The sequence below is a fragment of the Zingiber officinale genome, chromosome 9B, assembly GCF_018446385.1.
Source record: "Zingiber officinale cultivar Zhangliang chromosome 9B, Zo_v1.1, whole genome shotgun sequence".
NCBI lineage: Eukaryota > Viridiplantae > Streptophyta > Magnoliopsida > Zingiberales > Zingiberaceae > Zingiber > Zingiber officinale.
In genome coordinates this window covers 1,985,856-2,247,897 of record NC_056003.1, presented here as the reverse complement: position 1 = coordinate 2,247,897, position 262,042 = coordinate 1,985,856, and the positions used below count along the sequence as shown (strand labels likewise).

Sequence of the window (262,042 nt, the reverse complement as noted above, 5' to 3'; positions counted from 1 at the left end):
TTAGTTTGTAAAATTTAGTTTTACAAATAATTTATGTTGTAAAATCATTTTTAAAATATTGAAAATCTTTTTGAATAGTCAAAAATTTCTTTTTTAAAATTTTTTTCTAACTCCTTCCTCCAATCTACCTGTAAGTTTTTTTTTTACTTTACGCAAATTATTACTTACTTGTCTATTTATAATTTGTCTTACCTATTTACATTATTTTTTATGTCAAAAAGGGAGGATAAGGGTTAAGTAAGAAAAAGATAAATCTATTGATAATCTTAACCCTAAAATGATCAAGAGAATAAAGTAAATTTACTTGATTTTAAGTTCTCTTGAATCATATATGTTTATTTCATTTTTGCATATCTTTTATTAACTTTAAATTAGGTTGTCATTGCATTAAAAAGGGAAGATTGTTGGTGCAATTTGCACTAATAATCTAACTCAAATTTTGATGAATGACAAGTGAGTTAAGTTAGATATTATTGTAATCTAACCTTGTTACCGAGTGTGCAAGGTTGACTAATTTGACAGGTCAAGAGGACCTGACACCGGGCAGGAAGTCCAGTCGGGATGTTTGATTCCCAAGTGGTGAAGTCTGGATGTGTGATTCCAATAGGAGATCGAGATATACGATTCCCGAGTAGTGAAGTTCAGATGTGTGATTCAGACAGAAAGACCTAGTGGGTCAGATTGGCGTTAAGGAGGTAACTTGACACATGGTAAGTAAAGGTAAGTCACTAGAGGAGAGTAACTAAATGAAAACGCGTCCCGATTGAGGGGACAATAGGTGTCGATCCAATTTAGGTCCATTTCGGAAACCTAAATTGAGACCCTAATTAGGTCCTGGTCTAGAAGATAGAGTTTAAGTCATAAATTAATCTTATTATTAATGTGCTAACGTCGTTTTGCAGGTTAGATATTGTCATGTTGGACTAACCTAACTTGTAGGGCAAAAGGAGTAAAAAGACCTCGAGCGAACAGTACCCGAGGTGCCTTTAAGTATTGGAAGACACTTTCGTACTGTTCATAGAAGGCTCCTTCGGTGCTATGGAAGACACCTTCCAAGGGATAAAATTCAAACTTTGTCGCAAATAAGGAGCAACGAGTTCGGGATTAGATTTGACACGTTAGAGGCGCCTTTAAGGTTATGGAAGGCGCTTTCCACACTCTTTATAAGGGTATCTCGAGAAGCTTTCAACAAACAACTTCTATAAAAGCTTCTGTTAGGACCGAAAAGTAGCTAGAGGGGGGCTCGTCGTGCTTCGTTGCTTGTTTCTTCAAAGTGATGCGCAGCGGAATACAAAGAAACAAACTACAACAATGCTAACAATAGGATTTTACTTGGTATCCACCTCACAAGAGGTGACTAGTCCAAGGATCCACGCACACACACACACCTCCACTAATAAACACTCCTTTTCGGTAACTACCGAAGGCGGAGAAGCTATACAAGACTCTCAATACAAGTAGAAGAAAGGGTAGTAAAGAATAAGCAAAAGCTTACAAGAGATGCAGTAAAAACCCTAGCTTCTTCTTCTTCTCGTTGCAACTCGCCTCTTGACTTGGATGAACCTCCAAGAACCTTCAAGAACTGGCGGTGAGGAGCTTAGAGAGTGCTGGGGAGGAGCTGTGATAAATCTGGAATGAATCGGTGAAGAAGTGCCGAAGACAACGCTCGCCTGCGACTCAAATACGACTCAACGGTCGGATCCCGATCGATTCGATTTTTCCCAATCGATCGGGAAGGATTTGAATCGATCGGGGAGGCTTTGAATCGATCCACGGATCAATCCAGAGCGCCTCTGTGCTCTGGAAAAATGCCTGGATCGATCCACGGACCGATCCAGCGCTTATCGCGCGAAGCAGCAGCGTCCCAATCGATCCACTGATCGATTGAGACCTCTGGATCGATCCACTGATCGATCCAGAGACTTTCTGTTCGCTGGGAAAGGTCTGGATCGATCCACTAATCGATCCAGATCCTGGATCGATCCACTGATCGATCCAGCACTTGGTTTTTACCCAAAACCAAGTCCCAAACCTCCCAAACCAACATCCGGTCAACCTTAACCTGTTGGTACGTCATGCCTAGCATCTAGTCACTCCCTTGACTTGCTAGGACTCCCTCACCAAGTGTCCGGTCAATCCCTTTGACCCACTTGGACTTTTCTTTCATGCCAAGTATCCGGTCACTCTCTTGACCTACTTGGACTTTCACCTAGCTTCACTCACTAGGGTTTTCAATCTGCCCAGCTTCACTCACTAGGACTTTCACCTGGCTTCACTCACCAGGATTTTCCTTCCGCCTGGCTTCACTCACCAGGACTTCCATACTGTCTAGCTTCACTCACTAGGACTTTCACCTGGCTTCACTGATAACCATGATTTAGCTATATTATTTTAATTCATAATGCATGCTTTTGATGGTTTATTCATAGCCTAATCTCACATTTACATTACATTTCATAAATTGCATGTGATCTTGGACTTAATTGCAATTTAGCTAATTATCATGGTATTTGATGCTAATCTTTGATTATTATTTTGTAGGCATCAAAAGGGTCATGGACCCGATCAAATCAGACTGTATTTGGGCTCAAATCAAGGGCTTAATGAGGCAATCATACCTGGGAGCATTATGGACCGTTCGTTGAAGAACAGAAAGATCTGAGCCATCCGTTGAGAATCTGGTCCATCCGACTTAATGAAGAGCAGATCTCGTCCATTGATGAATATCCAGAAGTTTTGATCCAGATCTGAACTCATCCAGCCGTTGATCAAACCTCGAATTGTTCTGGACCGTCCGATTTAATCTGAGGAGGATTTAAAAGCTTCGTGAGAAGCTACAGTGCGATCGAGCTCGGCGTTCGCGATTTCTTCCACTGTAGCAGCTTCTCCTCCGCCGCAACGCCGCAGCCTCCCATTCCTCGATCCAGATCCGTGAGCTAGATTTCTTCGACGACGACGATCATCAGCTGCCGGCATTCATCTTCCGGTGATCAGAGAGTGTTGAGAGAGGTTTCTCGGACGCGACTCAGGTTCTGCTCACTGCCGCGATTCCAATTGTGGAGGTCTCCCAATCGGCGATCTTCGCATCCACCAGAGCTTAGAGGGAGGTCTCCTGAGAGCTACTGGACCTTTTCCGATTTTCATTACGCAGCAAAGCTGGGTCGATTTGGCCGATAGATCTGATTTGCGACTCAACAGAACTTGAGCTCTGTTTCTTCGGCTGGTGAGGTTATCAGACAAATGTCAGCAGAAGGGAGGTTTCCAAGATGCTAGGATCGTTCCCTGGTAATAGCTGGAAGCTCAGAGATTGTTGTTGAATGCTTATAGGGGTTCCGAGAGCATTTCTGTTGGTTTTACAGCAGATTAGAGAGGTTTTGCTACGGATTTGGATATGGAATGCTTTAGGGTTTAGTTTTCTTTATTTCTTAATCTTTGAATTGTTCATCACTTGCTCAGATCTGATGATATGATTTCTTAACATTGCAATTTAGTTTTGAATTAGTTCTCTTTATGCAAATCTATTCTTATTTGAAACCTCCTGATTTTGTGGCATTTATGCAATCAAAAACTTGTTCAACTTCGAGATTAGTTTGTAAATCTGATTTTGCTTTGAATTAGAAGTTCTTATTTACATTAGTTTTTTAACTTTGGTTATTTAGTTAGCTAACATTTTGTTAAGCATTGAATCTTTTGTTGTGACTGTGATGAAGATTGAATATGAATGTGCACTTGAGCTTAATTGATGGTACCCTCTATTCATGAAAAACAATGATCTAGTAGGCAATCTGAATGCTTAAATGTTGAATGTTGAGTGTAGAATGATGAATTCTTATTTTGTTTGAGTTTTTGAGTTTAATTGTGATAATGGATTGTGGTTATCAATTAAAGGTTTATTGATTGTTTTCCTTGCTTCACTGAGGCATCTAAATTCTATTAGTTGTAGTTAAATTTAATTGTTGGTAAGTTGATGTTGAATTAACCTTGATGATTTAAGAGTATGATTGTAATCAATTCTAGAATTAACACACATTTATTAGTTACCCTTGGAAAAATACGACTTGGGACTCCTTACTACACGCATTTTCTTTAGCTTAAATGAGTTCCAACATTTGTTAATTTGATAAGCCTATTTGTGACATTCAAAATTCGGCTTACCACTAGCTTCACTCACCAAGACATACTGCCTAGCTTCACTCACTAGGACTTTCACCTGGCTTCACTCACCAGGATTTCCATCTGCCTATCTTCACTCACTAGGACTTTCACCTGGCTTCACTCACCAGGGTTTCCTTCCAGTCAGGTATACCTACTTGACTCTTCTTCATTCACACTGATCAGTCCCTGATCAGAATCTCCCCATATGAACAACTGCACCTGCATTGTCCATGTGTCTACATGTATTGTCAAACATCGAAACTATGACCAAGACTCAAGCTTGGTCAAACCAGTCAACCTTGACCTAAGGGATATTGCACCAACAATCTCCCCCTTTTTGATATTTGACAATACCTTTAAGTTTGGACCATTCTGAGTTAAGCTAATCTCATAGCCTTAACTCCATTCATGCCAAAGTATGAATGTTGGTTCCCTTCATTCTCCCCCTATGACCTCCCCCATAGGTAATGAAGGCCTAACTTAAACCACACATTCTCCCCCTATTGGCACACATCAACCCATCTTTGAGCACACATTAACCCGTGCCTCAATTTTGGGCACACTTCAACAAATGCCCCATTGTTGAAAACTCTCCCCCTGAAGAGTTGCTCATCGTTGTTCACAACTTTACTCGTTGTGACCAACACGATAATGAAGGACTCATTCCCTTCATTTTCAAATAATGCTCGCTCTGGAGCATTAACATGGTCTAATAACCCAAATGAAGGTCTCATACCCTTCATTTATCCTTAACCCTACATTCTTCCTCAATGTAGGCAAATGTCCATCCTTGAGCATTATCCACTAAAAGGAAGGTTAACCACCTTCCAAGGTTCATGAAAAATAATTTTCATGCCTTTAAAGAGTCCCTCACCCTAAAGACATGGTGGTAACTTCTGTCATTGCACCAACAATGACTTGGAATCCCTAAAACTTTAGGAAACCCTATTGTAGAAGTTTTGAGGTTCAAATATTCAAACTTTGAAACAAACCTCAACCTAAACTTCAACTTAGCCTTCCTTAACCAATCCATCCTTGTTTTCACATGAAAACACCCCTTTTATGTATACAAATGTATTTTTAGGGGTTTGGAAAGGTTACCTAGACTAAAATAGGTTTAAAGATGCTGAAATCAGGCTTTCCCAGCCAAAATCAGCAACTTGGATCGATTGGAGTTGGGTTCCAATCGATTGAACCTTTCTGAATCGATCCACTGATCGATTTAGACTTCCTGGATCGATCGGCTGATCGATCCAGCGAGCTTCTGCTCGCGGGAGACTAGCCTTCTGAATCGATCCACGGATCGATTCAAGCACTCCAATCGATCCATGGATCGATCGGAGCTCTGATAGTTGCTGAATTTCAAAATCAGCCAACTTCAGAAATCCCTAGAAAATTCTACAAAAATCCAAAAATCATGAAATTTTGTGTAGGCATTATTTAGGGCATATACTATCAAGGAAAAATAGTTTTCTATGAAAATACTTCATATTTTCAAAGATTGACACAAACTTAAAAACTTGCAAAAACTTTAGTGTTTTCTTCAAGTTTGTGTCTAACTATTCAATGGTGATTACTATCAAAAGATAGCCTTCACCAAGGTTTTCCAAAATTATTATGAAAACATTTTCAAACCAATATCCCACCATGTTCCTTGGGCTTAATGCACATGACTTGTACATTAACTTTCCCAATGATGGGAAAACACATAACTATGTGTTTTGATGACTCTAAAACTCAAAAGAATGCACTAAATCAGCATCTTGAGTTTTATTCATCTTCCTAACATCTCACTTGTATCTAATGTGCACTAAAACACATACAAGTCACCTTATAGTCCTTGTGAGATGTGAGATTTTGGTTTTGCCCTATTCTAGGGATCATGCATATCTATCTAGGCATTTTAGATATATTAGACATCCACCTAGGATGTCACTTGTTAATAAGTGTTGTTAAATGCCATTTGTCCTTAATTACAAGGAATTAACCTTAATGCATGATTATGTTATGGCATACATCAAAAGGAAATAATTTTTCAAAAGAAAATATCCTATAACTACATGATGTATGAATGTCATAACGTGGTATTTTTGGATTTTTCATAATAAAACATGAATGCAGAAATAGACATGATGTCATGGAATATAATGGGCAACCAAACATGGCAAGATTTAGCATAATTAAAATATACCTAGATTATCTATCTAAGTATCCTTAACCCTTAGCTAATCCTAAAGCATAAACCCTAGATTGCCCAATTTCCTTAAGAAAATGCCAAAACCTAACTTGACATTTCTTTAATCTCTTGAATTAATTATGCCAATTAAAAATTTAAAACATTCCTCAAATGTTGGCATATTTCATTTTCCCATAAGAGTAATCACTTTAAATTAAGGCTTAGATTTACCTTAAATTCCTAAGACAATACCAAAGTCCCAATTTGGTATTTCTTAACACTTAATTTCTTGTGCCATTTAAGATAAAATCAATTTTTCCACCATTAGGCACATTTTACTCTTTCAAGGAGTAAATAATAATTCCATTTCATTTTCAAAGGTTAACAAAAACCTTGAAAATGCTCCTTGAGTGTCAATTTCCTCAAAGTCAGGTTAACTACCCTTCTAATCGGAGTTGACACTCTCTAACTCATCTATGGGGTAGAGAAGATGCTCCTAGGAACCCAACACCTATTGGTGCTCCTTGGATGCTCTAGGTACTCACTAGGGATTACTTCCCTAGATACCTTCCTAGTGACCTTGTTGGGCTTCTTAGAAGCCTTGGTCACATTTTCTAGGTCAACTCTAGGGATAACCTCCCTTGTGACCTTGTTAGTGACTTTCTTAGACTTCTTAGAAGTCTTAGTCACATTTATCGCAAAAATACTCTTAGGGATGACTTCCCTAGTATTCTTGGCTTGACCACTGGACCTAGGGTTTGTTCCATAACTATACGGAACTCTATGGTACGAGGGCACATCCTTCTTAGCCTTTGGTTTGTATCCCAACCCTCTATGACCATTTGATGGCTTTGATTTTCCTAGCCCTAGGTATTGCTCATTTTGCGCTTGTAGGATATTTTTCATCTTTTTTAGGGTCTTTTCCATTTTATCAAGTCTTGACTTTCTATCATTAAATCCTTAGGTTTTGGTCCATGAGCATTTTTGTTCTTGGGCATGTATCTATTATCCTTAGTGTTCCCGCCCAAGTGTCTATCTACCTTCCTAACCTTAGGTTGGGTAGTTTTGGCATGTAGGGCCACATGCTTTTCCTTAAAGCCCTCATGCTTCCTATTCTTATGGTAAATTGCATTAAAATGATAAAAATTAGAACTATCATGCTTTTTACCATAATGTAAAGGGGTAGGCTCAATAAAAGTTACCTTCCTTTTTACCTTAGAGGCTCCCCCTTGACTTGAGCTTCCTCCTTGAGCCTTGACCATCTTCTTCCCCGTAGGGCATTGACTCCGGTAATGCCCCTTTTGATTGCAAGAGAAACACACAATGTGCTCCTTGCTCTTCTTTGTTCCGGGGATGGTCTCCTTTGGCTTCTCCTTGCCCTTTGGTGCCACTTGGCCCTTCTTCTTGGCCAATTTAGGGCACTTGCTTTTGTAGTGCCCATGTTCCCTACATTCAAAGCATATAATATGATTTTTATTATTAATTGAAATATTTATACCTTTGCTTGTAGTGGTGGCATCTTTTCCTTTGGATCCGGAGGTGGAAACTTCCTCTTGATCGGACCTTGATTCCCCTCCATTTGATTTTTCTTGACTTGTGGAGGTAGAATCTTCTTCCTCCTCTTCGTCTCTTGACCCGGATGCGGAGGCTTCTCCTTCTTCTTGATCCGGCATCACCAAGGATCGCTCCCCCTCAATCCTAGAGGTGGAGGCTTCATCATCTTGAATATGAAACAAGGAGTATGCTCCCTCCTTGTTCCCTTCGATGCATTCCCTTGAGGATGAAGCTTCTTCTTGGACTTCTTCTTCGGAGGTTGAACATCTCTCAACCTCGGAGTCCTCCTTTTGGTCTTGCTCCAAAGAGTCACCCTCTCTGGATACTTCTTGCTCTTGTACAGTGGAGGGGATCTCTTCATGAAGCTTGGTCAATTTACTCCATAATTCCTTTGCATCTTCAACTTCTCCAATTTTGCAAAGGATGATGCTTGACAATAAATTTACCAAAAGCTTGGTCACTTTGTCATTTGCCTCGCACCTTTGGACTTGCTCCGAGCTCCATTTGCTTTTCTTGAGAAGCTTGCCCTTGGAGTTTGTTGGAGCCTTGAAGCCTTCCATAAGAGCAAACCATTGCTCTATCTCCATCATAAGAAAATTTTCTGATCCGGTAGTAAGAGCGGGCCCCCCCCCCCCTTTTTTCTTGCAAAGTCAACGCCAAGTGGAAGTCACCGGAACAGCCGCCCACCCAGAGGAGAATGTGGTCCGACCGGACGGACGGCCATAGAGGGCCGGTCCGATTGGACTGCCGGCCGGCCGATGGAATCGAGTACCCGGAAAGGTCCGGCCGGTTTGCACTCATAGTTGGTAGGCACCCTGTCAAATCGGGGTTCCGACGCTCAGTTAAAAAGGTCATGGGCCGAGCTGACCTTTTGACCGATCACAGTCATAAAGCACCCCTGTTTGTTAGTCTCCACAAAGCACAAGTAAACCACTGCGGATGTCCGGTCGGATGTTTAGGTATCTTTCCGCTCGGACTACAAGTTTGGAGCAAAGGAAATGGCCAGAGGATTTCTTTCTCCAACAACCTGTAGGTTTCACGTGTGTGTCATGCTCCAAATCTTGTGACAGGGGATTCTGCTGTCCCATCGAGGGCATGCTTTGACTGTAGCGATATGGGTCAGGTAAACTTTCTGACAGCCGCGTACCTAGGAAAGGACAGGTAAGCTTTCTGACAGCCGCATACCTAGGATAGGACAGGGGACACTTATGCACCTTGGTACACGTGCCCGAACCTTTCACAGCTCTATATAAAGAACCTCAGGTTTCATCGACAGAGGAGGATGGTATGTACTCTGAGACTTCTGGAGCCACCTTGTTCATCGTGATTTACCTGACTTGAGCGTCGGAGGGTCGTCGCTGGAATCCCTACCTACATCAGAGATAGCCGGAGCATCTCGACACTAGTTGGAGACCTACATCAGCGAGCCTTGGAGCGTCACGTCCAGCCGCTCGGACAGATCAAATTGGCGCCGTCGGGAACGCCCCGCATCCGAGCGAGACAATGGACGAGGCGGACGACAGACACGCAGTGGACGCTTTCAAGGAGGAACTCGGCCTGGTCGAGATAAGGGCCGCCAAACTCGTGGAGCAAAAAAAAGCATCCGCCGAGCGGAGGGAGCAACAGCGTCGGGGGGCCGAGCGGAAGCACCTCCAGCCACCGTCGCATTCCACCGCACCCCTGGAGCCACGCCAGCCCGAAGAGATATAGGATCTTCCTCAGATGAAATGCCAAGGCGGGATGACAAGAAGGGGAAAGCTCCCCGGACGGACTCATCTCCCGAGCGGACCAACCGTCAATTTTCGGAAGCCATTCTGCGAGATCCTCTGCCCAAGCACTACGTGCCCCCTACGATCGGCGAGTATAATGGAACAACGGACCCGGATGATCATTTGGGTAAGTTTGATAATACCGCCACGCTCCACCAATACACTGATGGAGTAAAGTGCCGAGTCTTCCTTACCACGCTCTCGGGATCGGCTCAGCGGTGGTTCCGTAGACTGCCGGACGGATCCATCACAAGCTTCAAGGACTTCCGAACGGCCTTCCTCCACCACTTCGCCAGCAGTCGGCGTTATCAGAAAACAAGCGTTAGCTTGTTCGCCATCAAGCAAGAACCAAAAGAATCGCTTCGAGCTTACATCCAGCGATTCAACCAAGTGGCGATGGACATCCCAACAGCCACATCGGAAACGATGATGAACGCCTTCACACAAGGCCTTGTTGATGGGGACTTCTTCAGGTCGCTCATCCGAAAGCCGCCCCGAGACTATGATCACATGCTACATCGGGCCAACGAATACATAAACGTGGAAGAAGCGCAAGCCGCCCGGAAAAAGAAGCTCCAACCGAGCGGGCACTTGTTCACTCCGCTCAGCAACCACCTAGAGGACCAAGGGCTGAAGCAATTCGATCTCCCCACACCAGATCGCACGTGCAAGAAGTGGCCGCCGCTCGGCCCAAGCCAAAGAAGAGGTGGACCCCAATGTTCTGCAAATTCCACCAAACGGATACGCACAACACGAGGGATTGCCGAAGCCTTCCCTTTGTGTCCAATCCTGTTCCCCGGAAAGCCGAACGACGGTCTCCTCCCCTCAACACGAGGCAAATTACCCAGGAAGCCGACCGGACCCGCATAGAGAGGCGACATCACCATACGTCCGACCGACATAGATCCCCAAGACAGGAGAGTCGCCGGACGTCCAGGGAACGGTCCCGACCATCCACTCGGGAGGAAGAAAACAGGAGCAATACTTCCCGGGGCGAAATCAACGTTATTGCTGGTGGGCCGACCGGAGGAGACTCCAACCGAGCAAGAAAGGCAGGCGTTCGGCAGCTGCAGATCCATACGGTCGGCTGTAGCCAAGAGCGGGCAAGTGGACCGGAAATCACTTTCGGGCCCGGAGACTTGGAAGGAGTAGAAGTACCCCACGACGACGCGCTGCTCATTAAAGCGGTAATAGCAAATTACACCATTCACCGCATATTTGTTGACACAGGGAGCTCGGTCAACATACTATTCAAGAAGGCGTTCGATCAGCTGCAAATTGATCGAGCCGAGCTGCTTCCAATGACGACCCCGCTCTACGGGTTTACGGGCAATGAAGTTCAGCCGGTCGGACAAATCCGGTTGGCCACCTCGCTGGGAGAAGAGCCGCTCAGGAGGACCAGGACAACAAACTTCGTGGTGGTTGACTCTCCCTCATCCTACAACGTCATTTTGGGACGACCGGCGCTCGGCGAATTCCGAGCGGTTGTCTCAACCTTCCACCAGAAGATAAAATTTCCCGTGGAGGACAAAGTTGGAGAAGTGCGGGGAGATCAACTAGCAGCTCGGCGTTGCTATATAGAGATGATCCGAGCAGAAGCTTCTTCCGCTCGGAAGGCCACGAATCGAGGTACACGCCATAACCGAGAAACCTCCTGCTTTAATTTATGATGAAAAGGAGGAAGTTCAGATCCATCCGACCCGATCGGAGGCCACCACTTTCATCGCCTCAGATCTAGAGGAAAAACAGAAGAAGAAGCTGATCCAATGCCTCCAGCAAAATCATGATGTCTTTGTTTGGTCGACACACGAGTTGCCCGGAATTTCGCCTAGCCTAGCTCAACATGAGTTGCATGTCCGACCTGACGCTCGGCCAGTAAAGCAGAAAAAAAGAGATTTTAGCGCCGAGCAGAATGCCATAATCCGGGCGGAAGTAGAGAAACTTCTGGAGGCCGGCCACATACGCGAGGTGCAGTTCCCGAGCTGGCTAGCCAACGTGGTATTGGTCTCCAAGCCGAGCGGCAAGTGGCGAGTTTGCATTGACTTTCGGGACTTAAACAAAGCATGTCCCAAAGATCTTTATCCTCTGCCCCGGATAGATCAGCTGGTGGACTCTACGGCCGGCTGTGAGTTAATTTGCATGCTCGACGCCTACCAGGGCTATCACCAGGTACCGCTCGCCCGCGAAGATCAAGAAAAGGTGAGCTTCGTAACGTCCGACGGCACATATTGCTACAATGTGATGCCGTTCGGATTGAAGAATGCCGGGGCCACCTATCAGCGCTTGATGAACAAGGTATTCAAGGAGCAGATCGGGCGGAACCTGGAAGTTTACGTGGACGACATTCTTATCAAATCCGTCCGAGCGGCCGATCTTTTCAAGGATATGGAAGAAACCTTCCGAACACTGCGCAAATATGGAGTCAAGCTAAATCCCCAGAAATGCCTGTTCGGAGCTAAAGGAGGGCGTTTCTTGGGGTATATAGTGACCGAGCGGGGGATCGAAGCAAATCCCAACAAGGTGAAAGCTCTGCAAGACATGCTTCCTCCGAAACACAAGGGAAGTGCAACGGTTGACCGGTCGGATAACTGCTTTGTCCAGATTCATCTCCAAAACTGCCGACCGGAGCCTGCCATTCTTCAAGATCCTACGCAGAGCTACTAAGTTCCAGTGGAACGAAGAGTGTGACCGAGCATTTGAAGAGTTGAAAACATATCTGAATTCCTTGCCTGTACTGGCCAAGCCGATCGGAGGTGAGTCACTGTATATGTATTTGTCGTCAACCGAACATGCTGTAGGCTCAAGACTTGTGAGGGCGAGCGGCGAAGAGTGTATTTTCTGAGCCATATTTTGAAAGATGCTGAATCTCGCTACACCGGGCTCGAGAAGTTGGCCTTTGCATTGGTTCTAGCCGCTCGGCGCGACCGTATTTCTTGGCCCACACAATCATTGTCCGGACGAACAGTCCACTCTGAATCCTGAACCGTCCGGACGGCTTATCAAGTGGGCGACGGAGTTTGACATCCAATACCAGCCCGCTCGGCGATTAAAGCCCAATCCTTGGCTGATTTTGTGACCGAAGTGCGAGAGCCGGAAGCTCGTGGAAGATATATGTGGATGGGTCTTCCACTCGGCTCAAGCGGGATTGGGATATTACTTATCTCACCGCAAGAAGAAAAGACCTATCCGTCCGGCCGGACTACAAGGCCACCAACAATGAGGCGAGTATGAGGCCCTTATAGCCGGATTACAAGCGGCACGATGTGGGGCCGGTCGGGTAACTCTCCATTCGGATTCACGGTTGGCAGCTCGGCAACTTTCCAAGACCTTTGAAATCAAGCGTGTTCGGCTTAAACTCTACCGAGGCCTTTGAGAAACTCAAAGCTACTTTCCGAGAGGTGCTTATTCGGAAGATCCCGGAGAACCAGGCGGCCGATGAGTTGGCCAAACTCGTGAGCTCAATAACGCCGATCGCCATTCAGCAGCCAATGAAAAAACGCGATGGTGGCGCATGTCGACCGGATGCAAGGCCTCGCGTTTCCAAGTGACCGGAGGACACCTATTATAGAATTCCTCCGTTCGGGCACCACACCATCCGATGAATATGCAGCCCGGCTCCTCGGAAGAAGAGCCGGTCGGTTTACTCTCAGACCAACTTTACAAGAAAGCTTTCTCACGTCCTCTGCTAAATGTGTAAGCTCGGAGGACTCATCTTACATCCTCCAGAAGTACATCAAGGATCATGTGGAGGTCATCCGGGCGGACGCTCGTTAGCCAAGAAGATCCTCTTGGCCGGATACTTTGGCCAACTTTACAAGCTGATGCCGGACGGTATCTACATGCCTTTCATGCCGTAGTATCACAACTTCTCCCACCGACCGCAGAGGAGATGAAGGCATCAACCATCTCATGTCCGCTCGATCGCTGGGGAATGGATATTGTGGGTCCATTTCCGATGGCGACCGGGCAGAGGAAATTTTACTAGTGGCGGTAGATTACTTCTCCAAGTGGGTGGAGGCCGAGCCGGGCAAAGATCATCGAGCAAATGGTTAAAAATTTATCCGGCAGACATCATTTGTCGGTTCGGCATCCCTCGCCGATTGGTGTCCGGCAACGGCGGCAGTTCACAGGGAAGATGTTGGAGGATTGGTGCCAAAGCTACGGCATTGAGCAACATTTCACGTCCGTGGCCTATCCTCGGAGCAACGGTCAAGCTGAAGTCGCCGGAAATTCTTCGTATTCTGCACATTCGGCTCGACCATTTGGGAGGGAGTTGGTCGGACGAGGTGCCGAGCGTCTTGTGGGCTATCCGACGACGCCAAAAGAAGGGACGGAGTCACAGTTCCATTTGGTATACGGTGAATTTGTCACGAAGTAGGCGTTGAGTCACCAGATCCGTAACTATGATGATGACAACACCGAACGAAGAAACATGGCTGGACTTGGTAGAAGAGGAGAGGGCAAAGGCGTCTGCTCGGCTGTCAGCGGGTGAAGCAAAACTACAACAGAATTCCCGGATCGCTCCAAGTCGGCGATCTCGGAAGAAAATCAAGCCGGCGTCGGCAAGCTTGGCGCCATGGGCAGTGCCCTTTCAAAATCATCGAAAGCTCGGGCGCGTATTATCTGGAGGATGAGGACGGACGGCAGCTAGATAGACCGTGGAGCGCGAACCACCTCCAGCCTTACCGGGCGGGGTGAAAGGTGTATCACTATAAATCACCCTGTGTATTTCATTTTCCGACTAAATACTTGAAATGCAGAGATGAAAAGTCAAAGGAGCGAATATAAGGCATTATCATCGTAGCGCGAAGGCCCCCGAGCCGATCGGTCGGGAGGTTTATGTGGTTAAGATTTGTAAGCAAATAACCCGTGCCGTTCGGCCGGAAGTAAATGGGTCGAGCCAAACGCTCGAAGATCGAAGGCCCCGTGCCCTTCAGACGGAGGTATATTATCCGAGCCAAAATACTCGATGAAGTAGATCCTGAGCCGTGCGGCCAGGAGGGCATTATCCAAGCTGGGGGAAAGGCGAAGAGCAACTCCGAGCGGAAGATCGACGAGCACCGTCGTTAAAGATCAAGAGACGAGCCGGCGTCTATAAACCCTCCGAGCGGAAGACCGACGAGCACCGTCGTTAAAGATCAAGAGACGAGCCGGCGTCTATAAACCCTCCGAGCGGAAGACCGACGAGCACCGTCGTTAAAGATCAAGAGACGAGCCGGCGCCTATAACCCCTCCGAGCGGAAGACCGACGAGCACCGTCGTTAAAGATCAAGAGACGAGCCGGCGTCTATAAACCCTCCGAGCGGAAGACCGACGAGCACCGTCGTTAAAGATCAAGAGACGAGCCGGCGTCTATAAACCCTCCGAGCGGAAGACCGACGAGCACCGTCGTTAAAAATCAAGAGACGAGCCGGCGTCTATAAACCCTCCGAGCGGAAGACCGACGAGCACCGTCGTTAAAGATCAAGAGACGGCGGCGTCTATAAACCCTCCGAGCGGAAGATCGACGAGCACCGGCCCTCGTTAAAGATCAAGAGGCGAGCCGGCGCCTATAAACCCTCCGAGCGGAAGATCGACGAGCACCGTCGTTAAAGATCAAGAGACGCCGGCGTCTATAAACCCTCCGGCGGAAGACCGACGAGCACCGCCGTTAAAGATCGAGACGAGCGGCGTCTATAAACCCTCCGGCGGAAGATCGACGAGCACCGTCGTTAAAGATCAAGAGACGAGCCGGCGTCTATAAACCCTCCGGCGGAAGACCGACGAGCACCGTCGTTAAAGATCGAGACGAGCGGCGTCTATAAACCCTCCGGCGGAAGATCGCGAGCACCGTCGTTAAAGATCAAGAGGCGAGGCCTATAAACCCTCCGGCGGAAGACCGCGAGCACCGTCGTTAAAGATCACGAGACGAGCGGCGTCTATAAACCCTCCGGCGGAAGATCGACGAGCACCGTCGTTAAAGATCAAGAGACGAGCCGTCTATAAACCCTCCGAAGCGGAATACCGACGAGCACCGTCGTTAAAGATCAAGAGCGGCGTCTATAAACCCTCCGGCGGAAGACCGACGAGCACCGTCGTTAAAGATCACGAGACGAGCCGCGCGTCTATAAACCCTCCGGCGGAAGATCGACGAGCACCGTCGTTAAAGATCAAGAGACGAGCCGGCGTCTATAAACCCTCCGAGCGGAAGACCGACGAGCACCGTCGTTAAAGATCAAGAGACGAGCCGGCGTCTATAAACCCTCCGAGCGGAAGACCGACGAGCACCGTCGTTAAAGATCAAGAGACGAGCCGGCGTCTATAAACCCTCCGAGCGGAAGATCGACGAGCACCGTCGTTAAAGATCAAGAGACGAGCCGGCGTCTATAAACCCTCCGAGCGGAATATCGTCGACACTGCGATCATTCGTATTCCCCGCCGATTGTCAGACCGAAGCTATTTTCCGATCGGACTCGAGGTAAAAAAGGTTCGGATCGGCTTATAGCGAGCGATTCTGGCCAGCAGCCCAGATTGATATTCGGCCGGACGGGAGAGCTGGGGAAAACACTTCATTCTGGAAGAATGCACCTCGAATGCCCAAGGTATGATGTGATAGAAGACGAGCGGACCGTACAAGTGTCAGCCAGGGAACAGTGCAAAAAGATAGAGTACACGAAAGGAAAGCATTTCATTAAAATTAGAACCTTAGGTCGAGCGGCCTAAGTACAAAAAGGTTCATGTTCAGCCGAGCTGCGAAATTACAAAAATTACTCGATGTAGTCGTAGAGGTCCCTCGGAATGTTGCTCAGGAGCTCCACTTGATCGCCGGCCGGAATATTGGTGGACTCCGGAAGAAGGCCCTTCGACTTCAGATAGGTCATAGTGGCCGTAATTGCCAGGTCGAAAGCCGAGTACATCCGCTCGCAAATTTTTTCCGAGAACTCGGGCGATCGGATGTAACTTTGTCGGAGAGCGGCGACTCGGCTCGGCTCCGAACCCGGGTATTCCTTGAAGGTTGCCTGGGAGCTTGCCAGGGACTCATTCAGACGTTCAAACTTATCCGCATCGGCCGAGCGGCCTGCCTTCTCCCGATCGAGCTGCTCCATCGGCTCCTTTATCTTCAACTCCAGGCCCCGGGCCTCCACGTTTTCTTCTCCATCGGAGATGGCCGTGTTCTTCCGGTGGTGGCCGAGTTATCTTTGTGTCAAGCGACTTGACCATCGCTCGGACTCGGCTAGGCGTGGGCCCGATCACTTTTCTTACGCTTTCGGCAGCGAGTTTGAGTTTTCTTGACTCTTTTGCAATCGGAGTAGGAAGGTCCTTGGGAGCCGCTCGGACCACCTGCCGCCCGCAGTTGCCTTATCTCCTCGTCCGCCATAGCCAGACGGTTGGAAACTGCTATCTCTTCCACCCACCTCTGAAACAAGAAGTCGCAGTTGTTAGAAGCCGAGCGGAAATATTTTAGGTAAAACAAAAAACACCCCGTAGCCGCTGCATGTGGCTATTGGCTAAGTTGGAGAGACGCACGCCCGGGCGTCGGCCCACATCTCGGCGAGGGCCCTTTCAAAGTAACGGTGTGCTCGGGCGCCCGGTAGCAACTCTTCATCGGAAGGTGAAGAGTAACCCGTATTGTGCGGCCGGGGATCAGAAGCGGGCGCAGAAGACCGCGAATGGATGGTCGAACGTTGGATGAGCAGGGGGGAGAGTGTCGACCGGAGTGGCCTCGACCGGAGCGGTCAGCTCGTTCGGAAGGCGTCCGGTCGGATGAAATGGTCTCGTGCACCGGCGCTTTCCCTTTCGCAGTCGAGGCGGCCCGGTCAGAGGGTCCAGAGGTAGCCGAGCGTGAGCGGGTCTCCACTGGCGTCTCTTTGCGGCTGATCCTCCTCCCGAACGGACCCTTCCTCGGGGCCGTTGGTTCCCTGGAGGGGTAGCGCCGCTGTCCACATGCCGCTGAGAGGCTCGAGCGGCCGATTCACCTGGTGCCGCTTTCTCCTTCGTGGGAACCGACCGGCTGAATACCCAGCGCCTTCATTTCTTTTGCCGCCGCTGCCTTTCTCTTTAGAACGCCGGCCATCACAGTCCATGACGATGTCACTGCATGAAGAGAAAAAGAAATCAGTTAGCAATTAAAGCAAGTGCCAAAGCAAAGTTCTTACCGAAGCCGGTCGGAAGCGGGGTCCGTATAGGACTCAACCCAAAACTGTACATCACTCCCTCGTGAAGAAGCTTGTTGATGTCAAGTCGTAGACCGGCTAGTACATTTGCGGCGTGAAGATATTCCGGTCGGGTCTTGAATTTCTTCAGTTCGGGAGGGGGAGGTAGACTGACTTGCCACTGGGTCGGAAAGTTTGGCTGACTGGGCATGCGGAGGTAGAAATAATAGTCCTTCCAATGTTTATTGGAAGTGGGTAGTTTATTGAAGAAGACCAAACCGGGCCGAGCTTGGAACATAAAGGTGCCCGGCTCGGCTTGCTTAGGATAATAGAAATAAAAGAAGACCTCCGGTCGGAGGGGAATGTTGTGAATCTTGAACAAAACGACAACGCCGCAGAGGAGACGGAAGGTGTTTGGTACTAAACTTCCGAGCGGCACGCCAAAATAATTGCAGACGTCTGCTATAAAAGGATGGACGGGGAACCGCAGACCGGCGGTGAATTGGTCGCGAAAGACACAGAAACCGCCGCGCGGTGGTCTGTGAGGCCGAGCGGCAGGACCAGCTAGGCGAACTTCGATATCCTCGGGGATTTCGAAATTGTCAGCCAAAATATCAAAATCCCGTTGTTCGAAACGAGATCGCATGGTAGTATACCATGGGCCTAAGGATTGTTCTTCGGGATGAGAAGAACTGGCCATGATCGGGACAGAAGAAATCAAAAAGGAAGTTTCAAAGACGGGGAAATGGAGTTTCAAAAACTAGAGCAGAAGTGCGAATTAGATATCGGAAAGGAAAAATGAGAGATCTAAAACCTTACTGAGGGGAGATGAATCGAGGAAAGGCGCCGGAAAGCGTCAGAAGGCAGCAACAAGATCGCCGGAGCCCCGCAACGCAGAGAGCAACAGTAGAGGTAACGGAGGCGTGCGAAGATGAGAAGGAAACGAAGAATTTATAGTGTGAGGGCCGGTCGGCCCCCACCGTCGGATCCAGGTCACGGGAATCAATGCATACATCTAGCCGTTTATTTCGAATTGCTTCGGTTACATCAAAATGCCATGCAACCGCCTCCGTCCTCTGATGGCATTGCTCCACGTGGCAGTCAATCATTCGTAGCATTTATTGAAGGTATGATCGACATTGATGTCGAAGATTGACGCAGAACGCGAGGAGATCCGGCAAAAGCCATCATTGATTCATTCAAGGATATCTCCGCCGCTGACCGGGCGTAGAATATTAGCATGGATGAGCCGTTCGGCTAGACTCACAGTCCAGTCAGTCAGACTATTCGCCTCCTTCGACTAGACTTGAAGGGAAGGCAAGTGATCCGGTAGTAAGAGCGGGCCCCCCCCCCTTTTTTCTTGCAAAGTCAACGCCAAGTGGAAGTCACCGGAACAGCCGCCCACCCAGAGGAGAATGTGGTCCGACCGGACGGACGGCCATAGAGGGCCGGTCCGATTGGACTGCCGGCCGGCCGATGGAATCGAGTACCCGGAAAGGTCCGGCCGGTTTGCACTCATAGTTGGTAGGCACCCTGTCAAATCGGGGTTCCGACGCTCAGTTAAAAAGGTCATGGGCCGAGCTGACCTTTTGACCGATCACAGTCATAAAGCACCCCTGTTTGTTAGTCTCCACAAAGCACAAGTAAACCACTGCGGATGTCCGGTCGGATGTTTAGGTATCTTTCCGCTCGGACTACAAGTTTGGAGCAAAGGAAATGGCCAGAGGATTTCTTTCTCCAACAACCTGTAGGTTTCACGTGTGTGTCATGCTCCAAATCTTGTGACAGGGGATTCTGCTGTCCCATCGAGGGCATGCTTTGACTGTAGCGATATGGGTCAGGTAAACTTTCTGACAGCCGCGTACCTAGGAAAGGACAGGTAAGCTTTCTGACAGCCGCATACCTAGGATAGGACAGGGGACACTTATGCACCTTGGTACACGTGCCCGAACCTTTCACAGCTCTATATAAAGAACCTCAGGTTTCATCGACAGGAGAGGATGGTATGTACTCTGAGACTTCTGGAGCCACCTTGTTCATCGTGATTTACCTGACTTGAGCGTCGGAGGGTCGTCGCTGGGAATCCCCTTCCCGGCTCGACTTCTGTGCAGGATAGCCGGAGCATCTCGACACTAGTTGGAGACCTACATCAGCGAGCCTTGGAGCGTCACGTGCCCAGCGTCTGCTGACTTCTGGTTCGGACAGGATCATTTTCGATTCTTGATTTCCAAGAATCGAAGCTTGTGGATGTGTATGGTGGAGCCACCCTTGTATCAAATCCAAGTCCATCTTGGAATTGCATCTTGAAGTTGAGCTTGATAAAATCTTGAACTTGAAGAATTTTCTCCAACTTCTTCACCCTCTAGCTTTTCTTGTTATGCTTGACCCTTCCGGCGATGATTCCGGTGAAGAGCGACCTTGCTCTGATACCACTTGTTAGGACTGAAAAGTAGCTAGAGGGGGGGGGGGGGGGGGAATAGCTTCGCGTGTGCTCATCGTGCTTCGTTGCTTGTTTCTTCAAAGTGATGCGCAGCGGAATACAAAGAAACAAACTACAACAATGCTAACAATAGGATTTTACTTGGTATCCACCTCACAAGAGGTGACTAGTCCAAGGATCCACGCACACACACACACACCTCCACTAATAAACACTCCTTTTCGGTAACTACCGAAGGCGGAGAAGCCCTACAAGACTCTCAATACAAGTAGAAGAAAGGGTAGTAAAGATTAAGCAAAAGCTTACAAGAGATGCAGTAAAAACCCTAGCTTCTTCTTCTTCTCGTTGCAACTCGTCTCTTGACTTGGATGAACCTCCAAGAACCTTCAAGAACTGGCGGTGAGGAGCTTAGAGAGTGCTGGGGAGGAGCTGTGATAAATCTAGAATGAATCGGTGAAGAAGTGCCGAAGACAACGCTCGCCTGCGGCTCAAATACGACTCAACGGTCGGATCCCGATCGATTCAATTTTTCCCAATCGATCGGGGAGGCTTTGGATCGATCCACGGATCGATCCAGAGCGCCTCTGTGCTATGGAAAAATGCCTGGATCGATCCACCGATCGATCCAGCGCTTATCGCGCTAAGCAGCAGCGTCCCAATCGATCCACTGATCGATTGAGACCTCTGGATCGATCCATTGATCGATCCAGAGACTTTCTGTTCGCTGGGAAAGGTCTGGATCGATCCACGAATCGATCCAGATCCTGGATCGATCCACTGATCGATCCAGCACTTGGTTTTTGCCCAAAACCAAGTCTCAAACCTCCAAAACCAACATCCGGTCAACCTTAACCTGTTGGTACGTCATGCCTAGCATCTAGTTACTCCCTTGACCTACTAGGACTCCAGAGCTTGGTCCCAATCCCATGACCCACTTGGACTTTTCTTTCATGCCAAGTATCCGGTCACTCTCTTGACCTACTTGGACTTTCACCTAGCTTCACTCACTAGGGTTTTCAATCTGCCTAGCTTCACTCACTAGGACTTTCACCTGGCTTCACTCACCAGGATTTTCCTTTCGCCTGGCTTCACTCACCAGGACTTCCATACTGCCTAGCTTCACTCACTAGGACTTTCACCTGGCTTCACTCACCAGGGTTTCCTTCCAGTCAGGTATACCTACTTGACTCTTCTTCATTCACACTGATCAGTCCCTGATCAGAATCTCCCCATATGAACAACTGCACCTGCATTGTCCATGTGTCTACATGTATTGTCAAACATCGAAACTATGACCAAGACTCAAGCTTGGTCAAACCAGTCAACCTTGACCTAAGGGATATTGCACCAACAGCTTCTACACGTCTGATTGGCTTTCAGACTACTTTGGCTTCCTGCTGCTGCTCTACTACACTTGACTGCTACCAAAAAGCCATCCAGACACCAAGCTCGAGACGACCATCTACAAAAGTGTTTGGTAACACAATTTAATTCCTATACTTAATTTCTGTAAACGGAAAGTGTAGCTTGTTATATTCTTTCGATTCTTGTGTATTCAATCCCTTCTTCAAGCTGTTCTAGAAGAAATTTTTAGTGGATTATCCGTCGATAGGTCCCCGGAACCTGAGTCTTGGAGTAGGAGTTGTCGAAGGCTCCAAACTAAGTAAAAATTGATCTCATACTTGTGTTTTTTTCTTGCTTTCTTGTTTCTTTCTTTTCCGCTGTGCATACTTTGTTTTTAAAAAAGGAATAAAAGAATTTTTTTTGAAAACCACGTGATTCACCCCCTCTCACGTGCATCTCGATCCAACTCTTACATAACTTATCACTATGGATATGCATGAAAGACGAATTCATGTTCCTTACTATACTTATTCTAGGTCTAATGAATCTGAAAGAAAAGATAGATATTTTCTTACAACCTCTGATTGCTAAACTGAATAAATTATGGAGTGTAAGCTCAAAGACTTATGATGTTGCATGTAAAATTAATTTTATATTGCATGCTATCTTATTATGGATGATAAGTGATTTTCCAGTATACTCAATACTGTCGGAATGAAGCATGACTAGTAAATTAGGATGCCCATATTGCATGAAAGAGTGATACTTTTCATTATCGTGTAATGGAAAGGTATCTTGGTTTGATAATCATCGTAAATTTTTACCTTCTCAGGCGAAATAAGAAAATTTTCACTAAGAATGTTGTAGTCAGAAAACTTTCACCAACAATCAAGTCAGGTAAAGAATTCATTAACCAAATAAACAATTATAGATTTCTACCAGTATTTTAGCCTAATTTTGATAAGATAAATAATTACATTGTTAGGTAATACAAGTGTTGTTGGAAGAAAAGAATCATTTTCTGGGTACTGATATATTGAAAGTATCTACTCATTCGACATAATTTAGATATAATGCATGTTGAGAAATTTTTTCCAGATAATATATGTTCAACACTATGATGAATGTGCTTGGAAGAATTAAAGATATTGCAAAATCATATGAAGAATTAAAAGAACTAGTCAGTAGATCAGAATTGCATCAGGATGAAACAACCAATAAATTTTCAAATGCTTGTTATACATTGGATAAAGATGGTAAACAAGCTTTATAGAGTTGGTTGAAAGAAATCAAATTTCCAAATGGGTATGCCTCAAATATGGTTCAATGGGCGGATATGAATAGGTTAAACATATTTGGAATGAAGAGTTATGACTGTCATGTATTTATGCAAAGACTTATTCCAGTAGTTTTTCATAACTTTCTCAAAATATTTGACAAACACCAACAGACTTGAGTCTATTTTTCAGAGATTTGACAGCGAGGTGTATTATGATAGATGATATGTTTCGTCTAGAAATAAACATTTATCTCATACTACGTAAGCTTAAGTGTATTTTTCCACTAAGTTATTCAATGGAACATCTACTGGTTCACCTACCTTATGAGGCACAACTAGTTGGTTCTGTGCAGTACAGATGAATATATTTATTTGAACGAATTTTTAAAAAAAATAAAGAATAATATTAGTAACAAAATAAGAGTTGAGAGGTCAATATGCAATACATATTTGGTTGAATAAGCATTGTCTTTTTGCTCATATTATTTTACTAATAATATGAAAATCAGACATCACAAGTATCCTTAAAATTCTGATAATACTGAGCTGATATACCAAAAAATGCTTTCTATTTTTAAGTTTATTGGTAAACCAATGGGTGTATCTGTTCTTAGATGGTTAAATCAACAAGAATACTATGCTGCAAGAATACACATACTCCTAAATTGTGATGAGGTTAAATCATACATAAAGTACGTTGACTTTTCTAATCAAACATTTATCTCATTATATTTGTTTGTTATCCTAATTGTCTTAAAATTACCTTATATGACAGCTTGTATGAATAACAACTATAACTACAAAATCCATTAATATGGTATAAGTGAGATAGCTGAAAAATTAGAGATGAATTTGCATTATGGTTTCAAATCTATATAAGTTAGAGAATAATTTAAATTTCATACATTCGTATTAAATTTCCACCTAATTTATATCATAACTACTTTTATAGGTGAATGATTATAGAATATCAAATGTATAAGATTCCAGGTAACCAAGCTTATATCTGGACCTCTCCGTAAGATAACAGTATATTCTAGTTACTATGTTAATGACTTCAAATTCCACGTAGCACAATGAGATTCACACAGACTCACCTTCAATTATGGTATTTACGTAAAAGGATCTATCAATAACAATAGTTATGAGTTTGATTATTATGAGAGACTTGAAAAATCATAGAAATTGAATATCCCGTCTTACTTATAAAAAGGTCTGTGTTATTCAAATATTCTTGGTATGATCCAACTCCAATAACAGATACTAGAATATATGCAAACTACAATTTAGTTGAGGTTAATGCGAACAAAAGTTTCAATAAGTATGAATCTTTTATTTTCGCGGTACAAGTGGATTAGGTTTTCTATCTTGAATATCCGATGAAGTGAAGAAGAGCTAGTAAATGGTTAGCAGTTTATCGAACAAAGCATCGCTCAACTATAGAAATACCGAATTCCATCATGACCCAAAACCATGATGCATTTTAAAATGAAGAAGTGAAGATACATTCAGTAGATTTCCAGATTCAATCAACATCTCAATTATTTGTAGATGTTAATGTATCTTATGAGGAGATAGTTGATAGAGAGATATCCAACAGTGAGGAGTTTGCTAAACTAATAGAGTCTAGTAAAGATGATGTACAAAGTATTGGTGTTAATGATTTAGATTCTTAAATCTCACTAGTTATACTCTATAAGTCATTAATGTTAAGGTATTTTTTTTAGATTTAAATCTTACTAGTTTTATCATACAAGTGATTATTGTTCTGATTTAATTATTATTATAATTATGTATGTGTTATAATATAATTATACAAGTGATTATTGTTCTGATTTAATTATTAGCATTCAAGTGATTATTGTTCTGATTTAATTATTATTATAATTATTGTTCTGCTCGTTGACACTTCTCGACATAGCAGCTTACACGTGAAGTTGAGGCACAGAACAGCAAAAGCACGAACAGAGTGTAGAAGAGGTTTTCACTAAAAAAGTTGACTTTTTGACTCAGATCTCGAGGTCCTTTTATAAGCTAGGTTCGATCGACCGAAAAGTCGTTCGGTTGATTGATCCTTTCGATCGATTGATCTCACTATTGGTTGACAGATAATCTTGATTGGTCGACCAATCCCTATATTTCCTTTGTTGCAGAGATCGTGATCTATCACTATGCTTGCCATAATAGGTTTGATCAATTGATAGATGAGTTTCGTCGACCAATCTTCATGTATACCAAATTCATTCTGCTCGACATGAACTCTGTGCTTAGTCAGTTAGGTTTGATCAACTGAACCTCTTGTTCGGTCGACCAATTCTTATGGTTTCTGTAAAACAGAGTTAGTTCGACAAGTATAAAAATACTCTTGCAAAATAGTGTTAACTCAGTATAATAATGCATGAATAGAAAAATATAGTAAGACTTATCTTGATCTCAACTTGTAAATCTCCCGATTTCTTCAGTTGGATTAGTGACCTAGAGTTTGTTCCTTCCCGGGACATGACCTCCCTATTGCTCCACTCCATTTGCTTACCTCAACCTACCTACCAAACATCTGATCTCCAGACTTGTTTGGACTTTAGCTGAGCATCAGATCGGCTTACCAAGATTTCCTCTCGATATCAGGTCCTCCAAACCTATTGAATCCAACTGCCAGGTGTCAGGTCCTCGACCCACTTGAACTTCCTACTTGTCTTCCACGATCTGCTAAAACTTTTCTGCTTTGCCGGGACTAGGGCTTTCTCAGTTGAGTAACCTGTCTGCACACTTTGTTAAAATCATCAAATCACAACAACACTTGACACTGTTAAAAATATCAGATCACAACAAGACTTAACTTGAACCTTTGGTAACATCAAAACTCAGGTTCGATTCTAGTGCTCCTTGCACCAATAATCTCCCTCTTTTGATGTTTGGCAAACAAAGTTCATAGTTAAGTTTAAAATATGATATATAAGTAAACAAATATTTTTCTTCAATTTTCCCCTGGATTTAATAACTCCCCCTGAATTCATACCATAATATCTCTCTATCTTTGACACACATAAAAAAATCAGCGTATTAACAAACAACAAGTTTGAAATAATTTCATGGAAAACTAGGGTTTGAAATTACTTTGAAAAATATTGTAACCAAGGTTTTCTAAACATAAGTTAGAATTCATGATTTAAAAATATTTTAGGAAAATTTTAAAAAAAATGTAATTTAAAATTTTCTAACAAAATTTCTAAGGTTTGAATTATCTTGAAAGAGTTAAGATAATTTTCTTGAAAATATTCATGAATAAGCAGAAATTTGTCTGAAAAATTTCTAAGGAAAAATTGTAAACAAAAGTTTGAATTTTTTTAAAAAGATTTCTAAGTCAAAGAAAAAAAAATTAAGTCAAACATTGTAAAACATGAGTCAAAAGTCAAGTTTTTAAAGTAAATTTTTTAGATTAAGTTTGTAAGAAGGAAAATATATAAGTGTGTAATTTTTGAAAGGATTTGTAAAGAGAAATTTTTGAAACATACTTTGAAAATTCATAAGTGTTTTTTAAATGAGTTTTGAAATTTCTAAGGAGAAGAAACTTAGACTTGAAATGATATTAGTGTCCCCGCCTTAAATTTATATTATCCTACAAGTCCAAGCATGTATAAAATGCATATGTTTTGAAAATATTTTTTTTAAAAAAAACTATGAAATAATCCTTAAAGAAATGTCCAACCTTCGTACTTAGTTGAATACCACAAGATAATAGCTATTAACTTAGGTTAGTCAATTTGAGTGTTTGGTCTTTAATTAGTTTGTTACCAGCTAAATTACTCAAATGATCGATGTATTTGTTTAAAACTCAAATTTATATCGACGCACTAACATAAGTATCTTAAATCTTAGGTTAAGTCCTAAGCATCTCACGTTATTCTATATTTTATAATACACAAGCAAGAGATCCCACTGTGCTTGTAAGATGCTAGCTACTAAATTTATAGGATCATGTTGTCAATGATAAATCCTAGGCTACTCCATAAAGAAAAAATATTCAAAAGAAATTTTGAAAACAAGTTTTGAAAACAAATTTTTGAAAGGAGAATTTTAAAGACAAATTTTGAAAAACTAAAAAGTAGTAATTTTTCTAAAAAGTATAAGTTTTTAAAATAGAAAAACTATTATATAAAGCACATCCTAATTATCTTCTTAAGTTGCTAAATTCAAATTCTGGTACTGGTTTGGTAAATATGTTAGCTAGGTTAGATTTAGATTCAATATAGTTAATTTCTATATTTCATTTTGTGACATAATCTCTAACAAAGTGGTGTTTGACTTCTATGTATTTTGTTCTAGAGGAATATACTGGATTTTTAGTTAGGTTTATAGAACTTATATTATCAATAAAAGTTTTTATATTTTTGTATTCTAGATTAAATTATTTTAAGGTATGAGATATCCATAACAATTGAGCTACGCATTCGCTCATTACTATGTATTCTGCTTTAGTATTAGATAAGACAACATATATAATGTTGGTTTCTACTAAACCAACTAACCAAGGATGATCCTAGCAGTTGGCATCCTCCACTCATACTCTTTTTATCTAACTTACAGTTAACATAATCTGAATCGGAATAGTCAACTAACCTACCTGAAGTGTGAAGTTCTCGGATACTACATTTCTACATTTATGGTTCCTTTTAGATATCTAATTATTCTTTTAACATTGATAAGTGGGATTTTTTAATGCAGGTTTGATATCTAGTGAACATACTTACTGTAAATAATATGTCGAGTCTGTTTGCAGTTAAGTATAGTAAGCTTCTTATCATACTTTCATAGTATTTTAAGTCAACTGAATTACCATTTGGGTCACTATCTAGATTTAAGTTATGTGCCATAGGTGTTTTTAGTTCTTTAGATGTGTTTTGGTGTTTGGGCAAAGGGTTTAAGTTAGGTTCACCCTTGTATTTGATATGTGTATTTGAGTTGTGCAGGTTTGCAGGATACACATATGACTCAGGTTGATGGCTTCGGGTCCGGTGAAGGATGGAGCATCCGAGGGATCGTGGACAAGGCAGCGAGGACAAGGGCCGAGGGAAGCGACTTCGAGGCATACGCGAAGGATGACATTGGGTACGAGCCGCGGGCTTGAATGCATCCGAGGGACGAGAGCCAAAGGAAGTAGGCTTGAAGGCAAAAGGTCAAAGCTGCAAAGGAAGAATCAAGTGAGTCATAAGGGTGAGGGTACGAGTGCACGAGAGATTGTACTCGGAGTAAAATCCTAGTTTTTAGGGTTTTACTGTAGCAGTACTGTAGCGCTACTGTAGCAGTACTGTAGCAGTCGACTGCATGTTTTAGCAGTCGACTGGTGCAGTCGACTGGGGCAGTCGACTGGCAGCGAACAGAATGTGTGGAATCGAGCCGTTGGGATGTAACGGTCGAATTTCCACAGAGGGCAGTCGACTGCATGTTTTAGCAGTCGACTGGTAGGCGGGGTTTTCCAACCCGTGGCCTATAAAACCAAAGCTTGGGAGCTTGGTTTGAGTTGACGAAATAGAGGTGGTTAATCTCTATTAGTAGTCTACTTGTGCCCTAGCGTCAAAAGAGTTCTTGTGAGGGTTGTGGTGAGGTTTCTCCACCCACAAGGAGCTACGTGAGCTAGCCGGAGTTTGCCGGGGAGTAATCCACCGAAGGATCGGGATCGTCCACCTTACGGACAGCCGTGGAGTAGGAGCCCTAATCTCCGAACCACGTTAAACGATCGTGTCAATTGGTTTGCTTGTCTTTCTCATTCTTAGTCTTTAGTTTAGCTTGTATTGTTTGTATTTCCGTTTGCGCACTAACTAGAAAGAAGCGCTTATTTGGGGGTGCCGTCTATCCAACCCCCCTTCAAGCCGGCCGTCCGATCCCCAACAAGTGGTATCAGAGCGAGGACGCTCTCCGTTGGACTAACCGCCAAGGAAGCACAAGATGACCGGCTTGATAGAACCGCCAAAGCTTGAAGGTAGAGGCTTATGGGACATCACGTATTGGATGATGAAGATGGAGGTCTTCTTCAACACGGATTGGGACACCATGTTGGTGGTCAAAGAGCCGTTTGAAGTCCCTAAAGACAAGAAAGGGAAGAAGCTCCGAACACGACATTGGACGGAGGAGCAAACCTCACGATCGGAGGCAAACTCAAAGGTAATAGCAATTTTAATTGGTTTATTGCCTCCTAATGTGATAAGTGGTGTAGGTAAATATGAGAACGCCCATGAATTGTGGAGTAAAGTGAAGAAATTTCCATGGGAGGAATTTTTGTCTACACAAGAAGAAGAAGAAAAATCCGAAGAAAGTGATGAAGTGGTCCAAGAGGAGAAGAAGGACCAATCGGATGTGGAGCCCAAGGAGTTGGGTTTAGTAGCTCAAGAAGAGGAGGTGGAGAAAACGGAAGTTGAGTCACGCTCAATATCCGAGGAGGAGAAGGAAGATGAGTCATCATCTACATCCTCAAAGGTTGACGAAGAATCCAAGACAAGTGAAGAGGATGAAGAAGAGGTCTTGGAAGTGGTCAACCTAGCAAGCACCTCCACCGAAGTGAAGTCAAAGGACCATATCACTTGCTTCGGTGCAATGAGAAGGGACACTACAAGAGTAGATGTCCTATGGGTAAGAAAGAGGTAAATTCTAAACCCATTCAAGTTGATTTGAATACTAATGTGGGTTGTAGAAATGATGGTGCCAAGAAGAAGAAGGAGAAGAAGCACATTAGATGCTTCACTTGTGGTGAAATAGGGCACTACCACACCAAATGCCCAAAGAAGAAAGAGCTCAAGAAGTTGGCGCATTTGAAGATGTGGGACAAGAAGTGGAGGAAGAATGGAGGCTCATGTCAAGGGGGAGCTCCAAAGGTAAAGGGTAAGGTAAACCCTAATTTAAATTTAAAGTCAAATTTAAACTCCTCCATGCATGCTAGGAAAAATAATGTTAATCATTATATGCCCATGCAAAATTTTGGTTTTAAATATCATGATAGAAATAGGGTAAATGTAGATCATAACCCTAGGAGACCTATACATGATAGACCTAGACACGTTAAATTCTCATTACCTAAGGAGAAGAAGATAATGGAGAACCAAGGCATTAATCCCAAGAAGGGGAGACACATGCCTAGGAAGGGTAGGTCTAGGAATGTCCAATTTGGACAAATTAACTCTAGGGTTAGAAACCTAGAGAAGGAGAATCAAGCTTTAAGGGGAAAGCTTGATAAGTTGGAACAATTCCTTAAGAGATTCAATGTTGGATCTAAGGAATTAAGGATGATGTTGGGTAGCCAAAGACCCAACAATGATAGATCGGGCTTGGGATACCGATCTAGTTCCTCTAAGGCTAATGAGAGACCATGTGCTAGGGTGGCACATGATAAGTGCAAGGGAGAGTCATCCAAGGCCAATAAAAAGAAATATGCTAGGGTTGCATATGATTATGGCAAGGATGATATGTCCAAGGTCAAGAAGATAAGGAGATCTTCTAAGGGACATCATTGTGGTTTGGTCACAATAGATGAGTCATCTAGGGAGGTGACTAAGGTAAAGAGCTCTAGGGGGAGCTCCAAGAGTCAATTTGGGACCCATGGCCAATGGATCTCAAGTGGGTTCTACTTGGGAGTCTAGACAAGCTATGGAATGTGCCAAGTAGTTTGGAGACGAACTTGAGTCTCAAACTTAGGGTTTTGGCACAATTAGTTTGTGTTTCATGCGTGAAAATATGACATTGGGGTCATATAGCATTATAATTGGTTTTGGATGTATAGATGACATATAAACCAATGCTAGGGATGCATTGTGGGTTAGTATGGGCAAATACATCAAGAGGAAGCCAAAACTAGGGCTTTAGGTCAAGGTTAAATTGAACCATTTAGCTAGTTTTGAGTTTTGTGTCAATCTTGGGATTGGTGATAGATACATTTTGAATGTATTTTCCCAAGTAGACATGGGTAAAACAGACCTCTCCACAAAATTTGGGGATTTTTGGAGGTCTGTGGAAGTTTTTATGCATTTTTGAAATTGGATTCAGAATGTTGTTTGGGCTGAAATTAGGGTGTCAGTCGACTGGTACAGTTACCAATCGACTAGTAACAGTGTTCATCGAACACAGATGGTTCTGTGAGTTTGTTTCGATAAGGGCAGTCGACTAGTAATTTTGGCAATCGACTGATACCAGTCTGAAATTGTTTTCAGCATTGAATTTTGACCAAGTCAACTCACTTAGGTGTATGAAATCCATGGGGGATTAATACATGAGTTTAGGGTCAATTGAATGATCAAGTTTTCAACAATTGGGATATTGTTGGAGGACTTTTTGATGTTAGGCAAGGGGAGAAGTAAGGTTTAGTTGGGAAAACCGAAAGTGCCTTTGTGTAGGGGAGCCTTGGGATAGGTTCTTAAAAAGCCTTGTTAAAAATCCTAGCTCAATGGAGAGCTTAGGTAAAGGGGAGCCTTGGGATAGGTCCTTAAAAGCCCTATGTGGAAAACATATCCTATCGGTAGGTGTAGGGGAGCCTTGGGATAGGTTCTTAAAAAGCCCTGTGCATTGTTTCCGGTTGCCAAGTGTGTAGCCTTGGCAACGTAAGTCCATTCGGCGGTGTAAGTCCAAGTGTGTAGCCTTGCCATTGTAAGTCCATTCGGCGGTGTAAGTCCAAGTGTGTAGCCTTGCCATTGTAAGTCCATTCGGCGGTGTAAGTCCAAGTGTGTAGCCTTGGCATAGTAAGTTCATTATTTTTAGCATGTTTATTTGCTATTTGTTTTCCCTAACTTAAACGTATTGCCAAACACCAAAAAGGGGGAGATTGTTGGAGCAATTCCAATGGTCTGCGGGACCATGTGTTTTGGTGTTTGGGCAAAGGGTTTAAGTTACGTTTACCCTTATATTTGATATGTGTATTTGAGTTGTGCAGGTTTGCAAGATACACATGTGACTCAGGTTGATGGCTTCGGGTCCGGTGAAGGATGGAGCATCCGAGGGATCGTGGACGAGGTAGCGAGGACAAGGGCCGAGGGAAGCGACTTCAAGGCATACGCGAAGGATGACATTGGGGACGAGCCGCGGGCTTGAATGCATCTGAGAGACGAGAGCCAAAGGAAGTAGGCTTGAAGGCAAAAGGTCAAAGCTGCAAAGGAAGAATCAAGTGAGTCATAAGGGTGAGGGTACGAGTGCACGAGAGATTGTACTCGGAGTAAAATCCTAGTTTTTAGGGTTTTACTGTAGCAGTACTGTAGCGCTACTGTAGTAGTACTGTAGCACTACTGTAGCAGTACTGTAGCAGTCGACTGCATGTTTTAGCAGTCGACTGGGGCAGTCGACTGGCAGCGAACAGAATGTGTGGAATCGAGCCGTTGGGATGTAACGGTCGAATTTCCACAGAGGGCAGTCGACTGCATGTTTTAGCAGTCGACTGGTAGGCGGGGTTTTCCAACCCGTGGCCTATAAAACCAAAGCTTGGGAGCTTGGTTTGAGTTGACGAAATAGAGGTGGTTAATCTCTATTAGTAGTCTACTTGTGCCCTAGCGTCAAAAGAGTTCTTGTGAGGGTTGTGGTGAGGTTTCTCCACCCACAAGGAGCTACGTGAGCTAGCCGGAGTTTGCCGGGGAGTAATCCACCGAAGGATCGGGATCGTCCACCTTACGGACAGCCGTGGAGTAGGAGCCCTAATCTCCGAACCACGTTAAACGATCGTGTCAATTGGTTTGCTTGTCTTTCTCATTCTTAGTCTTTAGCTTTCGTATTTGTATTTGTATTGTTTGTATTCCGCTGTGCTAACAAATACGTAGGAAGCGAGTATTTGGGGGTGCCGTCTATCCAACCCCCCTTCAAGCCGGCCGTCCGATCCCCAACAAGTGGTATCAGAGCGAGGACGCTCTCCGTTGGACTAACCGCCAAGGAAGCACAAGATGACCGGCTTGATAGAACCGCCAAAGCTTGAAGGTAGAGGCTTATGGGACATCACGTATTGGATGATGAAGATGGAGGTCTTCTTCAACACGGATTGGGACACCATGTTGGTGGTCAAAGAGCCGTTTGAAGTCCCTAAAGACAAGAAAGGGAAGAAGCTCCGAACACGACATTGGACGGAGGAGCAAACCTCACGATCGGAGGCAAACTCAAAGGTAATAGCAATTTTAATTGGTTTATTGCCTCCTAATGTGATAAGTGGTGTAGGTAAATATGAGAACGCCCATGAATTGTGGAGTAAAGTGAAGAAATTTCCATGGGAGGAATTTTTGTCTACACAAGAAGAAGAAGAAAAATCCGAAGAAAGTGATGAAGTGGTCCAAGAGGAGAAGAAGGACCAATCGGATGTGGAGCCCAAGGAGTTGGGTTTAGTAGCTCAAGAAGAGGAGGTGGAGAAAACGGAAGTTGAGTCACGCTCAATATCCGAGGAGGAGAAGGAAGATGAGTCATCATCTACATCCTCAAAGGTTGACGAAGAATCCAAGACAAGTGAAGAGGATGAAGAAGAGGTCTTGGAAGTGGTCAACCTAGCAAGCACCTCCACCGAAGTGAAGTCAAAGGACCATATCACTTGCTTCGGGTGCAATGAGAAGGGACACTACAAGAGTAGATGTCCTATGGGTAAGAAAGAGGTAAATTCTAAACCCATTCAAGTTGATTTGAATACTAATGTGGGTTGTAGAAATGATGGTGCCAAGAAGAAGAAGGAGAAGAAGCACATTAGATGCTTCACTTGTGGTGAAATAGGGCACTACCACACCAAATGCCCAAAGAAGAAAGAGCTCAAGAAGTTGGCGCATTTGAAGATGTGGGACAAGAAGTGGAGGAAGAATGGAGGCTCATGTCAAGGGGGAGCTCCAAAGGTAAAGGGTAAGGTAAACCCTAATTTAAATTTAAAGTCAAATTTAAACTCCTCCATGCATGCTAGGAAAAATAATGTTAATCATTATATGCCCATGCAAAATTTTGGTTTTAAATATCATGATAGAAATAGGGTAAATGTAGATCATAACCCTAGGAGACCTATACATGATAGACCTAGACACGTTAAATTCTCATTACCTAAGGAGAAGAAGATAATGGAGAACCAAGGCATTAATCCCAAGAAGGGGAGACACATGCCTAGGAAGGGTAGGTCTAGGAATGTCCAATTTGGACAAATTAACTCTAGGGTTAGAAACCTAGAGAAGGAGAATCAAGCTTTAAGGGGAAAGCTTGATAAGTTGGAACAATTCCTTAAGAGATTCAATGTTGGATCTAAGGAATTAAGGATGATGTTGGGTAGCCAAAGACCCAATAATGATAGATCGGGCTTGGGATACCGATCTAGTTCCTCTAAGGCTAATGAGAGACCATGTGCTAGGGTGGCACATGATAAGTGCAAGGGAGAGTCATCCAAGGCCAATAAAAAGAAATATGCTAGGGTTGCATATGATTATGGCAAGGATGATATGTCCAAGGTCAAGAAGATAAGGAGATCTTCTAAGGGACATCATTGTGGTTTGGTCACAATAGATGAGTCATCTAGGGAGGTGACTAAGGTAAAGAGCTCTAGGGGGAGCTCCAAGAGTCAATTTGGGACCCATGGCCAATGGATCTCAAGTGGGTTCTACTTGGGAGTCTAGACAAGCTATGGAATGTGCCAAGTAGTTTGGAGACGAACTTGAGTCTCAAACTTAGGGTTTTGGCACAATTAGTTTGTGTTTCATGCGTGAAAATATGACATTGGGGTCATATAGCATTATAATTGGTTTTGGATGTATAGATGACATATAAACCAATGCTAGGGATGCATTGTGGGTTAGTATGGGCAAATACATCAAGAGGAAGCCAAAACTAGGGCTTTAGGTCAAGGTTAAATTGAACCATTTAGCTAGTTTTGAGTTTTGTGTCAATCTTGGGATTGGTGATAGATACATTTTTGAATGTATTTTTCCCAAGTAGACATGGGTAAAACAGACCTCTCCACAAAATTTGGGGATTTTTGGAGGTCTGTGGAATTTCTGGTGCATTTCTGAAATTGGGTCAGAAATGTTGAAAAAGGCTGAAAAACTGTGCCAGTCGACTGCAACTTTTAGCAGTCGACTGCACCAGTCGACTGCTAAAAGTTGCAGTCGACTGGCTGGAAACAGAAGCATTCTGTTCGCTCGACCAGTAGCGACCAGTCGACTGGTAGTTCTTGCAGTCGACTGATACCAGTCTGAAATTGTTTTCAGCATTGAATTTTGACCAAGTCAACTCATACAGGTGTATGAAATCCATGGGGGATTAATACATGAGTTTAGGGTCAATTGGAATGACAAGTTTTCAACAATTGGGATATTGTTGGAGGACTTTTTGGATGTTAGGCAAAGGGGGAGAAGTAAGGTTTAGTTGGGAAAACCTGAAAGTGCCTTTGTGTAGGGGGAGCCTTGGGATAGGTTCTTAAAAAGCCCGTTGTAAAAATCCTAGCTCAATGGAGAGCTTAGGTAAAGGGGGAGCCTTGGGATAGGTCCTTAAAAAGCCCTATGTGGAAAATCCTATCTCAATGGGAGCTTAGGTGTAGGGGGAGCCTTGGGATAGGTTCTTAAAAAGCCCTGTGCATTGTTTCAGCGGTTGCCAAGTGTGTAGCTTTGGCAACGTAAGTCCATTCGGCGTTGTAAGTCCAAGTGTGTAGCCTTGGCATCGTAAGTCCATTCGGCAGTGTAAGTCCAAGTGTGTAGCCTTGGCAACGTAAGTCCATTCGGCGGTGTAAGTCCAAGTGTGTAGCCTTGGCAACGTAAGTCCATTTGTTTTAGCATGTTTATTTGCTATATGTTTTCCCTAACTTAAACGTATTGCCAAACACCAAAAAGGGGAGATTGTTGAGCAATCCCAATGGTCCGCGGACCATGTGTTTTGGTGTTTGGGCAAAGGGTTTAAGTTAGGTTCACCCTTGTATTTGATATGTGTATTTGAGTTGTGCAGGTTTGCAGGATACACATATGACTCAGGTTGATGGCTTCGGGTCCGGTGAAGGATGGAGCATCCGAGGGACCGTGGACAAGGCAGCGAGGACAAGGGCCGAGGGAAGCGACTTCGAGGCATACGCGAAGGATGACATTGGGTACGAGCCGCAGGCTTGAATGCATCCGAGGGACGAGAGCCAAAGGAAGTAGGCTTGAAGGCAAAAGGTCAAAGCTGCAAAGGAAGAGTCAAATGAGTCATAAGGGTGAGGGTACGAGTGCATGAGAGATTGTACTCGGAGTAAAATCCTAGTTTTAGGGTTTTACTGTAGCAGTACTGTAGCAGTCGACTGCATGTTTTAGCAGTCGACTGGTGCAGTCGACTGCACAGTCGACTGGGCGTGAACGAATGGATCTGTTCGTTCGATAATGTGGATCAGGCGACTGCATGCATGTTTTAGCAGTCGACTGGTAGGCGGGGTTTTCCAACCCGTGGCCTATAAAACCAAAGCTTGGGAGCTTGGTTTGAGTTGACGAAATAGAGGTGGTTAATCTCTATTAGTAGTCTACTTGTGCCCTAGCGTCAAAAGAGTTCTTGTGAGGGTTGTGGTGAGGTTTCTCCACCCACAAGGAGCTACGTGAGCTAGCCGGAGTTTGCCGGGGAGTAATCCACCGAAGGATCGGGATCGTCCACCTTACGGACAGCCGTGGAGTAGGAGCCCTAATCTCCGAACCACGTTAAACGATCGTGTCAATTGGTTTGCTTGTCTTTCTCATTCTTAGTCTTTAGCTTTCGTATTTGTATTTGTATTGTTTGTATTCCGCTGTGCTAACAAATACGTAGGAAGCGCTTATTTGGGGGTGCCGTCTATCCAACCCCCCTTCAAGCCGGCCGTCCGATCCCCAACACTTATATTATCAATAAAAGTTTTTATATTTTTGTATTCTAGATTAAATTATTTTAAGGTATGAGATATCCATAACAATTGAGCTACGCATTCGCTCATTACTATGTATTCTGCTTTAGTATTAGATAAGACAACATATATAATGTTGGTTTCTACTAAACCAACTAACCAAGGATGATCCTAGCAGTTGGCATCCTCCACTCATACTCTTTTTATCTAACTTACAGTTAACATAATCTGAATCGGAATAGTCAACTAACCTACCTGAAGTGTGAAGTTCTCGGATACTACATTTCTACATTTATGGTTCCTTTTAGATATCTAATTATTCTTTTAACATTGATAAGTGGGATTTTTTAATGCAGGTTTGATATCTAGTGAACATACTTACTGTAAATAATATGTCGAGTCTGTTTGCAGTTAAGTATAGTAAGCTTCTTATCATACTTTCATAGTATTTTAAGTCAACTGAATTACCATTTGGGTCACTATCTAGATTTAAGTTATGTGCCATAGGTGTTTTTAGTTCTTTAGATCTTTTTATACCAAATTTCATAATTAGTTTTTATGTGTATTTTCTTTAGAGTACATAGTTTCCGTCTTTAGTTTGATTAATTTGTAGTCCTAAAAATTAGTTTAACTATCTAACTAAGCTTATTTCAAATTTGTTTTTCATTAAAATTATAAATTCTTTTAAAAATTTTGAATTGGTTGATCCAAATACTATGTCGTCTATATACACCTGAGCAATAAATATGTCTGAGTCAAAGGGTTTTTATAAAAAGTGTAAGGTCATTTTGTCCTTCTTTAAACCCTTTTGAATTTAGGAAGCTAGACAATCTTTCATATCAAGCCCTAGATATTTGTTTTAATCCGTATAGTGTCTTTTTTAGTTTAAAAACATGGTTTGGATGTTTTAAGTCTTTAAATCCTGGAGTTTACATAGACCTCCTCTTTAATTTGCCCATTTAAGAATACGAATTTAACATCCATTTGGTATAACTTGAATCCTTTGTGTGTTGCATAAGCTAGCAGCATCCTTATGGAGTCAAGCCTACCGACCGGGGCATAAGTCTCATCATAATCGAGTCTTTCGACTCGACTTGACTAAACCCTTTAGCAACTAGTCAGACTTTGTTTCTAATTATTCTCCTTTATCATCTAATTTATTTCTAAAGACCCACTTAGCATCAATAATCGACTTATGTTTAGGTGGATGTACTAAGTCCCAAACCTTATTTCTTTTGAATTGACTTAACTTTTCTTGTATTGCAATTACCGAGTCAGGCTCAAACGATGCATCATCTATGGTTTTGGGTTCGATTTAGATATTAAGGCTATTGAACTTAAGTTCCTAAATGTTGATCGAGTTTGAACTCTTAACTCAGGATTTCCTATTATTTGATCAATTGGCTGATCTGGGTTTACATGTATTGTTCTTGGGTTGGTTTTTACTATTTGTTCATTTTGTTTTAGTTTTTCTTCTTTTCTTGATGAGTTGAATTAGATTGATTATCAGTTATCTTGTTATTTAAGTTAGGATTAATTTTTTTAATCAAAAATAACATTAGTTGTTTCTTTAATTTTTAGAGTAGATTTGTTATAGATCCTATAGGCTCTACTGGTAGATGAGTATTCACGGAAAATTCCTTATTGAGTTTTCGAGGTACACTTGCCTAAGTAATCCTTAAGGTTTAAAATATGTACATTGCATCCAAATACTTTTAAGTATTTTATGTCTGAGATTTTATCGAAGTATATTTCATATGATGTTTTTTTTAGTAACTTGTTTATTATAATTCTATTTTGAACATAACAAGTCGTATTAACAACTTCAGTCCTAAAATATTTAGGTAGATTATATTCATTTAATATTGTTCTTGCAGCTTCTTGTAGGGTTTTATTTTTATGTTCTACTAATCTATTTTTTTGTGGAGTTTTAGGGCATGAATATTCATGATGGTAGCCATTTTCTAGGCAAAATTTTATAAAAATTTGATTTTTAAAGTCGTCTCCATTATCACTTCTAATTTTTATATCTTTTTCATTTTCTATATATTTGTAGAAATTACTAAATATTTCAAAAGTGTCATTTTTATGAGTTAGAAATTTTATCCAAGTATACTTAGAGTAATCATCTATTATAACTAAATAGTATAGGTTTCCATTTAATGATTTAACTTCATGGGAGTCGAATAAATCCAAATGTAACAATTGAAACAATTGAAGTATATTATTTATTCTCTTTTGGTTAGTTAGTTTATGTATTCATTTAATTTATTTTCCTTGTTGACAAGGGTTATAGATTCTATTTTCAGATATTCACAATTTAGGTATACCTCTAACTAATCCATTTTTGTTTAGTTTTAATATATTTCTAATATGGGTGTGAGCTAGTCTCCTATGTCACAACCATGCTTCTTCTTGTTGTGTCAACAACCGCTTGATTACGGGTTTTGGTAGATTTATTGAGTAAATATTGTTATCTCTAAATCCTTTCAATAATATGCTGGTTATTCAGTGTAGCTTATTAAGCATTCAGAAGATAAAAATTTAACTTTAAATCCAGCATCGCATAATTGACTTATACTAAACAAGTTATAATGAAAGTGTTCAACAAATAATACTTTTCTAATTGATATATTTATCTTTAATTGAATTTCACTTATACATATTACCTTTAGTTTGTCATTATTTTTAAAGGTAAATGATCCTAGGTTTTTGAACTTGATACTTGTGAATTTGTATTGATCTCCAGTTGTCTGGAGCATCCGTTGTCTAAAATCCATTTTTCTAAAGCATTGGGTTCCTAAGCTTAATGTAGGAGTTAGACCAAAATTTGGTTAATAGAGTTATCCTAGATCATCTCCCCATTTTTAGATTATCAACTAAGATTAGCCTATGATTTGTGTGAGATGATTTTGAATAAGGTTAAATTTAATTTTTTTTTTAAAATGATTAATTTAGATTTAAGTTAAATTTATTTTAATTTAATTTCATATTTATTCTTTTTGATTGATTAAGTTATTATTTTGATTTAACTTCAAGACATTCTTAGTTTAATTTATTCAAATTATAAAGTTAACTAAAGATTTATTAAGCACTTGAATTAGGATTTAATAGATTTTAATTTATTGTTTAGATTAATTAATTAGTTAGGATTATTTTTGAAATAAATTAAGTTTTAATTAACTTTTGATTTAATTAATTTTGAAATAACCTTTAATTAATTTTGATTTAATTTTTAATTAAGTTTGAATTATTAAGAATTTTTGACAAGGCTGTTTAACCTTTGTTAGATTTAAACTTAGCTTTAGGTTCATCAAGAAGGAGTTTATAAGGTAAGTTTCTATACTGTGGTGAGTCACAATGGACATCATTAGATTAACCATATCTGAGATAACTTCCCAAAAATGACCCTCCTAAAGAACTTAATACTATGTTTTTGCTTAACTAGCTCATGTTTGATTGGGGAGGCTTCGACCAGATCTACTAGGTCTAGTGCACCAGGTAGAACACATATGATTTAGCCTAGACATACATTAGACAAAGTTTCCTTGGCATACTATCATCTCAATCTATTCCAATGCTATATTATTAGGGTTTGGTAAACCTTTATATTTCTAGCCATCCAAATCTAAGCAGAAAAGTAAATCTAAGCCTAAACATGCATATTCAATCAATCAAGTAGGGTGAACAATTTTTCTAGTTGCTCTCCCTGAGTCATAGATTAGACATGATTTATCTAAGAAATGGATCTGACTCTTGGAAATCAAATATTGATCTGGTTTAATTGATTTAGTTAAACATGATTCAGGTATCCATGCTTCGACTTGTTTTTTTTTAATGTTTTGACTAAGTAAAGACAAATATAATTTGTTTGTTTTGTTTAGTTCGTAACCGAGTCCGGATCTGTTATACACGAGTCGTTATGATCCAAGTACCATATTTAAATACTTGGATACTAATTCAAACTTTTCCAACTTTTTTTTAGTTGCTCCACTTGACCTTTCAAGTTAGAATTTTCTTCCTCAAGTTTTGCAACTTTAGTTAAAGTTCCAACTTGAACTTGATCAGTCGAGTGACTCAAGCTAACTTACTTTTTAAGGTGATCTATTTCCATAAGTAGTAAGTTATTTTGTTCCTTGGACTTGGTTAATTTTTTTAAACAAACATTTTATAACTTTAAGTAAATTTGACTTGGAAGAAAATGCTACCATATCAGGGTCTTCAGAACGGATACAGATCCGTGGCTTCTCTTGGACTCGGTGTCAGACTCAGATGATACTCTTCCTCAGTCTCGGATTCTTCATTTCTTGCCATAAAAGCAAGATGATTCGAGTTCTTTGGTTCTTCCGTGTCGGATCCTCGAAAGACGATTTGTCCCAAGTTGTTTGGAGAGCTTTCTTTTTTCTTGTGGATTTTGGCTTCTACTCCTTCCGATTTGTACACTCGTGTTTGTAGTGACGCTTTTTGTTACATCCATAGCACATCATTTCTGATTTGGTTTGGTTCTGGTTGATTAGTACTTTCGTCGTGCTTCTCTTGAACTTCCTCTTGGTGAACATTCTTCGGATCATGGTCATCAATTTTTCTTCATTTGTTGAGTCTGAGTTTGACTCATTTTTGGGTTCATTTTTCAATATGGATTTTGTCTCCTTATTTGGTCCGGCATACAAGGTAATTCCTTTCTCGACTTGACTCAAGTTAGATTGCTCGTGTAATTCTAATTCACAAAAAACTTCGTCTAACTTAATAATCGAAAAGTCCCTAGAAACTTTATAAGCATCTACTACCGATGCCCATAATACATTTCAAGAGAAAACGTTCAAGGCATACCTTTTTATGTTGCGATTTTTCCGGTGATGCCCGATTAGATGGAGGCAATTAAGAATGTCTTTGAGTTGTCCGTACAGTTGGGTGGTAGTTTCTCCGAGAATCATTTTAATATTGAAAAGATTGTTCAGCAAAAGATCTATTTTCATTACATTGGAGTCATTGGTTCCCTCGTATAATTTTACCAGAAGATCGCAAAACTCTTCCGCATTCTCGTAGGATCTAACTCGATTTAGTTCCTCCATAGTTAGGTCGCGTTGAATGATATTTATATTTTTGTAATTCATTTGAGCCTTCTTAATTATTAGGGAAATCCAATCTTGTGACTCTATTGACTTTCCATGGTGGTGTGTATCCCTTCTTTTCCTTTTTTTTCTTACCTTGTTTTCCTTTTTCCTAGATTTTTTTAATGAATTCTTTTTTTATCTTCTTTCTATCATTCAAAGATTTGAATTTCAACTCCAGTATACTATATAGATTTTCTTAGTGGGATGATAAATTTAAAAATATTAACAATTTAGATGAGTATTCATGAATATTTTTTAATTTATTCAATGTCTAATGAGAGATTTCCGTGGAATATGATCGATCCATATATAAGAAGATTGATCATTTGAATAGGTCTTCGTGAACACTGTTTTAATTTTTTAAAAAAAACTTTTTTTGATAATTATAATAATTAATATTGTCTTTTTAATTTTTACGTAAAAAGTTACTCGAGTATTTACTGCCCAAGTTATCTACCAAGTTCACACGGGGACCATTAAATCATGTTATCCAGACACTAATGGCACAGTGGGTAAATCATGTTATCCAGACACTAATGGCACAGTGGGTAAATCATGTTATCCAGACACTAATGGTACAGTGGGTCCATCTGCTCATCGTTCCCACCCACCACCACGCCTATCAAAAACAGTAGGCCATCAGAGCAGTCGCAGATTATCCTCCATTAAAGCAACGAGATCACTCATCACTACTTCCCCACTGCCGCCCCACGGGGTTATCTCGGCTGGTAAAGGCGTGGAAGTTTGCCACTGAGAACATGGGTTCGAGTCCGCAGGGCAACGGGGATTTATTCCCTATCCCTGTGCAAAAAAGTCTCGGCCCACTACGTACTTGCCACCGAGCTACCGTGATTTATCTCCCTCGTGATGACCCTGGGCAGGATGCGGCGGGGGCCCTGAGGGCGAGGGTTTCGCCTTTTTTTTTTGCCACTACTTCCCCACTGCCTGAAAAGAATCGACGACCAGTTGCACGCAACAGAGCCTGCTTTCATGGCACCGGCTGTTATTTGCAGCGCATTCCCTGCATGTGGTCAATCTCATCTCCTCGAGAACCGTGGCTACAGCTTTAAAAACACAGGAATCCAATGCGAATCTTTCTCATCTCCACTTTTTTTTATCTTTTCTTCCCTTCTTCTAGTTTTTTTTTACAAAATTCCATTTTGGAAACATCACCATTCACCACCAGTCCACCATCACCGGCTATGTTTTAGGACAAACTTTGACAGAGAGGAGCAACTGAATAATTATGCTATTGCAGTAGTGTATAAGCCAATGCCATGGCAGCAATGAATGAGTACAAGAAAGGGACGGGTCCTCTTGCGGTGGTTGCGTGACTTGCGTCGCCCGTGGCCAAGCTTGCAAGCCAAGAGTCGTCTTCAAGCGTCAGCCCACCACCGGTCCCTGAGTATGTTGAAGACGCCGTCGTTGTCGAGCTTGTCGAGGAATCTCTCGATGATTTCTGGCTGCGTGGTCGAGGTGCGATTCAAAATTTCAGATTTTTTGACGACAAAATTGGATTTTGAGATGGATAGTAATGGAAAGGTGGGATTTTGATACTACCTAGGGGCGGATCCTGGGCAGAAGGTGATGGTATAGTCGGCGCCGCCGGCGCAGGTGAAGGTGGAAGTGGGATCGTCGAAGGCGTAGCTGTAGGATTTAGGGCACGCCGATTTGAACATCTGGGAGTAGGTCGACGGGCGACAGGTGGCAGGGCTGGCGTAAGCGCCGCTGCAGCAGAACTCCGGCGTCCCGAAGGCCTCGCATGCGCTCCGGCACGCTCCGCCCTCGGCGACTCGTAGCTCGGCCGGGCACATTCGATTGAGGTCCACCACGCAACCGGTGGCGGCGCAGGACCCCCCGGCGCCGGGGGTGCCGCTGGCTTCCACCACCATCGGGAGGTTGTAACCGTCCACGAGGCTGACGTCGTAAAAGTCCTGCCCGGCGGAAGAGGGCGCGAGGGTGAACTCGGCGAGCGTCGCAGGAGGGGCCGCGCCGGCACCGTTGCACTCCACCTGGCCGGACCCGCAGTCGCCGGTGGCGCAGGACCAGGCGCCGCCGGAGGCGGCAGCGGAGCAGCCGGTCCGCGCCCAGAACCGCCCAGACCACCCCGTGGGCGGCTGAAAGGCGCGGGAAGATGCCGCCGGGAGCTCGAAACCGGTGGACTCCAGCGCCGGGCTGCCGGCGTTGGACAAGATCCCGGGCCAAACAGTTTGCCCGCACTTGTTCACAAACGTGAATGTGCTCGCCTCCGCTGCAAAATCATCCGCCAAAAAACATTAAAAACAAACCATAAAAAAAAATCTCATTTTGTCCCCAAATCGCGAACCAATCATCTCAAAACGTTACCTCCTCGGAACATCAACAGCAGCAGGCGAACGGCGAACCGTACAAGGCAGAATGAGCCCAGAGAAACCAGAGTGCCCATGAGATGTTCGTTGAAATGCCTGTGAAGCTTCTTCTTCCTCTTCTACTAGGTTTTAGCGGCGGAGCAAAAACGGTGCCCGAGATGCGACTTCTCGGAGTAGCTGTAAGCAACGGCGACAAAGAAGCAGAAATGGTGCGGAATGTGGAGGCCACCGCCACCATTCACTGGGCAACGGAGGAAATAGAGGGAAGGGGAAATCTAATTGCCGTCGAACTTGGCCATTAAATAGAAAAAACTTGGGGGTTGTTGCATCGCCAATTCCCATTTATTATTATTACTAATGGAATAAACAAAATCAGATGAATACTGCTTTGCTTATGAGGGGACTAAAAAGTGATGCTAACCGTGTTCTGTGCTGGACGAAAGTTAAGATTTCTTTATTTACTTTTCTAAAAAAAAAATACTCATTTGTTTTAAGGGTGTCAAAAATGAACCCGATCCGACGACCCAGCCCGAATCGACCCGAAAAAAATTAGGTTCGGGTTGGGCATTTTCGGGTCGGGTTCGGGTTGGAGGGTTGGAGAGTAAAAAAAATTTCGGGTTGGGTCGGGTCGGATTTGGGTTGATCCGGGTTAGCTTAAATATAGGGTTTTGTGGGTTTTTTTTGGGGTTAAATCAAATTTTATTTTAAAAATTTAGATGTTTTTATGTATATTAATATCATGTTTGTATGATAATGATGGAATATTGAGATAAAAGTGAAGAATTATAGGGAAAATAATCCAAAAAAGTCGTTTTGAATCGAATTTTCGGATTATATGGGTCGGGTTCGGGTTCGGGTTAAGGTGTTTTGGGTTGAACTTGGGTTCGGATCGGGTTCGGATTGGGTTAAAAAAAAAAAAATTTAATTTAATCCATCCGAATTGACACCCCTAATTTACTTGGTAGTAGTTCTGTTTAAAAAAAATAAACTAACTCAATCATTGAGTTTATTCGGGTCGGCCATAACTCATTGACAGATCGACATAACTGCTTGTTAGCACGTGTATACATCTTCTTGGAACGATTTAATGACCTAATAGTTAACCCATGTGTTTTTATCATGAAATTTAAGATTTGAATTTTGATAAAATTAAGATAAATATTTTTTTATATATTAATTATTATTCTAAAAATTAATAATGTAGGCAGCCATAACCCATGTGGGTGTGCGCCCCCTTCAAGTGCGGATGCTACCACCCAAGGATTTAGAGTTTAGATTTAAAATAATTTAATATTAATTGTTCATGGTTAGCGTTTTTTTAGAAATAAAAATAAATTAACTTAATTATTAATTTTATTCGGGTCGGCCATAACTCACCGGCAGATAGATATAAGTGCATGTCAGCGCCATCATTACTTATTTTATTTTATATACCTACAGGGTTGATACTCTCGTGCACCATATGTAATTTTTCCTAAATTTTGTGCTTTTATATATCTGTATGCGAATCAGGTTAACATCTCGATCTATGAGGGTCTTTCAGAAATGATAGCTAAATTTATTATACAGATAATATTTTTCTCTCTGTATATACTCTATGTGTGCCCATGCACGCGCTTAACATTAATTTTTTATCTTTTAATGTCAATTAAATTTTACTTTTAAAATTCAAAAGTAACTATAAAAAATTTTCAAAATAAAAAAAAAATAAGGTGCTATTGGATGTGCAACTTAAGAGATGTGATATATCAAAACTATATACAGAGATCAATGTTACTATAAGATCTTACGGTCGGGACACTAAAGATAATAATTTTTCTCATGATTTGGATCCTGTGAAGAAAATTCTAAATAGGGACAGGAATTTTCGATTTTTTTGGAGATGAAGATGGGTTCAAAATTTTTTTTTAGGGATAGGAGCGGATTCAAGATAGGTATGAAGATACTATTTCTATCTCCGAATCCGTCCGAAAATAATAATAATAATAATAATAATATTATTATTATTATTATTATTATTATTTAAAAAAATATTAATAATAGTATCATTAGATAATATTGATAATAATATTAATAAAAAATTATTATTAATATTAATATTTGATCCCATTGATTTGGATTCGGGGGTTTTTGAATCTGAAAAAATAAAGATAGGAGCAGGGATGGAGGTGAGGATGGAATTCGGAGACGAGGATAGAGATTGCAAATCTGTCTCCACCTTTATCCCATTGTCATCTGTACGAGGCACACCTCAAAAAGAAAATTTTGGTTTGAAATTTTTTTTTACTTAATATTATAACCTAATCTCTAAACCCTAAAATCAAAATCGTATTGAATAAATAATAAAAAAAAGTTATATATATATATATATATATATATATATATGGCGTTCGGATGTTTGAGAGAGTCATGGACGAAAGTCGCTCATGAAAGTTGAGTAACATAACATAGCCCTATAAACCCCTTATATTAGCAGCTCCCTGAGTGACTAAGGGGGGCAGGATATCCGAATCACTTCCGCAAGTCCTGACCTACGAGAGTCACAGACGACGTCATTGATATAGGGGGCGCATCATATCAACTTCGATATATATTTCATCTTATGTCCCCATTAAGTAATATAAATATTTATAATTTATTTTTTATTTTTTAGGCAGGTGGGCCAAGGCAATTCAGCCACCGGGGCCATCATGCTCAATACAACTCACCTGATCACGTGACTTACTCGGTGTCCCACGAGCCAAAACGATTCATGGCGCTTGGTAGACGAAATGAGTGTTGACGCGTAACTGATTAACTCCTCTCTCTCTAATACCAGCTATTATGTACCGGATTTTGTTTCCGGGGTCATGATATCATGGTAAGGCATTCAATTTATAATTCAGATATTTACGATTCGAATCTCAATTACGAGATATTTATAAAAAAAAAAAAAAACTTCAAATAGAGGGCGTAATTAAAGGATACTAGACTTCTGGACTGATCATTGTATGTACTTTTTAATTTATCTTGATAATCGATATGAAATTTTTATAGAATCAGACCGATTATTTTAAAAATAATCAATAAGATTAATTAAAATTATAATTTTGTTATGGACCGGATTTTATAAGAACTCCAAAGTAAGGATGATTACACAAGAATAGTATAAAATGGATGATCCTCTAAACAAAAAGTCCTCCTATTATATCTATTTTTGAATATTATCTATTTGTTCTCTTGAAACATACTACCAGTTAGTGTATAAGATATTATTAATTTAAAACTTAGGATTTAAATTTTAACATAATCAAGAGAAATATTTTCTTGAGTCATTATTTTAAAAAATTAATAGTCATATGTAATTATTCGATGAGTCATTATTTTAAAAATGAATAGTCATCTATAATTTATTTTTTACTACCTATTAACTTTAGACAAATTGACGGTAACGTTGACGGTAACGTTGGGCGGACATGGTGGTCTTTTGAAAGCTCGTTTTTCTAATTAATGTTTTGAAACCTTATCCTTTTCGGTAATACAGAGCTTAATTTAATCACTCTGCGTTACGACGTGACGTCTTACGTAAAATAGAAAGTTGTGCTTGTACACGCTGTTGCTGCTACCGGCCTACTCACACGCGAACACGGACCGCCCACTTCTAACGCCCGCCCCGTTCTTCTCCTTATGATCGTTGGCCCCACCCAGTTCAATTGGGGAGAGAACCATGGGGAGGTCTGTCACTGCTACTGCCTTCGCTCTTCCGCTTGTAAATCTTCCATCTTCGTCACGGCGTTCGCATCGATCCTCGTGATTCGATCGCTTCGTCGGCCCATGGCGTCCCTCTCCGCCTCCCAGCCTCTCTGCTTCCCCGTCGATGCCGGTGGTCGCGGAGACGGCCGCTCGCCGTCCTTTCTCGATCTCAGGTGAACACCGTCTCTTTTCTTCCTCGGCGATTGCGTGGGTTCCATTTGCTTTCCAACTTTCTAGGGTTAGCAATTACTTTGTTTCATAGAGATAGAGAGAGAGTAACAGAGATTGTGGTGCTGATATAGCGTTTTTGCAATGAGGGAGAGATAGTGGTAGATGATAGTGAGAGTGCGTGAGAGAGAGACAGAGAGAGAGGGTTATGCTGCTACCCGACCCACCATTTGTTGTTGCGATCAGGTTTGGGTTTGATCGCCGACTCGGGAATGGGAAGAAGACGAGGCACGTGGGGACTCCTCCCCCGTCCGTGGCTTCCCCCACCATGAAGCGGGATTCCCTGCCCGATTCCAACGTTAAGGTCTGTTCTCCTTCACCTCGACTATGAATTGTCGCAGCGGAGCCTGTCGGACAGATGCTGAGCTGCCGCCGCATCCTGATACTGTTCCTGTTTCTTCTTGTTGATTGTTTTTTGTTTCCCTTTACTCCTAACTCGGTTCGGTTTTGTTGATTTTTTGACATCATGGGGGCAAATGTAAATCCAGATCCTCAGGCTTGCTCGGGAGAAGTTTGTCAAGGAGATCACTTCAAGTTCTGATGATAAAGATGTGTCACTAGCCAAGGTACTTTGATTATCTTGAATTTGCATGCCGCCCGGTAGTTGAATCATTGAATCTTTAATTGACTCTTTAGAATATTTGGAGCACAATGTTGCAAACTAACTTGTATTTGTATCAAAAGTTGCCTTTGTTGGTAAGTAGTACTTAAGCATGTCTACTGGAGCTCGACAACCAAGAAACACAAAGGGCACTTCTAGTTTGACTGGAACTGCATTTATTTGATTCCTTAACCATTAATAACTTGTTTCAAGGAAGAGAGTCCATGTGAGCAAGATGCATGAGTCAGCAAATTACCTTTTATTACATCTGACGATACATGTTTTTTGTTCCATGCAACGTTTTTTCTTCTTTCAAATAGCTTCAAAGTGTGCTTTAATCAGTTCTAGCATGCAGATTTCCAATTGTCAAGAGAAGTGAGATGAGAAGAGTGGAATACTAAAGAAGAAAACTAAAGGAGAAATATCTGCAGTGAAAAAACACTAGTGTTTGTAAGGCTGTTTTAAATTTGTTAGAACTGCAACTTTAAAATAGTTTGAATTATATAAACTTATAATCTCATTGTTGAACTTCAGATAATAGGATATATAGCTTACACTGTATGCCGAACCATATCTAAATATAGAATTGCTAATTCTTATGTCAATATTTTCTGAGTTCTTGATAGGCTAATACGTATGCTTAGTTTTTTTTATGGTGGCAAACCGTTCCTTTTCCAGTATGTTTGACATTTCTTTGAGATGCAAGATTCACATCCTGAAATAGGTGTTAACAACATTCTCTTTCCTCCTTTTGCTAATTCTGTTAGTATTTACAAAGTGCTGTTGTTCTTGATTAATCACCTAACTTTTTTTGTAGGCTATGTTGCTTGTCGCTGCTGAAGATGAAGCTTTCATGTCACTGAATCGAGATATGGATGCACGTGCATTACGGAATGAAAGGGAAGGTGCAACCGACCAATTTAATGATCAATCAGAAGTTGAGGATGTTGAAGAAATATCTTTAGCTGGGAAGAACATATCTGGGTGGTTAAATGAGTTGGATGTGTTAGCCAAAGAAGTCGAAGCAGATTTAATCTCGAGAGAGATAGGTTGCCATCTACTTGAAGTGTTGGAGGCTGTAAACTTTGTTCTCTTTAAATCAAGAGGTTTCAAAAGATATCCCGTTCTAGTAGATTCAAAATTTTCATACTTGCATACAGTGCTTAACACTGGATGTGGGAGCGGTAAGTCTTTTCTATCTTTCACTCTGCAACAACTGACTAATTTTTGTTGCTAGAACAAATGGTTCTTCAACTCATACTGCCATGGAATCTTTTTATGTTAACAGACATAATGTTCAGCGTCATATATGTTGAAGTATGTCAAAGGCTTGGTGTTGCCATTGTGGGCTCTCCAGTTGGAGAGGATTTTTTGATTTGGCCACAGTCTGGGAATTCAGCGGTGTGTTATTTTTTCTATGTACTTATATACTTGAAGGCAACTTAAACTATACACTTGTATAGAAAAAACAAATAGCGTGTATTTGTTTCAGCTGTTTGTAGTTTGTTTCTATTTCTATCTAGCATCGGTAAAATAGACCATTCTCCATAACCTACTATGTGAATTTGCCTTTTATTTACTCTCTGCCATCCATCATGAGTCTTTGCTATTTAACTTGACTCACCGTTTTAGTATTCCTCACCATGCATAGGAATGTAAAGCCTCAAGACTTTCTGTTATTCATAGCAGTCTCCCAGTTGAAAACGTTATTCCTTTTTTTCCCTTTATAGGAACTTTTCAGGATTGCATCAGGAAATAGCCTGTTTTCTACCATGAATGGCAAATGTGTCAAGGATCCTAGAAGTAAAGCTTCTGAAATGGACTGCAGTTCACTTTTAAGACTTGATATTGCTACAAAGAGAGATATCATTGGGATTGCTCTAGCTAATCTGATTGTATGCAGCTACAGGCCTACAACTATAACTGAATACATTTATCTTATTGATGGACCTTTTTTTAATTTCTTTGACTCTTGCTTGCCATTTTCGATTTTCACAGAGACTCTATTGGAAACGGGCTTCAAAAGCAAATCATGGCTTAATGCTAACTTCTCCACTTAGACCAGTTTATCCTGGAAAAGACAAAGCTAGCTTGGGAGAGATTTCAGATATTCCACTGTTGCGGCCTCAATACCTCAGGTATATTCTATGTTTTTTATCATAACCATTAGTGAGTAACTTTATGATTTCATAAGACATTTGTTTGTAAGCACTCATCATTTGGCAGCAATTTCAATATATCTTGTCACCCAGCTTATTGAAAATTCTAATCCTCTTAGAGCATATTATTATAGATTATTAGATGCACAAGAATACACGGCTGATCTGAATAAAATGTGTTACCTGGGATTCTCCAGAAATAAGAATAATAAATCAAGGAGTTACGGAGCAGTATGATGAAGAAACTTAGAATAGGTTATTTGGAAAGAAAATTCATCAAGGTATACTGGTATTTCTAGAATTAGTGGCATGTTTTGCATAATATGGTCATTCTTAAACTCTGAGTTAGATACTTAAGACTTGTCTGAATTTATTGGTGTTGCTGCTTTTAAATTATTATCAAATTATTATGGTTCCTCATCCTCCTAGCCAGAAATTATACTACTCATCTTGTTTGATATAAATGTATTAGCTGGCTAAGACTATATGGTATATTTTGATTCGAACTTCACAGTTAAGACAAATGAGAGGTGTCACTAGTTGACTGACTCGTTTAACTGAATTGTAAGGTTGGCCACTATGGCTTCTGAAAGGCTATTGATACTGCAGCCCAACAACTGGAGTTTAAGGAGAGACCATGGTATGCTTCTGTACTACAGCAGGTAAACCAGTTTTCCATTTGGGAATCCTTGCTTATTGAGTTGCACAGTCACTTAATCCGAGGGGATGTTGTAGGAGGTACACTGAAGCCGTTCAAGAACTTAGCATTTGCATGGCTTTTGCACCAGAGGAAGAAGCAGAAATACTGGAACCATTTGTTGAGAAGCTGCACCTGCTGCGCCTTCTCGCATCCTGGGAGTGTTTGGATCCTGTCGGCACCCTTCCTGTGTCTTGATATGCAATACAGTTATTTTTATTTTTATTTTTTTTCTCAGGTACCTTTTGCGACCATATAAAGGCCATTGAGGTTCTAACCCTGTTTCAGCCACTTGCATAAACACATGAAGGGATTCCTACTACTAAATTGTAATCCCATTATTGTTCACTGAGGTTTCTTCCCCATTGCAAATGGTAAAAAATGGGGAACGGAGTTGACTGTAAAAGCTTGATATCTGTAAATTTATAGTGGCGATGACATATGTACGGCCTTAGATTGAATGTGATCCACGTAGTTTTTCTTATGCTCTATCTTCAATGTTTATAAATTATTTGCCTTACGTCACAGGAGAGAAAATTTCATGAGTTCTTATATATATACATTGAACAGTGCCAATTAAACTGTTGTAAATTATGCTTTGATAAATGTTTGGCCCCAAGAATTCCAGGGTGAGTCATGCGGCTGCCGGGACAAATTGGGAATCGGCAACTCCAAACACTCTCTGAAGAAACCTCTCAACGATGACTAGGAACTCTTCCACTTTTTCTTCGTGAGGCAAATGCCCACAGTGCTTAATCACCTCAAAGCTGGAACCAGGAATCACTCGTGAAAGACGCTCTGCATTCCAGGCGGGAACAAGCCGGTCATTGTCGCCGGTAACGATCAACACTGCATTACATTGTAGTAAGGAAATGAGTAAGGATCAGAAAAAGCTTCCTCAGGTTGCCCCTGTAGAATCTTGCTAATTACACGTTACAGTTACTATTAGGTTTAGTGACATAGATGAGGACAATTGATTTGCATGCTTAGGCAAATCTTTAGTATTATTTTACCATTGATAGAATGATTAGAACTTTTACCAGGGCACGAGATCTGAGCAAGTCGTTCAGATAATGGTGGTTTTGTTGAAGATTCTGTCAGCAAGGCTAAAGTGTACTCTAGAAGTGCCCTCTCCCAACCTTTCACTCTGAGTGGCTGCAGAGATGCATAGGATCCAATTGAAACAGTTGGATATATAATTGTAACTCGGATCTCAGTTTCAGAAGGGAACCTTTGTATAACCTTGAATCACATAATCTGTGATTCTGCTTGGATCAAACCAAGCATTGCGAATTGCCAATACTCCAAACTTATCCATTATCATCCTTACCTGGAACCATAACCGAAACTGATATTGAAACAACAATGAGGTGCTTAGAATATCCATATTCAACTGTGTCATAGAACAGGCCTATCTAGAGAAGTGGTTACAAAATGACATAAAAACAATCAATATATCGCTTCTTAATAAGCGATGGAGTGGAAAAAACAGTAGGAGTGTATTACAGATTGTAATACAAACACGAAAGATGCATAATGCGAGTGTCAAGTATCTCACTATAGCTGAGTATATAGAAAATTCACAAAATATATTATATATTTCATATTGCATAAAGTGTCAGTTATGTTTATCTGTGTCGTAGAGATCTAGATATCTCATCTATGAGAATGTATAAGCAAACCATTGTACATAACAAACTATGCAACAATAAGTTTGTTGTAGTGCACATTGAAGGTTCATACCATTCCAAATTTAAGCGTGCAACAGTTACAGAACCCAAGGTTAACTAGCAAAGGAATCAAACGTATACCTTAATATGATTAGAGTAAACAAAAGTGTGAAATATATATAGATCTGTCATTGGATTGTTCCAAGGGGTTGCAGGCAACTATTTAATTAATACGTTGTAACTTAGAAATCAAGCACTTAACAATGGCAAGAAGAAAAGTATTTGAAGAGACACGCTTGAAAACATTCTAAGATTCAAAACAAAATTAATTTGTTGCTACATAAAAAAGGAAAAAGGAGTTTATCTTCTTTATCTTAAAGAAGAATATCATTAGCAGAAGGAACTACTTTAGACACCTCAGAAACAGAAATATAAAGAAACTAACTAAAGCACGCCTTTCAGTTTCAAAGCTTCCTGCAAGAAAAGGGATAGATAAGTGGGTTATAAGCAAAATTCACATGACCTTATCTCTATCTTGGATATCATTCAAAAGTAGAAAACATGCATGCAACTTAACACAATCTTCAAATTAAAAAAAAAAAAACTTTTTTGCATTTAATTGCTTGTTTCCTTGGGTGGAAAAACAGGAGGGAAGAGAGCAGAGGGAGGGAAATGAACAAAATTTTCATGTGAAAAAAGGGCACTCAAGTTTTTTGTGTTCCTTCCCTTCACTCTCCTCTATTCTTTCCTATTCATCTATCCAAGTAAATAAATAAATAAATAAAAACTATACCAGAATCTTTTGGCCTAGACAATCTCCTTGCAGATCTTAGCGATCAATAAATTAGAAAGTTAGGATTGAAAGGAAATTCCTCAATCGCTACAAAGATCCACCAAACAATACAGGCAAGCCAATGACGAATCAAACACAATAGACTTTGAGCAAACCATGAACAACAAGATATATCCAGGTAGGAAGAAGACACATACCACTAGAAAGAAATACAGAGATTCTATAGTAAAGAACGGTTGAGAAAAGTATAGATTGTTTAACTAAACCATGCAAAATTCACAGGTAAAGAGGAAAAGATAATAAACCAATATTATTGGTAACCAGCGCAGACCAGTGACCATGGGAACAGAAGTGTTATAAGTTTGCTGGGAGGGATCATCTACAATCATTTTATGAAAAGATGGTTTCTGCAATTTTTTCCTCGTACCCTGTTATTGCAATATGCCAATTACCAAAAAGAAAAAAAGAAGGAAAATTAACTTATTTGAAGTCATCAAGCCAAATGACCAAATCATGTTCTTGAGAAGCTAAATGAGTAGGAAGTATGGGTTGCCCCATTGGAATAGATGAGATGAAGACATTTAAAGAGATGCTAAGGCTTATATAATTAAAGTCAAGGGCAGCATTCGCATAAAGAGACACATGCTTTCTAAAACTTCGCTTGCAGATGATTCTTTTGACCAAAAGAAAAGAGAGAACAATACTTATATGAATCAACATACCAGCATTAAGGCAAGTGAGGATCGCAGGAATGCCGACAAGGCACGGGCATACAGTGAGCCAACCATATCTCTCATAGCTTTCAACATATTGAAAGCTACCCGCATCAACTGCATACTTATGTTAGCTAAGACTTTCAAAAACCTCATAAATGGATTCTTCGAAGCTCCATTTTCCTTCAGAGTTCTCATTTTCTCTTTGTCAATTCTCCTTGGTGCTAATGGAGCAATTATAGCCGGTGCGACGAGAATCAGTGCAGCAACCTTCTCGGGAGCTTCAAAGTATGTCTCAACCGCGACAAGGCAACCGGCAGAGTGCCTGAGAATCTCACAGGCAGCTCTTTTGTGTCTCCTTTACTATTTCAGCATCAATTCGAAAGAGACTAGATTATACATACCCCATCAGGATAGCCTTTGACCCCTTCTTCTCTTTGTCTCCTGTCTTCGAAGCAGCTATGTGGTCTATGAAGAAGAGCGTAGCAAGGACAGAAAAGGTCATGGAGTAGGGATTCAAAGCCCTACTCACAGTAGTCCTCGAAGTGAGGCCGAAGGCAGGGCGATCAAAAGCGAGGACCTTGGACTTCACCATCCTCGCCAGAGGCCTCATTATTCGATCCCACGAGAAGGCCGACGCCCCGAAACCGTGAAGAAGAACAAAGGGAATTTTAACCCCAACCTTCTCATCGATTTCCTCACAATGACAGATCCTGTGATGCAGATCGACCCCATTGAACTCGCAGAAGAAGCTATCCGCGTCGGCTAACTCTTTGTGATCCACTAGCTCCTCCTGATCGACCCCCGCGACGCTGCGTCGCGGCGGTCGCCTCGCCGTCGCAGGCTGGCCTCCCGGATCGTCCGCCGCACGCCCTGTGAAATTCGTCTTCGAAGTCAGGAATAAGGAGAGGGAGATCGGGAAGAGGTCCGAGTAGGGGGTGAAGAGTTACCACCGGAGAGGGGGTAGTCTGCAGCGGAGCTGCCGACTGAAGCGGCGGGCGGGAGGAGAGATCGGCATCGGAAAGAGAGAGAAGGGCTTCGGCGACGAAGCGGGCGGAGAATGGAGGCGCGGCGGGTCGGTTCGAGGTGGAGCTGCGGAAATTGAGGTGAAGTGGCGCAGCAGCAGACGGCCATGATTCGAGCTCGATCGGAGAGAAGAAGAAGGGATCGAGAGAGAAGCGATAACAGGCCGACAAATTGTTTCGCTCGCCAAATAGAATTCAAGATTTATGATTGGATTAGTATAAATAAATAAAATTGTCAATATTAAAAATATTTTTTCTATTTTAATAATTCATATCGCGCATTTTCCCAAAATGAATCCCTGCCTTGTATTTTTCTCCCAATATTTTATTTACAGATCCTTTATAAATCAGTTTAGAATATTTTATGGGAAAATTTACATGCAGTCTCATTGACAAACACAATTTTACATGTACTCCCATTGAAAAAAATCTTTCTTTTCACTCCCTAGTCTAATATACTTACCTAATTGCCCTTGATATTTTAAGTATAAAAAGTCTAAAAATGAATATAAATCCTCTTAAATTCAGTACATTAAATTAAAATCTAATATATTTTCTATCAAATTGAGTACGATTCTTTTTCTACCTCAATTGGATGAAAAATATACTATATTTTCTTTAAATAATACTCAATTAGATACTAAATTTTCTTTAAATGATACTCAATTGGATGAAAAATATACTAGATTTTTTTCAAATGGTACTGAATTTAGGATGAATTATATTAATAGGAAAAAAGTGTACTCAATTTAATAGAAAATATACTCGATTCTAGTTTAAAATACTGAATTTAATAGGAATTATACTCATTTTTAGACTATTTATATTTAAAATATATGAAGGACAAAATATACTAGATTTTCTTTAAATTATATTCATTTTTAGACTTTTTGTACTTAAAAAATCTGAGGGGTAATTAGGTCACAATATTTGTATGAGGTAGTTACAAATAAAACTTTGTATGTGAGAAATGGAAACAAAATTTTTTATGAGTGAAGATTGCATGTAAAATTTAAGTTGTGATTGGAGATATTTCTCTACTTTACTCATATTTTATTTACATATTTTTTTTCTAATTGAGAGAAGGGAGAGGGCATGAGTAAAAGGAAGAGAATGTGGAAAAGTTTTGGTCGGGGAGAATTACAGCAGAGGAAAAGCGCGCGTATCATCTAAAAGGATAATCGAGAAAGAAAGCACTGCAAATAGATGCTTGTCCCGCCATCCACGGCAAACTTTCAAACCTTTACAAAAGCAATTAACCACTGGCCGGAAATAGATAAGCAAACAAACGTCACGACCGACATGGCGTCGCAGCTAATCCTGATCACAATTAAGCTGCGCCGTCCATGATCAGTTAGTTGTTCTGCATCTTCTACGGAAATGGAAGCGAGCAGAGCGAGCCTCGACCTGTGCTTCGGCGACAAGCCCACCACGCTTCTGGACGAGTTCGAGCGGCTCAGCTTAGAAGTCCAGTTGAATCGGGCCATTGCTCTCGAGAGGTGCAACTCGGCGCCGGCAGTCCACTGCCGGCGCCGATCTGGATTCGCTGCCCCGCGGCCGCGATCTCAGCAAACGGGCGGCCGGCGGTGGGCGCTCTTCGCGGCGGCGAGGAGGCTGTGGAGGCCCGTCTTTCGGGCTTGGTGGAGTAGAGATGAAGAGAGGAGTTGTAGCGCACGTGTCGGCTAGTGTTTTATTGAGACTAGTGTTTATTTATTTCAAAAAGGGAAATAAATAGGGGGAAATTTGCTTGCAGTCCTCTAAATTAAAATGTTGAATTTAAAAAAATTATATTTATTTTTAAATATTTTGTACCTAGAAAATATACTTTATGCTAGTTTAAAGTATTAAATTTAACAAGAATTATACCTATTTTTAAACTTTTGTATCTAAAAAATATGAGGGACAATTTTGACAGAAAATATATTCGATTATAGTTTAAAATGTTGATTTTAAGAGAATTATACTCATTGATCTTATCTGAAAGTCGATGAGATGGAAAATTGGGGATGTGATAGCTTTCCATCTCATTTAGGGCAGTAAATGAACCAAGTATTCGTGAACAAGCTTAGTGTTCGGCTTGGTAAGAGTTTATTTATGTTCGTTCAATATAAACAAGATTAATTAAACAAACAAACTTGAACAGCTCGTTAAGCTAAACAAACAAGTTTGAACGCATATGTGTTCAGCTCGTTAACGTTCGTGAATAATATTCGTGAACAACGTTCATGAACAATGTTCATTAATAAAACTCTTTTCAATATGCTAAATAAATAAATTTAAATTATCAAGCTCAATAACCAATCAAACAATTAAAAGTTTCAAACAATCAAACAAGCTTGAATTGAGAGCTTGATAATATCTAAACCAAGCTTAAGCCAAGCTTCAAACAAGCTCAAGCTCATAAAAAATAAACCAAGTCAAGCTTGAACACTCATTTCAAAAGCTTGGTTCATTTTAAGCTTGGTTCATTTTAAGCTCGGCTCGACTTGGTTACGTTATCAAAAAAGTTTGAACACCCCAAAGCTCGGCTCGGTTCGGCTTGTTTACAATCCTAATCTCATCGACTTTCGGACAAGATCACTCATATTTGGAGTTTTTATACCTAAAAAATTTGAGGGGCAATTAGGTAACAATATTTGCATGAGAGAGTTGAAGCAAATAAAATTTTACATGTAGGGAGTAGAAATAATGTTTTTTGGATATGGGGATTACATGTAAAGTTAAAATTATGATTGGAGATTTTTCTTTGATTTACTGAAGAAATAATTCAACTACAATATCGAGTCTTATCTGCTTTGTAGATGATAGTTTTTATCATCCATATACGATTACTAATCATAATTATAAACCAAATTAGCTTCTCGAAGCATTAAGCGTAGGTCATTTTTGATTGGCCATGAGCCATAAAAGAACGAACCTCACCTCAACAACAACACCCGTTCCATTACCGTTAACCACCACCACCAAGCACGATGACTGCAAGCGTAGCCATTTCTTGATCTTGAAACTTGACATCACCAGCGCCACCTCCTGACACGTTTTCATCGGACACGTGGGGTGGGATGCAACTTCAGTAAGGCTACTTCTCTATACTCATCATGCGCTTGGTAAGTGAATAAACGATGTGATTTGTTGGATAGCCTTCGCACTTAATTTAAGTTAGATTATATGAAAGCGGAGAAGATGGTAAGTTGGGCATGTGACATTGTGGTTGATTGGAGAAAGACTCCGCGAGGTCCAAGAAAGGGGTTCCCGGTGTTGGCCCTCTGCCACTCAAGCCAGTCCTCTGTTTAGTGGAGAAGAAATAATATAAGTGAACAGTAGCTAGAGTGTATAGAATAGTGAAGTATCGCATACATCCGTCTATGGATGGAGACCCTCTTTTATAGTGTCATTATAGCGTCTGTGCACGCCCCCACGGGCTGGATCAGCTGGTTAGGTGCCTGCAGCTTGCCACTGAAGTCGTGGGGTCGAAGGTCGCCAGTTGCACTCGGGGATAAAACTCTGGTCTGCTGCGCCAAAAATTCCTTCGACCCCCAGTCACCTATCCTGCCCAGTATTAACCGTGATGTACTCCCTCTGGAATCTTGTGGGGTAGGGGCCAGGGGGCCGCTAGGGTGGCGGTTCCACCTTTTTGCCACTATAGCGTCTGTGCACATATTCCAAAGCAGGTGCACATTTTCTAAAGTGTTCTAGGAAAAGACAAGTCAAAAAGTATCTCTGACACTTTTCCTTAAGTGAGCACTAAATCTCTAATGTGACAAGTTAGAAGCTTCTAAAATATTGTTTACTTGCTGGACATTCTCTGTTATCGGTGACACAAACTTTCAAAAGAGTACGGTAGGATAAGTAGGTAGGTCCCACTATAGGCCAACCGATGTCAGCTCGACCAGGATGTCACCAGCTCGACCGTACTGCATGGAGCTATCGACCCGTTCTTCACTAAGCCTTAATGTTGTCAGAGAGGCATGTAATGCCCGATCAGACGTAACGCCTGATCAGCCAAGGCGGTGAGCCGAGTGACTTGATATTCGACTCTGGACTTTAACTACAAGTTCGAAGGACGACTGCTCAGACGGTCTGCTCGACCGACTCTAGAGGCCCGCTCGGCCGTCCACAGTCTCATCGTCCACCCAACCCTGCGACTTTGACTGTTTGACTTTGATTGCCACGTTAGCCAGTCTTCATTGCTCTGACCCACTTTTAGGGGGTCCATCTTCATTGTTGTATCATTATATATCATCATGTCTAAAAGCGTTGAGATGGCATACTGGTATGTAGCTCTATTGTTAACTGAGAGTAAATTTCAAACTAGAGAGAAAAGAGCTCCTTCTTTCTCTCTACACACACCAGATAAAGAGCAAATGTTAGAGCGAGAACTAGGTTCCTAGAGCAGGCACTTTAACGCTTAAGTCAATGTCGTATCTAGGAGAAAGGTGTAGAAGAAGAACAATAGTTGTATGATGTCAAGTTTATAAAAATGTATTACATAAGTAAAAATATGAGAATATCTCGCAAACGAAGAGTACCCCTTTTTATATCACCTCTTATAACCTCCGCAATGATAAGGCGATAAGGAATATTTGATGTCTGAATATGTCTGGTAATAAAAGATGTATAGCTTGGAAGACGTGCAGTCATCCCTTGAGGAATTTTCCATTATCAGTATATGAATCGCTTCTTATAACTTCTGTCATCAATGAGACAGTTGAGAGAATATGTCGTCAAAATGTCGAGTGATGGAAGATGCATAGTCACCCTTTGAGGAAGGTCCTATCACACGTATATGTTATAGTAGCAGAATATTCTCTGATAAGTAGTAATTATTCTTTGACAGGCTGTTGCAATTTCTTAACAATATTGTTCCCCGGAGGTATCCTGGCCAGATCTTTAGCTAACCACCTATATACTATGATACCTATTTTTGAAAAGGGGAAGCCAAGCCTTGGAAGATTCGATCGACACTTTGGACCGATCAACCATATGTTATGAGACTTGCCCTTGAAATGTTAACCTAGGAGTTCGACCGACCCTATGTCCGACTAGGTTTGTACTGAGAATCGCCTCATACATTTGCCTTATATATAAGAGGTGGGGGCACTAAGCTTCGTAAACTCGACCGACATTGTGACCGACCAACCATAGTCTTGGAAGTTAGATCAGCTTTAGGGTTGTCCAACAGTATGCTTAGAGTTACCTTAGTGCTACAAGATAAGGAACTATGTCCTCTAAACCCGACTGGCCCTTGGGCCGATCGAACATATGCTGAGAGTCATATTAATGCTGAGAGATATGGAGTCATGCTATGTAAGCCCGACTGACCCTTGGAGCCAACCGACATATGCAAAGAGTTGGCGTATTGCTGCGAGGGAACTATGTCCTGTATACCCTACCGACCTTTGGGCCAACCGAACGTATGTTGAGAGTTGTATTATAGAAGTAGGGAGTTAGGCCTCGTATGACATACCTTTATAGGAACTGACCAGGTTTATTCTGTATATTTTAGCACTAAGGTGTGGAGAGCTGATGCCCTTAAGTCCAACCGACTCTGAGGATGATTGGTTGCATACTAAAGGCCTTAGTGTTGAGGAGTGAAAAGCTGAATCTCGGTGAGAGCGACTTGGCCATCTACCTATACTCTGATCCTAATTGTCATCTCACCCTGACTTTGATCGCTACCTTACCTTGACTTTGACTTCCACCTCACTACTGGGTCCACTCATAACATACCATATCAATATATATTTATATGTTTATAGTTTTTAGGCAATTTAGACTTTTCATTATTCTATTTAGGGTTTAGGTTTCTTAACTTAGTTATATAAATTTTTATACTTTGTATTTCTCATATACTTTTGATTCAATAATATGATTAATTTTTTTCTCTTCTCAATTTTTACACAGTATCAGAGCTTTCATCTTTATGGTATCAAGACTTCATCTTTTCAATTTCTCAACTTGGTTTTGTTTATTGTTCAGTTATTTATGAGCATTATTCATTCTATCATCATGAGTGGTCGTACAAATAATTCGCTTCAATGGATTAGTGTCCTACTAGATAGAAAAAATATTCGTATTGGGGATATGTTATGAAAAACTTCTTACGGAAAAAATCTATATGGAGATATACTTCTGATGTGCGAGTTAAATCTAAGGACAACAACGCTGATGATTATACAAAGTCATTGGATATTTGGGAGACCAATAATACGAAGATTATTACGTGAATTAATAATTTTATTTCACACTTCATTGGTGCTTAGTTGGCCAAATATGAAACTGCCAAAGGTTTGGAATTATCTTGCAAGATTATACACAGTCTAACTTTGCCAAACAATATCAATTGAAAGCAGATATCCGCTCACTTCAGCACTAAGATATAGGTGTCTAAGATTTTTATTCTGCTATGTCAGAGCTATGGGACCAGCTGGCAATTATAGAATCTTCAGAATTGTGAGCATTCCTAAATTCTGTCACTAGTAGAGAAGAGCGATGTCTGGTCCAATTCTTGATGGCTCTTCATGATGACTTTGAAGGATTGTGCGGGACAATTTTGCATTGTAGTCCTCTCCCTTCCGTTGATTCAGTGGTACATGAATTGCTAGCTAAGGAGATTTGCCTTAAGTCTCTAGTAGATAAGAAGACGATTACATCATCTACACCATCTGTTTTTACAACACTACAGTGACCTCCGTCTCATAATCAAAATAGGTTGACTTTGAATGTTTCTAGTGATGAGTGTACTTATTGCAAAGACAAGAGACACTGGAATTCTGATTGTCCATTATTGTTGAAGAAAGGTAAACTACCATAGCAGTATAAATGACCACCTTGGCAACAATATCAGCAACAATGACCTCAACAACCACCATTACTATATCATAATGTTTCATGGAAACCTGTAATCAACCACAATAGTTGTCATATCAACTACCTCGGTCTAGTAATGCAGCGGTTACACTCCCTCTTTAGATCCCTATATGTTTAAACAGTTTCAATAGTTCCTTGTTTTACAACCCTTTGTCATGTCAACTTCCTCTCATAGAAGTCTATCATCGTCTGATATTTTAGATATACCTTCATCTTTATGGATTTTAGACTCTGGTGTCTCCTATCATATGTCACATAATTTATCATCTTTTGTTTCTTTTTCTCCCAATTCATCTATATTTATTGTGACTACTGATGGTACTTTTATTTTCTCCCAATTCATCTATATTTATTGTGACTACTGATGGTACTTTTATTGTCACATAATTTATCATAGTTTTGATGTGATTAATCAAGTCAAATTAGGTTCTATTTTTTTTTTGATGTCTTGTGTCCAAGTATGCAAGAAATTAGGAGCATAGGAAGTCGAGCGAAAGATGTAGCTGACGAGAAGGATGACACAGGAGAGAGTCGACGGACTCAGTGCGTCCGAGGAATGAGGTGCTGCGGAAGAGTACGTTGGCAGACGAGAAAGAAGTGCACGACATTTCCGAGGGATGAGAAACCGGAACTGAAGGATGCTCGAGAATGTCGAACAATGGGTTCGGGTGAGCCTTATTCTGGATGACCGAAATCACCCAAGCGAACAGAGCCGAAATGGAATACCCGGACAGAAAGTCAATGAGGAGTTGACTGTGGTTCAAGCACCTCGAGTTATTCCGGGCACCCAGAGCTATTCCGGATGTCCGGAGTCTAAGCGCCCGAAGCTACTCTAGGCGCCCGGAGCTACTCTGGGCACCCGGACTAGTTTGGTCTAGCCAAGGGTACCTTGGCATGGCACCCCTGTGCGAAGGCGGTCCAGGTGTCCGGAGCTGTTTCAAGTGTCCAGATCAGATAAAATATTATCTTTTGTCCGTTGCATAGCCGTTGTGACGTAGATAAAGTTTTATCCACACCTAGGCACCCAGACCGTGCCACGTTAGCAACGGTCAGTTTCGACCAGTGGACTATAAATAGAGCCCTAGTCTTTTCCTTTCATGACAATACACTTGGTACTTCAAATTCTATTCAAATTTTCATTTCTAAGTGTCACTTTCATGTACGAGACTTTTCAGCCTTCGACATTTTGTTCAAAAAGGAAATTTTTATACTAAGCTTACTTTCCTTGGAGTAGCAATCCTTTGATTGCCAACCAAGTAAACAATTGTTTGCCCCTGATATGGCTTGCCACTTGATTGATTTCTGAGACCAATAAAACCTGAGACACATAGTCCTCCAAATTTCAAGTCACAAGTATTAATCAAGACACTTGATTAATTTGGCCAGCTCATTTGCCTTTTAATTCTCCTCTTGGGAAATTTTTTTGTAAAGTGGCATCTTGGAAGTCAACTTTCAATTTATCAAACATGTCTACGTATCGTCTCAGTCGATTGTTCTTGATCTTAAAGCTGCTAAGCAACCAATTAGGAGTCTGAATATATAATAACTCAGGAAGCCCCAATTCGCTTGGCTGCTTGGAGTTCTACGAGCAAGACTTCATACTCGACTTCATTATTGAATGCACAAAAATTGAACCAGACAGAGAGTTGGAGCACGCCTTCCCGAGGAGATATTAATAGTATGGCGATCCCGCTACATTGTAGAGTGGAAGAGCCATTCACATAAATTTTCAATGTTCATTCGGCTTCTTGGTTTGGAACTTTAGTTAGAAAATCCGCCAACGCTTGAGCTTTGATGGCCGTTCTCGATTGATATTGAATATTATATTCGCTCAACTCGATAATCCACTTATTTAATCTCACAGAGACTTTTGGGTTAGTCAACACCCGTCCAAAAGTATTATTGGTGAGAACTGCAATGGGATGAGTCAAAAAATATGGCTTTAGTTGTCAAGTGGCAAGAGTCAATCAGAGAGCCAATTTCTCTAGATTGATGTACCTACTCTACGTGTCTTTCAACAAGTGACTCAGAAAATAAATTAGGTGTTGGTACCATCTTCTTGGTGGAGCAAGACCTTGGGGTCTGTCTCCTCTGATGTCGACAGATACACCTATAGTATTTTTCCTGATATCAGATTGGAGAGGAGCGATAAATGGAACATATATTCCTTCAATTCAGTAAAGACTTCATCACGTTTCACATCCCACTCAAATTTTGAAGCCTTCTTTAGTATCTTGAAGAAAGGTAGATCATGGTCGGCGGAATGCGAGACAAATCGGGAAAGTGTCATAATGCAACCAATCAGTCATTGTGCTTCTCTGAGGTTATGGGGAGGCGACATATTATATTTTGGAGCTCTTGGACTTTCTCAGGGTTAGTCTCGATTTCCCGCTCGATCATAATGTATATGAAGAATTTCCTGCTCTTGATCCTGAACAAACATTTGTTGGAGTTAAGCTTGAGCCTGTACTGCTTCAAAGTACAACATGTTTTTTCAATATCTAAGATTAGATTCTTGGATCGAGTAGTCTTGATTAGGATATCATTCACATGCACCTTAATGTTCCTCTCGATTTGATGCTTGAAGACCTAATCTATAAGCCGTTGGTAGGTTGTCCTTATATTCTTTAAGTCAAATGACATGATAATATAACAAAAGGTCTCATTAACGGTGATGAAGCTGATCTTTTCTTGATCTTCCGAGGCTAAGGGAATTTGATGATAACCGTGATAGACATCCAACTTGCATATAAGTTTACAACTGAAAGTTGGATCTACCAGTTAATTGATACGGGGGAGAGGATAATAATCCTTTGGACAGGCCTTGTTGAAGTCTAGGGAAACGATGCAGACCCTCCACTTGCCCTCGGCTTAGACATCAATACTATATGGAGAGCTAAGTACAAAATTGTACCTCTCGAATGTGCAAAAAATCACACCGCCATCTTCCATTAACTTGTTGATTTTGGATTAAATCACTTGATTCTGCTTGGGCAAAAAATTCCGTTTCCTCTATCAGATTGGCCAAACATCCGAAGTGTATTCAATCGATTAGCCATCACAATTAGAGAAACATTTATGACTTCCTTCACCAACTAGGCAAAAATGTCATGGTTATACGATACACACGTAACCATGTCTTGCTTGAGCTCTGAGTGGAGGTCTACAACTACTCTAGTGGTCCCTTCCTATTGGTTGGGATGTATTTGCACGTCCTCGTGGCGACCTTCTATCGACCGGGGTATGACACCTCTTGGACTGCTTGTACTACAATATCCTGAGTCTGGTGAGCATTACATGAGTCGATCCTGATTATATCAATGTAGCATTTACTTGACATCGACTAGTCATTTTTCACTTTCTTGATCCATCTTCCCACCGAGAACCTGATTTTTTTGATAGAAAATAGATATTACTACTTGAAAAGACTCAACATCGGCCTACCAAGTATGGCGTTATAAGTGAATGTTGTGTTCACGATAATGAAGGGCGTCCACCGAATCCTTATTAATGGTTCTTCCCCCAAGGAAAGGGAGAGGTTAATTTGGCTTATTAACTATATTTAATGATCCGTGAATCTATACGAGGTATGTATAGGATGAAGTTTTCTTCATCTAGCTGCATTTGAATGAAAACCTTTTTAAAAATGATGATCATGAAGTTGCCTATAACTACGAACACTCTTTTCACCCTGTAGTTGGCAATGAAAGCCTCGACCACCAAAGCATTATTAGGAGGGGTTTCTATCCCTTTTAAATCCTTGGGCTCAAAGCTAATTGAAAGGTCTTTTCCTTTTTCCTGACTAGTGCTGACTATATAAGTTTTCAATCTTTTGCCATGAGTTTTTCAGGTTTGAGTGGAATCTCCATCAGTTAAGTCTCCTGAAATCATGTTTACAGTCCCTTGAAAATTAATCTTGTTTTTGTCTTTTTTTGTATTTGTTCTTCTCCTAATTCATCTCCTGATGATATAGAGAGGAGCCCGAGCCCTAGGGGGAGAGCGAGATCATTAATCCGAATGACGATCGATATTGGCATCAGGGTCGAGACGAAGATGATTCTTGTAAGGCTTGGGATATCCTTTTTTACTCGGTCGACCTCGACTAACCCTCCGTTGATCAACCACTCATTGTAATTCTCTCGTATATTACTGGCATTCCCGAGTAGAGTGAGCCTCTAATTGGTGGTATGCTCAATAGTGACCTTCCTTGGAAGGCTCTCGACCCGACTCAAACGTAAGGGTTGTAGCAATTTCCACCACCTACATAACATTTTCTCTTCTTCGATTCGTAAATTCCCAATTCTGTAAGGAAAGAGGAGGGAGCTTTACAATCATGTTGGGTAGAGGCGGGCACTAGAGTCAGAACTTCCTTTCTTTTACAGACTAAGCTTCTTTCACTTGAACATAGTTAAGTAATCTAGCCTGCAAATTATTGAAATTGATTGGAGGCTTCTTCGTCAGAGACCTAAAGAAGTTCCCATCTGTTAAGCCTTGTAAGAAGGCATTGATTTGCACTTCCAGGGAACTAAGGGAGCATCAATAACTACCCAATTAAACCATTATAAGTACTCTCCTTCAAAGGTTTCCTGGGTTTTTGCGTAAGAGTGAACAAGTTATGTTGAGTTTTTTGACACCTCTGGCTAGAGGCAAAGTACTATATGAACACAACCTTAAATTCCTTAGAGGTTCTAATGGATGAAGCAGGGAGACGATTAAACCACCTTTGTGCTGAGCCTAAGAAAGTCGTCAAGAAGACTCGATACTTGATGTTAGTGATTTGTGTATTGATGAAGTAGGAAGATATTCTTGAATTTGCATATGTGGTTTTCAAGGTTAGTTATTTTATTATATTCCCTGATCTGCAACTCATGAAGATTTACCTTCAGAAGCCATCTAGTTATTTTATTATGTTAGCTATCTATGTAATGATCTTCCTTGGAAGGCTCCGCCAGATATACGATCTTTTACCTTTAGAGAGTCCTGATGTAGGGTCTCTTCTAAAGATTTCTAGGAAAACTCCCTCACTGTTAACGTACTGATCTTAGTGTGAAACGCAGCCTGAGGAGTTCTCACAAGTCGGGTCAACCTATGATGAGGCGCTTGCGACACTCCTATCAATCGGGGTGATATCTCAGTTGAAGGGTTAGGTGTAGGCGATGTTGATTGTTAGGGTTGTCCTTGCAACACTGCATGCATCATCGTAGCAACCAACTTGTCAAAATCCTCTGTTGCTATGACGATAACGTTAGGTGTTTCGATGTCATCCATCTTAATGTCTCAGTTTAGGTCTTAACTCAGTGTTCCCACAAACGATGCTAATTTGATCATGCATGAGAACGTCGACGAACTAACACCAGTGAGTTAGCGTGGGTGCTGACTTTATCATTGTTCATCTTAGTATAGTGAGAACTAGTGGAGAGATCCACCGAGGCTTGGAGAGAGAGTACTAGAAAGAGAGGGTAGAACGATAGTCGGGGGTTCCCAGCGCAACCACTCCGATGCTCAAGTTTCCGGCATGGGAGAATGAAGAAGGGGAAGACGAACAATGGTCTAGGGTTTTATATGCGTATGTGCGTGTACTTACACTCGTAGGATCGGACTACTTTTTATAGAGTTGTGACTATACTTCACGTGCCCTGAGATCCATGTTGGCGTTATTCATGTCTCATGAAATAAATGACTATGTTGCCCATCTTTTTCGGACTAAACGATGGGGTTTCCCACATTCTTCAGGGAATGGCGGCTACGTTGCTTGTATCTTCAACGAGCAATAATTTATATCTTGATTGCAATCCCTCAGAGGCATCGCTCGAGTTAGTCGAGGTGATCCGAAATTGAGATCGACGCGAAGTCAAAATCTACGTGGAGTTGAGGTTGCGCAGAGTCAGGATTACACGGAATCAGGGTAACTTGTTGACTTTGACCATCACTTTTTCAAGAAATTATTGACCTTTCTTTAATTATGTGACACTCCCTAATTACTTTTTTATTAAATAGTATGGATCGAGTTGAATAATAGTATATTATTGAATAATGAGGTGGATTTTTTTTTTTTATTTATAAAAAAAATTAGAGTGAGACGTTTTGGAAAAACGAGTTATTTTTTCTTTTTTCCAAAAATATATTGATTAATTTTTGCACCCTATTTTACACAATAGTTAGGTTGGAATTAATAGCATTCAAGATTTGGCCTTACTACCTACTCTACTTGTATCTATTAGTTGGCTTCCAAAATACCACACTCTGTCACCCTTATGCGGCACAAAGAAGGGATAATATAAAATAAGATTTATCAGTTAAAGAAACGATTTACTTTCTTTTTTCTTTTTAATTCTTTAAATTTATTTCTCATAGAAAATGAAAATAAAACTCTTATTTTTTTTCTCTTCGGATTTGTAACCCAAAAATTTAGCAATAAAGCAAAAAAAAAACGCGTTTTTTTATTCTCTTTTTGTTTTATTTTCTAGGGGAAGAGTAAAAGGGGGAAGCTTTTTTTTTTTTTTTGACTCCGGGGGTTTCTTTTTCTCTTCAATCTTCCGCTTGCTGCGCCGCTGCGGCTCTGCTGGTTTGCGTAGCGGAGGCGGAGGGGTTTCCGTTTTCCTTCGCTTCGCCGGAAACCGATTCCTTCAAGAACCTCGAATCGCATCTCCCGAAGCCACCGTACCGCCTTTGACTCGCTCCTTTCCCAGAAAAAAAAAACCATTCCTTTATCCGTTTCCCTTTCTTGCCCTCTTGCCTTCCCGATCCGTGCTCGCAATCTGATTGCACGAGTTCCCTTTGTGATTCCGAGGGATTTTCCGACTGCTTCCTTGGCTTTGGAGTTTCGGTTTAGTTAAAAGGGAAATAAAAATCGGAGCTTGGGCTGTCGGGGTGCGATTTCTGGCATGGGCGACCTGCAGGCCTGGCCGCCACTCGCCAACGTAGGCTCTTTGGAAGAGGTTTGCCACCCGCTGCAGCCGCATCAGCTTCCGGTTAACCCTGACCCATCGGTGATCAGCGCGGTAAACTGGCAGGTTGCCGAGAAGGCGACCCAAGATGTTCTCCGGTGCATTCAACCGACCGTGGTGTCCGAGCATAGGCGGAAAAGCGTTGTCGAGTATGTGCAGAATCTTTTGAAGAGATGTATTGGAACTGAGGCGAGATTTCTAATCTCCTCCTTATTTTCATTTTTTTTATTTTTTAAAAAGAATCCGGATTTAGTTCTTCCCCCTACTGCTTATTTCAAGACTATCTATTTAATTTGTTTTTCAGATTTGATTGCATTACAATTTTTTATTGAAGAATTGACTGGATATTGTTCTTGCTTCTGATTTTCTTATGTTCTTTATATTTCTTGTAGATCAGTTATTCCTACCTTCAGAAAACTGACAACACTCGTATTCATCTTTCAGCTGTGTTTTGTCTTGACTACATCGTCTTATCTTATCCCTCCATTGAGCGTTATGCATAGCTATATTTCTAGTAAATATTCAAATCAACTAAATCAATTCAAATTTTCAGTGCTGAAATTAAGAGGAAAAAAATCAATGAAAATAATCGTAGAAATTTTGCATGAAAATGCATCAATCTTAAAGTAAATTTATGCATGTGAAGTTTCAGGTGCCAATGCCTTTATGAAATAATGAGTTTGGCAGTTGTTTTAGTAATTTTGCATAATTATTTTGTCAGGTTCAGTGAACCATCTCAAGGTAGAGTGCACATGATATTTGGATAAACTTGGACATCTTTTTTGGTTGTCTGATTTGTTTCTCATGTGTTGGCTCAATGTTTTCAGATAATGCACGAAATAAAATATGTGAAGGAATTAATTTTCTATCTAAAATGTTCTTTATGATAACATCTGATGAACTATCTGCTACGAAGCATTAAAGTGCAGTAGAAAAACTCAAATATAGGGCTAAACAGTTGTTTATCTCCTGGGAAAGCCTTTTGTTGATCTAGTAGGATATCATTGAGCCTCCACTACAAAGTTTAGGTACATATTTGACATGTGATAATTGCAAATGAATATCATTATCCAAATTCACCATGCAGTAGTGTTGTTGGTCCTTTTGGTAATTGAAATCATCAATAGGATATTGTTGAATCAAGTATGTGAAATGATTTTAGTAGTCTTTTTCAATTGACAATAGAAGTAGTATCTTGAGTTCTTCATTGAGTTGCATTTTTATGTGAGGGTCCTAATTTTAATAGCAATAATTTCCCTTGCGAATCTATCTCTCGTTGTTTTCCCTTTTATTCCGAAATGTTTCGTATACTAACCAACACCTTATTATTATTATTTTAAATTTATTATATAATCATCATAGAATCTATTGGTTAAATATTATCTTATGGTCCATTATTTGCTCTACTTTTCTCTTGAGTTTGGAATACAAACATTCTGCAGGTGTTTCCATTTGGATCAGTTCCATTGAAGACTTATCTTCCTGATGGAGATATTGATCTTACTGCAATAGGCTATCCAAATTCTGAAGATGCTCTGGCAAATGATGTCTGGTCTGTTCTTGATGGAGAAGAACGGTTCAAGGATGCTGAATTTTCAGTAAAGGATGTACAGTGTATTAATGCAGAGGTTCTTCATTCTTTGCAAATTTGGTTATTTGATTTTTGTCATTGAAATAATCATTGTACATTTTATACAAGCTTTTGATGACCAGATACTTAATTAGCCTTACCCTTTAACTTCTTTTGTCAAGCAACCTCTTTTCAATCATCTACTAACAAATTGAAGTGAACAAGCTCTTGTTAGTGCTAGTGAAGAACAATTTGAAAGGCATATGTGGTTAGGGATGGATCAAGGAATTAGAGTTGGGAGGAATTAGAGTTGTATCTCAATCTCATTACTCTGTCATGTATATGGTAATCCGATAGGAAGTGGTTATACATTTTGATGTAGGTATATAATTATAGTTGAGAGAAATAATCTATTATAATATTAATTAGAATAGAGCAATCTCACTCCAATATATAGTATATAGGACTCTTGCGTAATATCTAATGACCAAATATCTTATCTTACTGAATATCAACACCCACATATTATTATTAACTCATGACACTCCGCAAATTGGATTGTAGATATTAGCCTATGCCTAGGTTGTTGAGTGTTGACAATTGAAATATCCACACATAGAAAAATAAAATTGATAACAATACACTTGGATGAAAATAACAGGGATGCAAGAATGAGGCATTAGCTAAGAAACTTTGATAATGCATCTGACTCTACTGAAATGCTGTCAATCTCCAGACGTGCATTTAACTATGTTGATCTAGTTTTCCAGAAGAGTTCATTTGCTTTGCTTTGTTAACTACCTCTTGAAATGAAGCTACTGTAGAAATCTGAAATTTGTGAAGATGAAGTTACAGTGAAGCGTGATAGGGAATCAAATTGCAGATCAAAGAAGCATGTATGTCTCTCTCTCTCTCTCACACACACACACACACCCACATCCATAAAAGAAGCTCTATAGTCCCCGCGGGCTGGCATAGTTGGTACATGCAAGGGTGTTACTTCCAATAGGCTTGAGGTCAATTTGTGCGGAATGCCTGCTGGTTGCCTCAACCCCTCCTTGCATGCGCTACTGTTGCTGGACGAAGCCCCATGTGATTTGCCTCCCTTCTAGCCAGTGGGGAGCTACCATGAAGGGGCTATCGTGGTGACGGTTTCACCTTTTGCCGTTAATAAAAGAAACTCTAAGTTATCCCTTCTCTGATGGATCCATCTATTCATATGTTCATAACATATACTGTGTTAAAACTATATCGTAGCTTAGGACCTATTATGTAGTCTGTCCTGACGGATCATGCATCTCTAATAATATTATATTTCTCTTAAGTAGTTAGATTTTGATTAAATTTCTGCAATATATTGTTGTGGGTATCTGCAACTGAGAAAGATTACATGAAATATCACAATGGCACCTTCACTTGTAAAATTAAGTATTAGGATTAGTTATTTGCAGTTTCCTCCTTTTTTGATTAGGTCCAAAATCCAAATCATTTTGTTCTCTGATATGTTATTCAATTTACCCATTTGTGGTTATAAATTTAATGATTGTTCATTACCTACTTTTTATTACCCAATCTGTAAGGTTGTTTAGGTCTAAATAGTGAATAATATGTCTCCTTGACCATAATAACTGGTCACTGAAGCAAACATATTTTCATGGATATATTGATGCATTCTTTGGCTAGATTACTATCAAATGTCACCTGACCAAAATTTCAGCGACAAATACTTTCATAGCTTGTGTGCACTAAACTGCAATTCTTATGCAACTACCAAAATGAGATTAGAGGCATATTTAAAGATACTTGCGGTGCCTTATTTGCTGGGTAAAGTGACACAATATTATCCGTGGAAACTTTCTTGAGGAAATATTGTAAACATACTATGTACTACATATTCCAGTGCAACAATTCTATTGCACTAGTGAACTTTGCTTTTCCTTCTATCTTTCTGTTTCATTCTTATTTCTTAATGGTAATGAACTGTGAAACTGAGATGCTTACTTTCTACTTCTAACATCTCTTTTTTCTGTGTTGTATGTGTTTCTTTGATTTAAATATTTTCCAAGTGGAAAATGATGTGAAAGCATAATTACTCATTATTCCTAAACTTTTGTTTAGTTTATATACCAACATAGACATATACACAGTTTTACAAATGATACTTCTTTGTGCAAAATGTTGTTGTCACCTTAAGCCTTCTTGTTTATATGAATCTGAATTTGTGTTTAATTAATTTGATCTGGGGTATCATTGCTACCAAGAATCTTTTTCCCATTGACTATAAGTTTATCATGATTTGGTAATTGATGGTTGGTTTTCCCATGACAGGTTAAACTTGTTAAATGCGTTGTTGATAACATTGTTGTGGATATATCCTTCAATCAGATTGGTGGGCTTTGTACTCTTTGCTTTCTAGAGAAGGTGCACATTAAAAGGGCTAAAAGCCTTGGCAGTGCAACATTTAAGTCAAAATTTGATTATTTCAAAGAAAGTTGATTTATATGCTTAGTGTACATTATTCTATATGGTTTATTATTGTTCTCTTCGAAATTCAGATTTGTTGCTTGTTATAGGTTGATCGAAAAATTGGCAAGGACCATCTCTTCAAACGCAGTATAATATTGATAAAAGCTTGGTGCTACTATGAGAGTCGTGTTCTTGGTGCTCATCATGGTTTGATTTCTACATATGCACTGGAGACACTCGTGTTGTATGTTTTCCATCTCTTCCATAAATCTTTGGATGGTCCTTTAGCGGTGAGTGTGCCACGAATACTTAAGCATGTTTTAAGGATCTGTTCTATTTTGCTAATTTTTTGCAGTTAGGTTTCAAGTAAATGGCTGTATTTAGGTTCTGTATAGGTTTCTGGACCTCTACAGCAAGTTTGAATGGGACAAGCACTGTGTCAGTTTACAAGGCTTGGTTTCTGTTTCATCATTGCCAGAACTAGTAGTAGGTAAGCAGATATATTGTTATTTGATAACAGACGTATATCGTTCTTGATCATCAGTTATTTTTTCACAGTTGATATGGCAAACTCGAATGCGAGTGATTTACTGTTTAGCAATGCATTTATTAAGGAGTGTGTGGAGAAGTTTTCAGCTCCTTCAAGATTTTCAGAAACATCGTCCAAGGTGTTCTCAAAAAAGCACCTGAATATTGTGGACCCCCTAAAACAGAATAATAATCTTGGACGCAGTGTTAGCAAAGGTTAGCATTATAGTTTCTCAATTTCCTCGGATTTAGTTTGCTTCTTTGACGTGCTAATATGCTATTCTCTTCCAAATCTCAGGTAACTTTTATCGTATACGAAGTGCATTTACTTATGGTGCTCGAAAACTTGGCCGGATACTTCAATTGCCTATGGAAAATATTGCTTCTGAAATTGGCACATTTTTTACAAGCACTCTGGAGAGGCATGGAACTGGAGAAAGACCAGATGTTCTATCTGCATCTATTAACTCATCAGATGAACTAGAGAGGCATGGAACCGGAGAAAGACCAGATGTTCTATCTGCATCTCCTTATTCATCAGATGATCTGCACACGAGCACTACAACGAAAAGTGGTCTCAATGGAGATGTTCCAGTTAAGGATTTGGATTCAGATTGCAGAGAGCCTGCTAGTTTAGAAGCTTTGGATTTGACTGTTGTTGATAGTTCTGCTTCTTCATCTCATGATCAGATTGGTGACTCACCATCAGAAGATGCTTCTCGTGCACAGCACTTATTCTTCTACACAGAAAATGGTTCTAAGGATGTGATACTTGATACTTTGAATTTGAGAGACGCCACAAGTAAAGATACATCTTTGAGCAAGTCTAAAGTCCCTAGGGAAGAAATCTACTATGAAACTGAGTTACTTGGTACTAATAAATTGTGGCTTAGAACCAACTCAATGCCTGGATCCACTGGAAGCATTCATGGGTCTTCAAGGATAAGTTGGAATTCCAAACTATCAGAACATTCAGTTAATGCAGATTTCTCAAGTGAGGACAATGGAAATACTAGAAATCCCAAGTGTGGCAAATTATCAGATCTCATTGGTGAATTCGATTTACATGATAGGAATCTCCGATATGCTTTGGAGTCACAGGGGCAAGAATATTTCATGAATCAATACATTGTCCATGTTCGTGGATTATCTCCTCAATATCAAAAGCAGCACTCATGGAATGGCATTCATCATAGGAGTATTTACCCTCATATGGCACCAAATCATCTGATTCCTGCATCGCCATTTTCTCCAACTGCCTACCCTATGAATCAATCAATGATAACTGGTGTTTATTGTGCTAAAGATGTCCAGAAAAGGGGAACTGGAACATACTTTCCTGATCCGGTATGTACAACATATTATTTATAGGACTCATGATAAAATCCTTGTATAGTGAGACTAAAATACCTAATTGCTTCTTTGATACTCCTAACACTCCCCACAAGTTGGATCATTGATATTATTAATATCCAGCTTGTTACACTAACTACCAGAGCTCTTATAAGTAACACAGGCTAGAGAACATAGACTAAAATATAGCTACAAAAATGAAAATACAATTAAGCAAAGCTTTGGAAGTGGCGTATATAGCGTCACATAAGAAAACTAAAGAAAGGGGGGAAAAAGTACTCGAGGGTTCTAGATGAAAGTTTGATAACATAGCTCAAACCTCTACAAAATATTGGAAACTGAGACCAAGACGTTTCTTCGAAAGAGAGTGCAATAAAATATTTTGAAATCTTTGAATCAATTTGATACCTAATATCTAATAAATCTACTCTTAGCATTATGAATTCTTTTGAAGTCCTTTTGAATGTCTTCACTAGAATGTATTGAATTATGATCTCTGTTCAGGTTTTGCATGATCCTGGTGTGGTTTCAGAGTCAAAGTTTAACTAAAATTATAAAGATTTTTTTTTTCCTGCATTCCCTTTTTTTGTAGGTATTATTACTGGCTATGATATTCTTCATTTGTTAAATTTTGTAGAATTCTCGCTCATACAAAGAACGACAATCACCTGGGAGAAGAAAGAATCCAGTATCTCCAAATCATTTGTCAAGATCCCGCAATAACGGCCGTTTGGATGGGCAACAAGATAGGAACTTGCTAGAAGAAGGAAATGATGAACCATTGTCACAACCCCATTCACCTGTTTACTGTGTAAATGATCATGGAAAACCAGCTTTATTGGATGCCCCTCAATCTCAACATTCACGCCCTGGCTTTAGGGGCATTTCAAATGCCAATGACTCTGTACATCAGCTAAATGGAAAACTTGAATTTGGGTCCCTTGGTCCTGTTCCATTAAGAGTCTCCTTAGAGCAAAGCAGCAGGCATGAATCAACTAGTCCTAGTCAGCACAATGCTCCAACAATTGCTGTGAATCAGCGACCCTCACTGAGCATAAAATGTGAAAGGTACACCCAAATGTTTTGTGGTTCTTTCGGTGGAAGATAACTTAATACATATCTTCATTCATAGCATACATCAAAACTATGCATAAATAACACAAGTGAAGCATAGCATGGAGTGAGACATTTTTTAATTGTTTTTTTTTGCATATTCCATTGACTTGAGTATCAATCATCAAAAAAAAAACATGACAAGCATTTGTTGGAGATCCATTAACCGAGTGTTAATTAGGATTTCTGCCAAATATCTATGAAATAATTGGGTGATGAACGAGTGATTACTTGTAGTTTTGATTTGTATTTTGAGGACATGATCAATATGCTTGGCCATGGATTGAAGGCTCAATTTAGTCCAAGGTTTAATAAGTACCGAGCATTGGTCCAGCCAACAAGATAGAAGGGGTAGAAAGAATCCAGGTTTATGCTAATCCATAAGTTATTCCGGGTTTATTATATGTGATTCCATCCATACTTATTATAAACAGTCTTCCTTTATTCTCATGGGCCTTTCTTTCCTGTTTATCTTACATTATACAAGTTGTTCAAAATGACTGAAACTTGAATTGTTGGTTCAAGAAAGAAGTGGATCAAACTGGTTGACGAAATTAGTCTAGTGAGCTAACAAATGGATGCTTATGTAGATTCGTTACAAATAGAATATGATAGATTTATTAAATCTTGAAAGTAGAACGTTCTTTAGCAACAACCATAATGATCAAAATCAGTTTCCATACCTAGCCTAGTGAACTAGTGACAATTTTTTTTTTGTCCTCTTTATTTTTCATCATTTAACAAATGGATGCACAAGTCATAGGATACAATAGATTCGTTACATCCCCATAGAATACGATAGATTTGTTAAATCTTATAGTAGAAGGTACTTTTAGCATGAATCCTATATGGAAAGACCAGGCTGGAAAGCCATGAAATATTTTAGCCGCTGCATATCTTACAGTGCATACAGAAACATTCAAACAACATTTTGCTCATATCTTATTTTTCATTTCAATTGGTAGCGGTGCACCCCTCATCCATTTGATGAAATTCTATATCTGAAACACGCAGGACTATTCAACCCTATCAGCTAAAAGACGAAGACGACTTCCCCCCGCTGAGCGGCTAACATCTGAGGCGATTAGAAGTGCAGAAAAGAGAGGTACTTGTAATAGCTTGCAGGGGAGTTGCATAGGGGTTGTTATCTGATTGTTGTTGTATGGGAGTTGTTTTCTTGTACATTCTACTATAGAGGGTGTAAACAAAGTTGCCCGACCAGTTTTCAGATACCGGTGCTGTAAAAGATCGGTTTGGTTTGGTTTGGTTTGGTTTTAGTAGAAGAGGATGCTGTAAGTAGGAGAATGGAGCCCCTAATAGATTTGCTATTTCCAAGCGAGTTCTGATACATTGCATACTTTCATTGTTCTATCAATTGCTGCTTATTAATCCTTAAAATGAACCCTGTAATTCATTCTATCTCTAAACACTTTAGGAAGTCAAATACATTTCAATTTCAACAGCATACTCTTCAAAATATCTATATATAGAAGAAATATACTATACTTAATATATTAATCAAGTTCGATACTGTCAGAAACTATATATATAATTTTTCCAAAATATATGAATAAAAATAAGATACCGCATGAGATGTACTGGTGAGGACGGCACATACCCACCCAGCCTCGGACGTTGACTTATTATTTATATGACACAAGTTGAGCCGCATAATATCCGTTTTTAATGCAATTATTGAAGTGAAGTATGTCATTGCAAATATTATACCACCAATAATTCCATGTTAATTAATCCAAATCACGGTAGAGATCACGTTATTTTTTTTTAAAAAAAAATAACAAATAAAATCTATCTTTTTTTTTTTAAACGCAACTATATACGAGAGAGACAACTGCAAGATTGGCTATGTTAAAGTTGACAAAATTGGTCTACGTAAGCATTACGAAAATTAACATAAGTTTTCATTGCATTAAGTCTGATCGAAAATTATATTTGAATTGAACAGACAGAGAATTATAATTGATATATGGTTGTTTCAGGTGCCATTTGATTATGGAACAGAGCGCGTCCGACTAAGGAATGGTGGGGCCAGATGCTTTTCATCTTTGATAAGGCTATGGGTCCCGCACACATACGAGCCAATGATATTTGTGTTGACAATGGCATCTATTATTGCTAGCTACTTGGCCACTCGAATTTGTCAACCTTATAAAACAAGTCCTTTGTTTCGCATTGTCCTCGTTATTTTATTTTATTTTCCCCTTTTATCCATTGACTAAGAGATTTATTTATATATAATACGTGCTTCATCATCTTAAGAAAAGTTACTTTTCAAGTATGTTGATTATATTATTATTACCTTTAAATTTACTAAATTTAGATATAATGATTCATTAAAATATTTAGAAAAAAAATTAAATAAATAAATAAAAAACTGGTACCACCCAATTTGGTTAACCCAATCACCATTCCACTTCGCAACCGCCGTCAGTTGTCTCCGGTGTATTTAATTAAAATAATAAAAAGATTTTTAAAAATAATTTTCTTTTAGGGGAAAAAAAAATTCCAAATCGGATATAGAAAGTGCCGTCCTCCAGTTCCCCCACTTGTCTCTCAAGTCTCAAGCGCGACGTCTCTCTCATCTCCCTTTGCTTCGGGCGAGTCCGGTTTCAAATCCCTCGGGTTTCAAGTTTCTTCCGCCTCCGATCTTGTTAATGGCGACGATGGGGCGTAGTAGCAGGTTCTTCAAGTTCAGATCCCTCCGCAGTTAGTTCGCGTGCGGTCCCGAAAGGATCGATCGGTTTCCTCTTCGATCTCTGCTCGAGCGTCTTCGTCTTCTTTTTTCCCCTTTCGGAGGATCGATGGTTGGGAAGTATCGCCACGATTTCTACTTCGGGACGGCGGTGAAGATGGCGCGGATCATTCTCCGGATCGACTACTCCAGGCTCTTCTGGCAACTCTTCGGCGTTTTCAACTACGACAACCACGAAGGAAAGCCGCGGATCATCTAGCGCACCGACCGCGGATATCTTCTCCCTCTCGCTTTCTGCTTCTCAGTATTTTCTACCTCCTCTTCTCGTTCTCTTTCCTGTTCTTGGTTTTTTTTTTTCTCGGCCGATGAGGCCGCCATCGGCGGAGAGGCGGCGCTCTGGACTCGTCGACGAGGTGAATGGCTACGTCGAGACCGACCCGACCGGTCGCTACGGTCGTGTAAGTTCATTGCTTGTCATTTCTGCCCGTTTTTTCTAATTTGCGTAAATATTTTATTGGATTAATTCAAAAATACTTGCTATATGTATTAGCATATGGATCGACATCATGCTTTTGGCTTACTGATGATTTATTATTTTGAAAAAAAAATCTTTTATCTTCTGTAATTGATACACTATATCATCCTCAAAAATCATGGTCGTTTGTAGGGTTTATTGCACTTTGCTATCCTCTAAATCATACCTTGCTAAAATTCAAAAGTGTTGCAGTAGATGTTCTGGAATGATCTAGATTGACAAGTCCAAGTATTATTTGAATCGAAGGCAAGTTCATGTTTCAAGTGCTGAAGGAAGAAACAAATTGATTAATTTATTACAAATTAATTCACTAGCTAGCTCAGAGCACGTTGGCAAATTGGGATATGATGCGTAAAGCAAATCCATGATAGCATGCACATGTAGTGATATATGTAGGGATCATTTTTGAAGAACTTGATTTGCACAGTAAGCATATCAATGATTGAAGAGAAAAGGTTTTGATTCAATCCATAAGATTATTTTTTATTTGTTTACAATTTCTTATGCCGATTATAAATATTACTTTTGCATCTCATATTTAACATTTTCTGTTAATCTCTCTCTTATCCAAAATTTCAAAATTTATTAACTCTACTTGCTATCTTGTCAAAGAAAGTTTACACAAGTTGATAGGAGGAAAGTCAGTAGGATTACAGAATCTGTAGAATTTTTAATAATATTGCAAGTTTGCAACTGTGAGAGTAAAATTAGTAGGGTCATAATTATAGCGTATTTAATAATAAAAAAAGAGAGTAAACTTTGAATGATATCTTGCAAGAGAAAAGGTAAATCTAAGTGGTCCTTACTTTTTTGTGGCAATTATAAAGCTAGAATAGTAGAATTATTCTTCTTGGATGACCTTTCTGTAGATTCTTACTTACGAGATAAAGATGCAGAGAAGTGGGCTTCTACTTTCTAATTGGAAATAGACTTCAGACTGCTACTTTCATCGAATCTTTTTTTTTTTTTTTTTTTGAGTTGATGGTATCTGCATCAACTAATGACCAGTCAGTAATATGAACAACATACAGATTGAACAAATCATATGTAAAAGTGTACTTTTTTAAAAATCAGATAGGTAAAAGTAAATTACCAACATAATTAAGCATTTCTGGTTTTCTGTGTGATTTTACCAGTTACAAAGTAAATGGAGGAGACCTACCAGCCATAATTTATTTCATGACGTTTTATTGCTTTTTAGGACCATTCATATCATGATGTTAGTTTGGAGAACTTCCGTCCGTATAGAGTCAAAAACACCGTGGCTACTATTGTGGAGAGGAACAAGTTCAAAACTTGCAGTTTTTTTTGCAGCCAGTAGATCTCACGTCATTTTCTTGGAAAAATATGCAAAATTTCTCATCGATTTTTTCCTACTTTACTCTGCAGTTTGATGAAATGCTTGGGAAAGGAGCCATGAAGACAGTGTATCCTCTATTCCATCGATGCTACTTTTCTTGAATCTTAAACGTCTTGTTAGATACTTTGATATAGTAATTGGATCAATATAGTTATAATGAATCAATGGTTACGACTTATGGTGATAAGAATGCCTTAACTAATAATTCTCAGCTATAGAGCATTTGATGAGCTAAATGGCATTGAAGTGGCTTGGAACCAAGCCAAGATTTGCGATGTAATGCGTTCTCCTGAAGCATTGGAACGCATGTACTCGGAGGTTCACCTCCTCAGCTCTCTTAACCATGACTCCATCATCAAGTTCCATGCCTCCTGGATCGATGCAACAAACAGGACTTTCAACTTCATCACCGAGATGTTTACCTCCGGCACGCTCCGAGAGTATGAGTTAACACTTACTGAGCATGATGTTGAATTAAACTAACAGATGATAGGCAATGATTTGACTAGGTATCTGCAACGATATCCCCAAGTGAATGTCAAGGCTGTCAAGAGATGGGCACGACAAATCCTTCACGGACTGGTATACTTGCATGGTCATGACCCACCGGTTATTCACCGAGACCTAAAATGTGACAACATTTTTGTCAATGGCCATCTGGGGCAAGTTAAGATTGGCGATCTCGGCCTGGCTGCCATGCTCCGTGGAGCACAGTGTGCCCACAGTGTCATAGGTAAACTGAATTTGCATAAAATCTGAAAAAATTAAGGAAACGTTCAATTCCATTCATTCAAGAAGAGCTTGTGGTTCTTGTTTCCTTGAAGTGATCCTTGTATTTTAATCAGGAACGCCAGAGTTTATGGCACCGGAAGTCTATGAAGAGGAATACAATGAGCTTGTTGATACCTACTCATTTGGAATGTGTGTGCTTGAGATGCTCACCTCTGAATACCCCTACAACGAATGCTCAAATCCAGCTCAAATTTACAAGAAAGTTACTTCAGTAAGAGCTTTAATGTCTGATTTCATAAACGAATGTTATATGTCTATGCATCCTTCTAACTTCAATGTAGTTACTGAAAAAGAAATTGACTTGTTTCAAAGGGAAAATTGCCGGATGCTTTCCATCACCTCAAGGATCCCCAAGCAAAGCATTTCATTGGAAGGTGCTTGCAAGGAGCCTCCAAGAGAGCATCTGCAGCAGAGCTCCTCCTCGATCCCTTCCTTGTACTCAAGGACAATCCTACTACGTCACCAAGCTTCACAAATCCAGCCAATGTTTTTAAGAACGATTTAGTTGAGTCAAGAGCACATGATCATGTGCAGCTGGCAGACAATGCTCCTGATCCTGATACCGTGGCAAAGGCTACCAACATGACCATCACTGGCAAGATAAATCCTGAAGATGACACAATATTTCTCAAAGTGCAAATTGCTGTTCAAGAAGGTGCAACTCAATTCATCCTCATTCTTGTGAACCGAGTTCACGTCTATGACTGCTGCTTACTGTGTATGTAATTGGTGTAAGTAGGGAAGATGAGCAACATCTATTTTCCTTTTGATATCATCGAGGACACACCATTGGATGTGGCAAATGAGATGGTGAAGGAGCTTGACATAAGGGACCGAGAACCATCAGAGATAGCGGAGATGATCGCTCAAGAGATCACAAGATTGGTGCCTGGTTGGAAGAAAGACGACGAGGAATCCCACCAAGTTTACAACTATGTCGATGATGAAGAAGATCGAAGCAACCATCCGTTCTACTACCTCTCCTCCCCTACTTCTTCCCAAGCCTCGGTGGCTTTTGGCATGAGCTCCTTCCGAGGTATACACAACCTTCAACAAAAAGAATGGCATGGAGGTACAGTATGCTCTTATATATTTTGAGGCCACACTATGAATCTTCTTTTGTGAACTAAAAGATATTATGCTTAAACTTGAACTTGAATGGGTAAATTTCAATGCTAGAGATAACATAATCTCAAGCGTAGTGCTCAATCGAATAGAGTTTTGTGCAGATGGCTCATCTCAGGGTGATGTTGATGTTGATGATGATATAAGCTCTGTTCACTCAAGTAAATACTCTGCTATGAACTACACCTCAGGTAGTGATCAAGAACCTTTTTCTACTTTCGATCAGGGAGATCAAGGCTGCCTAAAGTCGACGAAAATCTGCATTGAGGAAAGTTTTGGTAGTTGTTGCGGCGATGGTCACGGGAAGAGTGCAGTGCGCGATGCACACCACCACCCCCACCGACGGCTGCTGAGGAATCAGTCGATGCTGGACTTGCGAAGCCAGCTGCTGCACCGGGCGCTGGTGGAGGAGCTGAACAAGCGCATGTTCAAGACGATCGGTGCCGTCGAGAACATAGGCTTCCAAGTGCCATGCTCCGCTTCGTCTCCAGCCCGTTGCAATTGTCATAATCATCATCATCATCATCATCATCGAAAGAAAAAACAAGGACCCATTTCACCTATTGCGCGATGAAGAAGCTGCATGAATAAGACTTTAGCATGGTTCAGATTGTGTGCATACATGCATGCAAGAATACACTCAAAAGTACCTGTATCAAGTTCATCTCGCCATCCATAATGCTTGCTTGAGCTATGATTGTAAGGTAATTGTTAGTATTAGGGATTTGTTATCTTTGTGAAATAGATGTCTGCCTTTCTGCATCTGCTATCAAACTATAAACTATAAGCGAAATAAAAAAAATGTTTTGCAAGAATGTTTTTATCTCATATTCTTGAGATAGTGATAGACCACCCTCTATTGGGTTGCCTGTGTCTTGCCTTGGGGATTTTAATGATTGATTTTATTTCATAGAAAATTTTAATTAATCATCCAAATAAATTAGGAATTATTCAATCAATCATTAAAATAAATTAAGAAGTATTAGTAACGGACAACCTATCAATTTCACATTCTTATATTAATCATTTATTAATAAAGAATTATCAATTAATAAGGATTTTTGTTAGTTGACATTGGACGTTTAACTCTTCTATCTTTTACATATAAATTTTCTATTATTCATCAAACTTTTTTACAATTAGCTGCAGCTGAAACTGATACTTACCCTGGCTAAAGAAATACGTGCCAATGTATTTTGATTAAACAAGAGTAAATAATTATTGGCATAGTTTTTGATTATTTTTTTTTTAAAGAATTTCGTTTATCGATTAGATTGATTGGGTCAAAGATCCGATTTAATTTTTAAGGACATCGCACGGGGCGGCAGCAGCGGTGGGGTCCATTTTTCTGACCACTCCACGTGCGCTTAGGTAATTGACTTGTGGACGGCACTGCTCCACCCTCGTCGCACGTGCAGGGGAATAACACTTGGGAAATAGTCTCTTCAACTTTGAAGAATTGCAATTAAAAAACAAAAAGTTAAAAGTCTGAACAATTAAAATAGCGGATTGTTTTTTAAATAATTTATCAATTGCCCAAATAGAAGTCCTTCGTATTTTCTCTTAAAATCGTAAAAAACTAACAAGTAAAAGTATTTTTAAAAATAATAGATACAAAAATTCCACAAAAGCCTAATTTTTTTGGGTAAGAGGCTGAAATTTTTTTTTTTTTTTGTTATTTAAAAATCAAAAATAAAAGTTCACAGGGCCAGAAAACTCAAATCTCTCATTCTCAAAATCATTTTAAAAATTTATATGTTTTGAAATCTCGAAATTATAAAAAATAAAAATTTTCAAAAAGAAAGCAAACTTTATAAAACATCATTTTTAAAACTATTACTTAATTTAAAATTCATGTTAATTGACTTAAATACGACGTAAAATTATTTTTGAAGTAGTATAGAATGTGATATGAAGCAAAAGTAAAATAACTCATTTTAACTCTTAATTTTTTTTTAAAAAAAAAACAGTAACTCATCTTTCAAAAATGATGTTCTATTTATATAAAGTAATATAATTAATACTGCAAAAAGGGTTTACCGAGACACACAAAAAACACTCATCACAAAATAATTTAATATTAAAAAAATTAAGAAAAAAAATGCACATTTTGAGATTAAAAAAAAAACTTGTCATCTATTAAAAATCATATATATTTGAATGAGTTTTAACTTAAAATAAAACCTTGAAATATTTTTGCATGGGAAAGTTTTAGTAAAGTTCAGTTCCTCTTTCATGAAATTATTTCATTATATGTCTCTATGTCTCCTTCTCGATCAGGTGATCATGATATTTTTAAAATATATATAATATCTTTGAGATGTGATTTAATCCATCTAATCAGTGAGGGACACATGATTTAGGATTGAAAATCCGAACTTTTAACTTTATTATTATTTTAAATTAATTTAGAAGCATCCTCCTCCTACTATTAATAATAAGAATAATAATTAATTAGAAAAATTGATGATATTAATTATTAATTCCAAATGATTTAATATTATAGGTTTTATTGTAAGATATAGACAGATAAATCATGAAAGATAATTTATTTTAATGTAATGATCATTATTATTGATGGTAGTAGTATAAATTAATTTTATGATTTATTTTTTTATATAATTTGAAGATGTCATTATTTTAATAATAATAATAATATTATTATTATTATTATTATTATTATTGTTGTTGTTGTTGTTGTTGTTGTTGTTGTTGTTGTTGTTGTTGTTGTTGTTGTTGTTATTATTATTGTTGTGTGAATGACTAAATAGTGAAACATGAAAATTTATGAAGGTCAAGAGTTGCCTGCTCCAATCTGCCACTCCCAGCAACATCCATTCGTCTATTTCCTCTCTCTCTCTCTCTCTCTCTCTCTCTCTCTCTCTCTCTCGGGAAATGACTACTCAGGCCTTCTTATTTCATCTCTTTCTCTTAATGCAAAAGATCTGAATTGCAAAATTTTAAAAAATGATAGTAAAAAAGAAAAACAGTTTTGGTTTCGAGTTTAGATTTTATTAATATCTTGAATCATGTTGTTAAATCACCACGTCTATCTTAAACATCTTATTAATGGCATGGGAATTCAATCAACCTGATCCGAGAATTGGGTTCTGTTGTCCTTTTCAGTGTCATAAATATAATTGGAGAATGGAGGCGTGTTAATTATAATTTGGTGGATGTATTCTTGTTCTTGTTATTGTTCTTGCTTGCGATAGTCATTTAGGGTAGAGTGATTAACTAGTTAGTGATCTAATTAGCATTCGTTGAGATATCATTATCCGACTTCCTGTTTATGTATTGAAAGCTTTTTGTTCTCGTGTGGGAGGGAATGAGTCTGATTGATGGATTCAATCAATTGCGATGATGATTTGCTTCGAGGGATCCCTTGTGGCATGCACTAATGTGAGTACCATTTCATAATGCATCTAAGGATTTAATTAAGTAGAAGATTTATTTAAATCAATCTCGTGGATTGTTTATGTGAGTGTATCAAGATTTGAAAGGGTCGATTAAATACTTTACAATATGTACGAAGGAATTATGAATCCTATTTGCTAAATATCGTATCATATACTTGATTGCATTAGTATTTCTTATTTTATCAGTTAGGTATTCAATCGTTGTCAATCCATTGAGTTTTTTATATTAATTATTTATCAAGTATTCCATCATCTTTAACTTTTCTAAACTCCTTATCTATCAGGTATTTAACCGTCCTACCTTTTATGTCAAGTATCTATCTATTAATATCTATTGAACTTCTTCATTATTAAATGTTCGTGCAATATGTATCCACGATGCCACTTATTAAAGTAAATTGTGAAATTTGTAGTTTAAGAGCATAATGAAAATTTAAACCCGTTCTTTTATCTTAAAATTGATATAATATGTACGATGCCATACAACTACATTGAACCATAAAAAAATTTACTTTGAACTCTGATCCTTAAAAATATTTTAATAAATTTTTATAATATTGAACTATAAAAAAATTTATTTAGAACACTAATTGTTAGAGATGCCTTACACTTTACACGGCTAAGACACCTAGTTCTGCAAAAACATTGGTCAACTATCCTTGTCAACTGAAGACTGAGAAGGATATGCGACCATTAATAGCTGCCTCCTTCCTTTTCCACTAAAACGAGGCACCACCAATGCATCACATTGAGTCACTCATCAAAAGTTTCCAAGGATACAGAGTCACAGACTCCTCAGTCCTCACTGTCCATTTACCACAAATCAGATGAATATAATTATTAAAAGGCCAAGCTTGTCATTTCATCACATGTGGCTCCGAGCATGGACTTCAATTATTTATAACATATATATTTTTTTCTTTTTCATTTCAGAGGGAGAGAGAAGAGAGCGGTGACTAGTCCCAGGAGTGGCCTCAGAGATCTGTGACTGCTACAGTTGGCACAGATACAGATAGGGCAAGAGAGAAAGCAAAGGAAGGAGATCAGAGTAACTACTACTGTATCAGATCTATTCTTTCCTTCCTTCCCATGTGCTGAATCATTTGGTTTCTTATAAGCTAGCTAAGCTTGTTCATGGAGTGGAGAAGGTGGAGGAGATCTTCTTGTCCAACCATCTTCTGCTGCAGTACTCTTCTTCTTTCTCTCTTCTGTCTCACTGCTCAGCTCCCAACTCATCGCTCTCTCAACCAGAAAGGAGGTGAGCAACAGAGTTTCACTCCTTACCTCTTTAGAATTTAGAACATGCATATATATACACAAGAACAGCTTCCTTCATTCTCTCCCTTAATTTCTTCTCTGCTAGAATTAATGGAAGATTAATCAAAACTGTTAACAATCTTTTTTTCTGTCTGTTTCTTTAGATCAGTTACTGAAGTTTGGGCACGTGGAGTACTTGATTAATTAATGTAATCGATGGTTAAAGTTAATCTTCCTTGTCATTTTCACAGGTGTGGACAGTTTAATGATGGAGCCCTACTCTCAGGTGCCCCTTAATTCCTAATCTTATATATTATATATAAAAGTTCTTTTTATTATGTGTGGTATTGCAAATATAGAATGATCCCAATTTGATTGATTTGTTAGCTTTATATGAATGTAGATAATAATAATAAAACTTAGGTGAAAATCCTTCATCATGATTTGAAAATTTAAAGTGAATACAACAAAAATATATATGAATATTTCTATCCAGCACAGTCATCGTAAAAATTGTAAATTTTAAAATTCAGAATGGGTATTTTTAAAAGCGGAGTAAATTCTGGAAGTAAAATGAAAAGTTCCCAGTGAAGCCAGTAATACGCGGCTCTGCTCATCGGAATGCGCGCGAATGGGTGGACTGTGGCGGTAGACCCAGTCTATCGAGCGGCGCATGTTAGCAGGGTCAGTGAATAATTTTTCTGGGCAGGAGGAGGACACCTGCTGACACGGCTCACCCTCCGCCCTGCGCCTCGGCAGAAGCGAGCGGGCCCATCTCGGCCCTAGGCTACAATGCGCCGGCCGCTTGAAATTTGCAGGTTAATTTGTGGGTGCGCCTGCTGATCATGGTTCGCGGGTACAGGTGGCGGACGGGGCGTCGAGGCGGAGGGCGCTCGCCGGCGGGCCGGGGTCGTACCCGCCACGGTGCACGGGCAAGTGCGGCGACTGCGCGCCGTGCGACCCGGTGCACGTGTCGGTGGCGCCGGGGTCGTCGCCGGTGACCACCGAGTACTACCCGGAGGCGTGGCGGTGCAAGTGCGGCAACAAGCTCTACATGCCCTGACGTTGCTTCCTCGACTGTAATTACTTTCGCAATCTGGTACTGTCGCCGGAACCCTCCTACCCCGCCGCTGGCCGCCGCCGTACGACGGCCACAGGGGGAGGAAGCATGCTGCAATATTAATATTCAGTTTTATTCATGTAATAATTAAGGCGATTAGATGAGTTATTGGTTCTGGGGAAGAGAATTAAATGTGTGGAGTTTGAGAGGCTTGTTGTGTAATTGTGGTGTTAAGCTCGTGGATAGAACAGAGTAAGGGGTTAAGGGACCCACCGGCCACCGGCCGCCGGCTACCAACATTTTTTATATTCTATTTTTAGTCACATAATATTTGCTACCACTTTAGAACTAGTGACATTCGATTTCTCATTAATTAATTATTTTAATTGTTAAAGATGAAATACTATAGAAAAAAAAATGGCTACGAGTGGCTTTATCCAATAATTATGTTCTAAATTGATCATATTTTAATGCTAAATTAAAACACTTTATTAAATGACTTTAAATTATGATTATGTAAAATATAATATAAAAAAATTATATATATAGTTTAGATTTTAGTCTTCTTGGGCGGTGTGGTGGTTAAGACATGAGGCGTTGTCATGTGTCCTAGTATATCTTCTCTTATACTTTGTCAACTGTGCTAATGGTTAGTAGTCATCTATATCAACTTAGGAATAGGTTGACAGGTCGTTATGGGGTTTGATTCATATCAACTTGGTCATGTATGATCTTAAATCGATAAAAAAAAAAAAAAAAAAAAACTAAATTCTATTTCAAAAAACAAAAGTTTCTATGAAAATCACACACAAAAGTTTCTACTAAATTTGGACCTAATGACGATGATCAAATTGGGCGGAGATTTGGGCCATGCATTTCTTGGGCTGAAGCAGGGCAAACTGTATGTCTAGTGAAATAGGCAGTAGGTGTCGTTCAAAGGTTCATCCAAAAAACACGGACGTAAAATATGCATTAAAAAATTAAATAACTTATTAAATTAAATAAATAAATTTAAATACGTGTTAAGTTTGTTAATATTTATGAATAATATTCATCATTAAAATTTATCAACGCTAAATAAATAAAGAAATTTTTAAAATGAAGAAATATATATTATAAAACTTAATAACCAATCAAACGAATTTAAAATATAAAAATTTTAAACAATCAAATAAACATGAATTAACAACTCGATAATATCTAAATAAATTAACTTCAAATCAAACTTGAACCAAGCTCAAGTACTCTCATAGGACAATTTCCTTGGAATCCAATAAAGGATATGATATCCGACCCTAATGAAGGAGGGTATGAACTACCGATATCTGATATTTGATCCGATACTCAGCATGCTATATATATATTTTTTTCCTACAATTCACTAATTATTTTTATTGATGTTAGAAGTAAGTTCTATAGATGTTTAATTTATTTTTATTTTTTTAATATGATGTTAATTCTAATATATATTTTTTTAATGATGATAGTTGAATGGAAGGAAGAAAAATTATTAGTATAGAAGATATTCAATTTTTTAATGGATATAGATATGAAAATGAATATCCAATCTCTTATGAATATGAAGACGAAAAATATAGAATCGAATCCAAATCTGACATATTATCATCCTGCTAGCATTTCATTGAATACTTGGATTACTGAAATCAGAGAACGATATATATATTTTGAGAGAACAATCATGATACGATCATCAAGCTTGGTGAAGGAATGAGTAATTTCAAATCAAAGAAAAACTCCACCTTCTCATTCAACAGTTGCCTTTGCTGGGAAAGGAGATATTCAGTGTAGCTCGATCTCTCTTACATTATGCATTTGAAATTGCCATATTTTGTTCTCACTGAGGGTCTGTTTCTATAGGAAGAAAAGTATCGCGGAAGAAAATCTCGTGGCATGTACCGTTGCAGTAGAGATAAAATTTTATCCCATTTCAGGTGTCTAGAACCTTTATAGGCGTCCCGAGCAGGGCTATATAAACAGCTCTGCTCTCAGAAGTTAACAATAATGAAAAATAGTTAAACAACACTTGTAGACACTTTCTGTTTTGTGCTGTCATTGTTGTAAAGAGGCTTCTCCGTCTGAAGGAGAAATTAGTGTTCTTTACTTCCTTGGATTAACAACCTCCTCGGTTGTAACCAAGAACTATTCCCCCTCCTAGCCGGTTGCCAAGGGTCCCAACATTAAGATGTGTACATAGAAGCATAGGAAAAGCTAAAGGTTGATTCCTGGAAGTCACGTTGCATAAGATAGCCTGAGCAGATAATCAGAATGTAAATGAACTAGCAAAAATGGTCAGCTCATTATCCACCTAGGTTCTAGATAAATCCATGGCGCAAATCCTGCTGATAGCTCAAATCGATCTGTAAACAAACACATAAGAACCAATTGATTGACGAGTTCCGTTGATTTTTTATCTTCAACAAGGAATCTTGTCGATTGGCGCGGAACAGGCTGAAGATGTCAAGAGAAGGGTTAGTCGCTTCACTCTAATACAAGATCATCTATACAAGCAGGCTTTCTCTCGCTCACTGCTCAAGTGTATTAGACCAGATGACGTCGATTACATCTTATATGAAGTTCATCAAGGATGTTGCAGTAGCCAACAGGAGGCCAAACCCTAGCTTGAAAAATATTATTAGCAGGATATGTTTAACCCACTTTGTAGATTGATGTTGCTCGGTTCGGAGCCACCTACACTTACTGTCAAAGGCAATAATATCCCTCACCACTCGACCAAGCCCTTGAAAATATCTCTGGTTTCTTGTCCTTTTGATTAGTGAGGGAGGGATATTGTGGGGCCCTTTCTAACCGTCCTTACTCAGAAGAAGTTCATACTCGTGATGATGAATTATTTTTCTAAATGGATGGAGGCTGAAACTTTGACCAGAATCACTAAGCATGCATTCATCAAGTTCCTATAAATCAACATCCTCTGTTAGTTCGGAATCCCCTACAAACTTGTTTTAGATAATGAGCGGCAATTCCAATGGCACAAAATTCGAGAATGGTGTGATGGTTTTGGTATTCTCCAAGCCTTCACTTCCGTGACATATTCCCAGAGTAATGATCAAGCGAAAGTTATAAATCGAGAGATTATTCGATGACTCAAAACCAAATTCGATTCTGTGGGCGATAGCTGGGTAGAAGAACTACCAAACATTTTGTGGGTGCATCGAACCACCTCACAAGAGAGCATCGGGATGACATCCTTCCATTTGGTTTACAATGATGAAGCGGTAGTTCCTGTTGAAGTAGGAGAAGAATCCACGGTGTTGAAGTAGGAGAAGAATCCCCTCAGAGATTGCTGTATGATTAAGGTAATGTCGACCGGCGTCTTCTTGACCTAGAGACTTCATCAGCGAAACTAGAGAAAGGATAGCCGCCCGACTAACATCCTACCGACAAAGGATGAGGTAAAACTACGATCGACACGTTGTCCTCCGATTTTTTCAAAAAGACGATTAAATTTGGAAAAAGAGTCAAGTCGATCAGAAACGTTAACAAGCTGGAACCCCAATGGAGTAGACCTTATAAAGTTCAAAAGCTTGTTTCTGGGGCCTACTACCTTCAAGATTCTAGCGGCAAGAAGTTGGATCTACCATAGAACGTTAACTATTTTCAGCCCTACAAAACTTGAAGGTATTTTCTACATAACTAAGAGAAAATATGTACTGTAGTATATATTTTTTTTCACCCCTTAGTATTGTCCGGCAATACAAAAACTTTCAGACTCATATCTCTCGATCGAGTTATAATGCTCTTCAAGCGTCCAATGATCAAAATTATAATGCTCTTCAAGCGTCCAATGATCTTTTGATCGATAAAAACTTTCAGATTCTCACATCTTTAAATCGAGTTATAAGTATAATCCCTATTTATCCAGTGACCTTCCAATCAACAAAAACTTCCTAACTTTTATATCTCTCTACTGAATTATAAGTAGGGTCCACACGTACGTCCAAAAGAATGAGTAACTTCAAATAAAAGAAAAACTCCACCTTCTCATTCAACAATACGTAACCTTTGCTGGGATAGGAGATCGATGATTCAGTGTAGCTCGATCGATCTCTCTTACGTTATGCATTTGAAATTGTCATATTTTTTTTTCTCACTGACAGGCTATTTCTCTGGGTAGAAGAGTATTGCGGAAGAAAAGCTGAAGAAAAAAATATATTTAAGTTAAATTTATTTTAAGGTTTAAAATTATTACTAACATATTCAACTTTCACAATTAACACACTGAATCTAAGAAAGGGTGAAAGCTGAATACCTGGATTTTTATTGTTGAACCAATGTATGGCATATGCTGTCTTTTAAAATTATTGTGATTGGTTGTGAAGGAACAAAATAACACTATATATTAATTATTATTTGTGAAAGATAATGACAAGAGTGCATGAAAACATCTCTCACAATTAACATCACTGAATGCTGAAAACCTATTATTTCTCTCAATTAATACTATTAGTTTACTTTTCAAATAAAATAATAAAAATTAGGTGTTTTAGAAAATAGATAATTTTTTAGGGGCATTTTAAGTTTTTCTCATATATGAAAAAACGCACAAGGATCTAAAGTGTAAAATAGGATCTTGGAGGGGTTTAATCAATCTTTTCCTGCCTAACACTAAACCTGGACTCGAAAAATTCCTTTGAGAAATATCTTTTGTGTAATGGATGTCACCTTTTTCAACTTAGTCCCCCACCCCCCCGGAAAGGAAATCCTCCAAAAAATGCAAAAGGAAAAAAATAATTAAATCTCTCTCTCTCTCTCTCTCTCTGCATCTCTCTTCTCCTGTGACAGGGAAGCGAAGTTCGGCAATAGCGGAGAGGAGCTTCAGAGGTGGTGAGTCTACCGGCAAGGCAAGGCAGGATTTTGAGATCTCGGCTTACTGTTCTCCTTGATCTGTTCGTGCTGGTGTTCCGGCGAGATGCCGACGATTCGGTACCAGATAAGGAACGAGTACGGGCTGGCGGATCCGGAACTCCACCGGGCCGCGGACAAGGATGATCCCGAGGCCATCCTCGAAGGGGTCGCCATGGCTGGACTCGCCGGCGTTCTTCGGCAGCTCGGAGATCTCGCAGAGTAAGTTCCTTGCGGCTCGCTGCTTCTCGCGGGGAATGGGTGTCTTTCTCGGGTGGTTATTCATGTTTCGCCTTACCTCAATGGTGATGAAAATTTGGGATTTAGAACGAATTTATGCGTGTGAGTTTGATATGCAGTGTTATTTCTACTGCTTATGAGTGTCGGTGTCGGAGTAGTTGAGCTGTTACATTAGGGTTTGCGTGTCTTACGTCAAATCTCAAAAACTTGCGCATGAAAATTGGCGATTTTACATATAAGTTAGTTTTTGTTTCATAAGATAGTTTCAGGGAAGTAATGCTCTGTGAATTTTCGAAAAGTATGATCCAGAGTATCTGGAATTGTTATGTTGCGTCTGAATTCAACTACGATAGGAGAAACAGATTATGTGGAAAATAATTACTAGATGGCTGGTGGAGGAGTTACGGAAATGTTTAATTAGGCAACAGTCGTACTCAAGTAGAAAAGTCGCCATAAAGAAACCTGGTGGAAGTGTGAAAGACAATGAAGATAATCAGTTGTTGCATTTTGTATTGACTGGACTGCACTGATTGTTTTTGTTGTATGAAGCTGTCTTCGACTAGTTTAATTCAAGAATTTTTGCAGTGGTGTTCTTCATCTTGACTACGAATTAGGAAAGCCATGTATAAAGTTTTTTGAGTAGTTTTTGTTAATAGGGGTTGTTTTTGTCACTCGAAGATCCAAATTTACTTGAGATTATGGATTGGGTTTGATTCTTTGTTAGCTTTTAGTCAATTTTTCATCTGTTGGTTTTAATTCTTTTGCTTTTCAATCAATGAATGCCTCCCTTCTGCTAAAAGAGAAAAAAGAAAATAGTTGCTCAACTATGGTTGGCTTGATATTTCAACATGATGCTTTTGCTGCTAGTTTGCAGAAGGATTATGACATTGTTCAATCCATTGATAATAGTTTCCGTTCAAGAGAACAAAAACAGGGAAGGTAATGTGTTTGAATGTAAATGAAAATGGACTGTTGTCACCTTTCTTGAGAGAAGTTAAACCATTAAAGCCTCAAATTTCAATATAAATAATAAATAATAAATAATGATTTTACATTCGACAATTGTTCATAGTTTATGTGCTTAATATCTGCCTTTTCAATTGCTTCTTACATCAGCTTTATTTAATTTCTTTCCTTGAAGGTTTACTGTTAAATATGATGCCCTTGACTGCATGGTGATTGTTAAGCAGTGCAATTTTCATTTGTTTGTAACTATTATATGTTTCCATAAATATTTTCCAAATAACTCACACCTCATGATGCAATAGTACATTTTATGTTGAGATTTATCACAGCAATGGATCTTGTAAATAGGTTTGCTGCAGAAATATTCCGTGATTTGCATGAAGAAGTTATGGGTACTGCTGCTAGAGGGCATGGGCTGATACTTCGAGTCCAGCAACTTGAGGCAGATTTCCCATCCTTTGAAAAGGCTATTTTCTCTCAGACTAATCATTCAGGGCATTCATACAATGACGGTCAGTACGCTTTTAACATTTTTCTCCAAGAAAGTCAAGTTCAATCATTTAAGTCGCTTCTTTAGTCCCAGTTCTTAGGTGAAGGAACTGGTTTTGTTATCATATGAATTTGTTGCCTCAAGACAAATGTTTAAACTTGAATCAACAGTGGTGTTTTTCAACTAGTTCTTTCAAGTCACTTTGTTAGTTCCAGTTCTCCCAGGTGAATGAGCTGGTTTTATCTGTTGGGTATATTTGTTGCATCAAGACAAATGTTAAGCTTGTATCTAACTGGGGAAAGAATTCTTTAGCTGGTTCTTTAAGAGATAATCTTGTGAGAACATAGATTGTCTCCATTCAGATTCCATATTGAAAAGTGTTTGTTGTGAGGCTTTAACTTTATATAATGAAATCATTGATATGATGCCAATTGCAATTTATATTTCATTGCCACAAACCTTTTTGTTTGTTCAACGAAACTATCAACAAAATCTAGATTTCTCTTAGTAAATATGAACAAGCCCACTAGAGGAGCAACAATTCCATAGTCTTATCCTACCATCGTTCTCAATTACATGCCAAGACAAACAAAGAACTATAAGATATATATTTTTCTTACAATATAATTCTGGATAATGTTTGAAAATTCTTGTGTAATACACATTTATGTTTTAGTGATAAAATTTTGTCTAGAACTCAGGAAAAATGAATGAACTGCATCTGTGATGTAAATCATCTATTTGGGCGACCCAAAAATTTAGCAATGAAATCTTTATGTATATCAAAAAAAAAAAAAATTGAAAGCCAATGTCACTCACCTATTTGTTTTGAGCAAACAAGTTAAAAAGAACTGGATGCCATTATAAGATATTAATGCTGCTTCCTAATGCTTCTATTGTTATTTTGTTTTCTTCTTGAAGTTATTCATGTAGTCATCGGCAGGTATTGATTGGCACTCTAACTTTCATCTGGATCAGAACTTGGTCACTCAAGGGGATATGCCACGTTTTGTTATGGATTCATATGAAGAATGCCGTGAGCCACCTCGGTTATTCACACTAGATAAGTACGATAATGAACTTAACATATTGCTTAAAATTTCTGATTTTTCACTAGATTAAATGATTTTTTTTCCTTCAGGTTTGATACTGCTGGTGCAGGAGCATGTTTGAAGAGGTACTCAGATCCATCTTTCTTTAAAACAGAATTAACTTCCTCTGGCTTTATGGAAGCAGATAAATTAAGAGAGAGAAAATCTCGGAGGATTAAGGTAAGACACCTTAAAGGAAAGACATGTTTTGGTTTTGCTTTTTTTTTTTACAATAAATAAATATCCATTTTTTGGACTTGTACAACTTCTACTTTCTGCACAGATTTCTTTAAAACACAACTCTGTCTGCTTAAAAACTCTCCCTTCTCTTTTTTATGTTAAGAATTGTTCTCAGCATTAACAGAAGTTACTCTGGCTTTCTTTTCTTGTCAGAAAAAGGGATCACGTATCAAGAATGGCCATACCCTAGAGTCTTTATTGTCACCGCGGGCAAATTCCGAGTAAGTTCATCTGGTACTAACATTTTGATCCAGTATTAAACATAAGCATCAGTTCTGAGCTTTTTTCTGCCTCTGTTGGTCTTCTGCAGCTCACAGCCAGCAATTTCGGATCAGGTTGCTGATAAGTCTGCTACAAGATTTGTGAGGTTGAAATTAAGGAACTTGGATGATACTAATGGAAGCAAAGGGTGCGGCTCAAGGAAGCATCTTCTTCAACTACATTTGGATATACAGAAAATTGCTTTTGACAGTTCTCAAAGTTCTTCAACTTTAAGTCCAGGTCTAATTGATTCAAGTGTGCCAACTTCTCTAACACATGATACAGCTAGGAATATGTCAGAAAATGATTCTCTAGTAAGAGATTCAAGTCCTACGATGAATGGTTATGAAGAGTTGACTAGGGCAACAACATATGAACTAGGTGACTGGAATACGGAAACTAAAAAATTTTCAGAATCAGCAGATGAGCCAATTGTGGGTGTTCCCAATACAGGGAGAGGATATAATCTGGTGGAGAGTATGGAAAACTCTGCTGATTCCGAAATTAATTCAGAAGGCAGTGCCTACGACAATGAACTTAATGATATAGTGAGAAACACATCTCAGAGGGTGGAAGATCATAAGTTAGTGAGGGCAGAACTTCAGTTAGAAGGCAGTACTGATGGCTACAGGACTGAAGACATCGGTAGTGAACCAGAAAATTTCATGGATGCGCCCAACAGCATGGAATCTGAAGTTGAAACAGATTCTGAAAATAAAGGGAGACCAGATATTGGTTCTTTGAAAACTGAAGGTCAAGAAATGGACACTGACGCTAGTGAAAGATTAGAGGAGCTGGACTCTCAAACTTCAGAACTCAATAATACTGGGCCAGAACGATCTAACAATATGTCAAACAGTGGAATGACAAGTAATATTAACAGCCTAGATGAAGTACTAACGAATCAAGAAGCAGAGAAAACCCAAGAGCCCAGTTTGCTACATGGGGAGGTTGCTAACTCAGCTGATTTAGTCTCTAATGGAGGCAGCAATATGGAGACATTTGAAGATCCCATGTTAAAACCAGAAGAAATCATAAATGAACACTTGGATTCTTATGACCCTGCTTCTGATTTATTAAATGTTAATCCTGGAGAAATTTCTGCACGTTGTTTAATTCCTCGTAACAATAATACCTCAGCCAGAAATGACATCCAATTAGACAATGGTGAGTTTGCCAAATGCTTCAATGGTAGTTTTATCTTTCAACTTATTGTGTAAACATTATGTTACTGTTTTTAACAACTCTTTAACATTTTTAATGCTTATTCTGTTCAATTCAACAGGTCCACCTTGTTCAAATCTATGTCTACTCGAGAAAACTCATCCAGAAGATCATGTGAATGAAGACATACATATGGTTGACCATTTCTCTTGTCCGTTAATTCGAAACACTTTGGCGGAAGACCTTGAGAGTGAAGTTCCATTCTCTATGATTGTGGCCTCAACAGAAGAGATGCAAGTTCCGGTGGATCAAGAAATAAAAAATTGTATCTCTAAAGAAGATGCAGATGCAGCTAGCAGTTCAGTTGGAATAAGCATCTCAATGGTCGCCTCAGAATTTGCCCCTGACATCAGTATGGACGATTTAAAGCATGGTGAATTAATAACAGATGTGAACAACTGTCAGCATCCTGAAGAACTACCAAGTGAAACATCTTTTTGTGCAAAAGGAACTGATGGTGTAGCACAATACCATACTACTGGAAACTCTAATTTGGGATGTGACTCTGTGTTGCTACTTTCTGAAGAGATGGCATCCAATCTTGACTCGTCTGTTGATAAAACAAAGCAGGCAAGCATTCTTCCAAAAGATTTTGTTCCGTATGATGAAGTTACTGATGATAAAGCAAAGCAAGCAAACATTGTTCCAAAAGATTTTGTTCTGTATGATGAAGTTTCTGATGATAAAACAAAGCAGGCAAGCATTGTTCCAAAACATTTTGTTTCGTATGATGAAGTTCCCCTTCAGGCCTCAACTACAAACATAGGAAAGTCACCAGGGACAATGAATCAATATGCAGAAACATGCCCATCTGAAAGCCTACCAGTTCCAGCTCATGTTATTTCCGCCATCAGCGATGCAGATTATGCAACAGAAATGGAATCTGTGGTTGCAGTCAAAAATCTAGAAGCTAGCTCTGAGAATGGTGATGATGGGGCAAAAAGAATTTTTTCAATGCCAATAATATTACAACCCCAGTTTGAATATTTTTCTGGTTCAGAGGAATCTCTGGAATCTCCAAAGATGAACTTTGCAGAGGAATCCCAAGAGTCCTTCAAGGTGAACCATGAAGAGAAGGCACCTTTATGTTCTGCTGGTGAAGCATTTTCTGAGGATGTCAGTAATTCCACCATGCTTGATGATAACTTAGAATTCTCAAATGAGTTTTACCGAGGCAGCTCACAGAATGTTGTTGAAGTGCCTGAACAAAATACTGATCATGAAAGTTTGACAGAAGAAACTTTTGCATCCAAAGATAAAGATAATAACAAAAAACTAAACTTGGCACATAATGAAGAGGCATTAGACCAGCATCTGCATTTAGAAGAAAGTGAAGATCTTGCAACCTTGTATGGGCATCAGCCTATAATTTATGAATTTGATTCTTTGAATACAGTGGAATTAGAATCTCAAAGAACTCTCAACATGGAAGATTCTCCAGCATTAGAACAATCATCACTAGACCCAGCTGCCTCATGCTTTGATTTGCCTGTGAATAATTCATCTAATGCCAATGATAGTGGGCTACGTGGTGATATTCATGAAACAATGCCAGCTGGCCATGTGAAAGCATATCCTGTTCTTAAAGAGACATATCTAAATTATCCTACACAAAGAGAACATACTGATTCAATATGTTTAGCACAAGGTGAACTTGAAAGCATACAAGGAGATATGTCTCTGCCAACCTACTTAATCTTTGATTTTGCAAGTTCAGCTGAAGAAGCTTCTATGATACCAACTAGCAATGAAGATATCTCTACCTTGCACACTAGCAATGGAGATGTTACCTTGCAAGCCAGCAATGGAAATGCCTCTACCTTACAATCTGGCAATGAAGAAGTATCTCCTGGACAAGCTATCAAAGAAATTGTCTCTGCCTCACAAGCTAGCAATGAAGAAATCTCTAGCTCACAAATTAGCAACCAAGAACTCTATTACTTGCAAGATAGAAATGAAGAACTCTATGAAGCTAGCAATCATGATGTTTCTACCTTACAAGCTAGCAGTGAAGAAGTTTCTGCCTCACAAGCTAACAAAGAAGTTGTATCTACCTCACAAGTTAGTAATGAAGAAGTTTTGCCTTTACAAGTTTGCAATGAAGAATTCTCTACCTTACAAGCTATACATGAAGATTACTCCACCTTAGAAGCTAGAAATCAAGAAGCCCTTACGTTACAAACTAGCAATGAATCAGGATTCTTACATCAAAAAGGTGAATGTGTTGAACTTGAAATTCCAATTGACTATAATGGGTTGGAAGATAAACCAATAGAAGGACCTGAACCAAATTATCATGCCTTAACCAACAATGTGTTACTCAAAATGCCAACATCAAATATAGATGAGACTTCAAAAATGGATTCACAAGCTCTCGTCTCATCAGAGTGTAATTCAGAAATTTCTCCATGTCATGAGGCTTACAATATCTCTGATATGCCATTTTATCCCTTATCAGGCTCTGATGTGACTGACTTCGAGAGTGCAACCAGAATATTGAACGAGCCTCAATCATGCAACTCATATTCTTGCTTTCCTTCACAGAATTATGAACCACCACCACCATTGCCCCCACTTCCACCTCTTGAATGGAGATCTCGGAAGTTGTCGTCTCTATTGCCCAACCAAAATTCAATTCAAGCTTTGCCTGGGGAAAACCTGTTTATGTCATCATCAGGCATCACTCCAACAAATTCACATATCACATCACCAATCAGTTTATCTCAACTACCACCAATTGTTGCTGATTACAGCAATCAACCTGATTTCCTGTCTTCAACAAGGTGCATTGCCGATTCATCACTGTTGTCTTCATCCATATCATCATCTTTGGAATATGAGAAGAATCAACATGCTTCTGATGTGGATGAAGCAATAAAGTTACCACTAGAAGATTCATTTTTTATATCAGAGAGCCAATTGTTTCAGAATTCCATGTTGCAGAAAGATATAATTCAGCCTCTGATGGAGAAAAGATCAGAGATTGGTGAATTTTTGCCAGTTTTTGGATCAGAGAAATCTCAGTATTCTGAGGATAGACATCTACATTTGGAGAACATGGTTCAGTCTCAAAACCCTTTCTTGTTCAATGCTAGCATCATGGATGAGAGCCATAGTATTCTGTCACTCTCTTCAGGACTGGGCATGCCCCAACATGGTTATGTATATTCTTTGGAAAGGAGCCAACCAACTCTATTTGCTGTTGTACCTACCAACGAAGGTGAAACGATTGGTATTAACCCTCGTTCCATACGGAATCGCCCTAGAAATCCATTGATTGATGCTGTTGTTGCGCATGATAGAAGCAAGGTAAGGATCACGTAGTATAACAAACTTGGTTTAATGCTCTAGTCCTGACCATTTTTGTTTTCCTATTTGTTTCTCTTTTTTTGCCATTGTCCTGCAGTTGAGAAAGGTGCCAGAGGTTGCTAGCCCTTCTGATGAGCCAAAGTCAGATCAAATGGATACATTGCTGGAGTCCAATATTTTGCAGTTGAGGAAGGTATCAGAGCTCGCTAGGCCTTCTGACAAACCTAAAGCAGAGGAGAAGGATGCATTACTAGAGCAGATAAGAAACAAGGTTGGCGCGTTTCCATAAACTATAGCAACTTAAACATGTTGATTCTCTTCTTGATTATAACTCAGGCGAACAATGCTTTTTTTTTTTCAGTCATACAACCTGAAGCCAGCAACTGTTCTCTCGAAGCCAAACAACAAGAGCCATTCGACAAACATTAGAGTTGCCGCCATCTTGGAGAAAGCAAATGCAGTCCGGCAGGTTAGGCTTGAAATATAAACTGTTCTTCGGTCGACTACCTTCTCGATTGCTTTTCTGCATGCATGACTGACATCTGTTCATGGATAGGCAATGGCCGGAAGCGATGAAGAGGATGGTGAAGATAATTGGAGTGACTGCTGAATGCAAATTACTTTGTGCTTAAATTCAAAGCTGTTCCAAGTCTGCTTGCCCAAAGAAGGTTCCGCTGACAGGAAAGCTACTTGTTAATCTAAGCAGTGTACAGTAGTGTCTCCTCTGCCCCTTCTTTTTCATTCCTTGTTCAATATGTATTCTATTAATATAATTAGCTTCTCTTATAGCAGTTAAAGCTCTACCTAGGAGCAAGCAAATAGAATCATGGCGGATATCTATTTGATTGTAACATGTAACATATATATCCAGAGTAATATCATGTAGAGGAAGCATGTTTTCCTTTGTCGATTGGTTCTTCATGCTTGATGCGTTAGGTCTCAATCAAGTTGGCTTTAGTCCATTAATACAAGCATCAAGGTGTATTTGAATCATGTGATTTTTTATTGCACATGGTAATACATTCCTATTCACATGATTTGAATCATTATTGTCCTTGCGAATATTGGTATTAAACTATATAACAAATGTATCGTGATGCGTAGCTTTTAATAATAAATTTTATACTAATTTATTTTTTTATTTTTAAGTTGCACTAGATATTTAATTTGGGTGGAAATAAAATGAAATAAACAGGCAAAAATATGATGAACAACATCGGTCAACCTAAATATCGAATCCAATTTTTCACTAATATTAATTATATAACATTACAAATATTACGCCTAGCCAAAAGGCCCAAAACAGCCTTACGTCTCGCTCACTCGTCGACAGAATTCGCTCTGAAGCAGAGCAGGACGCGAGGAGAAATGACGGGCATTGTTTGCGTCACCGGCGGCAGCGGTTTCATCGGTTCATGGCTCGTCCGTCTCCTCCTCGACCGCGGCTACACCGTCCACGCCACCGTCATGCGCCTCGGTCGGCATTCCTCCTTTCTCCGCTTCCTCCTCCTCCTCCTTCACCTTCCTATTTCGTAAATTCTTCCGCAGGGGACGAGGCCGAGACGGCGCACCTGCGATGCCTCCCTGGAGCCTCCGACCGCCTTCTCCTCTTCCAGATCGACCTCCTCGACCCTGACTCCATCCTCGCCGCCATCCGCGGCTGCGCCGGCGTCTTCCACCTCGCCTCGCCTTGCACGGTCAACCGCGTCCAAAATCCGCAGGTCCGTCCCTATCCCTTTCAGATCCCCCTTCTTCCTCGTTATTCTGACCCCGTTTTCTCTCTGATCAGAGGGAACTACTAGATCCGGCGGTGAAGGGGACACTCAACGTGCTCCGTGCGGCCAAGGAGAGTGGCGTGTGTCGCGTGGTTGTCACATCGTCGATCTCTGCCATCATCCCTAGTCCTGGATGGCCGGCCGATCGAGTCAAGGACGAGAATTGCTGGACTGACCTTGACTACTGCCGGCAGAAAGAGGTGAGAATTTGAGATCACATCACAAGCCCTAACCCGACAAGCAGATGTTTTACTGCGGTTGTCACCTCCTGCGCTTCAGCTATGGTATCCGGCGTCCAAGACGATGGCCGAGAAGGCAGCTTGGGAATTCGCAAAAGAGAACGGGTTGGATGTGGTGGTGGTCAATCCTGGGACGGTATTGGGGCCGATCATTCCGCCAACGATCAATGCCAGCATGGCCATGCTCGTCCGCCTTTTTGAAGGTAATTGATTATGACCATCACATTATCATTCGCTGATCGTTGTAGTTCACAGATTTCTGACAATGCCCAAAGAAGCTATCTAGCTTTTATGTTTGTGTGGTGCAAATATACTAGCATATTGTTCTGTACCAACTTGATACTGGTCCTCCAGTATACTCACCATATGACAAAAAGCTATACTGACTCCTCAATGTGTTTTAGGTATGAGAATTATACTATCACTAAATAACATGTAGACATTGGACCAACATTTTTAGTGATCTAGTTATTTTGTGTTCCTATGTCTTTTTTCAAGGGCTACTGTTTCTGTTTCTATGGCTTTTAGTGTGTATATCTAGTTTCGGTTCTTTTTCACCTACTTCTAACAAAAGTCCCAAGTTGTCAAATGTCAATTCGTTTCCTTTCCTGCATTCAGGGGGGAAAGGCAGTTAGTTTCCTTTCCACTAGCCTTCATCTACTATCCAAAGCTATGCAGTTCGCTTGTTCCAGCAAACTGAGGCAGGAGCTATTATATCTGGCTAAGGCCCTCAGGCCTTTTTTTTTAAGCTGGAAAGGGAGTGTTGCTTTTCTTGTTTGAGTTCTATCTCGACCTCTTTGACAATTCCTTGCCACCATGTTTAGTAGCAATGTTATGTTCTCTAACAAGAGAACTTATGTGCTTGTCATTGAAAAAGAGTTTTGCGGTAATGATACACAAATACAAAAAATAAGTACTTGTAGTGCTTTATCACATTAACTATGCAATTTTTTAAGAACTGTTGGATTTTCAAGCTCCTACTTTTCAATTACACATTTGTATATACTCAATGAAAAGTTGTCATATCAGGCTTGTTTTTTTGGATCCCTCTTTGGAACCTATTCTATTGTTCAGGCTTGTCTTTCTTTGACATATTTTAGATGAATTGTAGCTGCTTGGTTAAACATGTCATCACCGGGGAACTTTTGGAGCTTCTTATGTTGCTTATGCTATATCAGTAGTTTTGAATAGTAAATCAGTATGCATTTCTCTTCCTGGTCCGTGTGCAGGCTTGGAAGAAGAGTATCCAGATTTTTATATGGGAGTTGTTCATGTCAAAGATGTTGCTCTGGCACACATTCTAGCATACGAAAATCCTGCAGCATCCGGTAGGCATTTATGCGTTGAATCCATTTCCCACTGGAGCGACTTTGTATCCAAAGTTGAAGAACTTTACCCAGAATTTAAGCTGCCTAAGTACGGTCCATTTCTCCTGTGAATTCAAATCTAATTAAGCAAACTTGTCTCCTTTGCAAGGCGGTTTTTAGCTTCATTATTGCAAACATTTTAATTCCAATCTCTTCTTGGGGTCTGCAGATTCCCAAAGGATACACAACCTGGACTTCTGAGAGCACAAAATCCTGCAAAGAAACTGATTGAATTGGGGATGCGGTTCATCTCCATGGAACAAATAATCAAGGATTCAGTGGAAGATCTAAAGAGCAAGGGGTATGTCTGAAAGCTATGCTCTTCAATTCTCTGTGATTTCATACGAAATCATAGCCAATAAATCTACTATCATAAGCTCAGTTTGTAGTAGTTTCTTCCGTGTCATAGTTATGAATTAACTTTATGATTCTAGTTTATCTAGCATGGAGGAATATTGGTACATGCTGTTTTTCGGCTGTAAATGAATAAATGCTCATGAAATGTCTCTATAATAGGTTATTTATGTACGTTAGCTATAAAAATAAATAAGCTTGAATATTTATGAGCTTGACTCTTTTCATTGACCATAAAAATATTGAATACTTCATGAATAAACTTAGTTTTTAAGTTTTTTTTTTATTAACTAGACATTGTAGGCATTGTAAACGTCTAATTTATGAATAAATCTTGAACATTAGTAAATTTCAAATTTTGTTTATTAATTATGAATAAAGCTTCTTAATAATTTATGCTTATTTTTTACAAATTTGTTTAAGGTTCAATCAAGAGTATGTTTTTATTAATTTTTATTCAAAAACATAAAAAAGTGTAATACGTTCTGATACTATTTAATATTAATTTTTATTCAAAAACATAATAATTTTTATATCGAATCATTTTTTAATTATATCATATTATCAATTTTATCTCGAGTCAAGCTTAAAAACTAAAGTAGATCTAATAATAGTGAATATTGGTAGTTTAAAGTTAATTAAGCTAGATGAGTATGTTTAATTACATTTCGATGGACTCAATTCATTATTATTATTTTTTTAGTTGGCATTGAATATCCAGTTTGTTGATTAATCCTAAGTGTAATGGTTGTATAAAATTTTTTCTTTCGCTATTAAAATAAATTAGAAAATATTTATGGCTCATCAATCCAATATTTTTAATCAACCGTTCATGGTAAAGTTAGAATTTGATCTTTAAATACCTTGCTAAGCTATTGCTCCGGCAGCCAATTCATTTTCATTCTTGATTTAAGGGCAAGACAAAAGAACTATAAATATTTACTAATTAAACATAGCCTTATTTTTGACCTTGACATGCATGGTTACATTACTTAAGCCCAAAGCACACATTGATCAGTCCCAAGCCATATGTCTCTCGGTTGTTCACAGTATTTTTTTTTTTTTAAAATCTAGTTAGTCTAGTCTTGAGTGACTAATTAGGTCTTATAAAATTTTTCTATTAATCATCAAAATAAATTAAGAAATATTTATAATGGATGATTAAGAAATCTAACATTCTTTAATTATACATCCTATTTAAAAAAAAAATCTTATAAATTTATTATAACTGAATATCGAACAATAAATACACTCAACCTAAATAACTTACCGCTACCAAATGTGTAGAAATATGATAATACATTGCTGGGAGACTGGAGAGCTGCTACCAACTGTACTCTGCAAATACTTGGAACCTTTGCTTTTACAGGAAGAACCTGTCGAGTACATAAATCATGCTCCTGCTGCTGCAGCAGAGCTTACAGTTCAAGGAACATAAAGGTGCGCAAGTTGCCCCGGGCCATGGTGCAACAAGCCGCTTAACTAATTTCTCAAGTATTTATTATTTGAATCTAATCAATTATTATGATTATATTTTCTGAAAAATATAGAGTATTGAGAGAAGTTACTCGTGCTTCTAGATTGATCTGATAGCTCGTCTGTGGAGCTTGATCATCCACTCCGGAACTAATTGGAGAGGAGGTCTAAACACCTGAATTATTAAAAAATAAAAAAATAATAAAGTTGTATAAGTTATTTAAATTAAATCAAGTATTTCGCAGGATATCAATTTTTTAATTGCAAGAGACAGTTAAAAAACAAAGAGAGAGTTTTAAGAGAGAAAATTAAAAGTTTCTAACAATTAATTTCAAAAAAGAAAAAAGAAAAAAGAAAAAAGAAAAAAAAACAAGTGATGAAGTGGAAGTAAACAACTACTAGTAAACTAATAAATAAATAAATAAATAAAATTATTATTTTTTTCCTTATTTTTAGTGAAAGAGAACGAGGTCACTCCTCGTCTTTCTTCTTCCTCCTGATGAGGCGGCGGTGGTCGAATACCTCTCGATCCGGCGGCGGCGGGAGCAGCGGTAAGTTCTCCTGCCCTACTCTCAAGGACCTCGAGGCCCTCCTACACGACGACCTCGCCGACTCACCTTGCCGAGTCCTCCACCGCGCCCGCCCCGCCGTTCGCGCGATCCGCTCGATCCCTTCCTCCTCCTCCTCCTTCTCCGCCGATCCCCTCGACCGCCGCCGCCGCCGCATCGTCCTCTACTTCACCTCCTTAGGCGTCGTCCGGCGCACCTTCGACGACTGCCGCGCCGTCCGCTCCGTCCTCCGCAGCCTCCGCGTCGCCGTCGACGAGCGCGACGTCTCCGTGGACGCCCGATTCCGTGCGGAGCTGCAGGCGGCTTTCGGCCGCCGCTTCAGGCACGTCGTCCTTCCCCAGGTCTTCCTCTCCGGCCGCTGCCTCGGAGGCGCCGACGAGATCCGCCGCCTCCACGAGTCCGGCGAGCTCAGGGCCCTGGTGGAGGGGATCCCCTCGGCTCCGACAGCGCCCTGCGGGGTCTGCGGCGGCGTGCGATTCGTGCTCTGCGCGACCTGCAGCGGGAGCCGCAAGCGATGGTGGTGGGGCAGCAAGGGCGGCGGATTCCGGGCTTGCGGTGAGTGCAACGAAAACGGACTTGTGCGCTGCCCCGATTGCTTCCCAGCAGCCGTCTGATCCAGATTGCACGGCTCTGTTTTTTTGGAACAACATAAACAATCTTTTTTTTTGGAAATTTTTTTCATGATTGTAAATAAGGCATGCGAAATTAAAGAAAATTTTCTAATGTTTTCCATGGCTTCGTTCCAAACCAATCGAACCTAACTTTTCTCTTGAATATTTTACTAGATCAAAATTCAATGGGTTCCTATCCAACTGTAGGAGATTTTTGTTTTTTCTTGTCCCGGGGTTACAGTATCATGATAAAATTTTTAGTTATTATTCATGTATCCGTGATTTGAATCCTAATTATAATGTATTTATAAGAATTTTTGTTCAAATAGGAGGCGCAATAAAAAGACATTGGACTTCTAGATTGATTTTTTTTTTCAAATAGGAGATGTAATCAAAAGATGCTGGGCTTCTGAATTGTCGCCAGAAAATTTTTATGGGACTAGATTGGTTATCCTTGAGATAGTAAATTAATTGGGATAATCATTTTTTTTTTCAATTTTTTCATTGATTAAGATTTGGACAAGGTATGGGTTTGTGAAAGAGACGAGATCTGGGCAATATTTATACGCAGGGCAATAAATTGGGCATCCAATGACTCTCTCCGGAGATTTAAGTCCTGATGATTAATACGCTGGATTCATCCCAAACGATTTAAGGAGTACGATAAGATACGAACATATAAATTATAAAGAATATTTTGTTAAGAATATTTTATTCTAATATAACAACTCTTTTGTACATGGAAAGACATACCTAACGAGGTATTATATATATGTTAGAAAATTGATTTCAAAATATATTTGAATAAGCACCCATGTGGCAAACGTTGATTAACTACATGTGGGCACATACTATTGCAGGAGAGAAACAGGAGTATATCATTACAACAAAAAGCAATTCGTTGAAAATTATAAATTTGTAATTCTAAGTTCCGATATAATTTTCAACTCTAAATTCCGAATAAGTTGTGTGAGAGTTTCCAACAAAACCAGGCCAGGATGACAATGTATCGAACAAAGAGCAGATTACAAATCACTTTCCAATTTCTCATGGTTGTGTAAAGAACTTTGAAGCAAAAACTGCACCATCACAGACTTCAGAAAGCCCAAATAATTACATCATAAATGGAATATCATCAGAAGTCTAACGGCTTCCCAAACAAATCGTTGATCTCGGCCATGGCCTCCTTGGTGAAAATGGTTGGCTCAAACAAACCACCATTTTCACCCAAGTCATGTGGGATACTCGTCGAAGCATTGTCTTTCGGGTCATCTAATTCATCGTCGGCCAGTATAAAGAATCCGTCAGAAGTTGGTTTCTTGTCCAAAGAAAGAAACCCTTTCTCCTTTTGTTTGCTGCTTTCGATGTTGAATGTCTCTCCTATGTTATCGTCTGCCAATATAAAGAATCCATCAGATGCTGGTTCCTTGTCTCGAGATACAACTCCTTTCTTCTTTGGTTTGTTGCACTTGGAATCTGATGGCTCCCATAAGCCTTCATCCACAAATATATAGAATTCATCGGATTTTGGCTCCGTAGCTAAAGTTACAATTGCTTTCTTCTTAGGTTTGCTGCCCTTGAAATCCAATGGTTGTCCAAACATGCTGTTTATATCATCCATTGCCTCCTTCAGGTTGATAGTCGGATCCAGCAAACCATGGTGGCATGCATTTTCCACTTTAGACTCGTCAAGAACAGTTGATCCAACAAATCTGTGAACAGTCTCTTCATTGAAACCTGATATGGTCCTCGTGGAAATGCTATAAGCCGTTGAATCAATTTGTTTCTTAGGAACATTAATGTTGTTCGGTGGCTTAAATTCCTTGGAGTGTCTGTGAATCACATCATCATCTTCATCATCGGCCAAAATTTTGAATTCCACATGCTTATCGGACTTAAATTTTGAAAGTTCAACGCCACATTGATCACTGTTGGGGAATTGAGAAGGGTGTTTTGGCACATCACTAGTGTCTTCGTCTATGAAGACTTTAAACTCATTCTTCTGACAAACAGATTTTGATTTACTTGATCTTCTTTTAACCATGATATCCAGAGGTTCTTGAAACATGTTATTGATCTCACTCATAGCCTCCTTCATTTTGATGGTGGGGTCTACAAGTCCATGATGACAAGCGTTTTCTGCTTCAGACCTTCCAACAATTGCAGAATCAACAAATTTCACCACTACTGTGTCATCAGTGTTATTTGGAATGTGATTTTCTGAATGAGCATCATCACATTTCTTAGAAGACGTTTTTACAACGGCTGATTGTTGAATTCCATGCTTTGATTCCAAATTTGTAGAACTATCTTGTATAGATTTTGAATGTCCTATTATAATATTGCTGCCGGTAATATTTCCTTTGTCTGAAAGGCCTTTACTGTGGTTCGGTATCTGAGAATTCCTCTCTGCAACTTTGTCATCAACTATTTTTATGTTTTCTTTATTCCCTGCAATATATTACCCTAAGTTGCATCAACAAACTGGCAATATTTGGAAAGATAAATTACCTCCTTAGAGAAGCGCATTTTGGCCAATATTCTGGTCAGAAAGAGTTTTTGACGTGAGTACCTTTCAAACTTAAACATCCTTTCCTTGAGATCACTTCCTGTATTTGCAGTGAAATATAAGCAGCTGGAAACACATGGGTAGCAAAAGGGCAAAAACAACCAAGAGCAAGAAATGAGTGTTAGTGATTGAGAAGGTACTTTGGCTTTTCTTTTTTTATACAATTCCATCCGCTGAACAAACTCTCCGTATGTCTTTTGTAGTTCATTGATAGGCTCTGCAAGGCTACATAAAATATGCCTTTCAACATTTTGCACAACCAAATTCAGCAAACCGAAATGAAAAACATAGACCTTGAAATTTGCATTGTTCAATAACTTGCTTCTCCTTGCTATTGTAATTCTTCGAAGAACTCCTCAAACACTCGAGGCTCAATCACACAACTTTAAAGATCTAATGATCCTATATATCCATTTATACGACAGAGACATTACGATCACTAACCTAAGTTACCATTGCAATAATATTCATCTTTCAAGTGAATGTTGATCTCTTTGTTTTTTTTTTTAAAAAAAATCTAAACTAATATGAATCTTTTAGACCATATGGCCCTAAATCTTTTTATGTTACATGTTCGAATAATCATGTATTTGATTCTCATGCACATGACAACTTGGTTGAAAGGCAAGCTTAATAAAAAATCAGTACTGTCAATAATCTAGCAATCTATGAAATGCACAATTAAAGTTATTAGGTATAGGCATTGTTAGTAGAAAAAATCACTAACAAGGTAAAGAGTTCAGTATATTTTATGAAGATCTTTTGTGTGACCAATTGCGTTGGACCTTTTGTACATTAAAAATGGGAAGCATGGGGGTCACGAATTTAATTAGCAGTAAGCAACCTTGAATACCAACCACTTAACAAAGCAAGAAGCACTTAAGAAAATACAAGTTATTTCTCACCTTATCTTACCCTACTTCATCTGATGATAAACATGGTAACTTATGTTACTGTCTGAATCGAAGAGAACTTTATGTGAACTCATGAAATAAAGAAATGAGAAGAAATCTGTTTCAAAAATGTCATGTTTCACTAATTCCAGTTAAGAATCATGGTCTCATGAAATAAAGAAATGATAAGAAATCTATTTCAAAAATGTCATGTTTCACTAATTCCAGTTAAGAATCATCGTTTTGAATTGTGTAATTTTAATTGTCAATGGTACCTCGGGCAAAATTTTACCAAATTCAGGTTACAGTGATTGCATATTTATCCAAAAGAGAAAAATAAACTAGTTTCTAATCAAAGTAGATACAAACAGCTTCTTGAGTAAACTTTTACCAAATTCAGGTTACACTGATTGCATATTTAGCCAAAAGAGAAAAAGAAACTAGTTTCTCATCAAAGTAGATACAAACAGCTTCTCACATAGTAAATACTGATAGATTGATATAGGAACATAGATATCAGAAACCACCAAATAAAATGTTCAATCCATTCATCTGAAAAACTATGACAGAAGTTGAACAGCAACAGATGAATCCAAACATATGACATGCCAAAATTTGGAATTAGATAATGAAATTTGAAGGATGACAACAATCTTAAATATTCTAGCTTTCAACGATTAAAGACAATTAAATATAATAGTTAATGAACAACTGAATTCCAGAAAACAAAAAAGAAAAAAAAAAAAAGAACAAATCAATAAGCCATCATAATATCACAAGGAAACTAGACTCTTACTTCTGGACACCTAGACGGTACACTTTCTCAGCTTCATCGAATTTCTTATGCTTCTCATAGTACAAAGCATACGCCAAATAAAACACAGCTCGCTTCAACCCAATTTCGTTCTTCTCCATCTTCCTCAAAAGCACTTTAGCATCATGCACATAATCCATCTAATACATGTCATATAACTACTAATTACCGCATGAACCACTGTAACCAGCAGAAAAACTGTAATCTCTCCCTTCACCCCCAAAACAAAAAAAAAAGGTCGCCTTACCAGTTCGATCCAGATGCGGAGGTATCGAGAATCATTGCGGTACCTTGGGTCAGTTTCAAACTCCTGCGCGCACTTCTGCAGGAATCTGGGGAGCTTCTCCTTCAAGATCCGAGGGGGGAAAGTCTCCCTCATCCGCCGAATGCCACTGCTTGGATGCGTTAACAATTAGAATAAACACGACACGCATTCTCCTTCCAGAGTTGGGATCTCTTACTGAATCCAAGGCCGAAGCGGATCGCCGCCCTCGTAGCTCTTGATGTCGGAGACGATCGAGGAAAGGAGCTGCTTCTGGAAGTCGTCCGCCATGATTCGGACAGAGGGAGAATGAGGTTTTCAAAATTTTTAGGGGGCAACTCGCGGGCCTTTCCAGTATTGGGCTGTCTTTTTCGGCCCAACAACTTAGTGCTCCTATTAAATCTATATGACAATGACTAATGACTCGCTTAATTAGGCTTAAGATATGCAGCCTTTCAATTAGCCACGAGGCGCTTAAATTTGGTAGATTCTGACGTTGACTTTCTAGTCTTTTTTTATTCCACAGCGATGCTGATGAAAGAAAAGTCCAAGTTAACACGAAGCTGTTGAAAGAAAAGTCCAAGTTAACTTGCGTCTCTGGTTTGTCAAGTCATAAGGTAATTCCTCACATGCATTCCCATGCCGGATCCGTACTGCATTATCTTCAATTCGCGCAACGTGGATGGCGTGAATCCCGCTGCGAACGCACTGCGAAGCCACGCGGAAATTTATTAATGCGACTTGAAGGCTGGAGGCAACCTGTGCATTAAAAAGGCCGGTGAGCCCAACCACTTGGACAACGCCTGGAAATCGACAGACAACTAAGCTAACGTTGACCTCTCTGCTGTCTTCAAAGAGCTTGCTAATTAATTACTGTTAATTAAAATCTAGAAGCCTGCCTGCCTGTTTGAACGCTAATAACGTCCCCTAAAACACACAGTGAGTTAACATTTAAATAGATCGGCAATTGAGTTTATTCCTTTCCGTAATATTAATTATTTTCCTTTCTGATTCATGATGTTTTCCGGATGTTCTTGGAATTGGATATCCTCAACGGCACTGCGCCGCCAAGTGCGTCCGTGTTGGCCACCTTCCGAGAATTTTCCATCAAGGAGTCACAATTTCATACTTAATTACCTTTTTTTATTTGAAGTTTTTCTTCAACCGAGTTTGTTTATTGATAAATGAGTTAAAGTGATCTGCGATTCTTGTTGTTGGTTGAAATCTTCGTCTCTGTTTGTGGCGAATCCGTAGATCGAGTGCTCGATTACTTGCCTTTTCTTGATTTCTGCCACCGGCGGCGGCGGAGGAGATGGCGACGCCGCTGGCGTACCAAGCGTCGCTGCCGGGGTCGCCGGAGTGGCTGAACAAGGGCGACAACGCGTGGCAACTGGCGGCGGCGACGCTGGTGGCGATCCAGAGCATGCCGGGGCTGGTGGTGCTGTACGGCAGCATCGTGAAGAAGAAGTGGGCGGTCAACTCTGCGTTCATGGCGCTGTACGCCTTCGCCGCCGCGCTGATCGTGTGGGTCATCGTGGGCTACCGAATGGCCTTCGGCGACCGCCTGCTCCCCTTCTGGGGCAAGGCCGGCCCCGCCTTGGGCCAGCGCTACCTCATCCGCCGCGCCTTCCTGCCGGCGACGCCGCACCACTACAGCGACGGCAGCCTGGAGACCCCCATGGTGGAGCCGTTCTACCCTCAGGCCTCCCTCGTCTACTTCGAGTTCACCTTCGCCGCTATCACCGTCATCCTCCTCGCCGGCTCCGTCCTCGGCCGCATGAACATCAGGGCCTGGATGGCCTTCGTCCCCCTCTGGCTCATCTTCTCCTACACCGTCGGCGCCTTCTCCCTCTGGGGCGGAGGCTTCCTCTACCACTGGGGCGTCATCGACTACTCCGGCGGCTACGTCATCCACCTCTCCTCTGGCATCGCCGGCTTCACCGCCGCCTTCTGGGTAGATATCAACCATAATCAATTAAGCATGATTACCTGCTCGATTCTTAATCGATTCTGAACTCACGAAATCGATAGGTCGGGCCGAGATTGAAGAGCGACAGGGAGAGGTTCTCGCCGAACAACATACTGCTGACTCTGACGGGGGCGGGGCTTCTGTGGCTGGGCTGGTCGGGGTTCAACGGCGGCGCTCCGTACGCCGCGAACATCACGTCGTCGATGGCGGTGCTGAACACGCACGTCTGCGCCGCCACCAGCCTGCTCACGTGGACCTGCCTCGACTGCGCCTTCTTCAAGAAGCCGTCGGTCATCGGCGCGGTGCAAGGGATGATGACCGGCCTCGTCTGCATCACTCCCGCCGCAGGTCCTAATTCTATGATGATATTATTATTTATCTATGTTGGAGATCTATGATAGATTGTACTATATATCGATCATTAATTTGTTGAATTAATGTCGATCGATGGGGTAATTTATTTGGCGTAACAGGATTTTTTGATTAACAGGATTGGTGCAAACTTGGGCGGCGATGGTGATGGGGGTGCTCGCCGGGAGCATCCCCTGGTTCTCCATGATGATCCTCCACCGGAAGTCTCCTCTGCTGCAGCGCGTCGACGACACGCTCGCCGTCTTCCACACCCACGCCGTCGCCGGCCTCCTCGGCGGCCTCCTCACCGGCCTGCTCGCCGAGCCCGCGCTCTGCCGCCTCATCCTCCCGGTGCCGGGCACCAAGGGCTTATTCTACGGCGGCGGCGTCATGCAGATCGTGAAGCAGGTAGTGGGCGCGCTGTTCGTCATCGCCTGGAACCTCGTCGCGACCACGGCCATCCTCCTCGTGATCGCGAAATTCACACCGCTGCGAATGCCGGACGACCAGCTCATGATCGGGGACGACGCGGCGCACGGCGAGGAGGCGTACGCACTGTGGGGCGACGGCGAGAGGTACGACGCCACGCGGCAGGACACGCCGGCGGCGGCCGGGGGCAGGGATGAGGCCATGCACATGCGCTCCGTAGGGGAGTTTAATGGAGCCAGAGGAGTAACCGTCCAACTATAGCCGTTGAATTTACTTGTAAAACTAACTGTTTTTTTCTTAATTTTTTTTTTCTCTTTTTAGCTCATCATGATTCAATGATGTTGCTTTGTTTTGTGTTGGAAGATTGAGATTTAAGAGCGATCACCGCCTCTCTCTCTCGTAATTCATAGATTGTACGGAGGACGAAGAAGTCATTGATTCAAGGAAGAAGACAATGAATAATTATGCAAGTTGGAAGATGAGACTTGTCATGAAAAAACCAATAAGACTCTTTTGGTCCAAAGTGGTATTCGCAATCACATAATGGCTCTTAAAAGATTACAATACAAAGCATGGGCTCACATCGATGAACAGCACAAGTCAAATAACTCAACTTCTGATCGCCTACAACTTTTGACCTAAATTGTGGTATCTGACTTCTGAGATAAGATTAATAAGCCTTTATTGATCATACATTGATTCTATACATTTTGTTTATAAAAGAAAACATCGTTCTGTTGTCTAATTTTCAAAGAAGAATAAGAAAAACTTAAAAGCTCTGTCAAACTTCAATCACATTCTTCTCTTCCTCCTCCTCTTCTTCACCTTCTGTTTTTTTCTTTCTTCTTCCGTCCATCCCTGACTGCTGCCACTGCTTCACTGCGACTGCCACTGCCAGTTCTACAAGAAATAACTTGCACGCTTACGTACTCCAGCTTCCTCCTCCTCACTATTCATAACCGACGTACCCTCCTCACCTGCTTCTCCTCTCTCTGCCAACAATTAAAAATTCACATTTTTAGTGGCTAAGATCTGGTTCTCCATCAAATCACAACCTAATGTTTGATCTGAAATGGCAACAGCACGCTGCTGTGTTCGGCTCGCGCTGCTACGAGGAAGAAGGAGAGGAGAGGAGAAGAGAGATAGAAGTAATGATGCATGGCAGAAACTGGTAAAAGCAGAAGCAGCCAAATCCAATCCATCAACTTCAGCTTCTCTTTTCATTCAATAGAGCAGAGCAGAGCAGAGCAATGCTCTGTTTCGTCAACACTGTCCTTGTCTTATACTTGTTAAAATTCATGACTCATATTGGTTATGGAAGGCTGACAAGATGAATGAGAGGGAAGCAGAGATGAATAGGAAATTTCTTGTGCAGGAGAATGAGTGTGTGGAGAAGGGCGATGTGGATGACGACTCGAACAAGATTTGATGTGGAATATATCGACAAATATAGAAGTTTATTTCAGTCTCGGGATGGACATCTACTGGTCTTCATCACTGAGACCGTGCACCTCTTCTCATACTTTATTTATATCGTACCTGATGTTGCTAATTATCATAAACTTTCTGACTTGCCACTTCGCTGTTTATTCCGACAGGTTAAATCATCATCAGTCGGTCTATTCATTGTTCTTCTCGCTAAAACAACTATGTAATGATCAAGCTCAAACCTTTATACACGTTAAATCCGTCAGAATGCTGTGTTTCAGGAAAATCTTTCAGCATGCATTAAGCAGGCGATCCTTCCTCTCAATCCACGGACAAACAAGGAATCAAGACAATGTGCGTGATTAATATTTTTATGATAAAAAGGATAGTACGCTTCAGCTCATGAATATGAGTTTGGGCATCAGTTTTCAGAGTGCAAAAGTTCAGTGATCTTTACACTCATCAGTCAACTCTGAAGACTAGCCACTTATTCCTAATTACCTCATCCAAGAGTCACGAAATCAAACGACAAACAAAGAAAAACAAAAACTAGAGATAAAAAAGGTCTCTCAAACACTGTCACTCCTGATGCCCCAAATCTTAGAACTGTTGTGCGAGTACAACTACACGAACAGGAGAGCATGAAAACCCGAGACACAGTCAACTAAATAAAATATATTTATAAAAAAATAAGAACACTTCTTTTAGAGATTAACAGATCTTCAATTCGAAGCAGTTTTTTCTCAGGGTAAAGAATTTCTCATGTCACTAAGCTATCATGTCAATATAATTGCACGAGTAGATTGGAGCATATACTAGTAGTATATTTTAGTGACAACTCTGTATCTCTCACTCACACTCACCACACCAAAACCCTAGCTAGGTTTTCCTTCCTGATCTATAGAACCCTAGTAACAACCATATCTGTTGCCAGAATCACTGACCCCCTATATTATACCTACGATCGATCGATCGATCGATGTTATTGCATGACAAGTGCACTCACTTTTTGGTGCATGCTTACCTTCAATTCTTCTATATGTATCACCCACACTCAAGGTTCATCCTTACATTTCTTCCAAAGTTCCACTGCTTTCCGGCCACTCGTTCATTGATTAAATATTCCCCATGGATCCATTTGCAAACAACCACCACCACCACCAGAGCTTCCATGTCATGGAAACGCTCTTCCATAATAACCAATTGTCAATCCAACAATGTCCTCCTCCACCTCCTCCTCTTCCTCCTCGTCCTGTCAACGGTGAAAATAAAAGAGGAGGAGAGAAGAGAGGAGGAGGGGTGAAGCTGTCGACGGACCCGCAGAGTGTGGCGGCGCGGCAACGGAGGCACCGGATCAGCGACCGGTTCAAGATGCTTAAGAGCTTGGTGCCCGGCGGGAGCAAGATGGACACGGTGTCGATGCTGGAGGAGGCCATCAACTACGTCAAGTTCCTCAAGGCCCAGATTTGGCTACACCAAGCCGCCCTGACGCAGCACTCTCCTCCTCCTCCTCCTCCTCCTACCGTGCCATCGCTTTCTTTCGATGAGCATGAGTACGAACGCTTAGTTTGTGTCTCGCAGTTGGTCGTCTCTGCTCCATCGTCGTATCGAACGCTGCCTATTGGCGGTGGCGGCGGCGGCGGCGGCGGTAGTGGTGCTTCTGGTTCCTGGCTACTGCCGAGTGACGACGTTGACGAGCAGATGGTGCAGATGGAAGTAGAGCACGAGCCGCGGCTGCCTGAAGAAGCTGATCTCGATTGTCTTCCTCCTTTTCCATGAAGACGCTGATCACTAGATTCTAGCTCCTACTTATGATATCTATGGATCTATAGAACGGTAGATTATATACAGTTTGGTAGATTAATCACTGACAACTGAAATATGATGATGATGATGATCAGATGGAGGAACCAGTAATGAGGACTCTATGCCTAGCATGGCAATTTAAATTATATATGCTTCAGTTAATTATAGATTTTGTATCGAGATTGCTTCTTCGATCGAGCATGAATCAACCAAACATAAATATATCTGTATAGATTAGCTCAACTATTTCACCGTACGTGGTTGTTTGGCTAGCTCTTTCTTCATGTTCAAACTATTTCAACATTTTTTTTTGACTAATTTCATCATATAATAGTGTTGTATTTAGTTTTTTATTACATTTTTCTAGTTGTGTGCTATTTATATTTTTCTAGTTGAATTAGCACTTTAATTCATAAAGTTGTTAAGGATAAAATTTCGTCCTTTTGGTAGCGCATCTTAAAAAGGAGAGTTTTTAAGATATGCACTTAAAATTTCAAGAGTTTTTTCATTTAAATATTTTAGTATTTTAGATTGGATTCAGCTATCTATTAAACTTATACATTTTAAGTGATTTTCCAATTTAGATTTGATTGGAATCTTCCTTTAACTTTCACAAAAGATTGAATTTATATTAACATATTTCTAATCCATCATCTAGGTATGTCATTAGTATTTAAATTTATATAGCATGAATTTAGCAGTGATTGTTAAAGAAGATTGTCTAAACCTTTATCCCAACAACTTAAATGATAGTGACATATTATCGCATGTAATGATGAAGAAGAAGACTATAGTAGTCTTCATGGCCTGGTAGCCTTTTCCATGCATAGCCTATATATAAATTTTATTTGGAGAAAATTAAAAGATTATTATGTTTAATAATCAAAACAATACCTCGTGTGAGATCCTATTCAACTAAGTTGACACTGATCAACAATATATCTACGACACTAAATTATATCATCCATTATTGAAGATATGATCCTATATAAATAAATTGGCATCCTCCAACTACGTTTTATTGATGCACCTTTGTATGTTGTCTTGTTCAAAGTTGAGAATGTCTTCTTGGATTAGACAGTTGCTAGCATATATATATATATATATATATATATATAAAAGTGGTGTTTTTATTATGAGGTTTGAGAGTTAAATTCCGACTAGTAGAGTGTTTGTCTTCTCCTATGTGTTATTTAACTGTCTAATATTAGTAGTCACTCATGATTTTTATCTTTCATCTTAGCCAGTGGATGAGTTAGTGGAAACTTTGGGACGAGCGAATCATCATTTGCCACCTTATTCAAAGTTGAGAATCTTTAGGCACATAATTTATTCACTGTGCTCCTTCATGCCTCTTTATTTTTCATTATAGGTTAATTTCTGACATTACGATAATATTATCATGACGATGACTAGAAAGGAAAATTGAGGAGAAGACAAGAAGATAAATCATTAAAAATAAAGAAAAATCCATTGTGTTCTGGGTTTTACTTAAAAAAATAAAACTTTATTAAAAAATATAGGATGATCCTTCAAACAGCTAAACATGCTGCTTATATAGATAAAACCTAATTCATAAATACTCAACATACCAAAAATACCCTAAATATCATAAAATATATATTACTAAAAATAGAAAAAAAAAAAGATATTTGGATTCTCCGAAAAGGCCATAAATGATATTTTTGGAGGCCCAAAACTTGGGGGTTACAGGTTTCCTATAACAAATGTAGATCTCTAAATTCTGCATGCGTGAGCACAGATAAAGCCTGATTTCAAGTCCCGAGTCAAAAGTTATAATTTGTTAAAGATTGAGTACTCCTATATTGGTCCTGCATGCATTAGTTTCCCTGAGTTAAAAGGAACTCATCTTCGAGTTCGTAGTAGTATCATCAGTTTTCACAGAATAAGGAGTCAAGTGTTTTACATTGATTTAGGTAGGAAGGCGCCACTTATAGGCATTGTCGTTAATCTCTTACAATAACTCACACAGTCTAATCTTCTGAACCTTCAGCTTATTATACTTTTCAATAAGGAAATGATCACGAGTTAATATAGCCCAAAAAAAAAATTTTGATCTCAAAAAGTGCCTGACAACAATCATTATCAACCAGTCTTGTACTTAGTATTGCTCTCAACAATTGACAATTTCACTTGCTCATGAATACCCCGAAGATGCTTTGCCAACTCATTTGCTTTAGGACTAATTGTCCTATACGTGGAACATAAGCTAAGTCTAGAAGCTCGGATGGGTTCCGCCCATAAATAATCTCAAAAGAACTCAAATTTATGGTCCTATTTCTTGATATGTTGTAGGCAAACTTTGCTTGAGGTAACACCAAGCCCCACTACTTCGGCTTAATTTCTATTAGACATCTCAGAAGATTGTCCAAATTTTGATTCACTATCTCAATCTAATCATCGGTCTGAGGTGATAGACATTGCTAAAGTTTAATTGTGTTTCTAGTTTTCACCATAAACTCTTCCAAAAATTGTTGATGAACTTGGTATCACGGTCTGAAATCATGGATTGAGAAATATCATGCAATTAATTGCACGATCTCTTTGAAATAAAGATGGACAATCCAGACAACATCCGTAGTCTTCCTGCAAACAAGCAAGATGTGTCATCTTTTTGAAAACCAATCAACCATGACAAGAATAGAATCCGAGGTCCATTAGGTGTCGAGTAATCCTAATACAAAATCCATGATGTTATCGAACCAAGCAACTTTAGGGCAAGTAAAGGAGTGTACAAACCCATATTAGTAAGAATATCCTTACACCATTGTAAACATAGTATCAGGTTACAAAGTGAGCCACATTATTGGTTAACTTGGGCCAATAAAAGTCAGCGGAGATAAGAGTCAATGTCTTGTCTCAACCGAAGTGCCCCTCGTTATGAAGTTCACTGATAATTTGCTGTCTCAATGAACAATCTGGAACGCACAATTATAATATACGAAATAGATAACCATTATGTAAAATAAAATCTTGGTGGCGATCATCATGTGCCTCCTGAATTATCCTTCCAAATGAATAGTCAGTTGTGTACATATCTACAAAAACCTCAAACCATGTAACTTTGGTACTCATGGCGGTAAGTAATGATGAGCAACAGCTCAAGGCATTTGTGACACTACTTAGGCTCTCGACCTGGTGTTTCAACGTAAATGTGAACTCCAATAAATAAGTCACCTATTTGGCATGCCTCTTACTTAGCTTGTGTTAACGATTGATATAATTCAAGGCTTTGTGATCAGTAAATAGGATGAACTTCTTCTGTACTAGATAGTGACCTCAATGTTTCATAGACTAAACAATGACAAAGAACTCCAAGTCATAGATAGAATAATTCTATTTGAATTCGAATAGCTTCTCACTAAAGTAAGCAATTGGACATCCAGACTGATTTAGAACCCCCTTATACCAATGTCAGATGCATCACCGGTAACCTATTGAAAACTAGCTTCTAATTTTTCTGACCACTTGAAATCTTGTTCCATGAAGCACTCAGTGATGAATGCAATCATAGTGCTAAAATTTTTGATAAACCGATAGTAAAAAGAAGTCAAGCCATGGAACCTTCTAACATTGTTCAAGGTCCTCGGCTAAGGCTACTCTGAGATTGCATCTATCTTTATTTGATCTGCGTGCACACCACAATAAACCTAATAAAGCCAAGGAAAGTTATCGATGTAGTAAGAAATAACACTTCTTCTTATTGACAAATAAACACTCCGATTTCACCTTTTCAAAAACATCATAGAGGCGATCGAAGTATGATTCCCATGTCAGACTATATATGAGAATGTAATCAAAGTAAATCATCACAAACTTTCCCATGAACGGCAGCATGTTATGGAATATATGTACTGACTTTTCCATGTTATGTAGTAAGAAAATAGATGTCAAAATGTGACAGTAGACCATGTGGATCTCAAGGGACGTGACTAGTAGTAGATGCATGAACAATGTTATGGAATATATGTAATGCTATATCAATGTCTAAGCGGTGGCATAATGCATACAGGAAAAAGGAATGTGAAGGTCGCATCTTCGGGACATCCTGAGATGTGATCGGCAAAATGCATGCTGTCATAACTCTGTACATAACATAGTCCTAAATCATAAGGGGGAGTGACCTGAACTCAGTCAGGATCTCTGGTCTCTCCTCCCCAAAGAAATACATGTAGATGATGTCTAATGTGATGTGGGAATAGGGGTCACCAAATGGTAAATCTGTAGCCGGGTAACATAAAAAAGGGGCATGCAGATGATCTAAGCTCTGGACTAGTGCAAATCAAAGAAGGGGTAAACTGGATATCCTGTCCACCAACTCTGGTGGAGTAGGTCAGATCGTCAACCTTCTCGAGGTTGTTGAAGAACTAAGCACATAGGTCCTGATTTACTGCATGATTGCAATAAACCAATTTACTAAGTTGATAGTGCTCTATCATCTGGATCGTAGGCTGACAACACTGAGCAAAAAAAGTCCTATTCAAGTACCGAGGTTTAATAGTGGTAAACTTATGTCTAGTGAACTCAATCCTATGCCGCTCTGAGGGGAACCTAGGATCGGTGGAAGGTATGCTAGCAGGGGTAGGATCAATATTTCGGCGTTTCCTATTTTGATTCAAGCAATTCATACATAAACGAAATAAACAAAAGTGATATATACGAACAATAGATAGGTTAAGATTATACCTAGGAGGCATTCTGAGGTGTTAACGGAGGTAGAGGGCAGAAAACAGGGGAGGAAGGCGCCTTGGATCGTTGGTGTTCGGCGAGAAGAAGATTTGCAACGAACTCTCTATTTGCTGCATATGTCGGCATTAAGGGCGCCTTCAAGCTCTTTGAAGGCGCCTTCACTATCGCGTTTAGGGCACTTCGGACTCGGTCTGAGGCGCCTTAGTGGATTTCGGCGGACACTTTCTCGCCAATCATGGAGGGCGCCTCTGCCATAGCATAGGCGCCTACATTCGACACTTTTAGTGTGATTAAATTTAAAATGAATTTTTAAATAAGTCTTAAAATGAATTTTTAAATACGTTCTAAAAGAATTTTTAAATAAGGTTTTTTTAAATAATTTTTAAATAAGTTTATAAAAGAATTTTTAAATAAGTTTGTTTAAAAGAATTTTTAAATAAGTTTTTTTAAAAAAGAATTTTTAAACAAGTTTTTTTAAAAAAAATAATTTTTAAATAAGTTTTTTTAAAAAAATAAGTTTTTTTTAAAAAAATAATTTTTTAATAAATTTTTTTAAAAAAATAAATAAGTTTTTAAAAGAATTTTTAAATAAGTTTTTTTAAAAAAGAATTTTTAAATAAGTTTTTTTTAAAAAAAAAAATTTTTAAATAAGTTTTTTTAAAAGAATTTTTAAATAAGTTTTTAAAATAATTTTTAAATAAGTTTAATTTAATTTGATTTTAATTAATTTAATTTAATCCTTAGTCATCTCACCCGATCTAAATTTTTCAATCAGAGAAATCTTATAATTTTGTGAGATGAATTAGGTTCAATTATAGGGTTTGGTTTAATTTTATGTTAGATTTAGGTTTAGCTTTGAACTCAATAAATAAACATTCTTTGGATAAACTTCTGGGCTATGGTGAGTCACCTCGACTTCACTAGAATAACCATGCCTTCGAGGTTTTCCAAATAGTCCTATCCACTGAACTTACTACAAAATCTTAGTCTAACTGGTTATGATCCATAAAGGGTAGTTTCGGTTAGTTCCACTTAGCCAAATGTACCAGGTCGAAGTCATATCTTCCTAGATATGCATAGACTAAACTTCCCTAACGTACTATCATCCAAATTTCACCAGTACCATAGATCAAAATAACTTGTTCCCTTTCTAATTAGTCATAATTACCCCGTCGGGTAGCTTGGTTTGAGTTACCCTATTGGGTAGGCTAGTTTTGGAGGTGTCAGCTATTCTGGAGTCTCCTCCTACATTATTGATAATTTTATTTAATTTTATAAATTAGATTTGAGTTATATTCCTTTAATGGTTAATTAATTTTTTTTTATTATTTTATTTATTTATTAAGATGATTTTTCTATTTGCTCCCCTTTGATCATAGCATCGATATGGTCTATCAAGGTAATGTATTTGATCCTTGGGGACCCAATATTGATCAAGTCCAACTTGATTAACTAAGTTGGACTTAAGTACCCATGCTTGGACTATTTTACTATTCGGTCTGTTCACTAAAGATAAATAAGATCGAAATTTCCTTTTTGCTTTGAATCCTAGTCCGGATCGATTGTAAACGGCTTTCTGTTTTCCAAGAATCAAGTCAAGATTCTTGGAACCCAGTGTAAACCGTTCCAATGCAATTTTCAAATCCTTGACTTGACTTTTCAGGCTGGAATTTTCTTCCTCAAGTGTTTGGACTTGAGTTAAGGTTCCAGTCTGAACTGGGTCAGTCAAGGATTCGGTATTAGTCGCTTCTTTAAGGGATGTTACCTCCCTTAGAAGCGACTTGATCTGAACATTGGACTTAGCTACTTTACGCATTAAATAATTAATTAAATTGTATAAACGACATTTAATTACAGAGGGGTTTGGCCCTTCGGAAACGGATACGGATTCATGGCTTCTCTCGGACTCGGCTTCCGATTCGTCCTCGCTTCCAGATTCGTTGGTGTAGTCCCGGGCCGTCAACGCAAGAAAACTTGCCTACTCGAGTTCTTTGTCGTCGGATTCCTAGGAAGAAGACTCGTCCCAAGTCGCCTTCAGGGCCTTCTTTCTTCTTGGTTTCTTCGGATCCTTCTGGTTCGGGCAGTTCGCCTTGATGTACCCCTTCTGATTGCACCCGTAGCATGTCACCCTCGAACTTTACCTTTGCTTGGGCCTCCTTGGATTGAATTGCCTTTTTGAGGTCCTTCTTGTTGAAGCCTTTCTTTTTCTTGTAGTGCTTCTTCACCAGGTTGACGAGTTCGGCAGTGAGTTCGTCGTCGTCGTTGTCTGAATTTGGTTCTTCTTCTGCCTCCAGTTCGATTTTGTGCTTTGATTTTGACTCGCGTGCTTTTCTTGTACCTGCAATCAAAGTCAAACCTTTCTCGGTCAGACGTGAGTTAATCTGTTTATGAAGTTCAAACTCAGTAAACAATTAATTTAATTTAATAACAGAAAGGTCCTAAGAGACCTTGTAAGCATCTACCATGGATACCCACAAGGTATTCCTCGGAAAGACGTTTAAGGAATACCTGATTGCATCTCTGTTGTCTACCTTTTGCCCGATCGCATGTAGCCCGTTGAGTAGATCTTGTATCCAGGCATGGAGTTGGGTAGCCGTCTCACCTTCATGTAATTTAATATTATATAACTCTTTAAATATTAAGTCCCTTTTACTCACCTTTGTGTCAGATGTTCCTTCATGAAGTTCGATTAGCTTCTCCCACAATACCTTGGCGTTGGAAAAAGGCCGACGCGGTTGAGTTCCTCCTTTGTTAGTCCACACTAGAGGCAAGTTGCTCTGACATTTTCTTCCAACTTCTTGATTAATGCTGGATCCCAGTCTTCGCAGAGTATTGGTTTGTCGTCTCCGCCAGTCGGTAGTTCAAACCCAGTCTTGACGATCATCCACATCTCGAACTGAATCTTCAGGAAATTCTCCATTCTGTCCTTCCAGTAACTGAAGTCTTCTACGGTGAAGAGCGGGGGACGGACAGTGTTGTAGCCTTCTTGTTGGGCCATTTAGAGGATATGCACAATAAAAAAATAAAAAGATGTCCCAGGACTTGATCCTGGATTAGTAGTGCGGTATGAAAATAAGAATAAATTGTATTCTTGAGTGGTGCTGCACCAACTTTGAGAAAAGAATACGATTACGAAAAAAACTAGATCAGAATGTAGCAATTATGCTAATTCTAATCGACTCCGAAAACTAAAAAGTACCACAAAAAGAATGCTTGATTGGTGGTTGCACCAAATCAAAGCTACCCCGCTCTAATATCAATTGTTGGATCGAGATCGCGCTAGAGGGGGGGTGAATAGCGCTCGTGGCTTTCACGCGTTTCGGATTCGAAAAACTCGACGTGTGAGTAGCGGAATAGAAAGAAATAACAAACACACACAAAGACACCATGGGCTTACTTGGTTCGGAGCTTAGGGCGACTCTTACTCCAAGGCCCGCGATCGTTGATCGCTTTTCGGCGGGTAACAACTATAAAATCGATTAGAGTACAATAAGTGTTTACAATTAAATGTACTGGAAAGAAAACTTATACCGACAACTAGAGATGAAGAAAACGCAGCTTCGGGATGTCGGGTACTTGCAACAGCACTTCTAGGTCATCTTGTTAGCAACACACGAGAGAAGGTCACTTTAGGATTGATTGATTCAAGCTGCTGCTCGAACACCCCTTTTATACACTGCTAGAGGCGCCTCAAACCTCATCCAAGGCGCCTCCAAGCCTCCCGAGTCAGCCGCATGGTTCAGCGTAGAAATCTTCGTCGCTTATCCTGCTTGAGGCGCCTCCATGGCCAGTCCAAGGCACCTCCAAGCCCTGCTCCAAGGCACCTCCAGCTCCATCCGAGGCGCCTCCAGCTCCTCTTCGCAGCCAACTTCTATTTTGCACCTGATGCGCCTCCAACCTTCATAGATGCGTCTCGAACACTGTTCATCCGAGGCTTAGCTTGTTCCTTTTGTACCTGCAAGACATGTTAGTCCCAAAACAATAACATATCCTGCAAGACAAAGTTAGAACGAATATAAACATGATAAATCAAGTGATCGACAGTCATCGAAATGTCCGGGTCTGACTTCAGATTTCCGACCGAAAACCCTAGGTCGATCCGACGGCTACTGTCTCCTCTGCGGGAACGCGTCCTCACCTACTCCCCTCAGGAGAGGTTATCTGATGTCAATCCGGTCCTCCAGACCGACTGGACTTTCTGCCTAGGGTTATCACCCCTTAGGACCTAGGGTTACTGCCTACTGCCCCCTAGGGTTTTTCTCCACCTAGGGTTACCTCCCCCTAGGACCTAAGGTTACCCCCCTTAGGATTTTCACCACTTGGGGTTACCACCCCCTAGGACCTAAGGTTGTCGCCCCTTAGGATTTTCCTCCACCTAGGGTTACCACCCCCTAGGACCTAAGGTTACCACCTCTTAGGATTTTCACCTTGCCTAACCACAGCTTGGACTTTTGTCTAAGAACACTTAGGACTTTTCTGCAATCTCTATCAGACATGTTAGATGACAAATAAGCTTAACTTTGATTTCTTTGTCATTATCAAAACTTGGGTTCGATCGTCGGATGCTTCCCGCACCAACAGTGTGTGCTCTTAATCATGATATAATAACAAGCATATATACTCAATATTTATTTCTTTAATTTATCAAAGGGTGTGATTTAGTTCAATAAATCAATAGGACCGATAAGTTGGGAAATGATATTATTTATATGGTGTGTTATTGATTATAGAATGAAACTGTGCCCTAGTAATTTAGGTTGATAATGCCCCCAAGAGGAGCTCATAAGGTTTGTCATGTAAACCCTGCAGGTGGACTTAATCCGACATGACAATAAGGTTGAGTGGTACTACTCTTGGAATTAGATATTAATTAAGTGAGTTGTCAGTAACTCATTTAATTAGTGGACATTCGATATCTTAAACACAGGGAGATTAATACACTCATGATAAGAAGGAGCACATATAGTAATATGGGATTGGTGCGGTAGTTCAATAATAACTCTTTAGTGGTATGAGTTATTATTGATGAACTCGAGTTGGGTGTTCGGGGCGAATACGGGAAGCTCAAGTTCATCGAGAGACCAAAACCAATACCTCCTCTCGGTCCCTGTCGTAGCCTCTTATTTATAAAGTCTTATACCCATATAAACCCACCTTCTTACCCAACCCAAGGTGGCCGGCCAAGAAAAAGCTTGGATGAGTTGAGGTGTGGTCGGCCCTAGCTTGGAGCCCAAGCTTAGGTGGTCGGCCACATAAAAAATAAAAGGAGTTTATTTTAAAATCTTTCCTTATGTGGAAGCCATGGTTTTAAAAGAGAGTTTAAAATTTAAATCTTTCCTTTTATAGTTTTCTACAAAAGATTAAGAGAAAGGTTTGATATCTTTCCTTATTTGTAGTTAAAAGGAAGATTTTAATTTTTGATAAAACTTTCCTTTTTTTAACCATCCTCATGATTCTAAAAGAGAGTTTGAAAATTAAATTTTACTTTTGATAGTTTCTACAAAGGATTAAGAGAAATGTTTGATATCTTTCCTTATTTGTAGATTGAAAGGAAGATTTTAATTTTGGAGAAAACTTTCCTTATTGAAATCATCCACATGTTTTAATAGAGAGATTTTAATTTATAAAAGTTTTCTTCTATAACCAACCATGAAGGGAATTTTTTAAAAGAGAAATTTTTATTTTAAAAATTTCAGGAAACAAATTAGGAAGTTTTAATTTTGTGTTTAAAACTTTCCTTATTTAGAGGATTTGAGGTGGCCGGCCATTAATAGAAGAAAAGGAATTTTTTTATTAATTAAATTTTCCTTTCAATGGCAAGGAAAATAAGGAAGTTTTTATTAAAACTTTCCTTATTTGCCAAGACCAAGGAATATAAAAGAGAGGGTAGAGGTGCCTCACCTCACAACAACTTATGATCTAGTATTCCTCTCTTCTCTTCCTTGGTGGTAGCCGACCCTTTCTTCCTCCTTTCCTCCTATTCTTCTTCCTTGTGTGGTCGGCGCCATCTTCATCTCAAGGAGCTTGGTGGTGGCCGGATCTTGTTAGAGGAAGAAGGAGAGATAGGAGGCTTTGTTTCTTAGCATCCCTTGGAGCTTGGTTGGTGGTCGAAACTTGCTTGGAGAAGAAGGAAGCTTGGGTGGATTCTCGTCTCGGTAGATCGTCACCCACACGACGTCCGAGATAAGAAGAGGAATACGACAGAAGAGTGTGAGGTCTATAAGCTACAAAAGGTATAACTAGTTATTAGTTTCCGCATCATAACTAGTTCATCTTTTTGTTTAGATCTTGAAATACCAAAAATAAGAAGCTAACGTTTCTAAGTTTCGAATTTATGATTCAAGTTTGTGTTTCTTTTGTTTTTTTCGATCTTGTGATTCGATTGTTCTTAATAGTTAAACCTAGGGTTACTATAAGGAGATTAAATATTGAATTTCGTTGAAAGGCTTTGTGTAGGAAGTGGTGGATGATCCCAAACCCAAAAAGGCCTAGTGCCTCGCCATGTTTAACCTGGAAGTTGATCTCTGAAATAAATATTTAATCGAATTTGTAACATGGGTGGATTTGGATTAATAATGTTAAGCATCGTTTGTGATCCAAGTCTAAATATCTAAGAACATATAAGTTGATTTTGGAATCAATAATGTTAAGTTTTGTTTGCGATTCGAAATTTAATTTCTAAAGAACACAATAGGTTGTTAGGAATGGTTCAGGACTTGTACAAAATTTTTGTATAGGGGAACCAGTACGATATTCCGAGTAGCAACCAACAGACTTGATATCGAATCCCTCGTGGGTCGATCCAATGTTGAGTCATGATGAGTGAAGTTAAGTGGAGAAAATCCTAGGGAGGTAACCTTAGGTCTTGATGAGTGAAGTCAAATGAAGAAAACCCTAGAAGGAAGTAACTCTAGGTTCTGGTGAGTGAAGCCATATGGAGAAAATCATAAAATGAGGTAACCTTATGTAATGAGAATACTTGGAGGAGTGAACTCCAAGCAAGGTTGCTCGGATAGTTTCTGGTCGACCTTACGCGATCAATTGGACCATCGAATATTGGTAAATCTAAGTTTAGTTTTACCATAGTATTTTGCATTACTATTATTATTGTTGACTAATTTAGTATTGTAGGAAAAGTCTTAGTGGATTAAACAATCAGACACTGGCTAGAGAAAGTCCAAACAGATCTTAAGGACCAATGTTTGACAGGTAGGTTGAGGTAAGCAACTAGAGAGGAGTGATGGTGAGATTGTATTCCAAAAAGGAACAACCTTAGGTCGTTGATTCAATTGAAGAAACCGGAAAGATTTCTAAGTTGAGATCAAGATAGTTTTACTGTTAATTACTACTCATGCATAATATATTACTGTGCTAACTTTATTTTGCAGGATTATTTGTTTAACTCTATTTTACAAGAACTGATCTGATCGGTCGATTGAACCTGCATAATGTGACAGAGATGAGATCACGCAGAAGCAAATATAGAAGTCAGGCTGATCGATCGATTGAACCCAGGGATCGGTCGACTGAACAATTAACACACTTAATGGAGAATTATTGGCAAATCTCGACGAACAGGGAAATTGCACAGATCGGTGACCAATCAATGGGATCGGTCAACTGAATAATAAATGCTATTAATGAGGTCGTGATCAGATCTGGACATAGAAGGAAAGTTGATAAATCAGTCGACTAATAGAGAGATTGGTCGACCGAAATGATCAGTCGACCGAACAAAGCTTATAAAAAGACATCAAGATCGAGCCGACTATAATACTGCTATACAATCCTCTGCTCGCGCCTCTGTTGTTCTGTGCCTCAAACTACACGTGCAAGTTGCTACGCCAAGAAGTGCCAATGAGTTTCATCTTTTACTCTTTGTCGGTATACTTTTATTATCTTACATTATTTACAAGAAGATAATAATGTGTTACTATCTTCCATTTCATTTATACGAATTGTTTCTTTCTAAAGATTTCGAAAAGAAGAATTATAGTAAATTGTCCAATGGTGCAATTAAGGATCGTGAGTCTTAGAATAAGAGTCGACATAGTCTCCGAACCAAGTAACCACCTGAGCCACCTGTCTTTCATTTGCTATCTTATTTTCCGCTTACTTTGATATTTATTTTATCGATACGAAAAGAAAAGTTTTTAATGAGTGATATTCATCCCCCCCTCTATCGCTTCATTTCAATCCATCAACTAGTGATAGCTGGAGTCATGCATATTGTAACCCTCGTTGTTATATAGCTAAATGACTACTTTGCATCTTACTTGTCTCAACCATTCAAATATAGTGGTAGTTGGAGACGTGAACAGTCGTCACAGTCTTGCCCATTCAGTCACTCAAATGTAGTGGCGGTTATAAGTGGCGTGTAGGAGTGACGCATTTGTGTTCATATGCATATAATGTGCGGTGTATCTTTCATAGATATCTCTGTATTTGCTTGTGGTTATTGCATTTGCTTGAGATATGATTGTTGTATATATCATACATGTATATATTATCGATTATATTGTTCAGGTTTTACGAGCAGATATGTTGTTGATCCTTAGAGAGTTTACTTATCACTATATCGTATGTGTCGATTCCAGATTGGGTACGTGTATTCATTATATCAGTTATGATTATGCGCATTTATTTTGTCAGTACATTGATCTTCATCTTCTTATTTCTCTATTAAGACTGTATATACCTTGATCTCCCAAGCAACAACGCCTCTCCTCCATAAGCCACCGGTCCGCCACAAGTTAGTTTCGATCGGTACTCGATGAGCATGGAACGGTTATGAACCATCTTCACATAGAGGAAGCAAAAGTGATCGATGTCGAAGGGATTGGCGACCAGCTTCAGCCCCGATCTCCTCCACGACATGATGTCGTGCGCCCCCATGGTGTTAGGCGATATCTACTGCGCAGAGCATGCGGTGATGTTGACCGTGACAATCTCGCGGCGGCTGTTGGAGGCAAAAAGGAAGGCGTCTCCAGAAGCAACGATGATGTAGAGGTCCTCGCCGAGGGCGACGCTTGCGCTCAGGACGGGGATCTTAAACCACCAGCTGAAGTGGTTATCGAATCCGGACAATATGGAATCCTTAGGTGGCCTCTTCTTGTAGATGAAGAGCCATCCGTCGCTGCGATCGAAGCGTCCCTCATAGAGGCGGCGGAAATCGTGAGCGAACACGAGAAAGGCAGGTGCCTTGGAGACAGATCGGACATGGAGAAGCTCCGAGAGGACACGAGACGAAAGAAGATCTTGTGGAGGAGTTAAGAAGGGAGAAGGCAAAGGCCAACGACATCCCTCATGAGTTGCTTCTACTCGTCTCGAAGGGTAATTTTAGAAAAAAATATTAATAATCCTAGAATGATGAAAAACTTTATGTTTCTAAGATTTTCTGATTTCGAATTATATTCCCTGATTGTTAACCTGACGAGAATATTACATTATGAAAAATCACTGATTATTTAAACTAAACAAAATTATTATTAATAACCTACTGAGATAATCAATGATAACCACGAACGTACTAGGAATCTAACCATTGAACTATTGCACGCATCATTACAACTTTTTTTTCCCTATTATTATTCGACTATTACAGGTCGCTAATCCAGTGTGCTAAAATAAGGTTAATTTTGGCATTTCCCCAGTAAATTAATAATTTTATAAAACGAAGAAAAAACCTTTTTTTTTCTCGTTTCAAAATAAAAATAAATTTCGTAAAGTGAGGAAGTTTGTGTGCCAACGCGTTAGTAGCGGCTGCGGCGGCCGGAGAGGAGGTGGACGAAGAGGAGTTGGTTCCAGGTATCCGGCACACCGGGGAGGCACCAGTGGATGCAGTCGGCGAACTCTGCAGGCTTCGCCTGCTGCTCCGGCGTCAGCAGTGCCCCTCGCCGCACCGTGAACACGGATGTGTGCGCGTCCTTGCGCCGTTCCGACATGGTCGTGATGTCCACGAAAGTGACAGGCACGCGGAGCGCAGGCGAACCCAGCGCCTTCTTCGCCAGAGCAAATATGTTCATGTCAGTGCCCACGGAGATGCCGGTCATGTTGGTGATCGGTAGCGTCTCTTTGGCGCACTTGATTCCCGCCGGATTGCCCCAGTCCGAGCTCCTGCGTCAATAAAAATGACGACTTTGCATTAATTTATAAAGCTACAGAGCTGCACCATGAAAAAACAAAAGCGCCCATTAGTTAATAAACTTGAAATTTGACCTCGAATTGTAAAGTTAGGGTAATAAGAACAACAAAAATATCTACTTTTTGAGGGATGATTCCACTCTGTTTCCTGGCACATCTCCTTCAAGGCTTCAATAGTTAAACATAGGAACAGGCAAAGAGAAAGCAAGGCAAGAAGATGCAGAGCATTGGATGTCTGCAAAAGCATGGTTTGTGTAGAAAAGTATCACGGAATTTAGTTTCTTTAAGGCAACTTGTTTCTTTGCCGTGGCAGGCACATGGTTTTGCAGTTCAATAATTGAAGGGACTGCTTTCACAGGGATTCTTTAAGAAAGGGGTTAAAGTAGTTTCTGTCTTACTCTAGCAATTAGAACGTGCATTGGTAATTAATGGAGGAGAGCAAACCAGGAAAAAGCAGTGACAAACTGTCCGTGCAATAAATTAATCACAAAGATAGGCAGACATGGACGAGGAAGACGAAGAAAAGCAGTGGCGGAAACTGGAAAGTCCATGGAAACAGCCAAACAGGAGGTCTGCAAGACTGCAATCATGTCTCAATTGGTTTTTAGCTGCGAAGTCGACGAGGCTTTCATGTAAGTGTAGAAACATGGAAGACATGAAATCATTTACTATGGCATGCTCGTGTTATTTCCCGTGGTTTTACACAGGCAATTTATTACCAAACCAGATTGACCACCAACACACATTGCTGATTTTATTCAATATTTTTATTCTGAAGCTTAAAAGCAAACTGCCGGTATTTTCAGCCAAATTTATGGCTCATCTCGAGTCAAATTTAGATTATGTTGAAGAAAGTAGGGAGCAAATTGATATGAACAAAGCAACATGAGATAAAACGAAGATGCAAGTGACCAACAAGCAAAAAGCCTATACAAAAGTATGATCGTATCCATTAATGATCAAAGCGTCGGATTTCAAGGTTGGTGAGTAAACAGTCCACAACATTGGTCAAACTCTTCTATTCCAGGTCAACTCTGGTGTCAGCTGCTTCAACAACTGAGCATATACAAAAGTATTAACTGCCATGCATTAACAATGGGGATTCGCCTTAATTTTGATTGCAAGTCTCACTTAACAAGCCGATTTATTGATACTCTACATCCACGTGCTTAGTTTTTTTATTATTGACAATTAAGCAGCACAAGAAGTTGAACCGATGATATGATTGAGTGAAGTTCTAATTGCATCATGACAACTGTGTCGAGGAGAAGAGATGGCTATTAAGATCAAAAGAGCAAGAGCTCGAGGAGTTTACTTACTTGCTGTGGATAGGAGACATGCTCATGAAGAAGACGGACGTTTTAATGGGGTCGACGTTGCGATCCAGCCAACTTGTCAACGTCCTCAGAACTCTGTCATACGCTTCATATCTCACGACCATATCGTGCTCCGTCCAATTCCGTGCCCCTGGACGCCTGCTTCGTCAAACCAAATCGATGAGAATTTGATTGACGCAGTAAGAAATCGAGCGATTATAATCCAAGTATCAGTGACCGGTCATGGCTTTTCGAGTCAAAAATGAGTTGAATTCATCATTCATGGCGTCGGCGAGGAACTGGAGCAAATAGCCAAATAGTACTCACAGGACTCGCATCTCGAAGGTGTTCATCCACCAGATGTAGGTGTTGAAGACCAGGACATCAGCTCCCTCCCAGTGGACGGCGTGCTTCTCGATGGCATCGGGGTTGATGATCCGGACCGGGATGCTGTGAATGTTGGGGTCGTCGGAGTTCGACTCCACCAGGAACGGCGCCCAGTAGAACTCGATAGATGCGTTGTGTTCCTAAATTTGTCTCACTATTCACCGATAGGGGCTAATCGATGGATGGATCGACTAAAATCGGAGAGGGAAAAATTGGTACCTTTATTGTGAAGATGATTCGGGAGCCTTCGACCCGGCGATCCCTCCCTTCCGGCGGCACCACGGTCTGCATCAGGCAGACAAAGGACTCCCACTGATTTCGATTCATGGAGTCGCCGATGAACACCATCCGCTTCCCCCGTAGCCACTCTAGCACCAAACTCGCGTCGAATCTGGCAAAACCAAGTCGAACAATTTGAGGGCTTTTCAAAAAAAAAAAAAAAAATGAGGCGAGAGAAATCGATGCGAGGGTTTCGGGTGCCGACTTAGGCAAAGAGCACCCGGCCGGCTGCCATCTCCACTTCTGGTACATCGCCTCCGGGCGGCCGTTCCGCGAGCACGACATCTGCTGCGACAGGTACTGGCACTGCTCCTCCCGGTACATCGGGAAATCTACATCATCGAAAACCCACTCGCCGCGCGCGAGGTCGCACGTCTCCGGCACGGCCGCCGAATCGGTCGCGTTCGCGACAGCGATTTCCAGCGTGTCCGGCAGCCGCTGGGAGAGGGATCCTCCGGGGAAGTCCTCGTGCGCATCCTCCTGGGATTTGTAAGGCGACATCGACCGCTCAGCCATGGCCCTGAGGTCCTCGCTGTACATGACCAGGGCGAAGAGGAAGATGGCGAGGACGAGGGCGTAGATGGAAAAGTTGCTCCCTTTCCTCGTGTACGACCCGACTAGCTTCGCCACCGTCAGCGAGGGATCCGCCGGCGTGCCAAGCGGCGATTTCCGGCGAGGGAGGTGCATCGTGTGAAAGGAGGAGGTAGTAGTACTAGTGTTCTAGAGACAACGAGTAAAGCAGCTCCTCTTCCTCCGCCTCTGCTACTAAAGTGGGAAGGAGCGTGACTACGTGAGCTTTCAAATTGGTGTGGAGTTTTTCGTTTCCTGAAAATGTTAAAATATTTATTATTATATTTTAAATTTAAATCCTATATAATGAAAAATGGAATCAACCGTTAAATTTTTTTTTAAAAAAAAAACAATTTCTACTTCCAAAAGGCTATTTAACGTGGAATCTGACTTGCAAGTAGATGATGACAGGCCAACACAGCACTTATCGAGAAGCTTCGCATACAATGAGTGATTTATCGATATGCATTTGATTAAATTAAAATTATATATATCTATATATATATATATATATATATATATATATATATATATATATATATATATATATTTCCTTGAGTTTACAATTTACATTAATTACGTTGATAAATTATGAAGCTATTTTTATTATCCCCACAAAGTAGGTCAAAGTGGGATGCGATTATGCGAAGTGACCTTTGAACCGTGCTGAATGGCTTCCATTAACCGTAGTGCCGACGAGGACATGCATGGATTTGGACTGCTCGCCGTTCTAAAAGGTGACACGATTGAATGAAGGAGACAACCGAATCTGTCACTTAACGTTAAAATTGGAATAATTGTTTATATATATATAATTTTATTGAGATATAGAACTGAAGTAGTGATATTGAATGTCTGACTTAATAAAAAAAAATCTCGGTAAATAATTAGAGAGTAATAAATGGATGAATTATTTTAACTCAATTAATTTTTTCTAAATTTTTAAAATCATCTATAATATTTACACGAACTAATGAAAGCTTATATATACTAGACAAAAATAAATATATATAAAATATATAATTTATAAAATATTAAAAATCATGATGTACTTTAATTCTATAAAAACAGAGTTTCAACAACTCCTCAATTTTTAATTTGATAGATTCTTTTTTTATTAAAAAAGTGAGAAAAAAATGATTACACGATGCATTAATTGAGTTTATAGGAACGAAAGTACAGTAATAGAGATACATCTCTTCTAATAAAAGTTACTGGACACTTGAAAATTTAAATTGATTAACTTTCGATTATGCACTTCTAACTTTCAATATTAGAAAATATATCTAAAAATATAAAAGTTTGAGATGTCGAATCCTAATTTTGAAATATATTCACAAGTAAATCATGAATTTACCGAATATCTTGTATGTCTAAAAAATAGCAAAGGGAGATTGTTTAAGGATCATTTTATGTTGATCATGTAAATGAATAGAACTACGATCTTGTCCTTTCATTGTTGGATGACCAACAAAACTATTAAAGTAACCTAAAATATTGATCCATTAGAGGTTATGGCCAAGATCAACCGATAACCAAAATCCCATGGTAAAGTATCAATTATTAACATATATAAATAAATGTATATATGAAAAAAATAATGTTTGTATGATTAAGGAAAACCATCACATGTTGTGTTGGTTTTTACAAACCAGCATAACGTTATAACTGGTATTGAAAAAATAGCACCACGTTATAGTTGATTTGTAAACACCAGCATCAAGTGAAAGTACCCCGTAATAGTTTTGATATGATAAACCAAGTCAAATTAGGTCATATTATTATTTTGATGTCTTATGTCTAAGTGTGCAAGAACTTAAAAGCACAGGAAGTTGATCAAAAGACGCAACTAGTGAGAAGGACGACACGGGGGAGAGAGCCGACAAACTCGGTGCGTCCGAGGGATAAGGCGCTGCGGAAGAGTATGCTGGCGGATGAGAAGGAGGCACAAGGCGTTTCTGAGGGACAAGAAGCCGGAGTGGAAGACTGCTCAAAGGCAAGAAAATAGGTTCGAGTGAGCCCTATTCCGGATGGTCGAAATCACCCAAGCAAGTGGAACTGGAATGGAAGACCCAGACCAATGTGAGCAGAACTGAAGCGGAAGGTCGAGATCAAAAGTCAACAAAATATTGACTTTTTGGTCCGGGCGTTTGGACCTAGTCCAGGACACCCGGTTCATGCGCCTGGAACCCCTCCGGGTGCTCGGACCTGAAATCTCAGTTAAACGCAACATGGCGCATTCTGTTGCGACGATGATAAAATTTTATCCCCTTCCAGGAGTCTGGAACCCTTCTAGGCGCCCCAACCAGGACTAAATATAGTCTTGATCCCAGTATATCATAACAACACTTGTAAACGATTCCTCTTTAGTTTTGTTTCTGTAATTAAGTGCTTCAACTACTATAAGAGGTTTCTCCGCCTGAAGGAAATTGCTTAGTGAGCTTCAACTTTCTTGGATTAGTAATCTCCTGAGTGCAAACCAAGTAACCCTTTTGTACCTCTTCTTTTTAATTAGTCTCTTATTTCTTTTATGCAAATGTCTATTCTAATTGAGTTATAAGATCGAGAAAGGAGGTTTTGTGTGTTTTTATTGTGCATACTATTCACCCCCCTCTAGCCGATCACCAAGGGACCAACAAGTGGTATCAGATCCCAACAGCTTCAGGAGGACTAACTGCCCAATGAAGCACAAGAGATGGCCGGACCGAGCATCTACCCATCGAAGTTCGAGGGAGAATTCGTGAGCTGAAAGAAAAAGATAGAGGTATTCTTTAAGACAGATTTCGATTTACTATTAATCATAAATTTGATTTTGTAGCACCAGAGGGCAAAGAAGAATGTCAATGGACGAAGAATGAGCAAGCCGACTTCGTGACAAATGGCAAAGCAGAGTTTCATCTGCTTAGCGTCTTACCACCTCAAGAAGTTATCTGGATCGGAGCTACAAGTCAACCAAGGAGCTCTGGGAGAAATTCTTGAAACTACACGAAGGGACTCGGAGGCAAAACTCACGAGCCGGGATCTGCTAAGGAACTAGATCGACAGCCTCTAATTAGAAGAAGGCGAAACCATTGCACACCTTCACTCTAGAATAAAGGAAATCATCACCGAACTTACAAATTTCGGAGAAAAGGTAACCAACTAAAGTTCGTTAAGGTACGCGCTTAACACATTCCTTAGGACTACTGAATGAGCATCATTAGTAGATGTTTATTATATCTCTAAGGATATAGAAGTAAGTACTTTAGAAGAGTTATTTTTAACTTTTGAAGTTAATGAAACGAGATGTGCAAATCTGAAAAAGGAGCTCAAGCATAATATTGCCTTAAAGGCAAAAATAGATGAATCAGATTCTGAAACTTCTCTCGATGATGATGAAACGACGTTCGTGGTAAGAAAATTTAAAAAGTTATTTAAAACTAATAAATTTAATCAAGTGCAGGATAAAAGAAGAAAAAAAAAGATAAGATGGTACCACTGCAATGAAGAAAGGCACGTGAAAGATAATTGCCCTAAATTGAAGAGCAAGAACAAGAACAAAGACAAAAGTAAAGACAAAAGACCAGTCCAAACAAAACATCAAAATCTAAAGGCGACATGGGACGAAACGTCGTCCGAATCGGAGATCGAAGTCATCGCCAGACTTGCGCTAATGGCAAGTCACCAAGAAGATGAAGATGAAACAAGATCATCCTCAATGAGCATCAAGAGTATCGATGAATAGGAGCATCGTCAAAGGAAAGCAGCACTACAGGGGAGCATCAAAAATCGACAAGATAAGTCAGGTACATTTCCTACCTCCTGATCAATTATTTAAATTTATAAAAATGCTGTCGAAGAGTTCCTACAAATTAGACATAGAAAATAAAAAATTATTTAAAAAAAAAAAAAAAAATCTTAGCAACATCTTTTCGACTAGAGGATTTCGACAAGATAAAAATGAAAAATAAAAAAATTGAAAGAAGAAATTAAAAACAATGCATACTCACAAATTAGAAAGTATAATAGACTAAATTGACATTTTAGATATCATAAGGGCTAAATTAGAAGAATATCACATAGATACATCCTAAGAAATTTTTAATTAATCCAGTTGGAAGGAATCTATTTTGGGTTCCAAAATCATGTTTAAGTTAAAATTATCATTTTGTGCATATTTTTTTTAAAAAATTTTTAAAGTTAGACCAATGGCTTTTAAAAAGAAAATTAAATATTTATTTTTTTAAGAGACTTTGTCTAAAAGTGATTGTTGTTCAATAACTAAGAAAGTCTAGTGTCTCGCCACAGTCTGGAAGTAAATTACTGAAATGAATGTTTAATTGACTAACTGTTAAAGCATTTAACTGTTATAAAATTATCTAATACTTTCACTTAAATTAGTCTTCCAATGATATTTTTCTGTAAAATTTTTTTTTTTATAGAACTTTATCATTTTCTCTACATTGCAAATTTTTTTTTTATAGAACTTTATCATTTTTCTATCTAAGAGATTTTTTTTTCAAAACTATTTTTTTCAAAACTGAATTTTTTTTTTAAGTTTCTAAACATGGATTAGAAAAAAAAATCTAGATTATTAAAAACTTAAAAACTTCTTGATTTTATTCCTTAGACTTTGCATAGACTACCCTATTTTAATATGATCAAAGGGGGAGAACTAGAGATTAAGTCTAGGAGGTATTTTTTGATTTTTGCACATGTTTTTCTTATATGCAAAATATGTACTTGCTATTTCTATTACTATTTATTTCTTGGTTTACCCTAACTTAACTTGGGTTGATCTACATAAAAAAAAAAGGAGATTGTAAGTATCCCGTGATGATTTTGATGTGATCAACTAAGTCAAGGTAGGTTCTGTTGTTATTTTGATGTCTTTGGTCTAAGTGTGCAGAAACCTAGGAGCAAAAAAAGTTGAGCGAAAGATGCAGCTAGCGAGAAGGATGACACGGGAGAGAGCCGACGGACTTGATGTGTCCGAGGGACGAGGCACTGCAAAAGAGTACGCTGGCAAATAAGAAAGAGGCACGCAACATTTTCGAGGGACGAGAAGCCGGAACGAATGACTGCTTGAAGGCCGGAAAATAGGTTCGAGTGAACCCTATTCTGGATGATCGAAATCACCCAAGCAAGTGAAACTGGAGCGGAAGACCCGGACCCATGCGAGCGGAACCGGAGCGGAAGACCGAGACAGAAAGTCAACAAAATGTTGCCTTTTCGGTTCAAGCGCCCGGACCTGAAATCTCAGCCAAACGCAACGTGGCGCATCCCGTTACGATAGGAATAAAGTTTTATCCCCTCTAGATGCATGGAATCCTTCCAAGTGCTCCGACTAAGATTATAAATATAACCTTAATCCCAGTATGTTAGAACACTTGTAAACGATTCCTCTTTAGTTTTGTTATGTAATTAAGTGTTTTAACTGCTGTAAGAGATTTCTCCGCCTGAAGGAGATTGTTTAGTGAGCTTCAACTTCCTTGGATTAGTAATCCCTTGATTGCAAACTAAGTAACCTTCTTGTGTCTCTTTTTTTAATCAGTCTCTTATTTCTTTTATGCAAGTGTCTATTTTAATTGAGTTATAAGATCGAGAAAGGGGATTTAGTGTGTTTTTATTGTGCAAACTATTCACCCCCTCTAGCCGGTCGGCAAGAGACCAACGCCAAGGTTGGTGCTGGTTTGTAAAAATCAGATATAATGATGGATAAAAGAAAAACACTCAACATACCTTTGCAACTCCTATGGAATGCGCTATTAAGAAATACGAGTAGAAAAAGAGAGGGAGATGAGTAGTACAAGTTGGATGAAAACCCTAACTCACTCTAAGCAAGCTGATCGCTAAAGAAGATGGCTTGGGATCTAGGGTTTGACGTGGGGGAAAAGAGGAGCGGAATGAGAGAGGAAGAAGATTTAGGATTTTGGTTTTAAAAAACCAACGAAAAATGAAGAGAAAAAAAAGAGAGAGAGCTAAAATATGCCCATACATTTTTAAGAGGAGAAAATGATAATTTTTTATCCACGTGAGCTTGACACGTTGGTTGTCACCCATTTATATATATATATATATATATAGGAGTGATCTCCTGCGCGCTCGCATAGTGCGCGACTGTGCGCGCGCGCAGGAGATCGCTCGGTTTTTTTTTTTTTTTTTGATTTTTTTAATATTTTAAATTTTAAAAATCAATTAAAAATTTAACATTTCCTTATATAAATATTTAATACCTTAATATATCCCCTCAACATATTACAATATTCAATAAATGCTTAAATTAATTTTATTTTAATTTTTTTTTAAAACCAAACACTATAACCTAATTGGAAAGCCTAAACCCTAGAAGTAAATTATAAAAAAAAAAATAACTTTAACACTATAACCAAAGCCTGAACCATAGAAATAAATTCTTAAAAAAAATTATTTTTTAATTATTTTTTAATTCATAAATTAAAAAAAAATAATAAAAAAAAAAGAAAAAACAGTTGTTATCTTGCGCGGCGTGCACAGCCGTACATTGTGGCGTCGCGCAGGAAAACAAATTTTTATATATATATATATATAAATGTTAATCGGTGAAAAATCCAAATATGTAACAAAATGGCTCACTTAGCGATGCGGTTCGACGAGGCCCAATAAGGCCAATGAGCTTCGTTGGCGAAATAAAAGGGTTTTGGGATGATGAGGGCGAACTGGTGCTGCAAGTCGGAGCGCGGAAGGTGGGAGGGGACTGGGGAGAGAGGAATCGTGCGGCGATGGGCTCTCGGTGCCCGCCTCGAAACTGCGAGGTCTGCTGCATAGCGCAATCCAAGTACAAGTGCCCGAACTGCCTTGCCCCTTAGTAAGCACATCCTTGCGAGTTCCCTGTTTGATTTCTTCGGTGCACATCCTTCTGCTTTTGTGGGCTGATTCAGGGATTATTCGGTGGTTCTTTTTAGTAGTTTAAGATCGTAAAGTTGTTTTTTTTTTGTAAAACTTTACTGCATCCCTTTGGGTCGTAGTTTATCGTTTATGTGTATTTTCAAAGTGAGGTTTGGGTTGTTGGTAGTTTAATGAGAATTCCAGGGGAGAGCCATGAGAATGTTAGAGTGTTTCTAGGTTAGCTCGAGTTAGTTAGAATACCTTTACGAGCTATTGTTGATAAAAAAAATCTGACGGGAAAAGAGGATAGGTAGTGAGAGATTACATGGAAATTGGATAGAACCAGTTAATACATTGGGAAGTAGATTTTAGCTAGGGCAAACACTAGACAAATTTATATCGCATGGAATACTGTTATTTGGAAGTAACAAAGCAAATTTATGTCAGATAGTATACGGTTATTTGCAACGTAACAAGGAATGAAATTGCCAGGTTAACTCTATAATCTTAATATTTTTTAGCTAGGTGTAACCTCTTTCTTGTATATTTATTTGTTGCTTTGATGCCACTGAAATATTGTTATTGTGCATATGCAGTTGCTCCTTGGCATGCTTCAAGAAGCATAAAGGTATGATACCGTGAAAGAACTTGAATTTGTTTGAGAGTTTTTCTGGTTGCTGAAAAAAAAAAGAAAGGAAATTGCCAGCAATAACTACAATTTTATTGGAATTCTATTAACTGCTAACGAAAGCTATATTTGTTTGACGAACTGTTGTATTGGTGCTTGTTCACATAGTATATGGCTATATGCCCCTAATAAATCTGGAGCCCTACTTTCTGAAAAAGGTAAACAATGTTGTTTCACATGAACCCACACGAAGTAATCAGAATGAGTCTTGAATCTTGACATTAAAATTATGAGGTTGTGCTGCTTCAAGCATACTTGTGTGTCTTGCATCAACTCATTTCTGGTTTATTTCTTTGACTAATTCGTCTTTATTATCTTATTGGTGCAGAAGTTCCATGCCAAAAGCCATCACCTTTGGTGGAAGAGCCACGTAAGCTTTTGTTTATTTGTAGGAGCCAATGTTTAACTTACATTGCCTGTTTCAGTTTTATTGCCTGAAAAATAAATGTTAGTAAATAGTAAATATACCCTTTCAGTTCCTTTTAGTTTTTTGTGTATCCATTCTCTCGTGAGATCTTTCTTTTCAGTTGATGTATTAGATAATTTGATATGATCAATTCATTTTTCCTTTGTTAGTTGGGCCATGTTGCTTAGTTCCCTTATTCCTTGCTCGTCATCCATCATTACTGGGTCAAATCCATTCCATGGATGGACATTTTTGTTTCTTATGTTGAAGATCACCACATATGATTTTCTATTGAGTGAAATGTGACAATCATTTGCCACCATATGTTGTATTACAAATGTGTCAATGCCACAATTGTGAGGTAGTTGTGTCACTGGTTCTCGTTTAGTTATGCACATGAATCTATATATGCACAATAATGTAGGAAAGGGAAAGCCATTTACTAATAAAAAAATGGGCTTCTATCTTCTTTGTCTCTCATTTGAACTAGCTCACAGCACATTGTCTCCATTTTTTAAGCCTTCAGCCATGATAGATCTTGGGGGCATGTTATATTTCAAGCAGGTCACTTTGTATTAACATAACTGTCTTTGTCTTTGCCTTTGTAGCAAATCTATTGCGTCCTCAACGACCATTTGAAGTAGGAGAACCAAGTTGGGTTGTTGACAGAGAGCAATTACAGTTGATAGGTAATGCTCAATTCTATTTCAACTTGCCATTGTTTTGTCCATTTGCTCTGTCATTCTGTATATTTAATTTAGCTATCAAGCTTAGTAGTTCAGACTTCAGATATGATAATATGGTTGCCTTGCTTTTAGTATCCTATTTGCGGGGATATAGAATAATAGAGAAAAAAAAATTAGGAAGCAGCTTACTTTAGAGCTTTCATTGGTTTAGGAATTGTGAGGTCCAATGCATTATAATCAAAGACATATCCATTATTCCTGTGGTAGATGGAGTTTGTGATTCTTAAGAGAGTTGACATTTAGGTACTAAAGATTTATTATCTGGGTTTTGCTTTTTACCTTGTAAACTTCTTGATATGCGATGGCTGATATTGTCTGATATCAACCCGGTGAATTTCATAGGATCAAGTGTTTAAACCTACAATATTTGTCATCTGCAATAAGTGATTTTGCTAGGAGGCGAGTTCCTTCACTGTACTTGTTTCTTTTTGTTATAGTGAGACTATCTTAGATTGAGAACATTACATAAGGAGGATCTTCTTGTGCATTATCTAGAAAAGTCCTAAATTCCAATCTTACTAGGTACTGATCCTATTTTCAGATTTTATACATGAGTATTCCTTTCTTTAAAAATAACAACCTTGCCTTCAGAATCAATCAGTTACATGCGATTTCATCAACATTTCTAATGTAACAAAATAAATTTACTTTAAGTTTGACTTTCTGTATACTTGTGCAGGGGAGCTTAGCTTGATTGCCAAAACGGCTCCTCCCTGGCCCTTTTTTTAGTGATACTCAACTGGCTATGTTGCTCTATAATCTTGATACAACTGCTGATACTGCTAGCATTATTTTTTGTATACATTTCCAATTGCATTTTATCCAAATCTCTATTTTGCGGACTTGAATGCTAATTTGGTCTTTTGGGTAGTAGTACAAATGTTGTTGATTTAGATTCCTTCTTATCAAAGTTTGATGACGCAAGAAAGCACAAGTTAGCTCGTTTCCCTGATATCTTTTCAGATCAAAGTCAACTGAACAGTGTAGCTGCATCTTGACATCTATAAATCTCTAACGTTTGTCATTTATATTTATTCTTGTTTGCTTACTTGTCTGATTGATATAAAGCCCTTAAAATGTTTCAAATGCCATTTCACTACAAGCAGCAAACTCAAGCGCCATACAGGAGATCTTAAAGGATGCAGAACTAAGAAGAATAATACGTCAAATTGATGCAGCTGATGAGCCAGAGGATGTAAATTCTCCTTCCTATAAAATTGTTGATACCTTTTCTTATGAACTCTAGTTGACATCTTTGCTGATGGACTCTTGCTTTTTCCAATCACTAAATTCCTTCAATAACCTTATGCAGCAACTGACTAACGCCATGGAAGGGGAAGTTTTTCGTGCTCTTACAGAAAAGGTAGTGTGAGATTTTCCAATTCCAACGATTATGGCCATTACATACGAAATTGTCAAGTGATTAATAACTGTAACACTAATTGTAAATTGCTTGCTGTGTCTATCCACAGATCCTCTCCATTGTTAGTCCTAAAGAGTGATAATATTCATTTCTGAAACCCAAACTTGGAAGATGATCTAATACTGATAAGGAGGACCAGGCCCGTCCATTTTTGATTGGACCTGATGATGAAGAGATTGAGTATTACGATCTAGTTGTTGTAATTGTTTATGTAATGACTTTTCCTCTATAAAACAAAAGTTATATTTAAATATATATGATGGAGATCGCGCTCCAAGATTCTTGCTTTATTGTTTGTTGTGGACGGTTGGCTTCTTTTCTTTGAAATCCAAACGACTACGGTGGATTTAGGTAATTGATTTTTTTTTTTTTTTTTTGACTATGTTACAAAAGGTGGAATTGTTCATCCCAGCGCTTCTGCCGTACCTGACCTCATGTCATCATGAAGAAGGTAAATCATGGTAATCGAGAGGGCAAGTAGTGGTGGGATGAGTTGCACAGGGTCCGGAGATTTATGCCTTGATAGTCTTGCGGTTCGATCTCACGATCTCATGTGGTAAGTATGTCACCACTTATTATCTCGGATGATCCGTGAGGTCTATTTTTCGACTATGGATGCATGGATGAATGATGCTACCACGACGATAGACACTTGGATAACAGTGCAGTTAGTTTGATGAATTATCAGATAGAAGTTTTTGATAGTTAACCTAAGAATGTTGGATTGATGACTTATTTATTGTAAATGTTTTCTGATTTACTTTAATAATAAAATTTTTATACAGTTAGATGGATCATTTTTATGTAGTTCATGTAATGCATCATCCCCTATATAAAATAAGACCATATGTAGTCGTTTATTATTTTAAAAGATTAAAAAATATTTTTTCTTTATTATTATTGATCTTTTATTTAGAAGTTAACAATCTTAGACGATATTGCCGTTGCAATGTAAGCATCTTATAAGGTGAGAGATGCCTCTCGACTAAGTTGAATTTTATTTATTTATTTATTTATTTATTTTTAATTATATACTTTTGGGGCAACTTTTGTGAAGTGGGATAAGGGGCGTTGGTAGAAGTTGGACAAGAATGTTATTTATCAAATTTTGATAATCATTTAATTTAATAAAATGAGAAATAGGGTACATTGTTGACGTGGCTGATTCTGAACCGTCCACTTAGACCCACGTTTTCTTTTTCTGTTTTCTTTTTATTTTTCTCCACGTTTTCATTTTTCATCGTTGTAGAAATCGTTTTTAATTAAAATTATCATAAATAACCATAAATCATTTTGAAACAAAATGGCTCTATATTTCCCTCCTAAAATCTACTAAAAAATTATGAAATTTGGAAGAAAAAAAGGGGCTAAATCAATAAAATGGGTTACAAACTACGAAGAATACAACGAACGAGTTGCCTTTATTTTATTCTATTTTAAAAAATAATGAATGAGGTAGATAAGATATCAGATATCTAATCTTATCCACATTTTGAACCATTAGCCAAATGTCATATTTAGGGAGTTCATAAAGAAAGCATAAAATTATATAAATTAAATGCAATAAAGTTGAGGATTCATTTTCTTTATCTTATGCAAATTTAAGCAGGAAATTTCTTAGAAATTACAAAAATAAAATAATAATAATAATAATAATTGATTTGATCAAAGTCAAAATCCAGCAGCAGCGTCGGATATTGTTTACTTGGGCTGCTCCACACGCCCTCGCCGACCAAAGTTACAATTCACCCAAAGGCGCTTCCCGTAATCCAAAGCTTTCGCCGTCGCTTTCCCTGCAACAAGACGGAAAGCCAACCCATCGCCTTCCCTAAAATCCAAATTTTCTCTCTTTAATTTGATCCGCTTAATGTGAAATCCGATCGACCCTGGCGGTGTTTAGGGTTGGATCCGGCCGCCGGATGGGAAACTCCCGCCGGTCGCGGACTTTCTTCGCCACGGACGACGTCCCCGCCGACCCCCAATCCGACCGCTACGTCTTTTCTAACCACCATCATTTTGGAGGAGGCGGCGGCGGCGGCGGCTTCGGCTTCGGCCGTGGACTTGACCACAAGTGGATGACTGTCATCGGCAGCGACGCCAAGTCGGGTGGCAAAATCGAGGAGAAGTACCTGATCGGGCGCGTTCTCGGCCAAGGCGAGTCCGGCGTCACCTACCTCTGCGTGGATCGTGACACCAAGGAGCGGTTCGCCTGCAAGACGATCCTGAAGCGCAAGTTGCGGACGATGGTGGACGTGGAGGACGTCCGGCGGGAGGTCACCATAATGCGGCACGTTCCCAGGAGCCCCTGCCTCGTCGGGCTCCGGGAGGTGCGCGAGGACGACCGCGCCGTGCATCTGGTGATGGATCTCTGCGAGGGCGGGGAGCTCTTCGATCGGATTGTGGAGAGGGGGTATTACTCGGAGCGCGCGGCGAAACCCGTCGTTAGGACGATCGTTGAGGTTGTGCAGCTGTGCCACAAGCATGGAGTGATGCACCGCGATCTCAAGCCAGAGAACTTTTTGTTCGTTGACGACAAGGAGAACTCTCCGCTCAAAGCCATCGACTTTGGGTTGTCCATATTCTTCAAGCCGGGTGAGTCGATCTGTCCATTCAATCCTTGTGCATTTAGGAAATTACCAAATGAATTTGGTCAATGTTGTTCTCAAATCTTATTTCGTTAGGCACCATCATTGCAGAGTTCGTGCTGTTGATTAACTGTTCGATCCATGTCCGTGCTATTTTTTTTCCACAAACGTCAAACCTGGTTCTCATGCTCGAATCAAGAAGTTTTTGTTGCTGTACCGTGTTTGATAATTTTAAGTTCACTAAGTTTTCTTGCTTGTGCAATTGTCTTCTTGTAGTTTGGCATACTAGAGCTGCCTAATTGGATAACATCCTTGTAGATTGCCATTTAGGCCTAACTGTCTATATTTCTATAGGTCTTCCTATCATGTGATATAAGTCTTTGTGAGTTTGGATGGTTTTCTGATCTCCTATCTTTTCTTTAGTTCAGAAGTAGTGCATAAATTAATCACTGGGTACAGAACATGCTTAAATAGGTGATCACACTTCCAATCTACCATTGCCTCTTCCCATTCATCATATATCAATTGTTATCCACACTTTTCCATGATTTTCTTGATTGTGTAGTGTTTATTGATGGTTTATCATCTTGTTGTGTGGTTCCTGATTGCTTTAGTTTCTGTTTGTTCATTCTTCCTCCCAACTTCTTGATTGGCTGTGATTTATGATGGCTTGGTAGAAGATTGTTGAGTGATTGCTATTCTAAGGAAAAATTCTAGGCCTTTGCAGCGACTGTCTTCATTTCAGAGACAGTATTATTCATTACCTACAAATGTACTCACAAATGTATACACAGAAAGATATATATAATCGGCAGTGGGTGTATATATAGAGCTTGCAAGAGATATGAAACAAGAAGACAAACATCAATTCATATAAAAGCAGGATTAATTGGATGGCTCTATATTCATAGAAGATCACTGTGTAGGGGAATGTAAGAGTGTAAAAACTTAAAGGACAATACAATAAATCTTCAGTGGACACTCAATGCAGACTTGAGTTGAAGTATGCTAGGAAGTTGGATTTGTTGTATTAACATGTGTTCTTTTGGTGGATTTATAACATCATAAATTGCTCTCTTCATGCTTGGTGGTAGTTATATGTCTAGACTCCAGAATGGTAAGTCTTCTATTGTTATGCACTTTTACTTTGATTGATCCTGATTATTCCGTATAGCTACAATTTTAAAACTCACTGTACTATTCATAGGACTGAGGGTTAATAATTGCTTGTGATAGTATGAACTACGAAGGTTTCTTTTATTTTTACGCATCAAGAACTGCATACATTTTTTTCTTTTTTATTTCATGAAACTTATTTTTTGTGATTTTTTTCTCTTTTCCAGGTGAAAGGTTTTCTGAGATCGTCGGTAGCCCAAATTACATGGCTCCTGAAGTTCTAAAGAGAAATTATGGACCAGAAATTGATATTTGGAGTGCTGGAGTGATTCTTTATATCCTCCTTTGTGGAGTTCCTCCATTTTGGGCTGGTAAGCAGACATTAATGAGACAATATGATTAGCTTCTAACTTCTGTTTATTTCTGCAACTCTGTGATTATTGTTTTTTCCCAAGTAAAATTGGTTTACTCTGTTAGTTCTGGGATAAATTTTCTGAAGAGACTATAATTTGTGTAAAATTTAGAAAACCAACAGCGGGTTGCACAAGACATTCTTCGAGGGGCTATAGATTTTGAATGTGAACCATGGCCAAGTGTTTCTGACAGTGCCAAAGATTTAGTTCGAAGAATGATGGAACCTGATCCCAAGCTACGGTTAACTGCAAATCAAGTCCTTGGTATTATTATTATTATTATTATATTTTGGCATTGCTAATGTTATTAGACATGATAATTCATCATATTCTTTTTCATATCTGCTGCTTTTATGATTTCTTATATGATCCAAGAAGAATGTGCAAGTTTTGCTCATTGGGAATTGCTGAACATAGAAATCTTCTAGGTGCATTTTTCCCATAGTGGGTTGACAGATTGTCGTGTATAAATTCAGAGCACCCCTGGCTTCAAGATTTGAAGAAAGTTTCAGATATACCTCTCGGTGATGGAATCAAGTCTAGGCTCAAGGACTTTTCAAGTATGAACAGATTTAAAAGGAGAGCTTTGAGGGTTTGTTGCAAAATAATCATACAGTTAAATATTCCAAATGGTATCTATTACCTTAGTCTATCATAATTGTTATTTGCAATTGATTAGGTTATTGCTGATCACTTATCCACTGAAGAAGTTGATGATGTCAAGGAGATGTTTAAGATGATAGACACTGACAGTGACAATATTGTTTCCCTCGATGAACTCAAAGCTGGGCTTGCTAAGTTTGGTTCACACTTAAGGGAGTCCCAAATACAGATGCTTATTGAATCTGTAAGTATACTCTACATATGCAGTTGAGTTCCCAGTTCTATCTTCTTGAAATTCTGGACCACAATGGACCAAGGAGGTAAGGAACCAAGGGCACTGCTAAAAACTTGAGTTTGATTTCATGATGTGGTAGCTCCTGGTGCATGTCTTGGTTTAAACATAATTAAATTAAGCATATAATCTTTATATAGGAAATCCTCAACCAAAGATTTCTGAGCATTTGGAGTTTTGTGCTCAGTTACAATTTTGGTCCGGCATTCAAATTGACCCAGATCAACCAATTTATTAAGCTTGGCTGAGTTTTCTTTCTCATGGTCTGCACCCAAGGAGCAACATTGTTTTTTCTTTGTCAGAAGTCATTTGAACTAAATATTCATTTTCTAGCTACCTGTGTATGTTGAATCAGTCTGCTCGTTCGAGCAGCATGCTTCAAGTTAATAGAAGTATATAGAAAATAGAAGTAATACTTGGAAATTTTAACTTGCTCTCTTTCAGCAAATTATGAACCAGGAAGTGCCACATCAACAGCTATGACATGAGTTGTTTTACATAAAAGTTACTAAGAATCAGTTCCTGACTTCCGGTACTTTGTTTGCAATATGGCTTGATAATTTATAAAAAAAAATTGTAAAGATGATATCTATCCTGTTCCATTTTCGTTTCCAGGATCTGATAATTTAAAAAATTAGCAAAGTTGTAAAATAGACAAGTACGAAGTTTTTTCTCTAATGTTTCTTATCTGAAGGTTCAAGACACTGTTAAAGTTCCTATTTCCTACTGTTTGCAATGATAACTCGAGTATGCATCAGTTAGTAAAGACACTTCTTAATATGATAACAATATTGACAGGCCAACACCCATCAAAATGGAAAAGTAGGGAGATTTGTTTATTGACTTACTGAAATTTCAGGTCTGCATAAAGTTCCATGATCAGTTTCTTAACTGAAGTTCTTGATGACGCCAAGCACCAGACCTTAAATCAAAGTTGTTAATTTAAGAAAAAATGGATTCAATTTGCCAAATCTCATGATACTGCAATTTCCTTTTCTGCTTATTATTGTTTGTACTTGTTTAAGAGTATAGATTCAGTGTTCTCTTATGATTTCTGAAGTTCTTTTTATACTTTTGCTTGAGCAGAAGAAACTTCTATGCTCTTTAGTCTCCAACACATTGTATTCATTTTGTTTCCTTGATGTTCTACTCGCTAGCAGATAACTACATTTTACAGAATCTGATCATTTGAATGTGCCAATCAGGTCGATGCCAACGGGAAGGGTACCTTAGGTTATATGGATTTTATAGTTATTTCTCTTCACTGGCAAAGGATTCTAAATGATGAGCATCTTAGAAAGGCCTTCTCCTTCTTCGACAAAGATGGGAATGGCTTTATTGAACCTGAGGAACTTCGCGAGGCACTAGCCGAAGATGGAACTTGTGATAACAAGGAAGAGACAAAGGACATCTTGCAGCAACTTGATACCGATAAGGTAACTATCTCTTGCCTCACTTGTTACAAATATTTCACCTTACTCCTTACTAATGTTACGCCTTTACACAATAGGATGGGCAAATAGGCTACGATGAATTTGTGCTGATGATGAAGACTGTAACAGATTGGAGGAAGGCCTAGAGGCGGTGATCTTCGAAACGAAGGAGATTGATGATCAATGGATGCTAAGGTTCGGGAAACAATATTCGTATATTTGATGCACATGTTATTTAGTCCGAGTGGGTGAGCTTGGTTGATTCATCTGGGGGGTTAGCTCGCTCTACAAGTTCTTTCACTACCGTGATAATAACCATTTGCTTCCCTTGATGGTAACATTTGCCGAATCAGTTGCAAAAAATGTTGTACGTTGTGGGATTTGTTCTATAAGTAAACCAAAAAAAAAAAGAGTCAGATGTTTTCTTATATAAAAACGTTATTTTTTTTTTAAAAAAATCTACTTTCTCGATGCGATCTAGTTCATTAGCAACTGTTTTAATAGCAAAATCTCACCTTTTCTCTGAGTTAGTTGAAGCGTAGGGTTGACTATAGGCCCAATGTTGTTCTTCCTATTGGATAATGTGCAAAGTATATTCCAAGTATTATTCTCATTCAAATTTGAGAACATGGGGTGGAGTGGGGTTGACTTTTTGACTTGGTCATGTTAGAATTTCATGATGACAAAAGACGAATACTTTTGTTCTTAATGTCCTTGTCAATCTGTCTCAGGATTAATATGGAGGAGATAAATTACAGGAGGTTATTAATTTTTGAAATAGTGACTAGCACATAAGGGAGGTACTTATCATGATTTTACTAAGATTCAAATCTTAAATCTCACGATGATAACATCTCACGCGTTACTCATTACATCCCTCTTAGAGGACCTGAACAACAAGCCCATGCTTTCATACAAAGTGACACAATATATAAATAAAATCTGATAATCTTGCAGATGAGCTTTAAGAGGAGGATTACAATTCTTGCCAGCTTAATCAAATTAATTTTTTTACTCGTTTAATTAAATTATCAAAAAAATACAATAAAGACTGAGAAGGATGAAGAAAAGAAAAAGTCAAAAGATTTGCAATAAAGTCAATATATTATTGCGTTGATTTAATAAAGAGTGTGGGGTGCGCGTGGGTTGTCACTGTCGATAGAAAATCCGATTTGTCCCCACCAACTCCACCGGTCCGCGACCACCACAAGTGGAGCCCGCCTGGACCGCTTTTCCGATTCACTGCAATGTGGTAGCGCAGAGAACTTCGATTAAGGACACGCGTCGATTGAAGGTAGATTGATCTAGGCTGTTGAAGTCGAAGAGACCTTTTGATGAAGGTTTTTATGCGATTTATTTACAATGTAAAGTGGATTGGATCTGCATAGTAGATGACCGGGCGGCTCCGTCGTCTAAACGATATCTCCGAAGAATCCGAACCGGATCAGGATCCGAATTGGAATCCATACCCACCGCCTCCGCTCCTCCCTTCTTCTTCGTCGTCCTCTTCGCTTCGAAGTTTAGCATGAGGCTTGGAGACCTGGGCGACCTCGGATGGCGGCGCCGCGGGTGGAGGTGGAGGACGTGATCGAATTCCTCAGGTTGCGCGGTTTCTCCGCCGCCGCCGCCGCACTCCGCGACGACGCACTTTCTCGCCTCCCCGCCGGCGAGGCAGCCAACCTTGACCTTGACCTCAACGCAGGGTTCGATCTCCCGCCCCTGAAGCTTTCTCCTCCGTCCCGTGTAGGTGCAGTCGGATTCGAGAGTTCGCTTCCCAGCGCCTCCTCCAGCTCCTCCAGCTCCTCGGACTCGTTCGTCAGCATCAACTCTTCGCCTTCGGGTAGGCGGGTTTTTGACTCGGGGATTTATTTGATTTCGGCGCCCACTGTATCCCGTCGCTTCTTGCATGATGATTTGACTTGCTTTCTCGCATCTCTGCTCTCCAATGTGTTGTTCTTGCCCATGGATTCTCTACCCCAAAACTGAGTATATTTTTTTTAAAAAAACGAAAAAAAGCACACTTTCTGTTTACTTGAAGTGTGAACTTCAATTGGAAATGAACTGGCACAAATGGAATTTATTCATCGTATCAGATTGTTAAACTGTCTTCTGTTCTCACCATTTTCTTTAAAGATTGTAGCTAGAATTCACATTTTTAACTGAATCTGAGTGATATAATTTTTCAATTGCTTGTATTTATTGGAACAGAGCTTTTGAATCCCTACGGAGTCTGGTCACCAGCTCGGTCTAGATCGGATGACGAGTCAACTGATGGACACTCGAACTTTGGGACCGCCCGAGAGTACAATAATTACTGGTATGATGACCAGCTTGGAGGATATTACAATAATCCCTTCTTCGTGCAGAATGATTCTGGCCAATTACACATGGAGGACAAGTTCATTATGTCTGGACAGGGAAAGGAGCTGTTTGTGAAGCAAACTCAAGATAGGTTTGATGTTGTAGCAAACGATCATAGGCATGAGCATGACAATGTTAACTGCGAGGGATGCGTTGATATCTACAATTGCCCTTTCCCAATTTGTGATTGCTGCCGTGGATCAAAATTACATGAAAGTGGCGACGTTGCTGAAATGGTGAGAAGTTCAAGCTTTGCTATTTATGGCCGCTATCAGATCTTGGATGACCAGATGGAGAAGTTGGATGAATATGAAGGGAATGAGTTCCAATTCAAAGGGGTGCGTGATCTGCCAGATTCCATTGTTCTAGAACACGATTTGTTTCACGATAAAAGTCAAATTGAAGGCAAAGAATGTTTAGAATCAGATTCGGCAGAGGAAAAACTGCAGACATTTAATGCCAATGCAGCTGATGATAGTGGTTGTACAAGTGAGTTTTCTTCACATTGCTTATGTTCTATTTGTATTGAAATTCTTATATAATAAATATGATCATTATGGGTTTAACCATCCTTTTTTTAAGCAAATGTGTTGCTTGATTTCGGGCTGCCTAACTTATGTGAAGTCCACTGTTGTAATAGGACTATGATTTGATTTCAGAATCACAAGCGGGTGGGTCTGTGCTAGTCTGTCTAAAAAGGAATATTTAGTCTTCTATGATCTTCCTGTGGATTTTTTTTTCCCATAGATAGTAGCTACACATCTTAGCATGCTGCCTACTATACTAGTACAGACCTAGCCATTGGCATCGGAGTTGGACCATGACTTTTAGCTCTTGATTTTAGCCTTGTTCTTTGCATGTTATGCTGTTTAATCTCACCTAAAATGTTGTCCATTTTCTATCTCATCCAGTTTGTAAGTCTTAGATTCTCTTTAATAAGATGATATGTATGCTTATCTAGTGGCAGATTATGGACATCACATGGAAACTTAATTCAATATTTGACTTAGGTCATGGCCAATTTTCTCCAATTGCACAAATGGCTTGTATTTTACAGGAATTTGGTAAGATGATGCTTTTAAATCTTCTATCATGCCCATTCTATTGCACTTCATGTGTCTATATATATATATTCTGACGGGGAATGAGTTTTGTGGCTTTCACTGTTCCATATTGACTTGCATTTGTTTTCCTTTGTTGATTTTTTTTGTTCTCATTCAAATTTGTATGCATTCCAGAGTCTGAAACAAAAATAAATAGGGATGTTGTAGAAGATTCATATGACAGAAATTTAATTTTTTTGAGCAAGAGAAATGATGGGGGGTTACAAACTGAATCTTTTAGTTTACCTCCGTTTGAAGAGGTATTTAAACGAGATGCTAATTCTGCCTATGAACATTGGGATCACAAGACAACTGACAAGAAACTAGAGGTATCTGGAGATGTTGACATGGAATTAGAGGGCAATATTACTGATGAGCTTCATTTTCCTACTTCCTGTGAAGATGAACTGGAAATATTTGACTTGAGAATAATTCACCGGAGGAACAGGTTTCACTTCATAATTTCCTTCTAAATCTTCCATCTGTAAAAAAAATTGGAAAACCATTACAAAACCAGTACTGAATTTTAGACATCAACTACAGGACTGGCTTTGAAGAAACTAAAGAGTTTCCAATTATCCTGAAATCAGTTGTAGCAGGCAGATACTATATCACACAGTATCTTGGTTCAGCTGCATTTAGCAAGGTTGTTAAGGCGCATGACCTACATACAGGAATGGATGTATCCCTCAAGATAATAAAGAATGATAAGGATTTCTTTGATCAGAGTTTGGATGAGATTAAACTTCTCAAGTTTGTTAACAAGCATGATCCTTCTGATGAGCACCATCTATTGCGCCTTTATGACTACTTCTACTATCAGGTATAAGTACTTTTGTATATATTTTGTCTTTTTCCAGAAAAATTTTCATTTATATATGTTACTTCAGTTGAAAACACTTGTTTCCTTGTTCCTCGTTCCATATTATTCTCTCTTCTTAAATATACAAATCAAGGGTTCGTATTTGTTTGTAGCTGTTCTTTTACTTGCAATCTCTGTGGAGGGGAAGATCCCCACCTATATATTGTTAAGCAAGATTATGTCCAGTATATGGAATGAGAAGATTGTTTGGGAGCAGCGGAAAAAGAGGGGGAAATTCTTAGGAATACACATGACAGATTGGATGTGTTAGCTTAGCTACAAGGGAGCTGATGCCTACAATTTCTATTGCAAGACAAGGACAATTAAAATGTTAGTATCGTAAGGTGCTAGTGTGTTGTTGTTTGTGTTAGGTATGTACGTAATGGAAATAAGAACAAAGACAAACACAATGCTAACACATTCGGTTTAATGTGATTTAGAGACTTTGCTCTTACTCTATAGCACATGACTCATTAGGTGAGTAACTCTTGAATTTTTCTACCAAACCACCCGTTTACAAGAGGTATTATTGTAAATCTCGTACATTATAGTGATCACAGCTCAACACAATAAATCTAAATAGCTAAGTATAAGAGAGATTACTTGGCAATTTGAGTTGATGCCTTCAACTTTATCCAAACCCCTGGAGACCTTTGAGCATTGTAAGCACAATACAAGAGGATTTAATAAACTTATTCAAACAACTACTATTAGCTCAGTTTATATAGAATTGACCCAACGCCTCTACTGATCAGTCAAAAGTAGTCGTTATGCAACCAAAGGCTGGCTGGGCAATCGGCTGGATTCTGTTTCAATCAATTGGAGCCCGAACACAAATATCTTGTTCTATGAACCTTGGTGTTTAGCCGACTTTCAAGTTGATCAAACACTCTAGTCGACTAAGACTCACCTCCAATTGACTAAATTTGCTTGAAGATTTCAACTTTATTCGGGTTACACCCTCATAAGGCTACGCAAAGCTACTCCTTGCCAACAAGGGACCAAAGCCTCTCACAACATGCAAATACATGGTTGGAAGGTTGACTCAGTTTCTGAAGATGCACAGTCAAATATATCTGTTTACAGTCCAACTAGAGATTGTGGAAGTCATATGCTCTTGGTGGCTCACTTGCTTATCAATAGAAGGTTGTTTACTAACCAATATAGATATATGTGTTGAGAGAACATCAGGCAGTGTTGTGTCCATAATCTTGGCCTTGACCACAAGGTGGTTAGTATTGGTGGTCAGCCACTTGGCATCATGTGAGGCAGTTGTGGGTCCCTTTGGAGGCCGGCAAGAGGGGAGGGGTGAATTGCCCTACAAAATAAAACCAAAAAACCCTTCTCGGATATTCAACTAACTTAAAAGAACTTGTAATTAAAAAGGCAGAGACTAATTAAAACAGAAAATAGACACAGAGGAATTACTTGGTTTGCAATCAGAGGATTGCTAATCCAAGGCAAAGACGACGCACTAATTGATTCTCCTCTGGGCGGAGTAGCCTCTTACAGCGTTGAAAGCACAGAAATAAATAACACAAATGAAAGCACTGGATTACAAGTAGTTTTTCTTGATTGATCATTGCTTCTGGACCAAGGCTATATTTATAGTCTTGGTCCGGGCGCCTGGAAGGGTTCCGGGCGCCCCCGGGGGGATAAACTTTATCCCCCAACGGTCAGATTGCGAAAATCGCGATCCTGGTCAAAATCATGCTCCGGGCGCCCCGGAGCAAAAAGTCAACTGCGGTTGACTTTTTGTCCGGGATCACTTCTCCGTCAAGTCCCAGTCTCGGTCCGGGTCTGTTCGCTCCGGCTCCGCTAGCTTGGGTGATCTCGGCCTTCCGGAATAGGGCTCACCCAAACCCATGTTCCGGCCTTCTCCTCGAGCAGCCTTCCTTCCCGGGCGCCCGCTCTTCTCGTCCACCGGTGTACTCTTCCGCGGACACCTCGTCCCTCAGACGCACCGAGCCCGTCGGCTCTCTCCCGTGCCGTCCTTCTCGCTAGTCGCGTCTTCCGCTCGACTTCCTGTGTTCCTAAGCTCCTGCACACTTAGACACAAGGGTTAAACAAACGCAGGACCTAACTTAGCTTGTTTGATCACATCAAAACACCTTGGGGTTCCAACAATCTCCCCTTTTTTGATGTGAGCAACCCAAGTTAAGTTAGGGTAACCATATGCAATAAAAACAATTTATATTAAAATAAGTCCAAATATTTTTCAATTGAAAAATTATATAGTACCTCCCCCTAGACTTAACATACTTCTCCCCCTTTGATCACATAAAAATTGGGGTTATAAAAAAAGTCTAAGGTAAATTCAAACAAGAACTTTTAAGTGTAAAATATTTAGTAAAGACACTCTTCAGAATTTTTCGTTTGAAAAAAATATTTTTCAGATAAGAACAGTCATAAGCGTTAAAAATTTAAGTTTAAAACTTATCTCAGCATTCCCAAAAAAAAAATTCTAATTTTTTTTTTTAAAAAAAAAATTCTAAGTGAATATTCATAAGAAACAATTCTAAGTCAATTTTCATGAAAATTTCTAAGATAATAAAAAAATTTCAAAGTTAAGTTAGAAAGTTTTTAACTATTTTCTAACACAAATTGAATAACTCTTTTAAAGCATTAAGTAATTTAAATTAATGCTTTTTCAGTTAGTCAATTAAACTTTTCATTTCGATAGTTGGCTTCCAGGTCGTGGCGAGGCACTAGGCCTTCTTGGTTATTGGAGCAACAACCACTTCCTTAGACAAAGCCTCATAAAGAAATTAGTTGTTTAATTTCCTTGCTGAAAATGCTAAGTCTGACTTTAATTTTAAGTTAAACAGGTTTTTGGAATCCAGTAAAGGTTCCTACCTACAGGATTAACCAAGTATTTCCTAGGTATATAGATTTTTGATATATTTCTAATTTGACTTTGATGAAATCTATAATACCAATTTAAATTTCTAAAAGTAGGAATATTTGAACCATTAGATTTTTTCAATCTTTCGATTTCTTCTTTTAGTTTTTCATTTTCAATTTTCAATTTTTCAAAATCCTCTATAAGACATGATTTTGCCAAAATTCTCTTTGTTTCTAAAATTTCATTTTCTAATTTGGCATTTTTATTTTCTAATTTATACATGGATTTAGTCATAGCTTTGATACCAGAGTAAAGCTGATCAGGGGGTAAGAGGCATACCTCACTTACCATGTCGGATTTGAAGCCTGAATCTCCCCCTGCTTCACTGCTTTCATCCGAGGTCGCTCCCCCTTCATCGATGCTAGGTTCTGATATACTTTGTCTATCGTAGCTTGCCATTAGTGCTATTCCGGCATATTCTTGAGCTTCTAATTCGGATGAAGAAGTATCGTCCCAAGTTGCTTTTAGGTTGTGTTTCTTGGGAGACTTCCTTTTGGCCTTTTTGAGTTCTGGGCAGTCTTCTCTTAGGTGTCCCTCCTTCTGATACTGGTAGCACCGCACCTTTCTTCCACCTTTTTGATTCCTTTTATTCTGCATTTTAAATTTATTAGATCTAAAAAACTTTTTAAAATTTCTTACCATGTATGCTTCTTGATCGTCTTCGGAGTCTGACTCGAGTTCATTCTTCTGGGTTACGTTCAGCGCCATAGTCTGGGTTGTATCCTTTGTCGTTCCTGCATACCTGGTTTCATGCAATTCAAGAGTAGAAAACAACTCTTCTAAAGTGCTTACCTCCAGGTCTTTTGAGATGTAGTAGGCGTCGACGATTGATGTCCATTCCGGAGTTCTTGGAAACGCGTTGAGCGCGTAGCGTATAGTGTCCCGGTTTGTTATCGTTTCACCGAGGTTCTCGAGACCAGTAACTAGTTCTTTTACCTTTGCGTGTAAACCAGCTACTTTCTCACCTTTCTCCAGACGGATGTTCATCAGTTTGTTGCGGAGGATGTCCCTTCTAGCGAGCTTTGCTTCGGACGTGCCTTCGTGGAGTTCCAAGAACTTCTCCCAAAGTTCTTTAGCAGATAAATAGTTTCCGATGCGGTTGACCTCTTGAGGCGGTAACACGCTCAGCAGGTGATGTTCCGCACGGCTGTTTGCTACCGACTCATTCTGCTCCTTCTTTGTCCAATCGCTCTCTTCTTTTTCTTTTCCATCTTTATCTATTGGAGCTACAAAACCATATTTCATAATAAATCGAATTTCAAAATCTGTTTTTAGGAATACCTCCATACGACGCTTCCAGTCTGCGAAGTTCCCCTCGAATTTTGGTGGGACGATGCTTGGTCCGGCCATCTTGTTGCTTCGATCGGCGGTTAGTCCTCCTGAAGCGCTCTCGCTCTGATACCACTTGTAGGTCCCTTTGGAGGTCGGCAAGAGGGGAGGGGTGAATTGCCCTACAAAATAAAACCAAAAAACCCTTCTCGGATATTCAACTAACTTAAAAGAACTTGTAATTAAAAAGGCAGAGACTAATTAAAACAGAAAATAGACACAGAGGAATTACTTGGTTTGCAATCAGAGGATTGCTAATCCAAGGCAAAGACGGCGCACTAATTGATTCTCCTCTGGGCGGAGTAGCCTCTTACAGCGTTGAAAGCACAGAAATAAATAACACAAATGAAAGCACTGGATTACAAGTAGTTTTTCTTGATTGATCATTGCTTCTGGACCAAGGCTATATTTATAGTCTTGGTCCGGGCGCCCCCGGGGGATAAACTTTATCCCCCAACGGTCAGATTGCGAAAATCGCGATCCTGGTCAAAATCATGCTCCGGGCGCCCCGGAGCAAAAAGTCAACTGCGGTTGACTTTTTGTCCGGGATCACTTCTCCGTCAAGTCCCAGTCTCGGTCCGGGTCTGTTCGCTCCAGCTCCGCTAGCTTGGGTGATCTCGGCCTTCCGGAATAGGGCTCACTCGAACCCATGTTCCGGCCTTCTCCTCGAGCAGCCTTCCTTCCCGGTTTCTCGTCCCTCGAGCGCCGCGCACGCTCTTCTCGTCCACCGGTGTACTCTTCCGCGGACACCTCGTCCCTCAGACGCACCGAGCCCGTCGGCTCTCTCCCGTGCCGTCCTTCTCGCTAGCCGCGTCTTCCGCTCGACTTCCTGTGTTCCTAAGCTCCTGCACACTTAGACACAAGGGTTAAACAAACGCAGGACCTAACTTAGCTTGTTTGATCACATCAAAACACCTTGGGGTTCCAACAGCAGTGAGGGCAATGATCTATGGGCGGGCTGGTTCAGAATTCCTTTGTGGTTTAAAATTTGTATTGCATGATCACTTTGAAGTTATTTCAATACTAGCTGAAGTAATTCATTATCTGAAAATTTAGAACATTATTAACCTGCTTTCTCTACATGAATGGTTGAATTTTGTGTTATCTTGCTATTTACATCAAGATGCATTCCTTTTTCTAAATATTTGTCATGCCCTCATAGTAATATGCTGGTTTGAGTTTTCTTCACATGCTGATTGTAGTTGATAAACAAAATTCCTTAACATCTTTCAGTTAAATGCTGCAGGAACATCTTTTCATTGTTACAGAGTTGCTACAAGCTAACTTGTATGAATTTCAGAAGTACAATCACAAATCTAGTAGTGTGGAATACTACACATTGCCCAGAATACAGGTACATGATCTACACATTGTAGATCATGATAATTTGATTTGTTATTCTGTATTTGTCAACTAATACAAAGATTTTTGTTTAAGTAATCTAAACTCTCTATCTGGAATTTAAAGATGACAAAAGATGCATAAAGATTATGATATTAAAAAATTTGCATTTTTCAGTCTTTAATCTAAGAATCAAAGTCTGTCCATAAGACTCGCAACTTTGAATTTCATCAACATCCTTGTCATAGCATTTTCTAAATTTAGGAACCAATTCCTGAATCTATAAAATAGTTGATTTGGATCCTAGAAGCTTTTAGAGTTGTATTTGAAAATTCATTTCTATGATAATCTGTTTGAGATTGTTTATTCTTTGATAACAGTTCACACTGTATTATTCTTCTCTGACAGGCAATAGCTCGACAATGTCTAGAGGCATTAGAATTCCTCCACCATCTAAGGATAATTCATTGTGATCTGAAGCCTGAGAATATCCTCATCGAGAGCTACAGCAGATGTGAAATTAAGGTTATTGATCTTGGAAGCAGTTGCTTTGAGTCAGACAACTTATCTGTATATGTGCAGTCTCGTTCTTATAGAGCCCCTGAAGTTATCCTAGGTCTCCCTTTTGGTCAGAAGATTGATATTTGGTCCCTTGGTTGCATCCTTGCTGAACTGTGCATTGGTGATGTAAGTTTTATGGTTCCAAGTTAAATCTATAAAATATACTTGAACTTTATATTATATACTCTTCTTCACGTATTGGTCAAGAGCATAAACCTTTTATGACTAGTGACAAAGAAACATAATCACATTACTTTTAGTTGCAGCACAAACCTTCAATTTTTACCTTTGGAGTATGATACAACTATACTTTATCCACAGATAAAACATATTGTTTAAGCAGTATTGTTTATGGTTTGGTTTCTTTTGTATCAGTGCTAGGCTGCTAGCTACCAATCGGTTGGAAATTTCAGTCTAGTAAATTGTTGGAATAAATCAATAGTTTAAACATTGATCAATGTCTCATGTGTCTGGTAAGAGTTGTCTACCCTTAATAAGCTTGAGATATGGAGTCATCCCACCTGTTCCAAAAGGCGTTGACCTAGCAATTAACATTTTTTCTTTAGTTCTGAGGACAAGTTCTAGCTAGCAATAAACATTTTTGTGAGCTAGTAATAAACAAAGGGTGTTTTTGTTTCTGTTTTTAATTTTCATGCTAGCTCTTTATTGATATTCCACCGGACTATTTACAGTCCTAAATTTTTGCTACATCAGGTGCTATTTCCAAATGACTCGGTACCCTTGATACTGGCCCGGATGATGGGGATCCTTGGTCCAATTGATGAGGAGATGCTTATACTGGGAAAGGAAACAAGCAAATATTTCACTGAAAGTTTTGATCTTTATCACCTGAATGAGGTCTCTTCCATATTGCGAATGAATATGAATTGCTGGTCTTTTTCCCACTTGTATTTTTCATTCTAAATTGTGCCTAATAGATTTGGTAAGATAATATTTCATTATAAATGGTAACAGAGAAACAAGAATGCAGAATAGCAGAAACCTTCATGTATCGATTTTTTTTATGAGATTTATTGTCTGAGTAATTTATTAAGGAACAAAAAATAGGTAGCATACTCCATCTATTTTGGAAAATAATTGAACATACACTTAAAGGGGAAAAGATGAAAACCCAGTTAGTTAAATCAGAGGTAAAGGAGACTTGACATGATATGATCAGACTGACAGTCTCACAAGCAGAGTTTCACATATTTGTCCATTGTTTTACCCTGGGCTTGCAAGTATGGCATTGGTAGATCTTGCTATGGTCAAAGATTCAGTAAAGTATGACATTGTTTTACCCTGGTCCATTATTTCAATTTGCCTAATATTAGAGAATGTGGGTTAAATCAGTAATCTTAAAAGGAAGAAGATATATCTCTTCCCTACGCACCCATTATCAGCCATGTCAATCGGTAATTCAATGGGGCCGTCAACATTCTTTTTATGGAAACTTTCTTGCTTGTAGCATATTCGTGCCCACTTCAAAAAAAAAAAAATTGTTGTCCTTTTATATGCTCACTTGTAGATGCTCCATCAAGAAACAGATTGCCTATGTAAGAATTGAGTGTTACCAAAATCTTGCTGAAGACATTTTTGTGAAATGGGAAATCTATTTGAAATCACCATCAAATGTCTGTTTTATTGGCACACTAGCCACCTGCAATCTAACGATAGCAATCTGCTATTTCAAGTTAGTTGTCATGAACTCTTCGCGTGCAGCACTCACGTTTTCCATCTTTTTTTCAGGAAACGCGCCAAGTAGAGTACCTGATACCAGAGACATCCTCTTTGTCACAACAGCTGCAAAATTCGGATGCCGAATTTGTTGATTTCCTTTCTTATTTGCTCCAAACAAACCCTAGGAGGAGGCCCACAGCCAGTGAAGCGCTAGAACATCGATGGCTTTCCTTCTCGTACCAGTGAAAAATGAGATTTTGCACTTTTTCTGGCATGCACACATCCAATTGGATGTCTAGAGCAAAAGCTTTTAGTAATTACTGTGGTTGTTGTTGCTGCTGCTGCTGCAAGTGTGCAGTTTGGGCATCTAATTTTACCACAGGAACTACAAGTATAGACCATGTAAATATTTCATAATTGTGCCTTTGTTTAATCCTGAAAGGAAAGTGTTGTGTGATTAGGTAATCAACTACAGCATCTGGATATCGAGTTGATGTTCCATCGTATGCAGTTCTCTAAGTCCTGGAGAGTTTCCAGCTCCTATAGAACTGATCTCTGCCTGTAATGTTTTGCTCACGAATCATAGGAGGTTGTAATGTTTTGCCTCAGAAGGTAAGAAGAATATCAAATATTTAAATTTCATTTCTTGAAATTGTTTAGTATACCTTCTTGATGAACGGTATATTTTTGTAAGATCATGTTTGAACAATATATTCAGAAAGATTATATGGACTATTTTTTTTAGCAAGAATTCTAAATCCTCAAGATTTGGTCAATATCTTTTAGATGAACATATTATTTTTATAGCACGTGCTGTCAACTGCTGAGCTACAACTATTGATTGATGAAGCTTTCACAAATGAATACAAGATATTCAACGAGCCAATCATAGTTGTCACTTGAAAATAACAAGTTAAATGTTGAGTTATAGGAGGACAAACTCATGATAGCATGACTTAGCCGGTATCGGCACAATTCCAGATTAAAAAAAAAACATGGCAATAGACCTTCAAAACGTTCCAACAAAAATAACAGGGTTCCATGTACTTGCACGAATAAACATGACTTTTTTAGTGAGTTTGGTAGGTCCTTATTTGCATCGATGTGCTTGCACTTTAGGAATAAATGAGTAATTGAGCTTAACTACTCCTTGTTTACAATTCCTGTGCTTGCTTTGTAGGAAATGAGCATGACTTATTGAGACTAATAATTCATTTACAATTCCTTTGCTAAAACCTACACGCCTAACTAAGACTGAACTATGCACAACTAATCGTGTGCCTGATATGGCTTCCTCTTGCAGCTAATGTACAATCTGCCCGCCCTACATATGTACAGCATCACCAAACTTCTGATTTTGAGTCGTATTCATAGAATGAACTAAAAATTGGCTCTTTTTGCAGCTGATCAGCTACGAGAGGTGAAACGATCCCTGACCTTCGGATATTGCGTATAACAATCTCTCTCTCATTATGTCCTGCAGTAGGGTTGAGACCTGATTAGTATAACAGTGAAATATTCATGCGACGTACTTAAAACCATTCATTCACCAGGCCTGTTAAAACTATAGACTGGTATGGTTGAGTTTGTTTTTGAGTAGATTATAGGCCAAAAATCACAAGAAATCGTATTTTCAAATATCCCTACAAATTGCAATTTTTTCTAATTCAACTAAGGTATGAACACTCTTGTAGCAATCTAGAGTGATGAATATTCAAGTATATGGATCAAAAATAAAACGAATGTACCTTGGATGAGTATTGGGGGAGCTTTAGATAATTAGCACAAGTCATGACACTGGGCAAGCCCAGATCAGCTCCAAAATCAGAGTGCTGAATAAAGAATAAGAAGTGAATTGTTAGTCACAAAGATACTGTCAGTGCATTGTCCAACCATGTAAACAGACCTTCCGAACTACTGTTAGTTTTGGGTTAAGGGCAGCCAAGCCTCCGTGGGCGAGACGAGGAGCTCCAGTTACGAATTGCAAGAAAGCTCTGCGCTGATCATAATCAAATTCTTGAATGATATCTAACAACTGCAACAGAGAGAAACAGAGTGAATTAACATGACAGAAAATAAAACATTTCTATCTGAAACTTTGTAGAATTCTTCTCTGGATACTGACATCGATGGCCGTAGGGCTACTTGCATTATACCCATGGTCGAACTTAATGTGATCCACAAGCTCTGATAACTGTAAGGAAAGAAGAATCATAATCCATCCAGATTAATAACTAAAGAACAGAGTAAAACGCACATACTTTCCAAGCGTCCTGTTCTCCACAAAGTAGCCGCTCCAAATCATCTTCAGTGAACATCTGAAGATATTTCAGAGGAAATACCTGGACACAAGGGAAAAGGTAAAATAAACTAAATTGAGGGGGTGATAAACATCTTCATTTGTTTTCTCCAAATGCAATAGTTGAAATATCAAGGTTATAATCATTATAATCCAAAACATGGTATGCAAAAAACCTGACCGAAAATAATGCAAACCTTACCTCATTAAATCCACACTTGAAGGCATTAATTTGTCTCGCAACTCCACTGCCAATTGTTGCATCTACCACCAGCGCAACATATTCTTCCAAGTTGTCAATATTCACCTATCAAGGAAACAATTAAAGATACCATAACGAAAATCACATGAAACAATAAGTCATTGGCCTACTCCAAGTATTACCATCTTTACACTCTCTGATGCAAGTTCATAATAGGGGTAGCCTGGAAGAGTGAAATCAAGAGAGAGATCCTCTACGCTCATGTTCCTGTAATATAACTTTGATGGAACCGTGTTACTTTCTCCAGAAACTGATTCAACAAACTTTTTCCTATTGGCAAGAGCTCGAAACTCCAGTAAAATCCTTCCGAGTTCTGGGTCAAATGACTGGATATCACATATATTAAGCTCCTGAAAAAAATGTAGAAATCCACTTCATGGTTAGATTATAAATAAATATCTCAAAGAAAAGAAAAATTAGAAAAAAGAATCATATGTACCTGCTCGAGCATAATCTTATAGAAGGCTCTCGAAAGTGGTATATCCAACATCCTCCCATCTTTAATTGCCCTGGCTACCAGCATGCCGAGGAGGAGGAACTTTTCCTTCACATCTGAGAATTCAAAAGGATCTGACCTTGTTCTTGACCATGGACGAGGAAACAGTCCACATGGAGCAAACAAAAATGAAGAATCACCACGAGTGCTACTTTTACAGGAACAGTGATCCTCTCTCCACATACCCAATCCAGCCTTTTGAAATTCTTGACTTATTAGTGTGTAGAACTCCATTGTAGGACCTAGACCAGTACCAACTTCCTCTTCATATTCTACTTCAAGAGAGCCCTTACTTTGAGCATGTAATTTCATCATTTTTGCAGCACATTCAAGGATGCTGTTCCGGTCAACTTTAAACTTCTTGCGTGGGGGAGAACTTGAATAAGAGTGCCATTCGCTGACGGAGTTTGAGCAGCTGCTACCTGAATGTAGCATGTTGCTGCGCTGATTTCTTAAAGAACCAAATGCTGTGAGGTAGAAGTACTTCAATCTTGCCTCAAAAGAAAATAAGAAAGGGCATGCATTCATTAACTGGCTACACCATGTTGGAAAACAACCAGTTTGTAATACCAGATTGTCTCTCATTTGCTGCTCCAACTTATCAGTTAGCTTGCTACTCACAAACTCAACTTCTGGAACTGAAGAAGCTATCAACTTCAAATCATCAAAGTTATCTATTCTCCCTTCAGCAAATGCACCAATTCTTTCATCAGTCAACAATTCCAATGAAAAGCGGTTCAAGCCCTCCAATATTTTCCACATAAATAAAAAATCATATGAGGAATTCGCTCTATCAATGTTAGAAGGAAACTCAGCTTGTAATTTGGTAGGGAAAAAGGGAAGTTTCTGCCATGAGAACCCAAGCTTATTCAAGAAGAAATTTGACTTAGAAACCGAATCAAGCTTGTGGTTTTTGTCTGTTTTTTCTTCTTCAGCTATTTTATAGGTAAATACGTAAACTTGATCCCAGAATTTTGACCCCACTATTGTGACAACTTTTGAAGATATTTGATCCTCTAGAACTGCTTGATAAAGGGTGTTAGAGCGGTCAAGTTGTTTTCCTCTCAAGCTAAAAGATAATCTTGGCTTTGTGTTTGCAACACTTGGAGATACTATTGTCATTCTTCCTTGAGCAATATCCGTGTCTGAAAATTAATAGGGGAAAAAATGGAAAATGTGTTAACAAAAATGTAGGGGTTGGTTCTTCATACTCAGAAAGTCAAATTGACAGCAAAATACAAGTATTAGTAATAAGAGAAGAGATATCTCTCATCTTGGCAAGTTGGGGAAAGCTTACCAGATGACAATTTTTTGCTAATCTCTGCGGGTAAAAGTTGTCCCTCTTCACTTCTAATTACCTAAGAACAAGCAAATTCAAACAACTAAGAGAAAAGGTTACACCACACAAAGCAGTTGAGATTTTACTTTCCTTAAAAGACAAATTATATTACACCAAATCAGATGTTATTGTAGAGTAATGAACATTATTTATACTGAGATTCATCATCCAGAAACCGATATGTGCAAAAGAAAATAGATTAACAAACTGTACCTCTGATGAATTTGAAACACTTGTCCCATACGAGATGTATTTGTGTGTTTCTATACGACTCCTTTCTGAGGCATTCTGTAACCTTGAAGCTGTGAAGTGTGGTTTGCTGATATGGTTATCCACTGTCACTGTCGGAAGTATATGCTGGTTGCTAACTTTAGGCCAGAGATATGCTTCTACAACTTCTACTAAGGAACAAGAAATATCAACACTTAGAATCTTATCAAAGTCCATTAAATTTGACTCTTCTTTGTCACGCACAAAGCGAACTTTTAGAGAAGGGTTCTTAGTGAATCGTGTACGAGGGATATCTGTGTAACTGTCTCTTGGCTTAAACATTTGGCTTTTAAGAACAGGAAAGCTATCCAACGAAGACAATGCATTCAGCAGCTTCTTCACTAAGAAAAGCAAAATAGTTTCCATGCAACTTTGACTAGGCTTTGACAAGCAAATTGAAGCAAATATTTGGAATTTCTTCAGCACAGTTAGAATGTGATCTGATAAGCCAATATCATGAATTCCAAGCAGATACTTGTCATTGCATAAATAATGAGCCAGAGATCTAGCAATACCACTCTCAACAAACTCAAAAGTTGATAAAGGCTCTCCCTGAGAAATTTCTCTCATCACTTCATCTAATATTTGAGTCGAATCTTGAAGGTCACCAACATCATTTAATTGTTTGCCCCCACTATCACTTAGCGCACTGCACAAAGTCTTGAGATGTTGAAGAGTTTTAGTACATGACATGTCAGAGTTGGCTACTCCATTGGCCAAATGGTAGCAATTTTTTATGTGCTTTACCAAATTTTGAACAGCATCCTCTTTCAGCATGCACGGTCTTACTTCAGAAGGGTGAATGCTAGATGAAAAAAACACATAGCACAGGCATCTGGAAACATCTCTGGCATGTATTTTGTCATCTGAGTGTTGTGCAGATGCTGTGGATTCTTCTTGCATTAAAAGCATGTTGATAGCATAAAATACTCCTTCCTTGACAAAAGAGCTTAAGAAAACACCGGGAAGTTTTTGCATCAGAATCTCAACAATCTCCATTGTAGAAGTTAGTAGATGTATATCTTTTCTGGCCAACAGCCCTGCCAAAAAACTGTCACACAAACAATTATAGAGGATCAATCTTACAAGATCTCCACAAATGGCATTACTTCAAATATGTTGCATATTTACCTTGAGATATTTTTATCTTTGAATGATTCCAAAAGCATATCAGGCGTGCTATAACGGGCAATACGTTTTATGATGGAAAGACAGGCATAGCATACACAATCATTTGCACCATTGTTCACAACCTGTACGAATGTGGAATACAAAGTTAGCATAATAATAAATACGTGATATATCACTTAGAAGAACAAACCTGGATGGAAGCTGGAAGAAATTCCAAAGAGAATTTAAACAAGAAATTGGATTCATCCATTAAAATCTTCTCCTCAGCTTGCATGTTTTGATTGTTTGGAACATTTCCCTCTCTTGGAGGAATTAGCAAGTTAGCTAAATTTAATGCTTTAAATACCTGCAGAAAACAGTTCCTTAACTTTAAGTAGAAATTAAAAACTCAAATAACAATTATGCAGAAACAATTTCCAAATCATATCAGAAAAAACTACACATTAAGCAAGAAATAATTACGGCGAAAAAAATCATGTTATGTGTTACGAAACATGTTATGTCAGCATTGGAACAAAACTTGTCTAACACAGTTATTTTACTAAAAAGAAACATATTTTGGACAGCATCAAGCAATGCTGCAGAAATTCAGATGGTCTTAATGAAAATTAAAATTTCAATTACTATAATAATTATGCAATATATTTTCAGGAGATCCTAATTATCAGAAGTTTAAAAGTGTTGAGATTAACTAAGTCATCGAAAAGAGTTTGATTTTTCTTTTAATGGGCACACAATCAGATTATTTCGACTGTACTGGCCAAGATGTGAATTTAATTAATTTAATTAGTTTTTTTATAAAGAAATTAAAGCACATGGATTCTCCAACTCTATATTAGAAAAGGTATACTAATTAATTTTTTATCTTGTGATAATCAACCAAAATGTCCACAAGTGGGTACTCTATTATATTAAGTATCAATTGAATTAGCAATGTTGTCCCCCATTCTTTTTCTTTTCATAGAATTTGCGCATCATTCATACTTCACAAAGAACTCGTGTACAATTGTATCTAATGCTAATTTTTTTTTTGTATATTTTATCTAGTATTTCGATCAATCAAATTAATTAAAAACTATCCAACTTCTTCCAATTTTCCTTTTCTAAAATTTGCCCATACTGTACCATCTAGCAGTCTTATAAAAAGCAAAATTTAAGTACAAGTCCCTGTAATTTTCCAATAATGTTGGTGACTGGCCCGGCCCGGCCCCACGGAAGTTTCCACCAGCCACCTTTGCCTCTTTCAACTTACCTTCGGATCAGATTTCTTTGAAAAAAAAGCAGACAGCAATAGTGTCCATGGTCGAGGAGAAACAGAAACCCATAAATAAAGATTAAGCCAATGGAACTCTTTATATTATGAAGAAGAATCCCAAATTATTGTTATTGATGAAGATAAGGGGTTGGATAGAAGGTATGCCATAGGGAAGCCCGCAACCAAATTTTAATGGCTCAGCTAATTGAGGACACAAGTATGCACAACAGTTTGGTAAATGAATGTCGACATGCATAAGTTTCAATAAGAATAACTCCAACGAAATTCCATGTAATAATATTTATAGATCTCATGAGGAATGGTGATCAAAGTAGAGAATAGAAGTACCTGACTATTTTGCACATCTTCAGTAGAAACAACCGCAGAGTTATCTGACACGTCAGAACCGATTAAGATGCTGCTCAAAGTTCTGCTGATACTAAGCTCAAATAGGGTCCTAACAGCTAGCTTAGAAGAAAAAGCGAGTCTGGTAAGAACACCCATTAAACCCTGAGAGTCGAGAACAACAAAAGGTAAACATGCCTGTGCATAATATAAGTCAAAATAAATGGCAAAGATAATCCGCAATTAAGGTAATTAACACCAAAAGGAAAAGAATACTTAACGGAAAAGGTCGAGCTGCTAAGTGACTTGTGATTATCATTAGCTAACAATTCCAAGGACTTCTGTAGCACCCCATGTTTGAACAGTTCATCCATAAAGTTAGGGGAATGGCGAACAGAGAAAACTATCCATTCCAGACACAAAGAAACAGTTTCAACCAGCTGCCACAATACGAGAGTAAAGCAGTTTAGCCAAACAAATATGTTAATCGATAATTAAGGAGGTCATAAATACAATAAACAGCCTAAATAGTTGGTGCTAACACAATTTGTTAACGTTGAAGTTGATAAATAAAACAACAAAGAAGTCGAAGGCCTGAGGGATAAGCCACCGAATGGCCATTGCACTAACCTTCACGTTCTCATACTGGAGAAGACTGCATAACGTGGGGACTGCTTCCATTATAATTGATGAGCAATCAGGCGGAAGTTTCTTGCATATATTAGTTATTGTTGTAACCGCAACTTGCTAAACAATGCATATTGAGTTACCTTTCAATTTGACAAACCATAGCTTATAGACAGATAAAAGACAATAGAATATGCTCTTCTACTAACCTGAATATTAGATGGAAGGAAATCGATAAAAGTTAAGACCGCATTAACAGTTCCCGCTTGTAAACATGCAACAGGTTGTTCCTTCGAAAGCTTCTCCAATGCTTCGAGACACTACTCAAACATGAATATAAAAATCATAGCAATCATACATAATAATGCAATTGTATATAAGAGGAAGAGTAAGAGCCACCTAGCTACCTGCTCAGCAACGTCCAAGTATTCGATAGCTAAAAGCTTTCCACAGAGGACAGGAATTGCGCCATGCCGCACGATTTCTTCGGCTATCGACGGCCTCACGTCGCAGAGATAAGTTAGCGCTCTTACAGCCTGAAGCAGGATCTTGGGGTTGCCATCCTTGGAAGCAAGATTCACTAGAGGCTGCACGAGCGCCTTCAAGCGGTAGCCCTGCGTGGCGTACTCCATGGCGGAGAGAACCTCGCAAAGCTCGGTCAGGGTGGCCAGTTGCGCGGATTCCTCCGATCCATCAGCGGCGAGGGCAAGGACGACCTTGTGCATCCTCCGCATCAAGACATACTCATCCACGCCATTGAAGTTGAACGGATCATAACCGGGCAACTCATGGTCCGACGACTCGCCGTCGCCGTCCGAGACCGGGTCCTGGGATTTCGAGTCGGAGGCAGAGGAAGAGGAAGAGGAGGAGTGGTCGTCTGAGGAGCTGCAATCCTGGCTATCCACTGTGAGTTCTTCATCACAATCCGTGCTCTTCTGATCACGATCCATGGCGCCGCCTTAACAAATAGCGATTGATAACAAGAAAAAAAAAGGAATAAATCAACAGAGGGAAGAACGAGAGTTTGTGATCAGACACCGGAAGAAGAAGAAGAATGTGGCTTCGAGAGGCGATCGGATCGGATCGGAAGCGGCGAGACGACGACGAGGGAGGGTTTCGATCGCACTGGATGAGAAGAAAGCGTCGGAGTAGGAAATCGAGGGTCTGTTGTTACCTATTTATAGATGGAATCTCTCGACTTTTTTTATTCAGTTTCCAACGGAATTAGCCGAGTCTTAATTATCTACCCTTGCGCCTTCTGTTTTCCAATCTGTTTTATCTTTATCTCTTTTTTATTTTAATTGTATCATGAAATTATTATCTGATCCGCCTAATTAATCTCCAATTACATCACTGTTATAATGTTATTTATACGTTAACAAGTGTATTAATAAGAATCGGATTTTTACTTACGTTTCCTTATTTACTAAAATAAATACCTTATTTTCAAAACTACCATAAAAAGAGCAAAAAAATAATAATTTTATTTCTTTCCTATTCTTCTTGCTAACCTCCTAAATTCCAAATTATTTTTCAATGAAAAAATATCATACCTATATTGGCCTGATATACGTTAATAAGTGTATTAATAAGAATCGATTTTTTACCAAATGGAGCTATTACGTTTCCTTATTTATCAAAACAAATAACCTATTTTCAAAATTACCAAAAAAAAAATACAAAAAATAGTATTATTATCTTCCTACCCCAATTAGTAACCTTCTAAATTTCACACTATTTTTTCAATACATAAATCTGATATAGAAAAATAATAGGCCTACATTGGCATGATATTGGACCATATCTGATCGTAGATCTGATATTTTCATATTAGGCCCAACATGCATGATATGAAAAAATATCATGCCTAGGCTCAGTCTGATATAGAAAATATCATGATCACGTTGGGTCTGACATGGTAGATTTGATATTAGACCGTATCAAATTTAGAGTAGTCCTGATATGAGATTATATCATGCCTAACGATGGACCTAATATCAAACCCTTTTTAATCTTGGAGCAAAATCTTGGAGCAAAAGGATGTATTGAAAAACGAGGAGAATTTAGGAGATTAGTGAAAGGAAAAGAAAGGGATTAATATTATTTTTTGACATTATTTTTAATAATTTTAAAATTAAGATTCTCTTTTGAGTAAATAAAAAAATATGACCACTCTTTTAGTAGGTACTAATAGCCGAAGAATATCTATCTTCTTTAAAATTTGAGGGGCCGGGCCGCGCCGGGAAACTAATAATGAAAGTGGCAACACAGAGGGCTTTTCAAAAAAAAAAAAAATTTAAAACAGCCAATAAAAATTTCGATTTTGTTTTTATCCGAAGGGAATTCATTAATAGACTACCATATTTATATGTAAGACATTTAAATGGAAATAATAAATCGATTTTAAACTAAATATTCATATAAATTTAATATCTTAAGTTGTATTTTTACAACTATAAATTTAAACAATATGTGTCATATATATTTATGTAATAAGTTAAAATTAAAATTGAAATTGAAATCATTAATGGTCGATCAGGATTCCGACCGCCGGAGAGGGAGTTGCGGGAGAGGTAGCGCTTCGTGAGTAAAGGGAGGAAAGTGTGTGCCTCCCCATCATGAGAGGGATTGCAGGCGTTTCTTCGATCTGCCAGAGAGGACTCCGGCAGGATCGAATCGCATGCAGCTGCATGGACAAGGGCAATCGTCCCTTCCACCTTCCCTTCCCCTGCGTCTGCTGCAGCCAACGAACACTGCACCTATACCATGGACCAGCAACAGCACTCATGGCCCGTGGCAGAGACGACCTGTGATCCAGCTCATCCATCACTGGCCCTGCTTTTACAAGCAGCACCAAATCCAAGGAATTTTAAAAATATACACAAGACAGAGCCATGAATAATACCGCACATTAATTAATTAATTAATTATATTCATAATAGTTTCAGCATATTGAGCATTCAATCCACTTCCACCTACCAATCCATCACCGGACTCCATGACAAGCAAAACAGAAGAAAACCCCAAAAAGGAAGTCAATTCCCGAACCAACACCCTCCGTGAAGGGTCACATCTGGTGCGCTCTTGACTTCCTTTTCACACTTCGACTCCCAGAACCCTACTAGGCTTCTCCGTTCCATCTTTACACACAAAGCTGAACTGATCCCTACTTAAACTGTTCACCGAAGTGTTCTGATTCAAACATTTATTATGAACTAGCAGATATAGCTGGAGATTACAAATCCCCTGTTTTGGTTTACCAGAATTAAGCCAATGCCCCCACGCATGAACAAGTGAGAAGTTGACAGAGCCCACATGATTAATTGAGTCATCTGTTTGTGGGTTTCTGTCAAATACTCCCTTGTCCCTGATCAGACTCGGTTCAGAATTATTATAGATTCGTGACGGCACTGGAGAAAATGGTAGACAAAAATAGGGGTAATTAGTTAATTCCAGCTATATTTGGTACTATTTCTTCAAGCGTGGGATTGCTCCGTCGCAGGAGCTGAGGCGGGGGGAGGTTGCTGAGCGGCCGCGCCGGCGAGCATGGAGTTTATCTGCTGCACGGTGCTGGAGAGGTGGTTGTTGATGGCGGTGACGCTGGAGAGGTTGAGTTTGGCGGAGGGGACGGCGCTGGCGAGCACCTGCGTGCCGACAGTGAAGAGGCAGCCGGCGGTGGCGGAGTCAGAGGCGGCGGGGGAGATGACGAAGCCGGTGGGGAGGAGGGGGATGTAGGAGGGGTCATCGCCGCTCATCGCGACCTGGACGGCGTCGACGTCGATGGTGGCGTAGACAAGGATGCTGCCGCCGGTGGGGTGGGTGCTGCTCTCCTGCAGCAGCAGCTCCACGCTGTGAGTAGAATTGCTCGCGGCCTACAAATTAAAAATTAATTAGAAAAATTAATCGACAAAAGTGAACGAAATGTGCCTGATCAAAATACAATGCGTCACGAATTGAACTTAGACTGACGTTGACACGCAGAAGAGAGATGCAGTTCCTGGGATGCGATCCATTCGCGATATGAGCCACTTCGTGCAACGAATTGCCGCTCGATAGCACGTCCAGCTGAATGAATGAATTAATTATCGATAAAATTAACACAAATATCTGACATTTTGATGTTAATATATATGGGTTATAATTAATTACTACCTGTGATCTTCGTTGCTCGTCCGTCAGGAGCTCAAAAACTTGCTGATGAGAGAAAGGAAGCCAAGTGGTGGACACGGCGGTGAGGATGACACCGTTAGGCTGGCCCGGCTCCGTGTTCTTCCTCGTCGTAACGCGAATCGTGTCGTCCGGTGAGTCGGAGAGCGCGGTCCACGACTGCGCTCCGGTGGAGTACACGGCGGAGCAGAAGGTTCTGATCATTCTCTGCGACAGCTTCATCATGTTCTTTCTTGCCTCCGGCGAAGGGATCACCGCTAATTAAATTGTTAAGTTTGGAATTAGGATTGAAACTATAGGTTGTTAATCTATAGTATACATGTTAGTCAGTGTTACCTCCAAGATCTGAGATGTTTCTGGCCATGAGACTCGCGAGGCGCTCGCATTGCCTTTGAAGAGTAGAAACCCAGCGAGTTGCACCAAAAGCCATGCCACTGCTGACAAATTGGTTGAAAACTTGATGCACCGGCTTATCATCCACCTCTGCATGTTCTACCCACATCACCTGCATGTCCAGTTTAATTAATCACAAACGATCGAACAAAAGATTCAAAATGAATGAACAAGAAATTTAAGTAGTGAACATATTAATTGTTATATACCCTTGAATAACCATTGGGCATATCTTGAATGATGCAGCCTGAAGTCCTCCTTCTATACCAAGGGAAGCATGTTTGAACCCCTTCCACAAATCCATCGACTGGAAAGTCCACCACTATCCAACTGCCTAATTCTTCCGGGTTCTGTTGGCAGTACCTGAAGAAATAAGCTTCTCTGGCCGCCACCAAAGGCGACAAAAACTGCAACTCTCCGTGCATCTGGAAGATAATTGTGTTAGAATTATATAAATTTTCAGAGAATGTGATAGCAATCGCGTTGTAGATCGAAATTACCAGTTGCAAGCAGCCGTTTCCACCAGCGACTCCGGAACTCAGCACCTGAACTGTTCTTGATTTCGACACGATCGAAGGGAAAAGCTCCATCCACTTGTTCTGATCAATATGAATATGAATATGAATACGATGCATTGTAATTGCTTTTGAAGAAAAAATAATTAATGATGTTAAATGATGTGAAATGGTTCGATTTGATCAACTCACGGCGTCGAGGAAGGCATCCACCAGGGTGATGCTGTTCATTATGACCATGGCAGAGTCCCTGGACGCCTCCGTCCTGAACTCTCCTCCGTTCTGCTGCTTCAACTCCATCGGCCAAGGGAATCCCTTCGCTTGCTCTTCGAGATCCAGCGCCTCTACGTTGCCGCTCTTCCGGACCCAAAGCGGCGCGCCGGCGTTGCACATCCGCACGAGGTGCCCGGCCGCGGTCATCGCGAGGTCGAGCACCAGCGGCTTGTCCTGATCGAGCACCATCAAGCCCCCGCCGAACGGGGAGTGCTGCAGATCCTCCGACAGCGGCGCCGCGACCGAGATCATCTCGAACGGAGGCGGCTCGTTGAAGTGCCGCGAGTAGACGCCCATGTCCAGGTCAAGAGACGGCGCGAGGAGTAACGAGGACGGCACGTGGCCTAGCGGCGGCGGCGGGGCTGTGTAGCGGGATGTGATGCAGGACAAGCGGTCGAGCTGAGATAGTGCAACAACGACACGATCATTTCTTTAATCACAATTTCCCCTGCAAATTAGAGCTACTAGGGTTGGGAGGGACGACCTCATCCTTGAGGCGGGCGTTCTCGATGCGTAGCTGCTGCTCGTCGAAGGACATCTCGCCGAGGATGGCCGGGCCGCCGCAATGTGGGCAGACGACGTTGCGGATGGCCGACTGCAGCCGGAAGTTCTCATTCTTGAGGCTATCGTTCTCTGCCCTCAGTATCACGTTGTCCGCTCGATCTTGTTGTGCCTAATTATATTAATCAATCAAAAATTATAAAAATAATAATATATAACAATATCTTAATATGGAAATGACTCTAGATTTTATAAATATTTAAGGAGGACCTTCATTTGAGTGCGGCGGTTTTGGAACCAGAACTTGACTTGGCGAGGTTTGAGGCTGAGTTCTTGGCTGAGCTTCATCCTTTGCTTCTCGTCCGGGTGCGGGCATTCCTTAAACAACCTGTTCGTCCATTAATTAAGATGGAATCGTATCAAATATTCTTTCATCTGAAATAAATTATGATCGTTTGCAGTTGGAAGCTAAGAAGAAAAAAAAACAAAAAATTGGAGGCTAAGGGAAGGTTGTTGAGTGGTACGCTTACGTTTCCATTTCTTGGATCTGGTGGGCGGTGTGGCGGTGGTAGCGCTTTTTGTTCTTCCTGCCGGCCTGCTGCTGCGACGGCGGCGGAGACAGCAGCGAGTGCCGCTGCAAAAGCTCGTCGTCGTGGTCCTCTCCGCAGCTGAGGACGCCGTCGAGTGGGCCGCCGCTGCCGGAGCCGCTCTCCATCTCTTCCTCCTTGCTGACTCCCCTCCCCATCACCATCATCCCCTCTTCCTTCTTCCTCGCACATTATTTAACCAAAAACCATGCATTTATAATCTACCGATCTGATATTAATTTAGATACACACTCAGATTTGCTAAAAAAATAAAATAAAAATAAAAATAAAAAGGATACCGGAATGATAGAAGAGAAGGCGTGAAATGGGGGCATGTTGGCCATGAACCCGAGGCTGTTAGGGTTTTGGATCGGCGACGAGAAGAGCGAGTCCGGCGACACCACTACGTTGCCTCCTCCTCCGACCATGGACGACAGAACTTGGCAATCTCCATACATTTTTCTCTTTTCGCCAGTAGCACTACGTATCCAATCTCTCCTATAAAAAGGAACCAAAAGACTAAGAATGTTTAATCCCTAACAAAGAAAAAAGAAAAAGAAAAAAAAGAGGTAGGGAAGAAGTAGTACTGAAGTAAATATCACACGCACCGGGCTGTCGGCGATGAAATCAAACAGAGAAAGATGTTTCTCTTCCTTTACATGAAGAAGAAGAAGAAGAAGAAGAAGAAGAGGAGGAGGTTGTTGTTTTAATTTGCTCCTTGTTTCAGAGAGATGAGAGGTTATGGAGTACTCCTTTTTGCGCTCTGCTAGCTATCAATTCATCATCTTTTCTTTCCCTAGCAGAAGGAGAATACGACTTTTGCTCTCTCTTTTTCTTTTGGCAAAAGTTACCTCGGCATTAATATTTATCACTGGCTGGCGAGGGTGTAATTACTATGAGGAGAGGATAGGAGAGGAGAGGAGAGGAGGAAGGTTTCGTAATAGGGAGAGGAAGGAGAAAGGGATAGGGAGAGAGAGAGTAAAGGTGGTAAATGCGACTTTAACTGCGGGAGGACAGAAACCGATCTGCGCCAGCGAATCCTACAGCGCGGCGTAACCGACACGTGTCCTCCGGCGAGGACAACGCCGCGTGGGCGCCAAGTCAACTCTCCCCCCCCCCCCCCGCTTCCCTTCTCCTCGGCCATGCACGCGCTGTCACCGTCCGGTGGGCCCCGCGGAGACGCGTTCCGGCGGGGGATCGACGGCGGAGATGCGGCGATGGTCGGGATCCCCGATGCGACGAGGAGGAGCAGTCAAAGGTTTTTGACTTCTCTATCGCTGCGCGCAGAAAGAAACAAAAAAAACAAATGTTTTGACTTGTTGACTGCTGCCGTCGTGATCGATGCTGTGTTTTCACACTTGTTGAGTGTATTATCGGAAAATATTATCCTGCGATATCCATCCGTGTGAATCAGTACGGTGGATCGATCTACTGATCGATTTAGTATGGTTGATCTTGATCAGTGGATCGATTTAACCTTGTCTGTTGATCTTCTTGTGTGTGGTGGATCGATCCAGTGGGGACTGGATCGATTTAGCCCTCGTCTTCTCACACTTGTCTTGTGATCGCGGATGATTCTTGCCGCAATCCAGCCCCAACCGCGGCCGGAACCTCTAGGTTTACCTTCCCCTCCGGTTATAGTAAGGTTTGGGGACGCCGCTCAGGTCTTCCCTCCTTCTCCCCTCTCTCCTCTCCCTCCGGGGGCCCTGCAGGGCTTTAGTTCGCGCCGAACAAAAGGAACGAGCACAAAACGATCGGTGACGGGTATAGCTTAGGTGGGGTTACCACCCCCGCCCAGCCCGTCAACGATCGGGGATGGGCTAAGTGACGTTCAAGAATGAAGAGAGGGATCGAGCGGCGAGAAGACAAGGCAGGCGGGGCTGAATCGATTCATTGGTTGATTCAGCCACACTGGATCGATCAGTGGATCGATTCAGCACGGATTTTAACGCGTGCCGCACCAAACCGCACAGAGCGTGCCGCAGGATATCTTCTCTCTCTATATATATATATATATATTTATTTATTTGGTGCATACTCCTCGACGCTCCTCATATATCCGTATGTTTGAATAGTCTCTTGAGTGTTCCAATTCTTAAAAGTAAATTAAGACATCCGTCATCCGGACATATGAAGGTCATCCAAGAATCTGCACCGAATATATGTGCCGGATATCAAATCTTTCTTTCTTTCTATATAAATATATAGGGCATTGATATAGTCCGATCGTCCGTATTGTATTTTCACGACTAAGATGATTTGGAACATCTAGAATCACTCGTGATTTCAAGTATTCTGAGTCATCTCAATCGTAGAAATATAATGCGAACGATCAATCGGGCACTATATTATTTATATATATATTGTTATAATCTAAGAATTTATATATCTTTATAATAGTATATTATATTTTATATATATATATATATATATATATAGATAATTTTCAATTCTTTTAACCTAAATATTATATGCTAAATCCTAAACCATAAAAAGAAAATTAATACTGGCAACTTATGAATGAGTGTGTAGTATATCAACTAACAGTAGGTGTTCTTGAGATTTGATATGTTCTCTAAGCATCTAATATAATTTTTTTTTTAAAAAAAAATCATCATCTTCAGTATAAATACTGTTGGTGCAACCTTAGGTCAAGGTTGACCTGGTTGACCTGACTCGAGTTGACCTGACTCGAGTTGTATTTTGATGTTTGACTTGGGAAGATTGTCGGTGCAACCTTAGATCAAGGTTGACCTAGTTGAGTTGCATGTTGATGTTTGACACTTGTGGAAGAGTTGTATTCTTGATATGGGACAAGAATAGATGTTTAGGAGATTATCGGGGCAACCGTAGGTCAAGGTTGACCTGGTTGACCTGATTCGGGAAAAAGTCCAAGTATGGAGACTTGGCAACCAAAAAGTCCAAGCAGGGAGCTTGGCACTAGAAAAGTCCAAGTATGGAGACTTGGCACTGGAAAAGTCCAAGCAGGGAGCTTGGCACGCGAAAAGTCTAAGTATGGAGACTTAGCACGGGAAAAGTCCAAGTATGGAGACTTGGCACTGGAAAAGTCCAAGTATGGAGACTTGGCACGGAAAAGTCCTAACTGGGATGTTAGGCAGTGTGGAAAGTCCTGGTGAGTGAAGCCAGGCAGTGGGAAAGTCCTAACTGGGATGTTAGGCAGTTGGAAAGTCCTGGTGAGTGAAGCCAGGCAGTGGGAAAGTCCTAACTGGGATGTTAGGCAGTTGGAAAGTCCTGGTGAGTGAAGCCAGGCAGTGAGAAAGTCCTAACTGGGATGTTAGGCAGTGTGAAAACCCTAGTGAGTGAAGCTAGGTGAAAGTCCTGGTGAGTGAAGTTGGGCAAAGGTAAATCCAGATGGATCAAGGGTGATCGGACATCTGGTGATGGGAAGTCCAAGTAGGTCATAGGAGTGACCGGATACTTGGCACGAAGAGGAAAGTCCAAGTGGGTCAAAGAGATTGACCGGACACTTGGTGGGGAGTCTTAGCAGGTCAAGAGAGTGACCGGATGCTAAGCATGATGTACCAATAGGTCAAGGTTGACCGGATATTGGTTTGAAGGTTTGGGATTGGTTTGGGCAAAACCAAGCTTTGGATCGATCTGCAGACCGATCGGATATCGTTGTGTATCGATCGATCGGTGACCGATCGGATGACAAACGAAGGTGATCATCGGTTCGTGAGCTTCGATCGGTGCGGGACCGATCGGCATAGCTGATCGGTCTCCACGGCCGATCGAGACGCAGAGAGGTGGGATCGATCGTGGACCGATCCGGTGGCTGATCGGTCCGCAGCCGATCGAAAGCAGTTGGGCAACTTTACGTGAAGCATTCGATCGGTCTAGGGACCGATCAGCCCTGAGCCTGATCGGTCCCCAGACCGAACAGTCAGTGGTGGAGCCTGATCGGTCCACGATTCGACCGTTGAGTCACAACGGGTCGCTCCGTCTTCTCCGCCGGCTTCATCTTCGCTGTGCAGGTTCGCAGGTTATAAAAGGAGATCAAGGCTTTGGTGCAACTTCTTCTTCTTCCTGATTACTGCGATTAGAGCTTTGCTGAGCTCTCATTGTGCTGAAGCTCTGTGTGAGTTTCCTGCTGGTTTTCTAGCTGAGTTTGGATCCTAGAAGCTGCTGTTTCATCTGGGTTCCAATCGACAACAAGAGGCAAGCAAGTGTTTTTACATTCCTGTTGTTCTTGTGTTCTTGTTCTTCTTGTACTCCTTATTGCTGTTGCAAAGATTGTGGTGAGGTTTCTCCACCCCGAAGGAGTTTATATTAGCCGGTTCTCCGGGGACTCATCCACCGACGGATTGATAGGGCTCGTCCACCTTACGGACACGCCGAGGAGTAGGAGCATCATCTCCGAACCTCGTACATCGCTGTGTTAAGGTTTGATATTTTTCCTTTCGTTTCTAGTTTATTTTTCCGCTGCGCTAACGAATTGTAGGAAGAAACGAGTGATTTGGGGCGGCTATTCACACCCCCCCTCTCTAGCCGTACGAAGAGATCCTAACAAGTGGTATCAGAGCAAGGTCGCTCTTCATCGGATTCACACCCGTGGGAGCACAAGCTAGAGATGGATCAATTCGGAGAAGACATCACCATTCCACCCTTCTACAACGACAACTTCGCATATTGGAAGGTAAGGATGATGTATTTTCTTAGGACTAATATGTGGAACTGGTTTTGTGTACAAGAAGGGTTTACTCCTCCAATGGATAAAGAAGGAGAGCCTCTAGAGAAGAACAAGTGGACGAAGGAACAAGTCCACCAATCCACGATCAACAATAAGGTAACTAAAACAATTGAATTTTCATTACCTACTAATGTTTTGTGTAAGATAGGTAAATACAACAATGCCAAGGAGTTGTGGGATAACTTGACCAAGTACCATGAGGAGAGCTCCACTTCAAGCCATGAAGAGGAGACAAGTGAGTCATCAAGTAGCTCACATCATGGAGGAGAGGAATTAGAAGTTGAGGGTTACTCAACATCTAAGGACGAAGAGGAGGAGAGTTCTTCTTCAAGTTCGGAGCAAGAAGAAGAAGCTTCTACCTCCGAAAGGGATGAAGAAGAGAGCTCGCATCCACCCTCAACCCTAGGTAACTCAAGCAATCTAAGTTCAATTAAATTACACATTATGTGCTTTGAGTGTAGGGAACATGGACATTACAAGAGTAAGTGTCCAAAGAGGGTAAGAAAGACTCCACCGGCGCCAAACGTCAAGGAAGCCGGAGTCCCGAAACGCAAGGGCAAGGAGCACATCGTGTGCTTCCAATGCAAGCAAAGGGGACACTATAGGAGCCATTGTCCGAGGGGGAGGCAACCTCACAAGGGCAAGAGACCGGGCACATCGATAGGGAGAGCTAAGGCAAACCCTAAGGTAACCTCTAAGGTTCATTCGTGCAATTCTAGTAGGATACATGCTAGTAATTTTATTGCATTAGTAAATAATGATAAGCATGTTAACACTAGAAATCAATACATGTGCTTAGGTGCTAAACATGTCAACCTAGATAGGGATACTACTAGGAATGCTAACCCTAGGATTAACACTTCTAAGGTTAAGGAAAACCTAGGTAGAAACCCTAAATCAACTAGACACATGCCTAGGAACACCTCAAGAAAGAATGACAAATCAAAACTTGAGGTATTAGAAAAGGAGAATCAAGTCTTGAGGTCAAGGCTTGATACCCTAGAAAAGGCCCTTAAAAATTTAGAGAAGTCAACTCTAGGGCCTAAGGGTCAAAAGTCCCAGGACAAGAAAGGTTTGGGTCACAAATCTAAGTCCCAAGTGGTCAAGCCCACTTACCACAATGTTCCATTCGATTATGGAACAAAACCTAGGGCTAGGAAGACCACCACCAAGGTCACAAGGGGAGTCACCCCTAGAGTTGATCTTGATGAGTCCCAAATGACCAAGGCTTCAAAGCCTAAAAGGGTCATTAGGAGGGTTGCTAGGGAAGTTATCCCTAGTGAATATTTAGTGAACCCAATGAGTTCAAATAGGTATTGGGTTCCTAGGAGCATCTTCTCTACCCCATAGATGGGTTAGAGAGTGTCAACTCCAATAAGAAGGGTAGTTAACCCAACTTTGAGGAAATTGACACTCAAGGAGCATTTTCAAGGTTTTGAGAACTTTTGAAAATGAAATGGAATTGTCATTTACTCCTTTGAAGAGTTAAATGTGCCTAAAGATTGGAAATTTCATTTTTAATCTCAATTGGCACAATTTGGGAAAATTTAGAGAACTCTCGAGGAAAAATGAAACATGCCAAGTTTTGAGGATAAATTTGATCTTTAAGTGGCATGAATTAATCTAGAGTTCAAGAAGTGTCAAAATTAGGATTTTGGCATTTTGGGGCAATCTAGGATTAAATTTTAGGTTAGCAAAGTGGTTAAAGATACTTAGATAGGTAATCTAGGTATATTTATTTATGCTGAATCTTGACATGATTGTTTGCCCTCACATGTCATGACATCATGTTTAGTTTTATTATCATTTGAAATGTCATGATAATGCTTAGGCTAGTTTATATGTCATGCTTTATTTAAGTTTTCAAACTTTATGTCATGACATCATGACATTGGCACATGTTTTTACTTATGATATCATTATATGCCATGTCATCATCTCTTGCATTATAATCAATGAAATTGATTTAAGGACAAACATATAATTTGATATTGAGATCAAATTGGTGTTTAGAAAATGCATGAGAACTTAGCCTAAGTTGACCTTAATCCACATCAAATTGACTTGAATGTGGTTTGATACACCTTAGATGTGTGTGAGATATTAGGATCATGAGTTAGGATCAAGGTGCATAGTCCTTGTACCTAGATGACCCTAATTCAAGAAATTAAGGATCATAGGGAAAGCTTGTGTACAAGTCATGTACATCTAGCCCTAAGATTATGGTCCTAAATTCAAATGGTTTTAAAAGCATTTTAAAATTGTTTTGAAAAACCTTGATGAAGCCTTCCTAGTGATTGCATTCATCAATGAACATTGTGATACAAAGTTGAGTTAAACTTGAACTATTTCAAAGTTTTTGAACTTTGTATCAAGATTGAAAAATGGAAGTTATTTTTATAGAAAACTATTTTTCCATGATAGTGTATGATATGAGGAATGTATCCTCAAAGTTTCATAATTTTTGGAATTTTCTTGAATTTATTAGGAGTTTCTGATTTTCCGGAAGTCTCTGATTTCAGTGGCTGGATCGGTCCGGGGACCGATCCAGGAAGATCTGATCGGTCTGCGGACCGATCCAGAGTATTGTGGATCCGTCTGCAGACCGATCCAGAGTATTGTGGATCGGTGAAGAGCGATCGATCCGGGGATCGATCGGGAGCTGCGTCACGAAATTTGCTGTTGTCTGAAATTTCAGTTATGGAAGTGGTGTTTTTGGATTTCTAAAGGTTTGGAACTCTCAAAGACATTGTTGGTGCAATGGTCAAAGGGGGAGTTGACCTTTAGGGGGAGTTTTACCTAATTGTCAAGGGGGAGTTGACTTTTAGGAGGAGTTTTTACTCCTTAAGACTTTTGAGGATTAGTGATATGGGATTATCACTAAGTTGATTGTTGAGTTTAGTATCAAGGGGGAAATTAAGAGTTTCAATGAAAGGTATGGGACTTTCATTAGGAAGAAACTCTTGACCTTGATACCCTCCTTTTTCTTTTTGATGTGTGTCAAAAAGGGGAGAGTGTTCATTGGAGAATTATTGGAGAACCCAAGTTAGGTTATCGGGTTAACCTAAGCTAGGGGAAGAATATCAAGGAATGTTCGAGGAAGAACATTGGAATTCTTTTTTATGTGTGTCAAAAAGGGGGAGAATTATTGAAGAACCCAAGTTAGGTTATCGGGTTAACCTAAGGGGAGAATGTCCAGAGAATGTTCAAGGAAAGAACATTGGACATTGGAAGATGGCACTGGAAAACTTAAGTTAGGTTATCGGGTTAACCTAACTTGATTATGGGTTTTGTCAAACATCAAAAAGGGGGAGATTGTTGGTGCAACCTTAGGTCAAGGTTGACCTGGTTGACCTGACTCGAGTTGTATTTTGATGTTTGACTTGGGAAGATTGTCGGTGCAACCTTAGGTCAAGGTTGACCTAGTTGAGTTGCATGTTGATGTTTGACACTCGTGGAAGAGTTGTATTCTTGATATGGGACAAGAATAGATGTTTAGGAGATTATCGGGGCAACCGTAGGTCAAGGTTGACCTGGTTGACCTGATTCGGGAAAAAGTCCAAGTATGGAGACTTGGCAACCGAAAAGTCCAAGCAGGGAGCTTGGCACTAGAAAAGTCCAAGTATGGAGACTTGGCACTGAAAAAGTCCAAGCAGGGAGCTTGGCACTAGAAAAGTCCAAGTATGGAGACTTGGCACGGGAAAAGTCCAAGTATGGAGACTTGGCACTAGAAAAGTCCAAGTATGGAGACTTGGCACGGAAAAGTCCTAACTGGGATGTTAGGCAGTGTGGAAAGTCCTGGTGAGTGAAGCCAGGCAGTGGGAAAGTCCTAACTGGGATGTTAGGCAGTTGGAAAGTCCTGGTGAGTGAAGCCAGGCAGTGGGAAAGTCCTAACTGGGATGTTAGGCAGTTGGAAAGTCCTGGTGAGTGAAGCCAGGCAGTGAGAAAGTCCTAACTGGGATGTTAGGCAGTGTGAAAACCCTAGTGAGTGAAGCTAGGTGAAAGTCCTGGTGAGTGAAGCCGGGCAAGGGAAAATCCAGATGGATCAAGGGTGATCGGACATCTGGTGATGGGAAGTCCAAGTAGATCAAGGGAGTGATCGGATACTTGGCACGAAGAGGAAAGTCCAAGTGGGTCAAAGGGATTGACCGGACACTTGGTGGGGAGTCTTAGCAGGTCAAGGGAGTGACCGGATGCTAAGCATGATGTACCAATAGGTCAAGGTTGACCGGATATTGGTTTGGAAGGTTTGGGACTTGGTTTGGGCAAAAACCAAGCTCTGGATCGGTCTGCAGACCGATCCAGTGATACGTTTGTGTATCTGATCGATCTGGTGACCGATCAGATGACAAACAGAAGGTGATCATCGGTTCTGTGAGCTTACTGATCGGTCTGGGGACCGATCAGCATGAAGCCTGATCGGTCTCCACGACCGATCAGAGACGCAGCCGAGAGAGGTGGGATCGGTCTGTGGAGGCAACTTTCTGTGAAGCATTCTGATCGGTCTAGGGACCGATCAGCCCAGAGCCGGTCCCCGAGACCGATCAGAAGGGTCCTGGACCGATCAGGGTGGAGCCTGATCGGTCCACGATTCGACCGTTGAGTCACAACGGGTCGCTCCGTCTTCTCCGCTGGCTTCTGTCTTCGCTGTGCAGGTTCGCAGGTTATAAAAGGAGATCAAGGCTTTGGTGCAACTTCCTCTTCCTGATTACTGCGATTAGAGCTTTGCTGAGCTCTCATTGTGCTGAAGCTCTGTGTGAGTTTCCTGCTGGTTTTCTAGCTGAGTTTGGATCCTAGAAGCTGCTGTTTCATCTGGGTTCCAATCGACAACAAGAGGCAAGCAAGTGTTTTTACATTCCTGTTGTTCTTGTGTTCTTGTTCTTCTTGTACTCCTTATTGCTGTTGCAAAGATTGTGGTGAGGTTTCTCCACCCCGAAGGAGTTTATATTAGCCGGTTCTCCGGGGACTCATCCACCGACGGATTGATAGGGCTCGTCCACCTTACGGACACGCCGAGGAGTAGGAGCATCATCTCCGAACCTCGTACATCGCTGTGTTAAGGTTTGATATTCTTCCTTTAGTTTCTAGTTTATTTTTCCGCTGCGCTAACGAATTGTAGGAAGAAACGAGTGATTTGGGGCGGCTATTCACACCCCCTCTCTCTAGCCGTACGAAGAGATCCTAACAAATACTATATCCTAAATCTTAAACCCTAAAAAATAATTAAATAAATAATACGCTCACGTATAGATGTACACTATAATCTGTGTGTGTATATACCTGTCTGAAAACGATGAAGACAACTGGTTGGGAATGTGACTTCTCGATTGACCACGTGAAGACTCTGTTTAGCTCTGCAACACAAAGAACGTCAGTGTCAACTCAGGGAAGGGGTTCCCGACATTAGCCCTCCGATGTTCAAGTCAGTCATCGGAATAGTAGAAAGACGACGGAGCAATATAGCAACAATGAGAGAACGAACACAAATAACATATATCACATACCTTCACTGGTACATGAACCCTCTTTTATATAGTACTTCAATAAGCGACAAGCACATTTCTTAAGGCGCGGGCACGGTTTTCCAATTGTCCTATGAAAAGACATGTCAGGAAAGTGTATTTAACACCAAGGTCGCCTCAAGGCATAGGTCATTAAGGCCTATGCCTAGAGCTCCTATTATATTGGGGCCCACAAATTTTATATATATATATATATATATATATATATATATATATATAAATTAAATATGAATATTAATTTAAAACATATGAGTATGGATATTAAATATTTAAAATTATGGTTAAAATAAATTTTAGTCGAGATTTATTTTTATTTATTAGCTAACTATATTTGGTCAAAAAAAAAATTTAAATTTTATATAGATTAAATTTAGATCATTTTTATTTTTTTACTCGTGTTAGATTTAATTGTTAATTTTAATTTTTTACTATTAAAATCAGATTTAGTTGGTAATTTATTTTTTATTAAAATTTAATTAGTAATTTTAAATATTTTTAATGATAAAAATTTAATTTATTAATCGAAATTAAATTTGGTTAATAAATTAAAAAGATTTATTGGTTACACTTAATTGATATATATATATATTTTTGATAAAAATATTTTGAAAGTAAAAACATATTTAATAATGTTGTTTATTTCTTTCTTAAATTTTATTTTTCTTTCAATTTTTTTTTTTAATAATTCATCATCAATATTTTCTAGCTAAATATTTTTGAATAAATAAATTTTATTAATAATTTATCAAAGTTAAAATTGATAAAAAAACAATTTAGTTCACGAAGTTTCCATCAATGAGGGATTTCAAGGAAGAGTCTATTATACGTAGTGACTATATCTAGTACTCGAACATATTTCCTCTATGTCACACGATAATTTTACTGTTGTGTCGAGACTTTCCTTCCTCGAAGTTAAAAATGATTGATATTTTTTTTAAAAAAATTATAATTAAAATATATATTAATAATATTACAATAATTTATTAATGTTTCTAAATTAGATATCATAAAATATTTTTTATTTTTTAAATTTTACTAATAATAAACCAGTGAGGTTTGACATAACATAAAATTATTAGTATGTCGCCTAATTGGTCACTGCTTCTAATTATATAAATAATTATTGGTAATATATGAAATTGACTTTTTAAATTTTATTAACAAAATTAAATGTCGCCCCCAGGATATGGTTGAGTTGCTAATACGGGGTAGATATTGTTACAATGGGTAAGTTGTATTTCGGTAAAGTCAAGAAAAATGCTATCCTGTAATGGCCAACTGTAGCTTCCCAATTTACCTCATCATAGATGGTCGTAGGGTCAGTCATGTTGGCCTGTTAGGGTGACAAATTACACCTTTTGCTGTAACTAATAAAATTAAATGTTTCTAATATTTATTTTAAAAAATATTAAATTCTTTTTTCCGCCTAGGGCCTCAAGAATGGTTGAGACGGCCCTGTTTGACACCATACCTTAACAAGGCGTGTAAATCTATGACATGACAGTAGAAGCTTTCATCGTGTGATTTGTTTATTGATGATGTCCTGTTGTCAGCGACACTACCTCCGAAAGAGATATTACGAGATATGGGAGGGGTCTCACTATTTGGCCGAGTGGGTGAGCCGCTCGACAAGGATTCCCTGCCTAGTCGCTCAAGGCTCTTCTCCGTAGTCCCTCAGCTCAGTAGATTGTTTCTTGCCCGACTAGATAGGCGCTCCGGTCGGCATAACATTCACTTGGTCAATTGTGAGCATATGATGTTCTTTATGTAGTTACCTCGATCAGACGAGTGATCTACTCAGATGAGTCTTCTAATCGATCGGACTCTTCAAGCCTGATTAATAGTTGGCGTCGACTTCTGCTCGATTAAATTTGGTGAGCTCGTTGATTATTTGATATTGATGGTCTTGACTTTGATACGTCGATCGCATTTCACGCCTCTGACTTGTCCTTAGTATACCTCTTTTAACACCACATCAATCAAATTTAAAAGTTTTATTTTTCATTGGATTCCCTTTTGCACAATAAATGATTTAACTAGTTGACTAAGCTTGTGACAAATTCACCGCTCGAGCTAAAAACACTTGCACACAAAGATGGTTTCAACAAATTAATGTTAAGTACAACATCTGGATAGAATTTGATGGCACAAGGATGGAATTAAATCACTTAATGTTTTAAAAATTAGATTAACGGATCGATAGTCTACTCGATCCGATAATGAATAAAAGTTAGATGTTTACTTCCATTGTACTGTAGTGTGTGGAAATGCAAATGCAAAGTGTCCATGAGCACTCCACTTCTCAATTTGGCATCGCACAAATAAACACCTTCTCATTAAATATACAAGTATAGATCCTATAAAAATTTAAATCGAAATGCGCTTGTGACAAGTGTTTAAAAAGTCAATCATTTCGTGATTGTGCGTCTCATTTGAAAGAAAAATATTTATAAATGTACAGTAACTAGGGATCAAATCATGAATACCTGAGTGATAACTTAACATCCGTCCGTTGCATCTCGAGGGCTTAAAAATGGGTAGTGTACGCTCCTCAATAGTCCACCCTTATGCATCACTTAGTAGTAAACACTAAACACCAGTAAAGTATTCATCATAATGTCTTGTGAATATTTCATTTTTGAATTATTTTTTTATTAACTTATTTTCAATTTGGAGATTTTTCTGAAATCTATGGAACTTATAATACTTATACACACACACTATTATGTTATGTACTCTCCCTTTCTTTGAAACAACTAAAGATGACGAAATTAAACACCTTGTACTATTTGTTACATTAATCGACCGATAATCACAAAATAATTTTAGATTCGAATGTGCAAATAAGTAATTTCCCAGAAATGTTAAGGGGAAAAAGTAAGTATCAAAATAGCTTACCCTTTTTAGCTGCAATTGTTTTAAAATTCTAAAATATTAGATGAATGAAATATTTTTTTAAAAAAATATTTTGATTGAGAAAGGAGTAAAAAATTAAAGGCGTATAATACAAGTAGGACCGTCTTTAATGGCAGCATCTTGTGACAATTTAATTTTCAGTGAATCATTTAATGTCACCAGATCTTTTCAAACATATGTCGGATTTATTTATTTATTTAAAAAAAATACTTTTTTTGGTTTTTTTTTGCATCAAATTAAAAAAAAAACTAATACAAAGCTCTTGCATTTTTAGACATGAATAGTTTAATTAAAAAAAGATGGAATTGATTAACAAAGTTCTACTTAAGCTAAGTCAAGTTAATTATTGACAGATTAAACCCTAAAACCCACTTATTTGCACTTCAATTCTAGATGCAAAGACCTCAAACATGTTGTTAAGCAATTAAGGATGTATGTTGCTCAGGCACCACCCAATGAGTTCATGTAAGGTTCCATCATTTATGAACACAGCAGTGCTGAAATTTATGGCAGAGATAAATGAGCACTGATAAAGTTCCACAGACAGAAGCTCATTAGAGGAGAAATTTGAATCAAGAATTTAACTTTCAGGATTTCAATATCCTCAAAATATGAAACAGGCAGCTCTATGCTGCTTACTTTTGTTCTCTCATGAATTTTTATTTGTTATTATAATCTATTGACCATTTAATAAATATTTAATTTATTAAGAACTAACAAAGCAAGTCAATCAATGCAGCTAATCAAATTACAAATACGACAAGTAAATAAACTAGTTCGGCTAGCCAAGCTAGGCGGAACAAATTGTATTAAACAAGCTAACTCGATCAGATAAATCAATCATATCAAAGATCGTGAGTAGATTAAAATCGATCTTCTCGGATGGATCTAATGGCTAGCACATGAAGTGTTATCATCATGAGATCTGGGATTCGAATCTCGGCAAAGCCGAGGTAAATGCCTCCCTTATGTGTTAGTCACTATTCCAAAGGCTAGTAGCCACCCGTGATTTACCTCATCCGTATTGATCCTGGGACGGGTTGACGGGTGATTTATCTCCCTATTTGCCTAGGGATAGGTTGGCGGGGACTCTGGGGGTGAGCGAATCACCTTTTGCCACACGTGAGCAGATCAAAATCGTCCTCGCCCTTAGGGTTATGGTGCAACGGTAAGGGCGTTCAGTTATCTCTCAGACACCTATGGTTCAATTCCCAGCTACGGTATAATGGTAAGGGCGTTCAATTATCTTCCTATCTACGATATAGATGGGGCGTTCAATTATCTTCCTATCTACCGTATAGATGATAACTCTAAGAACGTTGCCTACTTGGATAGACCTCCGTGAACTTTTCCCGATTTATCTTAATGGCTCATAGAAAATTTTGGAAAAAAAATAATTGAATTATAAGGGATTCAATCCAATGAATAACGAGCGGGCTTAAGAAAGTGGGTCATCTGGATAGATCACTATAAGTATCTCCTAATTTATCTTTATGATAAAATTTTCATAGAATCAAATCGTCTTCGGGATTAATTAATTTAAAGAACTAGATACATGAGATTAACTAAATAAAACAAAAGTGAGTAGATCAAAACAAACTAGTTGGTCAAATCTAAACCTACATTGTCGAAGCAATCGATCAATTGAACCAAAAAGATAAACAAATTTCAAACTGTATTGATCAAATTATACATCCATGAATCGGAACTAACAAATAGAATTTTTCATTCGATCTCTGTTAAACATCTATCACCTAAGTACCAATTTGTGGGGATAATCCAGATATCCAACTTTTGTAGGAAAGGGCTATCACATGAAACACTACCACAATGATCAATCAAATAGACAAAAAGTTGAAAACAGAGTGAAATTAAAGATAAATGATAGCCTCTTCAATGGATGATATGTGGCCATAAAGAAAATGGAATATATATGTATATATATAAATAAAGACAAAACATTCTCATACATCAATTATTGGAGGAAGTGCCTCGTTGCCTGCAATGTCAAGTTATCAGAAGCAATTTTCCAATCCTTATCGTGGATCAAGCTGCTGCTTTAACTCGCAGCAATGATCGGGCGTCACCGTGAGTTAAGACTACGACCTATGTGTTCATTTCATCATTTGAAAAAAAAAAATATTCCTACAAACCATAGCAACAGAATAGGATAAAGTTCATCACGTATTGTAGCTACATGAGTACTGAGTTCCCTATATTTATATACAGGAGTAGCGAAACCAGTTCAAAGAATCAAGCCTTGAACAGGCTCAGGCTTCTTACGATGATCAGAAGATGAAGCTAGAGGAGTGACCGACAAGAGGCCTTCAGCCTCATCGTCTTCAGAGGGCTTCCTTTGTTGTTCCTTGACTGCAGCTTTCTCCACTGCTTTTGTTCCAACTTCACTTGCAGTCTTAGCTACCTTGTTGATTGCGCCTACCATCCACGACACCCCAGCAAAAACATACTTGTTTTCCATGGCGGCTGATCCAGCATTGCTAAGTGTCTGCTCTGCAGAAGCAATGGCTGATCTTGCTTTCTCAGAAACCTGATACCTGTGGTCCATTTCCAAGATCTTCTGGTTGGCAGCAGATGCTCCTGTGCTTATTGTTTCACTAAGACGAGTTTTTTGATCAAAACTGGAGACGCTGGTCATTGCAGCAGATGTTAGCTGGTGCTTCTCATCGAATGTCTTGGCTCTGTCTAAAACATCCTTCCCAAGCATTAAACCCTTGGCGAGCACAGTGCTGATGGCATTCTCCGCCTTCTGAATAGTTGATTCAGAGCCACTAGCTGGACTGTCTTTTGACTGGATGTACAATATCATGATAAAATATCCAAAAAAAAAATTGAGATGGTAGGAACTGCTACACGGGAAAAGAAGCATTGTAAATCTTAATAGTTAGACATTCTACCATCGAAGGAATGGGAGCAACCGCTGGTGGTACGTAGTCGGCAGCAAGTATGATTGTGACGGTCATGTCAACTATTGTAGCACCCTGTAAAATAAGCCATGAGATATATATTAAATTCCTTGCACAACAGTAATAGCCTAATCCAATCAAATCAAAACTAATAAACCTAATCATCAAGGCTAACCAAACGAACACTAAACCAGAAAAACTTATGCCAGCACCAATACAAATTCCTTCAGACCTCTGAAACTTCCAACTTTTTCCCCCTTACAAATACAATATGATTTAAGGTTTCTTTGATATTAGTATCAACTATAGTTACTTGTCCTTGAACGCAATCATGAGTACCCAACATGTATATAGATCCAAATCTACGAAATGACTATTTCTAAACATTTTTACATGATCAATTGGAATATCATGTGTCACTTGGGCTGCTGCAGTCTTGAATCTTGGGCACGTGGATGAAGAATTCAAGTATAACACGGACAAATAAAACTACAAGCAATGCCCCTACACAGGTTCAATCAATTCTAGAAGTAGAATTTCTTTAAAATATAATTATTATGAAGAGAAACTGAAAAGACAAAAGATGTCTATATGGAAGAATAAAACATCACTATACATCACAAGCTAAGCCGACCCCACCTAGTGAGATAAAGTTTGTTTGTTGTTGTATACATCACAAGCTATGTCTGTGTTGTTATGCATAACAGCAGTAATTAGTTACTCCAACAAAGGAACTATCAACATATGATGGGAATGATATGCAAACATACTGAGAGGAGAAGAGCTGTCTCTGCACCGTCCGACTTGTTAAATGTCACATATGCAACTTGCGATCTCTCGTCTCCACTACAAAGAGTAAGGGAAACTTGAAATCATCAATAGCAAAACTTAGATGAGGAAGTGTATAAATGCATTGGCATTTTTCAATACAAACCTTTGCATTTCAATGTAGTCAATTTCACCAGAAAATGAAAAGAATTCTCTGATATCTTGCTCAGATGCACTGAGTGAAACATTGCTGACCTTCGCTGTCCTAACCTGAAAAGCATTCAAAACGGAATCAGTAACTAGATTTAGATATTATTAAGAATATACCGGTTAGGACCTTATGGCATTTGATTTTTGAAAGTCTAACAGAAGGGTGCCATATATATGTTTCAGAAAGTTACAGCTGCAGCAAAATAATTCTCTGAGATAAATCTAATCTTACAGAAACTCCAATAATTCAGGTCAAACAAAGTGTTTTATAAAAGGACATATATAGTGGCAAAAAAAAGTCTTAGGTCTCCCCCTCTCTTGTTACTCTGACTTGAGTTTACTGATAGGTAGCTAAATCATGCCTACTTTTATCCAAGAAATCTAATAGCTGGATACATTTTATTGCAACAGGAAAAGTAAAGTGTTAATTATATGCATTTATTTTATTTTTTCTTTTTGAAAACTAAAATGAGTAAATAATAGTTCACTCAGCAAATGCATTGAACTAACTGAGGATTACAATAGCAGATGCATTGACACTGGCAGCTCCAGAAGATGTCACATAGTTGTTCGATATCTAATTAGATACCACATTGTGATTTAAACTGCTTCATAGTCAACAGGAAAACTGTGTCATTCTCCAGCAATGACCAATGTGCCCAAAAACTCCAACAAAATAAACCATGAACAAATCAACCATGAAGAAGAATCCTTGGAATGGAAAATCAACTCATTCCTAGTCATCTAAATCAAATAAAGCCACGGGTGAAGTGAAAGTGTTAAAGACCCAGATAGTGAACTGTTCAAGAAAGTTGATGGAGCTCACCCACGCCTCTAGTGGCTTGTATGTCAGTCTATCTAGTAGGCATGTGTTGTTAATTTCAAAAACTCAAAAAAAAAAAAAAATACAGGCACTTATTGCAAACTATTATTTTTATTATTTGGTTAGTTGATAAATATTTTGGATAAACTTAGACCACACAAACTCATTTTACTAAACGAGCTTGGTTGAAGGTCTACCAAGTCGAATATTATCTTCGACCTGATTTTTAGTGGATCCTTTATTCGAAAAGGCATGACTTATAAAACAATGAAAAATCACTTTCCTCTTTTCCTTTTCAAACTCTTTACGAACAATCAAGGGTACCAACACTCAACCATTAATGTGCACCATAACATTCTAGTTTCCAATTTTAAGTGTATTTTGGTAGATATTGGGTTCAAAGATAGTGTAGTTCAAGACCTACTTCATTCCTTGCCTTCCAATGGAAGTTACTATAGTAAGTGAAAGTTTAAGATTTGAAAAGTAACTCATTCCCATTTTATTTAAGAGTTTTTAAAATTTTGTGAGGGATTGTTAAAACTTTGAAGGAAAAAAACATTCAATTCAAACTATTATTTTATTATGTATTATTTGATAAATATTTTGGATACAATTTAAACCAAATAAACTCTTCTTATTGGACTAGCTCGGTCAAAATTTTACCAATCTGAATTTTATCTTCAACTTGATCTTGGTGTGGATCCTCTATTTATTGATGGTTTAAAATTGTACAAGGGGAGTACCCAAGTGACGATAGTCATGAACATAACTCACAAATCATTCTATAGTCAACAAAGTAAATTAGACTTCATAGACTTAACCATTTGGCCAGATTAACGTTGCTAAACCCCTCCGCAGGAATACAAGCATGTCAAACCATTAGAAAACAAAAGGCAAAACAGGCAAAGGTACTGCTGTTATCTTGTGCTTCAAACCACTTCGAGTCCAACAAGAATGGTCAGATCTGAAGAGTCTTCTCAAGCTCAATTGTGCAACAAAAAGTGCATTCAAAATACCTTCGTCATTGACAACGCCAAACTACAGAATCGCCCACCCAAAGTGTCATCCATTTAGCTTTAAATCACTATCTTGAATTCAAACTATTAACCAATTATTTCTGCGCCAATACATAAAATTCCCAAATTTCCTCTGTTTAAGGAAGCAAACCCAGAGGGGCGAAACCAAATCAGATCATTATTTTCTCAAAAATCCCTCACCCAAATCAGATCATGACCCAGAAAAGGACCGATAAGTACGCAGATAAATCACGTTGGTTTATACAGAAGATCAAGCAATCTAACAGAGAAACGAAACCCTACAACATAGATTCAGAAATTCCAACCGAATTGAAGAAAAATAAAGAGCCAGTAAGAATTTCTCACCGACATGGCTGTCGACCCTCTACGAGAATGCTTCGCGAACGCAAGAGCTCGGATGATTACGAATGGAAAAGGTTGAAACGAAAAAACAAAAAAAAGGAGAATAAGAAGATTTCGAGTTTTCGGTGTGTGCAGGACGAAGGAATCGACGGAGATCCGGACGAGTCGCGCTCTTCACCGTCAGATCCCCGAACGGTGACCTGTACACACATTAAGATAAGGTATTATTTTAAACTAACAATTACCTTAAACTCTTAATTATCATTTCCATACGTTAGTTTCATTAATAAAATTCTTTTTGATATTTTAAATAAATAAATTATTAAACTGAATAATAACAGTTTTAAATAATAAAATAAAATTGAATTTAAATTGAGAATTCGAAGATATCTAACGAATGAAGGTAGAACTTGTAATCAAATTTAAGTCCGTTAAAAATAAATCGCACAATTATTTTAATGGGCTATGATTTAGAATTTAGGGTTTAAGGAACCGGAGGAAGAAGTAGATCTGTAGAAGCGAGGGAACTGCGGATTTTCGATTCCGAGCAAACGATTAGCGACTTCTCGTCTTCTCCCTTTCCTTATCATCGAAGTCTTTGCATCTGATCTCCCACCCACGTGAACTGCTTCCTCCTCTCCGAGCACAACGGTGAGACTTCCATTCCGTCGTCTTCTGAGCGATGCATTTGTTGGAGTTTTTATTTAGGGTTTCTAAATCCCGATCTCTTTCTTTTCTTTTCTTTTCTTTTTTCATTTTATTCAGCTGTTCATCGTCTTTTTTTTTTGTTTTTCGGGTGAAAAACGAATGGCTTCGAATCTCGTTATCGGTTGTTCTTGTGAGAACATTCCTAAAGTTTAATCTTTTCAATGTGGTTTGGAAATTGCTACGCTAACGAAGGAATGTTTCCGGGGAATCGATGTATGTGAGTATTTCTTGCTGCTGTTCTATTATAGTTTGTTGTTCTTGGAGTGAGCTTTCCTGTGAGTATGAAATCTATAAATCTGTAATTCGTTGGAAATGTACCATGATTCTGTCTTCCTTGCATATTTTTGTAGCTCGGTGAAGCATTGAATGTTCAAATACGGTTAGTCTTTATGTTGCATCACTTTGCCTGAACAAAATCTGATCAATTGAGTTTCGTTGAGTCGTCCTGGTGGTTTGATGCTTATCTTTATTTTGAGGCTCTGTTCTCCATGTTTTTCCATGTAGTTTTTCCGAGTTTGATAGTCAGGAAACTTAGATCATGTTGTTTCATGTTAATACTTAAAAGTGGTCGTTGCAGGACAAGAACAAGTGAAAATTTGAAGAAAACATTGTAGTAACGTCAATGTTTGCCCAGCAAAGAGAAATTGTTCCACTTTCAGGAAATCCATATTTCACACGTACTTTGTCGCGCTATGATGTCCATGATTACAGACTGGTATGACTTCTATATTTATCATTGTTGATGCAATACATCAAACAAGACTCTTCACTTCACACCCATTCACTTGAACTGTAGTTGCTCAGATAACTAGTTAGCTTTTGCTTCCTTAGGACTTGCAATTGGTTACTCAAACAATTCTCCTACAAAGCACTACATTTCCCTATGATGAAAATATTGTTAATTCAAGACGGTATTCTTTTTTTATTTGACTTGGGTGCTTATTGAAGTTAAACAGTAATCTTATAAAGGCATCTATTTGTTAGATAATGTTCATAATAAACCTTTATTTATTTATTTTGTTTGGGTATGTCATACTTTCCCAAGTGTATATGTTCAATATATCTAATGTGAGTGGTAGATATCTGCTATCTAAAAATATGGTGCTTCATTTTTTTTCTGAAGTATTTGAACTTCAGTGTTGCCAAACTTATACTATCTGTCAAACTTGTCAATGAATTGATATGGTAAAAGAGTATTCGGTTCTTTCACAGCAATCTACCATTCATACCTTTTTCTATGTGAATTCATTATGAGTTCTTTCTCTTCATTGATGCTTGCATTTGCTTAATGACGATATTAGAACACATGCTTATGCTTGTCCAGGTCTTAAGTGAAGAAATTTTCTAGCCCACATGAACGAAGCATTTCAAATGTAACTAATACCTTTTTTTTTACTTTAATGTACAGTCCATTCCGAAGCAATTCTCCCATCATATGCCAAAAGATTCTGCTCGTGCACTCTTGTTTTGTGGAGATAAGATGTGGGAGGTTCACTATGTCTATCACAAAGACAACAAATATTTCAGACGTAGTGGATGGAGAGCTTTTGTTGTCGATAATGATATGCACATGGGAGATGGATGCGTGTTCGAATTGATGGATAAGGAGAAGATGCATTTCAAAGTGCAGATTTTGCGTGGGGACGCTCCAGATCTTCCCTGTCTAGGTGGTGATGGTCGGAACTCTAGTGACCCTATTTTGATTGATTGAATCTCATCTCATGTTATCTGTCACGAGGTATCAAACATTCTGCAATCATCAATCCAATGCTACTTTTCATTCCACTTAATGACACTAAAATGTAGTTTCTAGAATGATGCAAGGCCATGAACATATTCTAGCAATCTTAGACAAGGAGAACAAGATATGCATCTTGCAAGTCAGCATAGCTTAATGTATTTGTGGACGAAGTACTAAAATCTAGTCAATTAGAAGAGCCCTATCATCACTCTCTTCGTCTGTCTCCATCCCCATCGACAGTAGTGATTAAGCTTGGAAGGGCTGGTGACCACAGATGCCGTCAAATGATCAATGAACAAACACATGCAATATGTAAAACTCAAGCATTTATATGAAGCAACAAAAAACAAGTAAGAAATCATATAAATTCAACAAAGTGTTTGGTTGATTGTTCTTTGTTGCAAGATCCAAATGTTATTGTATAATTCATGCAGTAGCCATAAGTCGATTTATCAGCAAAACTTTAAGTTGAAATCTTTTAGCCAACAATGAATCACCTCAGATTTAGATAGAAAATGCCTACTAATTGGTATTGGAAACGATACAATTGGATTGGATATATACAAATTAAACTTGAGAAACATGAATGATACAAACATCAATTCTGAAAAATTGCTAATGAATTATCTTCATTACCAATTGCAATTACTTAGGAGGAAAAGCTTGACTAGTTTCTGAAAAATTGCAGCACAAGTAATTGTAAAACTGAAGAAAGAGTGTTATTCAATGTAATAGCAATTAGAATCAGTTCTTGTACTTATATACATAGCACGTATCGATTCAATTGCACCTGCAAAGATTTCAGTAAGAGATGCTTAATTCAAAAGATAATACAGAAATGTTTCAATTTGTTGCAACCAATAGACCCTTTCTGTGACTGAAAATCCTACCGTAGCAGTTTGTTGATCCTAACAAATTATCAAGTACTATTATAATACGTTTGCAGGTAGATTGCATCAAGCAGCAAAAATATGTCATGTTGCAAAGTGAGACGGAAGGAACATCATCTGTGAAACATTTTCTGGTTCTTCTACATTCAAATAGCAGATCTTCAAACTGTTTAAGAATGATAAAACCTGCTAAAGATGGGGGAAGTCACTGGTAAGTAATGGAAGTCCAGGCATGTCTAGAGACTATAGTTACAATAAAAGATACAACACGAGAAATGAAAGAATAAGGGTTTAAGATGCAAATATCAACGAATTCCACACACTGATTCCACTATCTTTTTATTATTCTGAAATCCAATTACAATATAACAATAAACAAAACACTCCGATACCCTAAATTTACATTGTACACAGTAGATTGTTTTCCGTCTCAATTCCCTTCATCTAGTATACTCAGTGCCCTCTCTCAATTATTTGGCAGGGTGAAATTGCATTGTATGGATTAGATTCTTTTAACAATTGCACTGGCGTCAAGGATCTGCAGTGTGTTGTTTGCAACCTTTGGGTCCGAAATGCTCAGCACTTCTCTTCACAGGTTTTCGGCACAAAGCGCAGAAATGATTTTGGCAAGCCCAGCAGAAGATGTGATTGTTATTACCCACCTGCTTTGGAGGGGAAAGGAAGAATTTGTTAGATAATTTTTTAATAGATATTCACCAAATCAGAAATCACATTATAATTATTACACCTTTGCATTAGCTTGACGACATGTTGGACACGGATGACCGTTTTGATTTACCAATAGTTCAGCTTGTATCTGACCCACCACCTGCCTCACGTTCATATGCATCTCCCATCGTTCAATCTCCTCTTGCGGAAACAATTCACATGCTCCTCTTGGATATTAAGGAATTGTTAGCATTAACACTGAACAAATAGATAGAAGTAACCTTGGTTACACTGACAACTCACCTGAAATGGTCATAGCCGTCAATTGCCTTGTTACAGCGGTAGCAGAAATATTGCCCACAGTTCTGGCACACCATCTTATTGCATCCTTCGGTCTTAGAGATTGCCATCTTGCAAGTTGGGCATTGTTTAGCATCACGAAGGGCTTCCCTAACACTGAGGATCTCATTTATCATCTCACGCTCCTTCTGTAATTGGCTTCCTGTCAGATTGGATGAGTTCTGGCGTCCCTGTAAACAACACAAGTAGAGAAACTTTCTTCAAGGACCACGACCATTATAAATGCAAGAATAGAAATTGCCAAAAGTTTAACAATATCCAAAGCCCAATTAATTTACAAAAAAATAGGTTGGTATAAGAGTGTTCAACAAAAATCTTTAACTGATATTGGGTGAGCTAATAATAAATGAACTATGAAAAGCTATATTCTTCAAAATATTTCTGCACTATTTTTAACACATGTATCAGAAAGTGGAAATTTATCATGACCAATTTACCAAGTTATCACTATTGTCTGATGTCAGAGTACCTGTAGAATTTGTAGTTTTGCTTCTGGTGTCATGCATTCCACTCCAACATGACGCCGTTCTCTGCAAAGAGAGCAAAAGCTGAAGAAACATTTTGAACACTGAGCATCATGCTCCTCATCTTCCAAGCATGCAGTCTCACATCGAGGACAATAGACTACATCTGTCATTGAGTCCAATGTCTTCTGCAACATCAATGATTCCCAACGTTCATAGGCTTCAGTTCCAAGCAATTGTTTCAACAAACCTGGAGGAAAAATACCTCCACATTTTGCATCAGGACACAGCATCTTGGTTACAGTACCCTCCTTCACATGCATGCTGCAATAAGTTTCCATGCACTTGCAGCAAAAGAAATGTTGACAAGGAAGTTTGATAAAACTTGTACCTAATATTAAGCAAAGAAAATTCTGTAAAACTAAATTCGTATGCAAAAAAAAGAATGTGGAAAAGAAAATTCAGCTAATGAATCTTTACATGCTAAAATAGCAAAGAAACATAAATCATCTATACATAAACCATGAAGACCGGTTATGGAGATATAGGTGACAATGCGTTTGATTAAAGACAAACTGGAGAAAGAAAATACAAGAAAAATAAAGAGCAACAATAGTGCAATTCATCACCACACCCGTTTGGACTGGTCCTATAGTATCTTGGTTGATCATATAAGGTTTAGTACAGCTAATATTTAGGGTAGTTGAACATTCTGCAGATTCTCATTATCATCAAATGCTTGATGATCCAGTGGAGAAAAGCTTGTTGCCTATTACTTCAAAGACCCACCTGATCACTTCACAGGTCTATTGCTATCTGGAATTAAGTGACAATTCGATAGGAAATGTAATTTTTCTCCTTGCAACCAACAGACCCATTTCTGTAACTTGAAACCATACCACTGTAGTTTGTTGATCCAAGCAAGCATAATCAGAATAGAAATATTCCAAAACTGAGAGGGGGATCATTAAACAGAAAAAAATTGTTGCATGATCTATCACAAAGTGAGGTGGGCATAACCTCCCTACAAGACACTTAGTGATTCTAAATTTTAATAACAGCTATTCATGTTATCTGAGCATGACAAAACATGCTAAAGGGGGCAAACTTACTGGTAGGTATGCAAATCATTTACCTGTCTAGAGACTCTCATTACAAGGAATAATACAACAGTAGAAATGAAAGAATATTTTAATTGAGAATAAGATGAAATTGGCATCTGTACCATAGTCATAAGATGGCAATGAATCAAGAGAAGGCTACAGCATCAATGATTACCTCACAAAAACAGAAGATATCATGCTCACACAGACATGACAGAGAAGCAGAGGTAAAGATTTAGGTACAACTATTTGAAAATGTGTACATTTAGCTCAGATTCTCAATGTATGAGGGAAAAGGAAATGACTATATCCACCAATGTTTGTGTAGCTAACAGTGCATAAAAACAGCTAAAATACTAGGAAATTTAATTCCTAGTAACAGTAATTTTATTATTATTTTAAATAAAAACATAACCCCAACATCATCAAATGCCAAAGAAGACTTCAAGGGGGTCACTAACGAACTAACAAATTGCATGAGCAGGGAAAAAAACAAAGCATTGAAAAAAGGAAGTTGCTTACCTGCACACTCATTAAAGCAGATAACGCATTGATGAAGATTGCTAAGAAAAGATTGATTGCATTTCTTCTTATCATAGCCAATCATAGAAGAAATTATCAACTCAGGTCGGACATTTCCAGAAATGGCACGTTTATCTTTAGAATCTGGCATATTACATTGACCTAACACAATACCATCATCAAACCCAAGGTACGAAAGAGAACAGTTTTGCAACCAATCTACCCACTGATACATAATTTCTTGCCCTGGTTGCTCCATACATATGGCATCCATCTTCTGACAAAGATTTGCAATTTTCTGGGAGTCCAACCAATCAACCATGATGGTGAAGTAGGGAGGATGATGGCTAGGATATGATTTAGGTAATAAACAAGTCAACAGCAGAGGTGGCAAATATTGGACATTGTAAGTGTACACAAATTCAGGAGAATCATTGTTCTCAGTCCTCCCAGTTAGACTTCGTGATCCATAGTTTACCTTTGTGGTAGAAGAATGGAGCTCCATAGACACTTTGATGTCGTTGGGAAGTTCATAAAGTACATGGATCTGCATAACAAGCATCCAATGATCAACTCTCAAAAGTTATCTAATTCTATATGGAAAAAAACTATAAAACAAACCTGGAAGCATCTTAAACCATCTTTTCTATCTAAGATAATAACATTGTCCCCATATATTGCTTCCAGAGCCAACACCTGCACAGAAAAAACCAAGATAAGATTAAGAAAACCAACTTTGATCTATTCCACTTACTCATCTCAAGATAATGCACTAAGACCAAAAAATGGAACTTGCAGATATTATACAATTCATTTATTTTCGAGTAAATTGCCAACAAAACTCAAAGTTGACAATTAGGGTGGAATGAACAATGATTATCCTATTGGTCACTAGTCAACAGTTATTTATCTTATTGACCATTACATTTCAACTCTAAATAAACGAAACAAGATGATATTTTTGTAATTTTTTTATCAAAGTGAAAGATGAACCTACATTTCTTGTTAAGGATCATGATCTTCTTACTTCACAAATCATCTATTAAATACGGTATTACATTATCATACAAATTTTAGGATGTAAAATCTATTTGAAGTAAGATAAAAAAAAAATCAACCTATGTTATGTTTTTTTACATGATCCTTACGATTCATGATTTGCAATTCAAACATTCATCAAAATGATTCATGCTGCGAAGCCCAATTTGACGTATTTTGATGATATAGAATCCATTAAGATAAAGTTCCCAAGTGAGAAAGATACAAACTAAAGTAATCTTATCACATGGGAGAATGAGTTTGACCACTGAACTTTGATCAAGCAGGATTACTCGGCCTCTTGCACTCCTGAAAGTCTGAAACCCGAATTATTCAGGCGTATAGAAAAAAGATGATTACCTCATCCTCTTGCATCTGGTCATTAAGTATTATATCTTCCTCCGACAGCTTCGATTCTTGCTCACTAATCCTCAGTTCCCACAACCTCCGCATGGCTTCTTCGAGGCCATCGAGAACATCTGGATTGGAACCATCGATCTCAAACGATAGGGATCGGCCTTCGAACTCTCCTGTTCTCTTTTCTTGGTCAGATCCGGCGACGATTGTTGCTTCTGGGAGTGGAACGACGGGATTTTGGGTGGAATTAGAGATTTGGGACGGCGATGAGAGCAAAGATGCCTCTTCCTTACGCCGTCTTGGGACCAAGGTCACGGCAGAGGAAGAAGACATTGGCGAAGCTCCGTAATTGCGCGGCGGCGGAGGAAATACCGGGATTTCAGGGCCGGTCGCCGTGAGGATGATAGAGTTATATAGGTTGGGGAAATTTCACTCCGCCCATGTTACATTAGCTTCTAAACTATCTGAAGTTTTGTTATTATCAAAACCACCCCGCATAATAGTATTAATTTCTGCTTTTAAGTTGCTTTTGTAAACTTTAATTTGCGGATTATAAACGTCAGTTTTTTTTTTGTTGCTAAAATACCTCTTAATTTTTTCCTTAGTATATAATTAAATTTTAATTAAAAATTATTTAAATATCAAAATAATAATTACTATATATTTTTAAAATTGTAATATATTTAAAACTTAATCAATAAAAATTTAATTTTCAATTTTCATACTTAATACTTAATATATTATATTAGAGGTAAGACATTATTATTTTTATTCTCACTCAATCAGATTTTGATTAAAAAAATATTACTTTATAGGCCCATGGGCCTTGTCCATGCAAAACAAGAAGGTGGCTTAATTTTTTTTAAAAAAAATATTTTTTTGTCCGAAAGCAATAATTAACCTAATAATCTCATTAAATATTATATTTAAGAAATTTGAATTATTTATAACGGTCTAGAGGATATATAGATCGTCTATACTTCCTAATTTATCGAATTTAAAATTAATCAAGCCGCTATGAGTGTAAATGAATCAAGCTGCTTGTAAGTTATTTGAAACTCGATTCGATAAAAGCTCGTTCGAGCTCGTTTAATGAGGTTCGTTAAGATAAACAAACCAAACTTAATCTTCATAACACTCAACTCTTTACCTTGTGAACATATTCGTTGGTAAACTTATGAATCAACTTTTAAATGAAAAAATAATAGTTTTGATATTGAATTTATATATTTTACACTCTACTTATGAAAAATATAGACAAATATATTAAATTTATTTATTAGAATAAAATTATAAATTTTAATAAGAATATTATTTTCATTAAATATATAATTTAGTTTTTAATAAATATTTATATTTATTAAACTCGTTTAAACTCGATAAAAGTTCGAATAAACTCGTGAATCATGAATATATTCGTTAAATAAAATTCGAGCTCGGTTCAATTATAAACGAGCCAACTCAAATATTCAAGCCGCTAGGAGTGTAAATGAATCAAGTTGCTTGTAAGTTATTTGAAACTCGATTCGATAAAAGCTCGTTCGAGCTCGTTTAATGAGACTCATTAAGATAAATAAACCAAGCTCAAACTTCATAATACTCAACTCTTTACCTTGTGAACATATTCGTTGGTAAATTTAAGAATCAATTTTTAAATGAAAAAAGTAATAATTTTGATATTTAATTTATATATTTTACACTCTATTTATGAAAAATATAGACAAATATATTAAATTTATTTATTAGAATAAAATTATAAATTTTGATAAGAATATTATTTTCACTAAATATATAATTTAGTTTTTAATAAATATTTATATTTATAATTTATATTTATTAAACTCGTTTAAACTCGATCAAAATTCGAATAAACTCGTGAACCATGAATATATTCGTTAAATAAAATTCGAACTCGGTTCAAGTATAAACGAGCCAACTCAAATATTCAAGAGCTATTACACCCCTACAAGTGGCTAAAATAATTATTCAAACTTATTTGATTTCCTTTTAATAAACTAAAATTTAATTTGAATTTGAATTTAATTATACGTTATCACTTTCAATTAAAATTTACATCAAAATTTTATTTTTTTAAATTTATTAGATTGGTTATTTAATTGATAATACAATTTATTTATTTATTTTAAAATTTCCTTTATTTATTTGCTATATCGATATGAATTTTATTTATGAATATTATTCATGAATAATTTATTTACAAATTTGAAAAAGCATAAATGAACAATAAGAGACGACTCAGCATCATGAGTAATTTGAACCTGTTATTTATACTACAGTGATAATGGAAGAAGCTTAATTCTTAGTGCATGATTTCTTTGTTGTCATTTTAAAAAGGCTAAATATTTTTTAGTCCTTGTGTTTTCTATAGAGTAGTATTTTATGTTCTTATAATTAAAAAATAAGATTTAACTATCTTTGACCAAACGATAATAATATCGAGAGAGGGAAAAAATATATTGAATTGATTATTATCTTATTTGATAAAAATACTAATAAAATTCATACATACATTTATATAAATAACAGAAAATCAATAATTCTGAAAAAGATAATCAATTTAAAACTCATTTCACCCTTCTCATCAAATTTAAAAAATTAATTTGAGGCAACACTTAATATAAGTCGCGTAACTCTAACATAATCTCTAAAAAAATGAAAGTCACATCAACTTTTCTTCAAGATAGAAACATAACAAGCTGGAAAAAGACTTACACGGACGTATTTATGGAAAAGTCCAAAAAGCTTGCAGGTGAGGCAGCGCCTAACATAAGAAAAAGTGTCGAATTGAAATGCATCCAGTTTATCTCGAAATGAATCAGCATGTGGAATGAAAAAAGATCAATGCAGATATGGACTGACGAATTCAAATTCTACACGTTTACCAACTCTACCACACCAAAAACCCTATAAAATATTAGCATTCTTTTATTGATATCATTTTATGATAAATGAGCAAACATTATGAGCAGAGCAAATGGCGATCGTTTTACTTTACATTGACCTCTTTACTGAACAGTAGTCGAGCAGAAAGGGCATTGCAGTTCATCCAGCTGAATCGCATAGGAATCATTTGTGAGGCAATTCATGAAAGCTAAATACAGGAAACATTTAACTAGAGAATCCAGAAACAGAGGAACTAAAGTAATATACTACCTACAACTTCGCCTGTCACAATTTCAGCAATTCCTTCATCTTCCTCCGAGAAAGATGGACCAGTAAAGAACAATAACAGCTATCTATCGAACTTCTTCTATATAGAAATATTTTTTTAAAAAAATTGAATTTTTAGCACCAGCAAATGCTGGGCAGAAGGGAACGCGCAGTAGAACATGCTCCCTTCATCTGGGGCTCCGATTTGGAAAGAAACCCGAGGGTGATTGGGGGAAGAAGAGCCCGGGAGACGGCGGTTCCTGAAGGCCGCGCCATGTTCCAGCTCCCAACGTTTCCGGATGCGGCAACGGAGAGAAGAGAAGCGGCGGAGGGTACTGGAACCCCGGAGAAATCAGGGGATACGGCGACTTGGGAGATAAGAGGTTCAGGTATCCACTCGGAGAGAGAAGAGGCGAGGTGGGCGGAGGGGGAAGGAACGCGTTCGGACTCATTATCCCCCTCGGCGATGGCAGCGCGAGGGATCGTGGGGAGGGAAAGGGCGGCGGGGGAGGATGGCGAGAGGAGGAGGCCGGGCCAAGGAGGGAGCTCTCGAGGTAGCTCATGTAGGCGGAGACGGGGGAGCCGGTCCACGCCGGCGCACGGGGGTTAGGGTTAGGAGGAGGAGGCGGTGGGGAGAGCGGAGGCGGGCGGATCTTGAGGAGGCGGGAGCTGGGAGGCCGCGGCTGGGGCGGTGGCTGGGGGTGGAGGTAGTCGCGGGAGGGCGAGCCGGTGAGCTGCTGGACGACCGCCCGGAAGTCGTTCTTGCAGATGTTGTAGATTTGCGGAGGCGGCGGGCGAGGCGGCGGAGGAGGCGGCGGCGACGGCTTGCGGATTTGCTTGCTGTGCTTGTTGATTCCCAGCAATTGGTTGCGTGATGAATCCATAGATTGTTGGAGAAATGGAAGAGACGGCGAGCGACAACTGTGGTGTAATTCAGCTTCTCTTTATAATGAAAATGTGGAAGAGATACGGTCACACAAGCAAGGTGACCGGTGCTTGGGTTGACGGCTCTGTTTGCGTCGTGTGGGAACCGGGCAGCAGCTAGCCGAAGCATTATTATTATTTTGGATGGCCGCCGAAGCTTCTTTATTATTATTTTATAGTTAGTTTGTTGTTATTTTGGATGGCCGAACCCTTACCATATTTTGATATTATATCATGATAAAAATTGAATATATATTTAGGATCAATAGGGAGAAAATAAATTCATTTACCTTGATTTTATGATTCGAATTTTAAATATCATAATAATAATATTTCATATATTAACCATTAGATCCATCCAAGGAGATATATTTTGATATTATATGAACAAAGGCATAATAGTCATGCGACATTAAGTATAGTATATTACACATACGATATAACTCAATTGACGCTGCAATTAATTAGCATTATTAATTACGTTGCTTATTAATTTGGCGATTTTTTCTTCGTCCAGCAACTCAAGGTGTGTAGCCGCCACCGTAGCCGTTAACGGCACCCGAACCAACGCCGGCGCCGCCCCCTAACCACCGGTTCGGCCGTATCCTCCAATTCTTGAGCCGCCGCCTGGGCCACCTTCATAACCAACCGCACCGCCATAGCGGCCACCAGTACCGCTTCCATAAGCTCCTGCTCCTCCGTATCCGGCGCCGCCACCCCCTCCCGTACCACCTCCGTGCTCCGTATCCTCCGCCAGCGCTACTCCCGGCGCCGCTTCCGTATCCCGCGCCGTGCTCTCTCGGCCTTAACCGATTGCACTCCCGCCGCCGACGCCACGGCCGGCGCTGCCTCCACTGGCCGCACCTCCGTGCGCTCTGCCAGCACCGTATCGGCAGCCAGCCTCTCTACCTGCGCCTGCACCGTGCTATCCACCGCCTCCTCCACCGCCCGCACCTCCGCTCGTTAATTCCTCCGGTGCCGTAACCGCCGCCAGCCCCACTCCCAGCGCCGCTACCGTGACCTCCGCCTTCTCCGATTGCACTCCCACCACCACTGCCATGGCCGCCTCCACCCCCTCCACTTCCGTGCCCTCCTCCAGCACCGTATCCACCACCAGTCCCACTCCCGGAGCCACTTCCATATCCTGCACCATGTTCTCCGCCTTCTCCAATTGCACTCCCACCACCCCCGCCCTGGCCGGCGCCTGCACCATAACCACCGGCACCGTAACCAGCGCCACCGCCGCTCCCTCCACCACCGCCGTAACCAGCCCCATGCTCACCCCCGGCTCCATAGCCTACGCCACCGCCGCTCCCTCTGCCAGTAGCGTACCCGCCTCCATGGCCTCCCAAATCACCATACTCTCCCAGGTGGCTCTTCCATACCCAGCTCCAGATCCGCCTCCACGCCCACCACCAAACCCACCTCCATGCTTACCGCCTTTCCCCCCTGCGGCGCCGGAGCCATAACCAGCACCGGAACCACCGCCGCCTCCACCGCCATAGCCAACGCCGTGGTCAGTGCCATATGGAATCGGCTCTGCGAAGAGAAATCTAGAGGCAGAGCATGCAGCGATGCTGAGTAAAAGCAAGACGAGCGGAAATACTAATCTAGAAGTGGCAGTGGCCATTTGCGATGCGGAGATGGAAGGAATCTGGGAAATTCGGTCGGAATTTATAGAGATAGATCGACGGAGAGTGCGGTTGGCAGACCATGCGCGTTGCTGTTGCTCTGTGTTCTTCCCACTCTCAATCTAATCTTCAGAGTTTCTGCGTTCCCGCTGTAATGCATCTCCTTTCTCTATATTTCACTTTAAAAGTCTTGATGATGAATTGATAGATGAAGCAGCTCAACATCCCAATAGGAAAAATGACCCTTAATCCTCAACGACTGCAACCTTAATGACAGAGCCACTGTGTGATATCAGTTCGAGAAGACAACCCACTAAGGAGCAGAGGCTTTGAGTCCTTGATAAGAAGCCTCAATCCTGCTTGTCCACAAAAGGAATACTGAATTCACAGTAAAAAGTGGCCAGAACCTTGCAGAGACCTATAGAACAGAGTTGCTATCGGAAATTCTGATTTAAATACTTCAGCATTTGACTAAACAGTTTCTCTGTGTTCTTCATAATTTGTTTGCGATGTTAATGTTCTTCAGAACCCTATACTTAAGTTGTTCTAGAAGACGCATTGTTAAATGGTGAGACTGCTGAGATAATGTGGCTTTTGTTTGGTGATTGATGTGGAATGGTGGGCACAATTGTTAGATCTTACAAAAACTGAAGGATATAATCAGATAAAACAGAAAAGATGGCAATAATGCCTCTTTCTATTGAACGCATAAAAGATATTATCTGAGTTTATCAATGCACGAATATACGATGAATAAATTATGAATTTATATTGAATTTGACTAAAATTTAATCAGTCTAATCTTATTATTAATTATCAATTTCCCTCCCTCCTCGCTCCTCCCTCCTACCTCCTACCTCCTACCTCCTATAACACTCAAATAGTGTTCCAACTGTCCCCGGGGTCATGATACCGTGATAGGACATCCAGATTATCATCAAAACATCCATAGTTCGAATCTCAATTACGGCGTATTTGTAAGAATTTTTTCTCTAAATGGAGGGCGTAACCAAAGGATGCTAGATTTCTGGGTTGATCGTCGCGTGTGCTTCACGATTTACCCTAGTGACCGGTGGGAAACTTCCGTAAGACCGGACCGATCACCTAAGAGATAATCAATGAGATTAACTAGGATTATCTTTTTTATATATAAATAGTGTTCCAACTTATAAAAAATAGTGTTCCAACTAATATGAGAGAGTACTATAAAGGCATATTTCTAGTTCGACAATCTATAATCAAAAATATTAGGGAAAATGATTAAATTAAAATTATATAAAATTAATTCTAATTTATCTGTTAAGATGACTTGAGCAAATAATTTCAGACTGTAGAGCTGGTTCTGCCAAACTTCTGGTGGTCCGAGTTGATGTGGTACGTATTTGAATTGAGAGTCAATCGTCGAATCGAGAAGATAATTCGCTGACTAAGATATCGATGTCTGCGTTCAACATAGTTTCCTTGAAACAGATTCATCCTTTGCTTAAGAGGCATCCTCTTTATTTAAGAGTCCTCAACTTGCTTGTAATGAATGACCAAATTATGATCATTTAATGCTAGATTTAATGTCACCATTATTGTCGAGATGTTACGAAGTCACCATTAATGAATTTAATATCGTTATTAATGTTGAGACGTTATGAAATCACTATTAATTTTATATTAATGCTTCTGTTATCCTCTTGATCAGGTAGCAAAAAGTGATTCGGTGGCAAAATGTTAGTTTATTCACTTGGACAAATTTTACCTCGATCGGTACGACATTCAACGTGTATGGATTTGCATCCACCCGTACACACCCACGCGTGAGAGTCTCTCCCTATACATATGTTTACAACATCAATGCATGTGTTATAATTTAAACCAACAATAAAGCCAAGAAACTTTTAATGTGGAACTAAAAACCCATACATAATAGAGTCTCCTCGTCTCCGCCTCTTTATTCCATTCACATTTCCAATAATCCTGTCACGCCCCAGGTAGTCCCCGCCAGAAGAAATTTCAGCAGCATCCCCCTTGTACAGGTGACAATCTGAGACTTATATACATAGCCCTCAGGGCTGACACTCATCAGCCAACACGGCTGGTATATATATCAAACAAAAATAAAATCATTCATGCAGTTATAATTAAACAGCCTCCGGCTGTCAACACAAAACAAAAGAAAATGAAAGTATCATCTAAACTTACCTCTTCTGCCCGTCCGGTAGGACGTAGCAAAACATACCAAATACAATCCACCAAGCAAACAAAACCCAACCAGTACATTACTTAAAGACAAGCCACACAAAATCCAGAGTATCAAAATCAGAACAAGTCTGAAATATAACTTTAAACAAATAAACAAAAACCAAAAGACCAAAGCGAAAATCCTTGTAGCAAGGGGACTAACAGCTGGAAGCTCCTGACGGCTTCAACCTGAAATAATTGTTAGGATGTATACTTGTAACGACCCGCCTTCTACTAACTAAGCTGTAAAGCCGATCGTCACATTATGCTGTGCTAACTATTCCCTGACCATCACTAAATCTAGATGCGGAAGCTGTACTAATTAAAACTTTGCTAATCTATTATCATTTCTTGATTCTATATGTGCTAAGGGATGTAATCTAAACTATTCATAACATGTTTTACATCCCCCCCCATGGTCAAGGAACTGGGCTGAGGATTTCTAGTTATTATCAGGCCTCCCAATCAATCCATTGATCGATTGGAATGGTCGGATCGATCCAGTGATCAATCCAGCATGCTACTGTATGCGGAACTTGGGTTGGATCGATCCAGTGATCGATCCAGCACGCTACTGTGCTCCGGGCAATATTCTGGATCGATCGGCTGATCGATCCAGACTGGCCAATCGATCCAGTGATCGATCCCAGGGTTTTCTGTTCGCGACAGAAGGCATCCGGATCGATCGGCTGATCGATCCAGGAGCTTACTGTTCGCGGTGCGAACTTCTCGATCGATCGGTTGATCGATTGAGAAGCCCCAATCGATCGGCCGATCGATTGGGGTTTCTGATTTCACACCAGAAGCCTGATTTCAGCACTGTTTCGTGCCTAAATCACTCATATCAATTCCAAACTAAATGAAATGCCTCCTAACATCAATTATCTAGCATTCTACACATGTCATGGTGCATAATCCACTAATTCATAACATTTAAGCAACCTGAACGGCAAAACTAAAATAACAAAGTTCTAATAGTTAAACTTGCTAAAATCCCTAAGATCTTTGTTCCAAGCTCCATCCACACACATCTTCATCGTTGCATTGACCTCCAGCCTCCACTAGTCTATTTTTCCTTTACCTTTATCTGCAGTATAAGGAAAAAGTATCTGTAAGCTTGAGAGCTTAGTAAGAAACCATCTACCTCACAAAAACATGCATACGATGCTATTTATGCTTTGAAAACATGCTATTTGAAAAGAACATACTGAATATGCTAAACATGGCATGACATACAACACATGAAAATCAAAACTGATCATGGCAATAAATGCTAATCATAATCTATCATGTTGTATCAATTGAAACTAAACTGATACAAAAGCTGAGCTAAGCTACTACTAAACTGATACTAAAGCTGTATTGATTCACATAACTATTTTGTGATGTTTGAAAACTATATTCATACATAATAGGTGAAAATACATAATCATGCTGCTGTTTGGGCCCGACAACTGTACTTGCTATGCGCGCATCCCTAACTAAACTCGGGGTTACAAATTCCGAATCTAGTAGGGTTTACTAGGTTAGCTAAACCTAGGGACGACTATGGGAGCCCAACCCAATGGATATCTAATCCAGTACAGTGCCACTGAGAAAGTAAAGTACTAAACATAGCTAATTATTTTTTGTCTTGCTGTTTCTAGGTTATCTGAACCTAGAGCTAGGTTGTCTGAACCTAGAGGGGACTGTGGGAGCCCACCCATCGGACATCTAGTCCCATAAAAGCTATTGCAAGACTACATGAGCTGTAAAATGCTTCTATTGCATTTATCTAGGCTATTAAATGCCTAAGGTGGTATTTACCTGAGCTAAGCATTTAATCGAGCACTCAGTGTGCACTAATGCACACCCTGTGTGCCTAGAACTGCATATAATTAAACTAATGCATAAAAATCATACGGAAGCCACTTATACTGCAGGTGAGGGGTTTCTTACCTCCTGTGCTAGATTTCTTACTAATCTAATCGCTAGGTTCTCCGGAGAAGAGATCTCTTCGACGATCTTCTCGCGTCTATGCGTTCCTCTCGCGGAAGGAAGCGTCCTCGTGTCGGAGTCATCGCCGGAAGGTGCTCTTAGCCTAGGGAACGGAACCCTAGCCTTTGCTTGTGGTTGGCGCCGAGAGAAGAAGAGGAAGGGAGAGGGGTCGGCGGAATTAGGTTGAGGGGAAGAAAAGTTACGTTAAAAATTATCTCCCCACTAATTAATTCCTTATTTATGTTAAGTGGGTAATTCACCCAACTCAAATATAAATCTAATTGATTCCCTTTCCTTTCAGCACACCCCTGCTGGGGCCACATGGTTTACTAAAGCTATCTATAAGTCATAGGGTTCGCTAGGTCTCGGGTTCAATTCCTGCGTAGGTTATTTTCGTTTTCTATTTATTTTTGCTACTTCTGCTACTCTAAAAATTTTGTAAAAATATCCTAAAATTCCAGAAAAATACTAGGATATTTCTAATAATTATTTTTGAGAATTTTCGGGCGTTACAATACTAAAAGTCTAGCTTTTTGTATGAACATTTATTGAATGAACATTTATTTTGTAGTAAAAATCACATTAGTCGAATGTCTGCATTTAGTTAAATACAGTTGCCCATTTAATTTATATTGTAGATAACATGGTGTGTGGTGTCACACAGAATATTATGTTATCAGTGTTGGGGTTGTAAGGTTGCAAACATAGTCCCATATTGGAAACACATGGGAAAGATCATGGGTTTATAATAGAAAAGATATCTCCATTGGCAATGAGGCCTTTTGGGTAGAGCCCAAAAGCAAAACCATGAGGGCTTAGGCCCAAAGTGGACAATATCATGTCATTGTGGAGATATCTAAATTCTTTTCGATCCTACAATTGGTATCAGAGCCCGGACTGCCAGAAGGTTTAACTGCCGACTGTACACAAGAGCTATGGTCTGATTGAGTCATGTGGGTACAATATTGACCTCGAACAAAGAAAGTGGAGGCTCCTATGTTCGGATCAAGAGGACCAGACACCAGGCAGGAAGTCCTAGTAGGTCGGGTAGACCGAGGGGCAGGAAGTCCTAGTAGGTCGGGTAGACCGAGGGGCAAGAAGTCCTAGTAGGTCGAGTAGACCGAGGGGCAGGAAGACCTGGTGGGTCGAGGATCGGACGTGGGAAGCCCATGGTCCTTTGTTTGAGGGGGGGATTGTTGGGGTTGTAAGGTTGCAAACATAGTCCCATATTGGAAACACATGGGAAAGATCATGGGTTTATAATAGAAAAGATATCTCCATTGGCAATGAGGCCTTTTGGGTAGAGCCCAAAAGCAAAACCATGAGGGCTTAGGCCCAAAGTGGACAATATCATGTCATTGTGGAGATATCTAAATTCTTTTCGATCCTACAATCAGTTCTTTATAAATTATAAATAGTAGCTCACAACCAAGATGGATTGGGACAAACCATTGGAATGGTGTTGGTTGCTACTCGGAAAACCTAGGGGTTCCACTGTACAAAAATTTTGTACAAAGGTCTGAACCTTTTCCTAGCTACCATGTGTTCTTTTAAATTAAATTTTGGATCGCCTGCGGAACTTAACACGTTTGATCCAAAACTTAATCTATTTATTCTTTTAGGTTTTGACTTGGATCTCCTGCGAAACTTAACACGTTTGATCCAAATCACCTAAGTTATTAATTCCATTAAATATTAATTTCCAAAATTGGTTCCCAGTACTGACGTGGCGAGGCACATGGCCTTCTTGGATATGGGAGCAATCACCACCGACTAGACAAAACCTTTTAAGGAAAGCTAATATTTAATTTCCTAAAATAACTTTAGGTCAACCGAAAAGAACAATCAAATCACAAGGAAAAGAAAAATAAAAGAACACTATATCGAAAACAAATTCGAAACACTAAAATCGTATGACTCTTGTATTTAGTATTATTTCCAAAAATAACTAGTATGATGCGGAAAGAAAAATTACTAGTTATACCTTTTAGAAAGACCTCTTGATCTTCTACCATATTCCTCTTCTAACCTCGGACGTTGTGTGGGCAACGATCTTCCGAGATGAGAACCACCTAGGCACCTTCTTTCTTCTTCCTTCAAGTTTCGGCCAAGCACAAGAACTTCCAAAGGATGAAAAAATTTTCCACCAACCAAGCTCCAAGGGATGCATGCTTTCTCTCCTTCTTCTCCTTCCTTGATCCGGCCACATCCTCCAAGCTCCAAGAGATGATAGATTTCGGCCACAACAAGAGGAGAGAAGAGAAAGGGAAGGGCCGACCACCACACCAAGGAAAAGAGGGAGAAAAATAGAATAGAGTCCTTCACCTTGAAGCCTCCTCTACCCCCTCTTTTATAATCCTTGGTCTTGGCAAATAAGGAAAATTTAATAAAAACTTCCTTAATTCTTTTGCCATTGAAAAGGAAAATTTATTTAATTAAAATAATTTTGTCTTTTCAAATTACAATGGCCGGCCACAACAAATAAAATCTCCAATCAAATAAAATTTTAAACACCAATTAAAACTTCCTTATTTGCTTCCGGAAATTTATAAAAATTTCTCTAATAATTTTTATCCCTTCATGATTGGTTTATAAAAAGGAAATTTAATAAATTAAAATCTTTCTTTTAAACATGTGGATAAAAAGAAAGTTATCTCTATAAATTAAAATCTCTTTTAATCTACAAATAAGGAAAGATATCAAATCTTTTCTTAATCTTTTGTAGAAGAGAATATTTATTTTTAAACTCTCTTTTAAATCATGAACATAATTAAAAAGGAAAGTTTTCTTAAAATTTAAAATCCTCCTTTAATCAACAAATAAGGAAAGATTTCAAATTTTAAACTCTCTTTTAAACATGTAGATGATTTACAAATAAGGAAAGTTTTTACCAAAAATTAAAACCATCCTTTTAAACTACAAATAAGGAAAGAGATTAATCTCTTCTCTTAATCTTTTGTAGAAAGTTATAAAAGAATTTTTTTTTTATTTTTAAACTCTCTTTTAAATCATGTTATCCACATAAGAAAAATTTTAAAAAATAAAAATCCTTTTATTTTAATTTTGGCCGGCCACACCAAGCTTGAACCTAAGCTAAGGCCGGCCACCTTGAAGCACCCATGAACCAAACTTTGGCCGGCCCTAGCTTGGTCTCCAAGCTAGCTTGGCGGGCCCCTATGGGATGGGTAAGAAGGTGGGTATAGGTGGGTATAGTACTCTATAATTAAGAGGCTACGATAGGGACCGAGAGGAGGAATTGGTTTTAATCTCGCGATAAAATTAAGCATCCCGTGTTCGCCCCGAACACACAACTTAATTTTATCAATAATAATTCATTCCACTAGAGAACTATTATTGAACTACCGCACCAATCCCAAATTATATTTTGGGCTCCTTCTTATTATGAGTGTGTTAATCTCCCTGTGTTTAAGATAACAAATGTCCACTAATTAAGTAAGTTACTGACAACTCACTTAATTAATATCTAGCTCCAAGAGTAGTACCACTCAACTTCATCGTCATGTCGGACTAAGTCCACCTGCAGGGTTTAACATGACAATCCTTATGAGCTCCTCTTGGGGACATTCTCAACCTAGATCACTAGGACACATTTTCCTTCTATAATCAACAACACACACTATAAGTGATATCATTTCCTAACTTATCAGGCTTATTAATTTATCGAACTAAATCTCACCCATTGATAAATTAAAGAAATAAATAGCAAATATATGTGCTTGTTATTATATTAAGATTAAGAGCACACACTTCCATAATACTGAGGTCTTTGTTCTTTTATAAAGTCAGTATAAAAGGAACGACCTCAAATGGTCCTACTCAATACACTCTAAGTGTACTAGTGTAATTATATAGTTAAGATAAAATAATACCTAATTACACTACGACCTTCCAATGGTTTGTTCCTTTCCATCTTGGTCGTGAGCTACTGTTTATAATTTATAAGGAACCGATAACATGATCTTCTGTGTGTGACACCACACACCATGTTATCTACAATATAAATTAATTGAGCAACTACATTTATCATAAATGTAGACATTTGACCAATGTGATTCTTATTTGTAGATAAATATTTATACCAAAAGCTAGGCTTTTAGTATACATCCTAACAATCTCCCATTTATACTAAAAGACAAAGCTGCTATATCTGCTGCCATACATCTGATTCCTAACCCTTCAACATGCCCATCAAAAGCACTTGCCTTAAGGACCTTAGTGAAAGGATCTATAGGTCATCACCTGATGCAATCTAGGTGGCAACAACTTCTCCACGTTTATACGATTTCTCGTATTGGGTGGTACTTGCGCTCTATTGTGTTTACTTGCCTTATAGACTTATGGCTTCTTCGAGTTTGTTACTACACCAACATTATTACAATAAATTGTAATAATCTTTGGACAAACCAGAAATCATATCTAAGTCTATCTGTTTATAATTTATAAGGAACCGATAACATGATCTTCTGTGTGTGACACCACACACCATGTTATCTATAATATAAATTAATTGAGAAACTACATTTATCATAAATGTAGACATTTGACCAATGTGATTCTTATTTCTAGATAAATGTTTATACCAAAAGTTAGACTTTTAGTATACATCCTAACAAATGGTTGTAGTGTAATTTGGTATTAGTTTATCTTGACTATAAAATTAAACTAGTACACTATATGTATATTGAGTAGGACCATTTGAGGTTGTTCCTTTTATAATGACTACATAAAAGAATATAACCTCTATTATTATGGATGCGCGTACTCTTAATCCCGATATAATAACAAGCACATATACTTAGTATTTGTTTCTTTAATTTATCAATGGGTGAGATTTATTCGTTAAATCAATAGACCCGAAAAGTTGGAAAATGATATTATTTATATAGTGTGTTATTGATTATACAATGAAACTGTGTCCTAGTAATATAGGTTGATAATGTCCCCAAGAGGAGCTCATAAGAATTGTTATGTAAACCCTGCAGGTGGACTTAGTCCGACATGACGATAAGGTTGAGTGGTACTACTCTTGGAGCTATATATTAATTAAGTGTGTTGTCAGTAACTCATTTAATTAGTGGACATTCAATATCTTAAACACATGGAGACTAACACACTCATGATAAGAAGGAGCTCATATTGTAATATGGGATTGGTGCGGTAGTGCAATAATAACTCTTTAGTGGAATGAGATATTATTGATGAACTTGAGTTGGGTGTTCGGGGCGAACACGGGAAGCTCAAGCTCATAGGGAAACCAAAATCAATTCCTCCTCTACGTTCCTATTGTAGCCTCTTATATAAAGTCTTATATTCACCCAAAAGCCTAGCTTCTTAAGGCCCAAGTTAGGGTCGGCCAACCCTTGCTTGGAGACCAAGTAAGGGGTCGGCCAAGCTAAGCTTGGAGACCAAGCTAGGGCCAGCCAAGCCTTGCTTGGTGCCCAAGCAAAGGGTCGGCCACACACAAGAAGAAAAGGAAGTTTTTTTTATATATATACTGAGTACATAAAAGAACATAACCTCTGTTATTATGGATATACGTACTATTAATCCTGATATAATAACAAGCACATATACTTAGTATTTGTTTCTTTAATTTATCAATGTGTGAGATTTATTCGTTAAATCAATAGGCCCGATAAATTGAGAACTAATATTATTTATATGATGTGTTGTTGATTATAGAAAGAAACTGTGTCCTAGTTATCTAGGTTGATAATATCCCCAAGAGGAGCTCATAAGGATTGTCATGTAAACCCTGCAGGTGGACTTAGTCCGACATGACGATAAGGTTGAGTGGTACTACTCCTGGAGCTAGATATTAATTAAGTGAGTTGTCAGTAACTCATTTAATTAATGGGCATTCGATATCTTAAACACAGGGAGACTAACACACTCATGATAAGAAGGATCTCATAATGTAATATGAGATTGGTGTGGTAGTTCAATAATAATTCTTTAGTGGTATGAGTTATTATTGATGAACTTGGGTTGGATGTTCGGGACGAACACAAAAGCTCAAGCTCATCGAGAGACCAAAACAAATTCCTCCTCTCTATCCCTGTTATAGCCTCTATAAAGCCTTATATCCACCAAGTCTACTTTTTACCCAAGTAATGGGTCGGACACATCCTTACTTGGTGCAAGGGGTCGGCCAAACATTAGCTTGGAGCCCAAGAAGTGGCTGGACAAAGCATGGCTTCGTGCCCAAGCTAGGGGTCGACCACTAGGATTAAAAGGGGATTTTATTTTTAATTAAAATCTTTCCTTTTATAATTATCTACAAAGGATTAAAAAGAGAGATTTTAATTTTGTTAAAATCTTTCCTTATTTGTAGTGTTTAAAAGAGAGATTTTAATTTTGATAAAACTTTCCCTTTTTGTAACCATGATTTAAAAGAAAAGTTTTAATTTTAATCTTTCCTTTTTTGTAGTCATCTACAATGTTTAAAAGAGAGAGATTAATTTTAAAACATTCCTTTTGTAACCGTCACAATAGGAAACTTAAAAAAAAGAGAAATTTTAATTGTTATTAAAATTTTCTTTTTTGCCATGACCAAGGATTATAAAAGAGAGGTAGATGATGCCTTATGGGGTAACACACAACTTAAGTCTCCTCTTCTATTCCTTGGTGGTCGACTCCTTTTTTTCCCTTTCTCCCTTGAGGTCGGCGGCACCTCTCCTCATCTTTGGTGGTCAGTTGTTTGTTGGAAAAGAAGAAGAAGAAGAAGGCCTCTTCAACTTGTTTTCTTCCTTAGGGCCGGCGACACATCAAGTGGCATCTTCTTGTGGCCGGTTGCTTGGAGAGGAAGAATAAGAGAAAGAAGTTTCCTATTTTGGTTTCCCTTGGTGGCCGAATTTCTTGGAGGAGAAGAAGTTGTTTGGGTGGTTTTCATCTTGGTAGATCGTCGCCCACATGACGTCCAAGAGAATGAGAGGAATACAACAAAAGATCAAGAGGTCTTATGCTACAAAGAAAGATATAACTAATTAATTTTTCCCACTTCAAATTAATTAGTTTGTGTTCTTTGTATGGATCCTGAAATACCAACACAAGAGGCTAGCGATTTCGTGTTTCAGTTTTGTGTTTCGATTTAGTGTTTAGATCTTGTGCTTCTATTGAGATCTTTGTAGTTAAACCTAGGGTTACTGTAAGAAGTTTGAATATCCAATTTCTTTGAAAGGTTTTGTCTAGGAAGTGGTGGATAATAACATATCCAAGAAAGTCGAGTGTCTCGCCATGTTTAATCTGGAATTCATTCCTTGAAATAGATATTTAATCAACTTTTGTAACATGGGATGAACTTGGATTAATAATGTTAAGTATCGTTTGCAATCTAAGTTTTAACTACTGAAAACACATGAGTTGAACTTGAAGTAAAAATGTTAAGTTCTATTTCCAATTCAAGTTTAACTCATGAGGAACACGTAGGTTGTTAGGAAAGTTCTGTGCTTGTGTAAATTTTTGTACAAGAGAAGCAGAACGGAATTCTGAGTAACATCCAACAATAAGAATAATCAACGGGGTGAGTTCAAGAACTTGGTAGATACCAGATAGATATGCATAATAAGATATGACTAGCAGTAATCATCATATGGTACAGTTTTCTGAACAATAGTAGGAAATACAAACTGAAAAGGCTGAAGAAAACTGTACTCACTAGGACCTCCTATTGGAATATAAGGGTCGTCAGACCAGATACGAAATGTCACCTGTATGCAAGTCAAACATATGCAACCCAAACAAATGCAGCATCCAAAATACAGCAATCATTGACAATAAATGTAATCTATGCATATGGTACAAACATGACATGTGTCACCCCTGATGCCAGTCAGTCATCTCACACGCGATGGTGAGACCGAGTGGGTAGGGCTATGACAACTGTGCACTTTGTCATCACTGCTACTGAGTGACCGAGTGGACAAGATACTGTTAGAGTACACCTATCCTCCTACCCCAAACATAGTAGGAGAGCCTAAGCTCTCATCTCCTTGTATCATAGGGGAGGGATCCCTGCCCGCTACACGCTGCAGTCATTACTACCCAGGAGCGAACCAGCGGAGCTCTAACAGAGCAAACTGCACACACCCTGCCTAATGTACCACTAACTCATGTGTGGTTGTGTGTGCAGACCATGTAATTGGCGATGCACCCAACAATAATAGAGTTGACCATCGCGACATGCAATCATGCAAGATGGTACATGACACTAAACATGTTGATACAGATCGTATACCCTCCATATAAAATGCACTAAAAGGAAATAAATCATACGGTTGTCTATGTATCAACAACCTAATTAGACAAATTAGATATGATGAACAACAAGACTACTACATAGTAGACAATGTAAGTCACTATTTCTAGGAACAGTGATACACATGACAACAATCAAAGAAAATATATGTAGGAATGCATAACAGATAGGAATATAGGCAGACAACATGAACTAGATAGTGACATATCAAACAGATGCAAACATAATCATTACCACTAGAAATAAACTATTATGCATATCTAACATGACTATATCAAGAGATAAGTCGGAAGTACCCAGCTCAAAAAGAAGATTGTATCAACCAATCCGTCGTCGTGACATTCGTCTCGAATCAGAGTCCTGCATCAATCAATACATATATTTTATTTAGTTAAATTCCTATGAATTAAACAGCTAAATAAAATACTCAAACCTAATTAGAGACAATCCTAATCGATCATAGATATTAACCCTAACTATTCCACTATTCAATTAGATTAAAATCTATACAAAATCAACCTAAACTTATATAAGTTTAGGTTCATTCCTAACTTTTCCTAGCTTCATTCCTCACTTCAGTCAATTTGCAATTGGTCGAATGCCTTCTTGTATATGCTATTTACCGAGCTCCCTGTATCAATAAAAGTACGATGGACACGACAGCTTTTATACTCAACCGAGTTTCATCCAAGGCCGTGATAAAGACACTATATAGGATATGGACTGAGAGAGATGTCCAGGTGTCTTTTATGAGGATTTGGGGTTGTGAGGCTTACGTTAGACGTCAAGTCTCAAACAAATTGGGACCCAAATCCGACAAGTGCTATTTCATTGGATATCCCAAGGAAACTAAGGGATATTACATCTACATTCCCAGTCAGCACAAGGTAGTTGTGGCAAAGACTGGAGTCTTTCTAGAAAGGAACTTTGTTTCTAGAAAGACTAGTGGGAGTACGTTCGATCTTGAAGAAGTTCAAGATGCGGACCATAGCACTGAAGCCTCGATGGAAGTTGAACTGGAACCACAAAGTGTTGTGAATGATGTTGTTCCACGAGGAGTTGAGGAACAACAACCAGTTCAAGTAGACATACCTCTTCGCAAGTCTGATAGGGTACATCGTCAGCCTGAGAGATACTCATTTCTCTTGTCTGACCATGATGACGTTGTGCTCATAGATGATGAGCCTACCACCTATCAGGAAGCTGTGATGGGACCAGATTCTGAGAAATGGCTAGAGGCCATGAGATCCGAGATGGAATCCATATACATCAACCAAGTATGGACTTTGGTTGATCCACCTGAAGGGGTAAAACCCATTGGGTGTAAGTGGGTCTTTAAGAAAAAGACTGACATGGATGGACTTATCTATAAGGGTCGCTTGGTAGCTAAAGGTTTCAAGCAAATTCATGGTATTGACTATGATGAAACCTTTTCTCCAGTAGCGATGTTTAAGTCCATTCGGATCATGCTTGTTATTGCAGCATACCATGATTATGAGATATGACAGATGGATGTCAAAACCGCGTTTTTGAATGGAAATCTAATCGAGGATGTGTACATGACACAACTTGAGAGTTTTGTAGATCCACAACATACTAGCAGAGTATGCAAGCTGCATAGGTCCATTTATGGACTAAAGCAAGCTTCTCGGAGCTGGAATCTTCTATTCGATGATGCAATCAAACAGTTTGATTTCATCAAGAACAAAGATGAGCCTTGTGTCTACAAGAAGGTTGTAGGGGATATAGTTGTCTTCCTCATATTGTATATGGATGACATACTACTCATTGAGAAAGACATCCCTTTGCTACAGTCTGTCAAGAGTTGGCTAGGGACATGTTTCTCAATGAAGGATTTAGGTGAAACATCCCACATTCTAGGGATACAGATTTATAGAGATAGATCTAAGAGATTGCTTGGCCTAAATCAGAGTACATATATTGACAAGGTACTCCTTCGGTTTGTCATGCAGAACTCCAAGAAGGGATTTCTATCGATGTCACATGGCGTGAGTCTTTCGAAGACTCAAGGTCCCTCTTCTAGAGAGGAGAGAGACCGCATGGATCAGATCCCTTATGCCTCGGCCATAGGATCTATCATGTACGTCATGCTATGTATTCGACCTGATGTCTCGTATGCTTTGAGCATGACGAGCAGATACCAGTCAGATACAGATGAAAGTCACTGGATAGCGGTCAAGAATATTCTTAAGTACTTAAGAAGGACTAAAGAATATTTCTTGATATATGGAGGCAATGATGAGCTAGCTGTAAAGGGTTACAGTGATGCCAGCTTCCAGACCGATCAGGATGATTATCGATCGCAGTCAGGGTTCATATTTTGCATTAATGGTGGTGCTGTGAGCTGGAAGAGTTCGAAGCATGACACAGTCACTGATTCTACGACAGAGGCCGAGTATATTGCTGCATCAGAGGCAGCAAAGGAGAAAGTTTGGATCCGTAAGTTCATCACTGAACTTGGGGTGGTTCCCAGTATCGCTGACACTATTGAGCTCTATTGTGAAAACAATGGAGCTATAGCGCAGGCGAAGGAACCTCGCTCACACCAGCGGACCAAACACATACTACGGCACTTCCATCTCATTCGAGAGATTATCGAGAGAGGAGATGTGAAGATATGCAGAGTACCTACAGAGGCTAACATCGCAGATCCCTTGGCCAAGGCTTTGGCACAGAAGAAGCATGATGGTCACACTAGGTCATTGGGGCTTAGAGCCTATACTGATTGGCACTAGTGCTAGTGGGAGATTGTTAGTTAGAGCCCTAGAGTCAATCATTTGATGATTGTATTATGGATTTATTGTATCATATTCTTATATATAAATAAAGACATTTGTTTTGGTTATTATACTTACTTGTATTGGTGTCAAATAAACTAAGTATAATAGCGTCCTTGAGTAGAAGGTTCTCACCTATATCAATCGGTTAGTTGAACCGATAGTGAGATGATATAGGGAACACTACTCTTAATCATTCCTAGTCGAGTATTAACATTTAGGGACAATGTTAATGCAATAAGACTAGCATGTAGGTCAACTCGATGACTTGATCTCACAAGTCATGGATATAGAGATATCAAGTTGACACATGGGTATGCATTAGAAAATGTATACTGAATGACCCACCATGAGAAAGTATCATGAATTGTTATATGAGTGTCATATACTTTCTCATGTGGTATTAGTATGACTACTAGTCCTTAGACCTGAAATCACCATGGTTCCCTATATAAGGAGTTATGTACTTTGGTTTCGTCAAACGTCACCCGTAACTGGGTGGACTATAAAGGCGATTACTGGGTATGTAACGAATTATGCAGAGGGATGTGAGTGATGTAGATGGGATCTATCCCTCCTATATGACGGGAGCGACATCGATATTCTTGATAGAGTGAGACCACGAAGTGCATGACTATGTCCAAATGAGTCAATATGAGATATTGAGCTCATTTGATTTAGTGAGTCTACTTGGAGTTCAAGATTTAGATTGGTCAGAGGATGACACGGTCTATGCCTCATATTGATCAATCTAGATGTCTAGGATAAAAGGACACTTGTCATATATTGTGAGAAGTCACAATTAGTAGTCACAAGGTGATGTTGGATCTCAACATTCTTGTAACTTGGGTAGTAATGATGTGTTGCTAGATACCGCTCATTACTTATGCTCCTAAATGGGTTTAGGGGCATTGTCAACGTTACAAGAACCTATAGGGTCACACACTAAGGACAATTAGATGGAGATTAGGTTCATATGATGAACAAAGAGGATTAGATTCATGTGATGAATCAAATTGGATTAAGAGTAATCCTAATTAGGCTAATTGAGTTAGATTCAAGTTGATTCATGTATTCAATGAGTCTAATTTAGATTATGACTCATTGAATCAATTTAATTAAATGAATTAGATTCATTATATTAAATTGGCTTGAATTAAATGGTTGGATTAGATCAACCATGAGAGAGATTAAGTCAAGTTTGACTTGACTTGAGAGGAAGAGGAAGAGTCAAGTTTGACTTGACTTTATGCCACATCATTTGTAACTTGGCATTAAGTGGCCAATGATGATGTGCCACATCATCATAGTTAACACATGAGTATGCCACCTAATGGAAGTTACATCTTCTCCTTTGCTTTAATGTGGCCGACCACATTAATGAGAGGAGTTACACTTGATGTGGCCGACCACTCAAAATGAATGGGAATTCATTTTTTTCATTCGTGACTAATTGACATCTTCTTCCTCCTTGAGTTCCTTCTTCTCTCCCTCTCCTCCTACCTTGGCTGAACCCTACTAAGGTGCTAGCACACTTTAGTTTGGTTTTTCTCCCTCTTTGTTCGTGTGGATACGCATAGAGAGTTGTCTATCTTGACAACTTGAGATCCGACACCTTGGACGAGCGGGATTCACGAAAGGCACGCATCAAGGGTAAAACTCTTAACATATAGTTCTAGTGTAGATCTATAGGTTGGTAAACTCGTACTTGTAATTTTGTTTTCGAAAGTTTTTACTTCGCACGGATCCATGGCTGGGGATTTCGGGGTTTCCGCGATGCGAAAAGCAGCTTTCGCGGCCCGTAAAACCCAACAGGAAGGCCGCTCGGAAGTCTCTAAAGCTATGGATCGATCCGTCCGATAATCTTTTGAACTAACGTTGTGTCGATCCGGAGATAGTTGTGAGGAAGACCCGACATTTTACTCCGTCGGTGTACTAATGAAGTGTGACCGCATTATCGAACTTGGCTAAGTGATCGTCCAGGTCGGTTGTTCCATTATACTCGCTGATCACCACTAGGTTGTAATGCTTCGGCAGAGGGTCGTCCAAAATCCATTGCAAGAACTGTTAATTGACCCGCTCGGGCGAGTTGCTTCTTCTCGGCACTTTCCCTTACCGTGCATCCCGGACGGGTGCCTCATCCGAGGAAGATCCCCGATATCTATCCGCTCAGACCTTCTCTTCTGGTGGAGTCCAGATTGGCACTCTATTTGGCACATAGGGAACCTCTCTATAGGTGTCGATTGGCTTCTTATTTCGTTCTCGAGCGGAAACTTGTTCCACTCGATCTCCTTGCTCAACATGGCGACCCGCCGCTGAGGCAGCAGGCTTGTCGGCCTGCATCCGATGTTGCTATTTCACTATCTTTTCTGCTAGGGCTTGTATCAGCATATCAAGTTCTTCTTGCGTCAGCGCCATTATTGTGAATCATCCAGCATCTTCCATCTTCTTGTTCGGATACAGGTGACGTTCCCACAGATGGCGCCAAAATGATCCTATCCGAAATCGAGAAACTGTAAAGCTGGGGATGACGTGGCTCATTGACTGGTAGAAGACCTCGATCCTTTCTCCTAGCTCTCTGCAAAACATAACTAAACTAAGGAAGGGGTCCCAGACATTGCCCCTCCGACGCTCAAATTAAAAAATAGGAGTGGGAAGAGAGAAAGTGGTGCAGAATGATAATAATCTTGTCCTCAAAATATGAAACTTCCCTTTCTTTTATACCTTTCCTTGTGACCCTCCGTCCTCCTCTGTTTAATGGCATTAATTACCTGACAGAGGGCATCTTTGTTTTGACTTCTCTACATTCACTGATGGAGTATTTTCCTTTGCTTTGACTTCATTTAATGACGGAGTGTTCTATTTGATTTCCTTTTCCTCTTTTTGCTCCAGGCCATGCGTTGTGCGGGGCTGGTGTCCCGGTCGGCCCTCTCCGAGCCGAGCGAGCATCTGGTCAGCCTTCTCTGAGGTGACTAGACCTGAGAGAGCGGATGTCCCGGTTATATCAGAGTGGTCTGCGTATATCCGAGCGGCCGATTGGTCAACCTTCACTCAGATTCTACGGGTAAACCTCTCGCCTTGGCGTTGATCGCCTTGACTTTGACCTGTATCATGACAATTGATCCGGGCCACGAGAGTGCCATGTGGGCCTCTCCTTATCGTCGCATCACTAACTTTTTGTTCTAAAATGGTGGAGATTTGAGATTGCACCCTTGATGGTCAACATTTGCAAAAGGATAAGTCGTTAAGTAGGAGTGATGATTAGGTGATTTTGGATCAGTTATTTAAAAAATTGTGATCCCAATTCGAATTCAATTTGAAAATTTTAAATCCTAATTTGAATCCAAATAACTCAAATAATCCATCAAATCCGAAAAAATATTTATTATTATCTTTCTATAATTTTTAATTTTATTTCAATATTTCATATTATAATAATTCTCTTATTTATATAAATAAGATATCTTAATTTTTAAAATAAAATTTAATTTAATCCTAAAACATTCATATAAAATTTATAAATACTAAATTTAAGTTAATCCAATCCAACCCTTGATCCAAAACTAAACCCGAAAACCTTGAACTCAGACTTAAAAACCTCAATTTTAACCTGATTTTTTTTTATCGATTAGGATTAAATTGGCAGATATAATTTATTTTTAACGCCTTTCATAGTCAATATTTTCACTTTTGTTATACATTATTTCTACCATTTATTATTTATAAAAAACTGTCTCTAACCATCATGATTACGTTACTTTTGATTTTTTTTATTTTTTATTTTAATAAATAAATATGAAAATGTAGTCACGTGATACGGCATCACTTCACGTTCCGCCACGTGCACAAAATCAGATTTAGTCGTAGTTATCATTATCATGACTGATTAAGTCTACCGCAATTCTCAAACGATGAGTTGGCATCGACATTTTGCTACGTTTTCATTAATCTGTCGATGGCTCATCCGTCTACGACTTTCAGAGTCTCACCCGGTCCACATCCACGGTCTATTTCGGAATCGGATTGCCACTTGTATTTTACGAACCCAAAATTCAACGGGCATCGCAATCGACCCGGTTCGACAGTGGAATTTTGACGTTTTTTCAAGCCTGTGAACCGGTTGTTTGCATGTCAATTTTTGTTGAAATAATGGCTCCGATTCAGCTGTCCGTCGGGATGATAATTTCATATGAATTCGAAGAATAATATGATCTCCGATCCAAATTAAAAAAATAATATATAGGGAAATTTTCTATTTAATTATAATAAATAAATATTCAGATATAAATATTTTTAATATGGATATAAAACGTAAAATTTTACTTATATCCTATTTGATACTCGATATATATGTCTCATTTTTTATTGAAAAAGAAAAAAAACTTTAACTTTTTTTTATATTAAAAGAAAAATTAGTTTGTCCTTTTATCCGATCATTAACACATATTTCATCTTTTTTTTTTACAAGAAATATTCACCCGACCGACCTAACAATTTAGACATTTGTCCACTTCCGACTACCTTCGAACGGTCTCCAGCCTCTCGCTCCGACCCAAACATATAAACAATGAATTCAAAAAAGGATCATAACTAATTACGATCGGATCATAACTAATTACGATCGAATTATAACTATAATTCAATTATAATTACGAATGGTCCATTTTTTTTTTTTTTTTTTTAACCAGGAGACCGGTCTCGTCAATTCTTGGTGAAATAATGGCCGCGATTCAGCTTTCTGCAAATAAATGGGATGTAAGCTGAGTTTTGAATTTCAGATCTTTAATTTATTACTGAAGGATAATATCGGTTATCATTTTGTTATATTAAAATGACCTCTTGTAACATATTTCACCGTAAAATTATTTTAAGTCATCGGGATTATTTCAACTATTAGAGTATTTTTTTTAACCAACTTCGAGTATTTTTTAACAACTCAAAATAGTTTTAGGTTCCTAGACATGTTAGAGCAGTTTTGATCCATTAAACATATGCTAATTTTAATCAAAATTATTATTACAATAATAATAAAATAAACTTTTAATCAATTTAAAATAATTTTACTCTACTTAAAATGTTTTTAACACAAATTTAAGAATTATAAATGCATTAATAATAATTTTAATATTATTATAACACTTTTGATCAAAGTTTATATTTTTTAATATTTGATATCTTTGTGACTTAAATAACAAAACGTCATTTCTATTGTTTAATCGAACTAAATAAACTAGTAAGGGGATTTTTTTTTAAAGAAAAACTAATAATAAACAAAAACTTGCATGCGAGCGCACAATAATGATATCAGCACATGCAAAGCATGACGCCACTCCACGCGTTGTCGCGTTTCGAGTGTTGCTGTTCGTGTTTCGGAGGAAAAATCGAAAATAAGTTTAGAATAATTCATTATAATTTAGTAACCAACAATATGAGCCGATAAATTAAGATTAAGGAAGTCGAACTAAATTCTGTTACATTACCAGCAACGTTAATAGTATAATCGTAATAATTGTATAAACTAATCGGAGATAAAACGGTAGCGATTGAGAAATTAGTACTTCACCCGTGCCACATCGGCGAGCGTCCGTGCCCCGCCGTCTTCGCCGCCTGCTTTCGCTGCCGGAACACCTTCATCGGGCTGGGAAAGTGCCACCTCCGCCCCGATTTCCTCTTCGCCTCCTCTTCTCGCACGCCCCCTCCGCTCATCGACGAACGCCCCGCAGCCACCGTCCTGGATCGGAACAGCCCTAGCGGCGGAATGACCTTCTTGCCCTCCCCCGCCGACCTCGAGAATGGCCAGAAGAAGGCCCAGCCCCTTCTCCCGCCCCTTTCCGTCGAGGAAGGCGACGGATCGTCGCACGCGGCAGGAGCGGCGGCCACCGATCGCGACCGAACGAGAGGGATCCCGACCGAACGCGACCGCCGGAAGGCCGGCTCGCTGGCGATGAGCCGGGAGACGGTCCCTACCGGTCCTAAACCGGCTTCATCGCCGGAAATCCATCGGCATGATCTGGGGGATCCGGAAGAGGAGGAGCGGGAGGAGGAAGGCGAGGCGAAGCAGCTGCAGGGGCGGAGGCCCGCACAGTTGGGACAGAGGCGGAGAAGGCGATCGCGGAGGCAAGATGCGCAGACTCCTCCGGGAGACTGCATCGGGTGTTTCCAGCACCTCCACCCGGTCTCCTCCTCCACCACCACCACCGCCTTCTCCTTCATATCGACCTCCTCCGCTGCCTTCCCCTTCTCAGCCGGTGCGATCTTTAACGCCTCCATCCCAACATCCTCATCTTCCCTCCACCATGGAAAAGCCACAGCCGGAACAGATCCCCCACCGCCTCTCATCCTTCCTCCGATCCACTGCCAGATCCAGTTCCTCACTCCGTCACTCGACGGCTTTGTTTCTGGTAAGCGCGCAGTTGGACCAGTATTCATAAACGGCGTAGGTGGACTATTTACATAAACACCATATTCATTACTACTATTCACAGTTATGCCACCGTCTTCATCAGCCGTCCATCAACTGGCGCAGGTTGCAGGGTCGTGCAGAACTCCCGTCACTCCGCGTTCTTAGGACCCGACTGGAGGGCCCGATCCCGGGATGGCCCACCCAATGGACGGTACAGATTCAATAACATGACGAGTACGAGAGCGTACGAGACGCGGAGGTTGTTGGCGTACGTTGCTGTCCACGTATTGCTCGCCAATTGTCTACCGCACATCATCGACGAGTCCAGATTCTGGTTAAAAAATAGCGATTAGGAAATGGATCCTTAGAATTATAGTCGGATTATAATCATAATTTGATTATAGACAGACGACCCCATAAGGACGCAACTTGCTAACCCTTGTCAATGCGTTGAATCGATGAACCGAATCTGCAGTAGTGGTTGGAGAAATTATGCCGGGCCACTATTATAAAGCTGATCATCGATAATATAATCTAAACACAAGAGTTACAAGCTTCACCTTTCTTTCTCAAATAATAAATTAAATATTTCTATGCACTAAAATTTCCAAATTCCACAACTCCTTTTAAGGTCAACGTAATTATCCGCGAATTAATATAATGCAAAGTTGATCTGCAAATGTGATCTAGTCCAAGACGTACAACTTGAACCAGTAAAAGAAAAGGCACCGAGCGTGTTCCTTAATGAACCCCATTTATTGCCTTTTGACCAGTATTAAAACCTCATTTAGATTAAGTGTAATCAATTTGCAGAACCTCTTTTGACTAGCTAAAAATGTCTAATCCATTTTAAACAATTGTATAACTAAATTGACAGATATTATTATTATTTATTGAACGAATTAATTAATTATGTCGTTAGTTGCTGGCCAAATCTTTGCATCATGTTCTATTATTAACTGTCTTGAGGATTATTTAACAACTTTTTATTAAACAAATGACACCATATGTCAGAATAATTACACGTTTTGGGCATCAAATGTGTTGGCGCACGTGGATGTCATGTGACGCGATTGGGAATGGGAAGCAGTGAGCCAGCAACGTAATTGCCATCAATTCAGTATGCCTTTAAAAACATGTTTATTTTTTTATTAAAAAAAAGGTAAAATCTTTTCAGTAATATAGGAGAGTTTTTTTAAAAATATTTTATAAAATCTTATTGCCTTTATTTCAGTACGTAAAACGACAAGACGATGCCCTTTTTTTCCACGATCCAAAGTAAATACGAAATCTTCAAAGCGACGAGTCGATATGACAGGGAGTTGACAATTGACATAAAGGACGTCTCAAGAATATTAATATTGCGTGAATAAATATTTGGAAAAAAAGAATAAGTACGTTCGATTGAAAAGTAATCAAAATAATTGCAACTGATAAATTTATTTTCCGTTCTAAAATTAAAATAAAATAAAATCTCTCCCAATCAGCTGCCGCAGTCGGTTTCATCGGCTTCTTGGCTCGATGGAGGAGCCGGCGGAAAACGTCAAAGAGGAAGGCCGTCCAAGTGCAGTCGCTCGCCTGGCAGGTGGAGCTTGAGTGTGGCGAGATAGCTCTCGGCGAGGCAAAAAAATGCCTATGATCAGGCATAGATCCAAAGATTTTAAATTTGGAAATCTGCATACTATGTGACGAGTATCATGAGATTAAATATACACATTTATTTTTTGAGCCAGAGCGGATTCTAAGAAAATAATCGAATGACTTCCGCTTACAAGGTGGACAACTTCTAAATTTCATCATTAGGGTTATAAAGAAGTCGAGTCTAAGCTTTGAGGTGTTCAAGTTTATTTGATAAAGGTAACCTAACTGAGTTCAAAATGAACCTAGCTTTTGAAATTATTATCCAAGTTTATCTTAGTTTATTTTTTATGAGCTAATCTTGATTTAAGTTTGGTTCATTTATATGTTATCGAGCTCTCAATTTAAGCTTAGTTTGAGCTTGATTTGAACTTAGTCCTTTTAAATGATTTCAAGTTTCAATTCAAGTTTGTTTGATTGTTTGAAATTTTTACTTAAACATTCAGCTCGTTCGTACTTTGGATATCCGTATTGTTAATACCTCCAAGGTAGTTTTGATGTGATCAACCAAGTCAGGTTAGATCCTATTGTGGTTTAACCCTTGTGTCTAAGCGTGAAGAAATTTAGGAGCATAGAAAGTCGAGCGAAAGATCCAGCTAGCGAGCACTACAAAAAAAATATAATTTTCTGGGACGAATTTATAAAAAAATATTCGTTGCAAAATTTTTTAGGACGAATTCTACGACGAAAAAATTTTCGTCCCAAACCTCTTGTTGCCAACTTTTGAAAAGAATATTTTTTTGTTGCAAATTTGGCAACGAATTTGGGGACGGAATTGGCGACAAATAATATTTTCGTCCACAAATTCGTCGTCAAATTTGCAACAAAAACTCTATTCTTCGCAATATTGTATACAATTTTTGAACGAATATTTCTTTTGTTGCAAACTTAGCAAGGACGAATTTAGTGACGAATTATTTTTTTGTTGCCAATTCTGTCCCTAATTTGCCAATAAAATTTGGCAACGAATTAGATTTTTGTTGCCAAATTCGTTGCTAATTTTCATCAAACTTTTGCAACGAATATTATTCTTGTTACAAAATTTGCGACGAATTTGGCAACGAAAATACTAATTTAATTTGCAATAGATTAATTTTCGTTCCATATTTCGTCCTAAATTATGGGATGAATCTGTGTATTCGTCCCAGAATCTGAGATGAATTTGTTGATTCGTCCCAGAATCTGGGAAGAATTTGTTGATTCGTCCGAGAATCTAGGACGAATCTGTGTATTCGTCCCATATTCTGTGACTAAATTCGGAACAAAAATGATTTTATCGTGAAATTATCGATGTACAGTGTTTACGATAAGTTGGCGACAAATTATTTTCGTTACCAAATTCGTCCATATACTAAAAAAAATTTCCAGAAACAATTTATTTCTACAATTCAATCAATACAGAAAAAAATTAGTATTATCATACAACAAATTGGAATAACACATTATATACATTCAACACATCCTAATTAATATTATCACATCCTATTTCACATACATCTATTAATAATTGAAATCTCAACAAGTTATACAAGATTTTTCTTCTTAAAGCTACTCCAAAATATTATACAAGTTCCATACTCCAAAAGTTATACAAGTCCAAAAATCCAAGTAGTTAAACAAGGATTTAAATTTTTTAAAAAAACTAAGATATAACTTATCTTCTTTGTCTGCAAAAGCTTTCGTCCCTATCAAATCTTCTTTTCTTACATAAAAACAAACAAATAAATCAGATCTTTGTAATTGTTTGTTTGCTTTAGCCAAAATGGTTAATCTTGAGATTTTCGATCCACCGCTAGCTAGTTTATCTAGAGAGCATGTATTCCTCCTTGCTCCACCTCTTTTTAGTCCCTAGTATAACGAAGCAAACTGATTCTATCAAATTTAGGGTTAGAAATATGAAAGAAGTGTTCATCAATTCATATTGAAGCTCCAAATTAAAAAAGAATGATGTCTATTCTAAGAAAAGTCTAAGCTTGTTTTTAAATCTAATCAATCATATAATATCAGTTTAATTTGTTCATGTTTTTTAAAAGTGAAGCAATGTATTACATTTCAAACACCTGCACAATATCAACATGCATCATATTCTACTATATTTTCTTGGCTGCGATTGATATAAGTTCAAAAATTCAACACTAATATCTTATCTTATTTCCATTCATATGCTTAACTTGACTAGATGTAAAATTTAAAAATTGCCTCAAGTCAGTGATAAACTCATCAGTTAAACCCCGACGAACAAATAAATTTTTATTATACATCCAACTTCTTTCATTCTGCATTTTACCTGTATTTATATATTTAAATACTATTAAAAATTACTACATATAAATCTTACCAATGAAGATAAATTAACAAAGAGCACCTTATCAAAATAAACGAACACACACATATATAAAATATTAATGTATGAAATTTTGAAAGGAATAATGCTAGTACTAGCTAGAATGCCACGGGGAAGATCTACAAAAGTGCTTTATGATACGAGTGTCTCCAACTACACCGAGCTCATGGCAAATTGAGACATGCACAAACAACATTACAAATTTAGTTAATATCTTAACATAATAAATCAAAAATAAAATTAATTTATATAAGAGTTAAAATAAACATCTACAGCCGTGGCCACCGAGGGCAGCCGCGGCCACCGGGGACAGCCACGGACACCAGGGGCAGCTGCGGCCACCGGTCTGTCGTTAGGGCAGCCACAGACATCGGTTTGCCCCCAGGGGCAATCGCGACCACCGGTTTGCCACTAGCAACAGCGGCAGCCAGAGGCCAGGCGCAACGATATTGGCTACGCGCTGACAGGGCCAGCCAGGCGCGGCCACACAAGGCCATGCGCGGTCACGCGCAGCCAGGCTCGACCAGGCGCGACCACGCGAGGCCAGGCGCAGCCACACACGACCAAGCGCGACCACGCGTGACCAGGCGCGGCCACGTGCGACCAAGCGCGGCCACCCGAGGCCACGCGCGACCACCTACAGCCACGCGCGGCCACCCGAGGCCATGCGCGACTAGCCGCGGCCATGTGAGGCCACGAGCTGCATGGCGCGACCATGCGAGGCCATGAGCGGCCAAGCGCGGCCACACGAGGCCATGCACAGCCAGGCCGGTCATGCGCGGCGGCGCGACCAGATGAAGAGGGGAGAGGGATTACCCGCGCCGCCGTTAGAGAAGGCTACTGCCGCTGCCGAGAACAAGATCAAATTGAGAAAAGTGATCTGGATGTGCGAGTGAGGAATTTAGCGTTTTTTTAGAAACAAAAAAATTTCGTCGCCATTTTTGTCCCTAATTTTTGCGACGAATCCAAGATTGTCCCAAATTTAGGGACGAATCTTGGATTCGTCCCAGAATCTGGGACGAATCTAATATCCACCCCCAAATCTGGGATGAATTTTGGATTCGTCCCCAAATCTACGATGAATCCAATATTCGTCCCAGATTTCAAAAATAATATATTTTTATTTATTTTTTTAATTCGGAGATGAATTCCTAGATTCGTCCCAGATTTTACGACGAATTACTGGATTCATCCCAGATTTTAAGACGAATCATGGATTCATCCCAGATTTAGGGACGAATCCAAGATTCATCCCAGATTTCAAAAAATAAAAATAAATAAATAAAAATTAATTGGAGACCCTAAAAATTGACTAAGAGATGTTGAAATTTCATGAAATAAGTTTATATGGATTTCTAATTTTCTCGTGATCTTAAAAATATCCTCATCTATAATTTTCACATAATATATTGAGTGTGGTGATTTGTTACCATGTATTAGGTCATATTCGTGTTAAAAAAATTACCACACTCAATATATTAGGTCAAAATTCAGGATTATGATATTTTTATGATTAGGAGAAAAATACAAATGCATAGAAACTTATTTCATAAAATTCTAAGATCTTTAGGTCCATATTTAGGGCTTCCGAATGATTTTTTTTTTAAACCTGAGATGAATCATGGATTCGTCCAATATTTTAAAAAATAAAAATAATAAAAGGAAATTTAATCGGAGGCACTAAATATAGACGTAGAGATGTCGGAATTTCATGAAACAAGTTTCTATGGGTTCCTAATTTTGTACCAATCATAAATATGTCCTCATCCATAATTTTAACTTAATATATTTAGTGTGGTAATTTTTTAACCTAAATTATATCAAATTCGGGTTAAAAATCACCACACTCAAAATATTAGGTCACAATTATGGATGAGAACATTTTTACGATCAAGAGAATGATACGAACGCATAGAAACTTGTATCATGAAATTCTGAAGTCTCTAGGTCTATATTTAAGACTTTCGATTATATTTTATTTTTTTTAAAAAAAAAAATTCGATTCTGGGATGAATCCAGAATTTGTCACAGAATTGGGGGCGAATCCATGTATTCATCCCTTATATATTTTTTTTAATATTTTTTAAAAAATTTCAATCTAAATGAATTCTGGATTCGTTCCAGAATCTGGGACGAATCCAGAATTCGTCCCAGAATCTGGGATGAATTTTACGACGAAAATAGTTTTCGTTAGGAGTTTGTGACGAAAATATTTTGTTGCAGATTTCGTTGCTAATTTGGGTCGAATTTTATTTTTGTCGCCAAACTTGTTGCGATTTTGGGACGAAAAATATTTGTCCCAAATTTTCGTCCCTAAATCATTGTTTTTTTTTGTAGTGGAGAAGGACGACACGGGAGAGAGCCAACATGCTCGGTCCGTCCGAGGGACGAGGTGCTGTGGAAGAGTATAATGGCGGACGAGAAGGAGGCACACGATATTTCCGAGGGACCAGAAGCCGTAGCGGAAAGTTGCTCAAGAAGGCCGAAAAATATGTTCGGTGAGCCCTATTTCGGATGGCCGAAATTATCCAAATGAGCCGAACCGGAGCGGAAGACTCGGACCCAAGCGAGCAGAACCAGAGAGGAAGACGAGGCCCAAAAAGTGTTAACTAGAAGTTGACTTTATTGGTTCAGGCGCCCGAACCACCAATTTTATCCAAACGTAATGTGGCGCGTTCCATTACGACTGGGATAAAAATTTATCCCCCTCCAAATACTTAGAACCTTTCCAACCGCTCCGACCAGAGCTATAATTTATAGACCTGGTCCCAACTGCACCACATAAGATGTGTGGCTTGACGAAGGTCGTACACGTGAAACCCCAATAATTATCCAATGCAGTGTATAGTAGGTCCAATTTGCCAACCCCTCATCGTTTGTTGCCATGCCGAATTACGCCTCATCCAAGAATCTTCCCATTCACCGTCCTTGTTTCTTTCCCTCCCACTCCTTTTCTTTTCCCTCCTCCCTCCTCCCTCCTCCCTCCTCGATCTCCCTCCCATCTCTTCTTTGCTACCTCAATGGTGAACCATCCAATGGCAAGAATCCTTTCCCTTCTTACCATTTAAATGGGTGTTTTATTTTCTCGATCCAAAACGATAATTTTCTTTTATCATTTAACTAATGGGGCAGATGGACATCGGATTACGGGGCAGAAGATCCGATCTCTGTACGTCCGCTGTCCCGGCCCATGCCCCCATCTCCAGTGCTCTGGAGCGGTTTCCGGGCCGAACTCCATGATAGGGGCGTGGGCCGGGCCAAACCTCAGGTCATCAACAGCGCGGCCCCATCCCCATAGTGTTATTATGTACCTGCGGAACATCCTAAGGAAACCAACAGTTCAAGTGGCGGTTTACAACTTACAAGACGGTCAAAGAGCATCAGAAGATGAGGAGGAAATCTATATCTCGATTGCATGATTATACAAGTGACTTTCACGTGTTTTATTATGCAGGATTCTTTCGTGCAAGCAAGTTTTCCATTTTGGCAGTGTCTCCAACACTGTGTAACTAGCTGCTCTCGATCAAGTATCAATGATGACGAACTAATTAAAATGTCTTCTTCTTATCCGCGCATGTTTTTGAGTCCATTCGTGCATGCTCAACTCAGTTATCGCTACGCAACTAACAAAGAAGAAGAAAGTTGTTTTTGCTTGCCTTCCTTAATTACTAGAAGAAAACGATGAAAAAAGAAAAAAATATATATATATTTTGGTGTTCACTTTAATTTACTGTTACTTGTCCGAAGACGAAGCAGTACCGTCCTGGGAGATGGCCTCCTGCATGAATTCCGCCGCTCAAGACGCGGTCAACGTCTGCAGTAGCCTCGTTTTCCTTCAATTCAAAACCCAAAAATTTAATACTAATTTATAGATGTTAATTTCATTCATAAATTCATAAAGACAATCTCACCTTCTAAATTCTAATGACACAATCGCACAGCTAGTGACGAACTGTAGTTTAGGGCTTATATATATTTATAAAAGTGCAGTGCAGTGCAGTGCAGGGCACTGCAAAGGAGTTGACGTTTACGTGTTGCAGACTTGAACTTCGTCGTGATGGATGATGTGAAATTATATTTAATGAAATCCAATATAATGGAATTTTATATATTTGCCAGCTGTGGGATAAATTGGCCTTCCCCTGTTTTCATTCCCTCTCTTTTATTATCAATTCGTCTTCCTTCTCCCACTGCTAAATATTATTACATCAAGAAGAAGATGAAGACAGGGAAGCTTTTCCTTTGAGGGGAATGTTGTCTGGGTCGAGGCTTGCAGTGAATATTATCTATGAGAATGGAACATATTGATAGATCTCGGACCAGGCTTCATTCCCCTGAACCGTAGCTTCCTACAACCCCATTTAACAGATTCTCCATCGTTCCATACTTTTTCTTACATGCATCGATAGTTTTTTGCTGCGATTTTTTTTTAAAATGATTTTAGTTTACCTGAAGAGTTTTCTGAGTTGTTGTTTAGTTCCACGCATGAACTCTTGAGCCTTCTGTGGCAAATTAAAGGCTTTTCATCATGACCTCGTCATTAGTATGGTGTTTATTTTAATGCACAAAAATCTTTGTTCGTACACAATATTATAAGTTTTCTACTAAAAATCTATCAGCAATTGATAGATTTTGTTAAGTTTTGAAATTGAATCTCTATGCGGATTAATTATATAGTGCATATAGCCAACTGGATCAGCTATCGAGTCAAAAACAGGATACAGGAGTGTCCGCGACACGTGGCCAATTGCAATTAGCCATGAGAATCCTTATCCTCCTCTCTCATATCTCCTCCCCGTTCCATTCCTCGTCCGGCGACGGCGGCGGCGGCCATGGCTTTGGTTTGGCCAGTAACAGCGGCAGCACGCGGGGTCCACTTCGAGTGTAGGGCTTCGAAGGAAGTAGCGCGGCCACGGCCGTCCTCTACTCCGCCCACCGGAAGCAAGATTTTCAAGCTCCCCCCTCGAATCGGACCTCTCTTCTGGCCGTGGGAAAAGGTCCTTCCTTTTTTCATTTCTTTTTGTGGTTTTGTTTTGTACTGTGCACCGTTGGTTGGTTTGCTACGGCACGATGAACCATTAGATAATTCGCTTGACCTCGACCAATCTCCCGTTGGCAGTCCGTTAATGTGCAAATTAGAAGTTGGATTTTGTGAATAAGTTTCAGTTTTGCTTAGTGTAGGTTAAAGTTGGCCCGTTATCTGTCTCGCCAATGGGATTTGGAACTTGGGCTTGGGGAAATCAGCTACTCTGGGGATATAGAGAAGACATGGATACCGCATTGCAGGAGGTATTTAATTTGGCTCTCAGGAATGGAATCACTCTCTTTGATACCGCCGATTCCTACGGGACAGGAAGGTTGAATGGACAAAGTGAAAGACTTCTTGGCAAGTTCATTGGTGAATTTCAAGGTTGGAATTTATTCTTCAAGTGATGCTGCCCAGGAAAGATATTTGGTTTTTTTCTTTTTAATGTTCTATGTTCGAACTTGATTTTAAACTTTCAGTCTCAGAGTGGCTCACCGTTAGTTGGCTACATTGCAGGACCAAGTATTAGAAATAACATAGTGATTGCTACAAAGTTTGCTGCATATCCATGGCGCCTGACAGCTGCACAGTTTGTTAAAGCCTGCAAGTATTCTCTCTGATTCAAAATATCACATTTGAATATGTGAGATAGCCACACACACACACACTAAATCTTCTTAATGAAATAAATTACTGTTTCACATTTGATGGATATCTAAAGTTTGAAAATTTTAAGGCAGGTCTTCATTAGAAAGGTTGCAACTTGATCAAATTGGCATAGGTCAATTACATTGGTCTACTGCAAATTATGCTCCTTTACAGGAAAAGGCTCTTTGGGATGGCCTTGTTGCAATGTATGAAGAGGTTATTATGCTTTAAAGTCACAATCTGTTTAATAAGTTGCATGCTTTAAGAATGTTGTTTGTTATGAAGAGTTGTTTTGAAGTTTGCATGCATGAAACAAATACTAAACCTCAAGTCCTTTTAGGGATTAGTTCGTGCTGTTGGTGTTAGCAATTATGGTCCAAAGCAACTCATTAAGATTCATGATTATCTAGAATCTCGAGGTGTGCCATTAAGTTCGGCTCAGGTACTCAAATACTGCATTGTGAATAAGGGACTTTTTCTCAGAAATCCAATGGTTCTATTGCTTCATGTTTCATTTATCTGATCACACAGGTCCAGTTCTCTTTGCTGAGTATGAGTGAAGCTCAAATGGAACTCAAACAAGTATGTGATTCTCTTGGCATTTGTTTGATTGCATACAGCCCTCTTGGGCTAGGAATGCTAACCGGGAAATACACAGCAGCTAATCTACCTCCTGGACCGCGGTATCCTTATTGGAACAAACTTAATTTTGCTGCAAATTGTTTAGGCAAGAACGGCTGTCTGAAACTGTCATAATATCACAGGGCTTTACTGTTTCGTCAAGTGCTCCCCGGTTTAGTTCCTTTACTCAATTCCCTGAAAAACATATCTGAAAGGAGGCAGAAAACAATGTCACAGGCATGCTCTTTCTCTCCTTTCATTCACAAAATCTAAAACAGATAAATAATAGTGTTGTTCTAGTCCCATTCCTAGGATTTGTGTGCATTGCAGGTTGCGATAAACTGGTGTATTTGCAAGGGGACTGTTCCGATTCCTGGAGTAAAGTCAGTGGGGCAAGCAAAGGAGAACCTGGGAGCCCTCGGTTGGAGACTAAGCTCTGATGAGGTTTTGGAGCTGGAATCAGCAGCTATGAGTTCAAGTAAGAAGATGATCCAAAACATCTTCCAAACCAAATAACAAGCTTCTTTTCTTGCTGTTACATTACTATTACTGCAAAAACAATGAATTATTTGTTGTTTATTGGTTAAACAGTTGCATCATTGTACCCTGTTAGATCTTGTGGATCATCTCAGATAACTTTTAAAATACGAATCTGTTCACCTTTCATGATAGACTTCATAGACTTGGTTAAAGAAACAGATACCAAGTTCCCAAAATATAAATAAATAGGGTCTTATCAAGTTGGTTTTTTGTTCTCCATCTTGCAGGGATGATTCCAATTGTCTCACAAAAAGGAGGATGCACCAAATGCATGCCTCACATTTGAGAATCATATTCCATCATTAAGCTTTGATTTATTAGGCATTATGGTTACTCTGATCACCTATCTCTTTTTATGAAAGATAAGGGATTATACAGTCAAGTAAAGTTGCAAGGACTGTATGTATTATAATAGGAACAAACCCTCCCTTGCTTTCCCGGTTAATTTTGGTGGCCAATCTTTGTTTATTTTCAAGAGAAAAAAACAATTACTCAAAACATCAAAATATTTATACTTCCCATAGCATTCTTCTAATGCTTTTGGTATAATTTTCTCTTAACCAAAATGATTATATTGGGCCATTAAGGTGATTGATCATCTTTAACAAAATAATTTGTTTTTAATGATAAAGTACCTAAACTCTTCACTTGAGACTTAAAATTTCTTTAACACAAGTTTTCAATCAAAATGACATGTTTCATTTCAACTCAACTCACAAGTCATAAATTTTCTAACCAAAAACAATATAATTTGAATCATCAAAGAGTTTTTAGCTAAAATTCTTAAGGGGGATCACTTCGACTTCTTCAAAAAGTTGGGTATATCTCATTTGTGAATCCATTGATCATCAAAAACATCTGACCCCCCAAAATAATAATTGTATTTTGGGTATATATACACACTCATAATTTGAGCAATGTAAACTTGAACCTTTTGAAAAAAAAATAATCAAAAATGAAATGGGTCCGTTTTAAAAAGTATATCTCTTGTACTAAAATCTATTGGAATACTATTCGTACAGGAGTTGGAATAGAGTATGTTATCCTCATCTCCATTCAATTCAGTCCAAGAACTTCCGAAATTTACAAATCTACATTAATATAATCAATTATTTGATTCCATCCAATATTTTATACTGTGTTGGGACTTTAAGTGTTCTATTGCGACCTATAAATATGAGAACTCGATCGCAGGGAGAGAACCAAAGGACAAGGTTGAAGCTTTTGTCGTAGAAGAAGAAGACATGGTGATATTGGATCGGCTCATGTGTTAGTATTTAGCTTTTAAGAAAGTACACGAGCCGAACCAATATCACTCATGTACTCTTTCTTATTTGTCTTAAACCATTTTAGACCATCAACTATTTATATCTTATTCCTGCAATGATCTCTACGCGATATTACTTGGCCTAGACGTTCTTTTTCCGTCAACAAAAGACACATTATTGATTGGCCTTTGATTAAGGTATGTGTTATGCTCGTGAAGATTTGTGTTATATAGTTTGTCCTCAAATTGTTTCAGAGCTTCTTCAGACAATGTATGAGCTGGTACCGAGCATAACGACTGTGTTTACTATGAAGGAATTCTATAGAAATCCGTATAAAGATTGGATCTAATGATTTTAATCAACATGTTTTCTTCCCTTAATTTGTGGGGATTCCCTTATTATATTAATAGTACGCTATCACCTTTCTTTAAGGTTGCAGTGGCTATCCGCTCTGTTATTGTGATTATTTTGAAAGCAGCTGCTGTGGCCACTCTCCTCCCTTTCAGTGAATTTAGATAATTTTTAATCAACAATTTTGAACAGCTTTGAGTTCAGTCTTATGCAAATGGAGTTCAAGGAGGGAAATCAAACCTTTCACAAAGCTTACTTTCCAGTACAACGAAGCATCTCTCTTTTCAAATATTTAAAACCTAAAAGGATTCGGGCGATATGATACTAATGAAAAGTTTACATTCTGAAAACAGATGTTTTTTTTTCTTTTTTTTTTCATTTAAGCTTAAGAGATAAACAGCAATCTAACGCTGTTAAACACTTGTAATGCATTTTTAAACACTTTTAATAGCGACTGGACAAATTTAGACTCCATCAACTAAGAGTGCATTGCTTTCTGAACTTGGCTTGGTGGTTCATCAAGTCCCTATTGGCATGCCTAATCTATCCAGCCTGCCTGAACCAGGGTAAGCCTTGTGTGCGAACTTGGCATGTAGAGAAGATGACCTCTGAGCCAACGGCCCTGTGGGATTGTGCCGGTCCGGCCTCTGCTTAGGGGCGCTGTGCGATCGCACCTTCGCCTTCGATGACTCGGTGTTTGCCATGTAGTTTGGGTAGTCCGAGTAGCCACTGAAGAGGCTCCCAGAGCACTCACTTTTCGAAGGAGTGAATGCACCCCTTCTAGAGCTCCCGGGCCTGGACGAGGCAGAGTAGAACTGAGGGCTCTCGCCGTATCCGCCTGACTCGAAAGGGAACCTCAAGTGGCTTAGAGATTGCTGCATTTCGACTGAGGTTTGGCTGGGGACGAAGTGCTGGGCTGCTGTGGATTCCATGGAGGGCGAGTCCGGCGCAGTGAGGAAGCTGTGGCTGTTTGGGTCCGAAGTCAGCGTGGAGCAGGAGGAGTGGTTGTGGGCGTTGCGCCTCTTGTGGTGGAATTGTGGCTTCCCTGGGTCAACTTCCAAGATCTTGGCATTCTTCTCGTCGTCCATGGGAGCACCATTGCCCGACTTCTTCGCATTGACAGCCCCTCGGCTGACCCAGTAGCGTTCCTCCATCCACCGTTCCAACCAGTTCAATCCTACTCGGTCCTGGATGTTCGAATCAGAAGTAGCTGGCCTTGATGAACTCCTCTGTAAATGCCAAGGACCACGATCTCATCGATACACAGACGTGGTAGTGCAATAAACCATGAAACCACAAAACCTCAACAAATTGTTCATAGCTCAGATATCTCTACCAAGAAAAGAAAAACACTGCAAAACTCTGAATCAATGATGCAAGAACTGAAACATTCGGTAACTTGCATTTCGAAGCAATCAAACTGAAACTCGAAGTTTAACATGATAATTGTATGGAGGGCAAAGTTTCACTAGCCGGGCTAAAATCAAATCAAGCAGCGGTAAGCAGAGAGAGAGATGCTTCAGTACTTACAACATGGCAGGTGGGAGCCTTCTCGAACCTGCACCGCTCCGATCTGAGGACACGGCACGCCCGGGCCCGGGCTTGGACCCTCACCAGGGCCTGCATGCACCGCAGGGTCTCGGCCGCCTGCTTCCTGACAATGTTGCCTCTGACCAGTGCCTGTAGCTTCACAAGCCCTCTCAGTGCCTTCAATGCCCTCCTTGCCTTTCACAACATCAACAAACCAAGTCACTAAAACAGTGTTCACCTCAGCAAGCTAGTTAGGGAACGAGAAGCCAGATCCCTTTGCACAAGAAACCAGATGAAGGTCACAGGACGACTGTAGCTACATAACTCAGAGTTGGTACGAGGGCTGAAGAAATTATAATCTACACCCACCAAATTGTCCTAGTCGTGGTCCAAGAGGTTCATGGACGTAGTGTAGGGTAGTAACCGCTGCGGTACAATCGGACACGAGCAGCAGCAGTGCCAAAGAGAATGTGGCTAAAAACAAAAGCTGGCATTAAACAATCTGAAAGAAGGAAAGGATAAGGTTGTGGAACAGTGAGGGTATCAATGAAGTAGCAGAGGAGGGATGGAAGACGGTGCAGCGCAGAGTTCTCCGTTCAAGGCAGGAAGGGAGATGGCGACTTCAGAGGATGAGAGGATGAGATATGGCAAATTTGAGGTGACTGGATCCGATTTCGAACCACGCGAGCCAGGACGCTACGCCCGAGGGGAGATGAGAAGCTCAATGACCGATGCTTTGGCCACTGGATAAAGTGGAGACAAATTTACTCGATTGAAGGACCGGCCATGGCGAAAGATTTCAGCTTCCGGCTTTGCGAACTGGCTCGGATATCTACGCATCTCTCTCTCCCCTTTTGTTATCTGAGATCTGATAGGGAGAGCTCGGAGAATAAAAGAAGATTAATCTGATCTTATCTTTGGTAAACGAGCGAAAATCCAACTAGTAGGGGAACAAATTAGGGTTCCAAAATTCCACTTTTTATAGGTTAATTTCAAAACTTTCGGTGGTCACCTGAATGGGGATCTGAAATTGGGGAAGGGGAAGTGAGACTAACCAAGTAACCACGGAACGCGGCCTGGATCATGATCGCCGCGGCTTCCTCCCGCTTGCGGACGGCGACCGGGGAAAACCCTACGGGGGCCCTTCCGCTGCTGGTCAGCCGGACGACGGCCGCCGCGGCCTGCGCGGCGGCCACGGCAGCCTCCGCCACCGCAGCGGTAGCCGCGGCGACGGCAATCGCGCGCTTGCTCTGCTTCTCCTCCTCGTCCTCCTCTGCCGCCGCGGCGAAAGCTTCCCTGTACGACCCCTTCCGCTCCTCCGCGCCCACCACGGCCGACGCCGCTGACTGCGCTCCCCTCCACCGCTGCTGCGCCTTCTCCCGCAGCGGCATCGCGAAGCCCCACCTCCGCTTCTCCTTGGCCGCCGCGGTCCCGTCGGCATCAGGCTTCTTCCCTCCGAAGAGGCTGCGGAGCCACCTCGTGGCCTTCCCCATTGGCGCCCCACCGCGCCGCCCGCCCTCCCTCCCTCCCCGCCTTAAATTACGAGACCGTTTCCTTTTGCGTACATTAACATGCGATTATTTTTATAGAAACTAGAGAAAATTGAAGATCAAAGAAGAAGAGAAGAGCGGGAAAGTAAATCAAAATGGAGCAAAGCAGCCAACGCCACAAGAGAGAAGAAGAAAGAAGAGAAGAGGAAGGAGAAAAAGAGGAAGAAGGTGCAGAAAGACGGAGAGAGTGAGAGAAGAAAAAAGCTAAAGAAATTAAATTATAGAGTCCCAAAATAGTCAAGAGAAGGTGAATGAAAAGTCAAAAAAGGAGAAGGTCACCCACTGTACTTTAGATTTCTTTTTCTCAAAACAAAATATTTTAAATAATTATTGAGCAAATAGTTTGACAGTAGACAACTTTTATCATTGATTTTTTTTTAATTTGAATGAATTTCGAAGGGAAATAATTTAAAAAATAAAATAGTTTAGCATAGACTATTTGCTATATAATATTTATATATTACTCATAGTATTTATATTTATTGTATTTTTATATCTTAAAATTTTAGGGTTTTTAAATTCTAATAGATTAAAAGTGAATAAAGACAATGTTTAAACGAGGCTAGTAATAAAAGTGAGGACAATCAATTTTGGCTCCACTGAGCTCTGTTTACACCTCCATCATTTGACATGACTTGCCTCTGTTAGTACCTCCATCATTTAATGGCAATGCTCATGTCGCATTATTATTCAGCACAAGTCGGCTGTCAGTCGTATTTCTTCTCGCAGCAAGCTTAGCTAGCTAGACATGCTGTCCATGATCATAATTAAATCCTTGTTTAGATCTGAAAAAAAATGGATCATTGTCTGCTTGATAAAACTCTGTTTTCCCCATAGATGTTTGAGCTAGAATGAGCATCAAATGAAGTGGCAATCAAAATAAGATTTGCAGTAATGAGTTGAAGTCTTTAAAGATCATTCTGTGTTGAAATTCCCAAACAACTTTTTTTTTTTTTTTGATGCAAAAGCTCCTCTTTTTTTTTGGAAAAAAAAATTGAAAATCTTGGAATTATCAACATGATCGTAGAGATCAATCATGGCTTTTGTTAACTGGCATTTACCAAACTCATTAATATGAGAATGATATATCAGCTACTAGGATTAAGACTGTTCCGAACTAATTGCCAATCTTTTTCAGAGAAATTATCAACAGGATCTGTGAAGTTAGGAATAATTGTATGTATTTTGTGTATGGAAAACTATGCATCGCCGTATGAAACAAAATCGTTTGCAAGGAAAACCAAGCTAAAGAAGAAGAATTTCTTTATGAAATACATATTTTGCAGAATCCAGGATGCCTTTCTTCGTTCAGGTGTTTTTGATTAGAAATTAAAAAGCCAAACGACCTGGAAGAAAAGGATCGGCACTTTGAAGGTTTCTCCTGTCTGTAATGACGGTGATCCTTTATCTTAGGAAGACGCGGCAAGTGAAAGGTTGTGTGCCATTTCAAGCACCATAAGAAACATTTTATCAAACAGATAACACTCACTCCTCCGCTAGTAGTGAAAGATTGAGTTTTAGATCTTCAAGTTGAAATTTTGATAGTTATATCAGTACAATCTCTTTAGTTGACAAAAGTCAACTCTCTCTTCAAAATTCCTGCACATCGGTTTTGATGGATCTCTGTATCCTGGAACACTTCCCACTCAGATTACTTGTTTAATCAACTCCCATGTCTCTCAAACTTCCATTGATGAGCTCAAGAAGCCAAGTTGGTGCACTTGCATTCATGCCCACTGGGTCCTCGAATCATCAAGAAAGCTTGTTTATTTCAAGTGAACTCCAGTTATAGATGCAGTTTAAGTTAATGAGATCATGCACAGAGATAGAGAAAGAAATTAGTCTGAGTCACAGCTCTCATGCATCGATTCATTCCATTTCATGTGCTCCACCTGCTCCCTTCATCTCCAACCATGAACGATCTCATCGATCACGCGCAACGAAAGGTAACACGAAGAACAAACGAAATTCCAGTTCTGTTATTGCATTCCTCTTTTTCATAGTGAAGCAGGTTACAATCTGTTCACATATTAAGAACCATCTCAACGAGAAACATGATCATCTCTATCAAACCTGCTAACTAAATGGGTCGAATTTTCAATTGGAAAACAAAAAAAAGAAATGCAACGAGAAAGATATTGTGAATGCTAAAAACAAAGGTTACTCAATACTCTTGGTTTGGCCCCGGAGCAGTCCAGTAGGTCTTAACGGCCAAAAGGATCTTCTCCCTCTCTAACGGGCCATTTTCGTGATCGATGATCTGACTCTTCCATCTCATTCCATCGGCAATATCCTTTATCTTCACTAACATATCGATGTCGTCTCTCAAAATCACGGTGCCTTTAGGCCTCAAGATCCTATCCATCTCTAATAAAATGTCCTCCATTTCACATCTGAAGTAGAAAGATGAGTAAGCTGAGTGACACAATTTGATTAGCAAATCATAAAGTTAAACTAGATTCTCCTCCATACTTGTCCTTATAAAGGGTGAAGACTGAATAGCCATGAATGAGATCGTAAGTTCTCGGATATGTAGACATTGCTTGACACCTGAAATGAATGGTTACTTTGAGAATGAAGATCGATATGAGATAAGAGTTAACAAGATATTTGGCTCGATGCTCACCAATCTTGATAGGTACCAATTAGGCCGCGCTGGTAGATGACTCCAAGGGTGTTTCTGTTTGCGATGGTCGGGACTGTGTTCATGACCCAAAGGGGATTGTCGATGAGGGCAGCCGCGAAGCCGCCAAAGCATGCATTCATATCTAGCAAATTGCGGTATCCACCCTTCTGGCCTAATTGGTTGATCAATGACTTGTAGTAGCCGACCCTCTTCCTCCATATCTCAGAGTCTTGCAAGAACATTTCCGGTGTGAGTCCTGGAAGACTTCTGGTTGCGATCCTCGGGGGCACCGCCGTTAGTCTTTCCGGCCACTTCTTGATCTCTCCGCCGGCGATCTCGTCCATGTTGGCCACCTCGGGCAGTGGAGTTATGCAAGTTTCCATTTTGGTGTGCCTATTGTAATCCACGGCCTTGAGCTCTGTGAATTGTATCAAGGAGAATTGGTTTTGATGGATGAGAGGAGAAGAGGGTGAGTACCATGCGGTGTCTGGATTGTTGGATTGGCAGAACAGGGACGAGTTCATGAATTTGCAGGCGAGGTGGTTGATGGGCTTCTGCCAGATGGCGATGTCTCCATTCTCTGCGAGTTTCTTCCAGCAGAGGCTATTGGCGACGGCTTCGATGGCGGACTGCTCGGAGCTCAAGTCGCGCTGCGTCCGGTTCCAGCCCCGCCAGTGCTTCTTCCAGTTGATCGGCGGGCCGGAGAGGATCCAGTAGCCGCCGGGGCGGAGAATGCGGTCGATCTCCATCAAGTACTGCCCGCCTTTACGATCCAGGAACCGAAGTCACGAAGATGAGGCAAAGAGGAAGGGTTGAAGTAGTAGGAGAGTGACGGAGTACCGTAGAGATGCCACGGGATGAGGCATCGCGAGCAGTGGGCCATATCGAAGGCCCTCGACGGGTAGGGGAGGCGGATGGAGGCGAGAACGCCGATCATCGCCGGAATGCCACGCTCGAGCGCGAATTGGACCTGTGCCTCGTGCGAGTCCCGAGGGGCGAACGACATTGCTATGACGTTGCGGGAGAGAAGGTAAGCTCCCCAGCTCGCCACCTGCAACTCCACCGGAAACAACGGAGTTGACTTTTTTGCAGTATATTGATATGAATCATTGATTATCAGAAACTAGAATAAAAAAGCAAGATGAGGCAGGCAAAAAGGTCAATTTTTTCTTCGATTTCATTGATCAAAATCGCAATTTTTTCGCCGCCGGCGAATGGACAGATTAAAGCATGGGAAAGCAGAGTAGAGATGGCAAGGAACTCACCCCGCAACCGGTGTCTACGGCGGTCCGGATCGACCCGTCTCGAAGAGGGATGAGGCGATCGATGTCGTCAATGTACGCATCGGCGCCGTTGGGGAACATGGTGCCGCCGCCCGGGAACCGGAACTTATCGCCGTAGACGCGGATCCAGTTTTGGACCGCCTTCTCGACCGTCAGCTCCTTGTGCGGCACGTTGGCGAACCACGCTGTCTCCCTGCTCGCCGGCCAAGGAAAGGGGTTCCTGTACCCCGGCGGCGCCGGTATTAAGCACTTAAGCAGCTCACCCTTCTCCGGACAGTGCCGCTCCCGGTAGATTAGCCGGTCTCGGTCGAACCGCAGCGACCTGTCCCGGTCTTCGCACGGCGTGTACTCCGAGTACTTGATGTCGCAGGCCGGGAACTTCCGCACGGCGGTCGGTTCCTCCGCCGCCGCCCCGTGCTGGATGGTGAAGTCGAGCGTAACAGCGCCAGCACCTCCGGCCGAGGTATTCTTTTCGCAAGAGACGGCGGTGAGGACGGTGGAGGTGGAGCCGCCGCCGTGCTGCCAGATTCCAAGGAAGTAGGAGGCAGAGCAAAGGAGGGCGACGACGCTTAGTTGGACAATATTGGTGCGCTTCAAGTAGGGACGGTAGGGCTTCCAGACGCCGGAGTAAGGACTGGCGGCGCCAGCCATCGTCACTTTTGGCAAGGCGGCACCTTTAAGAAACGGGGGAAGATGAGAAGAAAAAGAACGACGGCGGAGAGGAGCCGATAGAGAACAAGATATTTATGCCTACGGAACATTTTGGTTGCAAGCATGTGAATTGCTGACTGGCGGAACAAATTGGATAAATTAATGGAAACAATAATTAATTATTATTATTAAAAATTAATTTCATGATCTATTAAGGCTTTGTCAATTATGAGCTCACCTGAAGACCGATTTAAGAGTCCTTTGTGGCTAAAACAAAAGAAAAAATGATAAAGACTTTTAAGGTAAAAGGAAAGCTTTTCCCTGACCATCCGAAAGAATTTCTTGGAAGAGAAGCAATAGTACAAGTTTGGTTTGTCGTAAAGCTTGCTTGTAACAGAGACTAAATGCCTTTATTCGGCGAAAAATCTAAAGAGTTGGCTTTCGTAATAGTAGCAAGAATATTTGTTTTTTTATTTATTGTCAAAATAATACTTTAATTCGTATCAATATATTTTTATTTTTAAAATTGTATTTATTTTATAGTAACTGTAAATTTATAACTATTATAATATTTTAATTTTAATCGATACTAGTAAAACCATATTATAGTAGATACAGTTAATAATTACTACAACTTAAATATTTCATCTTGGACTAAGATTTATAGTTAATACAGTCCATACCTAAGTACAATATAGATACTCATCATTAATCAATAATAGTCACATTATACTATAACAATTACAGACGAATTCAGAAATTAGAATTTAAGAGCTTAAACTTAATAAAATAAATTATATGTTATTATCAAAAATATCTTACTATTTAACTAAGAATTTGGAAAAATAATTAATTTTAATAGAGTCCAAAATTAAATTATGTTAATGTTATTTTTACATTGAAAATAATTTAATGTTTATTAGTAATTTTTTAATTATTTTTTATATAAAAAATATGTATTATCATGGTTCTCTTTAGTCTCACATTTTAGCATTGATAATATTACGAGTAGAGAAGTTTCTATAAATACCTTGGATCGGCGACGTTATAAAGCATATTTTTCTTGACCTTTTGACGAAGATCAAGTATAGTATATATTTTTATTAGTTTAATATCTGATATACAAAATTAAATTAATTTTTTATGATGGGAGTTCATTATAATAGTTTGTGCATCGCCCTGCCATTGTACTACTGCATGGACTTGACGCACCGTTATCAAGTCCAATTTATGGACCTGGAGTACTAATTTATGCGTATTCCATTATATTATACATATAACACGTGTGCATTATAACTAGTATATATAAAAAGTCATTACATTATAATATTCAATACAATTTTACAAGATTTTAAAATATAAATTTTATCTATAATAGAATTTACATCAATATCCTTAGTTAAATCTCATTTAATATGAAGTGTCAAGTAATTTTTAAGAGAATCATCTTTCATCCTTCATCCTTCATTTTATTACGAAGTATCATCTTTACCTACTTTATTACTAGAAAAGTTTGTTCAGTAATTAGAGTATAAACAAATAACATCAAAATAAAATAAATCATTCTAGTCAACATAATATAGTTATAAATATTTGATCATCTATTCTCAGCAAAAATGACATAACTCAATAAGCATAGAAGGTTTCAAATTCTACATCATATCATATTTATAATGTACTAATTCGTATTCAAAAGTAAAGATGTCATGATTTATGAAATCTTTAGACTATAATTTTATTGTAAGCTTGTAAATATCATTAATAATTAAGTTAAATAAATTTTTAGGATTTGAAGTTATACTAAAAGAAAAAGTTCCACTGAAAGACTTACACTTTGCAGGCATGGTGACATTGAATGACTCTATGAGTTAATTAAAAAGGAATGTAAAGAACAAATTAAAATTGCAGTGTTATTTATAGACTTGTGAATTATAAATAATTTGAAATAAGATTGAAATAGAATACACATTTGATTAGGATATTGAATTATTATTAGGAAGGAATTGGAAATAAATAATTTTATGATCAGGTAATTGCTATAAAAGGTAAAGTTGTCGTCTTAGTGATCCCTTTAGAGCAGCTCCATATACTCTGGGAGGGACATTTGTCTTAGCGCAGCGAACTTTTGCATAAGAGAGATGAGGCTAAGGCACTACATTTCTGTATTTACTGGGAATTGACTCCAGGACATATTTGTTAGAGCAATCGATGTACCCTTGTGTTTGATGTTTAGGCAAAGGGTTTAAGTTAGAGTTTGTATCTGTATTTGATATGCGCTATTAAATGTGCATCTAACAGGTGCAAGGAAATACCAAGTGTGATATTTGCAAAGATGAAGTCCAAGCATGGGAGTCTTGACGGTGTAAGTCTAAGCTTGAGGCTTGGCCGTGTAAGTCCAAGTGTGACTAGGAAGATGAAGACCCGGAGCGAGAGGCTCTTGATAGGGATGAAATTCTGGTGCGAGAAGCTCTTGGAAAGAGAAGTCCCGGGAGAGGAGCTTCTTGGCAAGGATGAAGACCCGGAGGTAAGGAGTCTTTTGGCAAAGAAAGACTCGACAACTATGACAAAGCTAAACGAAGCTCTTGAAGGCAAGTCGTGAAGGATGGGGAAGCATCCGAAGGACGCAAAGCTAATGAAGGAGGCTAAAAGGCAAGATCAAGGTTATGTGGGCGAGGACAAGTGCATGAGTGATTGTACTCGGGGGTAAAACTCTAAATTCGTGTTTATTAATCTACCAGTATATGTCTCAGTCGATTGATGGTTGAGAACCAACAAGCCCGTAATGTAATTCCATGGTTTGTGGTTCTAGGGATACCAATCAACTGAGACATATCAGTTGACTGGTGGTTGAGAACCAACAAGTCCAGAATCAAATTCCAGGGTTTATGGTTCTAGGGATACTAGTCAACTAGAATATGTCTCAGTTGACTGGTGGTTGAGAACCAACAAGTCCGGAATGGAATTATAGGGTTTCTGATTTTAGGGATACCAGTCGATTGGTAACTTACTGGTAAGACTACCAGTCGACTAGGAGCGAATAGAATAAGTTATCAGTCGATTGGACAGTTGACTCGGAGCGAACAGAATGCTTCTATTTGCTTAGTCTATGAAGACTAGTCGACTGATTCATTGTGAGCAATTGATTGTAATCGAGCCGTTAGGTTATATACTAAGACTTGTGTGAGGCCAAGTGTCTTTAAGCCCACCCGATCTTTACCCGGCCTGGCATGTATAGACAACCTTGTGTTCAATCAGCCTTCCTCCAGCCGATCTTATACTAAGACTTGTATGAAGCCAAGTGTCTTTAAGCATGCTCGGTCTTTACTCGACCAAGCATACACAAACAACCTTGTGTTTGATCATCATCAATTGGTGGCAGAAACATAGCTTGGGTCCCCTTAAGCTTTATATAATGGAACTTGGATTGGGTAGGTTGGGTGATGAAACTAGAGGTGGTTAACCCCTAATAGAGTCTCTAAAGCTCAGAACAATCCAAAAGTTCTTGATCAAGTTTGTGGTGATGTTTCTCCACCGACAAAGAGGATTGAGCTAGCTGGAGTTCAGGGAACTAATCCGCTGATGGATTGAGGGATCGTCCACCTTACGGACAACTATAAAATTGGAGCATCATCTTCAAACCACATAAACAAATGTGTTAGGATTTGTTGTCTTTCTTCTTCTCTCTAGGGTTAGCTTTCATACTTGTTTGGTTGTACTAACGAGTATAGGAAAGTGAACAAAATGGGTGACCGACTATTCAACCCCTCTAACCTGTTATCAAGGTCACAATAATATTATAGTAAATACTCATATAAACTACGCCAATCCATAGGAGCTTTATGATAATTAAATTGACTGTGTTTTTTTTATAGAAATGACTATGATTTTATAGTCTAATTATAAATTATGTACCAAATTTAATTATAATCTGATTAGAAAATAAATTTAAGTTATGTTATAGGCCAAAACAACCCAAGCATGAATTTGCCCCTAATCATAGTGGTTACAATATAAATAATTTATACAATTATAGCAATTATGGAATAGTATATATATATATATATATATATATATACCACTATTTTTATGCTTCTTCTTAGAAGTTGTGTTTGAAGTAAATACTAAACAATGAATAATAATAGTGAATAGTAAATAGTGAATAGTAATAGTGAATATTAATTAGTGAATACTAACAGTAAATAAAAGTATAGTAGTAGTGAATTGCGGAATTACAGTAAATGATAACAGTAATGTAACGATGTAGTAAAAGTGATGATGTAGTACTATTTTTACTCTTATTTTTTTTTACTTACTCTGTTTCTGTTCTTGTTTGTTTTCCAGAGAGCCTCACCTGTTCAGGATCTCACCATTTAATCAGTGCCCCGGCTTATGCGTAAGATTTTGGGTTAAGGATACCCTTCTTACTTAGCCCGCACAGGTCTTATATGATTTTGATTATTCCTGATACAGTTATCGTTTATCGATTGATTACTAGGATAAAGACTGAAGAAAAGAACCAAGAAAAGATAGGCAGAATATCTTATTTTTACCCAACTCAGTTTATCATTATAAAAACAAGTATAGATCTTATTTAGTGGAGAATTTTACAGGGAATTATAATCAGAAACTGAGAGAGTTACATATTTGTACATAAAGACAGCTTATAAAAGAAAACTTACAAATACACTTGAGCACTCTTGAAGAGCATTGGGGAATTTGGACAGTTACGATGGCAGTGGGGGGAAAGGGAAGTGGATGCCCTGAAGGGAGAGGTTTGTGGGTCTTTTATAGGCAAAGGAGAGGGTGTTTGCTTAGAGAAGAAGGAAAGCCGGGAGAGAAGGGAAGAGAGGGGCCGAGAAAGAGGAGGCTTGGTGGAGAATAGGTGGAAAGCAAAAGTAGGTTTAGTGAGGGACAGATGGCTTCATTTAGTTGAGCGAGCATACTGTTGGAGGAGCGGAAAAAAATATCATGGATGACGTTTTTAGATGTTGCTGTTGTGAATGGAAGAAGATGTCATAGATGGCGTTTTTAGGGGCAAAATTATCATTTAAGTCTCCATTAGGTTGTCTAGGTTATTGTCTCCTGTCAGATCCAGAGAGGGAGTTTGTGAGCTTCCGGCTAAGTCTGGCTGCATACTTCTGTGGAGTGCTGCTCTGTATGCTCTAGCAGAGAGGACTGAGCTGGCTAGTCGCTTCTGCCAATATCTTTCAATTTTTCTTTGATAATGTTGCAGCAAAGTTGTATGTTGTGTTTTAAAGGAAAAAGGGAAGAATCTAGTACCCATATCTTTTGGCCAGTAGATTTTTTCGGTATAAGTTTCTCCGACTAAGAAGTAATTATCTGGATCTGTTAGACGGTTCCAAGTCCAATTAGTTCCTTGTACTGATGCTCTCCAGTGCTTTAGTTGATCTCCAATAGTAGGAAAAGCTTCCCAATTAAGATCTAGGTCGGAAGGATAATCTTTAAGTTCTGTTTGGATACCTCCGACTTTATTGATGTCAATCTTAACCAGATGTTTAGCCGGTTCAATGTTGAGGTCGAGCCATTCAACTGGAGAGCTGTCAAAAGTGCGTACGACAAACGTTTCCTCTTCTTCTAGGGCCAAAGAAATAATAGTTCCAAGTTTTTTAGGAAAATCTTTGACTGAATCTGGACCATATATCCAAACTTTGTAAAGCAGTCCATAGTCCATTAGACAAAAAGGAGTAATAAGTCTTCCTTTGTAAGAGGTTGCTTGATACTTCTCACAGTCCAAGTTAACCTTACGGAAGGAATATAATAGTTGGCATGAACATCCTTATTCAGCAGAGTCTTCACAGGTTGGACCGATCTTTTGACATTTGAGCTTTGGACCAAATTTTTCTTCATAGACAATAGTTATCCCAAGAGGGGGTTTTTATGGAAGATTTTTAAGGCTTCACATAATTCAATAAAGGTCTGTAATGTAGACTGTTCTGCTAAGTTTCATATGTAAGAGTTGATGTCTTCAGGTATGGTATTGGGCAGACTCAATATATGAGTTGCTGATTTTTTTGAGCGAAGGTTGTAGTAGCTTATTCCTTTAGTTGGGCTAATGTTAAATAGTTAGGTCTTTGTGGCTTTTTGTCTATTAATGTTGTAGAAGAGGAAGGAGACTCATGAGTTCCTTCAGTAATTTGTGCATATGTAGGAGTCTCTTCAGTTTGTGAGTTGGTTGAGTTTGTCATCATGGTTGTTGTTTTTAATAAACTCCTAATAAAAAAATTTAGCACCAAGTTGGGCTCTGGCAGCATTAAATGCCTCCTCAAGTGAATAGTACCTTTTAAAGAAAGGATGTTCTAGGCCTTGTATGGCCATATTTGTTTCTTCCCAAGTAGCATATACCCCAGCTTGCGGTTCAGAGAAGACAACATAGTAAGAGAATTTTTTGCCTGCTGGTTTTTATGTGGTTGTTAGAAAATAATTTGTTAAAGCATTTATAACTACTATCTTATGTCCAGAGCTGTCAGGAATAGTCGGAATGTGTCAAATGTTATCAATCAGACAGTGCTGTATGTGATCTAGTTTGTCTCTAAATATAGAGCGTAACTGATCCTCCTGTTGTGTGAATTGTTGTAATTCTTGAGTACTGAATCTTAATGTTTTAGTAGCAAATGATGTTCATACATTCCTTGGTCTATCTATTACATGAAAAAAAAAAATTTAGTGGAGTAAACGAGATAAAGTATCAGCTAAAAAATTGTTAATTCCCTTTATATATTCCCAGTGAATACATAAACCTTTATTAATAATGGTATCTGTGAATTTTAACCATCTTTTAGTACTTAGCCCTTTTCTTAATCCTTTAGTTTGTTGACTATATTTGACTATAATTTCACAGTATGTTCTAATAGTAATTTCTTGCTTATTGCAAATGAATAGTCTGAATGCTTCTAGACAATAAATAACTGCTAATATTTCAAAATCTAGTGAAGTTAAATGTCCTTTTTCTTAAAATTTTTTAGAAGCATACCTGCGTAAGGTTTCTGTAGTTTTAGGGTTATATTTGGAGGATTTCTAAATAAAATTCCTCCCCATCCTGTTTCACATCCATCTGTTTCAATAACTAAGTAGTCAGAATCAAGTGGGAGTATTAGCATTGGGATTGTTTTTACTAACTGTTTAATTTGTTGTACAAGTTCTATATCTTATTGATTAAAATGTTTTTGTCCGGTTAAAGAGGTTTTATTGTGTAAGGGGTCGCTAATTTTTCCTATATCTTTTAAATAAGGTCTTGTATAATTTAGGAGTCCTAAAAAAGCTCTTAGGGTTTTAGTATCGTCCATTTTATTTGAAAAAGCAAGGATTTTAGCGGAGATATGAGGTTGAAAGGCTATTTGTTCCTGACCTATCTCTGCGCCTAGGAAATCAATATGAGTAGATGCTATTATCATTTTCTTTCGAGAAATAATCAAACAATGTTTCTCAAATAGGTTAAAAATAATATGAAGATGAACATAATGTTCTTGTTTAGTTTTAGAAAAAAACTAGAATATCATCTATATATACACAAGTGAAGAGAGAAACATCTCAAAAGATGTCATCCATTTTCCTTTGGAATATTTGAGGAGCTACCTTAAGGCCAAAAGGCATAACAAACTACTCAAAATGTCCTTCAGGGCAGGAAAAGGTTGTCCGTTCAATAGACTTAGAGTGCATTTTGACTTGTCAAAATCCTGATTTCATGTCAAATTTAGAGTACCATTTTGAGTTTTGGATTTTATTTAAGAGTTGATCTTTGTCAGGGATTTTATAACCATCTTCTTGACAGTTATCATTAAGTCTCTTGTAGTTAAATACCATTTTAGATTGGCCACGTTTTTTTTCTGATCCTTTATTGACTATGAAGGCTGGACTTCAGTGCCTAGATGTGAACCTTTGAATGACTCCTAAAGTTAAGAGTTGATTAATATGCATTTTACATTCTTCAGTTTCTCAATTTGTATATTTTAAATCTTGAGCTTTAATTGTAAGGTCTGGATTAATTATTGATAGTTTGCAATAGACTTTGTCTCGGCCCCGATATTTAGTAGGATTGTCTCCAATAATTTCTAGTTTTTTTTGTCTAGAAATGAGGGAGTCTAAATCAGATTTATGGGTGTTTATTATTTGAAGTAACTATTGTAGGAGTATGAGATCATGTGGGATCCAGGTGTCCTTAGTTATAGGGCTTGACCAGCCAAGTGAGGTTAGTTTTCCTGATCTTGTTGGCTAGAAGAGTCTATGGCACAGGTTTGGTTATTAGGTTGTAGTTGCTTACTGGGTCGTTTGCATGCATTTTTAGGAGAACATTGACAAGATGGTGTGTTATCAGAAGGTAGGGGTTCTATGTGAGGTTTGGTGGTTAAGGGGTGGACAACAGAGGGATAGTCTGATACTATTGGGGATATTATAGGTGATGAAAAGAAAAGAGCAT

At 39.3% G+C, this 262,042-nt stretch overlaps 25 protein-coding genes, 1 long non-coding RNA gene and 1 pseudogene across 33 annotated transcripts; 14 read left to right on the top strand and 13 right to left on the bottom strand.

Moving 5' to 3' along the window:
- Positions 1 to 42,773: 42,773 nt before the first annotated feature.
- On the bottom strand, positions 42,774 to 44,259 carry LOC122025635 (thaumatin-like protein 1). Its single transcript, XM_042584469.1, has 3 exons — positions 44,117 to 44,259; positions 43,331 to 44,021; positions 42,774 to 43,233 (listed from the first exon to the last, which is right to left on the bottom strand). Exons 1-3 carry the CDS (start codon positions 44,193 to 44,195, stop codon positions 43,020 to 43,022), a joined length of 984 nt encoding a protein of 327 aa, XP_042440403.1. The 5' UTR covers positions 44,196 to 44,259; the 3' UTR covers positions 42,774 to 43,019.
- On the top strand, positions 43,108 to 44,513 carry LOC122025636. Its single transcript, XR_006123787.1, has 2 exons — positions 43,108 to 43,246; positions 43,335 to 44,513. It is a non-coding gene; the product is annotated as an uncharacterized LOC122025636 (long non-coding RNA).
- Positions 44,514 to 47,796: 3,283 nt separating this feature from the next.
- On the top strand, positions 47,797 to 51,996 carry LOC122025633. Of its 2 annotated transcripts, XM_042584466.1 has the most exons (9): positions 47,797 to 48,023; positions 48,265 to 48,382; positions 48,567 to 48,644; positions 49,497 to 49,863; positions 49,968 to 50,080; positions 50,410 to 50,574; positions 50,678 to 50,817; positions 51,408 to 51,500; positions 51,574 to 51,996. In XM_042584466.1, exons 1-9 carry the CDS (start codon positions 47,932 to 47,934, stop codon positions 51,731 to 51,733), a joined length of 1,326 nt encoding a protein of 441 aa, XP_042440400.1. In that variant the 5' UTR covers positions 47,797 to 47,931; the 3' UTR covers positions 51,734 to 51,996. The 2 variants fall into 2 exon arrangements, with proteins under 2 accessions (XP_042440400.1, XP_042440401.1); XM_042584467.1 differs by lacking the exon at positions 48,265 to 48,382 and having other exon boundaries at positions 47,798 to 48,023.
- Positions 51,997 to 52,035: 39 nt separating this feature from the next.
- LOC122025634 (2-hydroxy-6-oxononadienedioate/2-hydroxy-6-oxononatrienedioate hydrolase-like) lies at positions 52,036 to 55,922 on the bottom strand. The gene is made up of 6 exons (XM_042584468.1): positions 55,662 to 55,922; positions 55,116 to 55,584; positions 54,721 to 55,036; positions 52,767 to 52,865; positions 52,576 to 52,690; positions 52,036 to 52,384 (listed from the first exon to the last, which is right to left on the bottom strand). Exons 1-6 carry the CDS (start codon positions 55,843 to 55,845, stop codon positions 52,170 to 52,172), a joined length of 1,398 nt encoding a protein of 465 aa, XP_042440402.1. The 5' UTR covers positions 55,846 to 55,922; the 3' UTR covers positions 52,036 to 52,169.
- Positions 55,923 to 69,097: 13,175 nt separating this feature from the next.
- LOC122023577 lies at positions 69,098 to 77,931 on the top strand. Of its 2 annotated transcripts, none has more exons than XM_042581752.1 (9): positions 69,098 to 69,742; positions 70,996 to 71,181; positions 73,452 to 73,544; positions 73,697 to 73,879; positions 73,974 to 74,079; positions 74,148 to 74,333; positions 74,416 to 75,464; positions 76,108 to 76,538; positions 77,598 to 77,931. In XM_042581752.1, the coding sequence occupies exons 1-9, from the start codon at positions 69,491 to 69,493 to the stop codon at positions 77,653 to 77,655; spliced, it is 2,544 nt and encodes an 847-aa protein (XP_042437686.1). In that variant the 5' UTR covers positions 69,098 to 69,490; the 3' UTR covers positions 77,656 to 77,931. The 2 variants fall into 2 exon arrangements, with proteins under 2 accessions (XP_042437686.1, XP_042437685.1); XM_042581751.1 differs by having other exon boundaries at positions 73,452 to 73,610.
- Positions 77,932 to 79,153: 1,222 nt separating this feature from the next.
- On the top strand, positions 79,154 to 83,981 carry LOC122023579 (probable serine/threonine-protein kinase WNK5). 2 transcript variants are annotated; one of them, XM_042581753.1, is made up of 8 exons: positions 79,154 to 79,754; positions 81,221 to 81,258; positions 81,404 to 81,631; positions 81,701 to 81,924; positions 82,037 to 82,194; positions 82,296 to 82,638; positions 82,723 to 83,055; positions 83,213 to 83,981. In XM_042581753.1, exons 1-8 carry the CDS (start codon positions 79,662 to 79,664, stop codon positions 83,680 to 83,682), a joined length of 1,887 nt encoding a protein of 628 aa, XP_042437687.1. In that variant the 5' UTR covers positions 79,154 to 79,661; the 3' UTR covers positions 83,683 to 83,981. The 2 variants fall into 2 exon arrangements, with proteins under 2 accessions (XP_042437687.1, XP_042437688.1); XM_042581754.1 differs by having other exon boundaries at positions 83,335 to 83,519.
- Positions 83,982 to 87,259: 3,278 nt separating this feature from the next.
- On the top strand, positions 87,260 to 89,195 carry LOC122024390 (EPIDERMAL PATTERNING FACTOR-like protein 4). 2 transcript variants are annotated; one of them, XM_042583007.1, is made up of 4 exons: positions 87,260 to 87,575; positions 87,650 to 87,785; positions 88,036 to 88,070; positions 88,647 to 89,195. In XM_042583007.1, exons 2-4 carry the CDS (start codon positions 87,662 to 87,664, stop codon positions 88,845 to 88,847), a joined length of 360 nt encoding a protein of 119 aa, XP_042438941.1. In that variant the 5' UTR covers positions 87,260 to 87,575; positions 87,650 to 87,661; the 3' UTR covers positions 88,848 to 89,195. The 2 variants fall into 2 exon arrangements, with proteins under 2 accessions (XP_042438941.1, XP_042438942.1); XM_042583008.1 differs by having other exon boundaries at positions 87,646 to 87,785.
- Positions 89,196 to 93,592: 4,397 nt separating this feature from the next.
- LOC122024504 (protein SCAR2-like) lies at positions 93,593 to 102,450 on the top strand. The gene is made up of 10 exons (XM_042583146.1): positions 93,593 to 93,947; positions 95,280 to 95,443; positions 96,365 to 96,488; positions 96,563 to 96,692; positions 96,906 to 96,973; positions 97,063 to 98,180; positions 98,299 to 101,546; positions 101,644 to 101,817; positions 101,908 to 102,015; positions 102,103 to 102,450. Exons 1-10 carry the CDS (start codon positions 93,793 to 93,795, stop codon positions 102,154 to 102,156), a joined length of 5,343 nt encoding a protein of 1,780 aa, XP_042439080.1. The 5' UTR covers positions 93,593 to 93,792; the 3' UTR covers positions 102,157 to 102,450.
- Positions 102,451 to 102,821: 371 nt separating this feature from the next.
- LOC122025396 (phenylacetaldehyde reductase-like) lies at positions 102,822 to 105,490 on the top strand. The gene is made up of 6 exons (XM_042584201.1): positions 102,822 to 103,023; positions 103,095 to 103,267; positions 103,336 to 103,521; positions 103,601 to 103,763; positions 104,790 to 104,976; positions 105,097 to 105,490. The coding sequence occupies exons 1-6, from the start codon at positions 102,915 to 102,917 to the stop codon at positions 105,236 to 105,238; spliced, it is 960 nt and encodes a 319-aa protein (XP_042440135.1). The 5' UTR covers positions 102,822 to 102,914; the 3' UTR covers positions 105,239 to 105,490.
- Positions 105,491 to 107,189: 1,699 nt separating this feature from the next.
- On the top strand, positions 107,190 to 108,145 carry LOC122024517 (uncharacterized protein At5g39865-like). The gene has a single exon (XM_042583166.1). The coding sequence runs from the start codon at positions 107,257 to 107,259 to the stop codon at positions 107,938 to 107,940; it is 684 nt and encodes a 227-aa protein (XP_042439100.1). The 5' UTR covers positions 107,190 to 107,256; the 3' UTR covers positions 107,941 to 108,145.
- Positions 108,146 to 108,874: 729 nt separating this feature from the next.
- On the bottom strand, positions 108,875 to 112,821 carry LOC122022409. The gene is made up of 6 exons (XM_042580398.1): positions 112,675 to 112,821; positions 112,461 to 112,605; positions 112,196 to 112,353; positions 110,647 to 110,731; positions 110,510 to 110,546; positions 108,875 to 110,388 (listed from the first exon to the last, which is right to left on the bottom strand). Exons 1-6 carry the CDS (start codon positions 112,764 to 112,766, stop codon positions 109,073 to 109,075), a joined length of 1,833 nt encoding a protein of 610 aa, XP_042436332.1. The 5' UTR covers positions 112,767 to 112,821; the 3' UTR covers positions 108,875 to 109,072.
- Positions 112,822 to 113,454: 633 nt separating this feature from the next.
- Positions 113,455 to 115,703, top strand: LOC122024670 (ammonium transporter 2 member 1-like). Its single transcript, XM_042583338.1, has 3 exons — positions 113,455 to 114,429; positions 114,507 to 114,792; positions 114,935 to 115,703. The coding sequence occupies exons 1-3, from the start codon at positions 113,788 to 113,790 to the stop codon at positions 115,483 to 115,485; spliced, it is 1,479 nt and encodes a 492-aa protein (XP_042439272.1). The 5' UTR covers positions 113,455 to 113,787; the 3' UTR covers positions 115,486 to 115,703.
- Positions 115,704 to 132,720: 17,017 nt separating this feature from the next.
- Positions 132,721 to 136,094, bottom strand: LOC122024757 (protein trichome birefringence-like 28). The gene is made up of 5 exons (XM_042583445.1): positions 135,499 to 136,094; positions 135,234 to 135,405; positions 134,955 to 135,154; positions 134,631 to 134,786; positions 132,721 to 133,284 (listed from the first exon to the last, which is right to left on the bottom strand). The coding sequence occupies exons 1-5, from the start codon at positions 135,978 to 135,980 to the stop codon at positions 132,921 to 132,923; spliced, it is 1,374 nt and encodes a 457-aa protein (XP_042439379.1). The 5' UTR covers positions 135,981 to 136,094; the 3' UTR covers positions 132,721 to 132,920.
- Positions 136,095 to 142,466: 6,372 nt separating this feature from the next.
- LOC122025503 (zinc finger HIT domain-containing protein 3-like) lies at positions 142,467 to 146,262 on the top strand. Of its 2 annotated transcripts, XM_042584317.1 has the most exons (7): positions 142,467 to 142,689; positions 143,306 to 143,337; positions 143,726 to 143,767; positions 144,412 to 144,492; positions 145,656 to 145,744; positions 145,862 to 145,912; positions 146,022 to 146,262. In XM_042584317.1, exons 1-7 carry the CDS (start codon positions 142,493 to 142,495, stop codon positions 146,049 to 146,051), a joined length of 522 nt encoding a protein of 173 aa, XP_042440251.1. In that variant the 5' UTR covers positions 142,467 to 142,492; the 3' UTR covers positions 146,052 to 146,262. The 2 variants fall into 2 exon arrangements, 1 of the variants encoding a protein (XP_042440251.1); XR_006123741.1 differs by having other exon boundaries at positions 144,412 to 145,744.
- Positions 146,263 to 147,688: 1,426 nt separating this feature from the next.
- On the top strand, positions 147,689 to 164,993 carry LOC122025131. Its single transcript, XM_042583894.1, is given in 16 exon segments — positions 147,689 to 148,564; positions 149,901 to 150,044; positions 150,198 to 150,350; positions 150,563 to 150,678; positions 150,766 to 150,933; positions 152,187 to 152,417; positions 152,492 to 152,603; positions 152,768 to 152,781; positions 153,939 to 154,254; positions 154,623 to 155,264; positions 156,014 to 156,326; positions 156,422 to 156,701; positions 162,221 to 162,328; positions 162,724 to 163,002; positions 163,591 to 163,734; positions 164,626 to 164,993. Coding segments are annotated over 16 exon segments (3,870 nt in total). The 5' UTR covers positions 147,689 to 147,891; the 3' UTR covers positions 164,803 to 164,993.
- Positions 164,994 to 165,545: 552 nt separating this feature from the next.
- LOC122025362 (E3 ubiquitin-protein ligase UPL4-like) lies at positions 165,546 to 173,716 on the bottom strand. Its single transcript, XM_042584167.1, has 18 exons — positions 173,619 to 173,716; positions 172,988 to 173,538; positions 172,790 to 172,900; positions 172,584 to 172,700; positions 172,235 to 172,393; positions 171,957 to 172,118; positions 170,544 to 170,699; positions 170,354 to 170,475; positions 169,166 to 170,273; positions 168,911 to 168,971; positions 167,557 to 168,758; positions 167,240 to 167,467; positions 167,058 to 167,162; positions 166,818 to 166,898; positions 166,682 to 166,750; positions 166,463 to 166,591; positions 166,305 to 166,388; positions 165,546 to 166,033 (listed from the first exon to the last, which is right to left on the bottom strand). Exons 2-18 carry the CDS (start codon positions 173,528 to 173,530, stop codon positions 165,968 to 165,970), a joined length of 4,503 nt encoding a protein of 1,500 aa, XP_042440101.1. The 5' UTR covers positions 173,531 to 173,538; positions 173,619 to 173,716; the 3' UTR covers positions 165,546 to 165,967.
- Positions 173,717 to 175,491: 1,775 nt separating this feature from the next.
- Positions 175,492 to 179,898, bottom strand: LOC122025328 (homeobox-leucine zipper protein ROC3-like). Of its 3 annotated transcripts, none has more exons than XM_042584117.1 (12): positions 179,604 to 179,898; positions 179,316 to 179,514; positions 178,960 to 179,195; positions 178,700 to 178,817; positions 178,413 to 178,601; positions 177,848 to 178,327; positions 177,641 to 177,739; positions 177,350 to 177,565; positions 177,084 to 177,252; positions 176,733 to 177,004; positions 176,550 to 176,645; positions 175,492 to 176,452 (listed from the first exon to the last, which is right to left on the bottom strand). In XM_042584117.1, the coding sequence occupies exons 2-12, from the start codon at positions 179,472 to 179,474 to the stop codon at positions 176,057 to 176,059; spliced, it is 2,430 nt and encodes an 809-aa protein (XP_042440051.1). In that variant the 5' UTR covers positions 179,475 to 179,514; positions 179,604 to 179,898; the 3' UTR covers positions 175,492 to 176,056. The 3 variants fall into 3 exon arrangements, with proteins under 3 accessions (XP_042440051.1, XP_042440052.1, XP_042440050.1); XM_042584118.1 differs by having other exon boundaries at positions 178,960 to 179,192; positions 179,625 to 179,898; XM_042584116.1 differs by having other exon boundaries at positions 179,625 to 179,897.
- Positions 179,899 to 194,305: 14,407 nt separating this feature from the next.
- LOC122025463 (binding partner of ACD11 1-like) lies at positions 194,306 to 198,424 on the bottom strand. Its single transcript, XM_042584277.1, has 5 exons — positions 198,273 to 198,424; positions 196,024 to 196,127; positions 195,860 to 195,935; positions 195,081 to 195,164; positions 194,306 to 194,974 (listed from the first exon to the last, which is right to left on the bottom strand). The coding sequence occupies exons 1-5, from the start codon at positions 198,276 to 198,278 to the stop codon at positions 194,411 to 194,413; spliced, it is 834 nt and encodes a 277-aa protein (XP_042440211.1). The 5' UTR covers positions 198,279 to 198,424; the 3' UTR covers positions 194,306 to 194,410.
- A 254-nt stretch (positions 198,425 to 198,678) lies between these two features.
- On the top strand, positions 198,679 to 200,767 carry LOC122024112 (B3 domain-containing protein Os04g0386900-like). Its single transcript, XM_042582659.1, has 3 exons — positions 198,679 to 198,920; positions 199,555 to 199,692; positions 200,386 to 200,767. Exons 2-3 carry the CDS (start codon positions 199,600 to 199,602, stop codon positions 200,686 to 200,688), a joined length of 396 nt encoding a protein of 131 aa, XP_042438593.1. The 5' UTR covers positions 198,679 to 198,920; positions 199,555 to 199,599; the 3' UTR covers positions 200,689 to 200,767.
- Positions 200,768 to 201,911: 1,144 nt separating this feature from the next.
- Positions 201,912 to 206,522, bottom strand: LOC122024111 (E3 ubiquitin-protein ligase RNF14-like). The gene is made up of 7 exons (XM_042582658.1): positions 206,125 to 206,522; positions 205,348 to 205,422; positions 204,727 to 205,273; positions 203,107 to 203,492; positions 202,581 to 202,807; positions 202,357 to 202,504; positions 201,912 to 202,270 (listed from the first exon to the last, which is right to left on the bottom strand). The coding sequence occupies exons 1-7, from the start codon at positions 206,452 to 206,454 to the stop codon at positions 202,139 to 202,141; spliced, it is 1,845 nt and encodes a 614-aa protein (XP_042438592.1). The 5' UTR covers positions 206,455 to 206,522; the 3' UTR covers positions 201,912 to 202,138.
- Positions 206,523 to 209,193: 2,671 nt separating this feature from the next.
- LOC122024388 (protein HAIKU1-like) lies at positions 209,194 to 210,311 on the bottom strand. Its single transcript, XM_042583004.1, has one exon. The coding sequence runs from the start codon at positions 210,174 to 210,176 to the stop codon at positions 209,481 to 209,483; it is 696 nt and encodes a 231-aa protein (XP_042438938.1). The 5' UTR covers positions 210,177 to 210,311; the 3' UTR covers positions 209,194 to 209,480.
- A 1,202-nt stretch (positions 210,312 to 211,513) lies between these two features.
- Positions 211,514 to 211,846, bottom strand: LOC122025128 (glycine-rich protein DOT1-like). Its single transcript, XM_042583891.1, has one exon. It carries the CDS (start codon positions 211,844 to 211,846, stop codon positions 211,514 to 211,516), a length of 333 nt encoding a protein of 110 aa, XP_042439825.1.
- A 20,662-nt stretch (positions 211,847 to 232,508) lies between these two features.
- Positions 232,509 to 233,638, bottom strand: LOC122025765. Its single transcript, XM_042584639.1, has one exon. It carries the CDS (start codon positions 233,556 to 233,558, stop codon positions 232,689 to 232,691), a length of 870 nt encoding a protein of 289 aa, XP_042440573.1. The 5' UTR covers positions 233,559 to 233,638; the 3' UTR covers positions 232,509 to 232,688.
- An 8,107-nt stretch (positions 233,639 to 241,745) lies between these two features.
- Positions 241,746 to 244,473, top strand: LOC122025097 (pyridoxal reductase, chloroplastic-like). The gene is made up of 8 exons (XM_042583857.1): positions 241,746 to 242,511; positions 242,696 to 242,924; positions 243,057 to 243,147; positions 243,281 to 243,404; positions 243,529 to 243,630; positions 243,720 to 243,871; positions 243,953 to 244,046; positions 244,140 to 244,473. The coding sequence occupies exons 1-8, from the start codon at positions 242,347 to 242,349 to the stop codon at positions 244,323 to 244,325; spliced, it is 1,143 nt and encodes a 380-aa protein (XP_042439791.1). The 5' UTR covers positions 241,746 to 242,346; the 3' UTR covers positions 244,326 to 244,473.
- A 1,710-nt stretch (positions 244,474 to 246,183) lies between these two features.
- Positions 246,184 to 249,281, bottom strand: LOC122023622 (protein IQ-DOMAIN 22-like). Its single transcript, XM_042581841.1, has 3 exons — positions 248,554 to 249,281; positions 247,499 to 247,693; positions 246,184 to 247,197 (listed from the first exon to the last, which is right to left on the bottom strand). Exons 1-3 carry the CDS (start codon positions 248,989 to 248,991, stop codon positions 246,487 to 246,489), a joined length of 1,344 nt encoding a protein of 447 aa, XP_042437775.1. The 5' UTR covers positions 248,992 to 249,281; the 3' UTR covers positions 246,184 to 246,486.
- Positions 249,282 to 250,612: 1,331 nt separating this feature from the next.
- LOC122025427 (probable methyltransferase PMT15) lies at positions 250,613 to 253,716 on the bottom strand. Its single transcript, XM_042584234.1, has 7 exons — positions 252,940 to 253,716; positions 252,515 to 252,725; positions 252,152 to 252,437; positions 251,675 to 252,067; positions 251,521 to 251,598; positions 251,220 to 251,441; positions 250,613 to 251,067 (listed from the first exon to the last, which is right to left on the bottom strand). The coding sequence occupies exons 1-7, from the start codon at positions 253,606 to 253,608 to the stop codon at positions 251,061 to 251,063; spliced, it is 1,866 nt and encodes a 621-aa protein (XP_042440168.1). The 5' UTR covers positions 253,609 to 253,716; the 3' UTR covers positions 250,613 to 251,060.
- A 946-nt stretch (positions 253,717 to 254,662) lies between these two features.
- On the top strand, positions 254,663 to 254,825 carry LOC122026008 (annotated as a pseudogene).
- The last annotated feature ends 7,217 nt before the right edge of the window (positions 254,826 to 262,042 follow it).

Excerpts from the sequence above, each read along its gene's own strand:
- LOC122025396 (XM_042584201.1), top strand. The coding sequence starts at position 102,915 with ATGACGGGCATTGTTTGCGTCACCGGCGGCAGCGGTTTCATCGGTTCA. Across the intron at positions 103,268-103,335 it reads ACCGCGTCCAAAATCCGCAG|AGGGAACTACTAGATCCGGC; the intron begins GTCCGTCCCTAT and ends CTCTCTGATCAG. Across the intron at positions 103,522-103,600 it reads ACTACTGCCGGCAGAAAGAG|CTATGGTATCCGGCGTCCAA; the intron begins GTGAGAATTTGA and ends CCTGCGCTTCAG.
- LOC122025328 (XM_042584117.1), bottom strand. The coding sequence starts at position 179,474 with ATGTATGGAGATTGCCAAGTTCTGTCGTCCATGGTCGGAGGAGGAGGC. Across the intron at positions 179,196-179,315 it reads CCTTCTCTTCTATCATTCCG|AAGGAAGAGGGGATGATGGT; the intron begins GTATCCTTTTTA and ends TGTGCGAGGAAG. Across the intron at positions 177,566-177,640 it reads GAAACGGCTGCTTGCAACTG|ATGCACGGAGAGTTGCAGTT; the intron begins GTAATTTCGATC and ends ATTATCTTCCAG.
- LOC122025633 (XM_042584466.1), top strand. The coding sequence starts at position 47,932 with ATGGCGTCCCTCTCCGCCTCCCAGCCTCTCTGCTTCCCCGTCGATGCC. Across the intron at positions 48,383-48,566 it reads TGCCCGATTCCAACGTTAAG|ATCCTCAGGCTTGCTCGGGA; the intron begins GTCTGTTCTCCT and ends ATGTAAATCCAG. Across the intron at positions 48,645-49,496 it reads AAGATGTGTCACTAGCCAAG|GCTATGTTGCTTGTCGCTGC; the intron begins GTACTTTGATTA and ends CTTTTTTTGTAG.
- LOC122024388 (XM_042583004.1), bottom strand. The coding sequence starts at position 210,176 with ATGGATTCATCACGCAACCAATTGCTGGGAATCAACAAGCACAGCAAG.
- LOC122025362 (XM_042584167.1), bottom strand. The coding sequence starts at position 173,530 with ATGGATCGTGATCAGAAGAGCACGGATTGTGATGAAGAACTCACAGTG. Across the intron at positions 170,476-170,543 it reads TTCTTCCAGCTTCCATCCAG|GTTGTGAACAATGGTGCAAA; the intron begins GTTTGTTCTTCT and ends ACATTCGTACAG. Across the intron at positions 168,972-169,165 it reads GTGTTTCAAATTCATCAGAG|GTAATTAGAAGTGAAGAGGG; the intron begins GTACAGTTTGTT and ends GCTTGTTCTTAG.
- LOC122025635 (XM_042584469.1), bottom strand. The coding sequence starts at position 44,195 with ATGGGCACTCTGGTTTCTCTGGGCTCATTCTGCCTTGTACGGTTCGCC. Across the intron at positions 44,022-44,116 it reads GCTGTTGATGTTCCGAGGAG|CGGAGGCGAGCACATTCACG; the intron begins GTAACGTTTTGA and ends ATGATTTTGCAG. Across the intron at positions 43,234-43,330 it reads TGCCCAGGATCCGCCCCTAG|CCAGAAATCATCGAGAGATT; the intron begins GTAGTATCAAAA and ends TCGACCACGCAG.
- LOC122025503 (XM_042584317.1), top strand. The coding sequence starts at position 142,493 with ATGAGCTTCGTTGGCGAAATAAAAGGGTTTTGGGATGATGAGGGCGAA. Across the intron at positions 143,338-143,725 it reads ATGCTTCAAGAAGCATAAAG|AAGTTCCATGCCAAAAGCCA; the intron begins GTATGATACCGT and ends TTATTGGTGCAG. Across the intron at positions 144,493-145,655 it reads AGAGCAATTACAGTTGATAG|CAAACTCAAGCGCCATACAG; the intron begins GTAATGCTCAAT and ends CACTACAAGCAG.
- LOC122025765 (XM_042584639.1), bottom strand. The coding sequence starts at position 233,558 with ATGAATACTGGTCCAACTGCGCGCTTACCAGAAACAAAGCCGTCGAGT.
- LOC122024504 (XM_042583146.1), top strand. The coding sequence starts at position 93,793 with ATGCCGACGATTCGGTACCAGATAAGGAACGAGTACGGGCTGGCGGAT. Across the intron at positions 96,693-96,905 it reads GAAAATCTCGGAGGATTAAG|AAAAAGGGATCACGTATCAA; the intron begins GTAAGACACCTT and ends TTTTCTTGTCAG. Across the intron at positions 101,547-101,643 it reads TTGCGCATGATAGAAGCAAG|TTGAGAAAGGTGCCAGAGGT; the intron begins GTAAGGATCACG and ends ATTGTCCTGCAG.
- LOC122022409 (XM_042580398.1), bottom strand. The coding sequence starts at position 112,766 with ATGGCGGACGACTTCCAGAAGCAGCTCCTTTCCTCGATCGTCTCCGAC. Across the intron at positions 112,606-112,674 it reads CCGCTTCGGCCTTGGATTCA|TGGCATTCGGCGGATGAGGG; the intron begins GTAAGAGATCCC and ends GCATCCAAGCAG. Across the intron at positions 112,354-112,460 it reads TCCGCATCTGGATCGAACTG|ATGGATTATGTGCATGATGC; the intron begins GTAAGGCGACCT and ends GACATGTATTAG.
- LOC122024390 (XM_042583007.1), top strand. The coding sequence starts at position 87,662 with ATGGAGTGGAGAAGGTGGAGGAGATCTTCTTGTCCAACCATCTTCTGC. Across the intron at positions 87,786-88,035 it reads CTCTCTCAACCAGAAAGGAG|GTGTGGACAGTTTAATGATG; the intron begins GTGAGCAACAGA and ends TCATTTTCACAG. Across the intron at positions 88,071-88,646 it reads TGATGGAGCCCTACTCTCAG|GTGGCGGACGGGGCGTCGAG; the intron begins GTGCCCCTTAAT and ends TCGCGGGTACAG.
- LOC122024757 (XM_042583445.1), bottom strand. The coding sequence starts at position 135,980 with ATGCACCTCCCTCGCCGGAAATCGCCGCTTGGCACGCCGGCGGATCCC. Across the intron at positions 135,406-135,498 it reads GCCGGGTGCTCTTTGCCTAA|ATTCGACGCGAGTTTGGTGC; the intron begins GTCGGCACCCGA and ends TGGTTTTGCCAG. Across the intron at positions 134,787-134,954 it reads ACCTTCGAGATGCGAGTCCT|GCGTCCAGGGGCACGGAATT; the intron begins GTGAGTACTATT and ends TTGACGAAGCAG.
- LOC122025463 (XM_042584277.1), bottom strand. Across the intron at positions 195,936-196,023 it reads GACTACATTGAAATGCAAAG|TGGAGACGAGAGATCGCAAG; the intron begins GTTTGTATTGAA and ends TACTCTTTGTAG. Across the intron at positions 195,165-195,859 it reads AGACAGCTCTTCTCCTCTCA|GGTGCTACAATAGTTGACAT; the intron begins GTATGTTTGCAT and ends CTTATTTTACAG.
- LOC122025128 (XM_042583891.1), bottom strand. The coding sequence starts at position 211,846 with ATGGCCACTGCCACTTCTAGATTAGTATTTCCGCTCGTCTTGCTTTTA.
- LOC122024112 (XM_042582659.1), top strand. The coding sequence starts at position 199,600 with ATGTTTGCCCAGCAAAGAGAAATTGTTCCACTTTCAGGAAATCCATAT. Across the intron at positions 199,693-200,385 it reads ATGTCCATGATTACAGACTG|TCCATTCCGAAGCAATTCTC; the intron begins GTATGACTTCTA and ends TTTAATGTACAG.
- LOC122024517 (XM_042583166.1), top strand. The coding sequence starts at position 107,257 with ATGAGGCGGCGGTGGTCGAATACCTCTCGATCCGGCGGCGGCGGGAGC.
- LOC122023577 (XM_042581751.1), top strand. The coding sequence starts at position 69,491 with ATGGGCGACCTGCAGGCCTGGCCGCCACTCGCCAACGTAGGCTCTTTG. Across the intron at positions 73,611-73,696 it reads CAAAATTTGATTATTTCAAA|GTTGATCGAAAAATTGGCAA; the intron begins GAAAGTTGATTT and ends TGCTTGTTATAG. Across the intron at positions 74,080-74,147 it reads ATTGCCAGAACTAGTAGTAG|TTGATATGGCAAACTCGAAT; the intron begins GTAAGCAGATAT and ends ATTTTTTCACAG.
- LOC122024111 (XM_042582658.1), bottom strand. The coding sequence starts at position 206,454 with ATGTCTTCTTCCTCTGCCGTGACCTTGGTCCCAAGACGGCGTAAGGAA. Across the intron at positions 202,808-203,106 it reads CAAAACTACAAATTCTACAG|GGACGCCAGAACTCATCCAA; the intron begins GTACTCTGACAT and ends TGTTGTTTACAG. Across the intron at positions 202,505-202,580 it reads GACGGCTATGACCATTTCAG|AGGAGCATGTGAATTGTTTC; the intron begins GTGAGTTGTCAG and ends TTAATATCCAAG.
- LOC122023622 (XM_042581841.1), bottom strand. The coding sequence starts at position 248,991 with ATGGGGAAGGCCACGAGGTGGCTCCGCAGCCTCTTCGGAGGGAAGAAG. Across the intron at positions 247,694-248,553 it reads CCGCGTTCCGTGGTTACTTG|GCAAGGAGGGCATTGAAGGC; the intron begins GTTAGTCTCACT and ends ATGTTGTGAAAG. Across the intron at positions 247,198-247,498 it reads AGGCTCCCACCTGCCATGTT|AGGAGTTCATCAAGGCCAGC; the intron begins GTAAGTACTGAA and ends TGGCATTTACAG.
- LOC122023579 (XM_042581753.1), top strand. The coding sequence starts at position 79,662 with ATGAGGCCGCCATCGGCGGAGAGGCGGCGCTCTGGACTCGTCGACGAG. Across the intron at positions 82,639-82,722 it reads GCAAATTGCTGTTCAAGAAG|GGAAGATGAGCAACATCTAT; the intron begins GTGCAACTCAAT and ends TGGTGTAAGTAG. Across the intron at positions 83,056-83,212 it reads ACAAAAAGAATGGCATGGAG|ATGGCTCATCTCAGGGTGAT; the intron begins GTACAGTATGCT and ends AGTTTTGTGCAG.
- LOC122025634 (XM_042584468.1), bottom strand. The coding sequence starts at position 55,845 with ATGGCCGTCTGCTGCTGCGCCACTTCACCTCAATTTCCGCAGCTCCAC. Across the intron at positions 55,037-55,115 it reads TCAAAGGCTATCCTGATGGG|GCACTCTGCCGGTTGCCTTG; the intron begins GTATGTATAATC and ends TGAGATTCTCAG. Across the intron at positions 52,866-54,720 it reads CCTCACTTGCCTTAATGCTG|GTAAGGATGATAATGGATAA; the intron begins GTATGTTGATTC and ends TTATGGTTCCAG.
- LOC122025427 (XM_042584234.1), bottom strand. The coding sequence starts at position 253,608 with ATGGCTGGCGCCGCCAGTCCTTACTCCGGCGTCTGGAAGCCCTACCGT. Across the intron at positions 252,068-252,151 it reads AACAATCCAGACACCGCATG|GCACACCAAAATGGAAACTT; the intron begins GTACTCACCCTC and ends GGATTACAATAG. Across the intron at positions 251,442-251,520 it reads TTCACCCTTTATAAGGACAA|ATGTGAAATGGAGGACATTT; the intron begins GTATGGAGGAGA and ends TTTCTACTTCAG.
- LOC122025097 (XM_042583857.1), top strand. The coding sequence starts at position 242,347 with ATGGCTTTGGTTTGGCCAGTAACAGCGGCAGCACGCGGGGTCCACTTC. Across the intron at positions 243,631-243,719 it reads TGCCATTAAGTTCGGCTCAG|GTCCAGTTCTCTTTGCTGAG; the intron begins GTACTCAAATAC and ends CTGATCACACAG. Across the intron at positions 244,047-244,139 it reads GGCAGAAAACAATGTCACAG|GTTGCGATAAACTGGTGTAT; the intron begins GCATGCTCTTTC and ends TGTGCATTGCAG.
- LOC122024670 (XM_042583338.1), top strand. The coding sequence starts at position 113,788 with ATGGCGACGCCGCTGGCGTACCAAGCGTCGCTGCCGGGGTCGCCGGAG. Across the intron at positions 114,430-114,506 it reads GCTTCACCGCCGCCTTCTGG|GTCGGGCCGAGATTGAAGAG; the intron begins GTAGATATCAAC and ends CGAAATCGATAG. Across the intron at positions 114,793-114,934 it reads CTGCATCACTCCCGCCGCAG|GATTGGTGCAAACTTGGGCG; the intron begins GTCCTAATTCTA and ends TTTGATTAACAG.